The 250,118-nt window shown below is 40.1% G+C and overlaps 1 protein-coding gene across 1 annotated transcript; it reads right to left on the bottom strand.

Moving 5' to 3' along the window:
- Nucleotides 1-29,794: 29,794 nt before the first annotated feature.
- Nucleotides 29,795-134,371, bottom strand: Sdc2 (syndecan 2). Its single transcript, XM_076835648.2, has 5 exons — nucleotides 134,017-134,371; nucleotides 46,199-46,310; nucleotides 37,612-37,745; nucleotides 31,599-31,734; nucleotides 29,795-30,032 (listed from the first exon to the last, which is right to left on the bottom strand). The coding sequence occupies exons 1-5, from the start codon at nucleotides 134,074-134,076 to the stop codon at nucleotides 29,869-29,871; spliced, it is 606 nt and encodes a 201-aa protein (XP_076691763.1). The 5' UTR covers nucleotides 134,077-134,371; the 3' UTR covers nucleotides 29,795-29,868.
- Nucleotides 134,372-250,118: the final 115,747 nt, after the last annotated feature.

Genomic DNA, 250,118 nt, shown 5'->3' with positions numbered 1-250,118 from the left:
AATTTAAAAATAATTCTAAATGCTTACTCTCAGTTTCTGTACTTCTTAATGGACCTTTAAAAAACAATTCATAGACTAACTTTAGTGACCTTACTTTAGGTGGCACTGACTTGTTTTCTTTAACTTTCAGATGCTTTTGGACTTCTGGGTCTTTCTAAATGTTATTCCTTTAGTGCTGATCAAACTTCTCACACAAGGTTCAACTCATAATGTGATAATAACAAGTGTTAGACCTTTACGAGTACTTTGCGCTAAAGAATTAGATGGATTCAATGAATTTTTTCAGCTCTATGAGCTAGGTGTTACTATTGTCATAATCATTAATAATCCCACTTTACCAGTGAGGAGATTGAGGATTAGACAGGTAAAGTCATACAACTAGTGAGGTACAAAGTCAATATTCCCCATTGAGCCAACCTGATTCTGGAGTCCCTCTAATAAATCATCAGGTTGGGCCTCCTCACCACGAAGCCTCCCCAGTTGCAAGTTGAAATGAATCACTCCTTACTACACCTCCACTACAACATTTTCTCTGATTGTTTTTCATTCATTTCATTCACGTCTATTTCAGAGCCTTTAAGCCTTTGCTACAGGGACATTTGTGTATCTCTTCAGCTCTTAGCACTGCTCTCTCCAACTGGAACATTCGCACTGGACTCTGCTCATAATAACCACAGTAAGGGGAGTTCATTATTTGTGTTTCCACTATCTTCTATGCTTACTTCGTATCATCTTATAATTTTGGCTTATATCAGTATGCTCTTTTTTATTATTAATTTTTTACTTATATATGACAGCGGAATGCATTACAATTCATATTACACATATAGAGCACAAATTTTTCATATCTCTGGTTGTATATAAAATATATTCACACCAATTCGTGTCTTTATACATGTACTTTGGATAATAATATCCATCACATTCCACCATTATTTATAACCCCATGCCCCCTCTTTTTCCCTCCCACCCCACTTCCCTATCTAGAGTTCGTCTATTCCTCCGATGCTCCCCCTCCCTACCCCTCTATGAATCAGCCTCCTTATTTCAGAGAAAACATTTGGTATTTATTTTTTGGGATTGGCTAACTTCACTTAGCATTATTTCTCTAACTCCATCCATTTACCTGTAAATGCCATGACTTTTTTCTCATTTATTGCTGAGTAATATTACATTATGTATATGTGCTACTTTTTTTTATCCATTCATCTACTGAAGGGCATCTAGGTTGGTTCCACAGTTTAGCTATTATGAATTGTGAGCTATAAACATTGATGTGGCTGTGTCCCTGTAGTATGCTGTTTTTAAGTCCTTTGGGTATAGATAGAGGAGAGGGATAGCTAGGTCAAATGGTGTATCCATTCCCAATTTTCCAAGGAATCTCCATACTGCTTTCCATATTGGCTATAGCAGGATGTAAAATCAACACCCATAAATCAAAGGCATTTCTGTATATCAGTGACAAATCCTCAAAAAGGGAAATAGGGAAACTACTCCATTTACAATAGCCTCAAAAAAATTAAAATACTTGGGAATCAACAAAAGAGGTGAAAGATATATATAATGAAAACTACAGAACCCTTAAAAAAGAAATCAAAGAAGACCTTAGAAGATGGAAAGATCTACCTTGTTCTTGGATAGGCAGAATTAATATTATCAAAATGACCGTACTACCAAAAGCACTATACAGATTTAATGCAACTCCAATCAAAATTCCAATGACATTCCTCATAGAAATAGAAAAAGCAATCATAAAATTCATTTGGAAAAAATAAGAGACCCAGAATAGCTAAAGCAATCCTTAGCAGGAAGAGTGAAGCAGGTAGCATCACTATACCAGATCTTAAACTGTATTACAGAGCAATAGGAACAAAAACAGCATGGTATTGGCATCAAAACAGACTGGTAGACCAATGGTACAGAATAGAGGACACAGAGACTAACCCACAAAATTACAATTATCTTATATTAAACAAAGGTGCCCAAAACATGCATTGGAGAAAAGATAACCTCTTCAACAAATGGTCCTGGGAAAACTGGAAATCCATATGCAAAAAAAAAAAAAAAAAGAAAGAAATTAAACCCCTATCTCTCACCATGCACAAAACTCAACTCAAAGTGGATCAATGACCTAGGAATAAAACCAGAGACCCTGCGTCTAACAGAAGAAAAAGTAGGCCCTAATCTCCACCATGTGAGATTAGGCCCCAATTTCCTTAATAAGACTCCTGTAGCACAAGAATTAAAATCAAGAATCAATGAATGGGATGGATAAAAAGTTTCTTCCTAGAAAAAGAAACAATCTGTGAGGTGAATAGAGAGCCTACATCTTGGGAGCAAATTTTTACCCCTCACACATCAGAAAGCACTAATTTTTAGGGTATATAAAGAACTCAAGAAGCTAAACACTGAAAAAACAAATGACCCAATCAATAAATGGGCCAAGGACTTGAACAGACACTTTTCAGAAGATGATATACAATCAATCAACAAATATATGAAAAAAAGTTCATCGTCTGGCAATTAGAGAAATGCAAATCAAAACTACTCTAAGATATCATCTCACTCCAATCAGAATGGCAGCTATTATGAAGACAAACAACAATAAGTGTTGGCAAGTATGTGGGGGAAAAGGTACACTCAGTATGCCCTTTTAAGTCATAGACTACTCACTACATTCCGAGTTGTCTTACCAAAGATGTTTTTATTTGTTTAACCAAATGAATATTCAATAGCACTTATTATACCACTGAGCTACATCACCTGCCCTTTTATTTATTTTTTTATTTTGAGAGAGGGTGTCACTAAGTTGCTTAGGGTTTCACTAAATTGTGGAGGCTGGCCTGGAACTTATGTTCCTCCTGTCTCAGCCTCCAAGATTGCTGGGATTACAGGTATGTGTCACAGTATCTGGCCACTGTTCTAAGAGCTTTGTGACCTCATTAACAGCCCTACAGGGTAAGCAATATTTCATAGGAATAGGAAAAGTAGATCATGTCATTTGTTCAAACTCTCCAGTAGCTTTCTGTTTTACCCAAAGTAAGAACCAAAGTGGGTATAGTGGCCTATAAGATACTGCATGGTCAAACTCTCTTCCCTACCCCTTCCCCACATATACATTACTTCAGTCATACTACTTTCTCTCTTGTGACTCCTTACACACTCCTGCCTTAGGAACTTTGCTCTGGCTGTTCCTTTTCGCTAGACGCCTATCTGATCAGTTTTCCTGTTCGCTTCCATCCAAGTTTTGCTCAAGTCTCATCTTCTCCCTAAGGTCCTGACCACCTATGTAATACTGCAACTAGCCCCTTTCCCCCAACCCTACCACTGCAATGGCCTCCCCCTGGTTTATTAGTTATTTTTTTCATAGCACTTACATTTTCCAACATACTAGGTGATAAGAATCATGTATATTGTGTACAGTTTGCAAGTTCCTCAAGACCAGGGATTTTGATATTTTGTATTTTATCTATTACATTCCCAGTGCCTATAACAGGCACTCAATACAGACTTGTATAATAAATCCTAATAATAATTGAGACTGAACTGACCAGAATAGCCAGGGAAGCAGGTGACTTGCAGAGCCCTGTGAGAACAGAGAGGTAAATGTAAGCCTGGGGGAATGGGTGATACATCTAGAATCCTAGTCACCACCTTCATTCTTCCGCTCCCATCAGAGAACACACCAGCGCAGCAATTGTGTTTGGAATAAAGCATTTAATGCACATAAGAAACTCAATATGGTAACACATGTCTCCTAAGTCAAAGCCAATGTAAGAGTTAAGCTAACTTCGTTATAATACTGCTCCTGATTAAAGTGGGTTGCAGCCAAATTACACTATCTAAAACCAAATAAATACGAATATTCCAGGTGTTGGCCCTGTTTCCCAGCATCAGAATTTCAAAGGAACTCCTTGATGTTTATTTTGAAGGTGTTATTCTGTAATTATCTAGATTATCTAGTTATCAATTTAGTTTTCCCAGAATTATAGAACTAAATCAAGCTTTTTTCTTTTCTTTTTTTTTTTTCTTGGACTTATCTGTTATGAGATGCTGTTATGTCTTTAAATGATAGTGCTAGTTTGGGGTCCTCTAAAATATTGACCAAAAATTTAAACCTGAATCTTTGGTTCAATAGAGTATTAACTTCAAATTGTATATAAAAATATAACATTAAAACATGAAATACATCACCAAAGGAAAGATATATCTGAAAATGTATCTTTTAAAATTTTTTACAACCTCACACTTGAAAATGTCATTTAAAAAATACTTTTATTAGTTGTTGATGAACCTTTATTTTATTTATTTATTTACATGTGGTGCTGAGAATTGAACCCAGTGCCTCGCATATGTTAGGCAAGCACTCTACCACTAAGCCACAACCCCAGCCCCCAAAATATTGTTTTTGGAAAGCAAGTGACTAATTAACAGAAAAATATTCAGTATCAACTGATCATCAAATTCAACTGAATTTTTTTTTTAATTCTCGAGTTTTAGGTGGACACATATCTTTATTTTTATTTATATTGGTGATGAGGATTGAACCCAGTGCCTCACGCATGCCAGGCAAGCCCTCTACCACTGAGCCACAATCCCAGCTCCCAAATGAAAATTTTAAAAGGCAAATTTAATGATAATAAATCAATCTTATCATGCAAGGTGGCAAATATATTTTTAATACTGACAATGATGTAGGCTTCTTCATGCATTTCAGATGGGAATATACGTTAGTAGTACCTTCTAGATAGTAGTTTTTTAAAAAGGTTAAATTATATAAATATTTAAAGACAGTTTAAAATATGTGATTGTATTAGACAATATTTAAACATTAAGGCAAATAGTGTATAATGACTCCAATGAAATATAAGCTCATTTCTTGTAAATATGATTTTCCTGAATTGTTTCAGGTCTTGGATGTGTGTGTGTGTGTGTGTGTGTGTGTGTGTGTGTAATAGTGGGGGGGAGTGTTGAAGAGAGTACTGCTCTATATAATCATTCAGAACCTGAAAATTAATGGCGATTTGGTTAGATTCAATGGACATGTCCAAGGTCATTCTCAATGGACATGCCCATTGAGTCAGCAAAAATGGAAAGAATACAGCATTTCATGTAACATTTTGTGGAGCAGGCCTGGCAGTAGCTCACTTTGCTCTGGTTAGAACTCTGTCATGCAGTTTCACTGCAAAGGGGACTGGGAAATGTCTTCTAGTTGTGTGCCCAGGAAAAAGGAGCAATGGGATTGCTGAACAGCTTGCTGTCCTTGTTACACTCCTTGACCCAATAACACTGACTATGACTCTATACTAAAGAAATGATTATAAATATAGCAGGTTAATTTAGTATAGCAAAACACTGATAATACATTAGATGACTACTAATACAACGACAGTTCATAATAGTTTTGATACATGCACATAGTGAAATATGCAGCAACTAAGAACTAGACTTGCAAGTATTTTTTCATGGGATGAAAAATATCAGCATATGGTTTTAAATTTAAAATCTTAATATTGACAGTTTTAATTTTACAAATATATGCATTTGTCATATATATCAAACACAGATGGTCCCCAACTCATGCTGATATGATTTAACAGTTTTCAACTTTGTGATGGTGTGAAAATAATACTGATTCAAAAACATCTATACTTTGAATTTTTAAATTTTGACCTTTTCCCAGGCTAGCAATATGTGGCCAATATTCTCTCCCAACATTGACAGTGGCAGCAAACTGCAGCTCCCATTCAGCCACATGCCATCACGAGGGAAAGCAAGCAACAGTGTTTTTTGGATACAGGTGTTCAATAAAGTACATGAGACAGTCCATGTTTTATTAAAAAATAGGCTTGTGTTGGATGATTTTTCCAAAATGTAGGCTAATGAAAGTATTCTGAGCACGTTTGAGGTAGGCTAGGCTAAGCTATGGTCATGTAGGTTAGATGCCTTAAATGCATCTTTGACTTACAGTATTTTCAACTTATGATGAGTTTATTGGTACATAACCCTATCACAAGTCAAGGACCACCTGTGTATTCCCAAACAAGGATATGACCAAGTAAACAATGCACTCATTGCTGTGTAGTATCTCACCTGGTGTGTTCACACAGATTTAAACAATGGAAAAATACTTTTGTCCTCATATCAAAGTCTAAAGTAGGGGGAAAATGCTTTATACAATTAAAACTGTATTAATGAAATGTGAAAAACACTAGAATAAAATGAACCAAAATGGTGTTTGATTTTGTGTAATAGGATGGATGTGTTTATTTCTTCTTTTTCCTTATATGATACTTCCAATTTTTCTAGAAACAGCTTTTATTACTTTACATGAAAAAAAAATAAACTTTCTAATGTAGATGAATAAGTTGGAGTGAATCCTTAAATAAAGTTGACTCTGTGCCTCAGGATGAGTGGGAATCTTAGGAGTAGAAGGTCCAGCTTCCTCATGTCCTCTGCCTCTCAGGAGAGAGGTGATAAAGGAAGCAGTTACCAAGCATTGGACCTTTCTTATCTTCCTGAAGAGCAGGCTGGTACAGGACCCCCTTGAACATGGAGCCTACCTCTCCAAAACTTTGATCCCTTCCTACACCATCTATCTTGGCAGTTTTGAGACTTGTACATCTTTTAGATTAGGGCGTGGTTTTTCCAAGTTTTCTGAAAAGCCAGTGTGGCTGCACACTAGTTAGCATCATCTCCTGAGATGCTTGCCAGGGGCTAAGTACCACACAGGGGAACGTGCTACCATGTAAACTGTCTCTTATTCAACTCTGTATTCCACCCTCCTCAATCCCATGAACATAACCTAAGGCTAGAAAGCCCACTAATGAACCGTGGGAGGGCCCAGGGGACACTCTGTACTAAAGAAATTAGGATAGACTGATGAGACAGGCACCCTCTCATTAGCAGCTCAGAAGAAGCTACCCCCTGGGGTTCAGGGCTGGTGGTAGGAGGTACTCTTACAGAACTGAGCTCCTTTTGAGAAATGATAGAATCTCAAAATGACAATAGAAACCAAGCAGCAGTGATTAAATGTCAGAAGTAGGTAGGTATGACTATTATAAAGTAAAATTCATAACAGGAAGGTCAGAGTGACCCTTTAAAGATATATAAGATACAGAGATGGTGGTCCTCATTGTTATCTCCATACAACTTAACAGTTCTTTTGCCTTAAAAATCAAGTCTAGTTAGAACATGACAGTGCACTATTATAAATTCAGCCAAATAGTAGCCCTAATTGAAGATGCTCTTCCATATGCTACCTCCACTAGAGCAGATTAACATGGTCCCAGGCAATGGTATGTTTTCATTAAGATGATAAATACAATCTCTTCCATCCCTACTATAAAGGAGGATCAGAAACAAGTCATATTCACTTGGAAAGGACAGTCTTGACTCAGAGCTATTTTAATTCTATCATTCTCTGTCTTAATAACACCTGACTAACTTGTTATCCCACATAGTATTATGTTGGTCCACTCTATCTGTTCATAATGCTCATTGGAGTGGATAAGTAAAAAATGGCTCATAGAGGTAGTGATACTGTATGATACATGAGCTCCAGAGAGTGAGATACAAGCCAAATTAGGAAGAAGTGAATCACTCCATCAGTAAAATATGCAGGCATTAATTGTCTGGGGCATCCTTGGACATCCCTCTCAATTAAAAGGCAATTTATTGCATCTTGCATCATCTACCACAAACAAGAAAGCATGGTGCTTGGTATGCCTCTTTGGTTCCTAGAGAACAAATATTTCCATACCTGGGCATTCTCTAACCCAGATGCTGAGGGACAAAATAGGCTTCCAGGTTGCTGTCGGTCCCAGAGCAGGAAAGGATGATGCACTAGATGCAGGCTCCAGTGAATGTTCTGAAATTGAACCATACAACCCTGAAGAATCTGTGGTATTAGAGGTAACAGTGGTCAGAAAATATACCACAGAGAGTTTGCAGCAGTCAGTGGAAAAGTTACAGCATAGACCTCTAGGAATCAGTATCAAATCAATGCCACCTTCCATAAAATGTAATGCACTTTTTGAACAGTTTCCCTTCCGACAACCACACCCAAGAGGAGAACAACATGGAAGGGCCATCCTAGCTTCAGAGCCCCCTCTGTAGTTACCTTCTATCTAATCCTGCTTATTTCTTTTCCTTCTCTTTCCTTAGGTATTTATCCCTCCGTCACTTCTCTGTCTTCTTTATGCATGGTAATTTCTTAGCACTTGCTTTCCTGGGAAACCCAACCCATGACAGGTGTTTTGTAGGTTTGCTTAAAATGTGTTATATGATTCCATTATAACATGAGCAAATGATTCCAATTAGGTCCTGGTTTAACAAATAAATAAATGTTTGTTTTCAATACTCTTCTTTCTCTGATCATTCTTTATGTACAGTATACCATAATTCAAATAAGAATTCATTTAAAACATAGTAGCAACAATCTCAAACCCAGTAGATTGACTACAATTGTTTTAAAAAATGGAAGTAAGGGAGCCAGGCATAATGGCACATTTTTGTAATCCCACCAGCTTGGGAGGCTGAGGCAGGAGAATCAAAAGTTCAAAGTCAACCTCAGCAACTCAGTGAGGCACAAAGCAACTTAGCAAGAATCTGTCTCAAAATAGAATATTTTAAAAAGGGATGGGGATGAGGTTCTCCTGAGTTAATGTGGTGCTCCTGGGTTTAATCCCTGGTACCAAAAAAAAAAAAAAAAAAAAGAAAGAAAGAAAAGAAAAGAAAGAAAGAAAGGGAGAAGGAGAAGAGAGGGAGAAAATGAAAATGTTGGTGACTTTGTGGAGGATTCAGATTTTTTGTGCACTGTTAAGAATATAAAGTGATGTAGCCATTATGGAAAATAATATAGTATTCATCAAGAAATTAAAACTGTCTAGGCACAGAGACACATGCATATAAACCCTACTACAGAGGAAGAAGGGTCATTTGAGCCCAAGAGTTCAAGACAGTCTGGGCACTGATGGAATTACCATATGATCCAGCAATCCCACTTCTGAGTGTATACACAAAACAATTGAAAGCAGAAACTCCAAGAGATTGTTTGTGTACTCATGTTAATGTGGCATTATTTGCAATAGCTGAAAGGCAGCACATGTGTCTATCATGGAAAAACCTATCCTCAAAATGTTGTATATGCAATAAAATTAAAAAGGAAGGGGACTTTGACCTATGCTACACAGATGAATTTTGAGGACCTTTATGTAAAGTGAAATAAGCTAGTCACAAAAGGGACAAATATCAGTATGATGATACTTCCATAAGTAACAAGAGTAAGCCCAACTTGATGGCACACACCCATAAACCCAGCTATTCAGAAGACTGAGGCAAAAGAATTCAAGTTTGAGGCCAATCCATCTCAAAATGTAAAAAATAAATAAATTTAAAGAGCCAGGGATATACCTCAGTGATAGACTACCACTGGGTTCAATCCCTAGTACCTAAAAAATAAAGTACCTAGAATAGAGTCATAGAGATACAAAGCAGAAAGGTGGCTGAGGGAGTCTGAGGAGAGGAAAATAGGGAGTTATTTAGTTTTGCAAAATGAAAAGTGTTCTATGGATAGATGGTGCCGACAGTAGCACAATAATTAGAATACATTTACTGCCACTGAACTATACACCTAAAAATGATGAATACGGCGAGTTTTATGGTTTGTGTACTTTATCATAATTAAAAATTTAAAAACGAAAACCAGTGAATGGCCCCTAAGTACTTGGTAGACAAAGGTGATGAGTCTAGGGGACCAGACTCAGTTGAGAGCCTTCTCTTAGGGGAGAGAGCTGAGCCTTTTACTGGAGTACAGCTTAATACCTTAAGTTAGGGGAGGTTTTAAATAACCACTTGATGGCTCATTTTTTCCAACTAGTATCCATTTCCTGTGGGGTTCATCTTACAATTAGCATTATTCTGGACTCCAGGAATCCAATATAAATGAAACACTGTCTGGTCTCTAGATACTGGAGGCAGGTAGAAGAGACAGACAAGTATGAAGATGGTTTTAACAAGGTGTGATATGGGTGAGACTAAAGAAAGTCCGTCAAAGGAGGGCAGGGTGTGTAACTCACCTGGGAGGGCTGAGAAAGCTTCATCTTAAAAAACAGTTTGAACTAATGAGACACAGAAGGTGATGGGGCATTTTCAGAAGAGGGAACTAAATACACAAAGATGTGGAGGTTACAACAGCATGAGCTGTGTGCGAACCCAAAGAAACAGGTGCACAGAGAAGGTGGCGAAGTAGACAGTTAGGTCAGGGTCAGATGAAGACAGTCTAGAGATTTGTTACAGTAGTGCCTTTATCATAAAAGTTACAGGGAGCCAGTAAAGAATAAGAGAGGAATAGCAATATTCTTGATATTTCCAAAATGGCTAAAAAGTTATCAAAGAGATTGTCTCAGTCAGCTATTGATACATGACAAACTATCCTAAAAATTCAGAGTCTATTAATGCATTGATGCCTACTCCTGTATCTGCACGTTGACTGAGTCTGATCTAGGTTGGGCAGAGCATGGTTGTTCTGCTTTAATCTGCAGGTCTGTCTGGGCTTAGGCTATAGGCTGGACTCAGATCTGCTCCATGGGTATTCATGCAGGGGCTCAGGCTAAAGGGTTAAACTACCCAAGGGTGCTCTTCTCATTCTTCTATAAGGCAAGGCATGTCCAGGGCATGTCCTTCTCGTGGCAATGGCGGAAAACCAGAAGGCAGGCAGAAATTGCAATGCCCCTTAAGGGCTAGGTTCCGAAAAGGCACATGGTGACTGCTCACATTCTATTGCCCAAACCAAGTCATGGAGCTGAGTCCAAAGTCAAGAGACCAAGAAGTACATTATACTTTTTAGCAGAAGAAACTTTAAACTCACTTGTAAAAAGTGTGGATACATGGAGAGGTGAAAAATCAGGGCTAATAATTCAATCTACCATAGAGGCCATTGTACTCGGTATTTTAAAACGTTCACGGTATAATGGAAAGAGAATCAGCTGTGGAGCCAGACATCATTTAGTAACTCTAGACCCTTTCACAGATTATTTAAAATTCTCCAGACTTCTATTTTCTCATCTGTAGTCTACATTGATAACTCCTCACTTATAAGTGATGCTAAGAATGACTTGTGATGTTGGGGCCTTGTGCTTTGGGTACCAATGCTAGTAAAGACCGTCCAACTGCTAGCTACATCTAGTATGCCATGACTTTATTAGTAAACACTACAGGAGAGAGATCAATGGTTTGCTTGTAGTGCTGTAAAGTTACCAACTGGAGAGAAGCAAAATTCCAACAGGACACAGAACACAGCATTTCTTCAAGATGTCTATGATCACTCACTGTGCTGACAACTGCAGCCATCTATCTCTGGGGGAAGGTATGCCTCCCAGAAGAAGTGGCAGCCAGTTAATAATCTGTGTTTAGTCTGACCATTCTTTTTCACATGTTGTTGTTCTTTGGCAGTTTGACTTTTTTGGTTCCTAGATAAGAGGTTAGGTATCCCAGATGGGTCAAGGCAAAGTTGGGCAAGAGGAACATGGGAAAAGTGCCCCTGGCATTGCTATAGTGTGTTCTCTCTGTCTCTGCTGCTGCTGCTCTGCCCAGATCACCTCCCTTGGCTGAAGGATGCTGCCAAAGACAATATCAAAAGTACTCTTATTTATCTTCTTGCACTGAAACTAACTTGCCCATAATACATACCTCCTTGAACCTCACATTCCTTAATACCCACATTGCTACAGGAGTCCAGGTTTCTTCTATGATTTTGGTCCATCATCCAACTCCCTCCTGGTGGAGTTTTCTTGAGAGAATTAAGCTTTAGTTATTTAAGGTGTCCATTACGGACATGAACTAACTTTTTTCCTATGCATCTAAAATGGTGTAACTTTATCCCATCCTTGAAATAATGAATGGTTATAATAGTAATAATGGCTATTAAAATAATTTTCTGTAGCGTTTGATTCTCTTATAGGAACTCTAGTTGAGAAAGGGTGCTAGAGTGTAGCCCTTATCCTATGGTTGAAGCTGGACTCCTGCACCAAATCCTTACCCTCCAATCTATAGGATGGATCAGAAGAAAGACCAGGAAGATTCTTTAGACAGTATGAACTGGGAGCTACATGGATTACTTCTGGTTGGCCAATACATACTTTCATAGATAAACTTAGTCACAAAGGATACATGAAAAAGTAGTTTCTAGTTTGGTAACCAAATACACAACTAAAACTTTGAGATATTCTATTAGCAATAGGAAGAAGGATGCCATAAATGGAAATATAATTATCAGTCTGTCACATTTGACAATTATTCACTAGAGAGCAAGTTTTATGATAGCAGGAAACTGTCTAATTTACTAAACACAAAAAGTTTAGCACAGTATTTATCACATATGAAGAACTTTAATAACTTTGATTGAATTCAGTTTATTTATATTACATTAAGGTAATTCAGAAGAGTCACTTGAATTATAATTAATTACAATTTTCAAAAGACCCAGGGACTAAACACTTCAAGTGAATACTTATGTAACATCTTGTTCATCTTCCAGGGTAACCTTGATTTATTCTGAGCTACGTTACTCTCTGTTAGTTTTAATTATGAATTACTTTGATTCTTCAGGATTGTTTTAGTTAGTTTTTTTGCTGCTGTGATTAAAAGGCCCAAACAGAACAATTGTAGAGGAGGAAGAGTTTACTTGAGGTCTAACAGTTTCAGTGGTCTTAGTCCAAAGAAGGCTGGCTATACTCCTTGGGGCTCCAGGTGAGGCAGAACATCATGGTGGAACAGTGTGGTAGAGAGAAGCAGCTCACATGATGATCAGAAGGAAGAAAGAGAGATCTCCACTCCCCAGATACAAAATATATACCCCATAGCCATACCCCCAATGAACCACTGTGCTCCTCCAGCCACACCCCACCTGCCTCCAGTTACCACTCAGTTAATCCCATCAGGGATTAATTCACTAATTACGTTAAGGCTATAACCCAATAATTTCTCCTCCAAACCTTGCATTGTCTCACATGTGAGCTTTTGGAGGACACCACATCTAAACCATAACAAGTGTCAACGTGTGGATTTTCACAAGCCTACAGCTGGAAACCCCTCTTCTCAACTGCTCAGCTGAGACACAAAGAGAACCATGAGGATATGAAGATTAAGTAGAATAATGGAGTTGGTATTTGTAAAACAAAGCACTTAGAATTGTGAATGTTATGTCATAGATAATAGATGACAGATGATAGATGATTGATAGATATGTATAGCTGGATGGATAAGATGAAGGTACAGAGGGAGGGAAGAAGAGACTGCAATAAAAGAAGCTGACATTTTTCCACCAAAGGCAGATGCATTCAGTGGCCTCTATGGCAGAAGTCATCTCACCAGAGACCTGAAGATTCATTTCTTTGCTTGGCTGAGCTGGAATGCACTTTGCCTACTACATGTGCTGCAGTTAAGCAAACTGCTTACTGGTCTCTTAGAGACACTAAAACGACAAGCAAATGTGAGTCAGAGTGGATCCTGGTATAGTAGGTATAGATGTCCTGACTTAGAAGCCACAGCAAGACCCTCCAGGATGTCTTATCTCAGAACTCCTCTCTTGGGGTCATTGTCCTACATGTTAGGGATGAGCTATCACAGTGAATAATTCCAAAAAGGAGATGTCCCAAGCATGGGAAATGCATCCACTCCCTGGTTTGAGCGTATCAGTCTGTAATGGACGGATTGCATGTGATATTAGGGCTTTGTACTTTGGGTACCAATGCTAGTAAAGATGGTTTTGCCCATCATTAATTCATATTCTCTCTCTCTCTCTCTCTCTCTCTCTTTTTTTTTTTTTTTTTTTTTTTGGTAATTTGTTACCCTTCTGGGGATCTTCAGGCTCACCCTTTCCACATGATTCTGGTACTTAATCCTCACCTTCTACTTCCCACACCAGACTCAGTCTGCCTTCTTCCTGACCATGTGATTAGTTTACTGTTGGGCGTATGATCCAGACTGGGCCAAAATCTTCTTTAAAATTGAGCACAGACAGAGATAGAGTCGATTCTCCAGGACAGAAGAAGGAAAGTGAAAGTTGTTCTATTTGTAAACACACTTCTAATCCCTGAAGTCATAAACAGTAAAAAAAAAAAAAAAAGAAAGAAAGAAAGAAAAAAGAAAATGTAGCCAACCCAAGGAGAGAAATAGAATTGAACAGACCATAAAAGTGCTGAACCCCATGATCCAACTGTGCCTGAAGCTAGATTGCTGCTTTGCCACAATATACACAAATAAATTCCTTTTTATAAATTTAGACTTATTTGAGCTTGCATTTCTGTCACTTCCTTCCAAAAGAGTCTTGATTTATAGCGCTCCTGAATTGGTTATCCTAACAACTTCCTCATCACCCATGGCTGAAGTTGCTGAGGCCCTATAAACAGCTCCTACAGTTATGTCCCAGTGGTTCAGAAAATTGCACCACGTTCCACTTTGTACTTTCCATGCTAAACCCTCTTGCTCTGTTTCCTTATCTTGACTTTATCCAGTGGCCTGATACCTGGATATCTTTGGATTGACACTTCACGGTGCATTGAACCTGGTCCTCTGTTTCTCCTTGAGCAGAGTGCCTCCAAAACGTCTAGGCTATGTCCTTTTTATTTCATGGGGCAGTGTCTCTGACTTCTGTGTCTATACCATCACCCCTGGGTCAGGTACCACTTCATAACAAGAACCACTGAGTCATTCTGTCTCCTCAAGTGGGTTCTATAGTGAGCTTCTGAGCTTCTAGGTTCGCTTAACATGTATTCATTTTCTTTTAATCTCACTTCCTTTGGCCTTTATTTACATGATTCAGGAAACGAAAGGTCAAAACCTCCTGTACAGTCCACCAAAGAGTTCAGCATTTTCCTAGCTCTGGTGGCAGTAATCTTTACTAGGAAGGAGTAAGAAAGAATAAGAATTTATAAGAAGGTTAGTCATTCAAATAAGGAAGTCTTCAAAATCTATAACTGCACAAGGCATTCTCAACACATAAAGAACAATACAAGATGTTTTGCTTTCCAGGAGTATGTTTCTTTTAGGGTCTTTGTTCCCTACCAAATCACGTTGAATTTCTAGCCTCCATTACCTCGGAATGTGACTGTATCTGGAGATAGCTATCAAAGGAGTAATGAAGTTAAGGGGCTGGGGATATAGCTCAATTGGTAGAGTGCTTGCCTTGCATGCACAAAGTCCTGGGTTCAATCCCCAGAGCCCCCCCCCCCCCTCCACACACAAGTAATGAAGTTAAATGAGGTTCATTTGGGTGGATCCTCAGCCAATCTAAAGGACTCATGTCACTGAAAGAGGAGAATGGGCACAGACATATACAGAGGAAAGGTCATGTGAAGACAAAAGGAAAAGAGGGCCATCTACAAGCCAAGGAGAGAGGTCTCAGGACAAGTCAACCTTGCCAATACCTGGAACTCAGACTCCTGATCTCCAGAACTGTAGAAAATAAATTTCTGTTTTTTAGTACTACCCTATCTGTAGTACTTTGCTATGGCATCTTCAACAAACTAACACCATTTCCCACTGATTATTACAAACTGGCATCTTTCCTCACCAAATTCTTTGGGAAAGAAAAATAGGAATCTTTCTCTGGCTTTCCCTCTTCCTACAAAAATATTCCTCTCCCTACAACACTGTCCACAGAAAACAAATTCATGAATTATCCCTGCATACTTTTTCACTGAGCCAGTGACTAAGAAATGGAACTGCTATCTCAGTTGTTGGTGGAAGTTGAAGCTAGTGATGAAGTGCTAGTGCATTCTATTCCTTAAATGCCAACCAGGTGTGGCAAATGCCTGCAATCCCAGCAGCTTGGAAGGATAAGACAGAAAGATTGTAAATTTGAGGTCAGGCTCAGCTACCTAGAGAGGCCCCCAACAACTTAGTGAGTCCTTGTCTCAAAATAAAAAGTAAAAATGGCTGGGATGTAGCTCAGGGGTAAAGAACCCTTGGTTCAATTCCTAGTATAAAAAAAAAAAAAACTTCTCCTCATCTTCTTTCCCTTCCTCTCTCCTTCATGAACAAGTTGTGCAGCAATCAATCATAGACAGAGCTAAGAAGGCTGTGTGTGTGTCATTAGACAGAACTAAGAAAACGTGCATGTGCAGGGGTGGTGATGGTGGTAACGGCAAACCTCGGTGACATTGAGAGGGTTCTGACTCTTAAATGAGACAAAGAGGGTATCTACAACAGCCAGTGGCCTGGCATGAAATGACCTGGCTCAAAAAAGGTATGGAGGATGTTTATGTATAAGGGTTGCTGCAAGTGAGGTTGGAGAAGCTGAATGGGGAATTGATTGTCTTCAGGAGAAAAAGTGGCCCTAAGAGAGGTGTCAAAGCCAGACCAAGGTGAGGAGGGTGTTCTTTCTCATAGAGGTGCAGCCCAGTATGGGATGTTGATCCTTAGAAGACCGAGGAGGACAGTCACATGACAAACGCAGTTCAGCAGAGTGTCAAAGTCAAAAGGGGAGAGGAAGGACAGCATTCACCTTGGTGGAGGAGTGGAGGTAAGTAGCTGGCATGGAGTGTTGGAGTCCATTTGGTTAATGAGGATGTCTATGCAGACAGGGATGCCTGGTGTAGGATTGGGGGTTTGAGTGGATTGCACAGGGCATCCATGCGGTAGGTTGACCCAGTGTGGGGTATTGGAACCCATGTAATATAAGCAGGGCAAGTGAATGATAGGTTATTTGCAGGAAGATTGATTAAATGAATAAATATATTAAGTACAAGGAAAGAAGATATCTCATGGGAGAGGGAGTTCCAAAAATGGAAAGGAGGAAACTAGAATAAACTTTATGGTACTAGATTATCCATGGAGACAATGATGTAAATTAATAGTTTTCAAGATACAGATGGATAATTGATAGACAGACAGATACATGATAGATAGGTGAAAATAAATGTAAAAATATAGCAGATACACATTCCTATCTCCATGCACTGAGAAAGTCTGAGAGCAGTGACACCCCAGTAGCAAAGAGTAAGCTGAGTGACTGGATTGTGGTTTTTAAACTCCATTCTCCACTAAATGTCACCAAGGATCCTTGGATAAATAGTTGATACCAGAGCCAGGCTAGAGGGAGTACAAGATAAGCTGCAAGTTTCTTTTTTTCTAAAACACAAATAAGTGCTAAAAGTAAGAACGTGTTAAATGAATTTAGAGAGAAATTATGTCAAAAGGACCCAGAGGTCAGTTTGAAGGAACTCTGACTAGCCAAATATAGAACAATATAAACATGAAAATAAATAACAATAATAACAGATTGGGAGACCTTTAGTGAAATCAGAATCCATGACTTCAGACTGATATAAAGAGCAAATTGAAAATATGATAAGAAACAGGTTATTGACACAGACTCAAAGTAGCTAACCACAAGATACTTACTAAAGATAAAGGGCAGAATGCCTGGAAAATGTCACCTTAATCAAAGATCAATATCAACATCATCAGTAAAGAGACAAATCTAAATCCTATGCCACTTAATAGGGTGCAATGACAATGTATTAAAGCATCAGTTAATAATTCTGCTAAGATGCATAACTTGAACGTGCTCAAGAAGACATATCACATGCATCTAAGGTGAGGGATATTCTATGAAGTAACTGGGGTTTTTAATCTTCACAAGCATCAAGGTCATGAAAGTCAAGAAAAGATTGAAGAATGTACCAATTAAAGGATACTAAAGAGACATGACAAGAAAACCCAATACACTATTCTAGACTGGATCCCTTTCCTAAAACACACACACTATAAGGGAGATTAGAGAAACAGGATTAGAGGGCATTCTCTCTCCTGTGATGGAGCCATGTTCATTTCCTGATTTAGTGCTATGTTATATAGCGGTTATGCAGGAAAATGTCCTTTTTTTGTAGGAAATGCACTTAGATATCTAGGAATAATATTATTTCCAAAGGAAATGATCTGGCTTTACTTCAGCAACTTTTACTCACATGCTTCGGGGTGGCGGGGGGGGGGGGGTGGAAAGCAATGATTTGTTCAGCAATTTTACTACATATTTGGGATCCTTTCCAAATTAAAAAGAAAGAAAGTCCAGGATGCAAGGCAACTGGCTCAGACTCTTCAAAAAAATCTGTGTCATGAAAAAAAAGGATAGATTAAAAGAGGCTTATGGGATATAACAAGCAGATGCAATCGTGGTCCTGGATAGGATCCAGGCTTGGATAAACCAGTGATAAAGCACATTTTGGAGACAATTGGGAAATATATTTGTAGTCTATTATTAGATGAGATGAAATGTGTTGAAATGGAAAACTGGAGATCATTGACAAAAAAAGAAAAAAAGTAGGTAATAGAACAGAAGTATGCACCATGCAATTTCATTTTGTGGGTGGAAAAAAAAAAGAGAGAAACAAATAATGTTCTGGAAGGATTATGGTCACCTTAGCACTGGTACTCACTGAGTAGTAGAAATATTTTTATAGTCTCCTGGTTCTTTTTGTGTCCTGATTCTTTCTTAGCAAAAGATCATTTTAAAAGTAAAGTTTAAATAACAGAATTTGGGAAAAGATGTCAATGAGGTCCACATTCACTACCTTCAGCAGCTCACATTTTTATCAATTGAGACATGTCAGTGTTACTAAAGACATCTGGGCAAAGTCTTTGAAGCCTCTCCTTGCCTCAGGCATAGGGTAATGAACGAGGATGTGTGTGTCAGAGAGGTGCCTAAGGGGTTTATATGGCGGAATCAGTACATTTTAATACGATGTACAAAAGCCTCAGTTATTTCTTCTGTAAAATGGAGACAAATACCGAGTCTCAGAAAGTTACTGGGAGGATTAAATGAGTTAATATATCTATAGCGTGTTAAATAAATGAGGAAGAGATAATGATAGCACATACCTTATATACACTGAAGATTTATGATCACTGTTTTTTGTTTTATGAAGAGTACAAAGGAAAGGGATGCAGCTCCCAGTTATGGTTAGAACTTAGTATTTCTTTTAGTTCATGAATCCTTATACCATATTTCCTGAATGCCATGCACTGTTCTCAGTACTTTAATCATTGTAATAATACTATGAGGAAGGTCATATTATGACCCTCCTCATTTTATAGATGCAGGAAGTAAACTACAAAGAGGTTAATTAACTCACCTACCGATACACAGCCAGTAGGAGGTAGGGCTAGGATGAGAACCAGGCAGCCCACAATCTCAACATCAACCATTCTTATAACATAGCCAGCCGTAGGCAGGATCCTGTTTATGTACCAATTGCTTCCCAAACCCTCTTTATAAGTTAACATTTCAAGTTTCAAATGCATTTTTCCCCCAACACAGTATTGTAAATTAGGCTCGGTTCCTTAGGCTAACCTATTTTAACAGAACAAACCTATTCAACTTATGGCATGGCTGATTCAGAAAAACTATGGCCTCAAGACTAGTGTCTCTCTAGGCCAAGGTTAGTGAATAGGTTTCATCTTCCAACCCAATTCCAATCAATTACTTGTGGTTACTTCAAACCCTGTCTGAGGTCGGCCTTAGCAGGAGAGCATGGAAGAACCAGTTAATGATGCCTGCATGAATGGAGAAGAGGAAAGAGAGACCCCCAAATCAGGTATCTGCCGTCTCTGCTCTAGATTCTTTTAAATCCCTGACACTAAACTATAAAGTTAGGTTTGCAACCTTATCTTCATGTACTTCTCCATCCTAAGCCCTGAGAAGTCCACAGAGTCAGGTAAGTGGACAGGGTATAGATGGTGAGAGCAGAGAGGGGCTGTGTCAGTGACAGTGGTGGGAGGCCGGGTGAAATTGATGGCTAGGGCAACTCTGTGCGGTGACAATATGCTTCTGAATACAGAAATATAGGTAATATTGAGGTTAATTATGCCTGCCATGTTCTTCCTCACCCAGCAAAAATATCACCTCGGTGATCTACTCACTAGCAATGTCTTACTCCATTTCCTGTTGCTACAACTGAATGTCACAGACTGGGTGATTTATGAAGAACAGTTCTGGAGGCTGTGAAGTCCAAAAAACATGGCACCAGCATTTGGTGAGGCCTTCTTGCTGCCTCATAATATGGCCAAGCAAGCACATTCTAGCTTGGGTGTCTCTTCTTCTTAAAAAGGCACTAACGCCCTCCTGGGGCATTAATTACTTCCCAAAGGCTCCACCTCTACCTAATAAAAACGATTTAGGAATTAGGTTTCTGACACGTGAGCTTTGGTGGATATATTCAAACTGTACCAAGCAGAGATAAGGGATATAAAGTATCAACGTCTTCTATTCCATTGGCATTTTGAGAAATGTTGGCTCAGAGTGGTTAACTGACTCATTTCAGATCACACAGTGAGGCCCAAAGCATCAGTCATGAGTTATAAATAAAAGCAATGTCAGAGCAGAATGAAAATGAGTGCTTGTAACCCAGCATGGCAGTCCCACAAACCACCAGCATACGGGCTGGACCGTTAAACTAAGGTTTGGGATGGGTGGATCCTTGCTCATACTGCTGAGGTTTTCAGAGAGGACATTAGGATGGCAAATAGACTTCGCCTGTGGTCTGTTAATGGCTTGTTTCTCAACATAAACTAGGAAAAAAAATTATTTGAAGCTCAAAGGGAGTCCCAAGGTGGGTTGCATATGAAAGAGCACTCTAGCCCAGCAGCCCCTCAAGTGTCCTGTCAGCTTTCGAAGGCATTCACAGTTGCTGCAACAGCACCCCTGGAATGAAGCCAAGCAGCTTTAGAAGAAGCCCAGTCCCTTAGACATAGATGATACTGCCAAGAGCAAAATAAAAAAGGGCCATTGCCTAGCTTGGCATCTGGGTCCTGCAGCTGCCAAATCATATCCACTAACCATGCCAAAGTAATCCATGGAGAAATTCCCAATGAGAGACCCCGTCGCTCAGCAAGCTCAAAAATTACTGGTGATCCAGGCAAGAAGTAGGTTCTAGCTCGCCAGTGTCTGCCGAGATCACCACGCAACCTTAAGCAAGTCTGCGGAGAGGTTTTAGTTTTGGTGTCTTGTTCATAAAATAGGCACCAGATGGTGGGGAGGCAAAGACAGAGATAGACAGAGATAGATTTAAGCAGGGAGGGAGAGAGAAGAAACTCGGAGGAATAAGGAGAAAAAAGCCATTGGCTAATCCTAGAATCACTGAGACACGGGAATTGCAATCCTACCAAGGAAATCCTGCCTACCCTACTAAGGGGGAAAAAAAGGAAAGTAAAATCTTACAGAAGTGGGCCCTGCCAGGGAGGAGTTCTCCCACCTGCACATCTGCCTTGGGCTTGTCTTCTCTTCAGATTGCTGGGAGAAAACAGATGGCTGCAGAAGCCTGAATTTTAAATTTATGAATGGAAATTTGAACAGATGTTAGCAATCAAGATGGCATATAAGAATTTTTTTCATACCATGTTTATAGCCCAGCCTCCTTCACATAAATGAGAGAGGGGGTCATAAAAAGGGTAGTTTTTGATCTCAGGGACAGCCTGGACCCAGCATGGTGATTATACAGCACAACGGAAATATTGAAAGAACAAAGAAAGAAAACACTAATCAGCTCCCCGTATAAATGCTAAATATTTATCTGCAAAATGCTAAAATGGATTTGCAAGGAAACCATCAACACATCAGAGGACTTTCTATGTTTTAACTAGTTGAAATCGAAGCCCAAGCTTTTAACAAATATCTGTGGATGCCTACTTGGTTGAATTTTGTTTAGAGTGGATGTCATATAAATTGTTTGCTTTGTTTTGCTTGGCTGAAGGTCCCAGACATGTGAAGCTCTTCCAAATTTCACAGAGGAATTGAACAAGAGGTTAATAACAGAGGCCTGATGACGTATACAACTCTAGGAACGAAGCTAGGTCCTGAGGGTGAGAGTGGCGGTTGGGGAATGGTGACAAAGTGAATCAAAGCTGATCTGGGTCCTCAATGTAATAATCCCCCCTTTTCCATGGCGGGGGGGGGGGCCGCACATTTCAAGACTCTCAGGGAATACCTGAAACTGCGAGTAGTACTGGACCCTATATAGACTGTTTTACTTTTTCCTATATACACATACTAAAGTTTAACTGATAAGTCAGAAGCAATAAGAGATTAACAGTTACTAATAATAAAAATAGAGCAATGATAACAGTATACTGTAAAAAAAAAGTTATTTAAAACTTGTGATTTTTAATTTCTGGAATTTTCCACTTAAGAGTTTCAGACCACAGTTGCCCATGGGTAGCTGAGACTATGGAAAGCAAGACCGCAGATAAGACAGTTGCAGGGAGGGGCTACTATACACGTAGAACTGACGGTAAAAATAAGGACTTCTATAACATAAGGCATATGAAGGTCTATGTTGAAGGTTACAGGGACAAAGAGAAAGGAGAGAGGTTGAGGGTTTGGATCACAGTGGTTCCTGAGGGGAAGATTCTAGAACTTGTAGCCATCTGAAAAAAAAGAGTGTCACCAAGTAACTGTGAGAAAATCCTGTTGGCTATACCTTCAAAAAGGACTGGCCATAAAGTCAGGAAATATTAAGTTATTAGGAATTATAATGGAATGCCAACAAATCCATTTCCTTGGGTCTCCAGACTTGGAAGCTACTACCATGGCTGTGCAGAATCTAACCACTTCTGTCCACCATGATTGTCTCTCTCCTTGTGGACAACAGTAACATCACAGTTGCCCTGCCTTTTTTTTTTTTTTTTTTTTTTTTTTTGAGAGAGAGAATTTTTTTAATATTTATTTTTCAGTTTTTGGTGGACACAACATCTTTATTTTATTTGTATGTGGTGCTAAGGATAGAGCCCAGCGCCCCGTGCATGGTGAGTGTGCTACCTCTTGAGCCACATCCGCAGCCCCCTGCTTTATTTTTGCCCACACCTACTACCCTTGATCAGTTTGTTCTCAACATCATAATCAAAGCCAACCTTGTGAAGTAGTGGTTCTTAAAGTGGGGTCTCCAGACCAGCAGCAGCAGCAGCTACACCTGAGAAATTTATTGAAAATGCAAATTCTCAGGTTCCACCCACCTGCAGAATCAAAACCTCCAGGGCCAGGCCCCCAAGTCTATGTTGTAACAAGTCCTCCTGGTGGTTTTCATGCCTGTAGAGGTTTGAGAACCGATTTTAAGCCTAAATTGGATCATACCACTCCTCATCTCAGAATCCTGCCATGACGCTCAGAAGTCATTGCTATGGCTACAAGGTCACATGCATAATCTGGCCTCTGAATACTTCACTGAATACTCACTGCTCTACTTTTTGATGCACTTGCCCCTCTCCACACCCCAGGCCTTGACTTTCACTACTCCTTCTGCCTGGAATGTCCCCAGATCCCTAAATCCCCAAGCTCCCCACCCCACCCACCATAGCACAAATATCTCTTCACCTTGGTCTCTGTTCAAGGATCACTTTCTTGCTTTAATTATGCTACATAATTGTTTATTGTCTTTCTCTCCCCAGGGTCTAGAACCAACTCTGGCAAATAATGAGTGCCCAGGAAGCACAAGAAAATGAGCTAAATGATAAAAATATGGACAAATACTAAAAACAAACAAAACTTTTCATGATCCCCAAGTTCTGGGTCTGATAGAACCAAATCATCTACCTTTTTACCACCTTCACTGTTTTTCCCTGCCATTGGCCTCATAGAGAAAATACAAGCTTATGCTGGTATTTACCTAAGCAAATATAATGAGGGAGGCAAAGAAAAAAAAAATCTTGCTTTCCATGACCCCTGGACAAAGCTACAAGTTAGAGGAATTACTTGCTGCTTTTTTTGCTGATATGTTCGCACTGTAAACACAGATAATAAAGACATTTCTTGACTGTATAAATCCCACTTCTCTGCCCAATTACTCTGTTCTATTTTAAAAGCAGTTCATATTTTGTAATTAATCACCAGAAGTGGCTTCCCTTACATACTTATTAATTTGCTCAAAAATGTGCTCTCTATGGTGTATTATGGGGATTACCCCTACCCTACTCTTTGAAATTAAAGACTGTGTTCTTTGCTAAGCATCTGTCAAAATGGCAAATCACTGCTGCAGGGTGAATCTGGAAGTGGTTCTCCTAAAAAGATAGTCAGATGTTGCTAGAAGGAAGACCCAAGGCCATCCTGCATCTCTCTCTTACCTCTCCAAATAATCTCATCTAGTCCCATGGCTTTTAATACTATCTACAGGCTGTTCACTGCCTTGTCACCTGTTGAAAGTCCAGGAAGGAACATGTAACTCATGCTGGGAAAGTCCAGGAAGGAAAACAGAACTCATGATTGGACTTTGCAGTAGAGAATTTAACACTGCAGTCAGTTTCAAAGATGTTGGAAAAACTGTAAGGGCAAACTGAGGCGGGTGAAGTTACCCAGAGAATAGCAGCATCAGGAAGCTGCTACCCTAACTAGGGCTAGAGAGACAGTGGGAAAGTGGGTGATGAGAGTTTAGGAGTAATGGGAACTGGAACCATGAAAGAAGGCCTGCCTTATGGAAATTCAAACCACAGCAAAGATGGATCCATGCTAGAGATGTGGCACACAGCCCAGAGAAGGGAAATGTACTCTGGCTTTCCCCTCTTCCTGAATGTGGTCTTTTACCAGTGTCTTCCATTGGCCAACCTTTCCCAGGGGGCCAGTTAGGAAATGTAGTTTGCTTGGGTCAACCTTGAATACTCCACTCGCTCCCTCTGTTTCCCACCCCATCCCCTCAATATATACAGAGCAGAGAAGAAAAGAGCTGAAATAAACTGAGACACATGATGGACAGATCCCTTAATTTTTCAAAAAATATTTTTAAGTTGTACATGGACACAATATCCTTATTTTATTTATTTTTATGTGGTGTTGAGGATTGAACCCAGAGCCTCACACATGCTAGACAAGCACTCTACCACTGAGCTACAACTCCAGTCCGTATCCCTTAATTTATATCTCCAACTCAGACCTCTTCTCTGAACTCAGTCTTCCATTTCGTTTACCTGGCACCTCGTCCTGAGGGTCTAACAGTCATAACTTAACATAGAACAGAAGGAACCCTTGATCACCGTCAGCCAACTCTCCTTGGTGTTCCACTTCTCAGAAGATGATTTACCCACTCCTCAGCCACATATATGGATGTCACCTTTGATTTCTTTCTTTCCTTGCTCTCTACTCCTACCAACTTTTCAGCAAGACCCTTGGTTCTACCTCCCCAAACAGGTCCTCTCCATCTCCATATTGACCGCCTTAGGCCAAGCCACCAACTTTCCTCTCCTAGGTGGCTATAATCACCTCCAACCCGGCCCTCCCCTCTCACTGTGTTCTCTTACAATGTACATCCAGGGGGCAGTTCCTGTAGACCTTGAGAGCAGCTGGACTTCCCGGTAGGGAATGAAATATAGGGTAACCAAAGTAGAAGAAGAAAGGAAGATCGATCAGGAGGTGATTGTACTTTTCAATCCTCTTCTCCCACCTCTTCTATCACTGTCTCCCTCCCTTCCAGCTACTGATCTGCTCCTTGTTCCTCTAACATGCCAAACTTGTTCCCTCCTTAGGGCCTTCCCATCGCCTAGAAGACTTGTCCTGATTTTAGCATATATGGCTCCACAGCACTCAGGCCTCACCTTCTGAGATGGTTCCAGACTGAGCCATCAGATTATGATGGCTGTTCCCATCTCTCTCCTTTTGGGCACAAAGCAGGATTGCACTTCTTTGTGCCCTGGACCTTAAGTGAGGCCATAAGACTTGCTTTAGCCAATGAAATTGGGATGGAAGTGACAAATTTCTACTGGATACAAGCTTTAAGATTTACTGTGTGTGTCTGCTCTTTTCCTTCTACCTCAGCAACTTGCAGTGTTTCAGATAAAGGCTACTCTAAAGGCCTGAGCCCTGGAGTGTGGATGACAATTATCCAGAGCACAGCTCTCCACCAGCCTGTGGACACGTAGTTTGAAGAAGAAAGAAATCTTTGCTGTTTGAAGTTGCTAAGACTGACTGTTACTGCAGCATACCTAGCCCATCCTGACTGGTTGTCCTTCAGTTCCTTACCTCAGCCTGTACTAGGTCCATTGAGGAAATTACCACCAACTGATAATGCCCACTTGTTAAGTCTAATTTATTGATTTTATTTCCACTATGCATCCACCTTACAAGTCTAGGAAGGCTCCTTGTGAGCAGGGTCTGACTGCCTAGTTCATCCCTATACTCCCAACTTCCTCATGTGTCCTGTGCAGTTAGTAGGCAAATATTTGTCGGTTGGACTTATACATAGAAACATGTTACTTGAGCCCTATTTTTACAACAAAACTGGAACGAATGTACCTTGTGCTCAGCATATCCAAAGCACCAAAGTCTAAAGCGTCACTCTGTTATTTGTGGGCTGAATCCGTGGCTAGGGTTACACACCCTCCCAGCTAATTCACAGGAAACCAAGTTGCTCCCAAGGCTGCCAGAGTTCCTTGGTCAGAAAGGGCTCTGCTGAAGTCCCTATATAGCAGACAAAAGAAATGGAAACTTATAATCCTGAGCAAAGTTACCCAGGGTTAGGAGACAGTGGGACAAAATTCATTTTCATACTGTTCTATGACTAAAAGGCACACAGATGTTCTGCCCCTCTCACAGGTTTCTATGCTGGCTGAACTTAAAACCTTAAAAATGGCCACATCTCAAATTTCACTATAGGCATAAAATATTAGCACTGTTGAAAAGGGTCTTAGCGATCACTCAATGCTTACAACTCCATTTATTTCTGGCTTGATTGGGAGCCTCTTAGGGTCTCACTGTTGCCTACTAGGGACCTAGGACTTAGAACCTCATGTTAGACATGGTGTTGCTTAAAGTCATGGACTTTTTAAACCAAATGTTTTAAAATATACTTTTTCTACTAGCTCATTATATAATGGTAATAAGGCTATAAAGAAAAACCTTATAAAATTAATCATGCAATGTTTAGGTTTTATAATTTTTCTCCTCACTTAAAAATATTCCTTCAAGTTTCAAAATGTCTAAGATTTTTGAATAAACTTCTAGAAACTGAGGAGTTCTTGTTCTTAAAGGAATCAACACCCTCTATAGGACATACTAGTACTTTAGGGTCATCTGAGTGGGTAATTACATTCTACTCATTTAGCTTTTAGATCCTATATTAAGTAAGACTGTTCCTCAACTAGCAAGAACATTTTATCTAATCTGCAAAAAAAGTACATTACCAAAATATCAACTCACTAAACACTTGATGTGAAACTACTGACTTTTAATGTCAATTGATGGCAATTTCCATAATCTTGTTCTATTTAAATTCAATATTAATCAGATTTTAATCCTAAAGTTCATTTACCATACACCTGCAGCTAAAACTCTGGGGGGAAACAAAAGAGATTATCCCTCCCACCCATACCAGGTGATGTGCTAAAAACAGATAGTTGAAATACCACAAGTCTCTCAAACACAAAGCTGTATTCACACAGGGAAAAGTTGCATGTGGTTAAGGAAAGAGGAACTTTTCACACTCATTTTAATATTTATATTTTACTGAAATTTTCCTGAACTCACTAATGATTACTAATGCTTTTTATAGAATTATTTTCTGCATCCAAAAAATTAGAGAGAAAAAAAAAACTAAGCAGAAAACAGTACAGTTGAAGAAAACTGGATGTCAGTCTATACAATGATTTACTTTCGCCATGACAGACTTTATTTTGGCACTTTAACAAATATTTTGCTTTACAGCAGTGACAAAATATTTGCCAGAAAATTTCTTTTCCTGGCACGGATATTCCAAGCAAGTTTTCTATGAATAGAATTTCACTCTGCTTTGCACATTGAGAGGTATACCCACTGCATTCTTAATCTCTGTGATTGAGGGGGACTGTGTGGCTTGAGAAGGGCCTATCATTTCCTTTTAATCGTTCTAAGCAAAGTTAACTGAGTCTGGAAGTGATGGGGCAGGCATTTGAGAATTAAGGCCATTAAGGATTTAGGCAAACACTGTTCTAAGTGTAGCTTTAAAAACAAAACAACAACAAAAAAATTAGAGTGAGTTCTGTGGCAATTCCAGGGAATGTTCTCTAAATGAATCATTCGAACTTTATTAAATAAAGTAAGTTATATGTTGGGGAAAAAAATCACTTGTTTTCTGTCTTCTTCCCACTTCCATAACTCAGTTTAAAACAAAATGAATGATAAAATAGGAAAAGGAAATGTTCAGTACAGTAAGTACGCAGACAGGGCACCCTCAGACCTTCACATCCTCAAGTGTCACTCCAGAAACTTCAATCCTGAGCAGCAGGATCCTCACTGTAACACGCAAGGCCTCTCTGCCCTTCCCTCCTTCCATATAGTGACCTGTGGTGTTCCGTATCCTGGCTCTTCTGTTAAGCTTCAGGAATAGTTAAGCTTCAGGAATAGTTTCAAAGGTAAGTCAATCTATAGGACTAAGCCTGAGACACCTCCTTCCAGAAAGCCCCCTTTGGTTCTTTGGAATTTACAGCCTTAAAAGTTATGCATCTGTCTCAGTACTGCCATTAGCTATTCTATAAAGGTTGCAAACGTCAAAATTCCCTGGCAGCCTTCCAGCATCAGTAACCCAGACACACACAGGATCATACATTCAGATTTCCTCTGGCCAATTCAGAAGTAAATTTGGTAATAAATAGCTCATTGACAGGCTCTTTGGTCTTGATTTACAGATACTGTGGAAACACTTAGAAATCAAACCCACGTCATCCTTGAGAGCAGACGGTCGTTAGCAAAGGGGAGATGTACATTTGATCGAAAATGTACAGAATTTATAACAGTGACATTTTCAATATTAGGCCACATGATTTATTCAGTAGTTTTTATGTTCCCAAATTACAATTTATGTCTATTCATAAGACTACAAAAGTTACCATTAGAATTGTCTGTGCTTATAAAATACCAACTTTTTTAAACTGTTATATATACTCATTAACACCAGTCTGCGACGAGTTACATAGAATCATAGGCACTTCAAAGGCTTAAAAAGATGTTTACAACTTAAATGCATTTTTAAGAACAAAAACTGATTTTTTTTTTCCTTTAAACCCCTCCTCGTACCTTCAAATTGCAAGAAATTAACAAATACAGTGGCCAAAGAAATTTGCAGCAACTTCTCAAAATACTGTTAAGCATCTTTGGGTTTGCTGAGGCTTGTCAGTAACTCACATCAAATCCTCCCAGAAGAAGATCTGATTAGATAGATAGGACTAAACAGTTTTGTAGTAATAATCCAATTTTACACATTAACTTGCTGTTGCAAATCTGCCTGAACCTACAGGTAATGAAAAATAAAGCAAGTGTAAAATGGATAGTCTGACATTTAAAGATTTATACAAAGTGGAGGTTAAAGTTTACATTATTTGAAAAATCACATGTACACTAAGTTACCATTATCTGAATCATCCAAAGACAAATTGCACCATGACAGCTACAAAAGGCATAGGGTTTGGTTTGTTTTTTAAGGGGACAAGAGGAGAGGGCAGAGAAGAGGGTACAACAGATAAATTAACAAAAGTAAGACCAACTTGGTAAGGTCCATCTGAGACATGCTGACACAAATGACACAGCTTTTATCTTAGAACCATAGGTTAAAAACAATCATTTTGCATTTGCGCATAAAAGTTTAAACCAATTCTATGAACATCCAGGGTTTCCATAACATAATATTTTGCCACTGCTATTCACAGAACACTGCAGATGTTAAATTTTAATTTTACGTTGTTCTAAAGAAATACATGAAAAGTTTTAAATACAATGGGATTTTGTCATTAAAGTGCCAGAATGGCTCTTCAATGAAAACAAAAAAACAAACAAAAAACAAAGATCTTCATTATTCTATGCAAAAGCTTTATTTTGAAAAGTTCAGTGATCTCATAAATAGAGACACTAAAGTGTGAGTTTTATGCGTAAAACTCCTTAGTAGGTGCCTTCTGATAAGCAGCACTGGATGGTTTGCGTTCCCCAAGATCATAGCTTCCTTCGTCCTTCTTTCTCATGCGGTACACCAACAGCAGGATAAGGAAAATTGCAAAGAGAAAGCCAATAACTCCACCAGCAATGACAGCTGAAAGCCACCAAAAGGAAGATTATATTTAGATGGGATTCAAGGGTTGCAGAAATGCTTTGTCAAACCTAATCTATTTCCATTTTTGTAAAAGGCTTAATTTGAAAACCCATTTTTTAAAAAAAGAAAGCTTGGATTCAATAAAAGTGATTATGCAAATTTAACATTCCTTAGGAAGGTACAATACTTTCTTTGATTAGTATTAATAACACCCAAAAACCCAATAAGAAAAATCTGGCTGTGACCTCAACTAATTCCATACTTTCAGAGGCTTTTGTCTTTTCAGTACTTACATTTTATATTCTAATCTTCTAATTGCTTTTTCAATGAAAACACAAAACATGATATAATTGAATTAACATCTTTTAACATTTAAAAGAGTAAATATGAAGAAAAGCATGCAAATTTCTTTCTAGTCTTGAATGTGAGACTATTCTTTCAAGGATTAGCTGTTCTTAAATCTTGCAAATCTTCCTCTTTAAAACAAATGTTAGCCAAGTGCTGTGGTGCACACCTGTAATCCAAGCTACTAAGGAAGCTGAGGTAGGAGGATCACAAGTTTAAGACCAGTCTTAGCAACTTAGCAAGATAAAAATAAAAAAGGATTGGAGTTGTAGCTCAGTGGTAGAGTACCCCTGGGTTCAATTCCCAATAATGCAAAAAGAAAAGATAAGACGAGCAAGTGTTAGAACAGGTTGAATATCTCTTATTGGAAATTCTTGGGTCCAGAAATGTTTCATTTATGAACTTTTATGGATTTTGCAATACTTGCATACATATGAGATATCTTGAAGATGGGATCCAAGTCTAAATATGAGATGCGTTTATGTTTCATTGACACCTTATATACATAGCTTAAAGGAAATTTTATACAATATTTAAAATAATTTTGTGCATGGAGCAAAGTTCATGTTGTGCTTAGGTTTTGACATCAATCCATCATACAAGGTCAGGTGTGGGATTTTCCACTGTGGTATCATCTTGGCATTCAAAAGCATTTAGATTTTAGTGCATTTCAGATTTCAGATTCTCAGATTAGGGATATTCAAACTGGGCAGTATTCTTATCAACTGTCCTTTCTGCAAAGAACATTTCCTTCTCCTAAGTTTGTTTTGATATCAGGGATGATTTGAAGCAAGGCTGACTGAACTTCAAACCCTTATACATCCATTTCTAAACTGTTCTGATCCTATACAGATCTTTACTGTTCCCACCCAATGGCCTACTATGGGCTGGGCTCAGGGAGCTAGCAGAAAACAAAGTGTGCCTAGCCTCTTGCCTCTTACTGTGGAATGAAAGGCTCTCAATACTGCTTCCAGTGGGAGGGAACAGTGAGGCAGCAAGCTTTGCTACATCTCTGAATACTACTTAGAAAAAAAGAGCCCTGGGCTGGGGTTGTGGCTCAGTGGTAGAGTGCTCACCTAGCATGCGTGAGGCACAGAGTTCGATCCTTAGCACAACACAAATGTAAAATAAAGATACTGTGTCCACTTAAAAAAATATATTAAAAAGAAAAAAAGAGCCCTATTTAAGTATCCTCCCACCTGACCCGTACCCACAACTCACCTGCTAGGACTTCTGTCCGTTTAAACAGATTGTCTGAGTGCTTCTCAGTGTACACATTTGTATTCTCGTCAGTAGAGTCCATTTTCCTTTTTGAGTCAGAGTTTTGAACTTCTTCCTTATTAATTTCTTCAGGTGACTGGTATGGGAAAAATTAAAAACATTACTGTTAATTAATAAATAAACAAGTAAATATATATAGACATATACATGTACATATGTATGTGCTCTTATTTTTTAAAATATTTTTTTAAGTTGTAGGTGGACACAATACCTTTATTTTATTTGTTTTTATTTTCATGTGGTGCCAGGGATTGAACCCAGTGCCTCACACATGCTAGGCAAGTGCTCTACCACTGAGCCACACTCCAGCTCCTGTATATACTTATTTATAAGTCAACATATATACTATACCTAAATAAATGTATATAAATATATCATGTATAATTTATATATATATATATAAATTTATATTTATATGTAAATATAAAAATATTTGCTTGCTTATTTATTGTAGTACTGGGCTAAATGAGGATTGAACCTTGAACCCAGAGGCTTTCTACCTCTGGGCTACATTCCCAGTCCTTTTTTGTAAATTTAAAATTCTTTATTTTGAGGCAGGGTCTTACTAAGTTATTGAAGGCCATGCTAAATTGCTGAGGCTGGCCTTGAACTTGTCTCTGTAGTTGCTGGGATTACATGCATGCACCACCATACCTGGCACTGTAATTAAAAAAAAAAAAAATATGCCAGGGGCCAGGGATGTAGCTCAGTGTATAGTGCTTACCTAGATGCATATGGCCCTAGGTTTGACCCCACAACATGGAAAAAAAAAAAAATAGTAATAACAATATTAAATGTGCTGGAAACAGTAAATAATGGGTGAGTATATTCCAATGTTCCTTTTTAAGGAAAAAAAAATGAGTTTAAGAAATAATCGGAACTACCATTTTGTATGTTTGTATCAATGGGCAAGGCCCATGGTGGACCCATGTAATTCATGGGTTTGCATAAAACCCATCACATGAACAGGCAAGATGGATGCTTCGTGAGTGCATAATAATGCTAATGACATTTTCGTAAGCAGGCGTTTTGTAAGATTTCCCCTTTCTCACCACTCTCCTGACTTCTGGCCACCATCTCCCTTCTACTGCTCTGACCTAACACCACTGCCGTGACTCTCCTTACTCCTCCATCTCTTTGCCACCCAGGGCACTGAGTGACAGCTCCTTTTCAGGCATTCTCTTGTGTCCAACCATGTTCTCTTGCTCCCACTGTGGGGAGAAGCCCCCAGCCTCCCTCTACTTAGTCCAAGTACTTCCATGAACCCTGGACTAGGACTTCAAAGGACCTGGGTTCTTCCAGTAGTTCCTGTGGGACTGACCAAGTCATGTGACTTTTCTAGACCTCAGTTTCCCCATCTAATGAAGGACACTCCCAGGTTCTTGGATACTCCACAGTGCTAGAGAGAAAGTCTATGGTAATTACTCTCACTGCTTCAGTTTCATTTAGCAATATTCCTGCCTAGCCAGCAGCCTACAGGACACTGACCCTTGGCTGTGACACTTTGAACTCTATTTGTCAAATTTAGAAAGAAATTTACCACTGAATCAGATCAGTCCTCTTTTCTATTTCCACTAATGGTAACATATTTGGAGGGAAGACATACTATTTTAGCAAATTTTATACAGTGTCTCCCTATATCATGGTCCTGTCAATTTGCCTCTTACCAATCTCTCAAATTAAATTTTTCTTTCTTGGATTCTCATTTCCGCAGCTTCATACAGGCCGTTAACACCTCATACCCCAAGTTCCTACAACATCCTGAGAAATGCATATGCTGGGTAGGTTCTAGTTTCCTCCCAGCCCACCACTTACTTTTGAGAAGAAAAATTCTGACATCCATTTCCACCACCTCTCACTTAGGCTAAATGATTTTAAAATCCGTTCTCTGGCTTATGCAATTCTCCTATTCAGTCCAGATTTGTCCCTTCTTTTCTTCTGATCATTCACCTCTCTTAAACCAGAGAGCACTTTAAATTCTACAGAATATATGTTGCCCTTCTAATGTTCAGCATTGTCACTGGCCATCTCGTGTGACATCACACAAGGTTATATTGAAATATGAAAATCTGAATTACTTGAAAATCATTAGAAATAAAACGACCCTACAACTAGTGATTCTGTTTTTAATTGGTCTGGGGTGGGAGAGGTAGCACTGATTATTATTGCTATTTATTTAAAGCTATCCAAATGATTCGATGGTTTGAGAAGCCTGTAGTTTGAGATGTTCTACACAAATAAGTTATCAACTCTCATTGGCCCATACTATTGTTGAAAACCACTGCCAACTCTGTTAGGCTATAAAGAAAATGAGGTTCCCCCCCCCCTTTAATTCTTCCTGAGAGTTCCACCAATCTTCATTAAGACTCTGCAGTCCAACATGCCATGGTCTGGTCAAAGAATGACCACTTCTTCAAAGCTGGGGTTCATTCAAAATAAACTTAAGCCTGCTGCTTAAGTTGAGAGGGTTAAAGAATATAAGAAGAAAAGATGTGATCTCCTTGGGTTACTTTAAACCTTCATTTCTAGAAAGGACCACAAGCTAGACAAGGTGGATCAACTGAATTCCAGGGTATGCAAGATGTGGGTCCCTGTCTTAGTGATAAGAACACACCGGCTTCTGCTGAAGATGGCATATAATAAAGTGTGATAGATGGACTGAACCGTCTTTGCATTTCAAACTGCAAGAAGTTCCATACTACCTAAACGTCAACCTGCAATGGCTTACAAAATACAGAGGTATATAGAACATATCTTTTCACTGTTGTACGTGTACCCATATGTCACTGTTTTCTACATTACTATCATAGAAAATCTGAGGCCTCTATAAAGCTGAAGAGAGACGCTCATTGGCAGTTATTTTGCTGGAGTTTTCTCCATTTTTCTTCTCGTGGAAAGCCCATCACTAACTAGCTGCCTGGCAGAAGGACAGACAACAGAGCAGAGAACGGATTATCTGAGTTCTAATCTAGGAAGCTTTTCACTGCTCCTGAGCACCACTTTGCTATTAGGGGTGAGGAAAGGGGAAAGAAAACGTAAGTGACAAGACACTTAGGTTTGTGTCTAGGGAGAGACTCTGGTGGGAAAAGAAATGGACATAGTAGCTACCGAAATATTCAACCCCAAGTTTAAGTCATCCACAACATCTCTATCCCATGACCATGCCAGAACACATGGATTCACCTGAGGTTTGAGTTCCTAAAGTCATTTAAGACAGTTGACTTGTCCAGCTCCCTTTGACTCAGCTGCTGAGTCAATAAGAGGGAAAATTAAAAAGCCAACCAAACAACAAACAAACAAAAGCATTCTAGGGATCTAAGGATGTGGGGACAGAAGGTGTCCACAGAACTGGAGTCACACCTACACTTAACAGGAATGGTCTATAAGCACACAACCCTAAAGGTATTTAGGAACATTTATTGTTTACATTGAAAAGTTCTATAGAAACAGAACCCATTTTACAGTATTGAACTAATCTGAAATACCTTAACTCTTCAACGTATATGTGCAAAATGAAATTACAAAAATGCAGCATCAATGGTTAAATGAAGCCTATTAAAGATCTGCCACATCCAGGTCTGGTTGTTTGGATGCCACTGGGAACGGCATGGAGAGAAAGATTACAAAGGATGCTCTGTACTAACAAGTAACTGTTCTTTTCACTTTTTAGGCACATAAATTTACAACCAACTAGATAGAGTATCTGCAACAGTGACATTAATGCCACTGTGAGACCCATTCAAAAGCAAAATCTGCACTAATGGCCTCCTAGAGGCAATGTTTAATTCAGCTGTACAATGTAACTACAAAATGGAAAATTAAATCATCATTATTATTGTTATTCATGATCAATATTATCATTATCAGTACCTAGAGCCATGTTTGACACATAATGAATAGATCTTCCATGAATGTATTAATTTTTATTATTACTCTGAATATGAATAATAGAAGGAATATAAAAATATTAAAACATCCCCGTATCTTTAATTTCTAAACTCATCTTCCAAATGTCTGCATTCTTTATCTTGATATGATTCAATTATTTCCTTAAGTCAATTTTCAGAAGCTTGAATCAATTTTCAACCCACTGTTGTCAATAGGTCAGAAATCTATGTCAAACTATGTTTCGCTCAGGACAGAACTCTTCTTCACCAAAAGCTAAAACCGACACCAGAGAGTTTCTTGCTTCAAGTTAGTGAGTCTTAATGGTTGCTAACTTCAAATGATTCAGTCTTGAGAGGAGGTCAAGTAAAAATGTGGTAACAGCCAGATGGAAATTTCCAGAGCTATAGTGGGTAACTGCACTATCTTACCATAAGAGATTCCTCGGCCATCCTAGTAACATTGCACCTGCTCTTTTCATTTCTTCCCTTTGTCCATCTTTTATTCATTCAACTTAGACACTGCTAAGAGTCTAAGCAGCTTCCGCACACAAATCAGAACATGCTAGATATGTCTGCCTCAGTCCTATGGAGCTTTCCCTTACGTTCCTGTTGCCTGGCTTGCAAAGTCTGTCTTCTAGAAATAAGAACTGACCTTTTATAAGCCTACAGAGCAGGCTCATCTGGAGAGGGCTGATCTCCTGGCTGCCCTACACCTGGCAAAACCCACCCAACTGTGCCATTCCTCATACTATGTACCAGGATGACTGAGAAAGAGGAGGAAATACAAAGGTATTTTGGTAAGGGTAGGAAAAGTCCAGGTGTGTTCCCACCTGCAGAGGGGTATTTTCTACTCCAGAGAAGGCATATCACTACCTTCACGAACAGCCTTCCATATCTTGTCTGTTGTGAAGGCTTGGTAGCATCAGCAGACAGGTGAGCTCCAAAGAGGATACTTGCGTTTCTAAGTTTTCGCAAGTAGCATGCTACCCATGAAGTGCCTGCAAAGTCTACCACTGCAGTCATTATGTGTGCTCATTTGGTAGACTGGCTTGGTCTCTTTTTGCGCCACCAAATTCAATTAACATTTAGAGAAGTACATGCTGTGTGGACTCACATTTCATCTTCTTAATGACCCAAGAAATTTGACTGGATCCAGAATTTGAAACTGAGGCCTTCTCCAGACCTTAATATGCATTTTCCAACTTAAATAGCTTACCTATTAGTGAATGGTCAACTACTTGTGATGTAATGCTAATAAGGCCAAATTCATGAGCTCAGTTTTCATTAGCTAGTTACTTTGCTCTTTCTAAGGTCAACTGTCTCATTCTTAATAAGTCAGAGGTATCCAGGCTCATCATGATCATTGGAAGAGGTCCAAGTTTACATACCACCAATGTTGGGCCTGAGGAGACCTAGAGAATGACTCACTGAGACTCATACCAGTTCAACATATGACCCAGAGTCTCATTCCATAACCTGCTAGCATATATAAAATTCCCAGTAGCTCTAGCTCAGAACATTCCATATGAAAAAAAAAATTCTTGTCTTAAGCCAAATAAATACGGTTTTGCTTATTAACTAGACTTAAGAAGTTCCTTAAGAAAGAGAGCCATGTAAAAATAAATTTGTGTCAGTTGTGGTGATAGACGCCTGTAATCCTAGAGACTCAGAAGGCTGAGTCAGGAGGATCACAAGTTCAAGGCCAGTTTAGACTCAGCAAATTAGCAAGACCCTCAGCAACTTAGACCCTGTCTCAAAATAAAAAGGACCGGAGATATAGCTCATTGGTAAAGTGCCTCTGGGTTAAATCCTTAGTACCCCAAAACAACAACAAACAAAAACCAAAAACCCATGAATAAAACAAAAACATCTGCATGCAAGAGAGGCCTGGGTGAAAAGAGTAGTACATGAGCAGATGCCAAAATGATTCTGAAGAGTAAGAAAGAGCCACTTACAATAATATAATAAAAAGACTATTTAAGGGTGGTTTCTTAGAAGGACTCCTCTGTACAGTGAATCAAGAGGGGCATTTATAGTAACATGAATGTGATGCAAAGCTAACTCACCTTGGTCTGTGCGGGCATCTTTTTCTGTGTCTTCAGCGTCGTGGTTTCCACTTTGGGAGCAGTGCTCGTGAAGGGAATCTTTGGAAGAGGTCGAGATGTCGTCAACTCTGGACTCTCTATGTCCTCATCGCCTCCTAGAAAATCAGCAAACGTGAGCTGAGCAGGTGAATCATGACACGGATGAGTACATCATCAGGCGACAGTATCTGACATTGACACTAACAGAGGCAGGCGAGTTCTTTCAAAATACAAACCCTTGAGCATTGAGCACAAACCCTCCTGGTCTTCACAGCAGGAAAGGGATTTCAAAGGGGATCTGGGGGTAGCCTGGCCATTGTTTTTTTTTTTTTTTTTTTTGGTGATGTTATTATCCTGAAGACTCTTGAGTAGCCCCTTTTCCTGCAGCCCTGCTCAGTAAGATTTCTTCCCTTCTATGTTGAAACATGCTCCTTTCCTCATTTTAAAAAACATAACAAAATACAAAAAAAAAAAAAAAAAAAAAAGGAAGAAAGGTCTCCCACAGCTGACTCATCTCATCTCATGGTAGGCCCCTGCCTGCTCCTCCTTCCAGCACTTTCCCAAGGGTGGTTTGGACCTTCAGGAGCCCATCCCATCCTCCCCATCTCCTCCACTCTGCTTGGCTCCTCCCAGTTGATTCTGTCATTATACTATTGATGCTTTTGGTTAAGGTCACTTATGTCCTCCATGCTACCATAGCCAATGGTCCTCATCTAATCAAATCTCACTGTGATTATTTGGAAAAGTGCTTCCCAAAGGTCCATGTATTAACGGCTTGGTTCCCAGCTCACGGTGCTATAGGGAGGTAGTAGAAAATTGAAGTGGGGCCAAATGGAAAACCAGTGATTGGAGGAATGCCCTTGAAGGGGATACTGTAGACCATTTCTATCTCTCTCTTTTGCTTCCCAGCTACCACAAGGTCAGTGACTTCTCTGCTGTGTGTTCTCACAAGCCCTAGCAATGAAGCAACCAACCATGGGCCGAGACCTTCAAAACTATAAGCCAAAATAAACCTTTCCCCTTTTTAATTGATTATCTCATGTATTTTGTTACAGTACCAAAAAGCTGACCAACGTACACCTAGCGCCACTGGACAATGTCAACTGCCATCTCCTTGACATACTGTTTTTTGGGTGTTTCCATAACTTGCTGGCTTTCCCCTATTTCTCTATTCAAATTTTCCTTTGCAGGTTTACTTCCTCTGCCAGAATGCCAAATATCAAGAGTTCCTTGAGGATAAATACTAGGCATCTTCCCATTTCTCTCACCTATACCTATGGCTTCAATTCGTCAACTAAATATGGATGGTACTTAAAATTCATATCACTAGCTTTACTGTTCCTCTCAAATTCAGACCCATACCTCTAATGGCCTGTCTGACATTTTTACTTGAATTCGACTCAAAAAATAACACAGACTTCTAACATGTCCAAAACAGAGCTCACCATCTCTTCTCCTTTACCCAAAAAAACCAACCTTCTCCCCATGTTGCCCCACAGTGACTGGAACCCCCATCCCTACATACCAGAACTGTGATTTCTTCTTTCTTACTTCCATATGGAATCTGTCACCTAATCCTTTCCATGTCACCTTCCCAATGTCTCTCTACTCTGATACCTTTCTGCAGTCCTGGATTCCACCCTGATCCAAGCCACTGTGAGCTTCTCAGGAACCCCTACACCTGCCTTTTTCTCATCGGCTGCCTTTCAGTTGATTGAAGTCCACTGTCTACAAAGTGGTGGTGATCCCCCTCGTCCCTCTGTTTAAAACTCCTACAACAGCAGCCCTCTGCTCCTGGGGTGAATGCTTCCACCCAGCCTACCCCTTCTGCCTCTCAAGTGTCGTTGTCCCCCGTGTCCCAACCACGATGCCTCGCCTCATCCTTCTGCCAGAAACCCTCCCTAGTTAACTGCTAATTCACCCCCGACCCCAGAGAGGGCACTCTTTCCGTATCAGGTCAGAGTTCTTTGCCAAATCATGTTCTGTACTTTCTTACCTAATGGTGTTTATAAAAATCTGTAATTATACATTTATTTGTGTAACTATGGATTGAAGTCTCCCGCAACCGACTGGAAAGTTCATAAAGCTAAGGGATTGCACCTCTTGTGCTCCCCGAGTGTCCAGCAGTGCCAGGGGCCTTATAGATTCCAATCTGGCCTCTACTGTTTATTTTGCCTCCTTTTTTTTCTCTCCTTTCATCTTGCACAGCATTTTGAGAATTTCTGACATTCAAACATAATATAGTTTTTAGAGTTAATCATTTGTCAAGTTTGTTAAGAACCCAAACCCTGTAACAACTCAAACTAACCTGCTTCCTCAGATGAGGATGAGTGATGAATACCTCTGAATTCCTCAAACCGAACACAGAATATGGGTTATATGTTCTCCAGAACTCTGACATGATATGGAAGGAATATTCACGCCCAAGCAGCTCTGAAAGCAGGAGGTAACAGGCTGGCAATTGTGGAATGGCTGTCACTCTCAGTGTCTCAACTGTCTCCTTCACCTTCAGAGCATACGCACTTGTTCCAGAGGAGAACTCACAGGGTATATTGGAATAAATACCTTAAAACCAACCAACCAACCTACTATTGGTTCTAAAATTTTTTTAGCTCTGTAATCTTGATCAATTAATATTTGTGTCTTAATTTCTTCATCTGTAAGATGGAGATAATAATAACTTGTTTTCAGAGGTGCATATAACTTGTTTTCACTTAACAACGGATTCTGAGGAAGTTTCATCACAGTGCTAACGTCATTGAGTATGCTCATGTAAACCTGGATGGTATCACCTACTACACACGTGGGCTGTATGATGTGAAATCAATCAATCTCTCTTTCTCTCTCCCATCTATCTATATATGTATATGTATAAATTTATTTATATGATATAACCTATTATTCCCAGGGCAGCAATGAACAAAACATCCTAAGGTAAAATCAAAATCAAGCACAAGAGAAAACAATGTAATCCACAGAGATGCAGTAAACACAAGATGTATGAGGCTGCTTTTGGGATAATAGGTTAGAGTAAACATTTTTTTTATATATAAATAGAAGCACCCTTTAAAATAATGATAAAGAGTATAGCACAGTCAATACAAAAGCCAGTAACATGGTTTGTTCATTATCACTGTCAAGAATACTGTACTGTGAACAATTATACATTCTATATTTTTACACAACTGCTAGCACAGTAGGTTTGTTTACAGACATGTGAGTAGTGTATTGTGCTATGACATGGTGACAGCTACAACGTCACTAGGCAACAGGTTTTTTTTAAAAATTTTTTTTAGCTCCTTCTAATCTTATGAGACCACGGATATGTATATTCAGTCCATCACTGACCAAAGTATCATGCTGGGGTACATGAGTATCTATTAATCAAAGGTGTGATACATATTGGGAAGCAGCCTGTACATATAAAGTGTCATGGAAAAATAAGTCATTAATAATGATAGTTCCAGAAATACACTGCGCTTTTATATCAGCCTACCTGATTATCCATCAAAGTTTCACATCCAATACACTTGATTTGTTACTATAATGAAGCATTTTCTTACAAAGAATAGAATTTCAAGGAGAAATAAAAAGTTTCAATTAAAGGGCTTTCAAGATCCCCGTGTTTCATGAGAATTCCAAATGTGAGTCACCAGATAGGAGTGGGGAGAAGCTGTGTGAGAGAAAAGATCTGCAAAGCACAAAACCCCCTCAAACCAGTACTTCTGAAGGTGGAGACAGATGAGGAACCTGCCTCAGCTACGGTTTTTATTTTTATTTTTTTAATGAAAAGACGAACTCTCTTGACCAAAAGAAATCAGGGATCCCCTTTGATGACCTCTCTGATTTTTAGCTCTTGCTATTCTTCCAATGTGGAATACCTGACCCCAGAGTCTTGTTCCACTTGACAAACCCCTGTATTTATTATCTCATTCAGCAATGATATCATTCCTCTCTGAGGTCTTCTGTGACCTCTTCATTATGGACTTTCATCTGTATGTTCCCACTGCTCACTATATATCCTCCTCCTTTTTTTTAAAAACAAAACAAAAACAAAAACAAACTCTTTCTCTACTATGATATGGTCTGAATGTTTGAGGCCCTCAAAATTCACATATTGAAACCTAACCTCCGATGCAATAGCATTAAGAGGTAGAGACTTTAGGAGGTGGATAAGGTCATGAAGGCTCTCTCTGCCCTCGTGAATGAGATTAGTGCCTTATTAAAGAAACCCAGGGAAGTTGGTTTGCCCCTATGTCATTTGAGAATGCACCAAGAAGGCATCATCTATGAAGGAAAGCAAGCCTTCACAAACACCAAACCTGAAGGCCCTTGATTTTTTTACTTCCTGGCCTCCATAACTGTGACCGAATAATTTATGATATTATAAATTACTCCATCTAAGGTACTTTGTTATAGCTGCCCAAATGGACTAAGACAACTTATAAAAAACATTTTTTTTTAAAAAAAGAATATATATTCACAGATGAACTACATAAAGGAATAAAGAGAATTAATCCACCCCAGCAGAGAACGCTTTGTTAAATTTTACATACTGGAGTGTTCCTAGAATGCCTACTGTTCCCTCACATTGTAGATGGTTAATAAATGCTCGTTTATGAATGAATGAATAGGCTCTTCTTATCTTCTAATGAGTTTTCCCACTTGGACATGAGAGTTCCACTCACCAAGAACTCTAGGGCTCTCAGCATGTTCCTGTTTTACGGTATCCTGTTCTTGTTTCACAGTTATAAAATCTCCTTGAAGTTAACAAGTTTTTTTTGTTTGTTTGTTTTGTTTTCCCGATAGTTCTCTTTGTTCTGTGATTTTCTGACCTCTCTCAATTTGGGGGTTGGAGAAATCTCTATTTTTCTTATTATAAGTTTTTCAAAAATGCCTAGGGAGTTATAATTGTCTTTCATATTTACACACAGAAAATCTGCCTGGAAACTCTGATCAGATAGGAGAAGTTTGTCAAATGTCAGCATCACCAGTTAAGAGACATGGGTTTTGTTGGAAAGTTCCCAATGATGCTATCTTTGAGTTTTTTCTTTTGAATTGGTCCAATATCACAAAAAGGAATCTCACAGTCCCCTACCTAAAAGGTAAAGGACAGATAGCCAGTGTTCTGGGAAATGACTGGGAGAAGACGACAACTGGGAGTATCTCAGATTAAATAACTCTTCAACAAAGAACTTATTATCACTTTAAATACAGTCTCTCCAGCCCAAAGACTCTATGTTTTATTCCAAATAACATACCTCCAGTTTTTCTCTGAGGTTGGGGATCATTTTTGTTGCATGGTAAAGGGAAGAAATCAAAGGAACTACTTGCTTCTTGAAGATATCTTCAAGAGAATGCCCTAAATTTATTATCACTTTTCATTTAGTGCCACTGATTCCTGAGTCCCCAGGGGATTCTGCTACATTGACTGGTTTGCCCCTTGGCTCTCCCCTCTGTTGTCTAACTGGGTCTTCTCAAGTCTTCTTAGACTGTTACTATCAGTCCATCTGCCTCCCAGCTTTCAAAACCCTGTGGCTTTTGTCTCCTTGACTGTCTTGTTTGTCCTTGTCAGTTTATGACCAATTCCTTTATTATCAGTTTAGCTGGGTCCTGGAAGGCATGTGCATTCAACCTGTTATCTCTAACCAAAGGTCTAGTATTGAACTCTTAAATTTTTGTTGGATAACACTTTCCTACATGATCTCACCTATCACATGATGTAACAAAATATTTTTTTCCCCCTTCAACATTTTTTCTCATTAGATTCTTGGTTGGTCTCTTGGGGATGGGAACCAAGTCTTTCCCATCTCTGCTCCAAGAATACAGCATCATGTATGGCACACAGTAAATACACAAGAATGTGCTTGTGTTTGCTAATGCCTATTCTGAGTCTAGTAAATAATGTGAGCCCATCTCCTCGTCTGAGAAGTACCCTCTGGGCCATTAGACATTCTCTTCCAGGCCATTTGCTTTTCTACTGGATAGCCTGATAGGATTTAGGCCAGATGGTACATTGGCCAAAACTTGGGGATTCCTGGTATTTCCAGCTGAGACTGGGCAAGGCTTCTTAATTCAAGAATGGGATTTTATGACACAAGGAGGCAGTATGGTAAGGGACTAGAATGGAACATTCTCCAGCCCACGCCCATCCCTTGCCCCAGCTCCATTATTTCTGACAGTATGACCTGAGGCAAGTTCTTTAATCTCTCTATACCTCTGGTTTTCTCATGTGAAAAATGGAACCATAACAGAATCTACTTTTACAGGGATGTTACTAGGATTAGAGCAGTAGTCCCCCGCCCCAAGAAAGCAAGTGCTTCCCAAACTTTAGTTATGACTGCTACTACCACCTTTAAGCTGAAAAACAATACCCACAGCACAATACAAGGTGGTTTCCAAAGTCAAGAACAATGTTTTTTTTTTGTTTGTTTGTTTGTTTATTGTTTTACAGCAATGATTTGCCTAAAGGTAGAACTGTAGCTGAAGCAACTGGGCCACATTTATCCATCTAATCTATCTTGATCTGATTCGTGGGTTCAGGATTTCAAATGACTCACTCCAACTGCCTTTCACCTGAGTGAGTAGGGAGAGAAGATGAGCAGAACTGTGCACCTGTTTTCTTTCAATTAAGGACAATCTTGGCAGGAGTCAGCAAAATGACTTGGACAACTCTTTACAGATCCCTAACAACTGTTGTATCCTAAGATCTGTGAAATGGGGGCAAAAGTGTCCGTATTTATTATATCTTGCAACGTTTTGAAAATGACAGTTACAAAACACTTTTGAGGTGCACTCGCTCTTTCTTTATATCTCTCTCTCTCTCTCTCTCTCTCTCTCTCTCTGAGAAAAAAAGAGGTGCCATGAGTGAAAGATATTAATAGAGTTGTGGGCTATGAAGAACAACTCTCTTCACACTCATTCTGCGTGTGTGATATACAGCACCCTCCTAAGAATAACTGGGGCTATTTTTACATTAGGATTGCATTGTAAGCATGTTGTTACTAGGTCAGCACCACCTCTCCTGTATTTCTCAGACTTGCCATTCTCCAACTTAAAACACTCTTATATGGATAGATCTTTACCAAAGACACAATTGATTTGAATTTGCTCTGGATCATTCTGAAGCCTAGACCAATCTGATCATCACACATCTATATTCAGCATAACTTTTACCATTTGTTGAATCTACAATAAATCCAAAGCAAAAGGCATGGATAAGATTTTTCTTGCAGGCTGCTGACCTCAAATTTCTGAGTTGTCCATTAAATATATGCACAAGGGGGCTGGGTGTGGCTCAGTGGTAGAGTACTTGCCTAGCATGTGTGAGGCACTGGGCTTGATTCTCAGCACTGCATATAAATAAATAAATAAATAAAAATTCCATCAACAATTAAAAAATGTATATTTAAAATTTATATATATGCGCACAAGATACTTCTTGTTCTCAGTTTCATGGGGGCTATTCCTGACACAGATAAAACATTTACCAGATAAGGTAGATTAAAAAATGGTAGGTTCCTTTATTCCTCCTTGGACCTATGTTGTCTACAATGTGACTGTAACTCCTTCCATCAAGAGATAGAGTTAGGCTGGGGGTGTAGCTCAATGGTAAAGCATTTGCCTAGCATGCATGAGGACCTAAATTCAGTCCACAGTACTGCTCCCACCCACCAAAAAAGTGAAGTGTGAGTTAGCCTTCTGACTTGCTTTGACCAATAAAATGTGGCATAAGTAATGCAGTACCAAGTTATAAGCCTAGGATGAAGGAAGCTCTGCACATTTCTACACGCTGCCTTGGTTGGGATCTCTGCTCTTCCCTGTGAACAAATGGCTGGACTCCTGGAAGACAACAGACTGTGTGAATCAGCGCCAAGTCTGCCCAGGTGCCCCAGAGAAATGATGGAGTCCAGTCAAGATCAGCCAAGCTGCAGGCCCAGCCTATGGCTGACCACTGACACTTGAGGCAACAGCCCTAACTTGCTGACGTGCTGAGGAATAAAGTAAATGAACGCTAGCTTCCCTCCATCACTCAGTGTTGGGGTGATTTGTGACACAGCATCATGGAAATGACAGATAACTTATATACCAAGGAAGCTGAGGAGAGTATTCTACCCTTGTTTTACTTGGCTGCTTGCTCATTTTCCCTCCTACTTTTAAGCAATAGACTAAGGAGGGGAAAAAAAAGTTCTTGGTCTCATCTATAATCTTTAACACGGGGCAGGCAGTTTTATGAAACTTGTGCTTAAGGGATTTCTTTAAGGGTGGTTTCTATGACATCACCCTGAAAGTCTTAATAATAAAAGTTTAAGCTTATGTGTCAACTCCTTTAATCCTCACAACAGCTCTATGTGCTAAAGATGATTATGGCTTTCTTTTTTTTTTTATAAATGAGGAAACTGAGGCTCAGCATAGCTAAATAAATCCCCAAGCTCTCACAAGCTGGAATTCACACACATACACTTTAGATGCAAAGACCATGCTCGTAACTGCCCTGCATGCTGCCTGTCTAGCACAGAGAAATTGTGTGTGCACATGCATGGAGAAAGGCCTACAGCAGTGGCCTTACCCGAGCCGGATGCAGAAGCATAGTCGTCATCATCAATAGGATACACTCCCGAAGCTTCTTCAACGGAGCTGTTGTCAAGGTACATGTCTTTATCAGATGTCAGCTCTGCTCTCTGAGAAAGAAAAGACAAGGCATTCAGGATGAGGAGAGATTTTAAAAATGTGCTTATTTATCTTACTGTTTAGATTTACACAGTGGTGACTGGCCCTCCCTCTCCTCTGTTCTGCTGAATCTACATGCCTAGCTTAGCTTTCTCCTTACTCAGGACACTTGGCAACCTGTATTATATCAAGGGCTGATCATGGACTAATGCCCCCAAGAGAAGCCAGTACTAGCCTAATCCAGTAGAACGAAGACAGTGCAGAGACCTAAGCACCTCTCACGGGCTTATTTTGTTCCATTCCACTAAACTTGTCAGAATTTCAGTCATCCCGATGATGGTGATAAGCTGTCTCAAGCATTCTTTTCTTCACAAATGAGGTGCCTTTACTGCAAAAAACTACAAACACACCAGTCACTTGTCTTTCTTGGGTTGCACTTAAAGGTATTACAGTGCTTAGGATAAATAATCACCTGGGGATCCACCAAGGCACACCAAATGCTTACAGGCCTGGCCATGCTCAGCTTTATCACTGCAGATGAGAGCTCCTCAGCCACCCAGGCAATCCAGAGCTTTCTGCCACAGTCCAGATCCACGATGATGTCAGGCGGGGCCCCATGTGGAGCGGGGACCTATGGGGCTTATCTGCCAAGGGCGAGATCCCACTGTGAGCCCACTTCTAGGGTTTACTGGCTTAGCAGAGCCTTAATGACAAACACAGATAAACCCACAAGAGCACTTTTTAAAATATGTATTACTGGCACTTGGTAATAGCAAACCACAGGTTTAATACGCAGAAGGATCAGTCACAAAGTATACCAGTTCTACAACTTCTGAGCCCTTCAAGAAGAGTTGAGTATTAAAATTCAACCTAATCCTGCCAGAGGAGTCACTTGCATGAACTGGAGAGACAGCAGAAGTAGAATTTTTTTTTTTTTTTTTTGTTACAGGTTTTAGTAAATTGATATTTTACCACCAGTATCTTGGACTGGCGACCTCTAAGCAAAGTTCATATTTGGAATAGGCAACACTCATTATTAGCCTATTTTTAAAGATAGAATTGAATGTTTGTTCCTAACAGGAATTTATTTTAAAAAATGTTTCCCTTACACTGTTGGTTTTCATTGGCTTTCTTCTGAAAATAAAACTTTTTTTTTTTTTTTTTTTTTTTAGCAGTCACTACAGACAGCACCTTCTGGGGTGGGTGAACAGGCCCATACTAACAGCACTGCTTTATTCTCTCAAGTTTCAGCGCTGGCTAGAGAGGCCTACGTATTTTAAACCTGAGCTACATTCCTCACAGGCCTGGGTGCCAACTGACAGGAAAGTATGGCAATCATTTTGTTTGAGCTATCACACTGGCAGATTCTGAGGGCTGAAACCTTAGAGACTGGTGTTCCAGTGGCCTGGCTTGTAGGCTCTGAGTGAGCCAACAGTGTGTCAGAACTTTTCTGCCCAAATGGTCAGAACTTATACCTCTACAATCTGAGGTGGTCTTGCATGACACAGTTTCTAAGGCAATCACCATTCCAGGCTACAATCCCTAAACTTGCAAACTGAACAGGGAGTCCAGCATTCCATGGCTCTATACCCAGCCTAACCGACCCCCACTAAACTCACAGCTCCCTTGAGGGATAGGGGTGTAGAGCCAGCCAGCCACACCTGTGGGTTCTGCATCCATGGATTCAACCAACTGGGAACTGAAAATATATTTTAAAACACTAAGTCTGTACCGAGCATGTATAAATGTTTTTGCTCGTCATCATTCCCTAAACAATATGGCATAACAATTAATTATACAGCATTTATGCTATATTAGGTATTATTAGTAATCGAGAGGTGATTCAAAGTATACAGGAAGGTGTGTATAGCTTATGTGAAAATACTATGCCATTTTATGTAAGGGACTTGAGCGTCTATGGATTTTGGTATCCAAGGCAAGTACCAGATCAGTCTTCCATAGATGCTGAGGTCTGATGTACCTTGTTTTTAACCTCCCAGCTCCCCATCAAATCAGAAAGCCTGGTCTACAGCAGGTGCTCAGTAAACACTGCACTCTCACCTAATAGCTACTCTCAGTCTCACCTGTATTAAAACTTGTCCTCTAAACTTTACCAGAGGACACTCTTATTCACTGTCAAACCCTTTCTAATTTTCAAAATAGGCTCTGACTTCTCCAGCCCTTAGTTGTAGTCTGAGCTACTTCAGATTTTGCAGCTTATGAACAGCTGAAGACATACATTCTCACATTATTTCTAATTAGTACATATGTGTTTGTCTAGCTCCTTTGGAGAACAGTTTGTTGATGCAGGCCCTGAATACCCTGTGAACTTGCTCTCTGTCCTCCTCCAAGTATATGGGTACTCAATAAGTATCTGTCAACTGAGATTACTTAAACCAAATTGACATAAGTAACCTTTGACTCAGGTTTCGAGATAACATATGTCCCAAGACCTTCAGAATTCCTACAGTTAAAAGTCTCTTGATCTTAAGGATAAAAGATCATTTGCCCCAAACTTCCCATTCCTTACATTGCCATCTACTTGTGTAACCCAGAGTCTTAAAAGGAAGAAAAAGATTCCCTTTATATTTTAGAAACTGGTTTCCCATTCCTTAATATTAAATGGCTCTCATTTTCCTCTTGGCTCTGTCAAAGAAATTTGATGTGGCAAAGGTTAACACTGAGATACTTAATACCTATGTGTAAATTGAATTTCTATTCATTAGATGACCTAGTTGTTGGGACTAGCATATTTGTCACACTAATAGGCAGGTGGGCCAAAAACTTCTCCCAGAGAATCCGATCCACCTCACACTTCATCCACACTGGGCAGCCTGACAGGCCACTGACTTCTTAAGAAGTACCCGTGAGGCCTGTATTACTGCAAGACTTGGGGTGAAGGCCAGAACTAGCCTAGAGAAACAGGTTGTTTGTCCTCAGCCACTTGGGGCATGCAGGACTCCAGGGTGGTCCCAGGACTGATGGGATGCTTACTGTATTTGAGGGCAGCCCAAAGTATTTGTTTCGCTGTGGTGCAAATAATTTTGACATCAAACTGCAACAAGTTCTCTCCCATTCTGATTTCAGAGAATACAGGGAGAATTATTATTATTAATATCCTTCTGTAGAGTCCAATTTAATTGCAAGCAGGGCTCTTTTCATTTTGTAGCAGATAATGCTCCAAAAATATCTCCATTGTTCCCCTCTCAAAAAAAAAAAAAAAAAAAAAAAAAAAAAAAAACTTCCAAAAACAAGCCAAATTCCTTTTATGAAGACTCCACACTCTTGTACAGGTTAAGGATTTTGCTGTTCCCTACTTGGAGAGGGAAGTAAATTATACAGCAACATCCCTTTAAGACAATAAGATGTGCATCAAAAAATTGATTTTATACCTGGCCAAATGTGATCAGTCTTGCTGCACAGAAAACCCCAGGATGGTATATATTCTGCATACCCACACTTGCTTAACGGGACAGAGCAAGTAGATGGAAGCAACTGGAAAGAAATGCACAGAGGCACATAGCTGCAGCCTGACTGTAGGATTTCGTAATGAGGTCATTTACTTTGGGACTGACTGTGGCTGTGAGGTGGTGCCAATACTGTTGGCTAATCGTGTTCAGAGTACAAGCTGGAAGAAAAACAAAGCTGGTCATCAGACTTCTCCCCCTTGGATGATGCAATAGGAATATAGGAGACCAAGGGTTAGCCATGGAAAGGATGGGGTACCATAAAGAGGAAAACGTACTGCACAGAGAGAAAGAGATCCACTTCATGCCAAGTTCAGCCAGGAAGACGGAAGCACAACACATCCAGCAGACTGACCTTCTGGAGAAGAAGGCACATCTGGTGCAATTTTTGTAACCCACAATGACTAGAAGGAAGGCAAGACACAGATTTGTCTCAACTCCATTCCTCCTTCTCTGGACCTGGGATTTCAGCAACCTTATTGCACTGGGCCTAGACCATTCCTAGGGCCACCCAACTTGGCCATAGCCCAGGTCTTTGTCTTTACAGTCTTTCTTTGCAGAGGGACCATTCTTAAGCTCAAAGGTAACCACACCATCTGCCCTGTGAAACACCCTGCCTTGGCTCCCTGTCTCTACTAGGATGACATAAAATTTCCTTGGCCTATAAGGAAGCTCTCTAGCCACATGGCCTCACCCGCATTTCCAGTGTCAGCTATTCCCACTTCCTCCACCCAAACCCAGGGCTCCAAGACAAAAAAAATCACCATGGAGCAAACATCAATGACATCAATTTCCTTCATATAAATCCCAAAGGGGAAATAAACTCCTTTACAGATGGAAAACTGTGAAAGCAATGGTGAGCTCCACTTCTATACCTTATGATAAAAACTAGATTTTAATAGAATGATTAAGCCCAATGTAGTGTCTATAAAAAAAAAATGAAAAGAGAAACTGTTGATTTAATACACACAGGATCAAGTGTACCAGTAGTCTTGGCACCCCTGTCCATTTTCTCAATAAAGACAATTTGTGGGACAACAACTGAACAAATCTACTTGTTGGATTTTTCTCATGTGGGAATAGCCTACATTGAACAAATAAATACATGTTTCGAATCACCAGTGTGAAAATCTGTTATTTAGAAATCGGTGGCGTTCCTTGAAAGATACACTATCTTATCTACTGCAAAATGTCCTTCAAATGCTTTGAAATTAGCGCAACCCATACAGTGGAACAAGAAAATTAAAGCTCAAAGCAGTTCACTTTATCACTTAAATTGAATTCACAACACATTAGAAAGTAGAAAAACCTAACTAATTATGGGTATCCCAGTCCCTACCCATCAGAAAATTAGTCTTCCAACATAAAAATAAAAACTCCATATGGCCTAATGATACATTTCTATATCTCATCAGACAAAACAAACACCTAGATGATGCCCCTTAATTTTATGACAAAGGAATGTCTAGCCCTGATTTGGGCTCAAATGTATATTAACTTTTATGGTAATTACAGGTACCAAACAGGCTGTAACTTCAGCTTATCTTACCAAAGTTGACTTAGTGGCTTACATACACTGTAAAGGTAATAATAATTAGCTAAAATTCTCTCTCTCACAAAGAGTTGCTCAGAGATGACATACTTGTCCTGAAGCTAAACTTGCCAATTCTGGCTTAGTTGTAGCCCAAAGGAACACATACTTTTAAGAGTCTGACTGGACTTTTACAGATATCAAGATCATCTATTTATTTCCAAACTGGCCCTGTGATGACAAAGTAGCTTAAAATCACCCGATCCAGTTGGTGGTCATAGGGGAGCCCAAAGCTCTTAACATCTTATTCTGGGCTTCTTTTGCTGTACCCACAATTGTTCCACAATACAAATAACATCAGACCATTCAGTCTCAGGTTCAAAAGGATTAGTTGTAGCTAACTGTTAAGTGTTTATTATGTGCTGGGCATTTGTGCTAAGTGTTTTATAAGCGTTGGCTCATCTAATCCTCTCAACAATCTCCAAGGCAGACCAAGGAGCTGAGCCTGCCTGAAGTCATACAGCTCAGAGCGCAGAGGTGACTTCAGAGTGTGTGTCACTGAGAGTGTTAACGTGCTGTGTTTACCTCCAGCCTCCTTTTCTCATGATTCACACATAATCATAATAAAGGACCCGAGAAGAACTGCAGTAATACACTATGTTGTAATACACATTGAACTCTGCTCAATGCGGCAGCATTTTCAAGTCTTGACTGTGGAAATTTTCTGAACATGTATTTAACATCTTTCAGAACTAGCATTCTTGGCATCACTGATGGGGAAAAAAAAGTCTCAATTTCGGGCTCGATAGCCTCTTCTCTGCCTAACATCCTGCAAATTCTCTACACAGACGATGCCTAGAGCCATGGGCATGGATTGCAGTTAGTTAATTTTTAGTAACACCTTCATCTGGAACAAACAGATACCCCTTCCAAGTCGCAAATGTAACAGAAGGAAAGAACTCTATGTTTATTATTAGAAAAAGATACCCCCCTGAATACGTTAGATATGGCTGAAGTACAAACCATAGTGTTGTATTTACAAGCATTTTTCAAGGGTTTGTATGTATATTCAAATCATCCATGGGGCAGAGGGGCAGAGGGGCAGAGGGGCAGAGTGAAAGGTGAGGTCATATGTGAAAAAAAAAAAAATTCTTAAATCCCCTTTAAAGAAACTCATAGTAAAAGTCTTTAGTTCAGAACTGCTTCCAATAGCTTTAATAGTCCTTAATTAATTATACAGAAAGCTAATAAAATCTCTTTAAGAAACTCTTCAAAATACCTTGCACAAAGTGGGGAATGACTTTAAAATATTTACTCATGCATATTAGGAAAATAAACTCAATTCGCAATATGAAGATAGAATCCTGTTTGGGTGTGACGTGAGACCCAAGGATGAATTAACTGGTCATGAAAATGTCACATTATAGGCAATCTGGAAAAAAAAAATCCTCCTAGTTCCATAAAGCTTTTGAACAAACCAAAGCCTGGGAGAATTTCTAACTGCATTTATTTATAGTCCTTCAAGTCTGAACTATTCATTTGGAACTTACCACTGATGCTGAATTTTCCTGTTGGAAGCCTCACACAGAGAGGGAGTCTTATCTCACCCCTTAGAATAAGTGCTCCTTAAAGAAGTCCAAGCAGCAGGGCCAGCTCAGATGTCTTCTCCATCCTCTCCACTGCCTTATCAACATGGTCCAGGGACCAGTATGTGGAAAAGGATCAGCAGACAGCAGGTCAGATTTTTTTGAAGGGCTGATGTTGAATAGATCAGCATTCTCTTACCTGGTCTCTCTACAAAAGGGCCAGCTAGAATCCAGCCTTGCACTGTGGGAAGCATGGCCAGGGAAGGTAAGTGTGACCTTGGAAGAAACTTCCAACTCATTAAAAAGGCCTCTGACAACCCTGGTCTTGGGAGAACATGGAAATGGCTGGAAAGTGTTGCAAGAAGTAACACGGAGTTAGTGTACAGTATCAACTGTGGATATTTTCGTCTTAAAAAGATTTGGTTTAAAGTAGTTAGATTTCCCAAGCCGGCAAAGTTCAGATAAAAATCTTTCTTTAATAAAATGCTCCTTGCAATAATCAGCACATTAACCCCCCTCAATACCACCCCTCAAAAAATCTTGCTAGACGATTATGTGGCTCATCTAAAAATGATTTGAAATAATCAATATCATTTGCAGAAAAGTTGCCTTGCTGTATGTGTGCTGCTAAATCTGGTGCTACAGGCTAAACTATTTTTCTTCCTACGACATTTATTGATTCTACAGAACAGTACCTGGCTCAATAAATGAGTTGTTGATTATATTCAAAATAGCATCTCAGATTTGGTGATCCACAAAGATCTTGTATGCTTATTTAAATAAAAGATGGACCCTTCCCCTGACCCCAAGTACGACGACACATAAAACAGAGTAGGATGCCTATCCCCCAGTTTCACTTCTTAATCTAGAATGTGGTAACAATAAACAATCCTGATCACACACATTCTCTGAGAATATGCTCATCTGCCAACAGTCATATCATTCTACAAACCTTGTGATCCAAATCCCTCCGTTTTTACAAGCCACCATCTCATGATAAAGAGCCCTTAACCAAAGAAACCGAGCGGAAAGAATCTAAACTGTGCCCAAATTCTTGACATATCTCATACTTGGGAACCTAGAATAATTAAAGACAACTAATTAAAAGCAAAACATCCCAAGTGGAGAGAATTTTCACTTGATGCCCCTTTGTAAGGTCTAGATTTCAAAAACACTGCCTTACAAAATTCAATTAATACTTAAAAAAAGAGAGAAAAGAAAACCTTCTTGAAATTAATTGGTTTATTGCTCCTACTAAACAAACAAAAAAAGGTCCTTAAGCAAAAGGTGACCAGGGGGGAAAAACAAAAACATAAGCAGAACACATGGACAATTCGTACCTCTGCTTGTGGTCATGGGTTCAGATTCCTGATCCAGAGAGAGAAAGGAAGTAACCTTTGGGTTGCATTAAATTTGCTGGCAACAAAGACAGGGATCTAGGAGGCGGTGTATATTAGAACAACGCCTGAGACTTTGAGTGGGATCACACTGAAATATGCATGACACACAAAAGGAAAATGTTCATTACTTACAGATGTGCACCGCACGGTGCTTTCTTCCTTTTTTGGAATATCAAACAGAGGAAGCAAGAGTTTGCAGTTATGTTATTATAAGCATTGTTGCCTCTCCCCCTCCCAAGTTAGAGTATTGCTGCATTTCTTTTGCTATCCATACGACCACAGTTTAGACTAAAGTAAAAATAGAAGCCATGTGAGCCCAACCTGAAAAGTTCCAAGTGCTGAAGAGGGTTGGGATTAATAAATTCTAACTCAAGTAATGAGATGCTGTTTCTTGGTGGAGTTTGGCAGGAGAACGGGGGAAAAATATATTTGGAATTTATTTCTTATTCAGAAGTGTTTTGTAAAAACTACCATCAGAGAACAGACTCCAAGTCAAGCACAAGAAGCCACCAGGCTCTGGTTTAGATTTCATAATTCACTCTAAGAGTTTTCAACTGCTACAATTCTAGGCTCTACATATATTCTCCACCCTACTGGAGGGTTGACATAAGGCCACAGAAAGCCTTATGGGATAGGAAAATGGGAACGACCTTGATTCCTGGGGCAGACCACACCTTTCCAGACTGCGACCAATGCTGGGGAAGAAGTGGGGTTCTGGGGCTTGCAGCCAACTGAGCTGTTCCAGAGTTGAGCTAGAACTGAGTCTGAACAGGAACACATGACACTCTTCTACTGGCCTGTAGGGAGATACCTGGACTATTTTAGAAAGATGCCAACTTACAGAAAGGGCACAGACCCTTTGGAAATCACCCCAGCAATGTGTTTTAAGCAGCTATGAAAATGTTTACACCACTGGAGCAGATATGTCCTCTTTCAGGAATTATCCTAAGTAAATATTTTGAAAAGAAGAAAAGCCAGAGTGTTTACTATGATATGGCAGCAAAAACCCCTGAGATAACCCAAATACCAACTGTGGGGGTGATACATTATTATTCATGACACATTAATTTTCTCAGCATAGCCACTAAAAATCATATACCATAGAGTAATAAGGAAAAATTTTATGATCACATTATATTTAAGAAGCACATTGTAAAAATATTTTCTAATATCACAATTAAATTAAAATTTCACATACATCTGGCCAAGCATTGAAAGGGGAATGAAGAAAGGTAAGTGGTTAGGGTGGTGGGTTTGTGGTGATTTCTCTAATTGGTATTACTGTTACATTTTTGCTATATAGACATACTTCACACACACACACACACACACACACACACTGAATGTACATAACAAATGAGTCTCACAAATGACCAGGGAGTAGCTTCTAGATGTTGACAATACAAATGAACTTCTGAAAATGAATTGATTACTTATTTAACAGTTATTGTGTTCAAACACATACATGTGCATATACATGATTTATACACAACTATTTATATATATTAATATATAAGAAAGCATCATAGGAATATATAAATATCTAGGTAATAAATTAAAAAAAAAAAAACAAAAAAACTTTGCACTTCAGAAAACTTCCACAGAATCACAGAATGGTACTTGGGCCTCTCTGAACTGTTTCAGCTAAGGTTACAAAGGCAAAAGGTCTAATAAAATGGGTATTTGATCACAAGATTTCAAGCTCTAAAACTTCCTGATCTAATTATCCATCTCACTGAGCCACTCCTTGCTCCTAGGTTACTTCCAGCAGAGGAAACCACTCCATCGAGGTAAGGCTGCTCAGTTTCAAGAACAAGTTTCCTACCAGCTTGACCTCAGTCAGCAGAGGCCACTGCCAGCCCAGAGCGCTGTATCCTGACAAACACCTGCAGGGCCGACTTGCAGTGTGTCCTAGGATGCTCTACACTGTTTCTGACTTTTAGCATCTGTTCTATTGCACAGACTACCTACTTGCAGTGGGTGCCACTCCTGCTGATTCCAAGAAAGCCCTTGAGTTGACTCTGACTACAGATCTAGGAGGACTGTTCAAATGAACAAGATGATATTTGCATTTGGTTCCTCATTACTAGAAGACTGAAAGTATGTTCACACTTCAAAAAAAAAAAAAAAAAGAAAGAAAAACTAAATGAATTTAAAACCTAAACAAAGGCAACAGAAAAGATAAATCCAAAAGTGATGGACTCTGATTTCAAAGCTAGAGTTAAAAAAATAGTTCCGAATGGTGGCAGTTAATACCTAGTGCCAAGTCACCGCGGCAGCTGCCCTGTGTGCCCAAAGGATTATTCGCATTCCTGATAATCTACTGGAAAAACACCCTGTTTTCTACCCAAGATTCATAGCCAACCCCTATATTTCTTCTTGTTTATACAGGAACTGTTCGTGACCAAACTTTTTAACTAAGTAAAATAAACGAGGGCCCAGATGTTTTTAAAGAAATGGTTTTCTTGATAGAGTAACCAGGAAGAAATTTAAAGCTATTAGAGTCTATTATGAAATCCATCACAGCCCTGCACGAAATTCCCCAGGAAATGGAAGTCTACCCAAGATGCACCATGATGTTTCAGGCAGGAGCCTGAGCTCCCAGCCAGATGAACCCCCTTCAAGTGCAAGGTATCTATAGCAACATGGGCTGGGTCATCTCAAAGCAAACACATTTTAGAAAGTGATCCTGAGCCTAGGGTTGTGGCTCAGCAATAAAGCACTTGCCTAGCATGTGCGAGGCACTGGGTTCGTTCCTTAGCACCACATAAAAATTAATTAATTAATTAAAGATATTGTGCCCAACTATAACTAAAAATAAATAAACAAATAAATAAATAAGAAAGTGATCCTGTAGGTGTAACAAATTGTTATATGTGAGTATTTTATCTGAAAATAACATTCATGGTCTTGTCAAAGAGGTAGACAGGAAACTGTGGACAGTGATTTTTTTTTTAAACTGTGGACAGTAAATTTTTTTATATAAACAATGAACACTATCATCTGTGTAAACTGATACATGGAAAAGCCTTAAAAAATTCAAAATGTAACCTAAATCATTCCAGGGCCACCCTGTATCTTTGTTCTCCATTAGAATCTATGTATGAATCATAGATTCTCATCCATAAGATATAAAGGTTGTGGAAGATGAAGGGAAAAGGAATTGCAAGATGATAAGATAATATGCTCAATCAAAAAAAAATATTATTTAAGAAGCACTTTGGAGAAAGTGTTAGAAGAAAAAGCAAATTTCATTGTTTGACCCCGAAGAAAGCTGACTTAAAGGTAATGCACTAGTGATAATTAAAAGTCTCAGTTGGAACCCATATTCATAAGCACCATTTCATAACAAAGAAATTTTAGAAATTTCTAAAAATAATGAGAGATTAAAAAAACAAATAAAAGCAAACCAATGTAAGTCAAAAAGCAGATCATCCCTAGGAATATTTTTTCCCCAAGTAAGTCTGTAAGTCCAGTAACAAAAGAAGTTTATGAGCTGATTCCACCAGTTTTGTACCGAGCCACGCCAAAGGTCTCTGCAGGTATTTAGCACTTGGCACTGAATAACACTAATGATGCATAACTCAACAATATTCTCTAAAAACTCCCATCTTCCAGGATATTCAGTCTTCCTTAAAAGGCTCCCCCTTTCTACAAATGCCTTTGGCAAACTCACCAATGGCCAGGTCTGCGTTTTGGAATGAAGGCCATCTGGTCTACCTGTTACATCTTAATTTCCCGGAGAGCACAGAGAATTACTGAGGATTAAGCTCTCGGAGTCCAGTCCACATTAATGGTCTCTGCCACATGCCTTGTGAGAACGGGTCTAGTTTCTAAAAGATTTAACTGCTGCAGACACACTTGACTCCACAATGCCTCTGCTCAGAGTGGACTTTATTAATCGGTACAGATCAGCATGCAGCCTGGGACTAAGGAGGTCAGCCGTGTTCACGTGTAAGATGTCAAATGAAGACATGTCCATTCCCCATTGGGTTCGAGGCAACAGCTGAGGACATGGAGACTGGGAGCAATCTGTTGCTATTATTATCCCTAACTATGACTGGACTTACCTGGCTCTGGCCAGTGCTGGGGAACAAAGACATCTGTCTGATTCTCCCTTCCTGCAGCTTAACCTTTGGGGCCACATATAGAAAAAATGACTTGCTTCTGGCCCCTCCTGCTTTGGAGGCTGAAGAGCGAAGCTGAATGACTGCAGCTGTCAGGGTAACCTCTCTGGCACGCACGTCAGTAACTCCTCACCTAACCGCCTCTCCCCTGCCTCGCTGCCCTGGCCCACCGGTGATGGCCACAATCCCCTCCAGTGGTCACATTGCAGGGCAGCCCCCATGGAAACGCATTTGGAACTGCTCAAGCTCATACCAAAGAACGATGTTTTTAATACAGATTGTTCTTTTTAAATCCTTTACAAAAGCAGCTGTAATCAATCGTGCTGGGGGGCTCTGTAAAAAGCCTCCATTTGGAAAGCTCTAATATTGATTCTTTCCCCTTTCACAGCTTTTAAGAAAACAATCCCATGCTAAGAAACTGTAATCAATTTTCCTGGACTTGGCTAACATGAAACAATATCTAAATTAAAATGCGTTTTTTAGAATTACATAAAAACCATAGCGGACATAAGAAAGCCATCCGTTATCCCACTTTTCAAATTCAAGGGACAAAATGTTTGTTTTTTGTTTTTAAAGTCACTTCAGCATATTCAATAATTATTAAATACTGATTAAACCTCAGCAACTCTTGTAAGAGTTGTTGAGCAGGTGACACTGGCTTAGAGAGTGACAGGAAATCTGTCTTCATTTGAGATCTGGCATTTCCAATTCTTAATTTGCAAGATAATATACTATGTTTTCTGTGCCTATTCTTAGAGAAAAACTATTAATTCTAAGCCTGTGTTTATAGACATTTATGACTCCAAGTGGTCACATCCTGACTGAACTCCAAATACCAGAATATGCAAAGTCTTTTCACAGGAATTATGGTAGATATATTATTCTGTCAGGCTTGCCTTTTCACACTAGGCCTCTTAGAAACCAAAGCATTTCAAAAGGCAAAAAGTCAATATTTAAAGCTACAATGTGCAGACAGAGCAATTTGGCATTTTCATTTAAAAATCATATTAAAAACCCTCAACAATGTCAACAGCCAATTTCCAGATTAGACTCCACTGCGAAGCCCAATTTAATGTAATGTTTGTTATCGGTATTTCTGTTTAGAAAAAAAAATATGGAAGACTTTATTAAAATGCCATACATTAAATGAACAAGGAACTGAAACCTAAGTTAACTGACAGCCCGTAATACTTTCTGTCAGTGTGGTACGCACCACGTGAGCAAAATCATATCTGACCAAATCCAAAGAGTTGGCAAGAGGGAAAAAAAAAAAAATAAGAAAGAAAACTGCTATTTGCTTTGCTCCCAAATAATAGTCATTTCAATTTCAAAGGAATGAGCTACAATTCCTGTGGCAAATATCTGATATTCATTCAGGTCTTACATTCCTGGTATGCAACAACCACAGGAGTTTAGTGAAGGATGGGTGTACAATTTGTAAAATTTTTAGTTGGGAAGTTTAACTCTCTCTCTACACCTTCCTCATCCCCTCAAATTAGAGAAAGCCTTTTTTTTTTTTTTTTTTTTTTTTAAACCAAACTAAATTAGCAAGAGCTCAAGAGTTCTGTAAAACTCCTTAACACTAGCTGATCAAGGGCCTAACTGTTGTCAAGCCATACCTCCTGGGGCTGTCACACAGGGGGAATTTCACAGCTTCACTGGCCCGGGCAGCCTTTTTATCCCCAGCAAGTCATTTTAAGCAACATTTTTTTTCCAGCAAACAAATCTCTGGGCTTCATCTCTTCTATTGTAAAATTGTTGCGGCACAAAAGAGCTAAAGCATTAAAGAGAAACCAGAATCAGCCTGGTCAACTAATTTCAATCCTATCCCTCTATTGGAATGCTTTTATGTGAATCAGGGCTGTCCAGTAAGATTTTCTGCAGTGAAGGTTATGTTCTATATCTGTGTTATCCAAAATGGTAGCCACCATCCACAGATGGCTACAGAGAGGCTGAAATGTAGATCTTTCATTTTGTTTACTTTTAATCAATTTATATTCAAATAGTCACAGGTGACTAGTGGCTACTGTTACTAAACACAATGCATTTCTAGAGAGATTTCTTAAACTGCAGTTCAAAGCCAGAGCACATCAAAGCCATCTACTCCTGCTGGGCTAAGCCTCTCCTGGTTAAGATACTCTCTGCTTAAATAACTACACATTAGCAGAAGTCAGTGCCTAACAACCTAATTGCCTTCTTCATCTCAACTTCCCCTTGGCACTATATACCTGGAAGAAAAATGAAGGAGTCTATGGAACTAGGTCATTTAGTGGCTATTTATTCAACAATTGATATATGCTGAAATGTTCCACTCTGTGTTTAAAAATAAAAGTAACTTTTGTGACTGACAAAATGTGGTACAGAGAATGGAATATTATTCAGTGATAAGAAGAAAGGAGTAGGAAACCACTAAGAGACAGAGAAAGAAAGGCGGTCTCTTGCTAAGCCAAAGAAGCCAATCTGAACAGGAGACTCTGATTCCTAGTTTAGGGCATTTTGGAAAAGGCAAACTCATCAAGACATGGAAGAGATCTGTAATTGCTGATGGTTTAAGAAAAAAAGAGTGAGGCATAAATAAAGTGAAGTATGGAGGATTTTAGATCACTGAAATTATTCTGTATGATATTATCATGATGGACACACAGCATTATGAATTTGTTAAAACCACAGACCTGTACAATGCAAAGCGTGAACCTTAAATTACAGACTGTAGCCTATAATATATTAATATTGGTTCATCAACTGCAACAAATGTACCACTCTAATGTATGATGTATTTATATCCAGTAACCAGGGAAGGAGGGCGGGGGGGTGTTCTACAGAACATTTTATATCACCTGCTCAATTATTCTGTCAATATAAAACTACACAAGGGTTCTATTAATTATCACAAAACCAAATCCCTGGAGAACTCCTTAGGCCTACCTCCTTCTACCTTAAGATATGGTCCCTTCGATCATAACAATAGGTTTTTGGCAAATTAGCACAGAGGAGATGGTTCCTGGTTGCTAACAGGGTGTGTACCCAGCTGCCTCACCTTGGTGGCACTATACACAAGTAGCATCAGCAAGTATGTGACACATTTCCAGAAGTTATTAAGTGCCCCATTCACAGTTGTGATGGGCGATATGCATCCATTCTCATTCATTCATTCATTCTTGCTGACCCTGCTACATCCAACGGAAGAACATCACAGACAGGAAAGCACAGTCTGCTCTAGGAAAATGGTTCACTTGTCTATGTCTTAAACAATGGGTTGTACCACCGTCTCCTCCACTTAGCCATCACAATCTTTCATGCATTTCTAAACTGCAGGGAATAAAAGCTCTATTAGATCCCATTTAAGAAAATAGCAAAAGCTGGGGAAAAAAAATGTTCATGGGAGAACTGGGAAATCCGAACATGGGCCGGATATTAGGAAATATTATGGAATTACTAACTATATAAGGTGAGACTGTACTTGTCCTTAATTATAGAGAATGAATGCTAAAGTCTTCAGGAGTGAAGTACCCTCATGATCACGTTAACTTTTTTTTTTTTTTTTTTTTTTTTCCAACAGGGTCTTGCTCTGCTCCCCAAGTTGACCTTGGGCTTGTAATCCTTCTATCTCAGTCTCCCTAGTAGCTTGGATGACCGGTGTACACTGCTGCACTCAGCTCAACATTAATGGCACAACTAACAACAACAACAAATTAGCAAGAGCTATGAGTTCTGCAAAACTCTGAGAAAATTAAGAGAATTAAGGAAATACGATAATATTCTACTGATAATTGAATTTAGGTGCAGGATACATTCCTACTTGAGAATTCATCATTAAAAAGTTGGGGTGGGAACGAATTCCAATTAAAAATAATTCAGGCGACACAAAGCTGATCATAAGTCTGATGGGACCAGAAAGCACCACGACCATACCAGGCAGAAGAGCAAGCAGAATTTGCAAAATTGTTGTGGCACCAAAGAGCTACAGCACTGAAGAGAAACCAGAGGAGTAAGGTGAACTTCACTGAAATCAATGCTAGCTTGTGTTTCATTAGGCCGCAACAAATGGGGTCCACAGAAGACTGCATGGCGTGTGTGAGGGGCGATCAGGTAATGGTGTAGAATAAAAGTGGCTATGAACTTGATCAACCACTGCACTAAAGGGAAGGGTTTCTCTGAAGACAGAAAGGAGGACACTATGGTCTGGAAGTGTGCTCATGTGCTACAGGCTTGGTCCCCAGTATGGTGACATGATGTAAGAGGTGATGGAACCTTTAAGGAATGAGGCTTAATCCCGAAGATGATCCTTAGTTACTAGGGGAGCTGGCCTCTGAAGGGTTTAAGGAAGCTCTTGTGGAACTCCTGGGCTCTTGAGTAGAACAAGCACAATCCATGAATTGCTCTCCAGCTTCCTGTTTGGCAATACTATCCCCTTACACACCTTTCCCACATCATACACATTCTATCACCTCCATGAAGTCCTCACCAGAGACAAAATGGTATTGGCATCAAGCCTGTGAACCTCCATTAACTGAATTCAAGAAAACTTTTTTATTTATAAAATCAGCCTGCCTCAGGTATTTAATTATAATAACAGAACAGACTAACACAGGGTAACAACCACCTTTAAAAAGTGAGAAAATAAATTAAATCAAGGTAAGGTACTTCTTTATCAGAAATACACGTGGAACAAACACTCTGGGACTTTTTTTAATGAACAAACATGAATCTGACATACAGAATAAGAACAATTTGTACATATATGGCGTATAAATGAAATTCATACATGTGTTCAAAGACTGAAGAAAGGAAATTGGAGGTAAAAATTACAGACTGAGCGGCTTAGATATTAACCCCAGGAAAAGAAAACTGCCTCCTTGAACAAGTGAGTAAGGGGAAGTTATGAAGTAGTTGTGTCAAAAGAACAGAATTCAAGCTGGGGGTATAGCTCCGTGCTCAGTGATTGAGTGTGTGCTTAGCGTGCCTGAAGCCCTGGCTCCAACTGCCAATAGAAAAAAGGAAGAGAGAATAATGAAATTCAGAACTTCACTCCTACCTCCACCCTCACCAACCACTCAATTTAATTAAGTAAGAAACTGATGATAGCATCAATATCTAAATTATTCAAGTATTATACATTACCATATTAAAAGGATGATTTGAAAATTCAATCTGTACACTTAGGATTTATTTTTCTGCTGTTATACTTCAATAAAAAGTCAACTCAAATAGACAAATATAAAGAAAGTAACCTCAGTCTTAGAAAACAAAACCCTTTTCCCTGGTCAGAAAGCATTCTCCTTTGATACAGGCATGCAATTACAGACATTTACCACACATAAACAGGTGGATCCGATGCTTCTTTTTCAAGCACACCTGTATATTTAAGCAAAGAAATGTCCATAGCCACTCAGGAAATATTTGGAAAGCTTTGCACCTTATGGCAGGCAAAGCAAATCCCCAGGGTTTCCATAAAGGAGAAAGGCTTAGATTTCTAGTTGTTTAGCATGTGCATGTGATGCAATATAATTTCCATAGTTATTGGGTTTCCCAAGAATCACCACCACACAATAAGGAGGGAGGTGTTCAGTGTCTCTCTCACAGAACAGTGACACTAGACTAGAGCCTCGAAACGTTTGGTAGACAGCTGTCAGATGATAGGTGAGATTCTATCACAAGAGAATAAGGTCCTACAGACTGGACAGTCAACAGGCCTCGCCTGGTGACCTTTCAGCCAGTGGAGATTTTGCACCTAGGAACCATAGAGAGTCCACTTGTATCTGGCTGTTGCTTGTGGGGGAGGGCAGCTGCTTTTGCAGGACATCTTTAGGAGGCAATTCTGCTTTAAATTTGGAATAGCCAAATGTAGGTGTAGATAAATTCCTGATGGGACAGCTGCTGCCACAAACACCTGAGTTTGAGAAAACCACAGGCAGGCATTCTTGCTGTTGATAAAGCAGAGGACTTCTGATGACAGGGATCTCCTTTCTCGATCTCAAGGCTCCTGGTGGCTCTGCCATTGATTAACCCAGGGTCTTTCCCGCAAGATCTAGGCTGAGTCCAACCTTGCCAACTCCCCCGGAACCCCTGGTTTTAGGACCCAACCAGAACAACTATAGAGAAGGAAAGTTTATTCGAGGGCTCACAGTTTCAGAGGCCTCAGTCCATAGAAGGCCAGCTGCAATCCTCCCGACTCAAGGTAAGGCAGAACAGCATGGCAGGAGAGGGTGGCAGAGGGAAGCAGCTCACACTGATGATCAGGAAGCAGAGAGAGAGAGAGGCTCCACTCTCCAGATACAAATATATACCCCATGGCCACACCCCCAATGAACCACTTCCTCCAGCCACACCCCACCTGCCTCCAATTATCACCCAAGTTAATCCCATCAGGGATTAACCCACTGATTAGATTATTGATTGGCTACAACCTGATGATTTCTCCTCTGAACTTTCTTGCATTGTCTCACACATGAGCTTTTGGGGGATACCTCATATCCAATCTATAAAATCCCCTAGAGACCCACGAGGCTAAAAATGCTTTCCACACAGTACTCACAGAAGCCAAGTGTTAATTTGTTTATTCACTGAGCGCCTACTACGTACGGCTGGAAGAAGGAAGCAGGACATGCCACAAGGGGTAACTAGAGTAAAACAGGAAAGGATGCTTGACGGAGGATCATTTTCTCCACGTCAGGTGAATGACTGGGATTCTTGTAGCCGGTTAGGTCACTTGCCAAAAGCTAGGCAACATGTAATTGGGAGGTGTGGAGAAAAGAATCCAAGCTGAACTCAATATACCTGGACAAAAACTCTGATGCTGAGTTTTCCTACCGTAAAATGAGAAAATAATAATGCCAATCTCCCGGGTTTCACGGGAAGGTTAAAAGAGATGACATGTGTGAAAGTTAATGTAAGCCGCAAAAGGAAAACAGCCCAATCATTTATATTTGTGTAGATGCCTTTGCTTTTAGGCAGGTAAGCCCTCTGTTAAGAAAGGGACTATTCCTTGCATTCAAGCCCCCTCAAGGGGAGTTATCTGGTCTTTTCAGTTTTTCATAAAGGAGCAGAGTGGTCACCATGATCCAGCTATTCCGGACTTGAACAAGACAAAACCAACAAATGAAGTTGATCAAGACTGAAAGTAAAGGAGAAAGCTTCTGGGGCCAAGCCCAAACCCAACCCCACCTTCAGATAAACTGAATGAAGCGAGGAGCTCCTGGAGGCTCTGAGGCTGGAAAACATTTAATTAATGTTGTAAATGGCTTATAGGAGTTGACCACTTAGCAGTAAACACAAGAAGACAAAAGAACAATCCTGAAGTAATGGACCACAGTGCATATGCACAGTCGAGAAATCTAGAAACTGTGAGACGGTTTCTGGGCATCGAGTTCTGGGTGGAAGCTCAGATATCAATAATTAGATAACATGAGGCAGAACAAATCTTTGCTGTTTTTAGCAAATTAGCACCTTGGCTATGAGGAATATCTATTTGTTCCAGGGAAGCACAAAGCATCCAATCAACCTGAAAACTCGAGAAAATCTGGGGTAACCAACCACCTCTCCCACTCCCAGGACCTGAGATGCCCCCAGAACCATGTGACAGGGGGTTACAATATGACACAGAACACCTCCACAAAAGATCAGCACAAAAGACAGGAAGCACTGTTGCTGGCTGGCCTCAGTGATCCCCACAGGTGGCCAGAGATGTTTCAAATCCCAGAAAATATTTTTATGAAATGAAAGATTTTAGGCATTAACCGTCTTCCCCTTTAATATACACCCATATTTTCGACCAGGGGCTCTGGAGTCAAACACCATTAAGAAAAAGATTTGTTCTATAGTACCTCCTATGGGGTCGCCGCTCATTGTCCCAGGAAAATCAGTAATAACACAAAACGAGGCCACCAAGGTAGACTTGGAAACTGAGCAGGGTGGCCTCCGCCACCAGGTGACTGCCTGAGCCAGCTCGGATGCCCTTTAACAGAAGGATAAACAATCCCCAATTTACCTTCCTAACAACCCTCCCCTACCGTGAAAGCCAACCCTTCAATTTACTTGTCCTCAGCAGAGAGACCTTTCCAGAAGGAAAAGGCTACCTGTGCAATAATAATAACCACCCGGTGACTTGACAGAGCCGAGATCCAAAGGTGCTAATGATACTATTATCACTCCCTCTGGGTTCCAAAAGCCGCCAAGCTGACAAAGATGGAGCTTTGTGACATTGGAAGTGTTTAAGGTACCGCCTTCAGGATTTTTTTTTTATTATTATTTGTGACAGCTTTAGTTGGCGACAGTGAGGTTTTCTTCCATTCAACACCAATTTGTTGTCGGGTTCCATGCTAGGCAAGCCAACAGGGTGGGGTGCCCACCAACAAACAAACAATTAGAAATCAACTAAGTGTGTTCTTTGCTAGTAGACTGGGCACATTCCTAGGAAAATGATCAACCAAGTTCCAAAACCACAAAAACAGTAATGCGGTGGAATCGTATGAAATCACCATTGTATAAGTGAGAAATGTCAGCATTTGTGTTAAAATTTAGCGCGTACAGAAGTTTGCATTTTTTATGACTCTGTTTTCATTGCAAGCTTAATGCAGAGCAGTAGTATAGAGACAGCTCACCCTGGCCCTGCTCCTGCCATCCTTCCTTCATCCCATCTCCCCACCCACACAAGCTTGATTCCACCCCAGGACTTTACTCCAGCTCTTCCTCTGGTCGAAACTTTTCCCTCAAGCCTCTTAAGTGGTCAGTGCCTTCTCAAAGCATAGGACACAAATGTGACCCCCTCAAGGAAGCCTCTCCTGACCTTCTTACCCATCACTCTTTATTCCAGCGTAAATGAACAGAATATGATTAGAGCCACATGTCATTTCTTAAAATTTATCAGTGAATATTAATCTTACAGAATAGTGGGTCTCACTGTGACCTACATGTTATGCACACCACATAATTAGAACCATTTCACTCCCTAATACCACCCCTTGACCATGCCTCTTCCTTTCCCTGGTCCGCTTCCTCCATCATACCAGTCTCCTTTCTATCTCTTTATTTCTCTTTTTCCTCTATAGCTTATGCATAGGAGAGAAAATCCTTGACTTTCAGTCTGGCTTGTTTTGCTCGGTTTTCTAGTTTCACCCATTTTCCTGCAAATGACATAATTTCATTCTTCTTTATGGCTCAATAAAACTCCATTGTGTGTATATTCCACCTCTCTTTATCCATTCATCTGCTGACAGACACCTAGGCTGCTTCTATAACTTGGCTATTGTGAGTTGCATTGCAATAAACATGAGAATGCAGGTATCTCTGAGGTATGCCGACTTTATTTCTTTTGGATAAATACCAAGGAGTGGTACGGCTACATCATATGGTAATAGATAGTAATCCTGTATCATAAGAGTAGCCGGAAAGATTTTCTCTCATTCTGTAAGTTTTCTGTTCATGTGTTAACTGTTTGCTTTGCTGTGCAAAAGCTATTTAATTTGATACATCTCATTTGTTAATTCTTGGTTTATTTCCTGAGCCTACTGAAGAATCCTACTGAGGCAGTCACTGACTACACATATGTTGGAATATTAACCCTGTGTTTTCTTCTAGCACTTATAAACCTTCTGGTCTTATTCCTAGGTCTTTGATCCATTTTGAGTTAACTTTTGTGCAGAGTGAGAAAGAGGGATCTAGTTTCACTCTTCTCCATAGGGATATCCAATTTACCAGCCCCACTTGTTAAAGAAGCTGTCTTTTCTCACAGGTAAAGTTTTTGGCACCTTTGTTCACAATCAGAGTACTGTAGCTATGTGGGCTTATCTCCATCTTCCATTCTGTTCTATTAGTCTATATGTCTATTGTTTATGCCAGTATCAAGTTATTATTGTTACTACAGATCTGCAGTATAGTTTGAAGTTGGGTATTGTGATGCCTCCAGCTTTACTCTTTGTTTACCTAGAACTGCGTTGTCAATTTTGGGTCCTTTGTTTTCCACATGAATTTTCAGATTGTTTTTTTTCTAATTCTGAGAATATGGCTGATATTCTGACAAGGACTGCACGGAATCTGTAGATCACTTTTGGTAGTATGGACATTTCAACAATATTAATTCTGCCTATCCATGAACATGGTAGGTCTTTTCATTTTCTGGGAACTTCTTTTGATTTCTTTTTTCAGCATTCTGTAATTTTCCTTGTTGTGGTAAAATACACATGACAAAGTTCACCATTTTAATAAATTTTAAATACACAATTCAGCAGTATTAAGGCCATTTAACACTGTTGTGGACCACTACCTCTGTGTATCTCCTGGACCTTTTCTGTCCATATTCCCTCTTTCCGGCCCCTGGTATTCATCATTGTACTTTTACTATTCCTGGTACCTCATATAAATACAATAATACAATATTTCTTCTTTCCTTTTGTTCTAATTTATTTCACTTAGCATCCATTTTTAACACAGATTAATATCTCTTGTTCAACATGTTTGGGATCTGAAGTGTTTCTGATTTTTTTTCTTTCTTTCTTTTTGGATTTTTTTGAAATTATTTGCATAGAGATAATAACAGCTATCCTGAGATGGGACCCAAGTCTAAACACAAAATTCATTAATGTCTTAAATGCACCTTAAATACATAGCCTGGAGATAATTTTTTACAATATTTTTAATAACTTTGTTCATGACACTAAGTTTCATGGTGTGGAATTTTCCACTTGTGGCATCCTAAGAGCCACAAAAAAAAAAAAAAAAAAAAATTCAGCCTTTGGAGCACTTCAAATTTTTGGACTAGGAATGTACAATGTATAACGTATTCTATTTAATCCAATATATAAAAATTTATTTTAACATGTAACCACTGTAAAAATTAATGAGTTCTTTTATGTTTTTGTTCATACTATGTTTTTGAATTCCAGCATGTATTTTACTGCATTCTGCAATGTGGCCTGGCCACATTTCAAGTGCTCAATGAACACATGTGGCCAATGGCTATCCCAGTGGACTGTACATGTCTGTTATGGCACTGTTTTATTTTCTTCCTTTGCCTTTCTCTATCTGAAATTATTTTCTTCTTTAGAAATCTGCATACTTTTCTATCGCAGCCTAATATAAATTCTCAAGGGCAGGACCTGTGTCTATTTTATTATTTATAATCATGTAAATATTTCTAGACAAATATTTTAAAGCAAATACTTTGAGAAATGGAAAGATCTGTCTCCAAAATACCCCAGTGATCCTGGACTATTTGCCGAGAAACATCACTGGAGACACTAGAAATCTTTCCCTTTGTGCAGGAAGACCAAATGGAAGTTTAGGGTAGCAGTTAAATGTTTGTATCAGAAATACTTTGCCACCTGCTAGTTGTGGGACCTCTCCGAAGCTCAGGTTCCTCATCTACAAAATAGGGATGACAGTAATAGTGGCTACCTCAAAGGGCTGCCAAAAACATCAATTAATATTCATAAAGCACTTTGAAGAGTGCCTGGCACTTAGTAAGTATCCTATACAGTTACTGGATTAATAAATCACACAATGTTCTCCTGTTGCCAACTTTGTACAGTTCCTAGTGACTCTTCCCCTTGCAGAGTCCATCTGTACAAGAGTGTCAAGATTCCAACCCTTGTGAGGGCACACATGCTCACACACACCCCTGCTCCCAGAGCCCACAGACCCACTGCCTCCAGGAGCCATCTAAACTCCTCAGCAGGGTAAGCTGGGAACAAAAGGCAAAGTGGGTGGCCTTTGAGAAGCCACTCAGCTTCCCATGCAGTTCTTCATCTGTAAAATGGAACGATAACAGTACAAACCACTGTCGGGATTGCTGAAAAATTAAATGAGTTTATACATGCCAGGCTCGTTTTATGATACCTAACACATGGTAAGCGCTCAATAAATACCATCTAGTATTATTATGAGGCTCTCCGTAACTGGACACCAACTTTTATAGCTTCATTTTAATTCATTAAGCAAATTGTTTAAAGTGCCAACTATGTACTAGGCACTGTGTCTGCATGGCTCTTGCTCTTTCAGGAGTTCATGGTCAAGCAAGAGACAGAAGTCAGTTACAATCCAGGAGGAAGATGCACTGTTACACCCAAGAACCCCACAGTAAGGGAACCTAACCTAGTTTCAGGCATGGCTGAGGGTTGCAGTTAGAAAAAGAATTTCATGGAAAAAGTATATCTGGGCTAAGAGCATACAAAGAAGGAAGACCAAGTGAGTATGAAAGAACATTCCACCCTTCTTATCCAAGCACCAGCCACAGAACTTCTCACCCTTTCCCAATACCCACTAACTTCTCATTACTCGTCATACCTCTAACTTGCATTGATCTGATTTATATCTGCCTTCCCCCAAACAGTTGGAGAGTTCCAAAATCACCTGTTTTCCTATCACAAAGCAGAGGGGGGGGGACAACTTATGAATGAATTCACTTTTCCCCTAGTTTCTCTTAGGAGTAAAGATCCCCATTTTCAAAATGGTGGCTTAGACCTAGACGTACTAACCAGCTCCTGTGTGGGCTTCAGCAGACCCATGCTCCTTTACAGTATCTAAACGGTTCACATTTCACAGATTTGCAGATACAGGATAGGATGGTACTACCAATCCTATCTCTGTGGTATTTATTTTTCCCTTCCAATCAAGCCCTCCAAGCAAGCTTCACCTCTAGATGTTCCCTTTGGCAGCTGACCGCCTCTTTGATCCACATACATCACCCCCCGCTCCCCAGCTACCCTGCCTGTTCAGCTAACAGACAGAACTTTGGGGCTCCACCACCAGCCTTCAATATGACCACTTTAGCAACTGGACAGTCATTTAGCATCTCTGAATGGTTATGTCTTAAAGACCCCTTACAAAGAACAAATTCATGCAATCTACTTTCCCCTTTTGCTTAAACCAACTATCTGTGTTGGCCAATAATTTTATTCATAATAGCTTACATTTCATTTTCCACCCCCCACAAGATGTGTTCCTTCACCACCAGTTGTGCCATGGGTAATTAAGAACTTCTGAATTAGAGAGGAACAACCCGCAGCCTTTACTGGAGACAGAGGGTTTAGCTGGCCCACAACTCATATAACTTTTTAACACAAAGCAACAAAACTTGAGACAATTCTTTAAGCTTTAAGCTTTACTGCCTTACACTTGGTATAGAACAAGTATGAAGTTGCTTTAAGGAAGTATGAGGAAAAAACATGGACCATCTAGTGTACGGCAGGTCTGGGTTCAAATGACAGCAACATATCAATGAATTTTCTCTTCTAAAAAGTGTGAATAATATCACTACCATGCATGGTGGTTATAAAGGCCACCTGCACCTAAGGAGGCTAACAGTGCCTGTAACCTAACAGATACTCTATCGATGTTATTTCTACTCCACTTCTTAGAAATGGGTAATGAGGCTTTAATGATAGAAGTGAGTTCAAAAAATTAATCTATGACAACTAAATTATTCTTATGAATTCTTATTCAGATTAAAGGTGGCAGAACATGCCAATATTTAAAACGTTTATAATAAGATGTCATTTTCTCTTCAATCTACAATTGTGAGATCAGAAATCTTCCCTATCTTTTTGCAACCAGAATTCTTAAGGTTGGCTTTGGTTGCATTTGAATCAAAATTATCAGAGCCACAAAAGCATACTAATAAATTATTAACATGAACTTTAGAAAACAGAGATATACTTGAAAACACACACACACACACACACACACACACACACACACACACACACAAATACATTTCTTCCTAAATATAAATGCTAAAAAATGAGAATAAAAGAATAAAAATAAGACCCATGCTTCTCAAATTGCAGTCAGAATATTTTTTTTTTAAAAAAAGACCACCAATCTCAGAAAAAATATATATATTTGGGATATATATACTTATTAGTTACAGTTTACACAAAACTAGTAATTATGACAGTTTGAGCTTCTTTAGATACGTAAAATATGCCCAATTAAAATCTGTGATAGTTCACATTTCACTTTTTTTCCCAGCTAGACTGAAAGTAGAATATGTGAAAATCCTTGTACAATATTACTTACCATTCTAATGAATTAGTTACAGAGTTTGCTTCCAGAGCTATCATACCATTAATGGTTTTATAGCTCCACAGCATTAGGATGGATTAAACACTCATAAACAATCAAGAAATATTTAAAAGCTGTGAGAGGTTTAAGTATTGAAGTTCATAAATTTACCAAAGTCAATTTCAGTGTTGTTATATGAAAGGCATTTAGAAGTTATAAATTTCCTTTTTTTTTTTTTTTTTAAGAAACACATTTTAAAAGCCCAGAATAAAGTCAGCCAACAAGTATCATGATCATGGTGAAACCACCAGATATTTCAGTGAGCCAGAAGTCGCAGACCAGGCAGTGGCCATCATCAGTGAGTTTATGGATGGGAAGAGGACTGCAAATCTCACTCCTGCCCAAGATCACACATCTAAGAAGAAGCATGGGAGGCACAAGAGGGAGAAGACTGGAGCCCACTCTTCTGGGCGCATGCCCACTGCGTTTTTCAAGAACAGTAAGAATCTCCGAGGGGGTGACAATGTCAGCTCTCTCAGCTGGCTGCAGAACTACAACTCCAGCTCTTCCAAGTTCAAGACTGACCACTGCCTCTCCCCGGGACCCTCATTTCCCACCCCCAGGAGGAAATGCCATTACATTCACATTGCATTCAAGTTCTTCACTGCAGTTAACCATGCAGCCTTTCTAATCAGACATTCTAGAATTTGCCAAGGGAATGCAGTGTTTCTCAGCCTAACTGTGAGATACACAAGACTGGCTTCAGGGAACACCCAGACTTGGCTACAACATTGATGCACTCAGCACAGTAGTTACTGAAATAACTGCTGCTGGGTCCCAGATTTTCAATTCTCTATCCTCTCACCTTGTCTGTAATACAAGACCATGTATACATATAGTGCTGGGATTTATGGATGTTACACACTACTTATCCAAAGTCCTATTAAGCTAAGACTCAAACTGAATTCATTGCTACAGCACAGGGAAGCAACAAAGTTTTTTTTGTTTTTTGTTTCAGTATAATGATCCTCAAAGACTTTAAGATATCTTCTGAATCAAAGATGAAGTCAGATTTAGGGTGGTTTCTGGGATCGGCATGATTTGTCAGGACTTTGTTTATTCACGGGCAAAATGAGAGATTGGACTTGACCACCTCTGATAAAAACTTCCACCTCTAGAAAAAAAATTCTGAGGCATTTAAATACTTTTTAAAAAATGGATGGATGAATGGTAAATATGGCCTGTCTTATTCAGAATAGAATCATCCCATTTCTAAAACAAGCTTCAGAAACACCGGTTTAGTGTATTCACACTTATTTTCACTTGAAGATAATAAACTAAAACACTTGATCCACTTCATGCCTTTAATTCACATGTTGAACATACTGCAATTTCCTCCCCAAATTATTTTTCTTTCCTCAGTGTACAATGTTTTAAGAAAAATACTCCTGGCAGAAAGGGATATCTCATTGCCAACTTATCAAAGTCTATAGAGCAGAGTGGAGAAGGTTCAAGACTGACTACATGCAACAGTATAATATTTAGTTTTCAAAACCATCCCAAAGTCCAACTCCCGACACAGTGAGGCAAAGAGCTTTGCTTTAGCGCGCCCAGGGAAGACTCCATCACTTCCCTGTGAAAGGTAGTAAAATTTGTAGGATGAACCACAGAAAAATTGCTGGAAACTCAAAGCATTTCCTTGGAAAGTTTTAATTTAGTTCAGATACTGAAAGTCCAGGGCATATAAGGAAATCACCTCAGGTCCATTCACCAGTCACAGGGCTCTCTTTATACTTTACAAACCCTCACAAAAGAAGTCCCATTAAATTAGAGGTCCTTTACCTCTCTGTGTGAGACTGCACCACATGCAACCAGCACAGCACCATGCTTGGGAGACTGCAGTCTAGACAAGCAAAATGCTTGCGAAAAAGTCTTTTAGGTACTGATTATCTTCTAAAAAAAGTTCCAAATGCCCTAGTGAAATTGCAATCACCTTCAGACATCTCCTTACAAAGTTAAATGGACGAAAATGCCTCTGATAGCTTCTTCCCAGGAGCAGAGCCTCTGTGTCCACAGTCACAACGCCCCCCCTGACCCAACCCTCCCCCTCCCTCTTCTTCCCTCCTACCGGTGAACACATCCATTTTGAATGAGACAAAGAAAGGGCCTCTATCATCTAACAGTAAAACTCAAATGTAACCTTCTCACCAATACAACTGGGGACATCTGTCTCATTTCCAAGGATGTAATTACCAAGCCACCAAGCTACAAGACTATGCCTGAGCCTGAGAACAGAAGGAATAACCAAGATGTGGGCACAGCCTGGCAAAACTACCTCCAAACTCTAGGCCCGTAGCTTGGTAATTGGCAGTGAACTGGCTGTAGGGCCTGTTGGTCTGTAATGACAGAGGGTAACTCTCAGTGGCTCACAGCTAAATATGGCAAATGCCCTCACCCAACATGTAGGGAGGACACAGAAGTATAACCCTCAATTCAACAGTGCCTTTATAGACAAAGGGCCTGTCAGCTGGCACAGAGCAGGAGTCAACATGTACTTAAGTTCACAACACAATTTTAGGCACTGTTGTATATAAAATCTAATGCAAAGATCTGAAGAGCTAGTGGCTTCTAAGTCAGCTTTCTATGACTGTAACAAATATCTGAGATAAATCAACTTAAAAAGAGAAGAGGTTTATTTTGGCTCTCAGTTTGGGAAGTTTAACTCCATGGTCAGTTAACCCCATTGCTTTGGGCCTGTAGTGAGGCAGCACATCATGGTGGAGCAAGCTGCTCACTTCAGGGTGTTAGGGAAGCAAAGAAGGCAAAAAAGGAGGAGCCAGGGTTCCAATATCCACTTCAAGGCCACGCCCCCATGACCTAACTTGCTCCCACTAGGCTCCACCTCCTAAGGTTCCATTATTGCCCATAAAACCCAATCTGGAGACCAAGCTTATAACACATAATGGCTTTTGGGAGACATTTCAGATCCAAACTATTATGAATTAGACATATCTTTTAACTAAAATGTATTAAGTATGGTCTTTAGTACCTCCACAGTGGCTTTAAGAGCTGTTTATAAGAGAGGTTCTCAAGGTGGAATTCCTGGGCTAGCAGCATTAGCATCACCTGGACACTTATTCAGGAATATAAATTCTTAGCCCCCACCTCAGACACACTGAATCAAAACCTAGAGATTGGGCACAATCCAAGAAGCCTGAGGCATGATAAAGTTGAAGGATCACTAGCTTAGGAGTCTGAGGAAAAAAGACATGAAGTAGAAAAGTACAACCTACCTAAAGAAAATAAGGGGACGTGGAGAACACTCAGCTTAGGCAGCAAAGGGCATGAGGGGATACTTAAGAAACAAAGATGAGGAGGGGGAGCCGGGACCTCATGAAAATCAAAGGAGCTCAGTAGAGAAGAGAGGCCAAGGTTTAGGAGGGGAAAGTGATACAGGTCAAACTAACATCACCTCTTTCCACCTGTAAGTTACACTGTGTGCGTCTACCAATATGTAACAACAAATCCCACCATCATGTATATCTCTAATGCGCATGCACGCGCACGCGCACATACACACACACACACACACACACACAAATGTGGAAAGAAAAGATGATGAAGAAATAAAGATCGAAGACAGACAGATGCCAGGAAATTCAAGATACCCAGCGCTAGCCTAGAAGGCCTAGACTATCTAACTAGAAATTGAGAGTTCTTTAAAAGTTCTGAAGGACATCATTAGAAGGGGGAAAGCTGACCCAGAGCAAGATGATGGACTACAGACAAGGAAGAGGTTTATAAGGTTTTAGAACTGGAACCCGCAACGAGTTTTGGCACTGTAGATCCTGCCCGGATGCTGTTCACAGAGACATTAATAGAAAAGATAAATTGACAGAGTTGCGGTCGGTGTCTGGGTAACAACAGGGTGTCAAGGGAAAATGTATGTCAGGTGGTCGGGGCAGTAACTGGAGAGAAAAGAGCACAGAGCCAACACACAAGCAAATTTAGGATTATGTGTGTGTGAAAATGAGCCAGAGGCCACCAAATAAGTGAGGTAGTACTGCCAGGAGGAAAATATCAAGGAGAAGAAAATAAAAAGAAGAAGAGAACTCCACTGTGAACACATTCCCTCTCATGGTCACTAGTGACTCACTAAATGAAACGTGTCCTCTGCAGGAGAACGTTCCATCCAAGTCTCCAAACGGGATATGGAATTTAGGTTAACCTGTAGGTACAGAGAGAGAAACGTGATAACCGAAGCACAAAACTCTGCTTCAGAACAACCCTAATTTTACTTTAGGTTTTTCTGGAAGGATGGAAAGCAAGAATTACCAGTTATGAGTGTTTCAGCAGAAATACTGATTGTGGCAGTGAAGACAAAGTTTGGCTCTTTGACACTGTCTTATGGATTAGAAGGAATGTGTTAAGAATGAGGAGCCTGAAGAAGAGGAGAAAATGCAGAAAGGACCCAGGTATTACGGTGGTGCAGAGCCTCTCCTCTGTGCTGATACTTCCGAGAGCGACCATGAGCCACTGGGAACACAGTCCATGCCAGATCCCTGCTATCCTGAGTCCCAAACTGAAAACAGCCTTCAGAAATCTGCCACAGGCAAGCAGGGGAGACAGGCCCAAGAAAGACACCACCTGTGAGTCATTAAAAGGTGTGCACAGAAATGGATGCACACACATATATAGTCAACTGATCTTTGAAAAAGAGGCAGAGGCAAAGATGATAGAGAAAAAAGTCCTTTCAAGAAATGGTGCCAAGCCACCAGACATCTACATGCAAAAACAAGAAACAGAAGAATCCAAATGCAGGCCTTCCATCCTTTACAAAAATGAACTCAAGATGGATCATGGACTTGCATGCAAAGGCAAAGCTATATAAAACTATATAAAAAGAATGATGAACATAGGAGAAAATTGAAATGACCTTGGGCATAGCAATGACTTTGATTATACAACACCAAAAGCGTGATCCTGGAAAGAAATAATTGATAAACTAGACTTCATTAAAATTAGAAACTACAGGGGCTGGGGATGTGGCTCAAGCAGTAGCACGCTCACCTGGCATGCGATCCTCAGCACCACAAACAAATAAAGATGTTATGTCTGCCGAAAACTAAATAATAAATATTAAAAAATTCTCTCTCTCTCTCTCTCTCTCTCTCTCTCTCTAATAAAAAAAAAAACTACAAAACTACTCTACAAAAGACACTGTCAAGAGAATGAGGAGATATGACAGCCTGGGAGAAAAAATAGTTGCAAAAGACAGAGCTCTTGAAGAACTACAGTCAAGTGCTCTGCCCTGGGACCTGATGGGGTCACCCACCATTCTGTTGCTAATTAGTATTTATGGGTCTCCACCTTGTATATTCTCCCTTTCCCAACCCTCTGAACTTTGTTCTCAGCTGGATTCTTTCACTACTGGAACCCAAATGTTTCTCACAAGAATGTAACTCAAACTGAGGGAAGTAACTGGGAAACAGGTTTGGTAAGAAAGAACTTGCTTTTTCAAAGTGGTAAGGACATCTTCATTAAATTTATCAACGGATGCCACCCTGTTGGGCCATCTAACTACCATGAAATAAACAACAGTGGTATCAAGTGGCTGTGCGTAATAGCTATCTGTAGGATGGACTCAGTCAGGGCTGCCCCAAACACCCTGTACAATAAGGCTGCAGTGAGTCCCCAACCCTGGGCCCTTTGGGAATCCAATGCTTATTTATACAAAGGTTCTAAACTGCACAGGCCCCAGGGATGTTGCTACAACTGGAAAGGTACTCCAGTTGTTTGTTTTTCCTCTCACTAACTCTTGTCTTTCATGAGTAGCAGACTTCATGTCTTCTCTATGTAAGTTAAGACATATGTACAATTTTGTACCTCGACAAAAGTCCCCTGTGCTTGAGCAAAAATATACTGGGCACACTTACATGAACAACAAAACATCCTGCAAGCTGGAGGGTAAGCAACACATCTCTGGCCAACTAGCTATGTTTTCCTGCCATGTGTGGGACCTCTTTTGTCCAGTGCTAAAAAGAAACTTTCTCCTTCTTTAGACCAAGGGGCTCCTCTAACCCCAATACACATACACACACACACACACACACACACACACACAATTACATACACATGTGTATGTGTGTGTGTGTATATATATGTACGTGTGTGTGTATAATTTTTTTTGTAAAATCAAATGTATATACATAGCTTTCCTAGATTCCCAAAAGGGTTTATGATGCAAAAATTGCATAAATATTACTATACTAAGTTCTACTGGGAAATCTAGAAAAATTCCTTCTCTCTTAAAAATCAAACCCTAAAGTCATATTAATAATAAAACCATGGCCTTAAACAACATAAATGCCAATCCTTCTTAACCAAACATTTTTATGCATTTTATTATGCTCCACCAACTATCATAAAGGATTAATATGAGAACATTTAATAGAATAAATCAGTTACCCACCTCCTATGAAACAATTAACCCAGAATTTAATGAAACACTTTCATTCAATTATCCAAATTATATGTGACTTTTAAGATGATGTCTAACATAATCTTAATGTCTTCATAACAAGCTGTAAAGTAGATATGATTGTCCATGTTTTACAAAATAGAGACTTTACAAAGTTAAAAAATTTTTTCTCAAAGTCATAGTTCTACTAACCTGGTCTTCTGATGGCAAAATTCACAGCAACATTCTACAAAATACTAGGTTTTAAAGATACCGGTTGGATTACATACTCAGACCTTAGATTACATGGAAAGAGCGGGTAGCCGGCAGGAGGTGGGGACCACAGGGAGGGTGACTGTGGACATAGGTTTGTTAGGGAAATTATGAAGATGTTCTAAAATCAGCTTGTGATGATGACTACACAACTCCAATATACTGCAATCCCTTGAATTATATACTTTAGATGGATGAATCTTATGTTGTATGAATGACATTTCCATAAAGCTGTTAAAAAAAATCAATTGGGTGTTGAGAGGAGTAATGAACTTTTGTTATTTTGTTGAAAATATTGAAAGAATTAATGAACACCGACTCAAAAACTAACTTTCAGTCTAGGTGTTTTGTCTCTTCAAGTATTTACGGTAGGTTTCACATTAGGATGGTCCATGGTACCTGGAAGAGAAAAGTCAGCTTACTGTTCCTGGATTGATTGTGACTTGGTTGGAATTCTGCGGAAGAACTCGAGCTTCATTTAGTTGCCCGTCTAGAGAATGGGAATTCTAATACTTTCCTGTACTCTGTAAGTCAAAGAGGTATTAAAAAAAATCAAGATAAAAACTTAAAACTGAAATTTAACCACTAAATCATTACTGGTCATTCCATTTAGGCTAAAAACATAGGAGGAAAAATTGATTGGAGGCCAAATCTGGAATGCGGCGGCATAAACAGCATGCTATAGACTCGTCATGAGAAGTACTCCTGAATGAAGCAAACCAAACTTCTTTAAACCCCAGTTTCATTCTACTTCTTACGTCAGAAAACTTCAGTGGCCTCCTGGGACTTATTTTATTAAACCCTATTAACTCTCTCTGGCCCCACAATCCAACCTTTTACCCACTGATGACCTCCTAAGGTGAGTCACTCTTCACTGTCCCCCACTCAGCTCCATCTCTAGGGAGTGGAGATGCTCTGGCAATCCTTCCTTCCTCCCTCTAGCTAACTCTTCCAAGCTCCACCTCCAGTTTCCCCTCCTTTGGGCCTTTCAGCGTTGACTTTCCTCTCTCATGTCATCATATCCCTATCGATTCTTGTGTCCAATATGGCAGCCTTGATTCCACCATGAATCAATCCCTGGGGAGATTCTCCCTGGCAAGTCCCTAGACAAGAACTGATCCTGAGTAGATGACTTAGTCATTAAATGACTGTGAATAAATTTATTCTCTCATTCAAGTAAGTCATAGAAAACAGTTAAAAAATGAGCTAGTTCCTCCAGGAGCCACCGGTGAGATAATCTGGAAATTATATGTGACTTTTAAGATGATGTCTAACATTAAGAGATGTTCGTTGAAGTGCTTTATTAATGTAAGTCACTTGGTCCACTGTCACACACTCACCATGAAAAGAACTGAGCCTCCAACATTTTGATTCATTAAAATGTTTCAAAAGTGGATATTGATTTAGACGGACTTTTTCCATTTTAAAAAATCACATTTGTCCATTTAATAAAGATGTCAGGAATTTAGTGACAGAATTCCACACCATGATCAGCAGGTGAGATTCAGAAATTCTTCATTATTACCTTAAACTTTCAAGGATTTCCTCCATGCATGTCAAAGTGTAACTGGAGACAAACACTGTCCCAGTTTGGCTGGGCACAAATCACGAGCCACTGAAGCAGGAACAAACTTTATTTTTGAACCCCACCAGCACACTCCACACACACTCCCCAGGAACTCTCCCGAACGCCACGAGGCTCCACACACCAACCGGAAATCCCTCCTCCGGCACTTCCCCAACCAATGGGAACTCTCCGGGAATTCCCACGAGAACTCCAAAGTAGCAGCCTGAGGCAGACAGCAGGGGTCTAATATAACAGCTTAACATAACCATTATATTTCAATGGCTTGCTGGCATCACCATCACCTCTCAACCACTCCGTTCTGGCAAAAATGCCATGAGTCTTTCGGACTGGGCTAGGGCTCTCAGCAAAACACCAACACACACGCCTGCACAGGCGATGGACCTGTCAATGAAGGCCTGTGGGCTGCTTACCATGAAGCCACCAACAGCCATTTCCTCTGCTTTAGTATCCATCCTGGTTGCCCCAATCTCGAGACAGAATCACAAATCCCTTTCTCCTTTCCCAAGAACGAAGGCAAATCCAGCTCCTTTCTCCTCACCCCATCTCCACCCATCAAAAAAGCATGTCTGAACCCCAGCAAACCATCTCTAAATGACACAGAGCTCTGCCATACACTTGTAATCTTCTCAACCACCAGGAATAGAATGGATTCTTCTCTCAAACAGGTTCATGCAATTAGAGCCGCTCTAACTACTCATGTGGGCCAATTACAGGCTTTCTTTACAAAGTTCACTGAATGGAGACAGGGTTTTAGCACACCCTAACATCAGCGTCCTCAGGATCAGCTCAATGTACTTGTGTTCCTTTTGTACTTAGGTACCTTCTTTAAAAACAACCTCAGCTTGACATTCAAGGGCTTTCCTACCTTGCAGCAAAGTTATGATGTTCTTGGGTCTAGGACAAGTCATCGAAGAGAAAAAAAATATTGTTCAACAAGAAAGAGCACGATTCCTATATAAAGACACATGGCAAAATATTTAAACAATAAAATCCTAAAATTGTATGGTGCGGGAGTCAAAGAAGCAAAGAGAAGGAATAATTTCCATGTTTATTTAAAAAAAAACACAATAAAACATCGTATTAAAAGGTCATATGTAGTTAATGAAGGTTGGCAAATAGGCAGTAATATTACAAAAATAATCGGAACCATAAACGTTCTAGGTCAAGCCTGACTCTTGAGTACATCATTGAATCACATTTGGATACAAGTGTATGCATAGTAATTCTGAGTATTTACTCCAAACAAACTATATTTTAGTGTCAAGCTTAAGAAGAAGTGGAAAGGTGTGGGTTTCAGTAAGTTTAACAGTTTATTATAACTCAGGCCGGAAACTGACTCTAAGACTAAGTAAAAAATTTACATTATCTCAAATCTTCCCTGCAGCAGGCAGAGAAGTTTTTAAATATGTGGATTTGTACACACGTGCTTCAACTTGCAGGGTCAATAAAAGGAGTTTGAAAGATGAACAAAGGAAAAACACCAGAGCAGAAAATATTATATTTGAAAAGTAGGTTTTATCTGGAGTAACTGAGAAGTAGCTCCATTTTCGGAAATCTTTCAAAATCATGATGTATCATACATCGAATGGAAAAACTTTAAATCTAGCACAGCTTATTATTCCACCAGTAACGCACAGTTTGCGTGTAGATGCCTGTCTACTTCCCCTTGATGGGTATTTATTATCTATGCATTTCTACCTGGTAGCTTCTAGCAGCTACTAGAATCATTCTTGTTGCCCTGTAAACATGATCAAATGCTAAGAGACATCAAATGCTAAGAGAGATAAAGAAGACGACAGAACTACAGTGCTTCACGTCCTCTCACTCAATAAATATAATTGATTAGAGTTGCAACTAAACAAAACAAAGGATTCCTAATTTGCCCAAATCTAACCAAGTACCTTACCAACTACTTTTAATGGATGCTCCTGTAATCCTAATGGTCCAAGAAAGGAGACAAAACAAAGTCCACATAGCTGATCAGCTTTGCATCATTCATTCAGCTGTCCATCCAGATATGTGAATACATCTTATGTATCAGGTGCTATGTTGGGAGGTGAAAATACAATGAATGGAAGATTGGAGAAAGACCCTGTTAAACCAGAGGTTGGTTTAATGAGACAATAAGGTGACACAGAAATAAACTGCAGAGGGGAAAAAAGTGCCTGCAAGAAAAGGGGAGTGGGATTGTGAGGCTAGGCAGTGGACAGGCAGGTAGGGTGGATCAGAAAGACAGTGACTTTGGCCTAAAGGATAATTAGGCTTTACCTAGGGGAAGAAGGGTGGGAAGGAAGAGGAGCAGGAGGCCATAAGGGAATAGAAATAGTAGCTTATGCAAAGGTTCCTAGAGGGAGGAAGCTGGGCCCACAGGGAAGAGGTAAATCAGCCTGTACCATGATGGCAGTGGGCCATGGGTGAGAGGACAGAGCAGGCAGCAGCCAGACCTGTAGCCCTGCTTGAGGGTTTGTCCTTATCTTAACCAAGAAAGATAGACAGACAGAGCTAGAAAGGAAGAGAGGAAGGGAGGAAGACAGACAAAACCAAAAAGGTTTTTCTGGCAGAGAAGAAAGTGGACTGGATCCCAGATCAGACATCCTGAACTTGAGTCCCAAGTCCCAGTCTAGCCCGCACAGTGGCATCCCTGGGCTGATCTCTGTCCCACCAGGGCATCAGTGCAAGGTGACAGCACCTATCTCAGATGTGGATGTGAGGAATGAACTTGATACAGGAGTGAAACTGCTTTGCAAAGTTAAAGTATTCAGCAAATAATAGCAGTATAAGAATAGAGTTTTAAAAAAAATAAAACACAAAATGTTGAAATAAACCATAACCTGCTTAACACTTTTTTCCTTTTAGACAAATTAAAAAACATGTGTCCAAAGATCTAGTTTTTAAAGAAGCATGCTATAAAATTACATATACATAATTTTTACATACATATTTCCCAATGCATCAACATTTTAAGTAATATTCATGGAAACTTCCTTAGAAAAAAATATACCTAAAATAAATCCAGAGTTACATGTTATGAATCAATTACCTTATTATAAAGAGAGTTTAGAGCCAAACCAGACAGAGTAAGAATCTTTGTATAATATTAAAGACAGATAAGTTGAAGTACCAGTGGCTCTTGGGGTCTGAGGCAGTATTCAGAAGTCATGTTACTAAAGCATAAAGAAAAGATAGATACATGACTGTATTATCCACTCTGTTATTGGTGTATGCAGTAGTTCTTGCTACCAAAAAAAAAAAAAAAAAACAGTAAAAGGTGGAGGAGGAAGGAGTAATGTACTCTAAAACTGTTAGTATAAGAGTAGCCTATCTCTATTACTTCCTGCCATCTTTTCCTCAGAAGAAAATGCTAAATCAATTAAATAAAACTCATAGCACATTAAACCAAAAATTTTTTTTTACTTTTTATAATTTGATTTTTAAAAGATAACTTAAAGGTCACTTATTATTATAATAGACAATAAATATCCTCAAAAAATTAATTTAAATATTTAAAAAATCATATTAAAATTCTGTAAAATGCCTTCTTGTACACAACCTCATGGGTAAAATATATATTTATGGATCAACTATCAAGATGGAATAGCTATAATTAAAAATTTCTGAAATTAGTACCAACAGAAATACTGGTTTATTGGGTTTAAGTATTTTAAAAATCATGCTTCCCCAGTGGCTCGGGAGGCTGAAGCAAGAGGATCATGAGTTTAAAGCCAGCCTCAGCAATTTGGCAAAGCCCTAAGCAACTCATCAAGACCCTGTCTCTAAAAAAAATATTTTTTTAAAAAGCTGGGGATGTGGCTCATGGTTAAGTACCTCCCTGTACCCCCCCCCAAAAAAAAAAAAAAAGTCATGCTTCACAGATTTCTCCTTCAATATTTATTAAACAAAACATTTTATGCCTTTCAGCAAATTTCCCTTAATGCAAAGGAACATTTTGTAAAATAAGAGTGTCAGATTTTTGCGTCTTTTTTTAAATTTGAAACTTGCATCACATATAACCCCATGCCTTAGGGCTTTCTTTTCATGGGTCTGATTATAAAACAGCTATTCAGGAATTCCTGAAATACCTACAATTCTTCTTCATTCAATACCAGAAAACTCTTAGAAGCTTAATGAATTGAAGGAACACTGCTCTCTTAACAAGATGGTTCCAGACACCAGAAGAATTTCATCATTCAGAATGCACTAACTAAGGGTCCCCTCCATGTGAAAAGTTAACTAAGTAGACTGAACAACTGCATGCCTCTAAAGAATAAGGCCATCAAGAAACTGAATTGAGCCTTCAAAATAGCATAAAACTATATTAATGATATGCTATAAATCAGTGACAAAAACTTACAAACTCCTCTGTCCCTTTCAGTCTTAAAGCAGGGGAAGACAGCCTGAAGTGATACTATTAAAATTTTTTGTTGAAGCAAAATTTAGGACTTTATCATGATACTGAATCAGACTAAACTCTTAAATAGGGGACACAACAAATGTGTTGAATTGATCTAATTTTTTTTTAAAGGCAAAGTATAAACTCGTTTTATGTTAAAACACTGCAGTGTGATATAATCCCTTTCCTTTATATGTTGGACAGAATTCAGTCCAATGCGTGGTAACAACATGACACCATTTACTTCTCTCTCAATTTTGAGACCCACACTTGCCAAGATCAATAACATGGCATATAATTCAAGAAATTTAATATATCAAAACAAAAGACAGAAATAAGTTCCTCAGAGCCTCTAGATGGAATATGGTCCCAAGACAGAGCTCAAAGTCAGAACAAGTTATGCTTCTATAATAGATGCTAGAGTCCCTATTTCATTCCTTATTTCACCTGGAGGCTGAAATGCTAACTTGAACAAAATATGGACAAAGCAAGGATTCTGGCCAAGCCTAGGGGTTCTGGCCAAGCCTAGGGAGAGAAGAGCAATATCAAATCAGAAGCAGCCAATACACATCAATGTGCCCCTGCTTCTGGTGCAGAACAACAGGATTTGTTATTCTGCCCAAATCAGGAGACATTCAAGCCAGCCACCAGGAAGGCTGCTGGGTCTAGCACCTATCCCTGCCAATCGAATCCCTGACTCCTGGGGACATATGCTCTGCCCGCAAGAGAAAACAGGCTGATCTTGTTTAAGAAAAAGGCAGAAGGAAGAGAAAACCGGAAGATGGAGCTATCAGAAAACCTATTCCAAGAAAATGGAAATGGACATGAGAGAACTCGGCAGCCAAATTCAGAGGGGTTGGAAGCAATGGGAAGTGGAGAAGTCCCAGATTCCAAGACCTGTCCAGCACACTGATCTTGTGAGATCTCCTCAGTGTATCTCCACAATTCAAAAAAATGAACTGCCTGCTCTCTCAGGAGATTCAACTCAGTCACCTGACAAGTCCACCAGAATTCAAATTAGCTGCCTAGAAATTACCTTGTACTTAATGATGAGTGGTTTAGAGCAGGGCCTTGCAGCTGCATAGATGGGTGATTCCTGGTTCCACCAGCTCAACAACCAGGCAAGTTACTGAACTGCAGTGTGTCTGTGGTTTCCTTGCCTGTAAACTGCAGCTAATAATAGTGCACCTGCCTCGTGAGATCGCCGTGAGCATCCAATGACTTGAGAGACACAGGTTTCTGAGAAGAGGTGCTTGGCACACAGTAAACATGCAATACAAAAGTGTTAAGTTACTAGTCATAATTCCTGGAGGAAGGTGCCTGCTTTATGCTGTCCTATTGAAAAAGAGACAGGCTTTGACTAGGGAAAATTACAACCATGGGCATTTTAGTAGTAGGAAGTGAACCAACTTCTTGGGGCTTGTAAGAGGAATGATGCAATTCACAGCAAGGGTGTATCTCTGCACTTAAGGTACCTGCCTAGGTCAGGTGTGGGCCACGAGGTCACAGTGCCTGAGCCAGGCAGAGCTCCCCAGGGAGAGCCAGCTTCTCTCACTTACATGAACATGCTAATCACTGGCTGAGCAGGAGGCAAGTTCCAATTCCTCCTCAAATTCTATGAACATGCTCTGGACACGCGCAGACCCCACCAGAGCCTATAATACTAAGCCTAGAAAAAAGATCAGGGCACCCAGCAGCGGGAATTAATTTGACTTTTCTCTTCTCACAGGTGGAACCCACATAGAAAGTTCCTGGGGGCTCTGATACTGATAAAAAAAAAAAAAAAAAAAACTATCACAGAAGGGCATGAACTATCATAAACTATACTAGCTTTCTAAGAATCACGGCAGTAGCCTTCAAATAGAACACTTTTATTTTCTAATACATTGTGAATAGAGAACACAGAATTCTTGCTTTGGGCTATCTTACTGAGTTATACCTCCCCAGAGTTCTGTGGGTCTGCATGTTGGTGGGAACCAGCCCAATCAATGGACACAGGATACATGCTACTGGAGAGTATCCAAACTTCTGTTTCACAAGCACCTTTGACAAGTGTGGAGTCAACAATAATAACTATACTGTCGGCCATTTAAGTTTTCCAATGGAATGTCTGCCTCTGTTAAGCACTTGGATTAGAAATATGTTCTCAAAACTCCTAGAGACTAGACAACCATCTGTTTATTCTAACAACTTGAATTAATGCTTATATTTTACATTATACTTACTTATAAATATGAAATCTTTGGCAAACTTTTTGAGTTCCTATTTGCAGACAAGCAGAGACATCCCCAGCCAGCCCATGCCACATCTCTGTGTTTGGAAGTACTACATACTACTAAGGGACCCAAAAATGCCAAGTGAGAGATTTCACACCTAGAAGAGGGAGCAGTCCCAAAGGAAGCTGAATTTCGTGTTCAGCACTCAAAACTAAGGAATTAGAAAGGTCAGCTAACACCGGGGTGCGCTGTATTACAACCATTTCCAGGCTGATTGAAATAAGAAAATTGGTTTTGTTTTAAGTATGTTCAGAAGAGAAACGGATATGAAGACTTTTAAAACCACAATTTTCTTGATGGGAGATGCCATAACAGCCTTAAACAAAGAGAAACAAAGAGCCAATTAACAAACATCCCCCAAATTACTGGCTCCCATTAGCCTATTTCATGAAGGGCAATGGAGCAGTTCTACCAACCAGCTATAGTAATGCTTCCTCCAGTTGTTTTTGCTAGGAATAAACGTTCCCCTTGCCCAATTGCTCAGAAGCCATTTATTTCTGAAAAAGCTGTTCTACTGACAGCAGTCCCATCACAGTTCTCAAAGAGATAGACTTCAGGCCCATCTTCAGGGTTATCTGCATGATAAGGCTCTTCACCCTTAACCTATCCCATACCTTGTAGGAAAGCTGGACGCCACCAGGCTGCTCAGTGGGGGTTGTCATTCAAGAGTAGGGAACAAAGGGGGACAGGGAGATTTCTAAGCTAAGACCTGTGATTGGGGAGAAATGTGGAGGAAGAAAAATACAAAAATACGGGGAAACTTCAGAAATATTAAAACATATATTTTGTTAAAAAACACTCCCCTGTGTGTCCTTAAGAAACAAAGTATCTCAATTCAAAAGGATTCTGTTGAACACTCAGTTTTGAGATTCTATACTCAGACTATTCAAGAAATGTTTCTGACAAATGTAATTTGCCACACGAGATAAAAGGTACATGGGCACATTTGAGTTCAATTTGCTGCACACACTGGTAAGAGGGAATTTTACACAATACAATATTATGCCTCAAAAACCCATTGAATATGACATCTACTCCACTTGTACACTGTTTGCCAGGATGCGCCAGGAAGTTCTGTTTCACACACAGAATTGGGGTCAAAGCTTTTTTTATTGCCCTGATCCTACTTATCATCAAAATTCACGTCAAGTCAGTGAGATGCATAACTCTCAGCTCTGCAAATTCCTTGTTTCATATTTATTGCAACGCAGACTCTCAATATGAAAAATGAAATCTTAAACAGTAGGCTCAGATCAGGAATTTCACCGGTCCATTTCCAGTCATAGCTATTTCCAGTACCTCCTGACCCTTAACTAAGATTCATGCCACTTCCACTAGGAGAAAGAGACACTGCCATGATGAGGTAAAATATAGGTTAAAAACAAGTTTAAAAAGTGGCACCTGCTCACTCCAGTTTGAAGATTGCCTGCAGATGAGAAGAACCCCTCTGTCAAGATAAATCATATTGCATGTCTGCAGCAAAAAGCATCTGTGATGCTTAGAATTTTCTTTTTCTGGACATTTCCTGTTTAGGGAGACACCTGGCAAATAGAAGATATTTCAATTATCTTTACTATTTATTGTTGTTATTATTACTGGAAGTTAATAAATATCTACAAAAGCTGCCTCAAATGGTTAAAAAAATCCAATCAAGAACCTGATCATCCTAAGTCATCCCAGATATTAAGACAAGGAAAGCACCCTTTAAATATAGCGCCACATTTCTGTGTAGGGAGCCACCTTGATCTCCTGTGTCAACAGCAAAACCATATGCTACCCATGTAGAACAACGGGACCCTGGTTTATTACTCTCGGTAGCTCTCATGAAGAGCTCAGAGTGGCTTCAAGATTGAAGACTATAATGAGGCACATGAATATAGGCCCTGTTGGCCTGGCACATAAAGCCACCTAACAATTCCTGGTGACTTCTTCCATAAATAGCCCAGTGAAGAGCATTGGTGGGGAGGTGGTCCCCAAGTTCATGGAAGAGCCTGAGTCATAATTAGGCCTTCTAGATCCATACACACGGGCCGTGACTCACACCATAAGCAGAGCTGCAGAAGTCTTTATAGTGTAAACTAATGAGCCAGGGCTTTCCGTGCAGATCCAAGGCACGAGATGCAAGCAGACTTTTCAACAGGAGGCAAGCATCACCACGGAAATGCTGTCAACTTAAACCTTGAAGACACAATAAAAAATTGAAAATAACCTACATTTTTTCCCCAAACTCAGATATGAGACCATTCATTGTGACACAAAAAGGTTTTGCAAATCAATGGGCCATTTAGAAATGGCCTGGTTTTCATTCTAGCACTGTGGCTTTTTAAAAATTGTCACACCCAATACAACAGCCTACAGGCTTCGTGGAAAGTGCCAGTTCGGAAAAGCTGTGCTCATAGTGACGGCTACCATCAGGAGAGGGAATTCACAGCACGGTGCTCTGCTGGGTCCATTAATCAATATAGGGAAATCCCAACAAAAGGCTTATTTAGCTCCTCTTCCTAAAAGCATTTTTAATTCCACAAAGGAATCAGAAGCCAGAGGATGTAGCATGGTTAGAGGGCTAACCATTCTGACCAATCTTTAATGAAACACTTGAGAAATCCATTCACACAGGGTCCTGTTTCACACAACAGCTTTTTTTTTTTCTTTTTTCTCAGCTCCAAACTTGATAGTAATTCACCTCCTTGCTATTAAAACAGCCTTGTCTTTGAACTTCAGCTGAAATCATGAAATGGCTCCATGAGGAACAGAAAAATGCATCATACATTCTACAGAACACTTTCCATCCCCACTCCCCCCAGTTACTAAGGATGATGTGCTCACCCACATAGAAACTGGTGGAGGGTCTTCTGTAGGAACGGTCTTCTATAGTTCTCCATGACTCCCCACCCTCAACCCCACAGCACTAACTGGAATTTGCTCTGGGTTTTCAGAAAGGGCGGAGAGAGAAAGCAAGCCAACCATCACACACATACTACATTATCTTACCCTAAAGTCCAATCTCAAGGAGTTGGTTCTCCGGTCTTCATACCCCTTCAAGAGTTCATGGGTCCTGGGTCAAATCCTTCAACTAGACCAATTTCTGATCTTAGGCAGTTTGGGATATCTTGGAGGAGTGAATTCAAATGTTTATCTTTCTAAAACATTTCAAAAGGTTACAAATGGAATTTTTCTCGGCAATTTCTTAGCATTTTACAGAAGGACAAACTCTTCGCCCTCTCCCCCTCTCTCCATACCTTTTTTCTGAGGGAAGGGTCACTTTTAGTTCCTGGCTGCCACCATTCACTGCATGAATCACCTCTTAGGATTATTTGGCCGCCCCAGAACTGATCTCCCAGCTAGAGCTCTAGTCTCACCACTTTAAATCCAAAGACCTCACTCAAAACTGAAAGGATGGCCAAAATGTAGGCCCTGCTAGCTCCTCAGCATAGCCTCATTTATTCCATCATAAAGCAAGGGCTCCATTGCCCCAGGTTCAGCTGGGTGCCTGTTAGAAATGCAGATGCCCAGGCCACGTGGCATAATCCCACAGAATATCCCAAGTGACAGAATTTCAGGTAGGGTGGAATGATGGTAGCTGTTTGTCTTTATTATATTCCTCCCTACAACACTGTGGCGAGGTCCTCAAGGGCAGTGGCTGTTTCTCTTTCATCCTGGTGTGCCCGCAGCACTTAGCACAGCGCCACTAAATCTGAGTGACTGACAAGCTCACTGAACAGCCCTAATACGCTCAGTTCAAAGACACCGTTCTTACCAACCTTTCACTGAAACCTGATTAGAATCCTATTGTCCCAGCCTTGCTCCTAATATGTAGTACATGCTCCCTCTCACCTTGGACTTTGTCCGATTTCTCACCTCTACAACAGAACAGTTTTTCATTTACCTACACTGTCTGTATTTTGAAAGGTCTACTTCAAAGTCCTTCTTTTCCCAATACTAATCTATTCTAAAGTCTCTTATGTTTAATTTTTTGACACCTGACGTCAGAATTACTTTTTTGGAGGAGTCAGAAGAAGTTATTAAAAACGCCAGTTCTGAGCCAGGTGCCATGGGGCTCTCCTGTCATCCTGTAGGCTTGGGGAAGCTGAGGCAGGAGGATGGCCAGTTCAAAGCCAGCCTCAGTGAAAGCAAGGCATTGAGCAACTCAATGAGACCCTATGTCTAAATAAAATACAAAATAGGGCTGGGGATGTGGCTCAGGGGTCGAACACCCTTGAGTTCAATTCCTGGTGCTAGTACTAAGGACTAGTGAAAGATCTACAGAATTATAACAGGGAGGGAAATGTAAATATGGCCACATTTTAAAAACAAAATTTACATAAAATAGACTCTCAAAGGCAACCAGTCTTGTCTATTTCTATAATTTCTACTTTGCAAAAATCCTCTAAAATATTTCCAGAATCACATACCAGGCAAAGAACAGTTAAAATCTTAAAACCCCTTCTCTCAGCTAATGTACTTCAAGAGCTACAGGATCAAAGCTAGTTAGGTGGGGACAACTGCTCCAACTTAGCCTAACAGGACACAAGGACAACACAAGGAGTCAGCTCACCAAGCTTTTGGAAGGGCCCTCACCTCTACACCTCTTCACAGTAAGCAGCACTTCCCACAGGGCCTATGCATCATCATTAAATGGTAGGCCCATAAAAAGTAAAGCAGCCTTTAAACAGTACATGATAACCTACTGCATAAAATATATACAAGTATGTTTATTAATTATGCACAAACCAGGTGACAATTATACCAATCCAAGGTTCCCTGTAAAATCCACATGCCTTCAAAATCTGCCGTCGCCTCATCTCTTGTGAGCAGGTACAACCATATCTAAACCCATTCACTGAACAAAAGAGAAAAATAAAAATAAAAGGGGTGGGAGAAGAGCCACAAATTTCCCAGGGATGTGGCGCTGTGCTAAGTGCTGCGGGCACACCAGGATGAAAGAGAAACAGCCACTGCCCTTGAGGACCTCGCCACAGTGTTGTAGGGAGGAATATAATAAAGACAAATAGCTACCGTGTAAGGCAGTGTGCGATAAGGGCAGTAAGAGAAATTCGAGGGACTACTGAAACGCGGGAAGAGGAAGAGCAATTACTAGAAAGAGACAACATCACGGAGGGGCAGCATGACAGCTTGTTCTTGAGGGGAGAGCTTAAGCTTTTCGGTGAAGATGTGAACAGAGAAGAGAGCAAGAAAGATGGATAAGAGCTAAAGAGCACAGACAGAAAATTGCCTTGCCTACAACTGTATGAGCTGGCAACTGAGGCAGACCTGATAAAAGGATGGGTGATCTGGGAGTCCTCGGCCTCTCTCGGGGACACCTGGAGGATGGTGATAACTCTGCATCAGTAAGTGCACCTTGCAGATGGGTGAAACAATGGCAAATCATCCCAAAGGCACCTACCGAGGTTCATTTCCTAACAAGGAACAGTGTGTACAATCTCAAATGAAGCCTAGATGGAAAAGACCCCGGGGAAAAAAATTCTTTCTGAAAATACTGGGTAAGAAGAAGCTTACAGAAGCAATCTCAGAACAATGAACAGAGCCAGAAGCTCTGGGTTTGGGTCTCAGTTCCTCCTGCCGGCTGTGGAACCTTCCTTCAGTAGACCATTCATTTCTGTTTCTTCCTAAGCAAGATACAAACAAGAATTTCCCACCCTGTAAAACCATTCAACAAGATGGATTGGATGGGCCTTTCTCAAACTTGAAGTTCTTCCAAAATGTAAACCAATATTACTGGATGACTTTGGGAAATGTTTTTAAATTTTACTGAAGAACACAAGTAACACACACATACATGTTACCCAGGTGTAAATACCCATTATCATCACAGAAAGTTCAAACGATACAATGCCCTCCACAGCAAGGGGACACCAGGCTCCTGCTGAAACAGATGCCACAGCAGACAAAGGGAAGGACACAGGTCCAGGCTGGGACGGCGGGGATGCTGGGTGGACGCACCCTGAAAGGACACAGCAACGAGACTTTCCATTGACTTGCACTGACACATCTCCTTCATAGAAAAGCAACTCAAACTGGCTTAAACTGAAACTTAGAACATAAAAATCCATCCATGGTATTCAATTTTAAAACACTTATTTTGCTCAGATTAGATGATGTTCCCTTTACAAACACGAAGAAACTACTGTGGCCCTTCCTAATGTTCTTCATTACCAACTTGGCTCTTCCTAATAGCTCAGTGCAATCAGTACTGCACATCCACTATATGATTATCTAGTTAACATACACATGGAAAGCAGAATTTGAACAAATTCATTTTCGTCATTAAAGAAACAAATGCAAGATACATATACGTCTGTATCTTCATACCATTTGCCATAAAAATGTTTAAAGCTATATGTAAACACATTAACCTGTTAACCTGCTCTAAAAGATCCTGTACCGTGACTAATTAAAATAAGTCTGCCTTTGATCCCATGAAACCCACACATCTTCCAAACTGTTAACATACTAGAATAGCATACTTATAACTTGAACTTAATTTTTTCCATCCAAATATCAATCATGTCAGACTACACAGCTATTTTTCAAATTCCTCACCTCTTGAATCTAGCAGCCTAAGTTCCTCTTCTTTCTCCTACTATCCCCTCCAATTCTCTCTACATGTTCCCCCTATAACTGAGGTAGCAATAAACTTATCATCGAAGCTAGGGTACTTTTTAGAATGAAGGAAAGAGCCGTTAATTAAACCAGGAAAACATGTATGAAAAACTGGATGTACTTAAAACTATGATTCTAGACAGACAGAAAAGTCACTGAGGAAGAGAAAGCAAAACTCATATTTAATACACCATCCCTGAATTCCCACCTGGGAGCCATGCCTAAGAAGGAGAAGACGACCATTGCCACTCAATGGAAGCTGCCCCAAGCTGTCCAGGTCAATATGTACTGGGACAATGCCAAACTGAGAATTCTTTAGGACCACTGGAAAGGGCTTGAGGGCTCATTAATTCTCTGCTGTAAACAGTCGACTATCCTTCAGGGCTAAAGAGGCATTGATAACCTTCAATTAAATAGGCATTAGCCATGTCAGCTTCCCACTCCAGAGCCGCACCCTCATCCAAAATATTCATTAAGTACGGTTTACTGTGATGGATGCTATGAAGGTCAAGGTGCAGAGCCCACATCCTCTTTGAATTCACAACTCAAGATGGAAAATGACATGAGCTGTAAATGAGAGATACCTACATACCTCAAATAAAGGGTTTCAAAGTGCTGGCCAAGGAGGAAGAACAGAACTCGACCTCAGGAAATGGGAGAAGGGAAACCAGTTAAAGGAGAAACTGGTTCAAATGATTCCAAGGCACTGGCTTTGGGATACAGCAAGAAAGCAGCTCCACATATTGAGAACTGACAAAACAAAACCAACCACTTCTGGTCCTCTTTCACAGTTAGGTTCAAGTCCACCTGCATTGAGGACCTTAAGTATCCTTAACTATGAACTGACCTTGTGCTCCCTGTTCCAACAGCATTGACCCTCCGAGGCCTCTCAGGACTGGGAGCTCTTACGCCAATCACTGGAGTACAATTAGAACCAAAAACATAATGCTCAAGGGACATCTTATTTCTTTAATTGTGGTCAAATGCATATAACATAGAATTCATTGTTTAATAATTTTTAAGTCTCCAGTGCAGCAGCATGAAGTACATCCACACTGCCATTCAATCGTTACCACGTCCATCTCTTGAGCCATTTTATACTGAAACTCTGCACCCATTAAACACCACCTTCCCATAGCCCTCCGTCAGTCCCTGATGGCCACCATCTCACTTTCTGTCTCTCTGAAGTTGACTATTCTCCGTATCCCATGTAAGTGGAAGCATACCCTATTTGTCATTTTGTGACTGTCTTCCTTTGCTTAGCATAAAGTCCTCAAGGTTCATCTATACTGTAGCACATATCAGGATCTCTGCCCCCGCCATTTTTTAAAGCTGAAATATGTTCCACTCTATGGATATACCACATTTTGTTCATCTATAATAAATACCTTTTCAATCAATGAAGTAATTAAACGTCAGAGACAAGAATGCAGTCTCCTTTAATCTGAGAGAATTTCAAGTCTCTCTCTTAAGCTTGAATATTTGAAATCTCGTACAGAAACACACAAAGCTGACAATTGGAGGGGGAAAAAATCAGGTAAGAAAATGCTTCCCCAAGGCTCTCTTCTACTTCCTGCCACTCAAGAGAAAGGCATGACTCAATAACCGACCTGGCCTGCTGAACTGAGGCTTTTCTGATAAACTGCCTTACTTTTACCAGCTTATGCTTTAATGTTTCCACTTTGGTGCTGAAGGAGAAACTATTCCACAAAGGCGAAGAGGACAGCCTCTTTTTTTTTGGAAAGAGAAAGTCACTATGGAAATAAACACTGCTAAATCTTTTCAAGTCCTGACTTCCATTAGCCAGAGAAGTTTGATGAAGAAGTGTGCATGGGACACAGGGGTAGCTCCGCATAGCTACTGTCTCACAGAATAATGGTGAGTCCAAAGCCAGAAGGCCCCAGCTGAGAGTTACCATGTGTTCCTCTTAGTTTTCAAGGCTCTATCTATGGGGACTTTCTTTTTCCTTTCTTCCCCCATCTAGGGATTCTGAACAGACCCTGGAAAAGCACAATTGCAAAACTGACTTTCAGAATGAACATTAGCTTTTTTTTTCTTCCTACTCCTTGGAACTTTTTAGATGCTTGATTTAATCATTTCAATAAGCCTAAATATAAAGACTTGCTTTAAAAATATTTCCTCTATCAATATGGTCCCATTTCACCATCCAAGCTACTTGGTCAGACAGCTTCTGTTTGTTTCTAGCATATGGAGTCCTAAGAGGAGAAGAGGGTGTCATTATACCTCACTCCAGAAATAACACCTTAGAAAATTAGAAAGCTTAGGCACAACAATGACCAAAGACTACAAATACCGAAAATGTTATCTGACACAAGGAAAAAATGCATGAAATAAACGTGAGTAGACAGTATTGTAGTGAAAACCTAATTAAATTCATGTCATATTGCTTTTAAACCACTAAGTGGTCAGGAAATCAGACCAGGCAATTTAAAGGAAGTAGAGGTCATTTCTTACCATTCCTTGATTCCCTGTGGAGCACACTCCTAGGCAGGCATCTCCTATACTTAATATACGCTGATTTATAAAGTGATGTTTACTTGAATATTAGCAGTAATGTAAGGGTGCTCTTGATCTTCTTTCCTTAACAATTTTTTAAAAGCACAAATTTAACCAGATAATGAGTCACTATATCCTGAATCCACACATACTTAATACTTTACCATATGTGCGGTCCTACAGAGCCCAAAATCTAGTTGAGAAGATCAGAAAGAAAAAATAAGTACTCAAAAATGTTTGAAGAAAATACTTTTATATCATCTCATCCACACTTAGATGTGTTTCATCTTTGAAAATATAGGAGATAAAAGATCTTCCTTTAATGTCATACGTACAGGAACTCCAGCAGTTCATGTAGCATAGACACATAAAATTTTATGCTCAGATATGCAAGATAATGCGAGGTCCTGCTTTGTCCTCTTATAAAATTTAAAACAGAAAATGATTACAACGTAACTGTGGTCTTTTAGCCAAAATTCACATTTTGCTTATTTTCTTGAGATACCCAAACAAATCATTTTCAAATATATACAGGTTAAAGGTATATATCCTAATATGTTCAGGTATCAACCCAATCAAAGACAGCACCCTGTGACTGCCTCTCCTAAGACTTCACATGGATGACAAAAACTGGATGGTGATCAGACTCACTGAGACCTATGTCCAAAGGTAATGCTGCTCAGTGGGCTGGCAGGGCTGTCTACTTGGGGACAGTATAGACCCAGCTGGCTGTTTGCTCTGTGCTTAGAATAAATGAGTTTCTTCAGAAATTGCTCTTCACATTGCAAAGATTTGACTGAATTCTTAATACTGCATACATAACTCAGCAGTGAAGATCTTTCTGAAATGTAAGAGCATGGATAGCTGAAGAAGTTGCCATAGAAACTACCCCTCCTTCAACTGTCAGCAATTAACAGACTACCATATTTCATACGCCATAGAATTTGAAGCAGGTGACCTTGTTTTTTTGTTTTTTTTTTTTTTAACACAATTTGAAGGTCCTTAACAATGGGGGAAAATACCTTTATTTGCTTTAGGGAGATTTAACATTGGATTCTGAAAAGCTTCAGTCAATTCAGCCTAAGCAAAAATATAAATTCCCCAAATGTAACATTTTATCTAAAGATAAAATTTTTTTTATCATTAGGATCTTTGAATTGAAATGTTTAATAAACATTCTGTTTTTCAAAAAGTGCATCTGTATGTTTAATTTTCAAGTGCATTTTGTTATTGTGTTATAGAACAGACTTTCAGGAATGGAAGTCCAACATGTAACAAGAACTTTACATGTAACAGTCTACAGGAAATAAGAGTTTGTGTTAAGCCATGCCTCAAGACTCAATGTGCAGGAACCAATTAGGCCTGAAGTCAGGGGTCACTTGTAATAGAAAAATTTTAAAGACAAAGCTGTCAGATATTTTTAAATACTTTGGCTCTTAAGGAATGGGGGAAAATGATCTCTTTTTTTCTGTTATCCTTAAATTCAATGGCATATAAACAAAATGCAGAGCTTATTAAAATAGCATTTGAAACCAATGAAATATACCTGAAATGTCCCAAAGCAAAAATCTTTCAGAAGGAAAGTTATTAATTTATTTTAACATCTCTGTATACCCAAAGTCACGGATATCTAAAAAGTCTCTGGGACATATTGATAACATCTTGTTACTGCCTGATTGGCTATTTCCCCCAACAAAGACCCATGCTACCCCTAAAGAATATTCTACTGCATGCATTTGTTGGTTATATTGTTTCCTGGGTTTTCTGAGAACTTTGTGAAAGCAAAGATTCCTTGACTCTGAGATCCTACAAATTTCAGACTGGGGATCCCAGAGCAACTCACAAAGCTCTTAAGCAGTCAAGAATTCAAATTCTGCAGCTCAGGAGGCTGAGGCGGGAGGATTACAAGTTCAAATCCAGCCTCAGCATTTCAGCAAGGCCCTAAGCAACTTAGTGAAATCCCATCTCAAGATAAAAAAATAAAAAGAGATGGGGATGTGGCTCAGTGGTTAAACGCCCTTGGCTTCGATCTCTGATACCAAAAAAAAAAGTTCAAATTCCAAGAAATAAGGAGTTTTAAAAAAATTTCCCAATTATCTTAAAAAAAAATAAAAATGAAAGAAAATAAAAGTTGCCAAAAGCATTAGGCTTCTTTTTCTGTACTATTTATAAATGGAAAGCAAAAAACAATATTCTTATCAATATATAATCTTGTTTTCCCCCTAAGATGGATCAAATGTCATTAAATTAATAAGAGTTCTACTTACTCAGTAGAGCCCTGTAAAGATCCAATCTAAGGAGGCATTCTGACATGAAGTAAGAGTGTGCATTCATTATTTTATAAAGAGAGAGAAGTAGATTGATGGCTGACTTTCCTCTATCTTGCCATTGTTGGCTTGGACTATCTACTGAAGATTCTGATATAAAATCTCCGCAGTGAGGGGGACCCCAGGTCTGAGGGCTTTCTGAGCAACAGGGCACAGATATCTGCCAGGTATCCAGTATTCTGGCCAACGAACGTCAGACTGTGGGTGAGCAACCCTCAGTCAGCTCCTGCAGGCTGCAATTCCCTCCTACCCAGTCAATCACCATGACAGATGATACAGTACTAGCTCCTCAGGACCAGGATTATGCTCATCTTGTACAAGGCCACGTCCCTAGCATATTAAGGCATTCAGATATGATGATGACCACTTCTAGTAGGTTCTCAAGAAATGTCCCCACACCACCCATGCAACCTCTAGGAGGAACCATGTCACTAACACCCTTCACTGGATTCTCCTTTGCTGCAGCAAACCTATTCCTGTCTGGGAGAAGGGGGGATTAAGAGATGAAACAAAAGGAAGAAAAAGAAAGGCTGGGATAAACCACTCTCTTTTCAAACTTCTCACCCATAAATTAAATTCCTGGAGGGGCAAGTCCGTATCATCTGATTACTTCGGTATTCCCCAGGGACATTTTAATAAATGTTAGTGGGTTGACAAACACAAATCACTCCTCTTTGGTTCTCCCTCTTCAACATCATGCCTTTGAGCTGCATGAAAAAGCCATTTCTACGTTTCATAAAACTGCCTAGTGTAATCCTTAACTGGTATGACCATCTTTTTATATTGTCTCTCAAGTCTCAAGTCCAAAAGCTCATTCACAGCATCTTCCAAGGCAGACTCTCTGTTCTGTTCAGTCAAAACCAGATTATTAGGGCTGTGAATTATGTAAGGAAGACAAAGACTTTTCCAGATTTTGAATTGAGGTACAATGGCATCTGAAAACAAAACTGTTAACTTTCACCCACTTCCAGTCTTGACATTCAGCCTAAAATATATACCCTCCATTTACCATGTGATTTCCCAAATCCAAGTGGATACATATCTCAAGCCCTGAAATCACAAAAAAAAACCTCTGGGTTGTCAAAATCTCCCATTAACCTTCAGGCATTTTCTTTTTAAGTCAATCAAAACAGGATCTTAGTACATACTTAGGAACCTCTCTCATTCCTTTTAGCATTTGCAACACCAAAATATGCTGCTGGGGGGCGGGGTGAAAATTTTCATAATGTAACTGGGTCAGATATTTGTAGGGTTGCTTTATAAAAATATAAGGTGCCCAGTTCAATTTGAATTTCAGATTATGTATGTCCCAAATTGTGCATGAGATACACTTAAAAATATTCATATTGATATTTCCTGTGCTCATCCATCATGGGCCACCATAAGATACTGCTCAAAATAACTGATTTAGAAAAAAAAAATCATTTAGGAAAGATGAACTCAGACAAGGGAGGGCACAAGCATGGAGCACAGCCTGAGCTGCAGGCACCTTGCTAGTCACACCACGTCCCTGGTAGCTTACAGCTCCTCTAGAAGATGACTGACTGTCAAGAGAGGAAAGACATGGCCCTGATGCACTCAGCCTGTAACTGGGCAAGAACCAGACCCAGCCTGTCTGAATTCACAGTTCTTGCTCTCTCCTGCAGATGTGGCAGGGGGCGTAGCTAAAAAAGTACCATACTGCTGTCTAGGTATTCATGCATGCAGTCTTAGGGGAGCCAAAAGTTGAGATCATCATTCCTCCTTTCTATTTGCCAACATTTCTGCAAAAGAATGACTAGAATTTAATGTCAACTAAGTGCCCCAAGAACTCAGTTAGGTGACTAATGTTTTACAAAAGGTATAACTCTGAGTCTGACAAAATAGGTTAGGTCCCAACTATACCTAGAGGTCCCCTTGCTGGCCCCAACTCAATGACAATCCATGGTAGCTATTAATAATAATGGTGCTGAGACTAGCTCACATTTATTTATTCATTTATTGTTTTTACTTCCGTGTACCAGATGTTATCCTGAACACTCTGTATTTATTAATTTATTTAATCTGCACATCATCCCTAACAGATAGGTACTATCACCCCTCACTTTCCAGCTGAAAATGGAGGCAAGGAGAGATAAGGAACTTCTCTAAGGACACAAAGCTGCTAATGGCAGGCAATGCTTGTCTAGACATACATCTGGAGGGAATGGTAAAACAAGTCAATCTAATGTCACAGCCCTAGCACACTCTAAATTGTCCTGAACTGGTAAATAGAGTTTGTTGCTCAGACAAAAAACAAAGGTAAGACTCCATGTTCCTGTGTTGTGCATCTTGGCTGGCACACATGTGAACATATGTGAGGCCACAGTTACCCTAGAATCAGTGAATCATATTATGAGGCTGGAAGATAGTTTAAAGGTTACCAGAACTGAATTATAAAGCCATGCCAGCTAATCCTGGCTTCTTAGTATTCTTAAAGGACTTAAATAGTTGATGGTTAATATATCTAAGGGTGAGAGCAGTATTGCTTCATCATAAAAGTTAAAACTTTAATCAACTTTTATCTCCCTTTTCTTACTTTTTTATCTCTTGAGTTTAAAAGGGAGACAACTGCCAACATACAGGTTTTATATGTTGCATACATTCCTGGTTTATGTAAATAAAATAATTTAAAGTGATTTGGTTGTTTTTGCATTTACTGGACTATTTGCAGTTTCCTAATCTGAATTCTAACATGATTTTTTTTTTAAACAACTGTTTAATCTTTGGGTTGTCCAAAAGAGAGATAATTTACTACACTTCTCCATAAAATATGGCAAAGAGATGAATCTTTTGGGGAGATGTGCCCTATAAAAGGATTTTATGGCCCTTAATATCCTGGAAGAACAACATAATGGGGGCATCCTATATAAAAGAACAATTTCTGAAATGCTCAGATTCCGTTTGCCGTAACATTACTAACTCATTGTGACCTTGAACAAGCTGCTCTACCTCTCCAGGTCTCAACGCGTAAACACCAATGTGCTTCATTAGTCAAATGGGAGAGTTGGAAAGGATCGCATTTTCCCAAGTGCAAGGCCCTAGCCCAGCTGTGCCTACATTCTGAAGCCTCTCAGCCCTCAGGGCCCCTGGGCAGAGTCCACAATGCAGGCCCCAGATCCCTCACCTCCAGCTGAGAGCAGTGCACTGTGAGACCCTTTCCAATGTGTGCCATCATTTCAAAATGGTCAAGAGACACTGGATTAGGTGACCTTTTAGCTCTGACTTATTGTCACTCTATGATTGAGATTTCCTAACATCATACCTGTGGCCAACTACTACAAGGTTGTATCATCTGCAAGGCAGAACATGGTACTTAAATGTACTAAGCACTCAAAAATTTGTTACAGTAGCTTAAGCTGCAATGGCATCCTGTAAGAAGGCAACATTACTCTAAAAATTAAATTTTTTAAACTAATACTCTACCAACTGGGATTTTTCATTACTTATTTTTATTATCTATGCTCAGAATTTCATGACATGATGTAAGATCCAAAAATGTTATATAAATAAAAGAAAATATGGATAACAAAATTATGGTATATTCTGATATTTGTAAGTAATCACAACAAGTTGACCTAGCTATTAATCATTCTAAAATTTTGCTGAAGAAATATAGTGTCCCTTCATCTAATTCCCCAGGTCTTTCAGGGCCACCATTTAGATGAAACACCCTTCAAAGAATTAAAATGTTAGGAGTCAATGAAAGATAACTTTTTCAGAAGTCAGAGAAATTAGGGTGTAAACACCTTTAACATACACAGTATTTATCTTAAAACAAAGCAAAAACCAATAAAGGGCAGAAAAACAGTCCACTCTTTTTTATTTTTATTTTTTTTTAAGAAATCTGGTTTAAACTAATAGGTTAGAAAGTTCTAGGCATCTTATTAACAGACAGATGTAAATGAGTGGGAGGGATGTGATTAGAAGAGGAAAACTATGACGACTAAGGAACTAGACAGGCTGTTGCATGAGGGACAAGTTAAGAACAGAACCTCTGTCACTTAGCAAAGAGGCACAAAGGACATTAACTCTATGCACACAGAGGATAGGAAAGAACAAAGAATGAAAAGAATTATTCAGCAAATCCAGGGATCATAAGGAAGGGAAAAGAGAAGAAGGTATTTAAGGGGGAAAAAAAGGGAAGAAGACTTCTGAGATAAGGTACCCCAAGGAAGAAGGGTTTGAATCCACCCACCAGCCTTCTTGCTCAAAGGTTAGTTCTCATACCTTGAATCCACCTTGACAATAAGCACTAAGCAAGGCACCTGGGGAGGGAAATGCCCAGGACACTGACATAATTAGAATTGGATTCGCCTTTGATGTTTTATGTTTGTTAGATTCTTAACCCTGACAGTCACCAGGGTCACTCATTCTCGTGGAATTTTGAAATGTAAGAATGGTTCCAAGTGAGGGCTTATTTGTTTTTAATCATTCCTTCTTATTATAAACCTACCACACACATTGCCACTAGAAATTTTAAAGATATGGTATATTATAAACAAGAAAACAAAAGTCACTCATAAGCCAAGTACCAGAGGTAATTACTGACAACATGTTGATGTAATTTCTTCCATTCATTTTTTTTTAACATGCTACTAATTATTGAGTGGGAAAGAAACATATTTGAAATGATGTCCTTTCCCACCTAGTTTTTGCCTCTTGAATTTAAGAATAAAACTTAAAATTCAAGTTTTAAGAATTGAGTGTGATCCGTGGTAGTATTTTTTTCAAAGCCCACTTGAAGACACAAATGGATGCTCTTAGCTGGAGGTAACTGGCCTGGGGCCTCCACTGTGGGCACAGGCCAGCTCTTTGAGGGCTGAGGGACATGAGAATATCAGTACAGTCATCCAACACATCCCAGCTGGGAAACCATGGTAGAGGATTCAGGCACTAGTCAGCCAGGAGACTCCTGTAGTATCTGTCCTACAACAGCAGTGGGGAGGTCCAGGTGATGGAGAACAAAGAACATTAGAATAGACATAGTGATATTTATGACATGGCACCATTGCCCCTATTGCCAAAGAGGGTGCATTTAAGCACTCCAGAGGCAGAAATAATGAAGCTCAGACCTGCCCCTGATGGTGGTCTTTCTCCCTGTTACCCATCGATGCAGACTCTTTTGCTCAATTCAGGATAGAAATCACAGAGGCAAAGTACAGCTCTTTTTGATGTTGCTTGCTCATTTTGGTGCCACAAGCTCCCACTGTCACCACCTCATCTGAAGGTTCTTCTGCTCGATTTGAGATAGAAATCACATAGAGGCAAGCGATACCATCTGAATGAGGCTTCATTGGCACTTGTGCTGAAGCATGAGAGACAGCACAGGGGGCATAGGGTTCCCAGCCTGATCACTGAGGATCCAAGGAGTAAAGTTTACATAGACACAAAGGGTAGGCCAGCACAGGCCCAGCGTCAGCTGTTGTGATCTCAGGATTTCTTCCCGTGTCTTGGCTAGTTCTTTGCTCTTAGCACGGGGATTTGCACACTGCGCACAGACACTGAGTCTGTATGTGCTAGGCTCCCAAAAGATGAGAAAGGTGCTCACCATTGCTAACCCCGGAAAGTCAGATACCAGTCAAGTTCAGTTCTACTGCTCATGTGTGGGATACTGGAAAGCTTGGGGGAGGAGTCAGCAGCTCCTGAACCTAGTCATCAGTGGAAACAATTCTTCAAAAGCAGTTTGTGTTAGGCAGGAAACCTTGGTGGAGGAATGAACACCTCCCTGCCCTGTCTCATCCCCTCCATGTCAACAGGCAAAGAGTGTCTGCCCCTTTCCCCCCCTGGGAAAGTCCATATTAGTATTTATGAAGCACCTACTATGGGTCAGGCACCATGCTAGCTGCTAAAATAAATCTTAGAGGGATTGATGTCAAGAAAAAAAAAAGTTAAAAATATCGGCAACTGATGTGGAGAATAAAGAGTATCACTCTGACCTCCAAAAAACAGATCCAAGTATTAGGAATGGGAATCACCCAGACATCAAGAAAAGATTACTGTATGAAGCCACCACCTCCCCAGGAAGCATTTCCTAACTTCCTGAAGACCAACGGCCAGGTCCCCTGACTCCCTACAAGATGGAGCTGAGCGTGCACCAGACAATGAATCACTGTCCTGTTTTACAAATGGATCATCAGACAGAGTGAAATCAGAGCCTGGGCACTGCTACACGGGTTGTCCCTACAGAACCCAGTTTTGTGATTCTCTGACTTGACCTTTCATGCGTGTTCTCTGTGAGGTACACCAAGTACTTAGGAAGGCCATTAAAAGTTCTCAAAAAGGAAAGGGAAAGACCTTTTCCTGCTTTTTGCTCACCATCTAATTCCTCCCCTCCCCAACAGAGATTTCCAGGACATAATTAATGTTGGCATTCCTGGAACCTAGAAAGTCTTCCTTTATTTTCCCTATTTTGTTGAAAACAGACTAGAGACTCGTCATTCATGGCAGGAAGCGAAGAAATTTCTGTGGCTATAACATATTTAGTCATGCCTTTTACCTGTAATATGCTGTATAACAAGAAACAAACACTGTTATATAGTGATTGAGTGGTTTTGTAACTGCCTGAAAGAAACCAGTTCTGTACTGCAGGCATGTAAACTTCTAAGTTTTTCTTTTGCCTACATATACAATTGGACTTCCATTGTTCCAACTGCAGATTGAAAATATTTTTTAAAATTGCATACAAACTGAACATGGACTCTCTTTCTTGTCATTCCCTAAACAATACATGTAACAATTATCTACCAAGTATTTACATTGCACTAAGTATTGTAAGTACTACAGATATTTTTAAGTATATGGGAGGCTGGGTCTAGGTTATACACATACATCATATCATTCATATAAGGGACTTAGGGATCCATAGGTTTTGGTATCTGTAGTGATCTTGAAATCAGTTCACCCACACATATTGAGGGACTATAAAAAATGACTTTTGATGTTTTATTATCTACAAAACTTTTAAGTTGGATTAGCTTTAAAAAACATCTATATTTAAAGCCAGAATAACAAACAAGTACCACATATCCACAGAATTCTAACCTTCTCAGACTCATAACAAAAACGGGTAGTACAAAGCCATTTTGGGGGACTATAGAACAGGAACATCAGGAAAGAACTACAAGGTAAAAACACACCAACCACAGCCTGTCTAATAGCCATGACTATCTGTCATCTGATGCTTAAGAAACTTCAGACCAGATGCTCAGTTTTGAAAAATCTCCCTTCAACCTCTCTGAGACTTACTTTCCTCATCTGTGAAATGACATCAATAATGCCTGACTCACAAGTTTACAGTTAGGACCAACCCTGACAATGTGTGGAAAGGGTATAAATCTGTAAATGCCAACTTAGAAACTTTTGTCTCTAAGTGCTCATTATTCCATTTCCTTCCTTAGATCATCCCTTTCAACTATATGAGCAAGTAGACTTATTATAATTTTACATATGGAAAATCCTGAACCCAAGCAATATTTTTTCCCCCAGAGGGAAAAATCCAATAAATCAGGAGAAAATCCTCAGAAACCGACAGATTTGGTTTTCTGATTTGTCTTGAGTTCCATCAACCTGCTTAGACGGTGACCAGTTTGAAAGAAGTTTTTGTCAGAGAGTTTTATAGCAGAAGAAAAAGACTGGAGAAATGGAACCTGATTTCTGGTCCCCAGGAAAGAACCTTCTCGCTGTGCCCTAAGCAGATCACAATCAATGGTAGTCCAAAAAGGACAGAATCATAGGAGCACAGGCTGGGTACAGTACAGTGCGGCCTCACTCCAAGGGGAAAGGGATTCTGATCAGGAACTTGTCCAAGGACCTAAGCATACCCCACCCTCCTGTGCTATAGAAAACAAGGCCCACTAGAGTAAATGAACACAGGTGGCAGGCTGGCTGCTGCAGGAAGAATGAAAAGAAGCCACAGCAAACCTTCAGAAGGGTGATTTCCAAGGTATAGGTAGAAGCTTCTCCAGGATGACCAGGATCAAGCCGTCTCCTGCCCTTAATGACAGAAGCTCACTGACCAGAAGTTCACCATTGCTTGCCTCCAGACTAGCGAATGATAGAAAAGAGAATCTCCTGGGGAGGGAGAAATAGGCAGCTGTGAACATCAGGGACACTTGGGCAGAGGCTGAAAGCACAACTGGGATTTGCATACAGGAGGGAGGGAGAGCAGGAGTTCCCATCATCTCCCTGGACTGAGCAGAAGTACAGAATGCAATTTTATATTAATGTGACCCAATTCCTCCAGTATCCTCAAAGCTCTTATGGAAATTCAGGTTACTTGTTAAATAAGGGCCAACGTCTTGACACTCTCAGATTCTGGTTCTCCAGAAGTCCATAACTGGTAAGTCCTCAAATCTCACATCTTTCCAGGATTGAGCAAAAACCACACGAACACAAGAACCACCCACTGAAATGCACAAATGACATTACATTAGGTCCCATTAAACAGCCCAACGAAGCCTGCAGTATTTATTAAGTGTAACCACAGCGGAACTCAGACTCCTATTGGAAAAGGGAAAGAGGAAGGAGAAACGGTTTTTAAATATTCCTTGCGTTTGATCATAACAAGCTTTGCAGCTATGGTTCATTATTCCCAGCCACCCTACAATCATTAACCTCAGCCAGGAGTTGAGACAAAAGAAACCCAGTGCCCTGCCCAAGGAAGAACTCCTAATGCTGCCCTCCAAAAAAGACTTTCAGGAAGCCCCCAATTTCTACCTCTGAACCATCCTAAAACTGGAATATCTGAGATTAGTTCTGACTGGTTTTCATTAAATCTTTTTTAGCCAGTTGTCAGTGTGCTACAGAAGGGGGGTGGGGAGATATAGATATATATGTATGTATATGTATGTATATATATGTATATATTTTCACATGCTCAACAGATGTGGGTGGGAATCAAAGCGGGGCTGAGCAGAGCTCCACAGTCAACGTGCAGCAGTCCCCCCAAACAAAAGGTCAGGCGTTTATAATGACATCCCCAGAGTGATATATGTGCACATTAGAAAGTTAAATCTCATGAAAAGAATGTCCAATAAAGCCATCAATTTTATTTTGGGTTCATCTGGCTGCAATTTCTGCCTGCAGTCATTTCACTGCAGGAAAACTTAACACTGCCCAGGCACCTGGATTCACTTCAGGGTCTCTGGTCCATGAACTATGACATTCCACGCATAGTTTCCCAATGCAAAGACCGAAATGCCTGCTCCCGACTTCTTAGCTCACTGTCTGTAGAACATTCCCTGCCCTTTGATGTGAAAGAAAAATATTCTACTTTACAACATTACTAGGAACTGGACTTTTTTTTTTTTTAAGAAGCCAAAACAACACCACCATTGTGGCCACCCTGAATGTAGTGAGACCAACTTTGGAAAAGACAATCTTCAAGTTACAAACACTGAGTTTACCTCTCCCTAAAGCCAGTTCCCTGCCTACTATTCTAAAGGCATACTAAAGAAATCATTAACAGAATTTCCTATTATTATCCTTAAAAGAAAGGTCACCTTTTTTCTCTCTTTCCTTTTTTTTTTTTTTTTGAATGGATTATTATATCAAATAATTAAGACTTTCTGTGTCCTTAAAGTCCGGGGTAATTTGTTATTAAATGCGTGTTTAAACCAACGTTTTATAATATTACTGCTGTTTTCAATGAGTCTCTCTCCTCCCCTTCCGACCAGGCATTTGGAGCTATAATAGCAGTCCTAGTCACCTCCTACTGAATAATTATAATAGTGGGCCAATTAAACTAATCACCTTTCCACATATTTTTATCCGGCTTACAGGCGTAAATCTCCCCCAGAATGCTGAGAATGAAAGGCTCCTCTCCAGTGGCACCTAGGACTCCCCTGGAAAAGTCCAGCCCAAGATGGGCAAGTTCAACTCCCAGCCAAAATTAATATGCAACACTTTCAAAAATGTGATATTCACAAACAGTTACCGCACATTCAACTGTCTTCTTCATGGAAATCTAAGAGGTCCCCGTACTTATTTCTGAACTACTTTCATAATTCCAAGGTCTTACCTTCACATTAATGTGGTTTAGCTTAAATACCAAATCCTCTAAAAAGAGATGGCCAAAGAATGACACTGCTACAGCATATGGAATTTGTGCCACTTGGCAATCCATCATATGCATTTGGGGGGGGGGTTACTTTAAGGAGATTTCAGATTCAGAGGTTTATCACTGTAGGGTGAGGCACTCACCATGGAAGAACTGAATTAATAACTCCTTGGAGAAATTGTACTTGATGATTCACACAGAATCTGCTAGCTCTGAAAGGGAGGACACATTCCCAACCAAAGGCCAAATGACAAGCAGTGAAAAGGAAACATTCCAAGCCCAGGCAAAAACAGCAGGTGGGAAACACACTTCAGGGGTGTAAAGCTAACCCAGAAACAGACACATGCCCTCCCCAGATGCGACTGCTACCTGAAGAGCCCTGCTTCTGGCCCAGGTGAAGCATTTGGAGGCAGTTCACAGGACTGAGCTGACACCTTACATCCTAAGATGGCTCGTCTTGCTCTAGAAATCCAATTAGATGGCTTAGCACTATTTCAAATACAGATCACAGCTCCTTATGCTACTTCCCTTACTTTACTAGTATAAATAAGGATCTTCTCAAAGTGGTAGAGAGTGCAGAACAGAAACTGGAATGACTGCCTACAGAAAAGACCAGGTCAGTTGCCACCTCCAATATCATTAAGAGCATAATAATGGCATTGAGAAAGAGCTTCTCAATAGGGTGGAGGGATACTGCCACCAATTAAGGAAACAAAGGAGGAAGGGATTAAGGGCCTTTTGATACTTTTTCCTTCCAAAGTACCCTAAACTATGTCTTTAAGGTAAGACAACAAAATCACACAAAACTGCCCTAACTTTTCTCCAGCCAGAGAAGGGGGAAAAAAAATCAGGTAATCATTTGAAAAATTCACTTTCAGTCAACAGGTACTTCAAAAGCTCAATCAACAGACAATCAATGTTCTGATGAGGCTACTAAATAAAAACATTTCCCAGCACTGTGAGAAGACTCTTTCTTCCTATTTGGGATACGGAAATCTTAGAAAAAAAGAATAAATACAAGAAAAATGCATCCTGACTTTTTCCCCTCTCTTGCTTTAGTCAAAACTCTTTAAGTCCACAATGTTCAATAAATTCCAGTGTATCAAACAAACCTGCACTGGCTCAACCCTTTAAATGTGCAAAAGGAGAAAGCATGCATATTTTTAGTGAGATCCTTGGATTTAATGTGTTATTTCCTATGAGAAATTAGCTCCCCAATCTTTAAAAGGAAGCAAGCCAGGGATCTTGTTACAACCACAAAGCAGGGAAAATTCTCCATACTCAACACAGATGTGAAATAAACAGCAACATATTACTCTCAAAGAACTGGAGATAGCCATCTTCTTCCATAAGCCTTTTGTTACCTGGACAGTCTTAGGCTCAAAGACCCCACACATATTCAACAAGCGGGGGATCATGTGAGCCCACCTACCTCTCCAGACTGGAGGCCATAAATCCTAGGCTGCAGCCCACACCACTGAGGCTGAATGTAAGTCTATTCCCTTACCCTTCCTGCGCAGTGCTTCTGGATTCAAGCTTTCCTCCCAACCCTTCCCAGGATGCCTCTTCTGCCTTTCAGAACCATATACAGAATTTACCAGAACAATCCATTCACTGGTAGCTTGTTTCGATTCACACACATAACATGTTACTTGAAAGAAAAATCTAAATATTCCTGGACAATCTATAAAACATGTTTAACACACAACCCATAATCCTTTTCTCAGCTCAGTTTTCAAAAAATATGCAACATATTATTTATACTGATGTGGGAATCACATCTTTGTGGATATGGTACACGCTTAAGAAATGAGGAGACCTGGGTTTGGGTTCTGACTAGTTCTCTTTGGGCAAGTTCCTGCACTTCTCTGAGTCTCTGCTTTATCTATAAAATTTAAGGGTCTTAGAGACACTTGCAATTCCAAAATTCTGCATGGCCTTCCTTAAAACTGTCCTCTCAAATCCAGTCTCCGGAGGCTCCTCCTTCTTTTAACCTCCACTTTGTTTTGGCTTTTGCCCTTGGGTGTCCCAGTGAAGAATCTTTTGTTTAGAAGACAGCACTGAGGTTCCCCAGGGGCTCCAGGGTTAACGCAGGTCTCCTGGAGCAGGATGTGCATAATCAAACTCAGACAGCAGCTGCTGAGTTGGAGCTAATCCTTAGAGGACTGCTCAGCCCTCTTCTTTCTCGGGAAGTGAAATTGCCTGGCACCAGGCCTGTTCCGGCTGCTGGGACCTTATGTTTTCAGCACACTGCAAACAACATCTTCTGTAGATTCAACTCTCAAAATGCCAATGGATTTTTCTGTTTTGCTTTTTCAAGCTGGCTCTCCAGATGCAAGTACTTCAAACAGAAGCACACACAGTGTCCACACACCCAACACCATATACAAACCCTGTGGGATGGGGAAAGGAGCTGTAAGGGGCAGGGATGTGAGACTCCCTGTTAATGGAATTGTTACTGCTCCTGTGTTCACTGTGACAGGCAATATTTAATGAAACAGCAGAGGTGAGTAAACGAGTGATGATCACCAATTTAGAAATTGCTAAATGCAGAGATCTCACACTAATTCCTAATTCTGATCTGGTGTTTCCCTGTAGTCGTTACTTCAGTTCCATGGCCCTCCAAAGTGAAAATGATGATGCTTTGTTTTCTTGGAAATATGACGTGACAAAGAGCTTAGTTTTAGTAAAATGCTTTCTATTTAGAGACTCAACAGAGTATTCTACAATGCGTACTTTTAAAAGTAAAAAACGTTATCCGGGTGTGGTGGCACATGCCTGTAATCCCAGCGGCTCTAGGGAGGTTGAGACAGGAGAATCACGAGTTCAAAGCCAGCCTCAGCAAAAGCGAGGCACTAAGCAACTCAGTGAGACCCTGTCTCTAAATAAAATACAAAAAAAGGGCTGGGGATGTGGCTCAGTGGTCCAGTGCCCCCGAGTTCAATCCCCAGTACCAAAATAAATAAATAAATAAATAATGTTGTCCCTGCAAAGTTTTCTTGGCTGTATTCTTCTGTCCACTATAGCCAGAAAAAATAATCTTGTTCTGAAATTCAAGTAAGAAAAGAAAAAATGTTCAGAGAATCCCTCAGTTCTGAGTAACAACTATTTACTAAATTAGTCAATTAAGTGGCCAGCATAAATTGTAAGAGGCCCTCAACTTGTTCACATGGGTCATTTTCTATTACTATGTCTAAAAAAATAATATAAAATCCACTGAGATTTTTAAATATTTTTCCCTTCTTCCAAGGCTGGCCAGCTCCCTGTACAGGCTGGATACACACTTAGGGTACTTGCTGCTTCCTCCTAAGGGCTCTTGCAGGAAGGATGTTTAGATGAATTTTGTTGAGTATGGGCTGCTTTTGTGTTTGGGGGTGGAAAACATCACAACTATTTCGATGGTTTGATTGTAACAAATCGGCAGGACAAGAGAGACTCCGATCACTTCCTGACACAAAACTAGGATGGGGCTCCTCCAAATGGTTCCACTTGAAGATCCTGCCAGACTTCAGATCAAAAACATTGAGTGGATTAAAATTAACAGCTTACAAGGTGAACCATATGACTTCTAATTATTATTACCACTCTTTTCATGCACCAGCTGTGAACAATTAAAAACCTATGCTACATTTCAAAATTCCCACAGACCCTAAAATAAAATAAAGACTTTTCTGCAAGAACTTTTGTATTTTTCCATAGTGAACAGCTCTCAAAGTGAGGCTGTCAGTCTTTCCAATTTCCACAGAGCAGAAGCATGAGGTGTAACTTTTGGGTTTTCCTGTTTTGTTTTGTTTTGTTTTGTTTTCCCTCTCTGTCAGGCATTTTCACAACTAGGCTTTTTAATACAATGAAACTAAATAACTTGGGTGAGTTGGCAACTGATGGGTGGAGGTCCTTACTGGCAGGGTAGGCCAAGGACCAGATAGATCTAAAACATGCTTCACTCCAGAATCCCATGCCACCTAAGTGAAGGACAAAGGAAAAAGGACATTGATCACAACTGAGTCTGTTCTTAAGATTCACATAAACACAGAGGCAAGTATGTACATATAGTACTGCATATAAATCATTCAGATAAACTGACTAGAACTGGGAGTCCAGAAATAAACCCTTGCATTTTTGGTCAACTGATTTTCAGCATGGATGCCAAAACAATTCAGTGAGGAGAGAACTGTCTTTTTAACAAAAGTCACTTGGGCAACTGGATACCACATGTGGGGGAAAAAAAAAAAAAAGAACAAGAAATCGAAGCTGCATTCCTACCCGACAACATGTGCAAAACTCAATTCAAAATGGATTATAGGCCTAAATGTAAGATCTAAAACCATAAAACTCTTCATACATAGAAATAGACCTTAGCAACCCAAGCAACAAAAGAAAAACCATAAACAGGACTTCATAAAAATTAAAAACGTTGGTGCTTCAAAGGAAACTATCAAGAGAACTAAAAGACAAGCCATGGAACAAGATAAAATATTTATATCTGATAAGGGACTTGGACTCTGAATATAAAAAGAACTCTGAAAACTAAGTAATAAGAAAACAGTTCAATTTTAAAGTAAGCAAAGGATGTGAATAGACATTTCTTCAAAGAAAAAATACAAATGGCTAAAAGGAAAAAATGATGACTTGCTCATCATTAGTCAGTAGAGTAGGCAAATGAATATTAAGATTAGAATGAAATCTCACTTTACAGCCGCTAGAACAGGTATAATCAAAAGGACAGTAACAACTGGGGATGAGGGTGTAGAGAAATCAGAAACCTTGTGCACTGCTGGTGGGGATGTGAAATGGTACAGCCACTTTGGAAAACAGCGTGGCAATTCCCTAAAAAGTTAAATAGAGTTACCACATGACCCAGAAATTTTACTCCTAGGAATATACCCAGGAGAAATGAAAACATGAACATATGTCTCCATATGTATATGAATGCTTACAAATTGTTATTAGCCAAAAAGTTTCAACACAGATACTATTTGGTAATACAACACAAATACTATTTGGTAATAAAGAGAAATGAAGTAGTGATGCATTCTACTACAGGAATAAACCAAAAACATACTAAGTAAATAAATAAATAAAAACATACTAAGTGAAAGAAGTTAATCACAAAAGACTATGTATTTTATGAAGTGTCCAGAATAGGAACATCTACAGAGATAAAAAGCAAATTAGTGGTTGCCTGGGATTTGGATGGGGGTGGAAAAAGAACTAATTGCTAATGGGGTACAGGGTTTGGGGGAGTGATAAAAATGTTCTCACAATTTTATAATGGTGACTAATGAACAACTCTGAATACACCAAAATCCACTAAACTTAACACTTTAAATGGATAAAATTTTGTATCAACAAAGATGCTAATATATGTATATGTATACACACACATATGTATATACACATACACACACACAGAGGAACTGTGAGTATAAAATATTATATGGCAATTATACCAATTGCATGGCTAAACTGTTTTTTAAAGGAATAAATAATGTCCAGATAAAGCTAGGTAAATTTTTTGTCCCAAGCTCAGTGGTGAATTTTGCATTTTGTAGGAAACCTCAGACCTGGAATTTAAAACACCAAATATGTAGGCATAGAGTTGAGGTCTGCAGAAAGTCATTCCAAGCTTTTTAGTTTCTCAGCTTAAAGTAGTGATTCTACAACTTCAGTATGTTTAGATCACATTAAAAATGCAGGATCCAGGACAGGAACCAAGAATGTGCATTTTTAACAAATCATGCCCATCCTCAAGAGGATTCTAATTCAGCAGTGTGAAGACAACATCAGGAGCAAGGAGACCCACTCCTGGAGCGCAGGCCATCCGTGGGGCTAATGGGCCGTAGGTTGGTGGAGATGTCAAGGTCACCCTGGAATAGCATTTCTCGCCTGTCTACGATAATTCTTGCCAATTTCATAGACATTTTGGAGATTTTCAAATTTAAAGATTCTAATAATGTTGGGTGAACTGTTTGCCTTTAAAAGAGGAGATTCATCAACACCTCAAGACCTCTCAGAATGCCATACTCACAGGCTCCTGATTCTTTCTGGAGCACACTCGCTTGCCCATTTTTAAGACATCTCTGAGATACCAGGACAAGAAGACCATATATCCAGTGGATAATACTCAGAGCCTAAAATGCAGAAAAAAACTCAGCTGGGAATTTTCATCTATGAAACACAGACAGCTGGCCTTCACACCCCAGTTGTTTCCTGTCTCTAACAGATGGACAGCATTTTTCCTTTCCAGAGAGAACTTTACCTCCTACTCCAGCTTCTATTTCCCATATCATAAGCAACCTCTGTCCTCCTATCTGGGAGGAAGAAATCTGAGCTGGGGCAGCTAGACCAAGTGGCATCTTCAATAAAGGAAATGGTTAGTCATTAAAGATTACTGCATTCTAAATGACAACTGCAACCACTTTACTTGTCTGGCAGAGAAGAGAGGAGAAACAATACAATGTTCAACTCCAGGCTGGAATTTTCCAAACTTTACTCTAAGACATAGGTAAAAAAGCGAGGGACAGGGTGAGGGATAACTTCCTTAAGAAAATGTGCTGCCACTATAGAACTATCAAATGTTTGGCTGCAGAGATCAACAGGTTTTACAAAGAGGTAAATGGAGGTAAAAGAGGTTGAGTAATTGGCCAGCAGTCACAGCTGGTGATTGGCAGGGAAAGGCCAGTCCCCATGCATCTCAGCTGGCTACCTGTCCAGCATTCTCTTACCTCACCAAGAACAAGAAGGGATAGCCAGTGCTATCTGGGGAAATGAACAGAAAAGAGATTTACAATCTAGGGTCCTTCTGCCCCTCATTTGTTTCAGTGGTGCTTGTCAACTGGTCGTGTGAGATGCATAAGGAAAGCTTTGCACAATGGCCCATAAGACATGGGTGTAGATGGCACCACGTGAACACCCTCACCCAGTCTAAGAAGCGCTACCTGTGGCAGAGGGTGGAGGAATGCTTGCTTGGGAAAAAAAGTGCCACCTGAACCCCTGACAGGCTGGACGGGGACCCTTCCCTCTACATTCCTCTAGTGGGCATAGCTGGACCTCCTGACTCTCCCCTTTGAAGTTCTCTTACCCCTCAAGGCCCCTTGCTATGTCTCAAGTTTTCCTAAACTGCCAGAGACACACCTCTTTGCCCCCCCACCCCCCCCCCACCCCCCCCCCCCGCTCCAGAAAGTCGAATTGATTCTTCTCCCTGATTAGTACTTATTAGGGTCACTTTAAGCTTATGGCTACACAGTCCCCTAAATTGGGCAAACAGAGGTTTTGATATCAGTTTAACCCAAAGTTAGTCCTAAACTGCCCTCCTCCATCTGAGGACAACAAAAGATTTCTAAACTCGCTCAGACCAAGTTATCAGGAAAGAAAATGCATTCTAAGTTGCTCAGCATGCAACTTCAAAATATTGTAAGAGTAATAGATTCTTCTAAAGTCAGAAGGACGCTGGTCAGTTCAGCTAATCTCCCCAGTCAGAGGATGATCCCCTCTCAAGAGTCCAACTAAATGGCTCTGCATCTCACGTTTGCTCACCTGCAGGTACAGGTCCTCACCGCTGCCCAAGTAGCCTGTCCATCTTCACCAGCCTTTCAGAGAGTTTTTCCCTTTCATCCAATCAAAACCAATCTACTGGGCAGTCTCTAGGGGTAGAGACAGTCCTGACTGTCCAAAAGAACATGAGATCCAAGGTAAAGGGCGGATGCCAGTCACTTCATTATAGCTTCCTAAGTCCTTGTTAGATAATGATACTTACAGGACATGTTTTTATTATTGTTTTTTAATTTTCCAATAAAATAAAATCCAAACCCCTTGCACATATGGAGTGCTAAAAGAAAATACTTTTATATTCAACTAACTAAAAGGTTTTATTCAATAAATTCTGAACGCATTTGCGTAAATAGTTCCTGGCATGAAATTTGTTTGAATCCTCGGGGTTCTCTGTCTCTATTTATACCTCAAAGCACAGAACAACAAGAGCAGCCTCCTAAAGACTCACAAGAGTAGTTAATGTTCAGAGGAGAGAAACAGTGAATGCCAGGAGGCATATCACAAATGCTCTCTTAATATTTATTAAACCAACAATAGTGTTTGGGTAAATCTTATTATTGGAATACACCAAGTTCTGCCAAATGGAATTTTAGTTCATTTACATCAGCTGTGCCTACCGTCCACTTTTTTATTAAAAAGACAATAAGCATTCAGTTAAGAGGCTTGAAAATGGCATGTTATTTGACTATTATGTATTATTTTCCCATCATTATAAGACATCAAAACTTTTTTTTAAAAAAAGTATTACAGGGCTGGGGATGTGGCTCAAGCAGTAGTTCGCTTGCCTGGCATGCGTGGGGCGCTGGGTTCGATCCTCAGCACCACATAAAAATAAAATAAAGATGTTGTGTCCACTGAAAACTAAAAAATAAATATTAACACTCTCTCTCTCTCTCTCTCTCTCTCTCTCTCTCTCTCTCTCTTTAAAAAAAAAAAAAAGTATTACAGGGCTGGGGTTATGGTTCAGTGGTAGAGCACTTGCCTAGCATGTGTGAGGTCCTGGGTTCAGCACCACATAAAAAATAAATAAATAAAATAAAGATATTGTGTCCAACATTAACTAAAAAATAAATATTAAAAAAAGTACTACATACTATGCTCTTAAAATGTTTCAATCACATATAATTCAACTGTTTTCATCATTTCTTGTGCAAAAGGTCTTTGGTCTTGGAAATCACTTCAAATACTTTGTGCAATAAGTACAAAAAACATGTCAAAAGAACAAAACTTTGAGAAGGAGATGATAAACCCAAGTTCAAGTCGTTTCTATAACACTCATTGTTTGACAGGCTACAGGCCTCTATGTTTAGCAATTAAATATTGCTCTATCTTTAGCAATTAAATATTCAAATCATTTAATTTAGATCATTTTTAAAAAGCATGTGCCAAAGATGAACAAATGTATCTTTCCCTTTATTCAAACTCCCAAACATTAAAATAAAAGATCAGAAGATTCAAAGTACATTACTACAGTCTATGTTTACTAAACTCAACGAATAAATTTGTTCCTTAATGCCTGATCTAATGTGCTAATAATCTCCAAATATTCCGTATTGGACAGAGTAAGTACCCACTCCTCTACTTTAGGCCCCCCAAGTTCTCGACTTCCCTTTCTCACCAGTTAAGAATGAGGCCACGCTCACTCTGTACTGCATCTGCTATCTATTGGATCACCAGAGAAATGTAGATATAGACGAAGGGCCACACCTGAATCCATATCCATGATCGCTCCTCCTCAGTTGTATGTGCCAAAATGATTGTCTTAGAAAATCTGGTAAAGTTAAGATCAGCCTTGAAAGGAAAAGAGAAGTTACAATGGGGCAGCCAGAGCACTGGTGATGGGAGGAGCTGCAGGAGAGTGTAGCCCATCCCGTGGCACCCAGTTTCTCAGGTAACAAGTCCTTCCATTTCTCTTTGGGGAACCATTTCTTTTCTATCTGTGTCCCTGAGATTCAGATGATGCTTCCTCCACATGTGGTTCCAGGGATGATGCATGTGATCAGACCAGGCTACCCAGAAACCAAAAGTCAATGAGAAAAACTCCGGGATTCTTACTGCAATGACCACGGAAGAGCAGCTCTTTCTACGGCAGTTGCCAAGAAGTCAAGTTATTAACCTGGAGTTGCCAGGCTCCATCCTGCCACCACCCATCAATCTCTAAAACCCTCCCTTCTTTAGTAAAGTCACCTCTCCAGATTTTAGCTGGGCACATGTTGACCATGTAGAGACCGCATTTCCCAGCATGCACAGCACCTCGTGTGGCTGTGTGTCCATGTTCCCACCAATGGGACAGAAGCAGAGTGACATATTACACTTCCGGGCTATGTCCCTGAAGGGAATGGGTATGTCTACCCTTGCCTCTTTGTCCTGGCTGGGAGACGGTAAGAGTGGAACCTCCACCTTGGAGCTACAGGTTGGAGCTGCATGTGAGCATGGCAAAGCTATCCCACCATCCATGTCTATGGTACATCAAAGAGAAATAAATCTATGTTAAGCCACTATGTTTGAGGATATCTTCTTAACAGCTTAGCTATTACCTTAATTCTATAAGACCAGGGAGTGACTAACAGGGAGATAGATAAATATTCAAATCATTTAATTTAGACCAGCTAGAGATAGATAAAGCCTGAGGTTTGATCAGCCCGCATATGCTTCTTGATGCAGCCACACGTGGTGACAGCATCATCTGGACTTTTGCATTATCTGAGCCAAAAAGTTCTGAGCCTCATTTGATGATGGCTACAGACTACTGCTGAATCTAATAGTCTCTGGTTCCTCTAAGCAGCAGCTACTAAAGCTGTCTCTGCTCCCTAAGTGATTGCCTCAGAGTCACTGCCCAGCAGAACCTAAAGCAGCAGGTCCTACCTCCTCACAAAAATTGCAAATTAAGGGCCTTCTAGGGACTGTCTTCTATAAAGGACACTCACTATTCCAATAAAGTGGTGTTTCACAAACTCTGATGTGCTTATGAGTCACTAGGAATCTTGCTAAACTATAATTCATTAAATCTCAGTGGGATTTCAAGATTCTGGATTTCTAATATGCTCCCCTGGGTGATGCCCTTGCTAGCTAGTCTAGGCCACATTTTTAGACAGCAAGCCCCAAAGCAACAGTAAGTCTAGGAACACATTAGAATCATCCAGGTAGCTTCAAAAATAAATACCACTATCAGGGTCCAATAAACAAGAACTCTCATTTAATACTACCCCTGCTGTCAGGGTGAGAACCACCATACCTACAGGATTTCTGACTCCATTGGTCTGGAGTGAGGGCCACAATCTCCATTTTGCACAAGCTGCTAACACTGCCATACTTTGAGAACCACTGGCCTAAAGCCATAGCAGAGTCACTCCTTGTCACTGACCTTAATGTCCACTGCAGAAAACACTTCTACCTACTGCTTCTATCAATGTTCTTGGACAGTCACCAGAGAGACACCCTTGCCTGAGAAAGGGAGAGAGGAGAATTCCCATTTCTATACCATTATTAATGTCTAAGATGAGTTTCTGTGCATGCTTACTAGAAACTAATGGAAGGCACGTTTAACCCTATCATTGCCAAAATAATAAACAGTAGTGTCAAGTTTTATTCTAGATATCACAGACTTACTGGGTTTAAAAGCCTGTGAACCATAGTGACTGGCTCATCCTAACAGCTTTCTCAGAATAATCCCTCTTCTAACTCTACTGTAGGACAGATACATGTTGAGTAGCAGTTTCTAAAGGGTCAGCATTTTAATGTTATCCTGCTGAGCAATTTTGAAAAGCTTTGAGAAATCCAGAATTCTTAAGCAAGGTCTTTTTTTTTCCGCCTCCTTCGGAGTCAATTAAAGATATCCCCTCTTTTATTCAACGGATGGAAAAATGTGTTTTTTAGAGCTCAGTGAGGGCAAACATGCTCCCAAATTAGATTCGTGAACAAAGTAAACTATGAATAGATTAGATAATGGGCTGCTGCTTTTTTCTTAAGCAAGAACTAAAGACAACTCAGATGTCTTGTTCCCAGGGCAGCCTGAAGCACGCTCTCTTCCTACTTCAACCGGAAACAATGGAGCTGCACAGAATGAAAGCAACTTGAACCGGTTCCAAGGAGGGGAACTAAAGTGCAGAGACCACAGGAGTGACAGCCATCATTAGGACACATGTGTAGGCCTTACACACGGGCTGCAAATTCTGATGAGTCCTAGTATATATTTCCAATCAGTAAAACACAAATTCTCTGTTCAGAGCAGGAACCAGGAAATCTAATAAGCTGACCAAACACTCTTTTCTACGACCAGCCCCAGAGGACAAATGTCCTTTGTTCTACTCAGGAAAGCTCTCTTTCAGAAAGAGAAATGTTTACTTTTTTTTTTAGGACATTCTCAGGTAAACTTAATTTCTAGGTAATAATCTTTTGTCTGAAGAGCTCATGAATGTATCACAGTCCACAAAATAATTATCAATAAAATACAAGCCAGTGAAGATATTGGCCAGAAGGGTAGGAAAGAAACCAGGTGGAAGGAGAGCAGGCACTTTCACAGGAGTCCTGCAAAGCAACCCCATGCCCCCCCCCGCACCCCTCAAGGGGTTTGGTCCCAAGCAGCAGAGCCCAGGCTTTAAGAACAGAATTGTATCTTCCAAACTGCCCTCTAATCTGGACACCAAGAAGTCACCCTAAGCAGTGGTTCTAGACCTTCTAGAAGTTAGACTCACCCGAGCTTTACAAAACCACCTGTCTAGATTGATTTTATCCGTGGAGGAATTTAGTGTGTGGCAGGGCTGAGAACACCAGCAGAATATGTCCTTCATTAACCAAAGATGTTAGAGAGGCTGGAACCCTCTTCCTTCCATCAAAACCCAATAGCCACAAAGAGAAGAGAAAAAAGAGGAGGAAAAAAACCTCATCCTTTCCCTGACTTTCCCTCCTAATCAATGGCACCATTCTCTCTCAGGTTGGAAGCCTCATGTGACAATCAGTCCATTGAATGAGCCGTCTGTTTCAATCATCGTCAGCACTGAGATACCACAGACTCCATGACGGACAGTCTTCTAAGCACTTGACAAGCTAATATTAACTCATTAACCCTCCTAGCATCTCTGCAAGGTGGCTACTATGACCAATTTCCTTTTCACGGATACAAACACTGAGGCACAGACAAATTATGTAACCTGCCCAAGTCACACTGCCAGGAACCAAGATTCAAAAAAGAGATTCCCACTGGGGCCAGGGTGCAGCATGACAGTAGAGATGTTTGCCTAACACACTGTTTGCCCTGGATTTGATCCTCAGCACTGCGAAAATAAATAAGTAACAAAATAAGGAGATTCCCATTCATTTCAACCCTCAGCTTTCCCATTACCCAACTGAATCTTGAACAAAGAAACTATCAAAGAAAAATATTAAATGTTTGTAAAGAAATCAGAATATCCGTGGCCTGGAGTATTAGGCTGACCAATGCAAATGAAGAATCTGACACTTCATTATTCTGGGTTGGAGTCCTTCGACTACATTAAAAATGGTAAGACACAAATATTTTCGCTGCTCTCTTGAACAATTATAATACCATGCCAGGTTTGCCAAAAGCTAGGAAAAACTGAAGACCTAATTTCTGTTAGGCCACATAAAACATAGTCTTGGCAGTTGTGAGACAATCATAGATAAGGAATGGAAAGTACCTATCATAATTCTAACTATAGAGTAGGAAATCATAGTAGTAATTTATCATGTTATTGCCTTTCAATAAAATCCTTTTTAAAAAAAACAAACAAAAACATCTCACAGACTTATTTTCTGAAAATGGTGGACACAAATGTATTTATGTTATATAAAGATTTATATAAACAGTACTCAAGAAAAAAACGTTGACAGAAAAAAAAATGGATCTACACCCAAAGTGGAACTAGGCACAAAACATGATTCTACCTGGGCCATGTGGACATTTTACTAGTATAAAAATCCAAGCAGGGGCAATATGGACATTTTACTAGTATAAAAATCCAAGCAGGGGCTGGGGATGTGACTCAAGCGGTAGCTCACTTGCCTGGCATGTGTGCGGCCCGGGTTCGATACTCAGCACCTCATACAAACAAAGATGTTGTGTCTGCCGATAACTAGAAAATAAATATTAAAAAATTTCTCTCTCTCTCTCTCTCTCTAAAAAAAAAAAAAAATCCAAGGAATGCTCTTGATCCCTTAACCTTCCTTAACTGTCTTCTCTCCACCCTCAGAAAAACTCAGCATTAAATTCATGAGGATTTTGCTTTGGGTCCTGATTCTTATCTCCAGAAAGCTTTTATTGTCTCTTCTGCTTACAAGTCTCCAGAATCTTCCTAAAATTCACAAATCAACTTTATTTCAGTCTCTGGTCTCTCTGGGTCTTCCAAATTCTCAGGGCTCTCAGCTCTCTCTCTCCCACAATTAGCCAAAAGGCTCATGAACAAGTAAAGGAATTAGCTGGAGTACAGAAATTGAGAAATTAAACATTGCCTTAAATTATTCATTCTACACAAAACACATTAACTACAGTGATGCCGATTTGTTGCATATGGTGCTGCTACATTTGTTGCTTCATTTCTCTATCACACCCAAAAGCAAGTGTATTAGGTGTTCATCATTAACATGGGGGGTAGAGAAGAAACAGCCAGAAAAGGAATGTTTTATGGCAATAAAAAATACTAATAAGTTAGATAGCCTAGGCTCAACATAAAACTCTGGCGCTAACTGGGTATGTCATCTTGGATAATCTGCTTAACTTCTCTGGGTGTTTTTCCTTTTTGAAAGTCCATTCCAGCTCTAACATCCACTGTTACAAGGACTGAAAAAACAGAATCCAAAAGAGTACAATGAGAATTATCCCAGCTCTTTCAAGACCATTTGATCTTAACTGAATACACAAAATAAGATACAGCCCAGAAGCTAAGAGTACAAAAAATTAGACTGGATAAAATGAAGTTTATTTCTCCCTAATGCAAACATCATAGGCTATTCAGGTTCTAAACAATGTACTTTCTATACGTTTTACTCTTTGGAAGTCTTTCCTTAGAAAGCAGATGGGAAAAAAGAAAAATATGAAAATCAAGTGTATTCAGGTCATTAATAGAATTCTGATTTTTCTCCAAGTCACACTGCCAGTGTGTTGAATCTCACACTGTGCCATTTCAGGGAAGGTTTATTTTTTTGGGGGGGAGGCGGGGAAGTAGTGACTTCTCTTCTGTAAGGTGCTCTTCTTATTCTTCTGCATTGGAACTTTTAAGCAGTTTTAATTGCTGGTATGTCCACCTAGATTCAGACAAAAATATATTCATATTTTACATATAATACATGTTATTTATGGGTCCTACCTATCTTCAATTACCCTCAATGATCAAAATGTAGATAATAGCTTGAAAATAAGCACCATGGCATAATTTCTTTTTATTTTTCAAGACCAGCCATAGGTTTTGCACAATATAGTATTACTATAGTAATAGTTAACAATTATTGATTGACTTACCAAACAAAAAAAAAATGAGTTCAATAACTCATCAGGATAGTCACAATATCTCATATAATCAAACCAAAACCCCATGCTTATCTAAATGCATTCAGAAATAGGACCCAAAGTTAATATTTTAAATTATTAGTAAACTTAATCAATGTTTAAAAGTCCCAATGTTGACCTTCTTTAAGCACTTTAAAATTGTAACACCAAGTACAACCCTATGTTTTCCAGGAAATTTCCAATTTGCATGCAAGTCCTTCTTGTGCCTTACCTAAATGTCATCAGGAAACACGGGCGATGGAGGAAGAAAAGGTTTAATTCAGCATGGCACCCTGCCCAGTAAAAAATAAACTTGACCTAAATTCATAAAAATATATGTCTCTTCGTGTCAGGGATCAGAATGCAAGTGAGAAACACAAAGCATATGCGTTCATGTTCACACATATATATCATATTCCACAATCACAATATTAAAAGCTAGAAGAAAAACAAGTTTCAAACACCCATAGCAATAGATCAGGTTTTGTTATTTTATTCTGTTATTTCAATAAAATAACAGAAATTTCCAATCATTACTGAGGCTCATCTTCCAATTAACCAAAAAGTAAAATATTGCAAGCCCCAGTTTTACATTAAAGAAACAAACTCAGACATGAGAAAATTCCATGAGCTACACGGCTTTTAAGTGGTAATACCAGAAATTCAACCCTAATTTATCAAATTCCATAATCTTAAATATCATCTCTTGCTTTATCTTAATTTAGAAGAATTAGCCCTGGCAAAGCTATACATTTAATACAACTCCCTATAACTTATAACCTGTATGTGTTATGACCCATCCTCTGAAAGGCAGTCACACACCTGTCATCCTTGCAACTATACTGTTGCCTAACAACTTGGTAAACAGTGGCCTTTTGGTTCCTAAACATGTCAAGAGAATTAAGTCATCAGCAGATATACTAACCTAATAGAGTAAACTTTCAGTTACCCAGAATTTAGGGACCTTTATATTAAGATTTTTGTTGTTATTGTCAGAGAGAGAGAGAGAGAGAGAGAGAGAGAGAATTTTAGTATTTATTTTTTTAGTTATCGGTGGACACAACACCTTTGTTTGTATGTGGTGCTGAGGATCGAACCCGGGGCCACACGCATGCCAGGGGAGCGCGCTACCACTTTGAGCCACATCCCCAGCCCAATATATTAAGATTTTTATTGAGTACTTTTTCTGCATCCATTGAGATGATCACCTTGGTATCTCCCTTATGTTATTGTTTTGTTTTGTTTTGTTTTGGGTAATGGAAATTGAACCTGGGGGCACTTAACGACTGAGCCCCATCCCCAGCCCTTTTGTAGAGTTCATTTAGAGACAGGGTCTCACTGAGTTGCTTGGGGTCTAGCTAAGTTGCTGAGGCTGGTTTTGATCACAATCCTCCTGTTGAGATTGCAGGTATGCACCACTGTGCCCAGCCCTCCTTAAGTTGTTAATGTAAAGGCACTGTTTTTCTTCATAAATTCTATTCAGGATTATCTTTTTTTTTAATAAGTGGCTATATTCAATTTGATAATATTCAATTTAAAATTCTGCCATCTGGGGCTGGGGCTGTAGCTCAGTGGCAGAGCACTTGCCTAGCATGGGTGAAACACTGGGTTCTATCCTTAGGGCTACATAAAAATAAACAAATAAGATAAAGGCATTCTGTCCATCTACAACTACAAAAAAATTTTTTTTTAAATTCTGCCATCTGTGATTAGTGAAATTGGCCTATAGATTTGCTTTTGTTTGCAAGAAATTTCTGGTTCTGACACAGAGCAATGCAAATCTCTAAATGAAAAGGAATGGCCTTCTACCATTCTCTAAGATCTGGAACAAGAAGTTTCTGTTCTTTAAAGGATTAACAGAACTTACCAGTAAAACCATCTAGGTTCGGTGCCATTTTTTGTAATTGAATTTTATTTGTTTGTTTTCATATAGGGGAATAAACTCCAGGGGACTTAACCACTGAACCACATCTTCTTTGTATTGTGGTTTTGTTGTTGTTGTTGTTGTTTTTGTTTTTTTTAATTTTCAGACAGGGTCTTGACAAGTTGCTTAGGGCTTCATTAGTTGATAAGGCTGGCCTTGAACTTGTGATCCTTTGGCCTCAGCCTCCCAAGCCCACTGGGTGTAAGTGAAATTTTTCTCTTATACTATTCAGCTAGTTTTCCCCAATGGTAACATTTTTATAAAAACCATAGTAAATATCACAACAAGGCTATTAATGTTAATTAGATCCATCAATCTTGTTCTGATTTTCCCAGCTTTACTTGTGTTCATGTATGTGTGGGTCTGTGTAGATGCACATGTATGTCATTTATGGTCTACACAACTCATCACCTTTATATAGGTTTCTGTGTTTATATAAGCATATGAAGACCTATGTATGTATATTATCTTCATATATAAAACTGATTTAACATAACCAAGATCTTACAAGACATAGTTTTATATCCTACTTTTTCTATTTTAAAGTACCTAAATTATACACATCCTTCAAACACACTTTTAATGGCTATATGACATTCAACATGAATCAGAGTACTTTATTTAACCATTACTCTGTCACTGCACACTTAGGTTGTTTCCATCTTTCAAACTATTATAAGTAAAGCTTCAATAAACACGTTTGTAAACTCTGTTTGCCCAGCTATGATTATTTCCTTTGGACAGATTTGCAGAGGTAAAATTACTGTAAAAGATGGGCTTTTCACATCTAACACTTATGGATTCATCCAGTCCCTGTAAGAAACCTTTCATCAGCCAGAAATAATAACTAGCATATTTTCTCACATCACCCACTTTTAGAGAAAAGCTGAGTATAAACATCGCCTAATATCTCAACATAGAGCTAGCCCACCCCAAAACAGGGAGAAAGCTCTAGCTATGAAAAAGCAAGCTAAATCAGGCACATCCTAGGCCATCCTCTGGACTGGTACTTATCAGATGAGCCCATGTGTATGTGAGCCAAGCTCCTATCCTTCAGGAAAGCATAAACCAGGAACTGTAACTAACATGTGGCATAGCATATGGATATGCCATTTGCTAAAAGCTCCTAAGAACATGTTTTATTACATTCCATTTTACAGGTGAGAAAACTGAGCAGACAGTGGTTAAGAAACTGGCCCAAGATTACACAGCAAGCGTACTCTAATCTAGGCCGGTCTTGACTCCAAAGCCCAACCTCTGAGCCACCCAAACTTGAGCATGCTCATTCAGATTCTTGCTCTCTACGATGTTCAGCTCTGGTGCTAAAGAGGGAACGACATGGAAGGCACCAGTTAACGGGCCCACTCCAGAAGTGGAGATCCAAGCCAGAAACCAAACAAGGGGCCTGAAACACTTTATGAGACTTATGCCTTTAAAAGCCCCCTAAATGACATGCAGTCAAGTTGTCTTGAATACTACCACATCAACCAGTCTTGATGCTACACTGGTTTATATTAGGAAGCATTTGGGAAAATACTTAGACATTAGTCCATGAATATTCAGAGCAATTAGAGAGTCCTAATACACAAAAAATACTCAGTTCAAGCTAACGGATTACCATCAGCTATGAGAAACAACTTACCTTTCTGTAATGTGAATAAATTCCTTCCCTGAATAATAAAATCAGAATTATTTCCTTTAAAACAATGGGTTACACATTCTTATACAATCTTCATTTGTCATTTAAAAATAAACAAATATAAATTTTTAAAAAAGAAAGAAGTATTTGGTAGGGGCTTAATAATAACTTATTGGTTAAGTTAATCTTAGCATTTCCCCAATCACACCCTGAAGAACAGAAAAAAATAAATATTAAAGGCAAGAAAGTTCCTTCTAGTTCAACTCTGTCATTTATATAGATGGACCCACAGGGGATAAGATAGTTAATTACACTTGTGCAAAGCCTTACTTTTTTTCCTGCCTTAAAGTGTTGTGACTTGACTTTACTTTTTTGGTATTTAATAATAAATCATACAAAAATACACATTTAACTTTTCCCCTTTGTTGTAAGAGATTGGAAAAAATCGTTTTCCTTTAATAATTACATACCATGCTCCATTTGTCATTTTACCATTAGACTAAATTCTGTTAATAGCACATACTCGTTCTATATCAGTACTATTTGTATTTACTGTACCTGTACAATCAAAAGAAAAGAAAAATAAACACGATGCTTTGTAAAGGGTACTTTTACTCATATATTTACAACATTTTTCATGAATCAGCTTCAACATTAGAAGAAAGAAATGTGAAAACATGTCTTATCTTTAATAACATTATCCTATATAAAAAATGGAAACAGGAAATCTCCAACGACAAGGCTTTTTTCCCCTCTCCCCGTCCCAAGGATTCTTTGATGCCCAAGAAAGACAGATATTCACAATTCCACTTCAGCAGTGCCCTTTCCTATTCAGAAGCAGTTGCCCTTTTGGCCTTGATGCTAAAGCTAATGCTGCCCTAGAAACAGACTTGTCAAAACGTGATCAAGATTTTTTAACACTGAAGTTCAAATAGCTAAAAGGAGACATTCCATGTTATGTTTACCCTGAAACATAAAAATGGTCCCTTGACCAGCTCCCAGGCCCCCCACATTCACTCACTACCCCTGCCCCCTCATGCTTGATGCCCAGAGGGACAGCAGCACAGGAGACAGACACAGCTCTCTCCCTCCAACCTGCAGGGATCTCCACTGAGCAGAGGGAAGCCAGAGGAAGCACAAGTGCCCACTGCTGATGTGCGGGGGCTTCTCATCACTGTCTCCTCATGCTTCACACCAGCACTGCAGTGTTGATGAGGCTGAGTTCAGGAGGAATCAAAACTGGCAAACTGGCCTGGTCCACAGGGGTTGGTGGGTTCAGCAGACTCCCTGCTTCTGCCTTTGATGGCAATGCAAGTGAAAACGCAGTCAGCACGAGTACCCAGCAGGCCTGGCCCTGTGCTTCAAGGCTCAGCATTTACCCGGCTGCAGATCTGAGCTGGGCACTGCACAGAGCAGAGAAGTGTGGAGACACGCCCCCCCCCCTCAGATGGCACCAACTTCCTAGGAGAGACGTCAGGCCCGTCAGAGGCCTTAAAGAGCACCTTATGTCACTCCCTTATTTCACAGCCAAGAAAGGGGAAGGAAGGGGAAGGAAGAAAGAAAACCACTCAGCATCTTCTGTGCCTCAAGCACCAGTCATATGCTCCCTCCAACAATTATAAAGGCATTCTTAGGTCCAATTCTCTTGTCCTTTTCAGTCTCTCTCTCTCTCTCTCTCTCTCTCTCTCTCTCTCTCTCACACACACACACACACACACACACACACACAAACATTTTTTTAAGTGGCTCAAAGCTTTAGTATCTTATCTGAGTGCTGACATACTGAGTAAGTGGCTAGGTACAAGCACTACAACCTGGACTTGTCCATCTCTAAGCCCAAGCCCTGGTGCTCTAACCCCAGCCACTGCTGAGAGTCCTAGAAGTGACACAGAGCAGCACATAATTAAGGAGTGACCCATGTGATCTAGACCAGTAATTCCCAAGTGTGGCTGACTCACAGGAATCATCTGAGACATTTTATAAAAATACAGATTCTTCCATCCTCCACCCCCATTCAGCCTTCTGATGAAGTGGGTCTGAAATCTGTACTTCTACATCGTTCCAGTGATTTTGATCATCAGTCTGCCTTACTATTTACAGAAGCATTAAAAAGAGACATGGGGCTGGATCAGTCATGAAAAGCTATTTGGAGCTTGGATTTAACCAACAGCATTTCAAAGGAGAAATGCTGAAGAGGTGGCCACATATCCAAGGAGTGTTCGTGACAGTGACACCCGTGGGCGAGAGCCAGGACGCGTGTTGGAGAGTGATCCAGGGGGGAACCAGGAAGGAGCAATATTACAGAGTGGCCCATAAAGCTGGCCAAGGCACACTGACTCCACACCACAATAACAAGGACAAATAGGCATTTCTGGACCATGGGCAACATGATCAAAGTGGTAGGGGACAAACTAAAGAGCAGGCAGGCATCCATCTGGGTCGGGACTGGCAACTATAAAGTTACTGATATAGATGCACCAGCTGGCATGTCTAAAGGAAGAAAAATAAAAACAAAAAAAACAACTGGAAGAAAAGCTACCTGGCTCACTGGAATGGAAGTTCCAAGAAGGTGAGAGGGTTTCCCTGGTTTGCTGATTGATTCCCTAGCAGGAATATTCACCTGTTTAATGAGCAAGCAGATGGATTTTGAAGGCACAGAGAAATGCATGGATGAATGAGTCAAGATTTCTCTAAGACTCATTTCCAAAGGACTAGCATTAAAACAACATGGTTGACTAAAAGGGTTAAATAAAAGGATCTTGTCTTCAGCAAAGGCTCTTCTTCATTACTTCTGGCTTTTCTCTAAGACTTTATTTTGGCTTCTAGTTCATGAAAGAATTGGGTGATTTTGAGATAGTGGAATGTTCTGTTGACAGTGGCAAGAACGGTAAATCTTCTTTCTCCCTTGGGAAGAAAAAAATGATGGGTGAGATCTTCTAATTTGGTTTTTGGCAATGGAAGGACAAGTTAGTGAGAATCTATACTCAGAAGCATTCCTCCCAGGACCTACTGGGCCACGACCAACAGACACGCCAACAGCACATTGGCTTGACTAGACTCCCCATAAACTTTAATGATAGAGCTGGTCAGGCTGCATGAGGCTGGGTTAGCCTTAGAGGCTCACCAACCTAAGGAGACTCCAAGCTACCTCTGGATGGTCAGCCAGATCGCTGGGGTATCTGGCGACTTGAAAATTAGTTCTCGTCTGGGAAAAACTAGTTGACTTTTCAAAGGTTTTTCCAAACTATGGATTCCCCAAGGTGCCATCTGAGTGATAATGTTATACAGTCCACTCTTTAAATGGGGCACACCATCAAAACTAGATATACCACTCTGATTTGAATATATACAATATATACACATGCATCAAAACATCATAGGATACAATGTAAGTACTATTACTATTCATTAAATAATATTAAAACAACTAGATATACCAGGTTCCAGAAGCAGGTCAAATTCCTTCTTGGACATCCACCCATCTTCTTCTGCAAGCCTGATCTTATAAGAGACTTCCTTCTTAAGTGACATCTATCTATAGCTAATATCCAACTAAAAAATAAAGAGCCTTTGTTTCTATCAAACTCCCCCAAGAAAAATAAATCATATCATTACTAGAACAGACAACATATTTTAAAAGAACTGCAAAAGGCTGTATGATTTCAATTTTATTTTCCCTTCTCTTACAAACTCCAGAGCCTGCCTTTCATAATGCACCAGAGGTAATACATGGCTCCAAATGACTTGACAGTTTCTTTTAATTTACAGACATCTAAGCCTGTTTATAAAATTCCCCTAGTTCAAAACGCTTCCTTTTCTTAAACATATTTCCAGTTCAAATTATGTGTTTATAGCAGTCTGCAATATATTATTTCTAAAGATAAACAGTCACGTAAAAAAAAAATGGGCAGAAAAAACAGCAGCATATCACTACTGCCACACTCAGTCTGTCTTTCCCTGCCCTGGTGTTCCTGCAGAGAAAGTCCAAACCTGCCAGGGGAAAGAAAGCATGAATGGATCACTAGAAACAGGTTTCCGGGATATCTCAGCATATGCAAGGGAAGGACCACCAGTTCTTTTCCACAGACAGTTTTAAGTCTTAATCTGGGAACCTTTTCTGCCCCTGAGCTAAGTACAAAACTCTAGAATTCACTGAACTGTAGATGATTTTTCTTCCTTCCTTTTAAAGAGTCTTTAAGCTCAGAGGATCACTACTTTTAAATCCCAGGACACAGTTGCAGTTTTCAAATTAAAATGCAAAGTTCTGGAAATAATGTTTTATGACAGTTAAACTTCTAAAAATTAAGTCTTTGGAGTCTGTGCCTATTTATGTAGCTGTATGTGAAACAAACAGAGACCCAAGAGTAATTTAAATGGACCATTAGCCATTCTAGGTCTCAAAACAGCTTCTACTGAGAAAGATTCACTGCCTAACAAAGACTGTATGCTTGGAGTCTCCAAGTTGACATTTTAAAAATATCTAATCACCCTTTTGGAGGATATTCCAACGCCTGAAAACAGTGTCTATCACAATGAAGCCCTTTACTCAGAAAACATCCAATTCTGGTTCACCCTGAGAAATATTAGAACCCCAAAGATACCGATTTCAGGGGGAAGCAGTCCCTGAGGAGGACAGGTACAGTTTCTACAAAACACTTCCTAAGAGCTCTGTCAAAAGTACGTAAAATCCCCAGAAGGCTATTCTTTCTCTAGAATTACCAAACAGTAACATTTCCTAGTAAATCCCTGAGCAGGACTTGGGGGGTGGGGGGATGGGGATATTCTCCTAACCCTGTACAGCTTTTTAGGCTGTTGAAAATCATTAGATGAAGTTGTCCCTTTGCACTGTTTTGCAATAAAATGAGCAATAATGTTTTCTGAAATAAACAGAGAACTGCTCCCTTTTTGTGTACAAGGAGCCAAAGTTCATAATTGACTGGAAGATTACTAATTCTAAAGATTAAGCCATCATTTGTCAATGAGAAATACTGGTAAGGAGAGATGTTTCTTACAACATGAGCACCCAGATAAATACTCATTTTTTTCTATACATTTTCCAATTCTACATGCTCCAACCTGGGGAACTGCTAGCACACAGGCTCCCACACTGGTCACAAACACCATGCCAAATAAGTTTCTCAATCTGAAACTGCTTCAACTCAAAAAAAAAAAAGGGGGTGGGGGAGGGAGAAGCCTCACAAACCAACAGAAGATTACATACAGTAATTTGTTTCTTAAAAGAAAGTTCAATTAATTAGAAATAGAAAAGTTGTTAGCTGGCAAAAGGAAGGACCCTGGGGACTAGAAGGGACAGCACTGCGGCTACAGGCGAAATCCTAGCTGCTTGGGCTTCCACCTGGCTGGACAGAGCCCTTGGCGCCCAGGTAGGGGTAGCCTTGGACACAGTGAGGCCCAGGAGGCAGTTCCCATTAGAGGGCGCTCATTGGGCAACACAGAGGAACTAGCTCCAGCCCCAGAAACGCTACCCAAAGGAGAAATCAAGTTCCCACTGCCAAGGCGGGGGGGAGGGATGCTGGTCGAGAACAACTGGCCCCGCCCGGGGAGAGATTCCTCCTGGCCGGGAAGCGCCCGCCAGGACCGGAGAAGGTGAGTATGGCAGGAGAGAAGCCTCTGCCCCCAAGTGACGAGGTGACTCAAGGCAGAGCGCAGTGTCACACGCACCCCGCCTCGCTCAGCCTGCCGCACTACAGTGCAATCCTGATTAAAATGTCGTCCTGCCCTTAAGGCCCCGGGCCGCCCTCCAACCCTCAACTAGGAGGGGTCGCCAAAGACGGATTCCAGCGGCCCGCGCCTCCGCATTTTCGAGCTGGTTCCGCACAGCCCCGAATCCCCCTGCGGGACCGCGGACTGCGTTACACCAAGTGTCTGCATCTCGCCCCAGTCACAGGGAGCATCAAACAAAAGAACTTTTTTAAACTTTCCTCCCCGGACATTCGGAGGTTTTTAAAATCTGGGCCCTGTTTCCTCAGAACTTGCCTTCAGTCGAGTTGGAAATCTGGAATGCGAGAATGGTTTGCGGCGAAAGGGACCCAGAAGTTTGCAGTCAGCCCTTGGGGCTCGCGGAGCGCACCCGATCCCGCGCGGGCCCTAGTCGGGCTCGCAACCCAGGCCACCCTTTTTCCCCTTCGCCCTTCCTGGACCACGCAACCAGATCCCTGGAGGGCGAGGAAGTTGGGAGTGACTTCAGGGGCCTCTGCGGTTAAACAAAACTGCATTTCTGTGTTCCCATCCCTGGGTACAACAGGGCAACTCCAGTGATTAGCGCTTTGGGAGGGGAAAAAGAGGTAGAGGAATGATCGCATTAGTCCCAGCAGGTCCCCAAAGGCCAAGCGCGATGTCTGGGGTGGGGAAACCCCCGGATGGCGATCCCCGATTTCCCGAAGGCTCCTCTCAGCCCGGGGCACCCTAAACAGCGCGCGTGTCCCCCGCCTGGCCCACTCACCGACTCCGCCGACACGCAGGCCACCAAGCCTAAGGTGAGCAAGATCCACGCACGCTGCATATTCCCCTGGGACCGGCTGCTCCCAGCCGCAGCTTGCAACGAGGGCGAAATGAAGCCTCTGGTCCAGCTCCAGACACAGCCCGCGCAGAGGGAGCCGAGCAGCCGCAGCGACCGCGGCTTGGGCTCGGGGGCTGAGGCTTGGGGCTCGGAGGCGCTCGCTCTCTCCTCCTGCGCCTGCTCCGGCCGCCCGCGCTGCGCCCCGGGAACGCGGCGCCTTCTCACTTGTTGGTTTCTGCACTCCCGACACGGAGTTCGAGCTTCGGAAAGGCGGCTCTCAGGAGCTCTTCTCGACCGGCTGTGGTTTTACTCCTTGGCGGACTCCCTCCCGCGTCGCTGTTCAGTTTCTGATTTGAAGGAATAAATTCGATGGCTTGAAATGGAGCTGCAGCCGAAGTTTGGGGGCAGAGCGGCGGGGGCGCGCGATCCGCGCGGCCGGAGCTCCGGGAGTATCTGGAGAGGAGCGCGTTGGAGCCGGGGCTAGTGGCTTGGCGGCGGCGCCCCTCCTCCTCCTCCTCCTCCTCCTCCCGCGCCGCCACCTCCTCCCGGGTCCTCCTCCTCCTCCTCCTCTTCTTTTGCTCCCGCTCCCTCCCTCCCGCCCTCCCTAGCCTGCCTCTCTGGGCTCCTCCAGGCGACTGGGGGAGAGAAGGCGGCAGTGTGGCTCCCAGATAAAGCCGGGAGAAATTCCTACAGGATTACACCCCGATTGGCAGCTCCGAGCACCAGTGGGTGCCGGCGGCTCTGCGCTGTGGCTGCTCTGGGAACGCTCGTCCGCAAACCAGTGCTCCTTCATTTTCTCGCTCCCCTTTCCCCTTTGGCTGCTTCCTTTCCTCTCTCCTTTACACTATTTTCTTACCATTCCTCCCCCTCTCCTTCTTTTTTCCTTCACTTTCACGATTCTGAAGAAAGGTCGTTGAAGAAACGACGTATTTAGCTTTTGTGCTCCTGAGCATTATTAGCATTATTGCAAGTAGAAAGAAGCCTATTTGAGAGTTTAAAAAATACATATATATATATATATATATATATATATATATATATATATATATATATATATTGCAAGTAGAAAGAAACCCCTTTGAGAGTTTTTTTAAAAAGAAAGTTTATACATATTCCTGAACACCCTCAGCTCCCCCAAACAGGGGAAGTGGAGGAAAGATCCTATAAACCCACTATGCAACAGTTCCAAAGCTCATAATTTCATTAAGGGCTTAAATACCATTCCTGCCTCACACGCAGTTCATGCCCCTAAGGCGTTTTATAGGCTCTGTTTCCGCATAGTGGTATTAGTGTTTGGAAGCTACAAATAAGGCAATTTTGATGAGAAATTGGATGGAGACTCCGAATAATAACAGATTTATGAGAATTTCAAAGAGAGGAGGGATAAAGTTATATCTGGCTTGAAGAAAATAATGAACATTATTTTGAGTGGAGGTAACTGATTCGAAATATTTTGAAATTTTTTTCCTTTCAATTTATTTTCTATGTTATGCTATACAACATGGCAAATGCTATTCCCTTCCAATTTCTACCATCCTTTTTTTCTCTCTGACTTATGGAGTAAATAAATTATGGAGCAATTCTGCTCCAAGAGTTGGGAACTTTTAAGGTACAAAGATGTAGATATATAGATGTGAACAGGTCATGATATTTTTAAACTCAGTATTAGAATAAAATAGAAATATACTGTGAGAACTGCAGTATCTTAGTAACCTATCATTGTCATAAATCCCAAAGAAAGAAATTTAACTGGAGAGTTACAACTCAAAGTTGGAGACATTCAGCTCTTTGGTTTAGTGTGCCAGCTACCCAACTACAAGTACTCACAGGAAAATCTAAGGCATTGGCATCCCAAAACATAATATGGAGAAGCAGAAGAGTAGGTAAAGCAGAAAGAAAAGAAGAAAAAGAGCTGGAAGTTGTAACATCAGTGTTTCTACTCCACAGAGGCTCAGCTGGCATCTTGGCCAATGTGGGTCCAAGGCCATATTTGTACAATGGACTCGTTATGGGTTGAAGAATTTCATAGAATGGGGAAACTGCTGAAAGGAGGTTCCAAAGGAAAATGAACAATGTGGAAGAAATGCATGAAACCCTAAATGACCAGCTCTATCCCAGACAGGTACCACTTAGTGTACTTGCCAACTTTCAGACAAGGCCATTCCTCCATTTTCCCCAACAGTTAAGAATCAAATAAATTAGAATTCCATTAAAATGGGATAATGTATTCATTTGTGCTTTATTAGTTATGGCTGTTTGTGGGGGCATCTGCTTTGCAAGAAGAATGGTGACTGATCCAACTTGGGCAGGCAATGAAGGGAAGTATCTGTCAGCTCTCCTGAAGACATCCTCCAAAGTTCTCTGCAACTTGTTTTTTTAAGATAATAATGTAACATTATGACTATGTGTAACAAGGGAATTAGTACATTTTTATAATGTAAACTATTTGAGTGGTTTACACTATAAAATAAATGAAAACAATAAATTTCAAGGACTTTTGTTAAAATGATGAACAGGTGTGGCAGGAAAGAATCATCTGACAGTATAAAAAGCATTTTCCCAAGGTGTTGGTAGGAATAGGTCATCTATGCTAAGTGAAGAACAGGGGTAGGGGACAACTGATGTCCACTGGCATTAATCAAGAACATGCCTAAACTTGGAAATAATGAAAACATCATGTATCTTTTGCTAACTGGAATTTGTTCGAGAAAATTAAAGAGACTAAAATTCAGTCAAACTTTGCACACTATACCTAATACACTAAGCATAGGTTGTCATATACTCTGTGTCTTCCAGTTTAAGGGCTGTAGTCTAAAGGGCACGGCAAGTGAAATAGCTCAACCAAATAGCTTTACAAATAGCTTCACCGACTACCAAAAGAATAAAATCCACTTCAAAAATCTAAAAAGAAAAATAAAGAAAATGAACAGAATGTAGAGATTAAGACACAAAAATGCAAAAGTTACAGATTAAAGAAAAATTAATGAAAAAAAATAGAAATGAAAGCAACTGAAGACATAGTTTTAAACCTAAGCTGACTTCTTGGTATCTAATTTATCCTATTATAAGTACGGACAAGCAGGTGCTTGGTCCCAGGTGAGCTGTCAGAGTAGGGGAAGCTACAGAAAGAACAAGATGCCACTCTGCTTTTCTCGGTTGTTCTTCCACTTGCCACTCCCGGGAACATTCCCAGGTATCCAGGCTAGTAATCAATTTGGAAGGATCAGCCCTGACTAAATTCACTTGAAAGATGATAGAATCTGAGAGTAAAAGGAAATACAGCCAACCATCTATTAATTACCCAATGCTACTAATAGAAAATAAGCTAAAGTCATGACAAAAAATCTAGAGCAAAACTTATATATATGATATATATGATTATATATAATCATGTGATATATAATCATATATATATATAAAACTTTCTTCTGTTCTTTTCATTCACCTCCATCAAGGGAAGTTGTCTGATATGAGTTTTAAAAATTGAAATAGTGCTAATGTTGAACAAAACTGTCACATTTGGACAGCAGGACACAGATGGGAAAGTCAAGAAACTGTATAATACATAAATTATCCCCTGAATATACAGGAAACAAAACAGTCATGTTGGTTTCCCTAATTGTGTGATATTGTTCCTAAAAGCCTGCCAAAAACCTATGGCTCATCTGCCAGGTGCTCATTGGATATACAGGTGAATTTTCTCAAGCTGTGTTAGAGTTAATACATATTTAAACTGAGAATTGTTCTTACATCGTAATTCTGTGATTAAGGTACATGAGAAATTTTTTCTGAAATCAATTTAAAGAAAAACATTATCCATCATTCTTAGGAAAGTACCACATTTATCTTTAAGTTATTCAGGCTACGTTTGTACGTAACCAGTTGGGCAGAGAAATCTCACCATGATGATTTTTATTGAAAATGACACTTTTAAAAACAGGAAAAATGCATATATTTATGTTTTACAGCATATTGTTTTTGAAATATGGATACATTATGGAATGGCTGAATCAGGCTAATTAGCATATGCATTACCTCAAAGTCACTTTGTTGTGTGTGTGTGTGTGTGTGTGTGTGTGTGGTGAGAACACTAAAAATCTACTCTTTTTTGCAGTTTTCAAGGATCCAAATGTGTTATTAGCTATAGTCACAATACTTACTTACTTCAAAGTTACTTCTCTTGTGTAACTGGAATTTTGTCTTTTGACTGACATCTTAATCCCTTTTCCCACCCCAACCACTATTCTACACTCTGTTTCTGTGAGCTCAATATTTTTAGATTCCACATATAAGTGAGATCATGTGACATTTGTGTGTCTGTACCAAGCTTATTTCCCAGAAGTCCCTCCAGGTCCACACATATTATCAAAAATAACAGAATTTTTTTTTCTTACAGGCAGTATTACATTGTGTGTGTGTGTGTGTGTGTGTGTGTGTTTCTTTATTCATTCATCTATTAATGGATAGTTTTAATTTTATAATTACTTTCAATGGACTATGATTCTAATGGCAGCTAGCCTTAGCTTAGTCAGTCACCATTCTTAGAGATCCATCCTCTGGAGGGAAGTCCTTCATACTGGGTACTAAATAACCCAAACCTCCTTATTCACAATTGTGTAGACCTGTGCTAGAAGCAGAGGAAGGCAGTGGATATGTGGGCCAGCAACCAGTCAGATTCCTTCTTCAGATTATTTCAACAAAGGAGCTCAGGAGTTTGATTGTCCATTGACCAGGGAGTCACCCAAAACCCATGAGGGTTCTGATGCACTGAAACAGAAAAGGTGATCTACGACGGAAAGAAAGTAGGTAAACAAAGAGAAGCAGACATGGAGGACATGTGACTCCAGAATAAAACAGATTTCTGATTTTTACTTTTCCAATTCCTTTTCTGGATTCTTTTGAGACTGGGATCAACTTTCTGCCTTTAGGATCTGCTCAATACTCTGGTATCCTTAAGATGAGTTCCTCCTTTTTCTTTAACTAGTTTAAGAGGAGTTCTGTTTATGGTAAGCAAATAAGATCAGACAAATACAGCTATGAAAACCAGGCAGAGTTGTGGCTATCTTATCTTCACTCCAAATAGAATGGAATTCTTGCCATTTAGTTCTTATTAGGCATGGGTAAAGAACAATCTTAATGAAAACCAAACTACTAATAAAATTATTTAGATTTTCAGAGAAAGAAAAATATGCCTTAATTATTAAATTATTTTGTGTTTTCCATGTAGAGTTAGATATCTTTAAAACTCTAAAAGAAAAATAGAATAGATACTTCTGTGAATGATATTGTGTTAATACTGGGAACACCAGTTTAATTGAACATTTTTTTTTTTTTTAAGATCTAGAAGACAAAGTGCACAAATGTCCAGGTGTAAAACTGTTGCTACATTCTTTCATCTAATGAAACAGGTAGGATGATCATGCCTGGGAAAGTTGTTAGGTAACCCAATATGTTAAGGATACAGAATGCAGGCTCGGCCACCTGCTATTAGGGCAGTCACAGGCTATGCCCTGTAGTGGTTAAAACCTCAGGCTTTGGCAACAGATTGGGGCATGGGGCATGTTGAATCCCAATTCTACCTTGTATTGTGTCCTTAGGGGCCTTGACACCTGAGCAGGTCTCTAAACCTCAGTTTCCTCATCTGTAGATTAGATACATTAGGGTTGATGTGTGGTGTCCATGAGCTAATAACACAAACTATTTAGCAAGCTACTTTGTACATAGTGAACTTTCCATGAATGTCAATTGTTATAAATGAAAGTTGTGATTATGAGTACTTCCTCATAACAAATGCCAGTAGTTAAAGCCAGTCTGGTATTTCCTCTGTCTGGAATAACCCACCTCAACTTCTCTTTTCCTGATTCCTACTTGCTCCTGAGTGTCAGTTTAGAAGTATCCCCATTAGCAAATGCCTGAATGCCTAGTGTGTGCCACACACTTCCAGGAAGCAGCTCTCCCCGCAAGATTAGATAACGGACGTTTCAGATAATTAATTCTCACCTGTTAGTTATGATCTAGAATAGAATATTTGAGTCACTGTAAAATTTGCTCTTAGAAACATATTTTGTTTGACCAAAAGCATAGACAACTAAACAGTATTAGGAAGGGCATGAGAAATGACAGTACATCCCATTCTATCTTTCTTAACAAAAACACCATAGCATTCATGGAGTTAGAACTCAAATGACTACTTTCTGTTACTTTTTCCCATGGCTGTTAGTAATAAGTGCCAAAGGATGGGCAGTTCTCTACAGATTTTTTTCCAGCCCTCCCCAACCCCAAGCTCAGCTCCCCACAGACACACCCAACACCCCAAGGTAACCAATATAATTAGCCCTGAATGAATCATCCCCCTTCCAGCTACTAATGTAACCCTACATGGATAGGCACACACATGAGATTTTTTTTTTGCATGTTTGTTTTTTTCCTAGTTTCACAAAAAATGGGATCCATTAAAACATCTTTTTCATCTTATCTAAATCCCTCTAAGTCACCTGTAGAACTTATTCATGTTCTTAATGGTGTCTAGCACTCCTTAGCATTGGTGTTTCATACTCGACCCAGCCACTTCTCTATAATAAGCATCCTTTCTGCTTCTAGTTGTGCACCTCCCCCCAATACAAACAGTATCACAGGAAATACCTTTGCATAGTTCCTTAAGTACTGCTGATTTTCTTTCTGTGGGCTAGATTCCCAAGAGTGGGATTATTGAGTTGAAAGGTATAAATATTTTAAAAATTTGAGATACTGCTTGACAGTTTTACAACAACAACAAAAAGTTCTCACACTCCCACCAGTGATGTGAGAGTACCCTTTTCCTTTCCCCACATCCCAGCCAGCAATAAATGTTAGCTTTCTTCCCAGCCAATCTGGAAAGGATGAAGTGACAGCTCCCTGCTCTTGTTATGTGCAGTTTCTTGACTACTTGTGCTTTAGAGTCTCTTTTCATGGGTCTGTTGTGTTTGGAACTATGATTTGTCTATTCAAATCCTTTCTCTTTCTACATGGGAATATGCCTTTTTCTTGGAAAAACTTTTATATGGTTGCTATTAATATTACAGGGCTATTAACCCATCTGATATCATTCCTATATAAACCAGGATCATTTCCAATTCTGTATTCTTCCCACTGATCTTTGTCTATTCCCATGTCATAGCTTATTCACTTGATTACCACAATTGCAGAGTACCCTTTGTTATTCCCAGAGACAACCTCCCTGTTCTCCCTAACCACATGGTTGTTTGGTGGGTGATTGTTGGGTTTTTTTGTTTTGTTTTGTTTTTATTGTTGTTGTCTGTTTGCTTCATGACTTCTTAGATATTTTGGGGCATTCTTCCATTCATGTAAATTCTAAAGATGTTGTAGATAACTAAAGTAACCCATTTAGGGATTCCATTTGGAATTGAACTAAGTTTATGTATTAGTTTTGGAACATTTAACAATTTTATGATATTAACCCCTCTCAAACCAGAAAATCAGTTCAGATCTTTTGTAAATATCTGTCCATAAGATAGTTTTGTTTTCCTATAGATCCTGTGAACTTTTTGTTAAATAAGTTCCTATTAATTATATATAGTGTGTCACTATTAGAAATAGTATTTCTTCTATTTTCCTTTGGTAACTTACTGCTAAAGTAAAGAAAATTTTAATTTTTAAATATTTATTTTGTATACCAAATTCCTTAATGAAACTAGTACATTTTTTACTAGAGTCTCATGGATTTCTAGGCATGCAATTATACCATCAGCAAAAAATGCAATTTTAATCTTTTCTAATGTCTATAGAAGTTTTAATAACTAGTTCCTGGTTTGAATAAAAATGGTTTAGTGTGTTGTGTTTTCTAATTTAGAACGAAAGTTGTGGTTAATTTGGGGACTGTGTTTAGTAAGTCAAAAAGTTTCATTATTTATTTTGAATTTTTATTAGAATTGGTTGTTGAATTTTACCAAAGCCCTTCTAGGATCTTTTGATAGAACTCTACAGATTTTAGCTTTTAGTTCATTGATGTAATAGATTGTGTTGATGTTCCCTAAGGATTTTCTGATAACAAGTCACTCCCATACCCCTTAAATAAAACTTTTTATACTTCAGCACACCATTTACTGAGAACTTGTTAATGTCCATTTGCTAATAATTCATTAAGAAGTTTTCGAATCTTAGTTCAAAGTAATATATATCTCTATTTTTTTTTTTATTCCAACTTCTGCTAGGTGTGGCATTAATGTTGTACTGGCTGTGGGAAATGAATTGGGGAGTTTTCTCTATTTCTCCCATCCTAGACTAATTTGAGTAGCATTGAAATTTCAAGTAGCATTGAAAGGTTCCATTCTTTAAAAATAAGACAGCTCTTTACCTAGGAACCCATTTGGTGTTGGTGCCTATTTAAATGATAGCCCTGTTACCCTCTTCTTTCTGTTATAATTGGTCTATCCAACTTTACTATTTCTTTTTGGGTCAATTTTGGTCATTTATGTTTTGCCACAAAATCATTATTATCATGTAGATTTTAAATTTTATTGTAAAAGATTTGCCTTTAGACAGATAAGCATTCTCTAGTGATTTAAAAATTTCTCCCACATCCTTTTCTCATTCTTTAGCTTGTCTCTTTGCTTTATTTATTTATTTTCTTCTTTCTCATCAAGGTCCTGAGGGATGCTTTCTTCTATTATTAACCTTTTTTTTTAAGGTTTTACATTTACCTATCCTTACTTTTATTGTGTTTCTTGTCTTTCTCTTTTACCTTTGTTAATTCTTCTTCCCTTTGTCTGTATTTAAATCCATCTCTTTCTAATTTCTTTAAAAAAAATCTTTATTTTTCCCTTCTGCATTTCCCCCAGGTTACTTGTTCTTTCTGCTTAGGAACTCATAAGATTTTCCAACTACTCTTATAATTTAGGAGTTTTACTGCAATAGGTCTATGTGCCTGTGATTTCTCTTCAATGGATCTGTCAGGTATTTATCCTTAAGTAAAATGTCATTTGTTTGTTTAGTTTTTTTAAATTGCTTTCTCTAGTTTAGTTTACCTCTTTCTTTTTTCTAATATTAAAATTAATTTTAATTTGTTGTTTTAGATATATATGCCAGTAGGGTATATTTTGATATATTACAAATACATGGGCTGCAACCCATTACAATTTTGATCCCATTCTGTGCTTGAACATGAGGTGGAGTTAACACTGATCGTTTATTCATACATAAGCTTAGGAAAGTTATGTCCCATTCATTCTACTGTCTTTCCTATTCCCATCCCCCACCCTTCCCTTCAATCTTTTGTCTAATCCAATGAGCTTCTATACTTTCCCTCCCTTATTATAGGTTAGTATCCACATACCAGAAAGAATATTTGACCTTCGATTTTGGGGGGATTTGCTTATTTCACTTAGCATAATAGTCTCCATGTCCATTAATTTACCTGAAAATACCATAATTTCATACTTCATTAGGACTGAGTAATAGTCCATTGTGCATATATCCTGCATTTTCTTTATCCATTCATCTGTTGAAGGGTACCTATGCTGGTTCCATAGCATGACTATTGTGAACTGAGCTGCTATAAATATTGATGAAGTGGCATCACTGTATTATGCTGATTGTAAGTCCTTTGGGTATATACAGAGGAGTAGAGTAACTGGGTCAAATGGCAGTTCTATTCCACGTTTTCTAAGGAATCTCCACACTTCTTTCCAGAGTGGTTGTACCAGTTTACAATCTCACCAGCAATGTATAAGTGAATCTTTTTCTCCCACATCCTTACCAACATTTATTATTACTTGTATTCTTGATAATTGCCATTCTGATGGGGATGATGTGGAATCTCAGTGTAATTTTGATTTGCATTTCTCTAATTGCTAAGGATGTTGAACATTTTTTATATATTTTTGATTATTTGTATTTCTTTTTCTGTGAAGTATCTGTTCAATTTCTTTGCCCATTTATTGATTTGGTTATTTGTTTTATTGTTTGTTTGTTTTTAAGTGTTAAGTTTTTTGAGTTGTTTATATATCCTGAAATTAGTGCTCGATCTGAAGTGCAGATGGTAAAGATTTTCTCCCATTCTGTAGGTTCTCGGTCCATGTTCTTGAATGTTTCCTTTGCTGTGAAGAAGCTTTTTCATTTAGGACAACCATTTATTGATTCTTGATTTTAATTCTTGTGCTTTAGGAGTCTTATTGAACCAATTAGTCTTATTGAGCCAGTTCCTGGATCAATGTGATGGAGAGTCGGGCCTACTTTTTATTCTAGTATGCACAAGGTATCTGGTCTAATGCCAAGGCCCTTGAGATGAGTTTCGTTCAGGGTGAGATACAGGGGTTCAATTTCAATCTACTACATATGGATTTCCTATTTTCCCAGCAACATTTATTAAAGAGGCTATCCTTTCTCCAATGTATGTTTATAATGCCTTTGTCTAGTATGACTTAACTGTATTTTTGTGGGTATGTCGCCGTGTCTTCTCTTCTGTTTCATTGGTCCTCAATTCTATTTTTGTGCCAATACCATGTTGTTTTTGTTACAGTAGCTCTGTAGTATAATTTAAGTTCTGGTATTGTGATGTCTCCTGTTTCACTGTCTCACTGAGAACTGCTTTGGCTATTCTGGGCCTCTTATTTTTCCCAATGAATTTCATAACTGCTTTTTCTATTTCTGTGAAGAACATCATTGGAATGTTAAAGAGAATTGCATTAAATCTGTATAGTGCTTTTGGTAGTATGGTAATTTTGCCAATTTACCTATCCAACATCATGGGAGGTCTTTCCATTTTCTAAGGTCTTCTTCATTTTCTTTCTTTAGTGTTCTGTAGTTTTCACCAAAAGCCTATTAACAAAGAAAAGACCAGGACCAGATGGATTCTCAGCTGAGTTCTGTCAGACCTTCAAAGAAACTTATACCAATACTCTACAAATTATTCCATGAAATAGAAAAGGAGAGAACCCTTCCACATTCATTCTATGAGGCTAGTATCACCCTGATACCAAAACCAAAGACACATCAAGGCAAGAAAAGTTCAGACCAATATCCCTCATGAACACAGATGCAAAAATTCTTAATGCAATCCTGGTAAATCACCTACAAAAACATATAAAAAAGATAGTGCACCATGATCAAGTGGGGTTCACTCCAGGGATGCAAGGTTGGTTCATGTGCAAATCGGTAAATGTAATTCACCACATCAATAGACTTAAAGATGACTTCACATGATTATCTCAATAGATGCAGAAAAAGCATTTGACAAAATTCAGTATCCATTCATGTTTACAATGCTAGAAAAATTAGGGGTAGTAGGAACATACCTCAACATTACAAAAGCTATATAAGCTAAACCTAAGGCCAACATCATTCTAAATGGAGAAAAATTGGAAGCATTTCCTCTAAAAACTGGAACAAGACAGGGATGCCCTCTTTCACCATTCTATTGAATGTAGTCCTTGAAACCCTAGCCAGAGCAATCAACCAAAAGAAAAAATTAAAGAGATTTAAATAGGAAAAGAGGAGTTCAAACTATCCCTATTTGCTGACAACATGATTCTATATTTAGAAGACCCAAAAACTCCACCAAAAAGCTTATTGAACTCATAAGTGAATTCAGCAAAGTAGCAAGATATAAAATTAACACCCATAAATCAATTGCATTCCTGTACGCCAATGAAAAATCAGCTGAAAGAGAAATCAGGAAAAATATTCCATTCACAAAACTAGCCTCAAAGAAAAAACATAATTGGGGGCTGGGGATATAGCTCAGTCGGTAGAGTGCTTGCCTCGCATGCACAAGGCCCTGGGTTCAATCCCCAACATCACACACACACACACACACACAAAAAAAAAAAAAAAAAAAAAAAACATAATTGGGAATCAATCTAATAAAAGAGGTGAAAACCCTTTACATGAAAACTAGTTTCCCTCTTCCTTGAACTGTTATTGTTTGTCTGTTAAATATCCTGAATAAATATCCTCTGAATTTTTTCTTTCACAATTTCCAACTCTTCATTTTGGCTTGATCATGTTCATGGTCTTCCAGACCATTCATTCAGATCTCTAGAGGTACCTGCTCATGTTTTCTCTGATAAGTGAATGCTGATGCATGCATAGTGAGGCATAGGGATAGGGAAGACTGAAGGAACTTTAGTGTAGCGGGGAGCGAAGGAGGAGTGGGGCTGTGGGGCTGGGAAGGACAGTAGAATGAGATAGACATTATTACCCTATTTACATGTATGATTACACTACTGGAGTAACTCAGCACCATGTACAGTCAGAGGAATGAGAAGTTGTGCTCTATTTGTGCACAATATGTCAAAATGCATTCTACTGTAAAATTTTTTAAAATGTGAAAAAAATGTATCATGAATATGATGTATATAAGAAAGCTGGTTCAAGATGAATGGATAAGGAAAATGTGGTACATACAGACAATGGAATGTTACTCAGCCATAAAGAAGAATGAAAATATGACATTCACCTATAAATGGGTGGAATTGGAGACTACCATGCTAAGTGAAATAAGCCAATCCCCCAAAACCAAAGGCCAAATGTTCTCTCTGATATGCTGTTGCTAACTCACAATAAGCGGGGAGGAGGAAAGAATAGAAGTTCATTAGAGTAAACAAAGGGGAATGTAGGAAAAGGAGGTGAGATGGGATTAAGAAAGACAATAGAATGAATAAGACATAACTTTCCTATGTTCTTATATGAATAAGTGACGAGTGTAACTCCATATCATGTACAACCACAAAAATGGAAAGTTATACCCCATGTATGTATGGTATGTTAAAATATATCCTACTGTCATATATAACTAAAGGAACAAATTTAAAAATTTAAAAAATAGGTACCTATTCTCTCCTTTAATTCACCTTCTGAATTTTTTATTAGGAAATATATATTTTTATTATTTTATTTTGAAATGTTAATTTATTATTATCATGATTATTATTTTACAAGTGAATTTGGGCTCTTTCAGTGCTTATATATTTTTTAAATGTACACATTTTTCTGCCTACTCTAGCAGTTTTAATTCCTTAGGTGCGTGTTCTAATTTTTCTCCATGTTTTTCTCTATCTGCCTGCTACCATCAGATGGGTATTATTGTTGGCTGGTTGGAATAATATTCCATTGTCTTCATGTACCACAGTTTATTATCTGATCATCTGCCGAAGAACATCTTGGTTGTTTTCAAAGCTTGGCAATTATGAATAAAGCTGATATACGTACCTATGTGCAGGGTTTTGTGTGGAGATTGGGTTTCATCTCCTTGGGAAATACCAAGGAGTGTGATTTTCAGATCTCATGGTAAGAGTATATTTAGTTTTATAAGAAACAATCCACAGTGGTTGTTTCTTTTTGAATTTATACCAGCAGTGAGTGAAAGTTCCTTTTGCTTCACATTCTCACCAGCATTTGGTATTGTCTTGCTTTAAATGTAAGGTATTCTAATGGATTCACAGTGGTGTTTCAGTGTTTTTTAGTGTTCTGATAACATATGATGTGGAACATCTTTATATGATTTTTTTTTTTTTTTTTTTTTTTTGGTACCAGGAATTGAACCACATCCCCAGCCCGTTTTTTATATATATTTAGAGACAGGGTCTTGCTAAGTTGTTTAGGGCCTCACTGAATTGCCGAGGCTGACTTTGAACTCTTAATTCTCCTGCCTCAGCCTCCTGAGCTGCTGGGATTACAGGAGTGCACCACCATGCCTGGCCTCTTTGACCCGTTTTTAACTGGGGTTGTTTGTTTTCTCATTGGTGATTTTTAAGACATCTTCATATATTTTAGATAATAGTTTTGTGTCAGATAAGTCTTTTGCAAATGTTTTATACCATCTGTTGGAAGGGTGCTTTAGACTGAAAGTGTATGTCCTGCCCACTTTAGACTGAAAGTGTATGTTGAAACCCAATCCACAGGATGATGGCACTTTGTGGTAGTGCCTTTAGGAGATGGTTGGGTCATAAGGGCAGAGCCCTCACAAGTAGGATGAGTGCCCTTATAAAAGTTGCCCTGCCCCTCCTGCCATGGGGATCCCGAGTAAAGACGGCTGTCTATGAACCAGAAAGGGAACCCTCATCAGACACCAGATCAGCTAGCACCTAGATCTTAGATTCCCAGCCTGCAGAACTCTGAGAAATACGTTTCTGTTATTTATCAGCCACCCAGTCTACGGTATTTATTACAGAATTCCAAACAGATTCAGACAACCAGGGACATGGCATCAAGGTTCAATTTCATTAATCGTTGGGGAAATGCAAAGTACAACCACAGTGAGATCCCTTAAGGCTCCCCAGGGTTGGCTGTAATCAAAAAGGCGGACAATAACAAGTGCTGATGAGGATGCCGACGTTGGAACTCTTACACACTGCTGTTCAGATGCTCTTACACTGAATAAATGATGGCAGCAAATGAGCTTTTCCTGCCTTTTGATACTGAGATCTATTTTCCTAAGAAAAAAAATGAGGTATATGTCACAAAGTGACTCCTGACCACATAATGTTTAGATCAACCATAGGCATGAGCCAGCATGGCATTTTCTGGTTTTTGTTGTTCCCTAACTAGCCTGCTTCCATCTTGTTCTCTTCCCTTCCCTTTCAACATATAATAGCCTCTGCTCAGAAGTATTCAAAGAAGGTACAAAACTAGCTGCTGATCAAGGTCTGTACCATGTTGGTAGGCATTCATGGCAAAGAGAAGTAGAAGAATGCACTTCACCTTAAAACAGCAGGGGTTTTGTTAATATCAGCCTCAGTTCTGTGCCTTTAATGTAAACTGACTCATTCCCACATTTTAGCCCTTTTCCTTGATTGTTCAGGATTCTAATTTTATTTCCAATCTGGGAGCTACTGTGTTCTAGTTCTATTGGTTTTCCCACCTATCGGCTTCATCCCCTTCTCCTCTCCCTCTCCCTTCCTCTCCTGGGGTCCTTCCCCTAATCCTTCCTTTTCTCCTTCTTCTTTTGGTACCAATTACCTCTTGGATTTGATGTCTGAACTCAGTTTGCTGGTTTTGGTTGCCTAGAACACTCTAAAACTGGACTCCCACTCACCTACTTCAGATTCCTTCAGATAAAATACTCACCTGTCTTTGGAGCCTGAGTCTGGTGCCAGACCCGGAGGGAGTAGATCAGCCACTGAGGTTCAAAAGGTACCATTTTGCCTTGTCTAAGCTCTCTAAGTCTTAGTAATGCCCTGTTCAAGTCCCAATAGCTCCTCCGTTACCAACAACATTCAAAGACCTTTTTGATTTGAAGTGGTAATGTAAATGTTAGAGATTAGAGAAATCAGCTAGAATCTAAATAGCCTTATAGGCAAAAAATAAAAACTGAAGAGAGAGGGGGAAAAAAAAACCCAAAACGAAATCCTCTGCATGTCCTTTGTGTCCACCTAGCAGGGCAAACTGTGCACTGGGGAACTTTGAGGTGCAGAGGTCAAAGACTAGGAAGTCATATTTCTAGGTTCACCCCTGATTTTTGAGAAATGAATTTAAGCATTTTCTTTTTTGCTTCTCTCTCAAACTAGAAGGCCAAATGAAAGAATTGAGAGCAGACAAACTGTATGTGGAGGAGACTTTAAGTATCATGGACATATATGAATTGAAACTTGTGAGATAGTTCATAATCTTTGAAATACCAAAAACCACAAATAAACCAATTACGAATTGACCGGTTTTTATTTATCTTTTGGGGGTATAAGAGGACCTCACATACACAAAATTGAATTAACTATAATCAATTTTTAATTCACAAATTCTATTAACTTTTTATTTATTTATTTATCTGAGTTTTTAAAGTATAAAATGAAAACCTCTGAACCAGCCATACAATCTCAGAGCTGCAGTTCTCCCAAAACTTAAATCCTATGTGTGCTGTCTTCCTCAACTTCACAACAAACCACCAAGCTGAGTTTTGTGCTGATCATTTTTTTTATATACACTTAAACAATGAGGTGCTTAATTTTGCTTATTTTGCATCTCAGACTTGCGGTTCTCACTCCCTGTTGTGTTATAAGTCACCCAGGTCGTGGTGGGTAGTTCATGTGTTCTATTGGATAAATGTGCCAGAGACTAATTTATCTATTCAGCTGGGTGACCATCCAGTCGAATGAGTCTCAGGTGATGCAGAGGAAACGCCTAGAAGCAGAATCACTGGGTCATGAGAGATGCAAATGCTCCACTTTACTAGATAATGCCAAAATGTGCCCCCCAATCCATGTGGTGATTCATATTCCTACTTGATGTACAAGTGATTTTGTTGATTTACATCCTTTCTAGTATTTGATGTCAGATTTCTTTTTGCCAATTGAAAGAGTATAAATGGATGTCTCATTAAGGTCTTGATTTGCATTTCCCTTTGTGTTAATAAACTTGAGTATCTCCACAAATGTTTTTTGGACATTTATATTAACTTTTTCTGTGAAATGCTGTGTTTGTTTTTGCCTATTTTTCTATTAGGTTGTCTTTTTTCTTGCTGACTTGAAGGTGTTCTTCATATATGCTAATAATATTATCGTCTATTACATGTGTTACAAATACTTTCTCTTGGTGCATGGTGTGTCTCTTCACTTTTGAAAGGTCACCTAATGAGCACCAATTCTTTTTTTTTTTTTTTAACATACTCACATTTATCAGTCTTTTATTTTATGGGCAGCACATTTGGATAGATGGTTTCAAAAATCCATGATTAGAATGATAGTCATTTACAGAGCTCTCAGGTTTTATGTTTGACATAAATGCTTAACCTACTTAGAACTAATTTTCAAGTTTGGTATGAGGTAGGGATCTGATTTCATTTATTGTTGTTGTTATAAAATAACAACAATAATTGTATCCAACTTCATTGCCTTCAGGTAGGAAGAAGGACAGTCTCAGAAAGAAAACCTGTTGGTGTGAATTTTTCTCAGTAGAGTCAAAGGGGAGAGAAGACTACATCACCCATTTGTGAGAATACAGATCTAAAGTACTGCCCTGGGATTAATCATCAGATTGTAGAAGAGCAAGAGCCTTCAGAATTACAGAATTCATCACTCAGACACCAAAGAAGCTTCAACTAAATCACCCAGGACAAATAAATATCTGACTCATTTCAAGATATCTCTGGGAAAAGATTTCTTATTCCAACCCTTGATTATTTGTCTTACAAAGTTTTCCCTCTGCCTAGTCATAGAATCATGCTCATTTCCTTTACCCTGACCCTTATAGGAAAATAATTTTTATACTATAATAATAATTTGCATATGTATCACAAATGTCTCCCCAAACTATCAGCCCAAATTAGTTTAAATTAGCATTGCAGATAAAGGTTTTGAACCTGACTCCATAAAAACTTTTAGTGGCCTATTAACATTTGCCTCTCTTTTGAAACATGTCATAGCACTGATGTGCAGACTGTAGGGCTCATTAATAGAGGAAAGAATACTGGTGGTGCTCTTTTTATTTTTCAATTATAAAATGTGGCATTCAGTTCAATATTATTTAAGCCTAACATGATTTACCTTTGCCCTGATGAAGCTACAGGAAGGAATAAACAAATTGATAGAGTAATTATTTTAAACAATACCAACAGCAAGAACAATAAAAAACTAAATTGCAAACTGTGAATTTAAATCTTATTCTTGGATTTTTAGAAAACAAGAGAACAAAAGGCAAAAATATCCAAATGGACTTTGGTTCCATTTTGGCCAATTACACACTGAAATAAAACAATAAGAAAACCCTTCTTCCAATTCACATATGTATTAAGTACTAAGATAAAAATAAGACAGAAAACCTACCTAAGCCAGATAAATTTTTAAAAGATCATAAATTCTTTCATTCCTTCCTACTGTGTTCTGATGTTCTTCCCTGGTAGGATGTTCTTGGACCTCTCAGTGTGCTTGTCTTTGACGTTCTCGCTGAAGATTCCCTGTCACAGGCTAGAGGGTACTTTTTTAAAGAGCAGAGTTCAAGTTCCAGTCTTCTGCACCTCTTCAGTGGTCTCAGATAATTATTCAAGAGATAAGTCAAAAAAGATTCAGCAGGTAGCTGGATGCTGTCTATGATGGTTCTATTGCTTCTATGTACAATGGGACCTGGGAATATGCATTTAGGGGTAAGAGAGACAGATAATATGTAAGATTTAATTTCTGTTGTTAGCAAATCTACATTGCAGTAACATTGCTAATAGTAACCTAAATTAAGGTTTAACTGAAGCTTAAAATTGCTGAAATAGACCTTAAAAATGAAGACTGCATTCTCTGAATATTAGTCAATGGACTAGAAGATGTATTTCTGTTTTCATTTGATGTCCAGAGATGTGTATTCACAACTTATTTCCTCCATAAAATTGGAAGCTAATCAAGCTCTTTGGGGTTCAGATTAAAGAGTTCTTAGACTCCTGTCATGCCTATGCAATGAATGTGACGAGTTTTGAACAAATCATTCTATTTTTCATCTGTTTTGGTTAATATATTAAGTGGGGATTATCAACACATTTTACAAGAATTCGTTAGAAATAAAAATATTTCCATATGATTAAGTACTTTGTGCTACATTTACTAGCACAATTCCTCATTTCCCCTTGAAGTAATTTATAAGGCATCTGGGCTCTGGTCTATCATCATTCTTTGTTTAGATTTAAAAAGAGTAATGCAAAGAATTACAGGAAAAAAAAACTCAGCAAATGAAAGTCTCAAAGCATATCTTACTACATGTTTTTAAGAGAGAAATGGAAGGGGAAAAAGTATCTTATCTGTCTTCTTTCCAAGTTTCAACTTTATACTTCAAAAAGGCAAATTTCAAAGAATTACATTACAGATGATCAATGTGAAAGTGTAAAAACACATATGCCAGTGTGTTCCAAGAGGCGGGTGACAGAGGTAAGGAATTGCTTCTCTCTCCTCCCTCCTCTGCCCCACCTTTTATTATTTTTTTTTCTCAAGGTGCTGGGGATCAGATCCAGGGGAGGTAAGCACTCTGTCACTGAGCTACATCCCCAGCCCCTCTGTCCAACTTTGATGCATGAGCACCTCTGGTCCACAGAGGATTTGCAGACTGGCCATGGCTATAGCAGTCTCTCCAGCAGGGCTGTCATGCCTGGTCCCCAGCAGGAATGGAGGAGCCTACTTCCCTCACTGAATCAGCTCAGGGGCAGTTCCCACCATTCAGTTTGGTTTGTGTTTGGTTCCCGGCAACTGTTCAGAAAACTCAGAAAGTCCGTGGGTAAAAAGAAAGGGGATAAAGAAGCAAATGGGTGGTGGAGAGTCACCAAGGACCATTTTTCTTGTCCTCTTTGGGGGCAAGTGATTGGTCATTGTTGGCTGCTCCTTTCATTGAACACTTTTATGACCTGGGGCGGATGCTGTCCTTTAGATTTATTATCCGGAGCCCAATAGAACATACAGTCAGTGTCTTTTTCAGTGAATCTGTCCAATTTTTCAGTGAATCTAAGAAGTGATGTTCTTACAGCTCCCAGAGTTCTTTCCAGTGGCTAGATCTTTGGGATTTTAAAGGTATATGAGGGTGGGGCTGACAGCATTTGTATGGATCATGTGAGAAAAAAGAGTTTAAAAGGGGGTCGGAGTTGTCTTGGATATTGGGCAAAGTCAGAAGCAATGTAAGCATGTAAACTATGGAAAACATAATGAAAAAATCATACAGTACTGAGATACTACAGCCAATAAATGTTTATATATTAAGCAGTATATCACCTAAAGGGAAAAATAAAACAGAAAGATAGTAGTATGAATTGCTGAGTGCCTCAAAATTTAATGATTTATTTTCTTTCTCTCCTCTTTTTTTTTTCTCTCTCATCTCTTCAGGAAAAACTACAAATATAATTTTACTTTCTTAGAAAGTTTTTATTAAGTTTCTATGTGTGCCAAAAATATGAGCTTTTAAGTTTTACTTTTAAGATCTAGGACATAAGGAAGCCTTAAGGGGTAGAAATGTTATTGCTTCATTTTTTTTTTTAAAGGAAAAATGGACTTTGTGACAACAGAGGTTGGGTTGAAAACAGCATTATGCACTCTGTGTGCACAGAACACAATGACATCTGAAGGTGGCCGAGGAACAGAGCCTGGCAGAAACGCATGCTCTTCAGGATGTGTGTGTGCAGGCCAGATGTCGGCTCAGCCCATCATCCTGTGCTACGTTCCCTGCTCTGTCAGCCCCATCTCTCCTTCCTCGGCTGCAATCCACAGTTTATCTTGGTTCCTGGGCCACCACCCATGTGCCCTAAACAGCCCTCATTGTGTGTCTTCAGGTGTTAGACTACATTGGGGGTCGTGTTCCCTAGAGAAAGAACCCAGGACAGGACTTGCTTCGTGTGTGATGCTTGGAGATCTCAGGAAGCACTGCAGGGTAGTGAGGGCAGCAGGAGACTAAAGGGGAAGCAGGTGGCTTCCACAAGATGCCCTCAGTTCTGGAGCATAAATCATTCAGGGGAGTCTGTCCTGCTCAGAGACAAGAGGCACAACTGTTCTAGCCTCCCTCAGGGGCTCCTGATGCTGGAAGAAAGCATCTCAACTCTGGAGCAGGTGGCTTCCACTGCTCAAAGACACTCCTCTGGACACTGCTGCAAGGGTTAGCCTTCAGCCACAGCATCTGCAGAATGTGATGAGGGCTGGGGGAGCAGGGAAAGCCCACCAACCAATAGGTCAAAGGGATGCCAAGGGTTCTGGGTGGGACATCAACATTTTCTGCCTCAGCTTGGCAGGAGAATTGGCCTCCAGACTGAACTGAAATACAAGCAGACCTGGTACAGCCTGTGCTCTGGAGTGAGGGCCCACTTAGCATAAACCTGTCAAGGGTGGATGATGCAGGGATTAAGCTGAGGAATAGAGTTTGCCAACATGGGCTAATCAAGGAATAGGATAAGATAATAATACTAGGAATAACCACATAATTAAAATAACTAATAGTGTTTACTGTGTGCCAGGCACTGTTTAAAAGTGCTTCACTTAAAGGAATGTATTTAATCCTCACAATAACCTGATGAGGTAGATAGTTGTTCTTATTCCTAGTTTACAGATGAGGAAATTAATGCACAGAAAAGTTACATAACTTCACTATGGTTGCACGCCAAGCAGGTGACTGAGCTGAATCTAGGTAGTCTCTGTTCTGGGTCCTTGTAGACAATGGCCTCTCTGAACCCCCATTGCCTCACTGCCAGTGGAGTGGGCATGGAGTACATATGGTTTCCCATGGCTCCTGTAACTAAGTACCACAAACTTCAAGTCTTAAAACAATATAGATTTATCATCCTACAGTTCTGGAAATGAGAAGTCCTTAGTGGTCTCCACCAGGTTAAACTCAGGGCAGCATCTCTTCTAGAAGCTCTATTTTCTTGCTTTTTCAACTTCTAGAAGCTTCTAGAATTCTTTGGCTTATGGCCCTTTCCTCCTCCTTTAAGAACAGCAACGCAGCATCTTCAAATCTATTTATGTTTTCACATTTTATTCTTCTTTTCTCTTCCTCAATTTATGAGGTCATTTGTGATTTATGTTGGGGCCACCTGGATTATCTAGGATCATCATCCCATCTCAAAGTCTTTAACTATTGCATCTGCAAAGTCTATTTTGCCATGTGAGATAACATATTCACAGTTCTGGGAATTAGAATATGGGTATCTTTGGGGAGTCAATCCTATGCCTACCATTGTATGACAAGGAATTGCCTTGGATTTAATTTTGGCTTCATAATTCAGCAGAGGGAAGGTTCAAAATATGTGATAAATTCAATTATAGAAGAATAAAGATGATGCATTTCTTTCACATCTGAGCTGGTAACCTGAGATTCCTATCTGATACTATGACTTGTCTATATGTCTTACACTCCACATTTATTAAGTTGATTATTCATTCATTTATTTAACAAGTTTATTTGCCACATGACTATTATATGAGAGAGGAATTATCTTCTATTGTCTTTGAGTCATTTTACATCTTGAGGTCCACTTGCTACTGGGACTAAGCCACCCCAACCAATGAAACTAATTTTGAGAATGTAATTTGCAATGTGAGCACCCAGAGGTCAGGTCCTCAAGTGTCAAGGTGTTTCCTGTCCAGAGGCTCCTTTTTTGTTGAGATCATGTGTAATTTTTAAAAATTGTGGTAAAACATGCATAAAATTTACCCTCTTCACCATTTTGAAGGGTACAGTTAAGTAGTGTTAAGTATACACATATCAATGTGCGACCAATCTCCAGGATGTTTTCATCTTGCAAAAGTGAAATTCTATACCCCTTGAAAAACAACCTCCCACTTCCCCTTCCTTGTAGTCCCTGGAAACCATCCTTTTACTTCCTTTATGAATTTAACTACTCCAGCTCCCTCATATAAATTGAATCATACAGTATATACATCTTTTTATGACTGGCTTGTTTCGCTTAGCATAATGTCCTCCAGGTTTGTCCAGGCTGCAGAGTGTGTCAGAATTTCCCTCTTTTGTAAGGCTGAACACGATTCCATGTGCATATGCCACATTCTGTTTCTGTAGCCATCCATATGTGGACCTTTGGTCTATTTATCTGTATATCTTTCAGTGTCTTGAAGCCCCTCTCTCCAAGAGGACGGCCCAAAGGCATGGAGTCTTTATTTCTCCGCCTTTTATTGACTCTCCCCATCAATTAAATTCTATTAGAAAATGATGAATCCAAATACTTAGAAGATAGTAGGATCAAGGGATAAATAGATGCAAAGTAAGTTCTTAAAAAGCATTTGAGGATTCACGAGGACATTTCCCCCATGTGTTAGTGTGCTGTGTAAAAAACTAAATCTACCAAAAAAAAAAATCCAACTGAAAATATGAGTAATGAAGGGCATTACTATAAGATATAAAGCCTGAAGTTGACATCAAAACACCCAAAATTATATTCATTAGTCTGAAAATTTTTATTTGCCTCATGCTGAAGAACAGAATAGAATTTTATAGCTGTGTTATGATTACACATAGCTTTCTGCTCTATTATCTCAGAGAAGCCCTATAATTTATACCTCCTATCTTTTTTTATTAAAAAAAAGAGGGGTTTTTTCAGCTTTATGTTAGAACAGAAAAATGATGTTTCTAAAGCCAATTTAGGTCAGAAGTTAGAGTTTGTTTTATCAACTTAGTAATTAAGAAAACTTGGATTTTTTTTGAAAGAACTATAACACTTAACTTTTGATATCTATCCTACAGAAATGTTAGCAAATGTACATAAGGTTACATGAGCAAAGATGTTCACTGGATTATTGTTTGTATAAAGAAAACAGAAATTCTCTGAACACTTAACTGTAATGGTTATATAAATCATAGTATATTCATATTACAGGATAATGTGTGACCATTTAAGAGAACATGGCACATCACCATATCCTCACCTGGCAATAGCTCCAAACATAATGTTATATTAAATAAATAAAAAGCAAGCCACAACTAATACATACATCATTCTTTTGTTCAACCCACATTTGTTGAGAGAGAATTAACTAAAAGATAGTGGTGAGGATTTACTGAGGTATATAATTCACCTGAAGCATACTTCGAATATATCCTAGCACATATATTAAGTGCTCCAAAAAGATTAGCTATTTATTAGATGATGATCTTCTGCTTATCAAATAATAAAATAAGCAGAATAACATACAAGAATAAGTGTGTCCAAGACCCATTCCTTTAAGCAGGGCCAGTGCTGGTGAAATCTTTGGCTTGGTCTCCATTATTCTCTTACCCAGTTTGAAGAGTCCTCTAGGGTCCTGAACTCAAGTGCCCCCATTATTATCATGTCCCATCACTCCATCTACTTGGGATGCCTCATGTGGTCCTTGTATGGATCTACTATCTTTGGCAGAAGACAAAATATTTATTGGTCCTTTGTCCCATTCCTGTACGATTCTGACTGAATTACTAGGTAATCTGAAAAAGTTAGTCTAACCAGATGTACCAGTCTCTGCCGTGGATCCTGGTACATCTTCATAGAGATGTCGCCACTGAGCAGTATGTTTTGGAGACACCCTCCTCCTATGGTATCATTTCCAGAGTTCTACCAGGCCTTCTGCTTCCGAGTGCAGGGAGGATGGAGTGAGGTCCGGGTTGTGCAATCATGTGACATGTCTTGGGAGCCCAAAGGCACCACTTGTTCTCAGCTGTGTGATCTAAAGTTACTCATTTTTTCCAATTTCGATTTCTTCATTTGTAAATTGAGAATAATATGTACTGTGCTTTTTAGAGGCCATTGGAAAGATTATTATGATAATAGCTATAAAGCACTTAGCATAGTGTGGGTACATAAGGTACACTCACCAACTGGTAGAGGCGTGGCTGTTTAATTAATGAGTAGATATCTAGATAGTGAGGTTCATGTTCACTCTCATTAATGTGTGTGCTGGTCTTCTTTCCTCATTACAGCTGTGAGCTCCTAGAACTTGGCACTCTGCCTTCTACTTAAAAAATTTCCCCCATGGCTGAAGTGACTTGGTTCCAAGATTTCCCAGGATCTGTTAAGTTAATTGACAGAGGTGGTGGAGAGGAGGTAGAAGGGAATCAGTAAATTTACTGGATAAATTGAATAGGCATAGATGTGCTCTTCCAGATCATGAGAGTGTATTTTGCCCAGGCCTGGGGAAAGCACTCTACTGTCTATTAGCAGAGACTTTCTGACCCAGGGTGTTCAGGGCAAGTAGGGGGAATGTAACGTCATGATCCAGGAGGAAGTGTCCTGGAACTGCCCCTGTGGCTATGCTCTGAGCCCCTGTGCTGCCCTTGGCTGCTTTCTCCAGGTCTGGGGCAGATCCTCATGCATTCATTCTTCTCTTAGAATGACCGGCCTCTCAGTCACTCTCTTTACTGTGGGTGGTTGGGCTCGTACAAAAACACATCTAAGCCTAGCATGGTCCATGTTCACAAACACTCAACACCTTCTGTCAGCTACTTCCTTTTTCAAAGGTTGGTGGATCTTCTGTGTTTACACACAATGGTGCTATATATTGAATTTCATGTGCAGAGAAGAAAGCACATGATTTGAGTCACAAAACTTAAACTTTCATCACAGCTTTGCTTTGGATGCCCCTCAACTTTCGGGGCCACGCTTCTCTCATCTGTAAAACGAGAGGTGATGACACTGGTCTTTCCTCCCTTCCAGGTCCATTTGAGGATTAAAAGAAGGAAGCATATTCCAAAATAAAGATGTGTTGCTTTCTTTTCTTAAAGAATAGAAAGATCAGTAAAAGAAGGGGTTCTTAATTTGTTGCTTGTCACTACACGTGTTTAGAACACATGGAAACATCTTGCACAGACTGAGATGCTCTAAAATGTTCCATGGGGTTGCACCTAGAGTACTAGAGTGTACTGAAGCACTCACCAGCTAGTGACAGACATTACAGAGGCCTCTCTGTGCAATGATGTAGCATTTTATTACAAATGCTAAATGGGAACATCCATTAAAGAGATTTTGAATGTGGTATTTTAATAAACCAGATGACAGCTGGTCTCTGCTAACCAGACAGGAGAACACACATGGATGGTGACATTGGTGTTTGAAGAAACTTATAGACGGGGAGAAGAAAGGAGGAACTAGATGGAGCAACGTGATTACGGAAAGAAACATCAATTAACAGGAGCCATGGCAGAGCTGGATTTCAAGTCTATCTCCAGGGAAATGGGATCTATACACTGTCACAAACATCCTGAATTCTGTTATATTAACATTTATTTCTTTATCAGGGCAGAAAACGGCTATAAAACTTGTAATTCTATCAACCTTCTCATTTTTGAAAAGGGGAGGGATTCAAATTATTTTACATGTTTGTAATATTATACTTAAAATCTTATCATGAGATAATATTTGCATTGGGGGAAATCAGAATAGTTAGACTCACATTGCTCTGGACTTTAATTCCTCGGCAGCATTCACATCCAGGCCATTCTCTTGCAGACTGCTTTTCTCCAGTGACTGTTGGGTGCAAGAGCCTGGTGATTCCTGCTCAATACAGGACTATTCTACTGGGAAACTTGCTTGGAGTTTCCCCATATTCTCAGCTGAGTCATTCTCAGGGTTGCATCATATTCTTTTTTTCACTTTTTAATTTAAATTTTTTATTTATGACAGCAGAATGCATTACAATTTACATTATACATATAGAGCACAATATTTTCATATCTCTGATTGTAGTACACAAAATAGAGTCTTCATACATGTACATACATGATGTCCATCTCATTCCACCATCTTTCCAACCCCCATACCCCTCCCTTCCCCTCCCTCCCCTTTTCCCCTTTGCCCTATCTAGAGTTCATCTAATCCTCCCATGCCCCCCCTACCACATTATGAATCAGCATCCTTAAGTCATAGAAAACATTCAGCATTGGTTTTGGGGGGATTGGCTAACTTCACTTAACATTATATTCTCTAACTCCATCCATTTACCTTCAAATGCCATGATTTTATTCTCTTTTAATGCTGAGTAATATTCCATTGTGTATGTACATACCACAGTTTCCTTATCCATTCATCTACTGAATGGGCCAAAGAACTGAACAGATACTTCTCAGAAGAAAATATACAATCAATCAACAAATATATGAAAAAAATGTTCAACATTTCTAGCAATTAGAGAAATGCAAATCAAAACTACTCTAAGATTTCATCTCACTCCAGCCAGAATGGCAGCTATTAAGAATACAAACAACAATAAGTGTTGGCGAGGATGTGGGGGGAAAGGTACACTCATACACTGCTGGTGGGACTGTAAATTGGTACAGCCAATATGGAAAGCAGTATGGAGAATCCGTGGAAAACTGGAAATGGAACCACCATTAGACCCAGCTATCCCTCTCCTCAGTCTATACCCAAAGGACTTAAAAACAGCATACTACAGGGACACAGCCATTATCAATGTTAATAGCAGCACAAATCATAATAGCTAAACTGGTTATACCATATTCTAAGTCTCCGCTGAAGCCTCTTTCCTTCCCATTTCCTTTCATTGGTGTCAGACCAGTTTCACAATCTGGAGGCTTTCCCTGCTTAGCTCAGCTCCCTCTCCCCTTTATCCTCTACAGTAATTTCCCCAATAAATCCATTATACTTCTAAATCCATCTGGAGATCTGCTTGCTGGTGGACCAGAACTGACATCCCTCAAAGACATATTTGGAAGATTAAGTGAGATCATTCAGGTGAAGTGCTTGGAATGGTACTGGATTCATAGCAAAAGCTCTTGGAAAATTCGCTGAAAATCTGAGAAACAAGAATATATTTAGAGGGGCTGAGGTTGTGGCTCAGTGGTAGAGCACTTGCCTAGCATGGTGTAAGGCACTGGGTTCGATTCTCAGCACCACATATAAATTAATAAATAAATGAAGGTCCATCAACAACTAAAACATTTTTTTAAAAAAAAAGAATATATTTGGATAAATCACACTACTTGATTCTAAGATTTGTTATTAAGCTACATTAATCAAGACAATGTGGGTATTGACAAAGGAATATATACCTAATCAACTAAACAATATACAGAGTCCAGAAATAGGCCCACACAAATATAGTCAGTTGATTTTTGACAAAAGTACAAAATGAACTCAATGGAGAAAGAATGGTCTTATCAACAAGTGGTGTTAGAATAATTATACATCCGTAGGCAAAAGAAAAAAAAAACTTGACCTAACATTATAGTTTATTCAAGTGACTACTATAAAACTTTTCAAAGGAAACACAGGAGAAAATATTTGCAACCTGGTATTAAATCTTAGACATGACACAAAACTGATTCATAAGAGAAAATAATCATAAATTTGACCTCTTCAAAACTTTTTGCCTGTTAAATATATTGTTAAGAGAATGAAAAGATAAACTGAAGACTGGGAGAAAATAATGGCCAATTAAATATTCCACAAATGACTTATATCCAGAATATCAAAGATTTCTCAAAAGTCAACAATAAGAAAACAAACCATCTAAAAATGGGTGAAAGATTTGAGCAGATACTTCACTAAAGAGCACATAACAATAGCAGATAAGCCCATGGAAAGATGTTCAACATCATTAACCATTAGGGAAATGCAAATTGAAATCACAGTGAGGTATCCCTATACATCTAGTAGAATGGTCAAAATGAAAATCACTGATAATATGGGCTGCTGGTAAAGATGCAGAGCAACTATAACTCTCATACTTAGCTGATGGAAATAAAAACTATAGCCACTGTGGCACTTCAATATAAAGTTAAATATAGACTTGCCATATGACCTAGAAATCCCACTTCTGAGTATTTACCCAACAGAAATGTGTGTTTACACAAAAATCTGTTACACAGATATTTGTAGCAGATCTCTTATCAATTGCCAAAACCTGGAAACAACCAAAATATCTTCAATGGAGTGAATGTATAAACGGTGTTACATGTAAGAGCAGGGGCCAGAGAGGTGCTGGGCAGTTAGAGCAGGGACCTCCATCGCAACAATTCCAAGTTTCTTATCCTGGCAGGCCCAACTTCACCTACAAAGTATCTGATGAGCCAGACAGCAGGTGATCAGCACTGTGATCAACATCCTGACTGCAAGGGGTTGGGGGTGGGAGGATGAACATACAGTGGCTCATTTTAATTGGGTGTAGAAACTCCACCCACCATCCCCAAAAGTCATCAGCCATTAGCTCTAAAGATCACCTCCAGCAGCAATAACACATAAACTCTAGATAGTAGCAACCAAGTGGCAACCTTCTCTTGGGATTCTCCCCCCCTTGTATGAGCTGTGCTTCCTTTCTGTCTCAAAAAATAAATTCTTGTTACTTTACTCTCACCCTCTTTTTTGTCCCTTCTTATCTGCCATACTACACCTTGCTGATTCTCACAGGCTTACCATGGAATACTACTGAGTAACAAAAAGGAGCAAAGGTACTTGCAACAACATGGATGAATCTCAAAGCCATAATGAATGCTCAAAAGATTATGTACTGTATGCTCCATTTATATGGCACTCTAAAAGATAAAGCTAAGTGATAGAGAACTATGGTGAGGGATAAGATGAGGAGACGGTATGAATACAAATGGGTAGAATAAAGGAGTGTTCTGGAGTAATGGAATCAATCTATATTCTGACTGGTGGTTGTTGGATGAGTCCATATGTGTTAAATTCATAGTACTGTGAACAAAAAAGGTTGGTTTTACTCTATGATGATTTTAAAATAAAATTTAAAAAATTAGTCACTGATATCACTATCAATATTATTCTTAGTTATATAAATAATGGTTGTCAAGGATTATCTAATTATTTTATGGATTCCTAGTTCTCACTTCCCCTACCCTGTTAAACCTCCCAACAAAACCCTTTCTTGCTGTTGGCATGCTAAAATCTCATTCAATCCTATAGACAGTCTAGCAAGATTTTGTTCAGAAAATTGGTTCAGCAGAGGATAGCTATAAAGTGCTATGAAGATTGCAGCCAATTTACTTGAAGTTAGTAATGATGACAATGATGATGATGATGCCAATTATGATAACAGCATTCTGAAACTCTGAAGCATTTTCTCAATGGCTCATCTGTGTAGGATAAGCCTAACAGATATTAACAGTAATCCTCTCATTAGCATGAAAGTCAGCAAGTCGTGGCTCAAAATGTGCTAAGGACTTCCTGGGGGATGCCCAGAGTGATGCACCAGTGTGACTTTAAAGGGCTGAAGGAGTCTTTCTTGCCTCCTGGGAAGACTCTCAATGGGTTTGCATGGTAGAGTGGAGCCATAGAAATAACTGTGGGGCATGATTCATCTCCTGGGCGCTTGTCACTTTCTCATCAAGTCCTGACTCTTCATAAGTGGCTGACTCTGAAAACTAGGCAATCTCATCCACCAGATTCTGCTGGAAGGCAGGTGGCTTGCCCTGGTTGAGTGGTGGAACAAAAAGCTTGGTGCAGAGGTACCAAGGACACCAATTCTATGTGGCAGGAGTAGCCCACTGACTGTCTTCCTTCCTAACCACCTAAGGATTGCTCTGAGTTTGGGGCTCCTACATTAGGCTAAGGATTGAATCTCTGGTGGAATGCAGACGTCCACAAACCTCGTTCATGTGCTCAGTGGAAGTCCACCCACAGTCTTTAAGAAAATCACCAAGGATGAAAAGTGTGAGTTTGGGGGTATAAAGAGGACAATGTAGACCTCCCACTTAATGATTATGCTCTACAGCAGATGCCTGAAGTGCTTTCTCGCTTACTCTGTTAGAACTTTCTAACGAGAAAAGTCCAACAACATTGGTATTAAGAATTAAATAACACTGAATTATTATCTTTTTTAGTTGTTAAATTGGCAAAGAAATGACTTTGCCCACATTCTTACTCCAAATTCACAGCTTAACGGGGACCCAGGTCTCCAGGGGCAGCCAGTGCCCTCTCCCTGAACACAGAGACTCATGTTTCATTTACTATTATTTATTTATGATTATTTAATAAAGTTTACTGCTTTTCTATTATAAAAGTCATATGTGCTCCATACAGAAAATATATTAGATACCCAAAAAATGGAAGCAAGAAAAACTATTACCTGTAGTCTCAACAATCACAGTTGACTACTACTAAAAACTAAACTATTCCTCACAAAGTTTTTTGTTCTATTTTTTTTGAAGCAGCATTTGTTCCTGTTTTGAAATAGAATTAGGATGCTATGACATACGGCAATAACATTGTTACACTTTTGCTTGGCATCTTACCATGCACACCTTCCTATTTGTTCATTTACTTTCTTGAAGCAGCAAGGCACTCTCTTCAACCGTTCTTGTCCCAAATGACAGTTCCAATGCCCCATCATAAAACAAAAACAAAAACAAAAACAAATCACACCACTTGTGGCTGCCCAACTGCCAGGTCAAATTCCTTACTCTGTTAGAACTTTAGTCTCTCTCTGTCTTCTGCCACAGAGAATTCCAGGGAGAAAGGAAATCAATGTTTATGAGAGGTTTTGCACTTCTGGTTAAGAGCTAGATGGCTAACAAACCTCTCTCTCCCTTAAACGGCCTCTTGGGATCCAATTCTGTGTTTCTTATGAGCCTAGGATGTGTCCATGCAACAGCCTGGCATCCTTCCAGCAAATTCACCACCTAGAGAGGAGACACACAGCTGATTCTAGTGTTACCATCCTGATGAATGCCTAAAATCTTCTCTGGAATAACACCACCTGCTGCAGCCTAGAGTGTTGTTTTCTAAAGCCCTCCTCAATGTTTCCTGGAGTCCCCAAGAAAAACAAACACCCATTTGCTACAATCTTTCAAATCTGTTTCCTACAAAATAAGGACAACAGAGGATTCCAGTTGTTCCTCAGTCTCTGAAATGACATAAACATTTTGCATCTCATTTAGACCTGTGCTACAGAATTAGGAAGAAATAAAACCATAAAAATTTTGCTGCATACCCAAAAAAGAAAGAAGAAAAGCATCAAGCATCCTGACTGTACTAACAGGCTAGAGGATCTTTAAGACCCAAACCAAGCCTTTACCTTTAGGGAAGGCTTCCTGGAAGAGGGGTATCTGAGTCAAGGTACTAAGAAGGAGTTGGAGCTACCTATGAGGGGTGAGGGCAAAGCATGGGACCATCTTGGTAGAGAATGAGATGAGCCATTCCACTGAAGCAAGAAGCAGGAGGTGAATCTGCTTGCTTTTTCTGCTAAAGTATGGAAAAGGCACAGAGGGAGAGCTGTGAGCAACTGGGCTGGAAAGCTGGGGAGGGAACAGATCTCTCCAAAAAACCCCAATCAGCTCAGGTTGCATGTAAAATGTTATATCCTGATGGGGTTCGCAGATGAGTAATTGTGCTTGCCGCAGTTTTGTACAATATTAAAATTCCTATAGGTAAACAGAGATATGTGAGCAAATGCTTTTTTTAGCAATTTTCACTCCTGAATCTTCCCTCATTTCATTTTCCTGGCCAATAAAAACCTATCTCCAAATATTTTCCATCCTTTCTTGCTTTAAATTTTTAATTTTATTTTGAATGCACAACACTTATTTGACACATAAAAATTCTGCCTATTTATGGGGTGCAGTGTGATGTTTTGATACATGTAATCATTGTGTAATGATCAAATCAGGGTCATTAGCATATCTATCATCTCAAACATTTATCATTTTTTTGTGGTACAGACATTGAAAATTCCCTTATTGTTGTTTTGAAATATACATTATTTTTAATAATCCCCCTACTGTGAAGAGAACACTAGAACCGTACTCTTTGTAACACACTCTTTATAACTTTGTATCCATTGACCATATCCATTTGTAAATTCAGATTATTAGCAAGCCTCATCCCAACAGTAGGAGACAAACTATGTATGTTTGAAATGCTATGTTATTTCATAGGTGTGTATGTGTGTGTACAAGTGTGTCTGTGTGTGGTACAATACGCTTTATGCATCAGACTTCATTCCCTACATATCTTTTCATGGATCTGTGGCATGGTCCGAGGCTGTTCCCCGTGTCAGAAATGACATTCCTCTTCTGCTTCCCCCACTTCAGTTCTTGCTGATCTTTCAAATGCAAGACCCTCTCCTTGAAGCCATTTGCAATGACCCAAGCAATGTTAATTGCTTCCTCTGTTCTCTTAGTGCATTTTCTTTCCATTTTGAGCTCATAAGATACTCCTTCTCAACCACAGCTATATATTAAAATCATTGGATTGCTTTGCAAATATACCTTGGCTTTGGCTTCACCCTTGAGCTCCCGATGCCATTGTTCTGGGGTGGTGTCTAGGAATCAGTATTTTTAAAAAATCTCTCCAGATGATTCTAATATGAATCAAGATGGAACACTAGTTATCCTAAGAAGGTATTTGTTGAGGTGTCTCCTCCCGTTAGACGTTGTGATGGTTCATTTTGTGTCAATGTGACTAGGCCCTAGTACCCAAATATTTGGTCAAATACTAGCCTAGAGTTTCTGTAAAGGTGATTTTTAGATGGGATTAAAGCTTAAAGCAATAGTTTCCGAGTAAAGCAGGTCACCTTCCATCATGTGGGTGGGCCTCTTCTAGTGCATTGGAAGGTTAAGAGTACACTGACTTCCCTCCAGGAAGAGGGAATTCTGAATCCAGGTTATCTTCCAGCTTCAGCTGCAACATCTACTCTTTCTTGGGTTTCCAGTTTTCAGTCCTAACCCTGAGGATTTTGGACTTGCCAACTTCCGCATTTAGGTGAGCCAATTCCTTAAAAAAAATAAACTGCTGTCTCTGACACCTGTGTATTTAAATATACATAGGCACACATCCAATGGCCCTGTTGGAACCCTGACTTTTACAAACTGTGAGCTGCTCCAGGAGCACAGTGGTGCCTTGTCCCTCTCCACTTCCCCAAGGGCCTGCACAATGATTAGGCATGTAGACAATACGGCACGTGGGTCAGCCAGGGCCCTCAGGCTTATGTGATGGAAACCAATCTGATTAGCTTGAGGAAAAGGGGAGAATGTTATAGGGATAGCGTGATCAGAGGACAAGGCCATGCTCAGATCTTGTTGAAGGGCTAAATGTTCATTAGGACTCTGGTCCCATCTCCTGGCTTTGCTTCTCCTTGTTCATCAACTTTCTTTCTCTTACTCTGCTTTTGTAGCCTTTGCCCTTGTAGCTCTGTCTTCTAGTTGCTCAGGATGAAAATCTTGTTTGTTTTTTGTTATTGTTGTTTGGTGCCAGGGATTGAACCCAAGGACACTAACTACGGAGTCACATCCTCAGCCCTTTTTATTTTTTATTTTGAGATAGGATCTCCCTAAGTTGCTTAGGGCCTTGCTAAGTTGCTGAAGCTGGCCTTGAACTTGTGATCCTCCAGCCTCAGCCTTCTGAGCTCCTGGGGTTACAGGCATGTGCCATGGTGCCTGGCTTGGCATCCTTTTTGATTCTTCCCTTTCTCTCATTCACATTATCAATCAGCAAATGCTACCTTTACCATATTTCCAGAGTCCAAATACTTCTTACTGTTACTGAAAAACTACCACCTCTTACACAGATTATTGTCATACCCCTTCTGGCCCCCCACATGTGATCCTCAGAGCCTTCAGTGGAAGAATCAGATATCGTTTCAATTTTTCAAGTAAGAAATATGAGAAGCAAAATAAATGTCTGGCTTAAAATAATGCAGATTGCAGAAATTAAATTTGGGACTCAAACCAACTGGTTATAGGTTACATCAGGTTTTTTTTTCCTCTTTACACCAGTGGATTTACAAACTAAATTTAAAATTAAGACACTATTTCCAAATGACATTTTAATTTAACTCTAATATTAATTAGATATGGACAGTGTTGTGCTGGTTGGAGGGCAGAATTGACCTCTAAGACATTGTGGCTCTGTGTGATAGAGTGACAACCAGTGCCCTGCATCACAATTAGGCATTGAAGGCCTGAGAAATGACCACAGAGAAAATAGTTCCCTCTCCCTGGAAGTGGAGCTCATCTGTCATGTAGTCACTACTTGAACAAATTCCATGCCAGCTCAATCACAGCATTTCCTTTCACACCCTGAAGTTGAACCCATTTTTGCTGCTATTTTTACTCTAAAATAGGAAAGAGAGGAGGGTATCATGCACCTTGACAAGTTGCCACCTGACAGACTTCCAGACAGTCTTATTAATTTGTGAGATTGGTATCTGAATTTACCAAAGAACACAGGCAAGATGAATCTTGGGCAACGTTCAATGGCATCCTAAATAGCTCCCTTTGTAGAGTCATTCATTGCTTTGCTGAAAAGGGATACTTTAGCAAGGGGGCAAAGTCAAGGAGCAGAAAGGCCATGGGTGGGGGTCTCAAGCCAGTCAGTGATGTGGTCCCATGCCTTATCCCCAGTGACTTTTTCTTTAAGATTCTATTTTTTTTAAGTTATTGATGGACTTTTATTTTATTTATATATATGCAGTGCTGAGCTCAAACCTAGTGTCTCACATATGCTAGGCAAGTGTTTTACCACTGAGATATAACCCCAGCCCCACCCAGTGACTTCTGAACAAGCCATGGTATCATGAAGTTAGCATGAGCTTGGTAGCTTCCTGTCACATTACTGTACAAACACAACAATGTTAAACATTCACAAAACATTTGTATTGCTATTATTTTTAATTTTCAGAGTTGGAACTAATCTCTACCAATTCCTGAAGAAGAAAGACCAAGCAGCCTCTAGTGCCCCAGCTCCTCCCCGATATACATCCTGGTGTAATCAGGTGACTGTGTATAAAACAGAGCAGTGTACACCTTAGGAGTAAACCCATTCCAGTCTGTTTTAGTTTTGACTCTCTATTATCAGTGACAGGGGCTAAACAACAGCTATTCCTGCCTCAGACAGGAAGGCAAAGGCCTGGTAGATATTCAGCCACATGGTACAAGGTCAAATCCTGGCTATTCAATTTTTGTCCAAATTTTAAAATTTTATCTTCTGTGTTCTTTTCTTTCAAGTTTTTGATCTCTGCTCAGTGTTGCATTCTAAGTAATTTGATCATATCAATCTTCCAATTCTCTAATTCCTCCTTCAGGGACAACTGTGTCTAGTCTAGTCTTTTAAAGCATTTATTTTTGGATTCTCCCCAAGTTAATAATGACTAGCTTCAATCTACTCCAAGAAAAACAAAGTGAAGTCTGTACTAAACATTTATTTTTTATTTCAAAGGCAAACAAAACAAAAAGTTGCAGGGTAACAACCTTACTAACAATCAAATGAAATAGAATTCAAATAACAATGTAATACTTTCTCTTTTTAAGGAAACCAGTCATTAGTAGTCAATGCTGGCAAGGATATATGTAAAATATTTCTCTCCTATGCGGGTGTCCTTTATAAATTACTATAATTGAAAGGAAAGTGAGAAAGTGAGAGATGGGTGAGCAAGAAATGAAGGACGGAGACCAGGCAGAGAGCCACACGAAAGTTTGTCAAAGCTGACAAATAAAGGCCACCCCTCTATAGAGTGGAGAGAGGCCCCCGAGATGTTTGGGCCTTCAGCTTTTGTGGGGCAGAGGTTTGGAGATGTGGCTCTGTCGCTGTGGGCCAGGCTCGGGGTGCTTGCATCAGATCAAGGTGGGTGGGAATAGCCTGGGATTGGAGTAGGCCCATGGCACCATGGGGCATTCCAGAGTCAAGGGGTCGTGTCCTTCTAGGATTGGCTTAGGGTTATGGTACCTTGGGGTAGGTCACTAACGGGGATGGGGTGAGTTCAAGAGGAAGTACAGGAAAGCGAAACTTATCTCATAAGATGGTGGTTAACATTTAAGATGGCTGCCCAGATGTTAAAAATCAAGACCCTATAATAAGAGAGTAAAAAGCAATTCTAAATATATATAAGAAGCTTTACCTGTAATTTGAGCTTAAGAAACATATAATACAGCTAATATTTTGGAAATCACATTAAGTTAAATTATATATGGAGTAAAAGTTATTACTACTAGTAACTATACTATTAGTAATAACTATTACTATTCTGTTAGAAAAATAGATACTAGTAATTACTATATAAATTATAGATGGAGTGTAAGTTATTACCATAAAATTGAAAAAAGATTTGAACAGTATACAGTATGGGGTGTTGGATTGATAGGATAATATTTTTCTTTTTTATAACTTTTCTTTCTATTTTTTTTCTGTACTGGGGATTAAACCCAGGGTCTTGCACATGCTAAGCAAGTGCTTTCCCACTGAGCTATCCCCCAGTTCTATAATTTTTCTTATACTACTGTTTTTTATTGAGGTAAAATTCACATAAAATAGAATTAAGCATTTTTAAAGTGTACAATTGAGGAGCATTAAGGATACTCGCAATGTTGTGCAGCCATACCCTCTGTGTAGTTTAAAAATATTTGACCCCTGTACCCATTGATCAGTCTCTCCACACTTCTGCCTCCTCTCCAGTTCCTGGCAACCACTAATCTATTTTCTGTCTCTATGTATTTACCTATTCTGGATATTTTGTATAAATGGAATCATAAAATATGTGACATTTTGTGTAGACCTTTTTTTACTTATATGAGGTTAAACCATGTTGTTGCATGTATTAATATATCATACCTTTTTTTTGGCTAAATACTGTTCCATTGTATGGATATACCACAGTGTATTAATCTATTCTTTCATCCATGGACATTTAGGTTGTTTCTAACTTTTTGGCTGTAATAAATAGTGCTGCTATGAGCATTCATTTTACAAGCTTTTTTTGGAGACATACTTTCAATTCTTTGGGATCTATACCTAGGAGTGCTTTTAGAAACATGCAATTAATTGTTCAGTGAAGGCATATTTATTGATTTTTCTGTCTCAGTTTGTGTGCAGCCTCTTAGATGTGATGGGATACAGGAAAGGAGAATCATACAGTAGAATTTTCCACTATGACTATCCTAAATGAAAGTCATGGTAAGTGTGTGAGTTTCTGTTTCACGGTGGTCCTAAGGAGTGGGCGCTTAGATTGAGTGATGCTTAAAATGCAGGCCAGGAAGCATCCGGTGAACCATGTAGTAGCAACCAGAAAACAAGTCAGTGCTGTTTACTGCTGTTAATTTTGTAATAGACTCGTGGAGATCTGAGAGTCCTTGCATAAGATTTAAGGGAAAAAAGAGGAATTTTAGGTCTATGTGGACCTGAAAGTAGACTTCCATGAACCTTGGATGGCAGCCTTAGACCTTGTCTGGAGGTGGGGAAGGACAGGGAGAGAGTACTGCCCACTATCCTGGAAGGCCTTCTCCTCACACATTTAAGACTCCAGTCTGGCTTGGTGATTTGATGGTGACCTAGGCAAATGATGTTGTAGGGCTTTCATGGAAGGCTCCACTGTGTGTGTGTGACAACTTAGGAACAGTGGACATTGCAATGCTCTTGGTAAAAAAAAATAGGTTCTCATCTGGAATTTGCTTCTGTTTTCATCAGAGAGTTGATCTTTTTTTTAATATTTATTTTTTAGTTTTAGGTGGACACTATATCTTTATTTTTATGTGGTGCTGAGGATTGAACACAGTACCTCATGCATGCTAGGTGAGCACTCTACCACTGAGCCACAACCCCAGCTCCCCTGAGAGTTGATCTTAAAGTTATAAATATGGCCTGAATACACCTCTGACTTTTATTTCCAGCAAGAAGAATAAAATCATAGGGAAAAGATTACAAATGGAGGAAACAATTCCCTTGATAAAATGGATAGAAATTCATTTACATATGATTTTTGACTATCAGACATTGAAGCCCATGGGAACCCCTGGAAAGATATTGCAAAGATATTGCAGTCAGCCTACTTGCCTGAGAAATACTTGTTCCTCCTAATGGGAAATGAAGATTAATCCCAACTGGGCATCAAACATCAGCCAAGTGCTCAGTAAGTATTGAGATGGAAAATATTGCAGGTTTTTAATCAAAGTTCTTACTGGATCACAGTGATGTTCCAGGTTAGCTCAACTAACATAAAGGTTTCAATCCAAGGTGAAGAGCCTTTAACGTCTTTTCTACATTTAGCTTGCTTTAATTGAAGAGGAGAGCAAAGCCAACAGCTGGTGAGAATCTGTTCAGCTATTTTTTTTTTTTCAATGCAAAGTCAATTTTGAGCAGTTCTTATGTCTTTCAAAAGAAATGGATTTGGAGCTAGGCACAGTGGTGCACACCTGTAATCCCAGCAGCTTTGAAAGCTGAGGCAGGAGGATTGCAAGTTCAAAGCCAGCCTCAGCAATTTAGAGAGGTTCTGAGCAACTTAGTGAGAACCTATGTCAAGTGAAAAATTAACAAAAACGTTGGGGTTGAGGATGTATCTCAGGAGTCAAGCATTCTGGGTTTTTTAAATTCTAATTAGTTATATATGACAGTAGAATGCATTTTGACGCATTGCATACAAATGGAGCATAGGTGCTGAGTCACACTGGTGGTATAAACATACATGTAAATGGGGTAATAGTGTCTATCTCATTCTACCGTCCTTCCCATCCCCACCACCCCACCCCTCCCCTCACTCCTCTCTGCACAATCCAAAGATCCTTCATTCTTTCCTATTCAGCCCCCAACTATGAATCATTCAGTGTCCGCTAGCAGAGAAAACATTTGTCCTTTGATTTGGGGGGGATTGGCTTATCTCACTTCACATGATATTCTCTAGTTCTATCCATTTGCCTGAAAATGCCATAATTTCTTTCTTTAAGGCTGAGTAATATTCAATTGTGCATATGTAGCACAATTTTCTTTATCCATTCATCGTTGAAGGGCATCTAGGTTGGTTCCATAGTTTAGCTATTGTGAATTGAGCTGCTATAAACATTGATGTGGCTGTGTCAATAGAGTATGCCGATTTTAAGTCCTTTAGGTATAAACCGAGGAGTGGGATAACTAGGTCAAATGGTGGTTCCATTCCAAGTTTTCTGAGGAATCTCCACACTGCTTTCCAGAGTAGTTGCACCAACTTGCAGTCCCACCAGCAATGTATTAGTGTGCCTTTTTCTCCACATCCTTGCCAACATTTATTATTGCTTGTATTCTTGATAATTGCCATTCTGACTGGAGTGAGATGAAATCTTAGAGTAGTTTTGATTTGCATTTCTCTAACTGCTAGAGATGATGAACATTTTTTCATATTTGTTGATCAATTGTATTTCTTCTTCTGTGAAGTGTCTGTTCAGTCCTTAGCCCATTTATTGATTGGGTTATTTGGGGGGGGGTTGGTGTCAATTTTTTTGAGTTCTTTATATATGCTGGATAATAGTGCTCCATATGAGAGCACCTCTGAATTTAAACCCCAGTACTGAGGTTGGGGTAGAGAAGGAGAAGGAGGAAGAGAGAGAGAGAGAGAAGAGGAGAGGAGAGGGGAAATTTATGGGGAGTAGTCAAGTGTTTAGTGGTAGCTAATAGTGAGATTTCAGCCCCAAAGAAAAGTCATCCTGCCCTGAACTGAGGTCCTGTTCTTTAAGTAAGCACCAACCTCAACATTTTAGACGCAAACGTTTCAGTCTCCCTAAGGCAACTGAGAACTGAGAAAAATTATCCTTCCTGAACCTTAGGCTCCGTGAGGTTCCTTCAGACCCCGGTGCCTCTTCCAGACCTTCTCTCGTCATTCCATTTGACAGTAGTTTCCCATTTGATCCACACTGATTCTGCACTGTTGGGTTGAGGATTCTAAGGCCTCTTCAGGGCTCAGCAGCAAACAGCACCATATTTCTGCTGCAGACATGGACAGGAATTTCTTCCCTGCCCTTTATGATTGACTGGGAATCCTTGGTTGTTTCCCACCACTAGGGCAGGCTAGTCCCTTCCCATTCCCCAACCCATGTGCCCAGGCCTGCCTAGTTCCTCAGTGGTGGGATGGAGTAGAAGGAACTTGGGTTCAAACTCATCTAAACTCAAACCTTAGCTCGGCTACTTAGCTGTGTGACTTTGATGAGAGAATGTGTCGAAATAACATTAAGCACAGGACTTAGGCTTAGTAGGTGCTCAATTAATTATACCCTTCTTTTACAGCTCAACTTCAGCTTATTTTGGGGAAGCTATTTCTGGTTCTCTTAGCTCCCATGGCCTCCTCCAAATCCCCCCTTTCCTACGCTCTTTTCCAGCTTTACCGTGATCACCGTTTTTCCTCATCCTTCATCCCAAATACACTCAGCTATTTGTCTTCCTTATCTCTGTATCTCAAGCAGCTAACACTCGGTCTGGCACGTATTCCTTGTTCCAGAATGGTGCTTGCTGAAAAGTGTTTCTAAATTTCTGATCCTTACCCACCTGCCTTAATAAGTTAAGATAGTCCTACTTGAGGGATGAAAGCCATCCGTTCATAAGGCTTCTCCAACAGTATCAAGGGCAATGTCAGCTCTAGCCGCCTCTGCTTTTCCCAAACTGAACTGAGCTAGCAACACAGGATGTGAAGGGAGACTTCATGGTTTCCAGACCATGAAACTACAAAAGAACTCTTTCAAATCACCATATGGCTGGTGGAGCCCAATGCACCCAGTGATGAGCACCGTGGTGATACACTGCACCAGGCGGCTCACTGAGTCATGGAGTCAGGAGATGATAAGACTTCCGGTGCTGCTGGGATGAGACTCCTAATGAGGTTTAGGGAATGATGTTTCCATCCAGCTGCTCTCAGGCAATGTGAATCCTGTGTTAAAGCCTTAACCCTCCTAAATTAGACCTCAGGGGCTTACACTTGGCATTGGGTGACCTTATAAAGAAAGCCACAGACCATTCTCTATGCCAAATCTCAGTGTTTGGAATTAAGCCGGAAATTCCTTAATATATTTGCTGTAAGTTCCACGCTGTATCCACCCCCACCCCTATTGTCTTTCCCTGTTCTCCCTTCAGTGGAGAGGGTTTCTTTTAGCATATTAGATACCCAAATTTTTCTATGGGAAGTGATTGGTTTCAGCTAGGAAGAGGCTGGTTTATGTGGCAGGTTACCTGACTTATGTGGCAGAGCCACCTGAAGCATTGCAAACAGGACCCCAGTGGAAAGGAATTGTGGGGAGCCCTGAAAGCTGGCACTTACTGGCTCTAGCCCACAACAATGACAGGCTGAAGGACCCTGGGGAAATGATCAAGGAGAAGGCAGGAGGATCAGGGGTCAAAGAGAAGGGGCTTCTGTCTGCTCACGTGGTATTGAGTTGGCATCTGCTGAGAAGCATCCCAAAGGGAAGATAAAGAAATAGCTATACCAGTCTTTGAAGACCACATGAATTTCTGAGAAGCCATGGATAAGATTGTATTCTTAGGGTTAAACTAAGAGCATCTACCCCTGTTTTAGTTAGCTTTTATTTTTGCTCTGACTAAAAGTACCCAACAGAACAACTGTAGAGGAGGAAAAGTTTATTTAAGGTCTCACAGTATCAGAGGTCTCAATCCATAGATAGTAAATTCCATTCTTCAGGGTTCAAGGTGAGTCTGAACATTGTGCGAAAGAGTGTGGCAAAAGGAAGCAGCTCCCATTATGATCAGAAAACAGAGAGAGAGAGAGAAACTTCACTCTCCAGATACAAAATATATACCCCATAGCCATGCCCCCCATGCCCCACCTCCTCCAGCCACACCCCACCTGCCTCCAGCTCCCCCTTAGTTAACCCCATCAGAGATTAATTCACTGATTAGGTTAAGTGTGTAACCCAATCATTTCTCCTCCAAACTTTCTTGCATTGTCTTAACCGTGAGCTTTTGGGGGATATCACAACTAAACCATGACAACCCCATCTATCTCCACTTAGAAAGAATTAGACAGGCATATCTAATTAAAATTTTTAAAAAGCACAGAGGACTGGGCTGAAGTGCATGGAGAGTCTTTTTCTTAACCTTGTCATAACAATAACTTTGACTACAAGCCAGGTATTGGTCTGCATTTCATATTTTAACTCATTTAATTCTGTGAGTCTTATCATTTTATCCCAGTACAGCTGAGGAACTGAGGCACTGAAGGATGAAGTGAGTGGACCAAGGTGGCATGAGTTCATGGTGGCAGAGCTGGGCCTGTGAAGGCAGCCTGTCAAGGGCAGGGCCTGTGCCCCTCACAGTGAGGGCACACTGCCTCTGCTCAGGCATCAAGGCCTCTTCCAAACACCTCCTTAACCCTGACGGGGCTCAGGTGTATCTATTTCTGGGATGGTCTGTGAGACATTTAGGGCATGAACATCTTTTCTTAATAAGTTTTGCATGCCCTGGTATCCAGTTTGACAAAGCCACAAAGCTAGTACTAATGAATGCTTGAAAAATGAAATTAATAAGTAATCATATGCAAGGTTATGGGATAAAACTGGGGCTGTATGGGGCATAATTGAATATTTGTAAAATAGTCATTAATATTTATTGATCACTTAGTATGTCCCCAGCAGTGTTCATGAATTATCTATTAGGTCATTAGTACGAACTTGTGAGGTGGTTCTCATTTTATCCCACTGTACACATGAGGAAAGTGAGACTTAGATTGACTTACTCAAGTTCACATTGTCATGCTGTTAGTAATCTGGAGAGTTAGGATCCCAACTGCCATTTGTCTGATGCCCAAATCTGTGATCTTAATCTTCACAGTCATTTGCTGTGTTCAAATCCTGGCCCAAATGGTCTAACCTTGCACACTTGTCTTGGGAACATTGAAGAAGCTTCGAACTCAGTTTTAGGAAGTCTCCCTAAAACAGTGTTGCATAGGGTTGTATTGAAAAGGCTCTGCTTTCCTCTCGGGGTCACATTGCTAGCACTACCAGCTGAATTATAATGGCCTCTTGCCTCAAGGCTCTAGGTACCTTTCTGTCCACTGGAGGAAGGAATTTACTTAAATTTGTTTTTACAAATGAGGAAATTGAGCAGGGCATAGTGGTGCACGCCTGTAATCCCAGCAGCTCAGGAGGCTGAGACAGGAGGATTGGGAGTTCAAAGGCAGCCTCAGCAATTTAGCAAGGCACTAAGCAACTCAGTGAGACTCTGTCTCTAAATAAAATACAAAATAGGGCTGTGGATGTGGCTCAGTGATTGAGGGCCCCTGAGTTCAATTTTCAGTACCAAAAAAACAAACAACAAATGAGGAAACTGAGGCCCAGAGAGGTTCGTTAACTTGCCTAGGAATCCACCCTTAGTAAGGGACAGACTGGTATTTAGTCCCATGCAGTCTGGTTCCAGTGCCTATGCTGTCAACCTCTGCTGCTAACCTGACTCACTGACTCTTGGTGTTGGGTCAGGCCACACCTCTGCCTAGAGTTTCGAATTCTTTAATTAGCTTAGGTCTTCAAAGGCCAAGGCTATGGGCTTGATCTCTGATAGCAGCAGTCTGAACCTTAATCCTGGCCAGATGTCCTGCAAACAACCCACAGATCTAGGCCTGTGGTTACCAAGGAGACCAGGTGGGAGAGTGGGGATGGACCAGTGCCAGTCAGCAGTTCCACAGGGAAAGCTGTGCTGCCAACAATAGGTCAGAACTCGCTTCTCCATGTCATTAAAATACCCATGGAAACATGTTAGCTAAACAATCTGGCTCGCTTGCATCTCCCTATGCTAAGACTGTCCCCAACTGGCTTTGTATGAACAGAATGTTGGCTCCTACATCCGTGATTTGTTGAAAGGGTCAAATTCCACTCTGGCTGTTTCATCAAAAGAGTAAATACTATATGTTTAGATATTTGATGTGCTCAGATTGAGTTTGGGAGGTTTGTAGCAAGGCCTAGAGTCATGGGGAATGGTAGATCTGCCAGGGGCTTTAGGGAATCAAAGTCTAGCCCCCTCTCATTATACAGATAAGGGAAGCCAGATTGTCAGCGGGCATGCACATGGCTAATGGCGGCAGAAACAGGACAGGATCTCCCATCTGCCACTAACAGGCTGTCAGAGACAGTAAAATACCTTTCCCCAAACTCTTTGGAAATTTATTTTGGCTTCATAGGCAATGCTTGGGCATGAAAAAGAGCTAGCTATTTCATTAGTTGGGAAGGAAGGAGGGCATACTCTCAGGGTAGTAGCATGTCTAGAACTAAACTGAGGTGAAAATTTGTTAAGCTTTCTGACCAGTTTGATCAAGGTAGCCAACAGGAACTTATTCTCTCAAATATCCAGGTCCTGTATTTGAATCAACCTATTTTTTTTTTTTTTTACATTTTAATTCTATGTAACTGCATATTTCTCTACTGTATTTGTATTTTACTGTTTCTTCTGGAAAAAAATCATTGAAATGATTTTAAACCTAACTATTGGGAACAACATCACTAAATTATACGCCATTCATCTTTCATAAATCCTCATCCAAAAAACAAGTCTGTCACTTTAAAAATAAATTTGTCATTTGGGATTTCCATCTGGGATGGTGTGAGAATTCTGTAACCAGATAGTCATAGTGGTTGTACAACATCATGAATGTATTTCATGACACCAAAGAGTACACTTTTAAATGGCTAAATGGTAAGTGTTGTGTTAGGTGTATTTTTCATCAATAAAATAATGAAACTAATTGTTGAGTATAGAAAAAACTCAGTTCAGTGGCAAATAATATATTTCATTCATTAATTCCATAAATATATATGGAATGCCTGCTATGGGTCAGATAGGTATTTGAAAAATATTTGAAAGTACTCACTAACTGGAAATTGTCATGACAATGCCAGATACATGTCTGTATCGCTGTTTATGGAGTGAGTAGGGATATCTTCTATTCACTCCTACACATCCACTCTTCACTCTGTCTTTGGGGGCTCCTGAATGGACTATAGTAAAAGATTCCCTTACCATCTGGCTTCCTGTTGGGTTTGGTCAACGGGGGATGCCAGAAGAAGAGAGGGAGGGAACAGTTTCAGATAGGGCATTTATTCCCTGAACTCCTTCCCTGCTGGGCCATGTAAATAGGTTGCATCTCTTTATTATAGAGGCCAAAGCTTCTCTTGCAGCTATTCTCTCAGATATTCAAGAAGTGCCCTCTCTCTGTTCCCATTCTGGCCTGGGGTGACAATGGCTGGAAACCACTGCTAGTGTCAGAGTGCTTCAGCAGTCCTTGTTAATTCCCTTTAGCCCCACTTACACAGTGGTCAACGATCCTTTTATTATATAGTCCTCAGCCAGTTGCAGTGACCTGCACCTGTAATCCCAGTGGTTCAGGAGGCTGAGGCAGGAGGAGCGAGAGTTCAAAGTCAGCCTCAGCAATATAGTAAGGCCCTAAGCAACTCAGTGAAACCCTACCTGTCAGTAAAATATGAAAAAGTGAATAACATGTGGCTCAGTGGTTAAGCGCCCCTAGGTTGAATTCTCACTGCCAAAATAAATAGTCCTCAATTACCCTAGTGAGTGTGTCATCTAATTTGCCTAGGAACTCTGACCAATACAAGATATGTATGCATGTTTTCACTTATAATAGTTTATCTGAATTCACAACCTGATCAGATTAAGAGAATCTAGAAGATGGGTTTATGGGCTGGTCAATGAGGGTGTGTCTAGGAATGATTGGCATGTGGGATGGCCAACTGAAATGGAGACCCTCTCTAAATGTGGGCAGCACTGTCCAATAGGATGATGGCTTGAATGGAATGAAAATTGGGAGAACAAGGAAGCAGCTGCAAATGCAAGCTTGATTCTTCTTGAATGGGTTCTTGATTGTTCCTGCCATTCTCTGAGGATATCAGACTTTTGCTTCTTCACTTTTCCAAAGTGGATTCTCCAGAAGCCTTGCATCTCAGACTAGGGTAGCAATGTTGATCCCTCTTGTTCTGGGGCTTCAACCTCTTGGACTGGGCAGCTACTGGTTCTTCCAGCCTGCAGATGCCCATTGTGAACTATCCAGCTTCTGGTCGCCTAAACCAACCTATAAAAAAGTCCCTCTTTTGTAATTATACTTTCTGTTGATTCTGTTCCTGTAGAGGACCCTGACTAATGCACCTGTGTACCAAATTGTATAGCAAATGGTAGATATTTTATCTGCCCCAACTCATGTTATCTATGGCAATGGCAAGAGCATTAAGTTTGCCATGTTTCAGAAATGCAGAAGTATTCGAAATAGAGCTAAATTCAAAGACTTTCTATTTAAGGATTTGTTTCTAGGCTTTCTTTTTTATCACTTACGGTTCATGGTTTAAAAGGTGATTATATCTCCAAATGGGTTAACATTTATTTTTTAAAAAAAAAAAACTCATTATTTTAGAAAAAAGTGGAGTACCAATTAACAAGAGTTTTGAAGTGTTCAATATATTTTATTATAAAACAAGAAGGCACCATTTCATCTAGGGACTGCTGATTGCTTAAAACTATACTCTTTTGAATAAACCTATATTAGTTTAATGAAGTTTTCCTGTGATTAGTATAATTTATTCTGCAATTGTATTCAAACCCCAAATTATGGGCATTATACAGATGAAATACGGCTCTGGTTTAAGGCAATTAGTTTAATCACTTTCCTGATGGGCAATGAAGCAGGGACTCCATGGAGCAGGACTGCCCACTAGTACATGAGTGAAGAGGAAAGCGCCCCTCGCTGGTCTGTGAAGGAAGGGTCTTTGCTCCCTCCTGCCTGCCACCACCCTTTCCTCCACCAGCACATGGCATTTCGCAACACAGCACCTCATATAGTGGCAGCTTGTTTCCATTAATTAATTTCCTCAAGCTGTGTAGCTCAGCCTTCTTCATCCCTCACCCTGACATGCTGCCTGGTATCTTCAAGGGTGGTGTTCATTGCAGAGGGTGCCTGGGCCAAAAGGAAGCTCTGTGGGCTGCTAACTTGCTGAAATGTGCAACAGCAGCCCTTTGTCACCAACTCTTGGCTAGTCTGTCCTTCTCTGGCCTTACCCTCTTCTTACTCATCCTCCTGCTAGAACAAACTTCTAATGTGGTTTTGCCCATTGTGTTCCTGCTTAACCACTTCAATGGCTCCCCATTCTAGAAAGCAGTGCTTCTCAAACTTGTCCCTTCAGATGAATCACCTGGGGTGGGTGGGGGTGGATCCTCTTGAAATGCAGATACTCATTCAGAAGGTCTGAGGTGGGAGCTGAGACTCTGCATGTCTGAGCAGCTCCCAGGTGAGACTGAGGCTGTGGATCTGCTAAACACTAAATAGCAAGACTCTTGGCAGAGTTGTGTCTGTGGTGAGATGTTGTGCATCTGCACTGTCCAATATAACAGCCATTAGCCGTTCAAGTGCCTATTGAGCTCTTGAACCCGTGTCTAGTGAAACTGAGGAACCATATATTACATTTTATTAAATTTAAATAAATATGGCTCGTGGCTATGCATTAGACAGCTGTGTCGGATGACATCCTTGCTTCTCACTGTGACTTACAAAGCCCCAGACCATCTTTGCCAAGAAAGATGGCACAACATTACTAAACTTCTGGAATTTTCTAAACAGGCCAAGTGATTGTTGTGCACTTTGGATGTGCAGTCCCCACACCTGGAATTCCTTTCTTCAGTTTTGTGACCAGTGATGTCCCACTCTCTTTCCTGGTCCAGTTGGAACGCTGCCTCCTCTGTGAGTCTGTTCCTGACATACTCTGCTGACAGCAATTATTTACCAATGTTATCTAGGTAATGCATGGAATGCCCCTTGCCCACAGTATTCCTTTTTTCCCATATTTTAATTGATGCATTATAATTATACACAATAGTAGGATTTGTTGTTACATATTCACCCATCCACATGACTTAACAATAGAATTTGATCAATATCATTTCCCAGTATTTCTCCATTCCATCTCTTCCTTTCTCCTCCCAGGCCCCTTTCCTCTACTGGTCTTCCTTCTATTTTCATGAGATAACCCCCAACACACACACACACACACACACACACACCTATTTCCCTTTTTGCCTCTCTTGCTTCTACATATGAGAGAAAACATATGACTCTTGACTTTCTGAGTTTGGCTTATTTTGTTTGCCATAATGCTCTCAAGTTCCATCTATTTTCCTGCAAATGACATAATTTTATTTTCCTTTATGGCTGTATTTACCATTGTATGTATTTACCACATTTTCTTTATCCATTCATCCACTGATGGATACCAAGTCTGGTTCTGTAGTTTGGTTATTGTGCTGCTAGGTGGGCATGCAGGTATTGCTAGAGTATGCTGACTTTGATTCTTCAGGATAAATACTGAGAAGTGGTGTACTTGGGTCATATGGTGGTGCCATTCCTATCTCTTGAGGAAACTCAACACCGATTTCCATAGTGGTTCGACAATGCCACCAACAGTGTAAAAGTGTTCCTTTTCCCCACATTTTCTCCAGCATTTATTATTGTTTGTATTCTTGATAATTGCCATTCTAATTGGAATGAGATGAAATCTCAGTGTAGTTTTGACTTGCATTTCCCTAATTGCTACAAACATTAAACATTTTTTAATATATTTGTTGGCCATTTGTATTTCTCCTTTTGAGATGTATCATTTAGTTCATTTGCCCATTTGTTGATTGTGTTATTTGTGGGGGCTTTTTATGTTAAGGTTTTTTGAGTTCTTTTCATATTACAGATATTAATCCCACATCAGAAGAGTAGCTATCAATATTTTCTCCCATTCTGTAGGTGCACTTTTAATATTCTTAATGTTTTCCTTTGCTGTGTATAGCCTTTTAATTAGATGATATACCATTTGTTAATTCTCGGGATTATTTCCCAAGCTTTAGGAGTCCCTCTGAGGAAGACATTTCCTGTGTCTATATGTTGGAGTTTTGAGTATGTTTTCTTCAAGGAGTTGCAAAATTTCTGGTCTAATTCCTAGGTCTTTGATCAATTTTGAGTTGATTTTTGTGCAGGATGAGATAGGACTCTTGTTTCATTCTTCTACATAACCACTTTTCCCAACACCATTTTTTTAAAAGGCTGTGTTTTTTTCCCAATGAATGTAATTGGCATCTTTGCAAGCATCAGATGATTGTATCTGTGTGAGTTTGTCTCTGTGCCTTGTATTCTGTTCTTTTGGTCTATGTGTCTATTTTTATGCCAGTACCATGCAGTTTTTGTAACCATAACTCTGTAGTATAATTTGAAGTCAGTATTGTGATACCTCCAGGATGGCTTTTTTTCCTTAGAATTGCTTTGGGTATTCTGGGTTTTTCATTCTTCCAAATGAATTTTAGGACTGTTTTTTCTAGTTCTGTGAGGAATGTCACTGGTATTTTGATGGGGATTACATTGGGTCCATATATTGTTTTTTGGTAATATGGTCATTTTAACAATATTAAGTCTGCCTATCCATGAAAAAGTTACACACTGTTTTTCACTCAGTCTGCACATTAAGCTTGGAATATGGAAATGGAAGCTTCAAGTAGCTAGCCTTGGGTCACAGAACTAGAAAATAGAAAATCATATATTCAACCCAGCATCTGCCTGATTCTGAAGTCTATTTCTCTCCCACCACAACTTGGTGTCTTCATCTTGCACAGGGGACTTGTACAACACATAACTATGTGATAGGGAAAGGATCTGTCTATGGTCTCTCTTCTCCATGGGATTATAAATTCTGAGAGGTCACAGGCTGCATATGATCTATTTTTGTAACCCTTTATCATGAATGTTTGACAACTGTTGTGGAAATGTGCTTGTTTCTTCTTTACAACTCTTTGTAAAATGTTTGAGTGTGGTGACTGTGCTTTAGCTGACTGATGTGCTTGGTGCTCAACTTGTCCCTAATAAGATTTAGAAAGAATGAAGGAAAGGGGGAAGGGAGGAAGGATGGATTAGCCAAATGAGCACGTTGATCATGGACAGCATCAACAAGGACTTAGGAACCCAAGGGAAGGAATTCTTGCTCAATGACTTTTGAAACAGTCATTTCCCTTCTCTTCATAATTTAGAATCTTTCCTATGCTGGGTCACTTTCTATCTCCTGAGTTACTTTGGATCACTTAATTTAATCTAACAAATATTTAACAAAACCAAACACACATACACACACACACACACTGTGCTAGTCTTTAAGGGATATAGAAAACTATACATTGAATAAGTCATGTTTCTTACCCTCAAAGTAGCTAAGACTTTTATGAGACAGACAGATGGGTACCCGAATAATGCTAAGGAGAAAATAAGGGGAGAGAGTAGGGGAGTGTAAAAAGGGCTAAATATGGGAGAAAACTGGAATGACAAAATTTTGACATATGCTTCTCTTTAGATCTACCTAATTAGTATGACCAGTGTTCCCCTGAATTAATATCTTAAAAGGTAAACTTTATTGAGAAAATGAGAAAATTGGGAATACTGCCAGCAGGACCCAGGAATATAAATTGGCATGACCTTTACAAGGGAAGTTTAGAATACTGTTCAAATTATTTAAAAACATGCATGCCCTTTGTTCCAGCAATTCTACCTGTTGGCATTTATCCTAAGATAATCATCACGGCTATATACTGAGTCTTATCAGCAGAGTTGACTGTAACACTGTTTATAATTATTAAGATATGCAAAAAAGACAAATTTCCTAACCCATAAGTGATTAAGTAAATTTCTCCAAATCCATAGGATTGAACACTATTTAATTATCAAAAGTGATACAAAATTATATGCACTGATATTCAGAAGGACATCATTATATATTTTTAAATGAGAAAAGCAGGCTCCAACATTGAACATGCCGTATGATTTCCTAACCTGTGGAGAAATGTGTGGGGGTGCTTGCCTACACAGATGAAGCAGAGACCCCAGGAAGTCCTCAGAGGTTCTTCCTGTGCTCTCTGGGTGATGAGATTAAATTATTTTGGGCTTTATGCTTTGCTTCAGTATGATCCATTTTTATGACCCAAAAAATACATTTTAAAAAAAATGAAGATATCACTATGTTCAGTGGTTCCTTTTTAGGCTGACATCTAATTACCAAATATCCCCTTGAAGACCCAAGTTGCCTCACAGGAAATCTATAGGCGGCCAACTGCTTAGAAATGTCTCTGGCTTGCAGAAGTCACGCTCTCTCCCATCATCAATCAATGTCTTCATTCCTTGATTTCCAATAACCATTATTTTCCTGACTCTGATTTCAAACCCAGTCTTGGTGGGAGCCCTCTCACCTTTGCCAAGCTTCTCTTGATCAATGTCCTCTGTCCCAGGGTGGCCCATCGGCAACGGAAGTGAACCTCATGGTGCTCAAAGGCTGGGGACCCAGGTGTGAATATTCCTCACTGCCCAGTTCCCTCCATTTGCTGTACCTTTTAACATACAGCTCCTCAATCCCTTGTCATGCTGATCTCTTTGTCTTCCATTTTTTGCAGGGCCATTGCTGTCTCTCCCTCCTCTGGGGAGGACGGGGTATCATACGCCCAGCCCTTGTGGATCACTCCAATCACCAGGAGCCCTCCAGTCACACATGAAATGTGAAGAAGCAATTAAGCCTAATCCGGCACCTAGACATTATTTGATCTGTAAAACAGATCTTTAAAAGAGAGAAACAAACTAAAGAGTAGCTCCCCAGTTGTTCCAACAAGCACAAGATAGGTTTTAAAAGGATTACATAAAATCCTTCAAGGAAAATTCATGTCATCATCCTAAAAAGATTTCAGATTGTGTAAGGAAAAAAATTTAATAACAAAATTAGAAAGTGATTCAGTCCATTTTTTTTTCCGCCGCATAAGGAATGTGGATTAAGCAATCCGTGTGTGTTTTTATAATATTTTTACAACAGATCCTGTCGCACTGATGTCACTCTGCATTACAGAGAGAGTGGCAAAGGGATTCTGGAGGCCGCAGAACACCTTGGGCATGAGGAGAGGGCTGGGACAGAGAAAGGACCTAAGAGAATACTGGGGGTGGGGTGGGGACCAGGGTCACCACAACCAAAATCCATGAGTACCTTGGCAGGGGAAGCAGCTACTAAGAACCAGGAGACTTGCCAGTTTGGAGAAGAGGCTAAGCTCAGCCTCAGGGCAAGTAGGCCAGAGGCCACACCTCCACAGTGGGAACAGGCTGCTGACTGGTCATCCAGCAGCCACAGCTTGCCATCTCTCTGATCTCAGCTCTCCCCACACCCCTGCCACACTCTACAGCCCAGCCAGCGCCTCCAGCACCACTATACTACAATGCCAGCCTGAGCCCTGGGCTGCCAGCAATGCTCTCTCCCTTCTTCTTTGCCAAGGGACATACCTGTCCTCACCCTTTGAAGCTCAGGATACACCTATGTCTATATCTATGTCCATGTCTATCTTTACCTAGTTTTATAGGGAGATCAAGATGTAGTAGTTCTACACACACATTCACATTCTCACCACTCATACTATTTACTATATCGCAGGCACAGGCTTAGGAGCTTAAAATGGTCATTTCTTCAGGGCAGTCTCCTCTGATCACCATCCAGGCCAGGCAAAGTACCCTGCTGTAAAACCTATGGTACCATCTATCTCCCCATTGTGTGTTAACTACAGTGTAAGTAGAAATATAAACTCCACAAGAGTAAAGGCTCACTGTCATCTCCTCAGCATTTAGAATAGAGTTTGGTACCATAACAGATGTTTAATAATTTTTGTGTGCTGATTGGATTCACATCTATCTCACAAGCTTGAAGTTAAGTTCTGGAAGCTTAGGTGGCCAGTCTCTATTCCCAGCACCGAGTGTAGTCCTGGAACACAGGTTGTATCCTGCCAATGTTTATCAAGTGCATTGCTGAACTCTCTACTAAGTGCCAGCCCAATGACTACAGCGGTGAGCAAGGTCCCACCTGGCTCCGTGCATTTGCAGTTTAGTGTTAAAGATTACAAGCAGGCTTGCTAGACACGGGAGGACCATCTCATCCAGTGTGTGGATGGCACTGGAAGCCAAAAGGAGTTGGAGAAATAGAGGTAGAGACTTGAAGAGACAGAGAGACCTGGAGCCAAAGGGCAGGCATCAAGCCTAGTATAGAGGTGTTGAGGTTAACCCTTGCTTAAATTAAATTATCTTATTATTTTGGAGAGGAGATTGGAAATATTGCACAGTGCTTGCAAAAAGAAAAAAAAAACCACCTCATTGCACAAAATGGATATTATTTATGACATTGTTTCTTTACAAGAAAAAGAAGAGCCTGGTTGGAAGGTTTCTGTCCATAAGCAGGTGTGAGCCTGCATTTTCTAACTTCAGAAGGACCTCTTAAAATGTGTCCAGGATTTTTGTTTATGTGGATCCCAGCCTCAGTTTCATTTCTCATTAGACTAGGGAGAGATTCCGCTGCAGGGCTCTCTTTCCTGGTGCCCTGTCTCGCAGTGAGTTGGGCCCGCTGGTTAATGACGAGCAGTGGAAAGAATGCCTTTATAATAGGATCAGCACTCACGGACTTTTCTGCCTCCTAAAAGCTAGCCCTGCTCTTGAAAAGCCCTGGTCCTGAGCCCCTGTGGCTGATTAGAGAAGAGATGCCCTTCGTTTTGTACCACCTTCCTCACACCTTAGGCCATTCAGTGACCTATATAATTTCTTTCCAAAGATGTTTGCTGTATGCCTCTCTGGGCTCCCCGCCTTTTGGAGAGAGAGCCACGGTACTTAAGCTCCTGTGTTTGAGAACTGGCTTTGTTGTCCTCTGACAGAAAGAAAAAACACAATCCTCAGCATCGAAGAGCTCAGAATTTAGTTGAGGATGTAGAATGTATGTACCTGGAGCAATGAGGGTATAGTATGAATTAATGTTCTTTTCTTTTGTTTATAAGCCAGCTCCACCTCTTAAGTAAGTGAAAAGAAAATTTATCGGGTGGAGACGAAGCAATCACACAACATTGAAGAATTTAATGACCAGGTTGTAGAATGTAAAGAATTCAGGGCAACTGCAGGGATATTAACGGGAATATGGGGACCGTCTCTGTCGAGGTCATCATCTAGGGGTTTACAATAGGGTAAATGAAGTGAGTGGTAGCATCAGGATTGTGGACAACTTGAAAATTTACAGAAGAAAATTAAAACCACCTAGAAGCAATGACTGATTCGCTTCTGCTCTACATCCTTCAAGTGTGTGGGCCAGTGTGTGTCTTTCTCACAAAGGGGACATTGACTTTATGCTGTTGGCTTTTTTCCTTTAAGCTTCTATTGAAAATTTTTGAATTGTCCCTGAAAGTTTGGGGAAAATATGAATTTTAGGGGCTGAGTAGTTTTATCATGGGGCTTCACCATAATTTATTTACGTTGGCTGGTTATTTAAATCATTTTCCATTTTTTTTTCATTATTACCAACTGCACCCTGAAAAAAAAAGTGTTTCAGCACATTTTCTGAGTTATTGTCTGAATGTCTGATTAGGGAAAGGGCTTCCACCTAGGATTTAAGATAGAATCGTCACCTGTGATTTGAACCGCCCAGGATAACCGGCAAGTGCTACCCAGCCAGAATGCTGCTCCAGTGGCCACCGTTTTATGGGGTGCTCGCTCTTTCCACCCCCGAACAAGACACCATTGGGTAACTCTCTGGCTTCTTAATGTTCTAAATGGAACAATTTGGTACTGGAAAGAAAGAGTGGCCCTAAAGCCTGATCAATATCAGGCCAGTTTTTATTCTTGGTCCCTGGAGATGAATCTGTTTTGCGGAGGTTAGGGAGAGTCAGCTGATTGCAAGCTGATTCTAGGAGATAGTTCCCTCTGGGTCATGAGAGGAAAGAGGCAAGTAGGTTCTGGGAAGGAGAATAAAAACCTAGGAGTCCATCAGAGACCTCAGAAGCTTCTTGTTTTTAATTCGTTTATATATATAACAAACAACATGTGCCAGACAGTATTCTAAAGGTTTTGTAAATATTCAGTCATTTAATTCTCCTACCAATTCTCTGCGGCATTATTATTATTTCCTTCATTTTATGGCTAGGAAGCCAAGTCACAGAAGTCAGTGTAGAGGGAGAGCTGGCACTTGAATCCAGGAAGACCAGCTCTCCGCAACTCTGCCCTGTGTCCATGAATATATATTATAGTTCATACTTGGAAATTAAGATGTTTGAAAAATGCTTGAACACTACCATCAAAGAGTGTCAAGCCATTTGCCAATATGCAGGGATTTTTTTTTTCTTTTATTGGATCTGCAACCTGTTGGTGGGGGTTAGGTCTTAAAGCTTTTGCTTTAATATTGGAAAACTGGCTCAAACCCTGGCTGGTCAGGCACATTGTGACATCTGTGCATATCTCCCCCCCTCACTTCTGTGTGTGAAAGCCAGGAATTTGAGTGCATGGACCCTAGGCCTGAAGGCATCAGCATAATGTACTTCTTTGTCTCAGTGATGATTTCAGAGATTCGAAGAAACCAAGGTCTAAGCCCAATAGCACTTTGCATTCCCTGAACTACAGGGATTGGTTCATATAGGCTCGGCCTTGCAAAGTGCAGGGTTTTGTTTAATAGGTGGAGAAGAAAAGAGCTAAAGAGCTTTCTTTTGCCTCTTGCCTACCATGACCTTCTCGAACCTTGAATCTCTATAGGGACTGAGTTCTTTTTTCTTGAACTTGCTTTGCTAAAGAAGTAACCAGGTAGAACATGTGGCAGATGTTTACTGGAAGCTGAGACCAATGGAGGTGGTTACATACCACACAGAACTACAGACACACGACATGAAGTACAAGCTGTTCTTCCAAGGCTAACCCTGATCCCTGAAATCTGGCTTTCTCTTCCCCATCATCACCAGCCTCCACCAGCATGCTCAACTTCCTCTGTCCCCAATACCTTGAATCCTCTTTCTTTACCCCCATTTTCTTGGGCCCCTCTTCTTCACCCTCTGTAGTTGCTCTGCCAAACCAGGTATTCTCACATCCTTTGCAAGTTAGTTCGTCCTTCTTTGTCCCCTCCTCCTCCATGTTTTATTTCCCACCTCAATGAATAAATCAAGATGTTTTCTAAACAAAAATTTCTTTGCTTCGTAAGTGGAGTTCTACTATGGCTTCCAGTTTTTAGACTTGGCACATGCATGTAACCCTAGCTGCTGGGGAGGTGGAAGCAGGAGGATTGAAAATTCAAGGCCAGGCTCAGCAACACAGTGAGATTGTTTCAAAATAAAATAAATAAATAAATAAATAAATAGGGCTGGGAAAAAAGGGAGTAGGAATGTAACTCAGTTGTAGAGTACCCCTGGATTCAATCTCCAGTACCAATTAAAAAAAAAAAAAAAAAAACAGAATGCTTTTGTCTATATGATACTGTTAAACAAAATATCATCTGCTCTGTCACTCAAACAGGCTTCTGCCCTGATGTCCCATCCCATATCCTATCAGCCATGACACCCTATTGGCTGCATGAGAGAATGCTCTCAGTTTCAGGCCTTCTCCCCGCCTCCCCCGCCACCTCATTCTGCAGCTCCATTTCAGGTAACCATTGTTTTTCTCCTAGACTGGGGTATTCCATAGACATTAGTGAAGTTTTTGCTAATTTTCAGGGAAAAATAAAAATAAAGACAACATAGTATATATCTCCTTAAGTCTAAATGTATTAAAAATAAAGAGCCCAAGACTAGATATCCACATGTGAAAAATGAAGTTGGAATATATCTTATGCCACATACCATAGTTAATGCAGAATGGATCAAGGACCAAATATGAGAACCAAAACTAAAACTCTTGAAAAAAAAAAAAAGTATTGGGAAAAGTTTCATGATGTTGAATTTGGATATGACACCAAAAGCATAGACAACAAAGGAAAAAAATAAATTTCACGTACCTCATTCGAATTAAAAACTTTTGTACATCAAAGGATGCTATCAACAGAATGAAAAGGAAACCCACAGCATGGGAGAAAATATCTGCAAATCGTATGTCTGATAAAAGACATTTAAAGAACTTTGTTAAATTTAACAACAAAAAAACACACAACTTTGGTTTTTGAAAATGTGCAAAAGACTTAAATAGACATATTTCCAAAGATATACAATGGTCAATAAGCACATGAAAATCATGCAACATCACTAATCAATAGGCAAATATAAATCAAAACCACAGTGAGATACCACTTCAAATCCATTCAGAATTACAGCAATTATGAAAAAGAAAACCCAGAAAATAACAAGGGTTAGTGAGGATTTGGGAAAATAGGGACCCTTATGCAGTACATGGTCACACACTGTTACTTGTCTTTTTCTCTCTATTAGACATGAGCTACTGTATCCAGCCCACACTCAACAGCAGGGGACTGCACAAGAGAAAACTCCAGGGAGCTGGGGTCACTGGAGCCATCTTGGAGACTGGCTACCATGTACCTCCTGTAGGCATTTGATATTTATCTACTCCTCACAGTATAGTTAGCTTTGAATTATTTTTGCTATTTAAAAAAAAAATTGAAAAACAAAAAACTAAATACCACTGTGGCAGCCATGAAAATGTTCTGTTCAGATCTCCTTCAGGAGAACCTTCTTGGAGGTGGGGTATAGTTGACTCACAGCCACTGCCACTTCTCTGGAATCACCTCTGACTTTGTACTGAGGCCTTGCTCCTAGTTAGGGACTGAGCACAGCCAGGGAACCAGAGGTGGCCCATTCCTGTAGGAAGCAGGACTCATCTGATTGGCAGTGTTCACGCACAGATTCCACATCAGCCTGACTGACCCTCTCTGGAGGTCTAGGGCTCCTCCTCCACAACCCTCCTTTCTTACCACGCAACTTTGTCACAGATGCCAGACCTGACTTGAAGTGCACGCACGGTTTTGAAGAGGAAATATCATCCGAGACCTACTGCACGAGCTCAGATTAATTCAGTATTACTGGGCTATAAATGTGAAGTGACGCAGCCTTTTCCTCACCATTCGGGAAGACCATTTCTGAAGGAGTGCTTTGCACAGACGATTTGGAAGTGGAGCTGGTTACAGTTGATTTAAGGGATGGTGCCAACAATTTGTGCTCAAAGGTTTTCTTCAGTCTCTTCTGTTTATACCCAACATTTAACCCACACTGGCTGCTTCCATTTGAAATAATGCAAAAAAAATGTTAAAATATAAAACTTACCAAATTTTACACTATAATCAATGACTATTATGATACCTCGATAGTCCTGTTAAAAAAATATAAATTCCTAGGGCAGGGAGCAGAGGAGGTGAGGGAGAGGGGAAATAATAGGGAATGATACTGACCAAATTATATTTTTATATTGTGTGTATGGATGAATGTATAGCAACAGATCTCACTATTATGTATAATTATAATGCATCAATAAAAATGGGGAAAATATAAAGCCCCCACCCACCCCTGCAAAAAAAACAAAACAAAACAGGGAGTACGTACTATGTCTCATCCTGGGGTGGGAGACCTAGTGCCCACTTCAACACTTCTTCTGCACCTATCACATGATTCACTCCTAGTAGCTCATGTTGGTTGAGATTTTTTTTATGTGTGCAGCTATTTCATATGAAATCTTTTTTAATCTTCCAGACAGGGGGTAGGGGAGAAATTGAAATCATTGCTCTATTTTCCAAATAAGTAAATTTGGGCTAAGTGTTGAAATAATTTGCTGAAGGTCATTCAGCTAAGAAGAATCAGAGCTCAGGTACGACTCCTAAGACCTTTCTTGGGCCGTTAAAATGTATAGTGTTTGTACCTCCTCCCACTGTGTGTCATTTATGAATGAAAAACTTACTCTAGTGTCTGGTACACAGCAGGCACTCAACAAATATTAGTGTTCTTCCTAGATAACCCTCCAACTGGAAATCTGTCAAGTATAATTTTATAGTGTTCAGTACCAGTTTCTTGGAAATAACTGAAGCCTTGCTTCAACATCCCCATGTATTAATCTATTAACTAATTCACTTTTAAAACACCTAACATGTGTCAGGCATTGTGCTACACTAAAGATAGAGGATTAGTTTTCTATAGCTGTTATAACAAATTACCATAAACCTGTGGCTTAAAAGAATAGAAATTCATTCTTCCATAGATCTGGAAGCCAGAAGTATGAGCTCAGGGTGCTATCAGCAGGGCCCACCTCTCTTAGAAGGATATAGGGAATTAGCCTTCCTTTTATTTTATTTGTTTTATTTTTGAATGTGTCTTTTTTTGTTGTTGTTGTTCTAATCAGTTATACCGGACAGCAGAGTGCTCTTTGATTGACATGCTCCACTTTTGATGGGACACAGAACGGCTCTATTTGGAGCCAGCTGAGTTCCCACAGGGACTTGCTGAGAAATTGCCCTTTCACCCCCACAAACACATACACACCTCCAACTCCCACCATCTCCTCCAGGTGGCCTGGGAGTACAGAGAGGGAGGTCTCTGTGCAGGAAGCCCACATCTCTGTAGGGGGTATGAAACATACTCTGTAAGTGGGAGGAACTGAAATAAACCTCTGCTTATAATAATTTGGGGACTACCAGAATCTGTCGTGGAAAATTGCCTCTGGGTCCACCATACAGGATTTGGAGCTTCTCGATGCACAAGAGGTAAGGGAACTGGGATAAGGCATTCTCCTTCCCAGTCTTGGGGTGTCAGGGGTACCTGACATTCCTGGGAGTCAGTAGGACCCTACAGAAGATGGTATGGTTGTTTTAGTCAGGTTTTTCACTACTATGACTAAAAGGACCCAACCAGAATAACTGTAGAAGAGGAAAAGTTTATTTGGGGGCTCCTGGTTTTAGAGATCTCAATCCATAGACAGCAGACTCCATTCCTTGGGGCTCAAGGTGAGGCTGAACATTATGACAGAAGAGTGTGACATAGGCAAGCAGTTTACATGATAACCAGAAAGCAGAGAGAGAGAGAGAGAGAGAGAGACTCCACTTGCCAGCTAGAAATACAGACCCCAAAGCCACAACCCTCATGCCCCACTTCCTCCAGCCACACCCCACCTGCCTCCAGCTACCACTCAGTTAATCCCGTCAGGTGATTAATTCACTGATTGGGTTAAGGCTCTCATAACCCAATTATTTCTTCTTTGAACCTTCTTGCATTGTCTCACAAGCGAGCTTTTGGGGGACACCTCACATCCAAACTGTAACAGTGGTTTATGCTATCTTGCCAGTCTCCACCCACCTGCCCTACAAGGCTGCCAGTGGGGGAGGGAGCCCTCAGCCACAGGTGTCAGAGGTGGGGATTACCGGCAGAGAGCTGATGTTCAGAAGCAAAATGAACCCTGGTCTCCCATACAGGGGAAAGTGAGACCCTCACAGGGCCCTGCAGTGTCTCAACAAATGGGCTTCCCAGGAGAGCCCATATTTGGATGTCTGCCATCCACAGGGAACAAATGGCCTGTCAGTGTCAAATGGAGGGGCTGTGGTGACCAACAGAGAGGATTATAGGCTTACAACAAGCAGTCAAGTAAGATGATACTCCCTCCCCTTTCTCCTCCTGTCCCCAATACCAAAGCAGAGCATGCTGGGAACCAGAGGAAGCCAGACCACCCTCTCAGACCCGGGCAACAGTCTCAACCTTGGCTGCACATTGGAGTCACCCTGGGAAGTGAAGAGTCTTGATGTGCCCAGATACTGGTCTGGAGTAGAATCTCAGCATTGAAGTTTTTAATGAGCAGCCAGGACTGAGAACCGCTTCTCCAAAGCCAAACTGGTCGCCTGTGCTTGGCAGAATAGGGTGGCCAGATTTAGCAGATAAAAATAAAAGTATTCTATGAAACACACATAGAGTCAAAATTATTGTTTATCTAAAATCGACAGTTTACCGACGTTCTGTGTTTTATCTGGCAATCCTAAGCGGGGAGGAAAATATTTGAAATGGATAGAAGATGGAAATTGGAAAATGAAGAGGTTGGAGTGTTAAAGATCAAAAATAACTGTTTAATAATAGAAGGTGACTGAAACAGTGTGGGATTGGGCTAATGTGTCACCAAAGGAGCTGCTACCCAAGGGAGAAATTGGGGAGGATTTGACATAAGCATACTTTAGTAAAATGAAACCATTCCATGTTTAGGCCTCTGGTATGTTGAGACTCCCAGTAAACCAGTTATATCATTATGACCAATAAACTTGTTTGAGAGATGAGCAATGGAAGTCTGGAGAATTGATGTCATTTGTGTAGGCTCACACAGCTGGAAAGTGACAGGGCCAGGATTAGAACCCCAGTCGATTTGAGTTTATGGGAAAAAAAAAAAAAAAGAACAAAGTCCCTTCTATGGTACCATAAAGGACATAATGTCCTTTATAACTTTTCCTTGATACTAGTAATAGTGGACTTGTTCCCTATAACAGAGCTAACCTGTCCAAATGGCCACCTTTCTGAAGCCAAAGTAGTAGCCTGTCCTTCGGGGACAGCGTCGGGTGGCCAGATTTAGCAGATAAAAATAAAAGTGTTACATGAGACCTGCTTAGAGTCAAACGTTATTTGTTCATCTCAAATTCTAATTTTGCTGGGCATTCTTGTATTTTATCTGGCAACCCCAGGAGGGGAAGAAAAAGTATTTGAATGGCTAACATCATAAAAGGGCAGAGTGTGGAGAAGCCAGGGCTGGGGTTGTGAGTTTTGGACCCGGCAGACGGGCCCCATGGCTGGCCTTGCTGCCATCTGTAGGTGACAGGGTGAGGGCTGAGCAGGAAACACTTCTGTCTCCTTGTCCTCTCAGTTGCTGAGCAGCCAAATGGTGGTGGCTGCCTGAATGTTTATTTGGCGGCAATCTCTGCCGCTCCATCATGATATCTACTGCTTATATTTCTGTATTTTAATTAAATGTCATCTCACTGTGCCTGTACTTGTTGTGCTTGGAGCCCCAAGGCTGTTTTACTAAAGGGTACAATTTTGTAAATCAAATGGAGAAAAATAAACAAAACCACCTGTTCTGTGAGACTGTGCACTGCCAAGCAGCTCTCCGGTCCCTTCCTGCTGCCTCCCCCAGAGTGCACACAGCCAGGGCTGGAGCAGACTCAGGCATGCTGAGAACCAAGAGGTCCTTTGCCCCCATTCAGAAGTATGTGGATCCCAGCCACAGAGCCTTCATTTCTGGGGGGGACAAGAGAGACATCGTGACAGGCAGGGACAATGACTTGGAGTGTGGGGGAGGACAGGCAGCCGAAGGCAGTCAGTCCAAAAATTACCTTCGGCTCACACGTGCGGCAGGGACAAAGCTTCCTAGTGAGTAATGCCAGCCTTCGCTTCGCCCATTCCCACCACCTGTTAAAGAAAAACGTGTCCTTCCCCCTCTGCTCCCTCTTCCTTGCCCATATGGAGCCCTGTTTGCCAGTCTGTCTGCTGGGATTTTGAGATGTGGGATAAGGTGATCAGGTACAGAGGCGGAACAAGAAGCAGGAGGAGGAGAGACTTGCAAAACTGACTTGGCAGCTTAAAGGCTGGGCTTTGGGAGTATTTTGTGAAGAGTTGAGAGTAAAAAGCATTTTGAGGCAGGTAGAGAAAGGATTTTCCCTTTAAATAATTTATTAAGGTGAAATTCACATATATAAAATTAACTTTTTTCCCCTTCCTTCCTTCCTTCCTTCCTTCCTTCCTTCCTTCCTTCCTTCCTTCCTTCCTTCCTTGTACTAGGGATTGAACTCAGGACACTTAACCACTGTGCCACATCCCCAGCCTTTTTTTTTTCCCCATTTTGAGACAGGGTCACACTAAGTTGCAGAGGGCATCATTAAGTTGCTGAGGTGGACTTTGAACCTTCGATCCTCCTGCCTCAGCCTCCTGAGCTGCTGGGATTACAGATATATGCCACCACACCTGGCTTAAAATGAACCATTTTAAAGTGAGTAGTTCAGTGGCATGTAGCACACTCAACAGTGTTGTCAAACCAACCTCCATCTCATTCCAGAACATTCCCATCACTTTATATTAAACCTGAGAAGGGGCATTTTCAGATGTATTGTTGCGGATTATGTATTAGATCCCTTAATGTTCTTTGAGAGATACACGTGAAGATTGGAGTCTATTCTGCCTGACTTTTGGGAGTCCCCTTTTGTGGACTTTGGAAGGACTGAGGCTTTCCAAAACTGGGTCACATAGACCCTAGGGGTTATTTGACTCTGTTCCCAGAAGTCCCATGATTACACAAGGCTGCTGGAGCAGGAGAATTCAGAAGTTCCTCCCCCCACCACACCACCCAGCCCTGTGCAACCTAGTCCTTCAGTGACCTTGATGTTCACAATGATCTGATGTCATCAGGTTGGATCCTGGGAGAAAAGGGAGGCACCAGCATCCTCTAAGGAGAGCCTGGCCATATTATCCCTGCAGAGACAGCCCAATGGAAACTTTGGGTGTGAACTTGGGGTTACCCAGAATGCTGGAAATGCTCCTGAGCAAGTGAGCGACGCCCCCTCCTGCAAATGCTCCCTGAAACTTGCCACATTTTCCCTCACAGGTGCCTTTTTCTGCTCTGGATCCCACTCTCCTATCTCAGATAACTGAGAGGTTTTTGTGATATACCCAATTATACACACACTCCAACACAGATATATAAGTTGAGCATCCCTAAACCCACAAATCCAAAATCCAAAATGCTTCAAAATCAGAGCTGAGTGCTGACATGATATGGCATGTGTAAGATTTCACACTTGACATCAAGTGATGAATCACTGTCAAAACACAGGCACACTAAAATTATTGTATAATGTGATCCTCAGCTATGTGTATAAGGTATATATGGAAAATAAATGGATTTCATGTTTAGACCTGGGTTCCATCATAAGATATCTTATTGTGTATATGCAAATATTGCAAACTCCAAAACAATTTAAAATGTAAAATGCTTCTGGTCCCAAGCATTTTAGATAAGGGCTAGTCAACCTGTGTGTATGTGTGTGTGTGTGTGTGTGTGTGTACATATGTATATATATACACATATTTAGGTGTTTTTTTTTCCTCCAAGGTTTGGTTTTTGGTTTAGAAAAATTAGATCATGCATTCTCTACATCCTCAATTTTTCACTCAAAAATTCCTCATGGAAATTCCTTTCAGTCCCCTGTGGTGACTCTAATTTATTATTTATAGTGGCAACATAATAATCCATGAAAAGATTCTTTCAGAATTCATCTGACTCTTTCTCTCTTGGTGAGCATTTCTTTTGTTTTAAGTTGCTGTCTCTACAATGGCACAGTAAATACACATATATCCTACACACTGATGCATTTACTTCTACCACATGGATTCCAGGGTTGAAAGGCAAGTGCAGTTTGGAATTAATGATGTACCCAGATTGCTTTTAAAAAAGTCTGAAACATATTTTCAGCAGCAAAATATGGAGAGTACTCTTTGCCCACACCCCTGGTAGCAACAGTTGCTATCTCTCTTGTTTTAATTTTTTCTACTTTGATAGCCATAAAGTCATATCTCTGTGGAAAATTAACTTGAAGTTTGCTTGGTAACTGGTGAACTTGAGCATCGTTTCAGTTCTTTGTAGGGCATTGGAATTTGCTTTTCTGTGAATTACCCATTCGTATTCTTTGGCCATTTTTCTATTATATTTTTCTAGTCAATTTGTAAGAGGAAATATATACATGTTTATCACTCCCCACTTCCATCCACCATTTGCCTGTTGTCTTTTACAAAGCCTTTTTGACTTAAATAAGTCAAAAACATTCTAGATTTCCTGCACTGATAGGGAGGTCTCCACTGCCCATGTTGTTATCTGGATTTTCTTCTAAGCTATTTATTGTTCGATTTTATATAAATGTTAAAAGTTCTTAATGTGTCTAGAATTTCTTTTTGTACATAATGGGATTATATATAAATATATGGCATTATATATTATGATAATATTTTATGTTATAATATGATATTGTGTAGTATTATATGTAATATATACATTTATATGTTACATATAATTTCTTTTTGTATAAAATGAGATTCAACTTATTCTTCAAGAGATTGATTAATTGAGTTGGCATCATTTGCTAAATCATCCATTTCTTCCTCACAAAATGCCCACATCCTTGTGCTGGGGTCCATGTTTACACCCTCTTCTGTCCTGCTTATGGTGAATTTGTTTCTGCAGGAATACACAATGACTCGAATGCATTGGCGTTTAGGAGGACTAAGATATCTGATAAGGTTAGGCCTCTCCCACTGTCTTTCTTTTTTCCCTATTTTTCCTCTTTCTATTCAGAATATTTATTCCAAGTTTTAAGCAGTTGCTGGGAGCCATCAGCCAAGTAGGTATGACAAATTCCTTGCCAGCTTACTCCCATGCTGTCTAGTGGAAGGACTTCTGAAAGGTGACCTTGCTCAAGGACCAGGGCAGGATCCGTGTTTAGGGTGTTCCCCCTTTAGAATAGGGCAGTTTAGCATAATAGGAGAGTAGGGTGTTTCCCCTTTAGAATAGGGCAGTTTAGCATAATAGGAGAGTAGGGTGTTTCCCCTTTAGAATAGGGTGGTTTAGTATAATAGGAGATTAGGGTGTTCCTCTTTTGGAATAGGGCGTATCCTGCTGCTGAGTTCCTCTTGAGTGCTTAGGGTCAAACAGTATATTTTGGGAGACAGAAGCCCATGCGGTGTGGATTTGGGAGAGAGTGGATTAGGGCAGAGTGTGGATTTGGGAAGAGACCGTGGATTCCCCCAGAACGTGTTTGTAGACGGCCGGTGTGAGTTCGGGAATAAAGAATTGCTGTTTGAATCTACAAGCTGTGTGGAGACTCGTGATTTGTGCCCAGCCAGAGACTGCGGCATCGACTCGTGATTTGTGCCCAGCCGAGAGACTGCGGCATTTGGTGGCTCGTACGCGGAACGTCTGAAACTTGAAGGTAAGTGAAATTGCTCGCCCCTGAGGGAAGGCGAGAGAATGGGTGACCATTTCAGAAAACAATGTGTTCTTCTTTTGATTTATTTTGTTTTTCTTTCAAGCTGCCTATCCCTAGAAATTTCTCAGGCAAACTGGAAAAAATGGTTGACTAAAGGTTTGAAGTTTGTCGGCCCTGAGGAAGAGAAAATTGATACAACGATTTTTTATTCTGTTTTTGCTTCATTCAGTTTCGGTTTTGTTTTGTGTTATCTTATTGGGTTGCGTTATCTTTATAGTAGATTAAAACAAACTGAAAAGATGTTAAGTAAATTGTTAGAGGTTCAGAATATGGTGAAAGACATTTTAGATCAAGCAAAAGAGAAGGTCTCTCCAGCTAGTCAGACAGAGGAAGAAAATTTAAAGGAAAAGGGGTTGTTAGGAAAAAGGCCACAACAGGAGGCTGTTACTAACTCCGTTTTATCACAAGAGGGTTTAATTCAACCAACAGCCCCACCGATAGAGACAGCTGAGTGGCCCTCAAACCCCGTAGTTGATAATTGGGATCCTGAGACAGGACCTCAAAGATTAGCATGCCCTGTACTTGAGCAGGCAGGAGGGCAGCGAATTCACCGTGCTTTAGATTTTAAAACAGTGAAGCAGTTAAAGGAGGCTGTAACAACCTATGGTCCCCAAGCTCCCTTCACGGTGAGCATGGTCGAGTCCATTACTAACTTGGACATGACGCCAGCAGATTGGGCTAGCATGTGTAAATCTGTGCTAAATGGAGGACAATATTTGTTATGGAAGGTTGCCAATGAGGAATTTTGTGCAGAGACAGCTAGGAGAAATGCAGCAGCCGGTTACCCTCAAAGAAATTTAGAAATGTTGCTAGGAAAAGGACCTTATGAGGGTCAGCGGCAACAAATTGAATATGATCCTGCTATATATGCACAAATTGCTGCAGACGCAGTTAGGGCATGGAAGACTTTACAAGGACATGGAGATTTACAAGGTCAGCTATCTAAGGTAATACAGAGAGCTAATGAACCTTACGCTGACTTTGTAGATAGGCTAATTCAAACGGCTGCCAAAATTTTTGGGGATACGGAACAAGCAATGCCATTAATAAAACAACTGGCTTATGACCAAGCAAATCGTTGCTGCAGAGAGGTTATTAGACCATGGAGACATGAAGATTTAAACACATATATTAAATTATGTAGAGATATTAATGAACAAGGGCAAGTCTTGGCAGCTGCAGTACAACAGGCTTTAGATACCAGGCCAAAAACATGCTATGATTGTGAACAAACAGGACATTTTAAAAGGAGTTGCCCCATAGGAGGAGGATTTAACAAAACTAGGTATCAAAAAAATAGAATACCGGGTATTTGCCCACGATGCCGTAGAGGGAGACATTGGGCTAATGAATGCCGTTCTCAAACTACCATAGAGGGTACTCCCTTACCAAAAAACGGAAAAGGACCAGGTATTTACCCACGATACCGTGGAGAAAGGCATCAGGCTCCGTTGCCAAAAAACGGACAGCCGGGCCCAATGCTCCGGGGCCCACAACCACAAATATACGGGGCAGTGGAGGAACCCAGCAACACCATCAGAGTAGTGCCCAGGACACATTGTCCATTAAATCCCTCATCAGACAAACCCGAGGGAGCGCAGGGTTGGACATCTGCGCCTCTGCCAGAGCAGTACTAACTCCAGAGATGGGAATTCAAATCATTCCCACAGGAATAAAAGGACCTCTTCCCCAAGGGACAGTAGGCTTATTATTGGGACGTAGTTCATCTACATTAAAAGGACTTATGATAAGTCCCGGGGTAATTGATCCCGATTATGTAGGTGAAATAAAAATTATAGCTAGTTCTCCAAGAGGTATATCAGTAATTTCACCTGGAGACAGAATAGCACAGTTGTTAATAATACCCAGCCTACATAATAAATTTCCTAGTCATAGTGTAAAAAGAGGTTCCAGGGGATTAGGCTCCACAGGTGTAGATTGGGCTATGTTGTCTTTAAATTTAGATTCTCGCCCAATGTTAAAACTAAATATTCAAGGACACGACTTTAATGGGCTACTGGACACAGGTGCAGACCTTAGCATCATATCTAGTAAGGAATGGCCAAAACATTGGCCATTACAACAAGCCACTCAAACGCTTCGAGGCCTAGGAGTGGCTACTAATCCCCATAGAAGTGCAATGATATTAGATTGGAAGGATCCTGAAGGTTGTGAGGGAACTATACAGCCCTATGTATTGGATCATCTTCCTATAAATTTATGGGGACGAGATGTCCTAGATCAATTAGGTTTGACATTAACAAATAACATCAATCCTAATGCGCCCACTACTAGGGCTAGACAAGGTTTTAGGAAAGAAAAAAGATTAGGAAAACAAGGACAAGGTATAGCAGCACCAATTCAAATAGATCAAGGAACAGACAGACATGGGTTGGATTTTCAGAAAGGGCCACTGAGACAATCAAAATTACTTGGAAATCAGAAAGACCAGTGTGGGTTCCTCAGTGGCCCCTGACTAAAGAAAAGATACAAGTAGCCCATGATCTGGTCAAACAACAATTAGCGGAAGGACATATACAACCTTCCATATCTCCCCATAATACTCCCATTTTTGTCATTAAAAAGAAATCTGGTAAATGGAGATTATTGCAAGATTTAAGAGCCATTAATAATGAAATGGTTATTATGGGACCTGCTCAATCAGGGATTCCTCAATTGTCTGCTTTGCCAAAAACCTGGCATGTTTTAGCCATAGATATTAAAGATTGTTTTTTTTCAATTCCAATTCATCCCGAGGATAGTCCACGTTTTGCATTTACTATCCCTGCATTAAATCATGAAGGTCCTGATCAGAGATATGAATGGAAAGTACTCCCTCAAGGGATGGCTAACAGTCCAACTATGTGTCAAATATATGTTAATAAAGCAATCCAGCCACTTAGAAATCAAAATCCTGAACTACAAATATTTCACTATATGGATGATGTATTATTGGCACATAAAGATAAAAACATATTGCTGGAATGTTATGCCACACTTACAAACTTATTAAAAAATTATAATCTAGAGATAGCAATAGATAAAGTACAATTAAATTTTCCAATTAATTATTTAGGAGTTCTATTATCCTCAACCATGGTCCGTCCACCAAAAATTCAAATACGAGTAGATCAACTCAAGTCACTTAACGACTTTCAAAAGTTATTGGGAGACATAAATTGGATAAGGCCTTATCTAGGCATACCAACAGGAGAGTTGGGACCTTTATTTGATATTCTAAAAGGTCCATCAGATCCAAACTCACCTCGCATGTTAACTCCTGAAGCAAGAAAGGCATTGAAAATTATTGAAACATATATGGAAAATATACATTTGGATAGAATTGATATAAGTTTGCCTTTATTATTTATTGTACTACCAACAAAAAATATTCCTACAGGAGTATTTTGGCAAGAAGGTCCATTATTGTGGATACATTTATCTTATTCTCCTAACACTATTCTTACTAGGTATCCTGAGGCTGTAGGACAATTAATACTCAAAGGAATAAAAGCAGCGAAGGGAGTGTTTGGAATTTCTCCCAATAAAATTATTACTCCATATACTATGGATCAAATTGATGAGTTAGCTAATGAGTTAAATACTTGGGCAATAATCATGTGTAAATCTAATGTTTCATTTGATAATCACTTACCATCTAATCCTTTGTTGTCTTTTTGGTCTAAGCATCCTGTAGTTTTTCCAAAAATGACAAGAAAAACCCCTATCATGAATGCTCCAAATATATTCACTGATGGGTCAAATAATGGTACAGCAGCAGTAGTTACCCCTGATCAAACTTTTACATTTTTAGTACCCAAACAATCAGCTCAAAAGGTAGAGCTTAATGCAGTATTACAAGCCTTTTTAATGTTTAAAGATTCTGTATTTAATTTATTTTCTGATAGTCAGTATGTAGTTAATGCTATAGTATCTCTTGAAGATGCTGGTAGGATTTCCCCTTCTTCTACTGTTTTCTCTTTGTTTTCCACTATACAAAGTCTAATCTGGGACAGAAAAGATCCATTCTTTATAGGACATATTAGAGCACATACAGGATTGCCTGGAGCCCTTAGTTTGGGCAACGATTTAGCAGATAAAACTACACATGACATACATATTTTCTCTACACTAGAAGAAGCTATGAATTTTCATAAAAAATTCCATGTTAATGCTAATACTTTACAAAAGCGTTTTAAAATAACTAAGGAACAAGCCAGACATATAATAAAACAATGTCAAAATTGTGTGACCTTTTTACCACAAGTTAATCTTGGAGTCAATCCTAGAGGACTGATACCTAACCATATTTGGCAGATGGACGTCACACACTTGCCAGAATTTGGAAAATTAAAATATTTACATGTTACAGTTGATACTTCTTCTGGATTTTTGATGGGCTCCCTTCATGCCGGAGAAAAAACTAAAGATGTTATAGCTCATTGCTTACAAAATTTTGCCACTGTGGGTGTTCCTAAACAGTTAAAAACTGATAACGGTCCTGGCTATACCTCTACCTCTTTTAAACAATTTTGCTCATCATTTGGTATTACTCATATAACAGGAATTCCATACAATCCACAGGGACAAGGCATAGTTGAAAGAGCTCATCAAACTATTAAAACGTACTTACTAAAACAAAAAGAGGGAATTGGAAAGGGGTATATATCCCCCAAAGATAAACTTAAAATAACACTTTTTACTCTAAACTTTTCAAATTTGGATTCATCAGGACTTAGTGCTGCGGAAAGGCATATGTATCCAAAAAATGTGCATAAGCCTAAAGTTCTTTGGAAAGATATTCTAACAGGACAATGGAAAGGTCCAGACCCAGTGATTGTCTGGAGTCGGGGCTCTGTTTGTGTGTTTCCACAGGGAGAACAGCAGCCGATTTGGATTCCAGAAAGACTAACCAAAACGATTTCTACAGATCAAAAAGAAGATAATTTGACTCAAATCCATAACAGCTGATATCCAGAACTCCAGCTTGGCCATTCTTACATCTGCGACTGTGATTAACCAGGATGCTTTTTTCAATATCTATTTTATTATTGCATTTTTCCCACATCATAAGGTTCTATTTTTATTTTTTGAGCTCATACAAACCTAGGTTAATGTTTTTCTGATCAGTTTTATTTTTTGACTGTGGAGTTTTTAAACATTGCAATGGAGATTTCACCTAGGTAAAGCTACAAGGCCTTTATTATTATCTTATGTGTTGTACGTTTGTTTGCACATTTGTGTTTTGTGTTGTATGTCTGTGTGTGCGTATTTCATATATGAGGAGCGCTCATGAGAAAATGGATCCAAATTATTATTATTTTTTTTTTATTCACGTGATTTAAATGGCTTAATTTAAATTAGGTAAACAGCTGTTAAAAATTGTTTTTAAAGGTGGTTAACAGATCTGCTTGTTTACTAATTTAAATCAGGTAAACAGCTGTTAAGGATTGTTTTTTAAGTAGGTTAACAGATCTGTTTGTTTACTTTCACCTTTCCTTTTCATTATATTTAATAATTCTTTTCAGGTTAATGTCTTTTTAGCATCATTGCCAGAATTCCTATCTTCATCCCAATGAATATAACTCAACAAGTATGCTCAATCAAGGAGTCAACTTACTTTGGGAGGAAACGGACTTTGGGAGGAGACGGACAGATTGATAGATTCCTCCCCTTTGAACTGCTTACAGAACTTGCCTGGACTATGTAACTACGTTTAGTGCAGCAAATTGTGGTAATGCTGGCATATCTTTGCTGATGGTGTCACCAGTGATCTTTGCTGATGGTGTCACCAATGATGCAATTTTTCCAAAGGAACTGTCAATTGGCTTGGTGTCGTGGCATTTCTGTATCCTCCTCCCTTCTGCTAGTGATGGTCTAAATTTGGGGGCCAATGGCTATATGCTGGACCGGCAGTCAGTGACGGGTATGATCCAATTGCAATGGTATCAACCTAAGACAGGAGGCTGACGCCTAAAGGTCAGTTACCTAAAGGTCAGTTTTCCCATGACGGGTAAGAACCATATGTTGAATTGGACAACCTACCAGGCGCGGTCCTTAAGCCACATTAACCTCACTCCCCCACTGGCACCAAGGCCAAATTTGGGGGCCAACAGAGGTGAGGCAAAGAACCTCACCCCCCCACTGGTGCATAGACCTATCCACAAGTATGGCTGTATGCTGGACCGGTAGTCAGTGACGGGTATGATCCAGTTGCAATGGTATCAACCTAAGACAGGAGGCTGACGCCTAAAGGTCAGTTACCTAAAGGTCAGTTTTCCAATGACGGGTAAGAGCCATATGTTGAACTGGACAACCTACCAGGCACGGTCCTTAAGCCACATTACTTGTTGTTTAATTAATCAGAAGGGGGGAGATGCTGGGAGCCATCAGCCAAGTAGGTATGACAAATTCCTTGCCAGCTTACTCCCATGCTGTCTAGTGGAAGGACTTCTGAAAGGTGACCTTGCTCAAGGACCAGGGCAGGATCCGTGTTTAGGGTGTTCCCCCTTTAGAATAGGGCAGTTTAGCATAATAGGAGAGTAGGGTGTTTCCCCTTTAGAATAGGGCAGTTTAGCATAATAGGAGAGTAGGGTGTTTCCCCTTTAGAATAGGGTGGTTTAGTATAATAGGAGATTAGGGTGTTCCTCTTTTGGAATAGGGCGTATCCTGCTGCTGAGTTCCTCTTGAGTGCTTAGGGTCAAACAGTATATTTTGGGAGACAGAAGCCCATGCGGTGTGGATTTGGGAGAGAGTGGATTAGGGCAGAGTGTGGATTTGGGAAGAGACCGTGGATTCCCCCAGAACGTGTTTGTAGACGGCCGGTGTGAGTTCGGGAATAAAGAATTGCTGTTTGAATCTACAAGCTGTGTGGAGACTCGTGATTTGTGCCCAGCCAGAGACTGCGGCATCGACTCGTGATTTGTGCCCAGCCGAGAGACTGCGGCAAGCAGTTTGTCTAATTAAAAAGAAAAACTATGTGAAGCACAATAAATCCATGGTGTTAAAAGTTAAGAGAGAAGGACCCCAGGGTGGGAACAGACAGAAAGCCTGGGGGACTTCTACGTGCTGGCTAAGTTCTATTTCTTTGTGGGGGCGTCAGTTACAGGGGCACACAAAGATTTGTGCATTTTCTGTGTGTTTGGTATACTTCAATATAATTTTACTTACAATCAAAAAGGCCACTGGGATTATAATTGGGATTTTATTTGTTTGTATCTTTTGTAAGAATAAATTTTATGATTAATTCCTTTAAACAAACAAATTTTGTGGTGTTAAATATTATTCAGATTTCATGTTTCCAATCAGATTTTTAAACACAGTCTTACATTTCTTTTTTATATTTACTCCTCAATATTTTATAATTTTGTCACTGAAATTGACTATTTTTCTCATTTCCATTTTTAGATGGACATGCTATAGTAGAGAGAAATGATTTTTTTGGAGGTGGGAAGGTACCAGGGATTGAACTCAGGGGTACTTGACCACCAAGCCACATCCCTAGTCCTATTTCTTTTTGTATTTTGTTTAGAGACAGGGTCTCACTGAGTTTCTTAGTGCCTCACTGTTACTGAGGCTGGCTTTGAACTCATGATCCTCCTGCCTTAGCCTCCTGAGCTGCTGGGGTTATAGGAGTGTGCCACTGCACTGGGTGAGAAATGATTAACTTTTGTATGCACTTTTTTTTTTTTTTTTGTAAATCTTGTCACCAAAGTCTTAATCAATTTGAAATTAAAAAAAAAAAACCAGCAAACTAGTTTCCTAAATTTTCTTGGAATGTAATTGTGTCATTAGTGAAAGAAAATATTATCAAATGCTTATGTCATTCAATTTTTTTGTTGTTGTTGTATTTTCCAAAAAGCTACAAGGCAACATGAACCAGAATTGTAATAGCAGGCCTAACTCTGAAAAAGAGAATTAGGAGCAAAAATAAATTTTGCAATTTTTATCTCTTTTTTTTTTCAAATGTTTATACTAATCATTTCATTTTTTCACATTTTTGCATTTGCTTGAATCTCTAAATCTCTAAGAAAATGCTGAATTAAAATGGCAACACTGGGCATTCTTATCTGGTTCTTGACTCTAAATGCTTTGGGTGTTTTGTTGATTAGAAAGGTATTGGTTACGGTTTTGTTTTGAATTGATTTTTAGATGTTGATGAACCTTTATTTTATTCATTTATTTATATGTGGTGCTGAGAATCAAACCCAGTGCCTCATACATGCTAGGCAAGTGCTCTACCACTGAACCACAACTCCAGCCCCCAATATTGGTTTTTGATAGAGAATTTGCTATATCCAACAATATTCTTTTTGTTCTTACTTTCCTTAAAACTTTAATAGGAATGACTGCTGAACTTTACCGAGACCCTTTTTGGAAACTTTTGATAGAATAGTATAGTTCTCCATCTTTAACTTATTGATGAATATATTTATGATAATAGATTTCTGTGTGTTGGACTTAGGAACTTTATAATAAAGTCAATGTAGTTATAGTGTCCCCATTGTCAGACCTACTTAATATTTTATTTAGAATCTTTGCATTTATAGCTATCCGTAAACTTGATCCATAGGTTCCTTTTTGTGAACTATCTTTGTCAGTATTAAAATTATGCTTGTTTCATAAAATAAATTGAGAAGCTTTGGTTTTTTCCCTCGGCTTAGAATAAATTAATTAATACTGATATTATCTATTTGAAGATTAGAAAATTAAGTAGTGAACCATCGGTCCTAATACCCTTTCAATGGTAGAGCCTTAATAATCTTTCTTTTCTCCCCTATTATAATTAGTCATTCAGGTTTTCATTTCTTGAATTAATTTTGACAATTTTCTCTACCTATTCAACTATTATCATGGAGTTAGCATGTAATAAAATCTTATAATTATTTAAATTTGTTCTATACCTGTGACTATGTCTCTTTTTTTTTTCCCTCCCATTTCCAGTCTTATCTTCGTTTTTGCCCACTCCCTCCCTCCACCCCCACTCTCCTTTAATTAAACTCCAGAGGGGTTTATTAGTTTAGTTGAACTTTTTAAGAGAAAGCCTTTGGATTTGTTCATATCTCCTGTTTTTTGTTTGTTTTTGCTTTTGTCTTTGTGTTTTCAATTCAATTGTCAGCTTCCATGACTCTGAATTCTCCTTTGGAATAATTCTTCTTTACTCTCCCCTCTGTCCAGACACAAGATAACAAGTGCTCTTGCTTTATGACATTCTCCCCCACCCCCTTCTAGGTTTTACTAAGAAACAGAACTTTAAATTTGAAATCATTATTAGGATTTCCTGGGAGCATTCCCTGCCTATTTCAGAAATCCTTATTTAGACCTTACACATTCTCAGTCCACCATTTTGGTTTTCGATATTATAAATATTTATATAAATGGCAAGTATTAAAGTGCTTTACAATTTCCTATCTTATTCTTCTTTGATCTTGAGTTTTCTCCACTCTGATTTATTTATTTTTGTTGGGTATCCTTACTACTTACTATTTTCTTCTGGGAGGGAATGGGAGCAATATATTTTGTAGCCCAGTTATTTTCCTTCTGACTGATGATTGAAGGGTATCTGGGCTAGCATAGGAAGCTCAGCTGGCTTTGCTCTTTTTTTTTTGTTGAAAGTTCATAAGGGTTATGCTCCTAGTTTCTGATATAGCAGAGTAGAGTGTCAATCTGATAATCTTTTCAAGTTATTTTTATCAAGTAACCGAAAAGATTGATTGCTTTTCTGTTGGAATCCAGAAATTTCACAGAGTCACCTGGGTGTGTATCTTTCCCCTTTGGTCTAGCCTTGGCTTTGGCACAACATTTCAGGGTATTTACTGACCCCTTTCTAGCTGCAGGAAATGTCCTTGCATTATTGTTGAACTCTTCCCCCATCTTCACTTCCACTATCCTTCTGGAAAACTCAAATTACTGTTTCCCCTTGTGGTAGCTATTTCTTTGTACTGGCTCTGAGGTTTCTTTTCCTACCTGACTCTCCAGTCCCTGAACTGAGTCAACACTGACTATCCTACTCTTCATTAAATTCAATTTGTTTTAATTTAAAAATCATATTTATTTGTTTGAATTACAACTCCCCTTTTCAGGATTTTTCCTAAAATTCCTCAGCTTTTCTTGTTATTTTTTGTGTAGATTGTTGACTATTTCCTCTAGTACCTCTAATTTTTTATGAGCCTTGATTCTTTATGTTCTGATCATTAGTTACTTTTTCTCTCTCTCTAGTAACTTTCCTCCTCTGATATATTATTATTCTGTTTTCACTCCTTGGGGCTCATGGGGAGCTGCTAAGAACCCCATGTGGTACTACTTCCAAGTGCAGTCTATAGCCAAGTCACTTCTGCCCCAAGGACTTGAAACAAGCAAGTGGGCTGATAAACACCTGTGAGGGCCACAGAAAGGGAGCTATCTTTTCATGGCCTCCAAACCTCAATGATGAAATGGCCTTGACCTACCTTTTCAGCCCTGGGGATGGGATTTATTATCCCAGCTGATGTAGATGCTTCCCAGGGATGGGTGATCCCCCGGGGCTTTCTCTCCAGAATAGTCTTGTTTGGTCCCCACCTGAATCCTTTAGACACTACACCAGGCTCTCATGGGGTCCAGAGAGGAGAAAGTTGCTTAACCCCAGGTCCCACTGACAGTCCCTATTGTCTGTCTGCACTGGGTAATAGTGTTGAAGGGGAAAGAGTCAGCACTTGTGAAGTCACTAGGACCTGTATTCCAGCTCCAATTCCTTCTTGACCCTCTTCTCTCAGTGGTTCTCAACTTTGGCTGCTCTTTGCAATCTCCCCAGGAACTTGATAAAATGCTGACTACCAGGTCTGCTCGGATGTAACTGGTCTGGAGCACAGCCTGGGCTTTGGGACTTCTTAAGCCTGCCTTCCCCTGCCACACCCGCTCACACAAGTGAAGCCAAGGAGCACCAGGGTTGAGTGTCTCTGATGTAACCTGGTGTGATCACTCTTTCCCCATCTTCATGGCCTTCAGTCTTCTTCATATCACACCAGTTGAGTGCTTATTATATCTTCCTAGGGTATACGTCTTGAGCCCATGTTCACTTATTCACATAGTTATTCAGTCATTCATTTCTTCACTTCATTCATTCATTCAACAAACACTCAATATCTATCATGCTCCAGGAAGCAGACCTTAGAAGATATGAAGATAACTAAAAGTGCCTGTGTAAATATATTTGGGGGTACTGTTCTATGATAGAGCATATGCTTAGCATGTGTGAGGCCCAGAGTTTGTTCTGCAGAAACAATACATATTTTTTTCCAATTTTCCCTAAAGTAAATCAGAAAAAAATATGCCATAGACTTCTCACCACGTTGCTCTGAAAAGTGCTTGTATGCAAACAAGTGTTACTACAAATTCCATTTTTAAATTCAGATGAATAAAGACTGCAGGGTCAAATGTTGGCAGAGACAAAGGGGAAAAGCCAGAGAGATCTGTGAATAAGAAAGCCTCAAAAGTCACATAGCATGGGGCTGCCAGCATCAGCCACTCACTAACTTAGAATCTAAACGCCACAAAGAAATGAACAGCAAAGTTCCCGCTTCTTACCACAGACTTCTGTCTCCTTTCTTTTTTCTAGACTGAGTGGATTCATAGTTACTATATTAAAAATGTTTGCTCTGAGTCACGAAAATGAAAACCCATGTCATGCTAAGCTTTCCCTGCAGCCTAATGTTTTCAGATCGCTGCTGTGCACTGGTTGGGAGGCAGGGACGTGGGAGAAGTCCTGGCTACTCAGCCAGCCCCTGATAGCTACTTGCATGGGTCATATGTGCTCCTCACACACTACTGGGAGTCCAAGCCACCTCTTTCCATCCTGAGGGGACACGGATGTGGATAAACTTTTCAAAACGTGCAATAGAATGCCAGGGAAGGGGGGTTCTGCAAAGAGGTTGTCCTTAAGGCTGCGTTCCATAAATTCCAGGAAGAGCAGGGAACATGAATTTCTAAGTTAGAACCACAAATACCACCAAATTAGAGCAATTTCTCTCCCCTCTTAGCTTACTGCATTTAGAGCCACCTCTCACCAGTCTGGAGTTTGGCTGAGACCAGGAAAGAAACCAGAAATGGCCCTCATCATAGCTGGAGGTGGTAGAAGTTCTACACATGGTCAGTAGTGCTCTTCACATCTAGGAGGACTCAGGCCTCATCTAACATCATCCCCCTCTTGTAATGACACTCGGTGTTAGCAGGTCTGAGTAGTATCTGGTTTCTAATCCTCCAACAGATGATTAATAACCAATGGGAAGGTATATAAAGGGTGATACAAACACCATACCATACCGGCAGCCATAAGAAAGAAACAGGAGACAGATAATAGGAAATATGCACACAGCAATTCTCTCTCTCTCTCTCTCTCTCTCTCTCTCTCTCTCTCTGTCTCTCTCTCTCATTAGCCCATTCCAGTTTCAATAAATAAGAGTATTTCATCTCTTTCTGGCCCTTACTTGTCCTGGGCTGGGTTGCCTGGGAAGCAGATTTCTAAGTATACTAGGGTGCATATTTATCCAGAAGGCCCTGGGGATCAATGCTGTGGAGGGAAAGGAGGGAAGTGGGAATGGGCAGAGAGAAAAGTCAGGCCACAGAGCAGCACAACTTTTCATGGAAGCTCAGGAGCCATAATGGCCCTTTGAATTTCCCTCAGCTGGACCATGAGGGGCAGGTCATTTTATGGTGGTCCACATAAGAGGTCATTGCAGTGGGCTGCCTGGCTTCTCCATCCAGCAAGGAGGCTCTGAGCAGCTGAGGCAGACCCCAAGAGGCTGACAGATGAAGGCTCTCTGCCAACAGCTTGCCCTGAAGCTATGGCTATAAGTCCTTCATTGAAGGGGACCGAAGTGACACACCACAGTCAATTCTTGACTCATATTCTAGAGGACTAGCGTATTTTCACCTTCTCTAATGATGACAAAGACTGCTAATTATCCACTGAATGTCCATTCCAGATTTTGGTATGAGGGTAGTATGACATCCAGATAGAATGTTTTATTTCCCTGCCTTTCTTTTTCAGTTGATGTGGCTGTGTGTTTTGGCCAAGGAGATATAAACAACAGTGTTGTGTGGGAGTTCTGGGAAGCCTTTTAAAAAGTTACTCAGTTTTCTCCCCTTCTCGCTGCTTTCCACCTTTCTTCGACCTGAAATGTGAACAGGCAGAGCTCTGGCAGCCATCTTGGACCGTGAGCTAACTTTGAGGATGGAAGGAGGATCTGGAGCAGGACAGAGCCTGAGTCTCTGATAATCCCAGAGCTGACATGCCCTATTGGAACTTCTATTTCTGAACTTCTTTTTTTTATAAAAGACAAATAAATGTTTATCCTGTTTAAGCCACTGTTCTTTTGAAGTTTCTGTTTTGCAGCTAAATGTGACCCTAACATAACCAGGGCTCAAGCTCTACTGGGGATTCGTGACTAAAATAGTGATTTTTTTTTTTTGCTTCCTTAATAATTCTGGAATTCATCTCTCCATCACCACTGTATCTTAACAGATGCCCTTATTGTTTCTCCTTCCGCTTGTCACTGCCTAGACGGCTGCCAGAGGGATCTTCCTGACAATAAATTTGAACCTGTCACTCCCACTGTTAAAAGCTCTCAAGGAACCCTTAAACTTCAAATTGTTTGTGATTGAATAGTTTGTCTTATGAATTGAATATTAGGACATGTCTTACTTCATATTTGCGTTTGCTCTGCTGTTCAGTTTTCATTGTACATTTATAGGTATCCAAGGAACACTTGCTACAAACCACACAGACAGTTCTTCAGACCAGGAAGACGCTGGCTGGCATAGCATCCCATAATAGATGATGAAGGAACATTCATCAGTGAGCTGAGAGGCGGGCATGGCTTCACCTCCTTCAGAACCACCGTTCAGCAGCCACTCTCTTCCCCAGTCCCACAGCTTCCCTCTCTAAGAGTCTCATGACCATTTGAGCCAGTCCATTTTTCCTTTATGTATCAGTGCCCCGAGCATATCCAGCTCTTCTGCAATGAAACGCTGGTTATTACAGAACATCACGACCCCAGTCACATCCACATTCCATGTTATGACCTGGATAGAAGTGGTCTCCCAAGGGCCCATGTTCTGAAGGCTTGGTCCTCAATACTGCAGTGCTCAGAGGTGGGGCATTTGGAAAATGAAACCAGAGTTTTGAGATGAAACTCCGTTCATTGCTTCTGCTGGTGGGTGAGACTGGAGCTTCTCGGCTTCTGCTGGCAGGTGGGGTCTGCAGAAGGTTGCAGGGCTCTGCAGCTGAGAAGTGTTGTAGCTCCTAATGGTGGGCCATGCCCTCCAGTGTGGCAGGAGACCCCAGCAATGTGCTATCAATTTCTTCTTCTTTCTGGATTCTTTTTTCATGAATTTGAAGAATGAAATCCACAGACCAGAATAAGTGAGTATTAACAGTAGGATTTATTGAAGAATAGAAAGAGGAACAGAATTCTCACAGCCTAAGAAGGGACTCCATAGCAGATTTTCTCTGTTGGAGTGTGCTAATCTAGGGATTTATATAGCACTTGGTCCAAACTTATGCTTATTAGGGCTTGGAAAAGTAATAACACTCTTTGTTAGCCTCAAATCCCATTGTTTGCTCTATTTCCATTTTCTGGAAGCTTTGGGAAACAGGAAGTTGAAGTCATTGAATTGCACATGTTCAGTGGGGTGTCTAGAGCTGCAGTGCTTCATGGAATGTGCTTCTGCAGCACACATTCCCACTGAGGGCAGCCCAGGCTGCCACAGGTGACAGATGGGCTCACCTCCGTGCTGGGGATCAGGACCACCAGGACCCTCAAGTCCATGTGCTACGGCAGCCCCACTCAGCAGCGGGGGCTCTTGATTCCTGTGCTTCAGCCCATCCAGCTGCCACTCTGCCACTTCAACACTCCCCTGCTTCTTCTCAGCAGGGACCAGTGGACTGGCTGCATGGCTTGGTGGTTGGGGAACCATGTCAACTGGATCATGAAAACTCTGACCTCATAAATGGGCTAGTCTAGTGATGGGTTCAGAATTGAATAACAGTCAGAATGTAGTGGAAACTATAGAAGATAGAACCTAATTATAGAGAGTAGATCCTTGGGAACATGTTCTTGGGGACTATATCTTGTCCCTGGCCTCTTCCTTTCTTGCTCTGCTTCCTGGCTACCATGAGCTGAGCAACTTTCTTCTGCCATGTCATTTTGCCATGATGTTCTGTTTCACTTTGGGTCCAAAGGAATGAAGCCAGCTGACCATAGACTGAAAGTGCTGAAATCATGAGCCAAAATAAAACTTTTCTCCTATAAATTGTTTTTCTCAGGTATGTTGTCACAGTGAGAAAAAAAGCTGATTAACACACTCCATAAGATAAGTGGCTTTCTTTAGTTTTTAGAAGCTGCCAGTGGGTTTCACTGTATTACACTACAGCACCGGTGCTTTTCCTTTTGATGCAAACCTCTCTGACTTCATTTGTTTGTGCATACAGTTCACAATAACAGCATCTTTGAGGTGATTAGGGATTCATATGCAGTTATAAGAAAAAAATAATACCTTCCACTTAGTTGCCCTCTCTAGTAACATTTTGTTTAACTATAGTACAATATAACAACCAAGAAAGTCACAATGATACAATTCAATTAATTTTTAAAATTTTATTTTTTTCTTTTATATGCATTATTCATGTGGGAAGGCAATTAACACTTGTACTGTGAAATTGCAATAGGAGATGCATAATACATCCATAGGTATGTGTGGTGTGGTGTGTTGGGATGCTTCTCATGATAAAAATAAACTTTATTAAAAAATAAAAACTTTTCAAGGGCTCTTTTTTATTCTTGCTATAAGATCTGGAGTTCTTTACGAGGTTTTCAAATCCCTCCAGGTATTGACTCTAACTTTCAGGTTTAACTATCAAAATTCTCACCTGGCCTCAAAGACCCAGTCTTTGGATTTACTCTGCTGCCTAGAAAATCCTCCTGTAACTGGTTGTAGAAAATTACTGTCCCTCTTTCAGGTTAAGAGAAGTCTATAACTCCTTCTAGGAGCATTAACTCAGGGCTGGGGATATAGCTCAGTTGGTACAGTGTTTGCCTTACATGATGCATAAGGCCCTGGGTTCAATCCCCAGCACCAAAAAAAAAAAAAAAAAAAAAAGCATTAACTCCTCTTTATCACTCAGTCTATGTGAGATGCCTTTGTATTTTGATATTTTTACTTCCTTATTTGTCTGATACACAGTGAATATCCCCCAAATATTTTCTGAATGAATGAATAACTTCTATTGAGATAAACCATCCATTTCTCTTTTAATGACCTAATTCTAGGTTCCATTGTTGGGAGGAATCCTGTTTGATTGTCTTTCTATAGATAGCACCCCACCCAAGGGTTTGCATATATTAAGTGCTCAATACGTGCTGTAGGTAGCTGGAAAAGAAATGGGAATTCAGATCAGAACAGTAGTGCAGATGTGGAGATAGTGCATTCCAGGACAGTGAGTAGACCATTTGGCTCAGAAAAATCATTTTATGGCCCATTTAATCCATTTCAGCAGTGAGTCTGGTATTTCAGTAATAGGCATTCACTGAGTCCATCCCACTCCTGCACTGCTCAAAACAGTGTAAGAGAATCCGCATCTTCTGCATGGGCTCAGTTAGCACCTATACTCCTTAGTAGCTATGTATAGAAATTCCTTGAATCCAAAATGGAAGGGAGTTAGTATGTTAGACTTGCTCCCATTCACCTTGGGAAAGATAAGATTTGCCTGAATTCTTGTAGCGCAAAGTGATCTCCTGAATAACTGTGCTATTATTAGTCATTTAAAAGGAGATTCTTACTGTCTCAGCACAACATTTTATTTTATAGCAACATAGAGTCCACACAACAGTTTTGTAGGTGGTGGCTTCCACTACCCACCTGCAGCAACGGCACTCACTCTTGCCTGTGAGACACTTTTCTAGGTGGTCAGACACAGGGTCGTTGGGGCCAGACATCCCCCATTTTTAATAATGGCTCTGCCACTCTCTTAACATGGATTTAGCTCCTTCTGTCTCCACATCTGCAAAATAAGGAAGAAATGATGATCCTGTCTCATAGGGCAGTTGTGAGGATTCTGTGGGGTGATAATATAAGAATTCAGAATGGCAGGTGCTCAATAAATGGTAGTTCTGATCATCCTTGTTATAAAAGAACCATAATAAATGATGGAGTCAGGCAGCTCAGGAACAGAACAGGAGGGAATGTTCTTCCAGGCATCGTGTTTTCATTGTGCTGGGTCACTGGTGCATGCTTACAATAAATGATGGTTTCACTACTTATGGTAAGCTAAACAGTGGTCCCTCCCCACCAAAGACATCCATGTCCTAATCCCTGAAACCTGTGAATGTACCTTTATATGGCAAAAAAGGATACTGTAGAGGTGATTAAGGTAAGGATCTTGAAGTGGGATGATTATCCTGGAATAGCCAGATGGGCCCTAAATGCCATCTCACATGTCATTAAAAGAAGGAAGAGGGCAGGTACGGTAGCGCAAACCTGTAATCCCAGCGGCTTGGGAGGCGGAGACAGGAGAATCGCAAGTTCAAAGCCAGCCTCAGCAACTGCAGGGCGCTAAGCAACTCAGTGAGTGAGACCCTGTCTCTCAATAAAATACAAAATAGGGTTGGAGATGTGGCTCAGTGGTCGAGTGCCCCTGAGTTCAATCCCCGGTACCAAAAAAAAAAAAAAAAAAAAGAAGAAGAAGAAGAAGGAAGAGGAGGGCAACTAGATACACATAGAAGACAAGAAAGTGATATGGCCACAATCAAAGAATGCCATCAGCTGCCAAAAGTCAGAAGAGATAAGGGACAGTTTGCCCCTGGAGGAAGTGTAGACCTACCTTGATTTGGGCCCAGCAAATGTGACTGGACCTCCAGCCTCCAGAACTGTGAGAGAATACATTTCTGTTGTTTAATGTAATGCACTCCTCTATTGTGATATATGTAAGAAATAATTTTGAAAATTTTATTAATTAAAAAAAAATAAAGAGACTAAGCTGTGTGGTCATTTGTTACAGTAGCCAACAGGAAGATAATACACCATTTATCTTAACTATTTGGTGAATTTATTGCAATAGTCATATTGGTAATTTATATTTTTGTTCTTTGTTTTTAACATTACTTCTCCCATCTTTCTAGTCCATTGGGGAAAAAAAAGCTTGCAAAATTAATGAATTCCAGATTCAGTTATAAGTAGCAAACTTTAAAGACTTTTTATTTGCATTTTCTGAGTCGCAAAGGGTTATTTTGTTCAATATTAATCTTCTAATGTGTTCTACGGAGCTCCAGTACAATTTACATTTTAATACTTAATCTGTATTTTAATCTTTAATAAAGAATCTGAATTTAGAATGCTGCAGACCTGAGGGTTAGGTAAGAAGTTATTTTGTTTTTCTCATAATAAATTGTTTAAAGAAACAATTACTCATTAAAGATGTTTCTAATGGAGTTCATGTGCTTAAAAAGAATTGGATTTTACATTGGATTTCCCACAGTTGAGCCATAGGCTTGTATGTGAGAAGACACTTAGGTGCTGTTTTTACTTTTCTGAGACAACTGGGTGGAATGTTTTAAACTGTGCAGACTCAGGATGGGGCATGGCTTCAGGGACACTAGAACTGGCCATCCCTCCACTCCTCTGTTGACTGAATAAACCCATTTGTTCCCGATGGTCAGAGGATCCCTGTAGAGAGATTCAGATCTTTTCTCCTGGTAAAAGTGCAAACATAGTTGATTCTCACGATTCATGGCAGCAGGGTTCTATAAAGTCACCACCAGTGTCCCCTGGAGGAGTGGAGATTGAGCTATGGATTCTAGGGGAAACCGGGTTAGGCTCTCTGTAGCCTCTGGTCCCAACATTTTGATCTATTGATCAACACATAACCTTATTTTTCATGTGTTTCTGTTTAAAGACACCTTATTAGTTTATATTATCAATTCACTAACACAGGACTCACAACCAGGGGTACTAGAACTCCTCTTGAATGAAGCTGATCTAACACGTATTTTAACACGTGTTTTCTCTGTAAGGCATCTGGTAGCCCTTTCTCTGAGGAACACTAGGAAGCAATTCAGCCTTACTCTTGAGGGCCTTTTAAACAGCAAGCTCACCAACAAAGAGCCAAAAATATGACCTAACAGGTTGCAAAAAGACATTTGCTTATGATCTGACAGCCGACACTAGAAGGCAGAGTGTGCCTCGTCTGGACTCAGCTGGGAATGTGCATGACAGAGGACTCAGCTGCATGTCCATGAAGCCCTGTGTGTGTTGATTTTGGGGTTACAAATAAATTTGAAAATACAGGACCCACGAATAAGGAGGATCAAATGTCTTTCACAGAAAGCTAACAAAGCAGGCTTCAGTAGAACAGACACTGATGTGAAGGGATTTCGTCAGAAATGGTAAACTGAGCCTGTGCTCAGAGTGAATAGGGCAGTGGTTGTTGAACAGCTTCGAATCCAGCTCGGGAGCTGGTGATGGGCAGAGATGCTGAAGGGCTCACCCTGCACAGAGCTGGGTCTGAGCACCTTAGGGGCATGGGAAGGGGCCATAGTGAGTCCTCATGGACAGGGAGAAGCACAGAGAGAAAGACCCACAGAGATCCGCTCCTGACAGCAGGTCTTTATAAGGGACAAGAGAAGAGTATGGGGGTCGTGGGCTCTCAAGACATAGAAATGGGATAAGGGAAGACATGTGAGGGGACAATGAAGCATTTTCTTCCTTTACAATTTTGCCTGAAGTTTGTGTTATGTTAACAACTGTAGAAAGATCTTAGGACATGCTTATAATCTGATCAGCTTTTCTTATCATAGTCACAGGGGAAAATTAACTATAAAGAGGATTCAGTTTGGCAAAGACAAAATGCCTTGTGAAATGATTTAAGTAAAAAAAAAAAAAAGATACTGGAAATTAAACCCAGGGGTGCTTACCACTGAGCCACATCGCCAGCCCCACCCCCCATTTATTTTTTTATTTAAGACAAGATCTCACGAAATTGCTCAGAGCATAAGTCACTGGGGCTGACCTTGAATTTGTGATCCTCCTGTCTCAGCCTCCTGGGCCACGGGGATTACAAGAGTTGTGCCATCTTGCCTGCTCAAAATAGAATTTTTATCGCACAGGATCTGGAGCTTAGAGAGGCATTCAATTTTATCAAGTCTTATTTCTTCATTTTTCAGAAAGGACTAAGTGATTTGTCCCAGGTCTTACAGTGGCAAGGCTAGAACTAAGGTCTCCTAATGTCAATTTCTACTCTACATAATTTCTAAAATATAGGTTTTGGGGCTGGGGTTGTGGCTCAGTGGTAGAGTGCTTGCCTAGCATGTGTGAGGCACTGGGTTTGATCCTCAGCACCACATAAAAATAAACAAATAAATAAAGGTCTTGTGTCCATCTACAACTAAAAAATATGTTAAAACAAATAAAATAAAATATAGGTTTTATTTTTGGGGAGTAGTTTCAGGCTCACAGAAAAATTGAGCAGAAGGTAGAGTTCCCCTATAACCCCCACACAACACATGCCTAGCCTCCCTCGTTATTAACATCTGCTTCAGAGTGGCATATTTGTCACAAATCAATGGACCTGCACAGACACGTTGTTGTCACCCAAAGTCCCTAGTTTACATTAAGGGTCACTATTGGTATTGTACATCCTGTGGGTCCAGGACACGTATCCACCATTGCAGTATCGTACAGAATAGTTTCACCGCCCTAAAACTCCTCTGTGTTCCTCCTGTCCAGCTCCCTCCCCCTGACCAGTGGTACTACTAATCTTTTAACTGTCCCTGTCCTTTTTTGTCTTTTCCAGGTTGTCATACTGGGTATCTTAGAGCCCATGTCATACATAGCCTTTTTGGATGGGCTTCTTAGTAATATGCATTTCAGTTTCCTCCGAGTCTTTTCAGAGTTTGATAACTCATTTCAGCAAAGAACAATATTTCATTGGATGCACCACAGTGTCTTCATCCATTTACCTGCAAAAGGACATCTTGGTTGCTTTGAAGTTTGGGCAATTATGAATGCATCTGTTTTAAATATCATGTGCTGGTTTTTGTGTAGCCATAGTCTCAGCTCCTCTGAGTTAATGCCAAGGAACACGATTCCTAGATAATATGGTTAGAGTATACTTAGTTTTGTAAGGAACTGACAGACTGCCTTCCACAGCCCCACAGCAATAAATGGAAATTTTTGTTGCTGTATGTCCTCACCAGTATCTAAGGTTGTTGGTTTTTACCACCCTAACATAGGTGTAGTGGTATGTCACATACCATTCCCTAAGGACACGTGATGTTGAACATTTTTTTCATCTTTTCATATGCTTTTTTGCTCTTCTTCTATCTTCTTTGCTAAAGTTCAGATCTTTTGCTCATTTTTTAACTGGGTTGCTCATTTTCTTATTGTTGAGTTCTCCGAGTTCTTTGTCAAGTCTTTTTATCAGATATATCTTTTACAGGTATTTTCTACCAGACTGTAGCTTGTCTTCTCATTCTTTTGACTGCGTAATTTTTAGCCAAGTATGTTCAGTGAATACTAATTAAATGAGTGAACTAATTAGTGGGGAAACATCTGTGAAATCAGAAGCCCCTAGTTCTATTCTAGGTATTGATTACCTACGGCTACTCATTCTGTTCATTCACCAAGATGTATGCATTTTTTTCTCTATGTAGATGACAAACTTCAATAATAATTTTTTTTTGGGGGGGGAGACAAATTTCTACTATATTTGAAATATTTACCTCTCTGGTAAAGAGGGATGTAGAACTTTGAAAAGACTTTGAAAATAATATAGTCTAATTCTCATATTTTACAGGTAATAAAACTTAATCATAAAGGGACAGTTTGGAGTTACATCCATCAGAGTCTTTCAATAGAAGCAGATTCCCAGTAATAAACCAACAGACCTACACATTCCCATCACTAAACCAATAGGCCTTCTCTTGGAATCTTAATTTTCTCATCTATAAAATGGTGATAGAATAATAAACTGATCTCATAGGGTTGTGGTGTGGATTAAATAACATAATGTACAAAAAATAAAAGAAAAAAACCCTGCACCAAGCCTGCCCTGGTGTAGTGTGTGCTTAGTAAGTGGTTGTTGTAGATGTCACTGCCGTTGTTAAAGTCACTGATGTGGTTATATCCCCATGCACAGGACTTTGCATCTAGGATGTATCTAATAAATAACTACTGAATTCTACATCCTCATTTGGAAAGTGGGGGCGGGGGAATGTAGTGATTTTAGCATTTGTACCCAAGAACAAATAGGATGGCAACTGTTCACAAAATTTTAACAATCTTCTTGGAATCTAAAATAACAACCGTTACATGAGTGTGTATGTGTATATAAATGTATAAGGCATTGTTTCCAGGATCTTAGAATGTTAAGATTGACACTACAACCATTGGCATTTGCTTTGAATGCCAAGTCCCTGTCAATCATTTTCAGGCTCTTTCCCCCAGACTAGCCTTGCAGAGGATTGACAAGCCCAGCACCAGAGTGAAAGCTTAGCCCAGCTTCCAGCTTCTCATTTCTGGCCCCAACCCTAAAGCCCTAGGTGAGATCCCAGGAATGAGGTGGGGTAGAAGAGGCAGGTGTCTCAGAGCAGGCTGCAAGAGAAATAGCCTGGGACTTCTCTCTTCCGTCTACTGTTCCTAAAGCATTGCACTTTTGTGTTTTTTAAAAAATATACATCTAGCATGAACTTGTTTAATATAAACATTTAAAATTCACTACATTTTTCAACCCCTTATTTAGCATTTCCTCATTTCTACTAGGAGATTCAAAAACCAGAAGTGGCTTAAAGTCTTCCTCAACCTCTGAGAGAAACCTTGTCACAACAATAATAATGACAGTGACAACTAACACTTGCTGAATTGCTTGAGTAGAGTAGAGGGGTGGTGATATATGTGGGCTCTGGGACCTGTCACCCAAGCTCAATAAGTACCTTGTTCTGCCTGGTGACCTCTGGCCAGTTCCTCAGGTTCTCACATTGCACATGAGGATGTGAGTAATGACATCTTCTTGCTAAGGTAGTTGTGAGGATCATATGTGTTCAAATGAGTGCCAGGCACGTCATAAATACATGAAAGTCAAATATTGCACTAGCTTTCCATTACTGTAGCAAATACCTAAGATAATCAACTTATAATGAAAAAAAGCTTATTTTGGCTCAAAATTTTAGAGGTTTCATTCCATGGTCAGTTGGCCTTGTTGAACTTGGGTATGGGTTTATCACAGTGGGAATATGGAGTGGAGTAGTCAACTACCTCATGCCGGGATGAGGAAAAGAAGGAAAAAAAAAAAAAAGAGGAAGAGACTGGGGTCCCAGAATCCTCTTCAAGGGCATAGCCCCACCACTTAAAGGTTATACCACTTCCCAATAGCTCCAAGCAGGGGACCAATCTTTTAACACATAGGCCTTTGGGAGATTCAAACTATAGCAAAAAATTTACTTTAAAATTTTACAATTTTTCAAAACTTAACTGTGATTTTCCTGCACTTTCATTACCACTCCACAAAGCAGGCAGTATTATCATCCTTATTTCACAGATAATGAAATTGAAGCTTGGAGGGGTTCAGTACTTTGCTCATGGTAACAGCACTAGTACATGGCAGAGAAAGAACTCAAACTCAGGACTCCCTGATGGTCAAGGCCATATCCATTGCCACTCTGCCTTGCTACATTATTTATAATCGTGGGAAATTGAGAAAACAGACAAATAACAATAAAAATGAGTGGTAAAATTAACTATGGTGCATTTACACAACAGAATGTAGCCAACAAATAGCACATTTGTAAACTGGGCAGACTAGCTCCAAAGACCGGCTCCATGGCACAATGACATCATATTCAGTCCTCTTGGTCATCACTTGGCCTGGGCACACAGGGATGACTCTGTCCCCTGAGCCCTCCCCACTGTGACCCTTGATTTGCTGAGGCCCTGAGGGTAAATGCCTTCTCTGCTCCATGACAGGCCAGATCTGTTTCCTCTGAGATTTTGCCATCCTCCTTAGCCCCTCTGGGAAGTGACCTCAGCCAGTGAACCTCTCCTCCTGTTGCTCTATTTTGGCCACCACTGCATGCATTTGCAGGTACTGTGGGGTGCATCTTTCCAACTCACGCACCTCGAGACTGGAACGTGAGCGCTGGAGGACGGGTGTTTTGTCACATTCTTTGCCCACTCTCAGGCACCAATACAGTGGAGTCAATAAATATTATATAATAACAGCGAACATCCATTAAGAACTTGCCATGCACTTGGCCTGGGGTGAAACATTTTACGTGTTGTCGGAAAGCCAAGATGAATAGAAGGGAAAAAAAGTGAAGACCTTCCCTCTCCCTCCACATTCTCCTCCCCCTGGCAGCAAGGACAAGAGAACAAATAAGGGACAAGAGACTTGAGCAAGTCTCAGGCTAAAAATGAAGGGCAGAAGGGGAGGTAAGGTGGGGCTCTGTCACTTAAGCTCCCTAATCCGTATTTAACCTCATTTGTAAAATGGGTATTAGTATTAATTCCCACCTCATGGGATTCTTGGAAGGATTAAAGCAGATAATATAGATGTAAAGTGTTAGCGCAGAGCCAGGTACCTACTGATCATTCATAAAACATTAGGAATACTTCTGGGGAAATGGGGCAGGGGCACTCCTCAGGGCTGTGGGCAGAGAAAGAGTGTTGAATACGTGAGCCACTTCCACAGTCCCCACCCGCTACCATGAGAGAGGACAGGACAGATTCCAACCAGCCCTGCCCCCAATTCAGGCTAGGAGAACAAGAGGGAACAAGTTAACCAAAGACCATTAAGAGCTGCCAGGTGTCCCCTTACATACTCTCAGTGATTCTATCAAGCAAATTCTTGATAATTGAAGCCAGGGAGTCAGAGCTTCCCCTCTGGCTTGGTGGCAAGTGTTCCCAACCTCAGGAGAAGGGGTCAGAAGGGTGATACACCAGCCCACAAACCTTTCCCCAGCCAAGGGAGAGTAGGCAGAGCAGTCAGAAGCCATTGGTTGTTGGGAGGTTTTACTGGATCCAAGTTGTTTTAGTCAGCTTTATTGCTGCTGTGACTAAAAGATCTGACCAGAACAATTGTAGAGGAGGACAAGTTTATTTGAGGGCTCACGGTTTCAGAGTTCTCAGTCCGTGGTGGACAGCCTGTTCCATTCCTTGGGGACTGAGGTGAGGCAGAACATCATGGTGGTAGAGTGTGGCAGAGGGAAGCAGCTCCCATGGTGATCAGGAAGCAGAGAGAGACTCCACTTGCCAGATACAATATGTATCCCATAGCCATGCCCCCGATGAACCACTTCCTCCAGCCACACCCCACCTGCCTCCAGTCACCACTCAGTCAATCCCACAGGGATTAATTCACTGATCAGGTTAAGGGTATAACTCACTCATTTCTCCTCCAAATCTTCCTGCCTTGTCTCACACATGAGCTTTGGGGGGATCACCCTCACATCCGAACCATAACACAAGTCAAGGCAGGAAAAGGAGGGAGAGGAAGAGGGTCCGGGCAACTCATAGCTTGATTGACCAAATACGGATGGACCTCAGGTTTCCTCTATGCCAGTCCTGCATACTTGACTCCTTGTTATATGTTTTATTCCATGATTTCTACCATAGTTCTTTCTGAGGAAAGAGGAAACTGAAGGCTTTAAATCACCCAAGGTCATCAAGCTGGTACGTGGCAGAGCCAGGATCCAGATGTAAGTGGTGAGGCAGGAAAACCTGTGCTGTGCCCATGAGATAGGGAGAGGCCCGTGACAGAGCTGCTGTTGGGGCTCCCCTTCCAGCCTCCCTGTAACCCTCAACTCCCTTTCACTTCCACGGTACAGCCAGCTCCTCCCTTCTCACTCCCTCCTAGGTTAGGGCTGCCTGACTCAGACAGGGAGAAGAAAGCTCTTATTGATAAAGACACTGGGCGATTTTCACAGCGAGATGCCACTTTTTACCAGCCTCAGTCACCTCAGGGTGAAAGCCAGGCCTAGAAGAGGGATCCCACAAGGGCCAAGGTGCTTCTAGGACAAGACAGTAACTGCCCTTCAGCATCCAACAAAGGGCTTCTACAGTCTCAGTGCCAGAGGACAAACCAGCCCAGCAGCATGTGTCTTTCCCAAGCCTTGAACTTGAGTCCATTTTCCAGTGTGTTTTGCCAAATGTCTATAGATTTCAGCCGTGTTGGGTGTTAAGGTCAGGAAGGTTAGGAAACCAGAAAGCAGTGTCTGATGTTTATTTATGAGGCATGTTGGTTTGTCTGGGGAATCAAACGAATGAAAGCTTAACGAATATCCTGCTAGTAGCATCCTTCCTGGGCTGGGTTGGCAGCTCCAGAGTCGTTCTATGCTCACCACTGGCCTGGGTTCCCTTTCTTTATTAGCCACACCCTGGTAGTAAATCTTATTTTCAGTGACTCCATCATTTTTCCACACTCTTCCTTTGGAAGAGCAGTGCTGAGGGATGGTCCATTCTAGAAGCATGTTGACATTTTTCTACACAGTCCATGTCAAGAGACCATGTAACATGGCAACTGACTTGTGATGATTCTTCTCCACCTTTGGCAGGTACTGAAAGACACCTGCCTCTTATGTGATGTGTTGGGGTGGGGAACACAGGGTGACATAGCCTTTACTCACTGGCCTTCTTGGGTGGATGGGCTAATTGGCTTTATTTGCACACCTGATGTAAAGACCCAAGGTGGAGGAGTTAGTCTCCAAGGATGCCTGCCTTAGATCTAAAGTTGGGATCTGTTTGTCCTGCTCTGCTCTTTCCAGCCCCTTCTGCTAACCCTCTACACAATTGTAAAAGTTCTTATCCACAGTATCCATGACAAAAGATAAAACATCTTATCCCAGCTTTTCATAGTATTTGGTCTGAGTGTTTTTTAGGGTCCATTGAGAATGCTCTCAGGGACATAGGAAAACAGGAGGCATAGCAAGGGTGCTTGGAATCCACATGGTACCCCTAGGCCCAGAAAATGGACATGAAACTCAATGTTAACCCCCACAAAACCCTGTGTAGCTGATCTTGTTGTTTTACATTCCATCAACCACTCCAGATACATATTTTAAATATTTTATTGTGAAACAGTTCAGATACACCAAAGGCAGAGAGATTATTACAATGAATAACAGTTTAGCAACTATTCATTTTAAGCAACATGATATCATTCAATTGGATGAAGACCCTGTGTGCTGTTCTCCAACCATGTTCGCTTCCTAGCTCTGGAGTTAGGCACTGAACTGGCTTTGCTGGTCACCATTTCCTGAGATGTCTTTAATTTGTATTCACTCTGTAAGATGCCCATACAACACATTCTGGGTTTTTTTTTTTTTGCATATTTTAAAAATTTATTTTAGCCAGGCTCATGTCAGTAATCCCAGACACTCAGAAGGTAGAGTCGGGAGGATCAAAAGTTTGAGGCCAACCTCAGAAATTTAGCAAGGCTCTAGAGAATATAGCAAGACCCTGTCTCAAAATAAAAAATAAATAAAAATAAAAAGGACTATGATATAGATCAATGGTAAAGCACCTGTGGGTTCAATTTCTAGTACCAAACCAAACTAAACAAAATAAAACACCTTAATTAAATGAGATTTGTAGTATATGTTCTTTTCTGAAATTTTATTATTAAACTTTTACAGAAGATGTATCATGCTAACTCATGAAATTCTGGTTTGTTTACTTTTCAATTTATCTCTGTAGTGTATTCCACTGTGTGACTATTGCAATGTATTTATTTATATGCCTGTTGATGGATGATGAGGGCTGTTATGTTTGGGGTGGTTTGCTATGTCAGCCATTGCTTTGTGCTGGGCTTAGGTACAAGAGTTTTTCTAGGATGTGTAGTATTAACCGAATTTCTGAGTCACTGGGTTTGGTCATCTTGAGTTTCTAAATTTCTTAGTCTTTTGGGGGCTGTTATGATAAAATACCATAAGTGCAGTGGGTTAGAAATAATAGAAGTTTATTTTTTATAGTTCTGGGGGCTAGAAAGTCCAAGGTCAATGTGCCAGCAGGCAAGGGGTCTGGCAAGGGCCCTCTTTTGGGATCATAGAAGGTAACTTCTCTTTGTGTCTTCACTGGCTAAGGAGGTAAACAAGCTCCCTGAGATCTAGATAGAACTGGTCCCATTCAGGAGCACTCAGCCCTTATTACCTAGTCACCTCTCAAAGGCCCTACCTCTTAAAGGCATCTTTGCCTAGGAGGTTAGGAGTTCAGTCTGAGTACTAATGGTTTTTTTTTTGTTGTTGTTGTTGTTTATTTTATTTTATTTTATTTTATTTTATTTTATTTTATTTTTGGTACTGGACATTGAACTTAGGGGCTCCAGACCTGTGAGCCACATCCTCAGCCCTATTTTGTATTTTGTTTAGAGACAGGGTCTCACTGAGTTGCTCAGCACCTCACAGTTGCTGAGGCTGGCTTTGAACTCTCGATTCTTCTATGTCAGCCTCCCAAGCTGCTGGAATTACAGGCGTGCACCACTGCACCTGGCCTGAGTATGAATTTTGAAAAGTCATAAATGTTCCTTGCCATAAGATGCTCCCATAGTGAACTCAGAAGTGTTTGCTACCAATGGGCACACCTACCAGGAGGAATGAGAGTTTGTATTTTCCATACTCTGGCCAATGTTTATTTAGTAATGTCAGACATTTTTTTTTTTTTTTTGCTAATATGATAGATATAAAATAATCTCTTATTGAAGCATTAATTTATGGCTCTCTGATGACTAGTAATCATGATGATCCTTTCATATGCTTATTTGCCATTTGGATTTTCTCTTCTGGGAATTGCATGTGTATAGACCTTGACCTATTCTTTTATTTCCTTTTTGTCTTTTTATACTTATTTGCATGACTTCTTATACATTGTAATTACTTGTGAAAATATTTTCTTCCACTTTATATCTTGTCTCTTCAGTTTGTAAAAGTTTTTGAGAGTTTTTAAAGTTGTGGTAAAACACATATAGCATAAAATTCACCATTTTGACCATTTTTAAATGTACTGTACTGTGGCATTAACTGCATTCATATGGCTATGCAACATCACCAGCATCTAGCTCCAGAACATTTTGATCTTTCCCAACTCACATTCTGCACTTATTAATAGTTTGAGATTTTAATGCAGTCAAATTTATCAATCTTTTCTTTTAAGGTTTGAAGCTTGTGTAGTGTGTCTGAAAACCTTCATAATCCCCAACATTTTTCCTAAAGGTTTTAATGGATTACTTTCCACTTTTATGTCTTGGTCCATCTAGAAACAATTTTAGAAAATTGAGTGAAGTGAAGATCTATTTTCACTTTTCCCATACAGATAACTAGTTGTCCTAGCATAGTTTTATTGATTAAACCATTTTTCTCTCTGATCTTCATTTTTAATTTTGTTATATATTGGTCTCATATATGCAAAGATAAATTTCTGAACTCTCTATTCTTATGTACTGGTATATTTTTCTCTCTATGTGTCAAACCACATTGTCTTAATTGCTATAGCACCTTATTTTCCCTATACCTTCACTCTCCGATTCTATTTCAAAATTTTCTTAGCCTTTCTCAGCCCTTGGCCCTTGTATTTAATTCCAGTACCAGCTTTTCATGAAAATCCTTGTCATGAATTAGATTGGAGTTGTACAAAGGTTAATTTGGAGGGGGGAAAATGCTGAGCATTCCTATCCATGAATATGGTCTATTTCTTTGACTATTTATATCTTCTCTGATGTCTTTATTGTCTTTTGATGAAGTTTTATAATTTTATCCACATGGCTCCTATATAACTTTTGTTATGTGTATTCATGTTATTTATTTTGGATATATTACTTATATTTTCACATTGCTATTATAAATAATACATTTTTAAAGTCACACTTCAAACTATTTCTTACTGTTATGTTAAACTTATATCTAGGAATCTAGATGAGCTCTCTATGAACTCCAGTGATTTTTACAATGAAGAAATGGGCACAGAGATATTAATCTGTCCTAATTTACAGGCCTAATAAATGTTGATTTTCCTGGGGTAAAGATTATTTTAGGATGAGAATTTGCATAAAACCAGTTCAAAGTTCATTTTCTACTTCTTTGGCTTATATCTTTATTGGTTCTGCAAAGATTTGTTGAAAGCCTCCAGTGAGTTCATCTAAATACTAAGGTGCCCAGGGAGGAGGGCAGCAGGATACATAAGGAGGCATGGAATCATCTAATCCAAGAGAAAGTAGGGATCTTGGGGCAAACTTATCTCATAGAAATAGATTCTATCCTCATAGAAATCTATCCTAAAAGTATCTCCTACAAAGCCATTTGCTCATTCCACACATCTTCTTTGAGCACCTACTAAGTGACAGTTCCCATAGTGGATGTTAGGAACAATTGTGAACAAACTCCCAAGGGACATATAGTTTGGTGACAAACCACTGTGAAATAATTACAAAAATATTTAACTATGAGTGGAGATAATGCCATGAAAGGATGGAGCCCCCAGAGTACCTAGGGTGAGAGTAGAGCTTCCTGACATCTTATGGGGGCAGAGGACTAATAGATGTGTGGAACAGGAAGAGGTCCAGTGTGGCCAGAAGTAAGTGAGAGCAGGTTGGTGTGAGCCCAGACTGGAGGCTGGTGTACTGGACTACACTGCACGATGTTGTAGGCCTTGTTAAAGGATTTTATCCTAAATCACCAGAAGCCACTAAAGGGTTTAAGCCTGTGGGTAAATGACATTGTCATAGCATTTTAGGAAGATCACTCATCTCTAATATGGAGTATAAATTGGACAAGGGAAAAATGTATAAAACTAATTAGGAAGTTTTCCTGTTCTCGGTGAGTGTTAACCAGTCCTGGATTAGGCAATGGCAGAGAATGTTTATTCTGTGCCAAGAGACATCCATGACTCATCTCAGTGAACCATCTCAGCATGAGACCCATGAGATTAGTACCTCTGTCATCCCCAGAATGAAACTGAGACTGCATACGTGAGGAAGCTCACTCAAGTTTATACAGTTAAGTGTTAGCGTAACTCTTAGCTACTGTGTGGTGCTGCTATGGGTTGGAATGGGAAAGGAGGGGTGAAGGATGACCCATGGTGCCCTTCAGATAGAATTTGAGAACTCCTGGCCAGAGGAACAGCTGGAACGACACAGAATGTAAGAGGTGAGCACTGGACCTGGAGGTCGGGATATCCAACCCCAATCTCAACCCTTCTTTGACTGGACCACATCCTCCGTCTCTTCTAACTTTAAACCTCTAGGATAGTTATGTGACTTTGGACACATCATGGATCTCTCAGAATCTCTGCTTTCTCATCAGTAAGACGGCGATAAACCTCTCAACTAAGATGATACATATGAAAGCGTCCTGCAAACTACAGAGAGACAGATGCAACTTGTTAAATACTCAATGTCTTTCTTATAAGGCAGTTCACTCCATGGACAGTTCTCCATGTCTGAGTGTTTCTTCTTCTTGATCTGAGACCAGCTTCCCTGTGTGTTCCTTCCACTCTGGATTTGAGCTGCCAGGCACTAAACTTGATAACACTACTCCTTTCTCAACAGCTGCAGGCATCAGACGCAGCTGCTGGGCAGTCAAATTCTCTTCACACTAGGCACCGGCACCTCCTTCAAGTGCACCTCAAGCATGGAGTCCAGCCAGCCAGCTCTCAGGAGGATCTCCAATTGACAGCAACTGGTTACAAGGTGGCACTCAGAGCCAACCCATGACTCCAAGTGCTAAAGACATGGTTCCTGCCTAATTCAGATCTGCTGCTTTTCTTGAAGCTGAAAACGTTTAGTTTACAGATGCTGCTAGGCTGGCAGAGGCCATGGCAGTGGATTGGAGGAATGAATTCATTTTTATACAACCTCCTCTTGTCTTCCCCAAAGGCCCTCACATGCCACCTATTATCGTAGGACTTAAAACACACACACACACACACACACACACACACACACACACACACACACAAATAAATACAGGGCTGTAGATGATCCAAATAAATCATAATAAAAATATAAAAGTGAATCTTGTCCTTTCCATCATTGCCAAAGTCATGTGGTTTGATTTCATTTTTCAAAGTTTCTCATATTTTGGGAAGGAGAATTTTACTTGAAATTTGACAGGTTTGAACCAAAAGGTAAAGTTAGGGTAGGGCGTAGGAGTGAAGAATGATGGGAAAAGTTTCAGCTGACTTTTATTGATAGTGGAAAAAAATTCATTAAAAAAATGTGAGGCTTTTTTTTTCCAATTTTACTTCAAAAGTGAGTTCTAATGCTTTGAAACTTGAAATTGAATGCCAAGAGCCCTCAATAAAATGAATGTGTTGTCTAAGTAAGTCAAAGAATAAAAAAGTGAGAGAATTCATACCCTTGTCTCCATCAGAGAATTCCTTCTTTTCAACTTGAATTTGAGAAGGGAACATTTATTAATTCTAAGATGGAATTACTTCAGGCAGCATTGGTCTTTCTTTTTCTTCTTTTTTTTTTTAATCACTGATTCTTGCCACAAATCTACTAACTAGAAATCAAGATATTTGATTAAATTCTGGCCCTATGGAGTGCTTAGGTGGTTATAGACTAGGTGAACATAAAACCAACTGGAGTAGCCAGATGCTTTTCACTGTAACATAAAACCCAGATATAAGTAATGAAAAATTCCCTTTTGCTTCATTTCTCAATGTGCTGTCTTCACATTAGTAGATCTTGTGTGTGCTTTCTCTTCTCTGCTGGTAGCATTATGACATTTTCTTTTCCACACATTCAAGATTTAATAACTTCAAGAGCAGTCAACACGCCATTACTGAGAGCTCAGGCTCCATTCTGTGTGCTGTTGGCCGACTGAATAGACTTTTTGGAGGAGATGCCAAATATGTTTGATGCTAACTCAGTTGAAATAAAACAAGACGCTCATAAAAATAACTTTACATAAACCAGTCCCTCTGGCTCAGCAATTTGAGTTGTATAGCCAGTGCTTTCGGATTTGGGCTGGAACAAGTTGTGTATCCTTCAAGATGTTTTCCCTCGACGCTTCCAGAAAGGGTTTCACTAGGGAAAGAATAGAGGCCTCAGACAGGTGACCCCTCATACATTACTGGTGGGACTGCAAATTGGTGCAACCACTCTGAAAAGCACTATGGAGATTCCTTAGAAAACTTGGAATGGAACCACCATTTGACCCAGTCATTCCACTCATCAGCTTCTTCCCAAAGGACTTAAAAATCTGCATACTACCATCATTCAGCCACATCAGCGTTTATAGCAGCTCAATTCACAATAGCTAAGTTATGGAACTAACCTAGATGCCCTTCAACAGATGAATGGATAAAGAAAATGTGGTATATATATATATATATATATATATATATATATATATATACACAAAGGAATATTACTCAATCATAATGAAGAATGAAATTATGCCATTTGCCAGTATGGATAGAACTGGAGAATATCAGGCTAAGTGAAATAAGCCAGTCCCAAAAAAAAAAACAAAGGTTGAATTCTTTCTGATATATGAATGCTAACCTATAACAAGGGAAGGAAAGAAGGAGAAGTACAGAAATTCATTGGATTAGACATGGGAATAGGAAAGGCAACAGAATAAACTTTCCTATGCTCATATATGAATACTCAACCAGTTTAACTCCACATCATGCACAACCACAAGAATGGGATCAAAATTGAAATGGGTTGCACTCCATGTATGTATAATATGTCAAAATACACCCTACTGTCATGTGTATCTAAAAACAGAAACAAGACAGGTAACCCAAGGACATTTTGTGTTCAGCAATAAGTTAGGTATTGGGAACTTTAGCGATATGGTCCCATAGAAACATCCGTGATAAATATGTAGGCCTTTAATTAATCAGCATACCCAATATCTGCTGAGACTATATCACAGTCGGACATGCTTTCAAAACCTGTCATTGACAGTTTATCTCAACTAGACCTGGAAGGGTGCCCAGAGCTGTTGTGTCTCTATCCACACAGGTGGTAGTTGGCCAGGTGAGTCGTACTTGAAGAAAGCTGCCATCTTCCCTAAGTCTTCTCTTTTCTAAGCCACACATACAAGGGGAGCCAATGTGCTGGTGGTTTTCAGACACTTTCTAAGTCAGGATGTCAGTCCTGAAGTGTTGAGGTCCAAATTTTAAAAGGTACAATGTCCCTGACTAGTACAGAGAACCCTGTGGCCACTACCACACCCTCCCCCTGCAGTTCTGCTCTAAGCAGCCTAAAAACTTATTTGTTTTGGGAAGTCATATCACACTATGGGATCACATCTGGTTGGACACACACATACTTAGGGTCTAGCATACATTAAAAGAAAAATACCAGGGATGCCCCCCAATACCCCTGATCTGTGCCAGTATCAAGAAGAATCCACACCATGTGAAAATGGGAAAGAGAAAAAGGGGATACACCCTGAAGGGAGCCAGCTATGTGCTGGGAATTCTGTGAAATGCTCTCTCTTCCTTACCTCTTTTTACTCCAAGGACCCTGAGAAGTACATATCATTTTAGTTCCCGTGTGCATGTGTTCTGAACAAGTTTGGCTACAAATAACAGATGGACTAACAAAAACTGAAAGATAGAGATCTATTTGTCTGGCAAAAAAAAAAAAAAAAAAAAGGAGAAGAAGAAGAAGTCAGCTTAGGGCTTACCAGGAACTCTGGGAGCCATGAGAAACCAGGCCTTTTCCGTCTTTCTGCCGAGCCATCCCTCGTAGAGAGCTTTGTCTTCACGTCTGCCACCTCGTGACAATGGGATGGTTGCTGCCCCACCTGGCAATACATCCAGAATCCAGAGTGGAGGAAGTAGAAAAGGCAAAGGCAGAAATTCCCAAAGCTGAGTACCACCCACTGATCAATTTGTCCTCTAAAGTGGTGCCCAGGCACAGAGGGATGACCTGAATGACAAAAGGTTTTATTTAGTGAGACTTTAAGATGTGCCAGGAGCTGGGTTAAGTGCTTCACTTAACACGTCATCTCATCTCATCCTCACCCATCTCTAGGACAGGTTTCTTATCATCCTTACCTTTCGGGTGAAAGCCCGAGGCCCAGTGACAGTAACTATCTTGCCCCTAAACACACCTAGGTAAGGGCAGGTCTGGGCTGTAATCCAGGTGGTATCCTAGCATACTAGTGTCCCTTACTGCGTGTGGCACAACAGAAATTAACAAGAGCCAGTACACTTGCATGCAGATGCCCCCCCTGCAAATATATGCGCAAAGTGGAATTTCTGAAGCTAAGCGTGGGATATTACGTTCTAATTTATATTTTGTTCCATCAGTCCAATACTGTAACATGATGAGATATTTCTAGGCTGGTAAAACCAGTGCAATGCAGAGGATTAAACAACTTTAATTCTATGGCATATAGCCACATCTGGAAGACAGGGCACACCTTTCTATAAAATTAAAAGTCAATGGAAGTTACAATTGTAAAAAAAAAAAAAAAATGGCATTAAAGTTGCTTTCTCCTGGTTGTTCACAAATGCAACATGCTGTTCTGTTTTCTAAAAACCAAGAAACCTGGAGAGGAATTTATGACTTCAAAACAAAATTTAGGGGTTGAGGGATTTAGCAGTTTACGAAGAGCATAAAGCTAAGACTCTGAGAAACGCAGTTCAAAATGTCCCAGCCTCAAGTGCCAAGGTCTTTTTCAAAAGTCTCTGCAGAGGCTCTAAGGCATCTGAAAGGACAGAAATGACGAGAGACATGTTAACAACATTTTTCCCCTGGAAGCCGGTGCTTGCAAGCCAGGGCATTTCCCCACATGAGCGTGCTTAGCTGTTCCATGAATCAGGCATTTCTGGGGAGCTGCAGGTTTGTTAACCTTCCTCCTTATTCTTTTTTATTTTTATTTTTATTTCCTTCTCAGGAAATTGTCCAAGATTTGAAGCCAGCAGTCTCTGCCACATTTGTCCCAGTTTTCGAGTCATACTTCCATATATGGAAATCCTTATCAGAAAGCTAAATCCCTGGCTAGAAAGTTTCTAGTGTATTGTGGCCTTTATGCTAAGTTGTCCTAAGGAAGAAATAGCAGCAACAGGTGAGAAGAGATAGAGATAGAGTTAGAGAGGGGGGAAAGAGAGAGAGAAAGAGACTGGCCTTCGGAACTACTAGAACATTATTTGACCCATTCAAAGTTGAGGTTTTATACCCTTTGTGGTTCTTGGTTAGCAAAGTGATTTTTTTTTTTTAAGAGAAAGAGAGAAACAGAGAGAGATAGAGAGAAAATTTTAATATTTTTTATTTTTTAGTTTTCGGTGGACACAACATCTTTGTTTGTATGTGGTGCTGAGGTTCGAACCCAGACCGCATGCATGCCCGGCGAGTGCGCTACCACTTGAGCCACATCCCCAGTCCAGCAAAGTGAAGTTTTGCTATTTAGAAAGAAATATTCACTTATTGCCTAGGCACGATTCAAGACTTTTCCCATAATGAAGGATTTCAAATCCCCTCCACATTTGGACACTTTCCTTGCTTAGGAAAGCACACAGTTAGAGAGAATTACTCAGTCACAAGGTTAGTGCCACTTAAATAAATGAAAATCAAGCAGAGACTTTCACTGTTCAAAGAATTCTCCCATCTTTTTGTCCCTGTGCAATCTCATTCCTTTAACGAGAAATGTGAGGTCCCAAGGGGCAAGTCATTTGCTTGGGAATACACAGTGAGCTCCACTCTGCATTCGAACACTCTCTGTGGCTCCCATTAAGTGAACCATCGAGTCCAAACTCCTTGGAACAGAATTGAGAGATGAACAAAGTTTTAATAGCCATTTTCCCATCCAAATGCCTGTGGTTAGGCACCATGAGGGGCAAAGCTGAATGAGACATGATGTTGGAGAGTTAATCTAAGGGATGGGATCTGCCAGCATACAAATAACTAATTAAAGTAAGTATTAGTCAGCTCAGGCTGCTATGATAAAATAATACAGAATGGGAGACTTAAACAACAGACATCCATTTCTTACAGTTTGGGAGGATAGGAAGACCAAGGTCAGGGTGCTGATAGGTTCACTTTCTGGTGAGGGACTTCTCCCTGGCTTATAGATGGGCCACTTTCTTGTTGTGGCTTTGCCTGGATTAGTGGAGAGAGAGAGAAAGAAAGAAAGGAGAGTCTTCCTCTTCTAAGGACACTAATTCCATCATGAAATCTCCATCCTCATAACCTCACCTAAACCTAATTACTCCCAAAGACTACATCTCCAGATACCATCCCATTGGGGGTTAGGGTTTTGACATCTGGGTTTTCAGGGGGTGCAAAATTCAGCCCATTTTAATAAATAAGTGATCAAGAAGATGATCTGGGGCTGGATAGCACAGAGGTGGAGCTAGTTTTGAAAACACATCCTTCCCAATGGTCTCTCCCCACTGACTTGATCTGTGGTCCATGAAGCACTTCCTTCTGCAACTATTGAAGCATGAGAGCTGGAAAAAGTGGGAGGACATGTTATACCATGTAGCGAGGAGCTCATCCACATGGTCAATATCCAGACTTTCAATCAAAGAGGCAGAGTTGTAGGTGAGATCAGGGTAGAGGAAAGAGATGGTTGAGGAGGGACTTGCAGGGAAGATCAAGCAACGTTACAGATGGCAACCCTGGGAGATGGTCCCCAAATGTGCTTCCAAGATGATCTGTTGTACATTATTACCAATATTTTGCATCCACATTATATTTTTTTTTCTGAGAGGTATGACCTCTTGAACCTTTTCTCAAAGCATGATCCTTAGGGTCAGTGTGACAGTTAATGTGTTTGTGATTGACCTTCCAAAGGAAATCTCCTTTCCTATGGTCAGTTCAAGAGTCTGTGAGTTATGGTTGCCTTCTGGTCTGTCTGTCCTCAAAGTCTGGCACTGTTCTGGGAGTGAGTGATTTCCTTTGTTCAGAGAAACTGAGCCAGGCACATTTCATCTATGCAGAGGCCTGAAGTGGACAAGTCACTGCTGGAGGTAGAACAGAGTGAAAGAGCCTCAGGTGGTCAGTCGTGTGGCAGGGAGCCCAGTGAGATAAACTCCCTCTGGGTGCACCCCACGCCATTCTTCATGTGGGGACCCTTTGCCCATTGTGCTCTGTAGGCTTTGGAGTTTCAACAACCATTTGGAAATAATTGAATCACCTTATGCAATTATTCTTGGAAGTAAAATACCAAGAATTGTTTGTATAGTTCGATCAAGTCAAATGCCACGAGTCAGCTGCTTTCTTTCAAAGGCCTGGTTTGTGTTTTCCCCCCTCTCTTCTTTCCTCCTTTCCTCTTTCCTAGGCTTCCTTCCACATTAATGGAGCACCTACTATGTGCTAGTACTGCCCCAAGCATAGGCAATGCAACATTCCCTGAATATTTATCATATGTGCAGGCATTGTGCCAAAAACCGAGGACACTGCCTGAGGCAGGAGACACAAATCCTGCATTGCCATTACACAACCTGCAAGAACGAGGCAGAACAAGTAATTATTATTGCAAAAGTCACAGGTGAAAAGAATAATATTCTATGAGCATTTATAACAGGAAGACCTCATGGAGTTTATAGGATAAAATGGTTCTGGGTCTGCAGAGCGTGTTGAGTATGTTTACAACTCCTGTAAATTGTGCAATCTCTGTTTTTAGTTTATACTCAATCTTCCTACCATTAAGATGGTTAGATTAATAATTTAAAAACCTATCCAATCAAATTATACTGATTACGTGAGTCTAGCAACCAGTTTGATAAGTTGCTTAAGATTTAGGTAGATTTAGTCTTTGAATGACTGGCCTTTCAAAGTATGTCTCAAGATGGATTTAAATGGGTGAAGCTCATATAGCAGCTGTGAGAGGCAGAATTCTAAGATGGTCTCACCCTTCTTTTCCCTGGTGGACAGCTTCTCTCACTTACTCAATCAAACACTGAGCCAGGTGCTGCTGGGAAGAGATTTTGCAGGTGCAATTAAGGTGACGCATCAATTGGCCTTAAAATAGGGAAATTATCCTGATGCTCCAATCAAGAGAGTCTTTAGAAGGGATCTTGCTGGTGAAAGAGACTTGAAGTGAGGTAGATTCAACAGGGGAGATGGCATTCTCCATAGTTGACTTTGAAGATGTTGGGATCCCCAGCAGTCCCCACTGAGAGGCAGCCAGGAAGTGGGGACTTCAGTTCTGCAGCCACAAGGAAGTGAATAGTATTACCACCACATGAGCTTGGAAGGTGATCCTGAGCCTCCAAGGAAAACAGAACCCTGCCAATACCTTTTAGCCTTGTGCAATTCTGAACAGAGAGCCTAGCTGCGCCATGCACAGCCCTCTGGTCTACAGCACAATGAGCTAATAGATGAGTTTTGTTTTAAACCACCATGTGGTACCTTGCTACACCACAACAGAAAATAAATGCAGCAGCCATTCTCTTTCCTGCTCAATACCTTCTCCTCCTCCACCCCTGGTGATATTAGACTCAAATCCACTTGACAGAGGACTGGGCATGTGGTCAGGCTGACAAATGATTGTATCGTTCCTTTCTTGGGCATGGCAATTAGCTCAGTTTGGGCAGGTGACCCTAGCTTTGCCATGAATGTCCTTACCTGTGAATTTTCAAACTTGAAGAAGAACGCTAATTTTGCTCTCTGGACATAAGCTATAGGGATGAAAACTCAGAGCAAGCCAGAGCCATGACCTCCACTAACATGGTCAAACTGAAGATCTGGCACCCAAAAAGGAAGTGTCAGATCTTCAAACAGTTTGACCATTCTTAATTTTTCTAAAATTGTGTCCACTGAATACTGAAATTCTCATGATTCCTATGGTACATTTCCAAGCTGGACTCTGCAGTTTCTGAATCCTGGGGAACCATGACAGTATTTGAGACCTTGAATCGATTGTTCTTTGGCCATCAGAACCCATGCCTTTCCAGTGATTTCATTATGTGAGCCAGTGCTTCCCCTTCTGATGTGGGCTGGCTCATGCTCAGCCTCTGTAATTGGCAAACAATAAGTCTAAACAATCCAGCTTGAGAGGAATAAAGAATTGGTAGCTGGGAGACCCCAGCTCTGCTTATCAGACAATGCCAAAACATTGTTGTGCCTCTTTGTATACAACTTGGTTTTATTTATTTATTTATTTTTGGTTTTGCTTTATTTTAATCATTACTGAAGGATCTCACATGACAGCAAAAATAGACACTGGCTCAAACACTATCAGAGCTTCCAGAGCTTTAAATGTCATCTGGTCAAGGTCCCTCATTTTCTACGTGCAGAAGCTCAGGCCCAGGGAGGAGGGGCAGCCAATTGTGTAACAAGCTGGTCACTCCAGAATCAATGAGTAAAACGGACACAGGTGGAGTGAAGATGCTGCTGCTTGTGTACAATTAGTTTTTTCCTCCTGTGTTCCATGAGTGCTTGGATACTTCTTCCACCATGACAGCATATTTTTCTCAACTTCTCCAAAATTGGGTCCTTTGAGTACTGAGATGCTCACGATCCTGTGATACATTTCCAAGCTGGAACTCTGGGTTAGTCAGGATGATTTTGCTGGAGTCTACTAAATGGGGTGTAACACAGTGCCTTTGTGGATTTAGTGCCAGAATCTCTCCCCAGCACAACCTGCTTTTGTGAAGATGGTGCAAAGAAAAATGCATAAATGATTATCTCCCTTGAGTACATATATAAGTTGTTTCCATAGATACCTGCTCAGGAAGACTAATAAGATGATTGTTTTCCAAAGTGCTGAATGACACGTCTAACACATGAAATTATTAACTTCTTCTTCCCTTTGCACATATACTAGAAGAGCTTGAAGCAGGTCTTAGGAATGGTTCAGACTCAATGCTTCATTGAGCAGATGACAGTGGGCTCCAGGTCACAGTCTCTCTATTTTAAAATATCTCTAAGTCACCTGTGAAACCTTTAAAAGAGAAGAATAGATAGGATTTTTTTCCATTAAAATTTGCATTTTCTGCACATATACAAACCAAAAAAAGTAGCAAAATAGTATAAAGATTATCTACCACCTGATTTTTGGGAAAGATCTATTTCCAAGATTAAGAAAAATCTTAGCAACAAGTTAATAAAATGACTTACTTGTTATAAATTTCAAAACCTGAAGAATTCGGAGAGAAGCACTGTTTATTGCCAATTTTTACTTAAATATTTAGAAAATCCTAAACTGTTGAAAGAATAAGAATGAAAAATGACCTATACTTGTCCTACTCTATGGAACAACTTTTTAAGATTTTTGGAATTTTTCTCTCAATCTTATTTTATATACATAGGAAGTTTATGAGGATAACAGCCATAAATATTTCCTATGTTACTGCATTTTATTTATAAATATCTACTAAGTGCCTATGGTATGTTTTTCTTTAGAAACTATTTTATTATGGGAATGCTGGTTTAAAATAACCTTACTATGAGCATCTTCATGTATAAATATCTTTTCCATATTTAGGATTATTTTCTCATTTCTTATAAATTAGATACCTGGGTCTGTTTCATAGTAGGTACTTAGCTCAATCAATATCCATTAAAATAATTAAACAAGCTTATCAACCAGAATGGGCTAGATATATTGTGGTAACAAGAAATTCTAATCTAAAAGACCTAACATAATAAAAATTTACTTCTTGATCATGCAAAAAATTGTTGTTAGGTTCAGGTTTCTCTGAGAAGCTGCTGTCTTCCATATGGGCAGGCAGAAATCCAGGCTGCTCAGTCTTTTCACCCCATTATCTCAACCTGGGCCTCCTCTGTGATCAGATCTTCAAGGAAAGTTCCTGAGTCCTTGCTCATCACACACAGGCAGAGATATTACATACCCCTTTCCGCCTCTGAGCGTGGAAAATGTGGCCCTGCTCTGCACTGGGAGAAGGTGAAGCACTTAAAGTCTCTGCCACATCAAGGTTACTGTGATTGACCAATCGCTTGCTTGCCTGTCAAGTCACACCATTTCACACGGCCATCAGTTTGCACAAGTGAAATTTCTCTTCATTATACTCACTAGATTCATTGGCTATTACTTCTTTGAAAAAAATCTTTGCTATAGTGTTGAGCAAAAATATTTGACTGTCTTTCCTTTAACAACCTCAAGATTATTTTTTTCTTGTATACATTAACTAATTCACGTAATCAACATGCAACAAATATTTAATAGATGAAGCAGGCAGTCACCCAGACATTGGGGCTACAATAGTGCAGACATGGCCTCCCTTCCAGGGACTGTATAAATCATTGACTAGTTACAGTGCCTCTTTTGTGAGTATATCCTTGCTGGTTTATGTTTTGGCTTCTTTGCATTTTTCTTATTGAGTTGTCCAAGCTTGCAATAGAGCAAAGATAGCAGCCCTTTTTTGGATTTGCTGCAAATGTTTTCTACAATTTCCTTTTTAACCTATATTTTGGTGGCACATGCCCTTTTTAAACTGAATTTTAAAATTATCTATAATGGTCCTCCTTCACGCATGGTTTTGCTTTTCATAATTTCAGTGACAGTCAACTATAGTGCAAACATATTAAATGGAAAATTCCAAAACAAAAAAAAAAAATCCTAAGTTTGAAATAACTTTCATTACGTACATTGATACAACCATTCTATTTTATTAGTAGCAATTGTTCATCTCTTATTGTACCTAATTTATAAATTAAATTTTATCATAAGTATGTATGTATGTTATAGGGAAAAATGTTAAGTCTAAGGGTTTCTGCAATATCCTTGGCTTCAGCTGCTTTTAAGCTTAAAAATGCTAAACATGGTTATTTCTGTCTTATTTTCTTTTATTAGAAACCACCTTGTGAGAAAATGCAAGTATGTGCGTGTGTGCACACGCACGCACACACACAAAAAAAAAGAGAGAGAGAATGCAGTGAAGAATTAAATGGGTGACTATGAACACCAAGTCACTACAGCAGATCCCAGGGCTCTCCTGCTTCTGCAGGGACACTGCTTCTCCTCTTGGGGATCCTACTCTCCTATTCCAGCCTCCCCACTGTATTTCTATAGTGCTTCCTCTCAGCAACCTGAGGGGTTACAGGAAACAAAGACATTAGTTACTTCCTTTGGGAGTAATTGCATTTTAATTGGGGTCTTCAGTCCTTTAACTGCAAGGGAATAATTTCCAAAGGAGAAATTCCAGACACCTGTCAGTATAAAGACAGTTGAGAGGAGAAATCCTGACCACGCCCACCTGGCTTCTAAGTGCTGGTTTCTAAGATCAGCACTACCTGTCACCTATCAAAATCTCATGTTGCTTTGTTTTGTTTTTCCTGCTGACATTAAACACAGAACCTAGCTATTATTTGCTTGCCCTGTCTGGATTAACTCTGCCTGACTGTGCTGTGTTTATGTGATTTTGTTTATCATTCCCGCCCCCTCCCCCCCAGATTCAGGGCTACCCTACTTTTGTTGCTAACTCTAACACAGGCTCAGAAGCTCAGTCCCCCAATGCCCTTCAGATGCCCTCTCTGTTTCTGTGAGCTGGCAGCACATCTCATCTGGAAGGTTCTTCCACTTAATCAGAACTACACAAGCATAGCTAACATAAACCCTTGCTCTTCCGAGCCCACAGAGAATCTCTGCCTATGGCAGCAGACCCCAGAGTGGGGTGTCCATAGCAATCCTTTGGGATGCAACAAGAAAGCATTGGAACTTATGCTTACAAAGTTTCAAACTTTTAAAACTTCCATTTTTTTTGGTGTGTTTTTAAATGGATATGATATATTCATTTAGAAACACGTGACTTTTCTTTCTATCAGTTCTAAGGCATACATCATTTCACATTTTAGCCTCACATTAGCATATATTTTACAATTTATGCCTAAAGGAAGACTATGCTATGATTTAATTGGCAATGGGTTTCTTTTTCTTTGTGGCATATAACATGAAATAATGTACAATTGGTAGTGTCTTGAATTCTCTGAAATATATATTATATAAATATGTATTATAAATGCATATTATATTCTATGAAATATATATATAGCTTGTTCAAAATGTTTTTAACTTTAATGGGGTTGCAAAATGAAAAAGGTTGGAGCCCAATGAATCCACACACTGTTTATTTCTTATTGTACCCTGCCTTGAATTAATGATGAATTCTGCATGTGTGGGTCTATGTATTTGTGCATATTACATTATAAACTTGACGAAGCACAAACCATGAATTATTCTTCTTTATAGTTCCTACAGCATCATCCATCGTCCAGTTAAGTCATTCTCAACCTTATCAGCGAAGACCCCTTCCTCAGCTACTATTTTATAATGTCCTTTTTACTACTTTAAAGTGAAATCCAGAAATAAGTTTTTAATTAATATGACAATAGTATTTAAGGTAACCTAACTGCTAAGATAAATACAGCCTCATATATTTGAAGGCTTAAACACATTAGAAGTTTATTTCTAGCTCTTGATTGAGCTAGCTCTTTATTTCTAGTTCTATGATTGGTTTCTGCAGACAAGCAGCACCTGGGGAGGAGAAAGAGACATGGAGAACTGCATGTGGGAGCTTGTCACTGGCCGGACCTGGAAGAGGCATGTGTTACTTCTGCTGAGGAGCCATTGGCTAGAATGTAGTCCCTTGATCACACGTATGTACAAGGGTCTTGGGAAATAAAATCTAGATTGGGGGCCTGGAAGGCAGAGGGGAGCATGGATTTGGATGGTCAGTTTCTGCCACAAATATAATGACCTAATTTAAAAGAGAAATTTATAGTAAAATGATATGACGTTCATGATGTAAATCCCAAGGATGTCCACACCAGAAGACCTCAGTCAAATGCTTATTCCCATGTGGAGACTCATGTGAAGGCCTTCAGGGGATGTGTTGCATTGGTGACTCACAGATTCTTCCTGATTTTACCATTACTATCCCAAAATGGAGTTACTACCAGTAATAAAAAATGGTGTTATTACAATAATGAGAGTTCCTGAGATGTTAAACAACTATTGGTTAAAATAGAAACAAAGCATAGTCTTCCCTAATTTTCATAGATGATACATTCCTGGAAAAATTTAGTGCATATTAGAATTTTGGAAAAAAATGCTTTGCATTTATAAGTGAAATAAATGGCTTTAGGCTCAGATAATTACTAAGTTTTTAACATTTTTAAGAGGCATGAGAGGTGAAGAACACCTCTTCATTCTGCAGGACTCTTCTGAACATTACAGGTTGTCTAGAGTTCCTAGACCCTTCTGCTAGGTGCCAGTAGACCTCTTTCACATACATACGAAACACTGCGACAACTAAATATAACTCTGCACACTTTCAAAGCACCCCCTATGGGTGCTTAGTACTGCTTCCACTGAGAACCACTGGCCTTATCAACAAACACTTGCCAGTTCCCACATGGGTGCATGAATGAATGGATAAATAAGCTAATTATTAATCCTGGCACATTGCTATGAAGAAAGGCATATGAATATATTTGGAATGCTAGTCTTGCACTCTATGTTTATATATATATATATATATATATATTCTCTCCTAACAGTTTTACAAGGTATGTATTAATATCCTTAATCTTTACAGGGAGCAAAATGACTTCTGGGGGGTGAAGTAGCATGTCTGCTAGCATGGTAAGTCAGGCTGGGAATGAATTCTGGGCCTGACTCCAGAATTCGTGGTATCTCTGCTGTTACTAGGGCAACTGTTTTAGTCAGCTTTTTCACTGCTGTGACTAAAAGACCCAACCAGCACAACTGAAGAGGAGGAATGGTTTATTTGAGGGCTCACGATTTCAGAGGTCTTAGTCCATAGAAAGTGGGCTCCATTTCTTGGGGCTCCAGGTGAGGCTGAACATCATGGAGGAAGAGTGGGGCAGAGGGAAGTGGCCCACATGGGATCAGGAAGCAGAGAGGGAGACTCACTCTCCAGATACAAAATATATATCCCCAAAGCCACACCCCAAATGCCTCCCCTCCTCCAGCCACATCCCACCTGCCTTCAGTCACCACTCAGTTAAACCTATCAAGTGATTAATTCACTGGTTGGGTTAAGGCTCTTGTAACCCAATCATTTCTTATCTGAACCTTCTTGCATTGTCTCACATGTGGGCTTTTGAGGGACACCTTACATCCGAACCATAACATCAACTATGCCTCTATTTAACTCTGTGGGTTCGGGGGGGGGTACTGATTTCTAGCACTCCCTTTCACTACCAAGGGGTCCCAGTTGGATAATAATTTGCATGGCCATCCTACATATTGTATGCTGCTATTGTCATCATTGTCTGTCATTGGGAAAGTCTGGAGAAAGAATGAAAATCAATGTTCTTCTGTCTCAGACATCAGTGGAATGACTGAGGATACAGAATGGGTGTTCTCTTCCCCATGTGTCATCTATGCACTTAAATCATCCATAAAGATTTGCATCTGTTTATCTCTTAGAAAAATAATTTTTAATCAGTAGGAAAATCAACATGACTAGATATGCAATCTTTTCCCATCCAACAGATGTTGTTCTTTACCTTCAAATCAGTTGTCCATTGAAAATGTGAAAAACTAAATATTCTTAAGCCTGAGAAATCAATGAGGACCACATAGGAAGACGAAGTAGGACATTCCAGCCAGGGGAGGCATTGACACCTGTTTTCTTTTGATAAACTAGTCACATTCTTGAGTCAGGGAGAAACCCTCATTTACTGTGTTCAAAAGTCAGAATCCTGTCTCTATGTGCTCCTGTTCTTGATAGTTTTCAAACAATTTATTTAAACCATCCCATGCATGTATTCAGTATCAGAGTTGTGGAAAGTGCCAGAAAAACTCATGGGACAATCTGAATACCTATAGATAATATTTCGGTTGGCTAATTATGCATGCTTAGTTCTAGCACCTCTTCCATCTCGATCCTGGTGAGGATACTTCTCTCACTCTGTCCTGCCATCCCCTCGCCTTTTATTTTAGTTCTCCATGACTTGCTTGTTTGTTAGTTTGCCTTCCTAGTCAGAGTCTGGGTAGGCAAAATGGATCAGCTTTCCTTCTATCTCCCAGAGTGGAACATTCTTACGTTGGTTCCAACACAGACCAAACCAAACCCACTCAGGCCCTTCCCCAGTTCCCATCCCCCTCCTCCCTTTTGGCATTCTTAACACATAAATGTCTTCAGAGAAGTTGAGAACAGGTCTCAACTTCTTGGTTTCCCATCAAGAGCTCCTACATAGAGAGTCATGGTTAGCATCTGAGCCTAACTCCCTTTGGGACCTGTTGGAAGACATGCCTCAGACTCAGGTGAGGCAGAGCAGGAGCAGGGAGGGAACTTCTGGGCTTTTCTGTTTATCTATGCAGCATTGCCAGAGCTTGGGAATGATGCTTGGCAAGGAACACAGCCTTCCATCAAAGATTCATGATAAAATTCTAAAATTTTAAAAATAGTAATGACTGAATTGGGCTTTTGAAACACCATCCTGTTGCAGTCGCTTGCTTCGGCTTCTGCTATATCACTGAAGAAAAGAAATCAGAAACTGGTACAAGTTATTAAAATTTCCCGCTCCTCAAGTCTCTGTTGCAGCACAAAGACTGCCAAGGGACATCTTAAATCCTTAAAGGGAAGCATGAAGGTAGATGTTAGACTTCTTTTGCTGTATAAAGACAAATTGTTCTACTGAGGCCATGGGCAATGCACTCCACAAATGCAATTTTTCCTTCTACTCCCGCAGCAGACCCTCTTAATTGATCACCTACTATTCCTTGCTAATTCTCCATAGAGCACTTTAGGGAGAAACTGATGAAAGTTGGAAATGAAGATGGAAAGCAATTTTCCCTTCTGAACTAAAGTCAAAACTCGCACCCCTAAAGAGCTTCCCATTCCCAGAATCTATTGATCACCCTTACCTTCCTTCATACCTTGGGAGTTGTAGCACTGCATACAGGAATTTGGAATGTTAGTGAGTGGATCTTAGATTTCCCTGCAGGGGATCTCCTGTCTGTCTATTTGCACTATCAGTGAATCTTGAGAAGTCTAGCTGTGCTGGAATACCTCCAGGTGGGGACAGGTGCCAGGAGCCAGCCAGGAAAGCCTTGGATAGGAACACACAAGCTGGAGATGAGTAAGTAACGCTTTGTAAGCCAAATTCCTTACTTAACTATTAGCTCTTTGGGTCTGCATTTCTGTTTAACTATCACTAGGCCTTAGGCAAAGTTCATTCATTCATTCAGCAAACTATTACTGAGCGTCTATGCTGTGGCAGCCACTGAGCTATGATCTAGAATGTCAGGATAAATGACACAGATACATTCTGAGAAAGGCAGACTCATAGCATCCCTTTGTGTGCTTGGGGTCAAGAGCTTTGAATGAAGAAATGCCGAAAGAAATGTGGGGAGCATATGACAAGGAGACCCAGCGCTCAAGCTAGGGGGTGTCCGTTCTTCACTATGGATTCACCAAATGGACTGAACATAGGGGAAGAACTATGAGAAGGACTTGGGGAGGAAGATCCAAGAGGTAGCTACTCCTCCAGGAGTCAGGCATGTGGAATCCAGGCATCGTATCCTCTAAGAGCTCTTCTTCCGCTGCCAACCTTGGAGGACTGGATGTGAACTTTTGACAAGGGGTCATAAAAGCTAAATCCTTGGCAAAGAGCAATCTGTGATTTGCCATTGTGTCTTTCTATTCCTTCCCACCTTAGAAGTCCTGATTTTAAAGTCCTCTTGTCGATGCTTGTCAGCCAAGCATCCGGCTCATCCCCAGGACTCCTCAAAGCCACCTTGAAGTCACTCCTCAAAACCACTCTTCTTACCTTGTTCCTGATGAATAAGGCAGGAATATCTGAGGCCAGGAGGCCAGCATGGTTCAGAGGGGAGCAGAAAGTAGACAAAGGCATACAAGCTTGGGATTGAAGAGGAATTCCCTGAAAACTATCATAAATGGAGACTTGACAGGTTTTCACAAACAGCCTAGGACCAGAAGAAGTGAAGAGGAAGGAGTCAGGAGGAGATAACACAGAACATGGAGGCCTGGGCTGTTCAGTGACTGACAAGGCACTCAGCGAGGGCTTGGGGAACAGATTGGTAAGGAAGGTCTGAAGGAAGGTAAGGAATTCAGTGTCTGGAATTCCAGTGTGCAGTAGGGGCTGGAGGTGGTGATAGACTGGATTAGGGAACCTGAGGGCTTCATAGCTGAACAAATATTAGCACTCATTTACTAAGTAAATACTGCTCTGTCTCTTGATGGGCAAGATGGGAGTATCGTGTCCGATGTCATGCCCCTGAAAAAATAACCAAAGTGTTTAGTCAGCTTTTATGCTACTGAGACCAAAAGACCTGACAAAAACAATTTGAGTAGGAAAGGTTTATTTGGGGGCTCATAGTTTCAGAGGTCTCAGTCCATAGGTGCCCGACTCCATTCCTTAGGACCTTAGGTGAGGCAGAACATCATGGAGGAAGTATGTGGTGGACGAAAGCAGCCGTGAACATGGCACCGGGAAGCACGGAGAGCACTTCTCACCATGACAAAATACAAACCCCAAAGGCACTCCCCCAGTGACCCACCTCCTCCAGCCATACCCTACCTGCCTATAGTTACCATCCAGTTAATCCCTATCAGAGAATTAAGGCACTGATTAGGTTAAGACTCTCAATCATTTCTTGCATTGAGAGTCTAAACTTTCTTGCATTGTCTTACACGTAAGCTTTTGGGAGACACCATGTTTCTAAACCATAATACAAAGGCAGTTCAATCTGTGATCTCAGGACTGTCCAGACTGAATAGTGCCTTAGAGCCTGGCAGGATTATCTTGGTGCACAGATTAAGTGTCCAGGGCAGTGGCCAAAGAATACCCAGGACTCCTGACACGCCACCCCCCCCAAGTTCAAGGTTGAGTCAGTGAAGTACAGAGGAATAAACTCTTTCTACTATTGAAGTAAATAGGAGCAGAAAGAAAAAAGGTCCCAGAAATGCAAATGACATTACAAAAAAGTAATATACAAGGCATGTACAGCAGAGCATGAGAATCTTGGAACCATCTTGGATTCTGCCCATCACAGAACACCTTAGCCACAGTCTGTGTGATAGGCAGGGAGCTTTGTTGGGTCAGATCCTAGTGTAATTCCCCCTGCCCAATCCTGCTTCCTTTGTGCCCTACAGTTGGTGGTTCCTGTGGCTCTCACTGAGAAACTTTCTGTACATAAATCTCTGCCTGAAGTCTGTCTCCCAAGGATCCTGACCTAAGACAGCAGCACTATTTTACTACTGAGCTGGAT

This window comes from Callospermophilus lateralis, chromosome 16, assembly GCF_048772815.1.
Source record: "Callospermophilus lateralis isolate mCalLat2 chromosome 16, mCalLat2.hap1, whole genome shotgun sequence".
Taxonomy (NCBI): Eukaryota; Metazoa; Chordata; class Mammalia; order Rodentia; family Sciuridae; genus Callospermophilus; species Callospermophilus lateralis.
The sequence above is the reverse complement of the archived record's forward strand: the minus strand, read 5'-3'. Positions and strand labels throughout refer to the sequence as shown.

Bases quoted from the DNA above. Each gene is read 5' to 3' on its own strand.
- Sdc2 (XM_076835648.2), bottom strand. From the start codon at position 134,076: ATGCAGCGTGCGTGGATCTTGCTCACCTTAGGCTTGGTGGCCTGCGTG. The intron at 37,746-46,198 runs GTAAGGCCACTG...CTGATTTTCTAG, and splicing joins TGCTTCTGCATCCGGCTCGG to GAGGCGATGAGGACATAGAG. The intron at 31,735-37,611 runs GTGAGTTAGCTT...TTCCCATACCAG, and splicing joins AGATGCCCGCACAGACCAAG to TCACCTGAAGAAATTAATAA.